At 43.8% G+C, this 270,155-nt stretch overlaps 1 protein-coding gene across 2 annotated transcripts; it reads right to left on the reverse strand.

Annotated features, from left to right (window-relative positions):
• Positions 1–5,476: 5,476 nt before the first annotated feature.
• SLCO3A1 (solute carrier organic anion transporter family member 3A1) lies at positions 5,477–159,074 on the reverse strand. 2 transcript variants are annotated; one of them, XM_057419317.1, is made up of 10 exons: positions 158,997–159,074; positions 120,268–120,733; positions 35,441–35,539; positions 32,215–32,478; positions 23,871–24,035; positions 22,521–22,719; positions 21,477–21,615; positions 17,209–17,384; positions 14,069–14,133; positions 5,477–9,637 (listed from the first exon to the last, which is right to left on the reverse strand). In XM_057419317.1, the coding sequence occupies exons 1-10, from the start codon at positions 159,057–159,059 to the stop codon at positions 9,258–9,260; spliced, it is 2,016 nt and encodes a 671-aa protein (XP_057275300.1). In that variant the 5' UTR covers positions 159,060–159,074; the 3' UTR covers positions 5,477–9,257. The 2 variants fall into 2 exon arrangements, with proteins under 2 accessions (XP_057275300.1, XP_057275382.1); XM_057419399.1 differs by lacking the exon at positions 158,997–159,074 and adding an exon at positions 145,811–146,122.
• Between the last annotated feature and the right edge of the window lie 111,081 nt (positions 159,075–270,155).

Below are 270,155 nucleotides of genomic sequence, written 5' to 3' on the forward strand. Positions count from 1 at the left end.
CGAGACATCCAGCGTTTTTCCTAACTGCTCATTCTCCCTCTGAGCAGATACTCATGTTAGTCTCTTACTGGTGTTCAAGTTTCCCCATTCTGCAACCATCAGGGTGTCCTCATTCCCCCTCTCCTTTTCTACAACCGTTAATTAAACCTCTTCTTGCACTTAGCAAAAATCTGCCTTTCGATCTCTGTCACAACCTCTTCTTCACCAGGACATCTCTTCTGAAGGCACTGCATATGCACAGGAACACATTCAGCCCCATGTCGTTTCCAGCAAGCTTCCAACCTCAACACAGAATCATAGCTGGTTTGGGTTGGAAGGGACCTTCAAAGCTTATCTAGTCCAACCCCCCTGCAATGAGCAGGGAAATCTTCAACTAGATCAGGTTGCTCCAAGCATTGAAATTCCAACCCAAACTCTTAACTCTGCTTTTACTGGAATTGAAGAAATTCTGTGAAGACAGAGTACCAGCCAAGCTGGGAGAATCAAAGAGATCATCCAGTGAGACAGGAGAAGAATGAAAATAGTGCTTTTAATATCATTTACAGTCAAACTTACAGTATGTATTTCACATCACATATTTCTAAACTGCTCATCTGGAAAATATAAGCTGCAAAAATACAGAACACAGTACTCAAAATATATCGAGCATGTGGCTTCTCTTTCTTTCCTTTTTTTTTTTCCTTTTTTTTTTATATCAATTGTACAGTGAAACTTTTCCTTTTCCAAACCAGGTTTTGGTTTATTTTGGAAGCACTGCCAAACATTTGCAAAATGACCAGCAGTCAAACCAGCACACTTCAAATACCTTTCCTAGGACCACTTTCCCTTGGGCACTGTAGGAAAAGATGAACCCACAGCCCAAGGCACAGGCAGAAGCATGTGGGCTCATCCAGGTCCCATACACACTGCTACAGACCATCCGTGGGGGTGTTCTATGCAAGAAGAACCTTCTGCACATACAACCACCCACAAATGCTGCCCTGCTCAGGCGGCTATGAAGAACAGCAATGGTACATGGGACAAATATCACTGGCTGGTCTGCTACAGAGGCAGGTAGATACTCTTCCAATATTGTGGGCCCTACACAGAGTTCTGTGGGGGAGTTTTGAGACATAGGAGTGACAAACTGCATGGGGTGGTCTTCTTCCTCCAACAAGACAATCAGTATGGAAGCACCCTCCACACACTGATGGAAGATTACAACCACAAACCTGCTTCAAACACTGGCCAGAGCAGTCCTGAGCTGCTGAAGCCTGGAGAAACTCTTACAACAACCCAGTTAAAGAGTTGCATCAGAATTTGGAGGGAACGTGGCATACCTGCCTCTCTGAAATGTGTTAGTTCTGTTTTTACAGATTATTAGGATAGAGGAGGGGAATGACTTGAGGAACAAAGTAAGTTCCCAATACTCTTATTAGCCAAAAAAACCCAGACCCTCAAAGTTTGCCAGAGCACAGAGGAGGCAGCTGACTGAGTTAAGAACAGAACCTCTTTCACAATCTGCTTTGAATTCTGAGCTCTCAAGCTTGCTCAGCTGTAGCTGCTGCTAAGGGATTTCAAGGGTGAGAATAACCAGGTTACACAGGCAAGGCATATACTGCTGATCCACCTCTGCACCATAAAACAAGCAAAGAAGAATCAGCCAAACCAGAACTTTGCTTTCCCTCCATCATGAAGGAAGCAAGGCCAAGGACTGGCTAGGCAGCACTGTTGCTTCTTCTCACAAACCACTTCAAGCCAAGAGCTGCCCCCACTCCCTCCACTCTGGCTGGTTTTCATATAGTTCTTGTGTCTCATGTACACAGGGCAAAAGGAATTTCACAACAGTCTTACTGCAAACATTTCCCTTCTAATGCCATTTATGCATTTCTAGCTCACACGACCCCAAATGTCCCCATGCCTGGAATGTGATATAAGTACATACAGCAGGGAAAAACAGTTTCTGCAGACTGCATTTAACTTGTATCAAAATCCTAATGAACACGTTTATTGTACTTTATTTACATGGTAGTCACGTATAATATAATACAATACAGCGTTCCATTGCAGTGGTAGGCACTATGGGTTTTAAAAGGTCACAGCTCTTCCCCAGCTCCCATTCCCATCCCTTCTCCCTACGGACATGGTACCAAAGTGAACCAAGAGCTCCCAGCGCTGCTGTTTTCCACTGAACCCTGCTCTGAGATGACTCCCTCCCAAAAGCAGATATCGGGAGCTGCTTTCATGTGCTAGCATGGAGACTCATGAACTTTGGTGGTCACAGACCACTGGCAACCCTTTGCATTTGTCAGGGACAGATATGTGTAGCCTCATTACCATGCTTTGCACTGAAAACAAGTTGAAGGCAATGGGGGGCTGTAGAGAAGCTACAGACCTCTGAGCACAGCTTATAGGCCACCTACAATCAACAGAGCACAGGTTTGGTCCCAGTGCGTGTAAGACCTTAGGAAAATAGCTGTGAGTCTTCAAGAGAGATCCTCATCCTCCCATCAGGCAGAAAGCATCGCGGGTGAAGAACTGGGGTCACTTCTTCCTTTCAAGTTCACACAGTTAAGAGTTGTGAGGCACCAAAAACATCGCACAGAGATGCAGTTTACACCGAGGGCCAAATGCACATCTGTGCGATGCTAGACTGCAAAAGGAGAGGGCTTTGAAGGGCTAAGATACGTGGCAGGGAAGACGCCTTCTGCTGTCCTATCAACTGGTAATTCAATGGGAAGAACTAAGATCTGTTAGGCCATATGCAACTCTGATTCCCGAGAGGTTTCTGCTTCCAATCTAAGAGCTGTGCAAACACTGCAAATAAAATTCGCACCACCTGCTTCACCTTAGTACCAATTTGGTTTTGTCTGGGTTCATCCCCTTCTCGTGTTTGCTCTCAGTAATTACTCAAATGAATGCATTAACTGGTGCGAACATTGGGAGAAGCAGTGAATTTCAAGCACCTATGAGAGGATATTTGTGGAAAGAGGATTGCGAGTTGGAAGCCAGCACTTTGGCTGTCCTGGAGCACTGTACGTCCAGTGGTGCTACGCCCACTGGCATTGAGCAAGGACCCTCTTATTCATTTCTTAATCACAGTTTTGAACTAAATATTTGTACAGATGAGAAAATTCCAGCCTAAGGAATGTGGGGAGCAGAAATATCCCCCATGATATCAATGTCCAGCCAGAACAAACCAAGGTGTGTGAATTATAAGGAAGCTTTTCCAAACTCTTCCAGACCACAGACGATGCGCAAGAATGACCTTGCAAATCCACTGGAGGCATTTCCTTGGTTTTCTCAGCCATTACAAGGAAGAAATAAGAAGGAAAATTCACTTATGAAGTCGCTGTAAATTATTTGCTGAGTTGGACTTGACAAGTTTCTTATTGCTTTCTGCCATCTGCAGACACCAACTTCATGCAGAACAAGCCCAGCACTACAAAGTGTCAGGGTATGGCTAATGTTTTCCTTCCCAGGGTGCGACAGTCGGCTCTGCTGCACTTAATCTGAATAAAGTGGGGGATATTTTACAAATTCCTAGTACCCTGAAGACCCCATCCCTGGAGTCATGCCATTCATCAAACAAATAGAGACTGAAGCAAGGTTCTGACAAGTGAAACGGCACATACACGGCACGCATCCTACAGTCCCATTCTTGCAGCCATCTAAATGGATTCAACTGTCCATGTGGCTTCTTCTGAATTCACCGTGTCCTTTTGGGACTGAGGGATGCTCATAGCCAAGCAGCTGTGGCAAGACAGAAGCTGACAGAAAAGCAGTCCATATTCATATTCTGTCAAAGAAAACACCAGTATTGCTTCTGAGTAGACAGAGCCTCCTTCTGCTCCACTGGATTCAGGGAGCCCACAATGGCCAAAGATTTTACTTGCCATCACTAGTTAATAAAGAAGTACCTAATGTCTAACAACTGCTGAAAGGCCATTTTTCAGCAAAGCAATTGTATTAAGACTCAGATTGGCTAGAAATGTCAATGGAACGATAGAAAGCATCATTTGCAGCCTAGAAGTAATAGACTCAGTGTCTAAAAGCAGAACAAACTATAATATTTTGAGCATATGTAATGCTAAGGGAGACCTGCTGGCACCCCTTCAGCAGCAAATTTAAATGCCAGTAACTCTGAACACCTTGTGTTGACTTGGTAGAGCTGAGCTGTGCTTTGCCACTGGGGGGAAGAACTGTATGTGGAGAAAGGAAGCTGATGGTCAGTGTGGAAGTAACGCTCACAAACCGTGGGTCTGAGGGACGTAGGGCAGGTAGGTCTATCCAGGAGGATGGAAGGGTGGCTAATCCCTTCAGGGTCTCAGCTACAATGTCCTGGTTTCCCCTTTCCTCCTTGGATAACCCCAACCACCAGATAACAGAAGCTGAGACTGTCTCATACCAAAGGCTCCCATCACACGATTGCCCATCTTAAACCACTCTCTGTGTTCACACCAGTTCTCTCTGGGCTGCGTGTCTCCTGGTATTGCTGCCAACAAAAAAGGTGAGTCACAGCAGCAGCATGGGAGCAGGTGAACACAGATGTAGGTAAAAAAAGCAAAAACTCCTAATGCAAATGGCAACAGGTTAGTGTTATTGCTTATATTTCGGGGTGCTCTGCCCTGCACAGAAAGCCTCTGCAGGCATTAATCAGATCTACGGAGAGAACACCAACAAACATGCTTCTGTCTGCAAAGACAGCTCATGTGAAATTAGGGAGATAGATGAGCATGGCAGAGTGGGAATAAGTCTGGAAACCCTTGTGAATGAAGGAACAAAGCTGCTACCTTGTCAGTCCAGTGAAGCATTTTCGTATGTCTTTAGTACTGACAATTCCTCATGTCACCTGCCAAGAATAAAACAAACATCACACCAGCATCGTCCATGTCTAAGAAAATACTGATCCCAACACATCCAGCTGTGAGAAACAGTCATGTGGCAGCAACAGCCGGGGCAGGCGTGGGGGCTAAAGCTTCATAGTGCTGGTAGCCTCCAGGTTGTCTTGGGTGTGCTGTGGAGTGAAACTGCTGGTTATGAGATGGAGTTGCTTTTCTGTCTCCCAGGACCTCATTTACTGGAAAAATATGTGCCTGACTGAGACACAAAGGTAAACCTGAAGTACATCACCTCCCACAGCAATGTGATGAACATAAAACTCTGATGGAGATAGGAGGGAATCCAAATTTCGTCAATTCCCTTAATTTTTATTTCCAAGGAAAAAAAACAAAAAGCCAACACATTTCAGCCATTTGGAAATACTCCAATCACTTTCCAAATGCCTGCTGACCATCAGCTCAATTCTGAAGCATAATTAGCTCAGCTAATTGAAGCTAATCCTTCACTCTATTTTTCCCTTTTCACCTTCCTAGCAACTTGAGGAACAACTGAGATTAACAGTAGCAGCACTGAGTAGTTCAGTGCCTCTTGCAGGGGTATGGCACTGTGAGGCCCTTATTAGATGAATTCTTAAGGAATGGAAGTTTTGTCTTAAGGAATGGAAGTTTTGTCTAGATAATTCAAGCAATGGCCTTTTTTGTCCCACTATACATCCAAGATGTGCTGGGCAAAGTCAGAAAAAGGTACGATTTCAGTGTATATAAAAAGAAGGTTCTGAAAATGCATCTCTTTGTTAACAAGGATGCAAAGAAACTGATTCTAATGTCATCTGCACCAGTTTTAGATTGGGGTCCCCTTTTGATTCCACTGGGGCTACGCCAAGGTGGTATTTGTGCGAGGCAAAGAAAACCCCAACCTGAAGTCATGCAAGGCAACTGGACAATCCCATAGAGACTGCTAAATGTCAAGTAGTTTATTTTGTCAACTATGCCATTCCCTAGCAGACAGCCATGCAGGGAACACAGAGCTTGGAAATGTCAAAATAACATTTCAGCACAGACTGAGCTCTCAACAAAACTGAATTTCAATGCCCCTGAATAGGGAGAAGAAAAAAATTCCCAACACTGGATGTGGACTCCATAGCTCAGATCATGCCCTTGTTTCTGTTCCCAGGAATGGGCATTTTTCTAACTCCATCCTTGACCTTAAGTTAAGGTTAAGGCAGTTGCGGGATGGAAGCGAAGTGCTGACAGGCAAAGGCCCATTCTGCAATTTGGGAAGCTGGAGGATGTCTGAGATTTATTCTATAACAAAATTGGGTCTGAGGATTTATTTTTGTTATTCTATAACAAAAACTGTGTTGCAGACAATGGCTTGTGGGCTTGAAATCAGGAAAAAGCAGGCAGCCTGCTGGGATGGATGGATGAAGGTTTTGGTCTGTCTCTTTTCTTTAAACTAAAGCTGTGTTCTTGAATCTGTACCAAAGCACTGACAGTAAAGCCCTTCGTAATGCAGGCATCTGATATGTCCTTAAAGAAAAAAACAAAGAGTGGGATGGAGAGAGAGCTCTTCAAGAGTTGCATTATCAAAAGAAATAAAACAAAAATCACGCAGGAATTTTAAGTTGCAGCGTAAAAATAGTATCAGTAACCCCATTCAACTGCATCTCCCATGTGTGCTAAGAGAAAAGATTAAATGAAAGAAATAAACATCAATAAAAATGAAAACATTATGTGCCCTGGAATCCTCTTTCTATAACTCCAGTCAAGGAGGACTTTTGACTATACTGACAAATCACAGCTCTTGAGCACTGGGAGTTTGTTTTGCATCATGTCATCGTGCTGTTCTCCTTCACCTTGGACTTTCAGAGGGGAAAAAAACCCTGAAACTGTGAAAGGGGTTATAGAATTTCAAGCAATCAGGCTTTTAGAAAGGCTCTGTTCTCTGACATTTGTGTTTGAGTCTGAATGTGTGTGTATAGTACAAAATTATGAGCTAACATTTGAAAAGACAGCAGTCTGAGTAATAAATTTCCAGAACAAAAAGAACTGTACATAACAATTTCAAAGGCTTATACTTGACAATTATATATATTTTATGAGACAGTTATGCACCCTGTGCCTTTTGTAAATTCATTGTTTTATGGATGAAGTATCTCTATTTTAGCAGACAGGATATACTAAACTAATCTAATGGCCTAAAAAGCATCATTTACCACCCAACATAACAATGGCACTGCATAGCTTAATAACTTGACTTAAACTCCTTCATTAATCAAGTGATTCTTAACATGGCTGAAGACCAAGACTCAAATATCTGCAGTTACAATATTTGTCAAGTATTTGGCACAGTGGAGTTTATTTGATGCACCCCTTTTTTTTGCTCTTGTTGTTGCTGAACATACAATGCTGTGCATAAACTACAAACATACACATAAAGTCAGTCAAGTGGAAGCAGTTTGATAGCCCACACCTGTGTTTCAATGCCTAGGTAAGAGCTAAGTCTGCTAAAAAGGTGTTGAACATGAGCAGGAAGTTATCAACCCTCTGTAATTGTGCCAACTCTGGGATGTCCACTGCCAGCAATGGACAAGAACCTAGGGAAGATCAGCCCCTCCACCAGATGCATGGAAGTGATGCCCAGCATTCGGTTCACCATGCCAAGCTACTGCTCCAAACATCTGTAGGTTCAAAACAGCTTTAAAATACAAACAAAAATGGAGCTTTTTGATGATGATGCTAACCCTTAAAACCCTTCTGACATTTAGTCCATTGGAAATGAGTCTGGTTCCTAGGGAAAACTCATCAAACGCAATGAATTTGTATTGCTTCCCAGCAGGAATGTTTTGGAAAAATAAAATACGCATGCAAAATAAGCCTGACCGCATGCTTCTTGAGATCAGATAAAAGCCTCCCCTTGATTTTTGCAGGCTTATGTGAGACTGCATTGCAAAAGCAAAGCCAAATCTCCTCCTGCATGGGTGCCTCTTAAGAATCTCAATGAGAATTTCAGAGGTGCGCAATGCTGGCCAGCCTCTGCTCCCATAACCCCGCCTTCCATAAGAACCCTATGTGAACAGCTAATGGCAAAATGTGGCTTCCAGGAGGGGAGATTATTCCACCTTCTTCACGTGGCTTCCACTGAAGTCAGTGGAATTTTTTAGGTGAAAAAATCAGTTGTGAGGGTTGCAGGATTAAGGTTGGGATTCCTTTCATCTTGTACACACACACACACACACACACACACACACTCACTTTAAAGAAAACATCCACCACACAATTTCTAGATTGCAAATGATATATATATATCTTTAAAAACTGGAGAGAATATAAACAGCCTCTCCACATATATATGTGTATTCACTGAGTCACATAGAACATGAAAAAAACCCTATATTACGTAAATCATCATATTATCTATAATTCTCCAACTGACAATTGTTTTTATAGAGACACAGTGTATTTGTTCTCGTTTTTAAAAACATATTATGTGTCTTCATTGGCTTGGTAGCATATTAGAATGAAGGCGTATGGATAAAAAACGCAGAGGGTTAAACAAATCCCTTGAGTCACATCATGTTTGGGTGAATTAAAACAGGATCCTTCCCCAAAGTAGCATAAATAAATCCTCCCTATGGAAAAGCGTCAGCGATTCAAGGGTTAACATAGATTGCAAAATAACTTTTTAAAACCCCATCTTATTAGAGGACTGCACAGCCGAGTATTTGGAATTCACCCCCTTTAAAAATGACAGCACGTTTGGCAAGTGTGAGCAAACGTCTTGAACTTTACTGGGTTTGAGAGATGTAAGCAGAGCTATTCACAGACAACCACAAAGCTGCAATCTGTGAATAAGCCTCGCCTGGAAGGACTCGGATACCTCTGACAGCACTGCTCGGCACCGGGAAGGATTCCAGCAGCTTTCAAGGTATTTATCGTGGACTCGTGGCTGGTGACAGAGTGTGACTCGTGGAATGGCTCCAGCACTGCTCCCTCTGCCATCACAGAGCTCAGACCAGCCAACCCTTCAGCCCACACTGTGGGGCTTCACATACCCCTGGACCACACTTGCAACCACAACACCTATTCTCGCATTGCCACCTTGCTTTCTCTATGCCTCGTGCCCAAGCCTGTCCATTCGCTGAGCTTTCCAATGAACCTCTTCAGGTGCTCTTCTTGGAAGCTTGTACTGTCATCAAAGGGGCTGGTATCCAGCCACAGCAGCTCCCTGCTTTGTCTATCACCCCGCAGGATGTCACAAGTGATCCCATTAAAAGATGCTGTTCACAAGAATCCTGGCTGGGTCTGACTTTGAGAAAAAGACAAAAGTTTCCTGTGTTGCCGTTGTTTTGCAGTTGTTTCTTCATTCGTGCTCTCCTCTTGTTTTTATTAAAAAGGACCCTTGTATTATTAATATAGTTCACCCCTCCACAGTCACTATAAAACAGACTCCATATTTTCACACCACTCATGGTCTTCAAGGTTATAGATAAATTTTGTCCTATGTGATTGTTTTTGGGGCACTGAGTCCCGCCCCAGATTGTCTAGGGTGAGAGTAGAGGCAAAGAACTCACTAGTGCTGAGCCCACCTTCATGGTTCTTGATGTATCTTTTATAGTTTTTCCTCAAGCACTGCCAGGTGGTGGTATATAAGATGAATGCAAAAGACTTCAGGGCTATAGCAATACTAACATACAGGTATCTATAGACCACGTTGTCGTACAGCGCGCAGGCTCCTTGCTCGCCACAGAACGTGCTCCAAAACAGACACGTGGAGTCAATTCCAGCCCCAAAGATGAGCGGAGGTGGGATAAAACCTGTCAAAATAAGAGAGACAAATCATGCTTTTATGATCCTTATGATAGAGAGAGGACGTGATTGCAGTGAATGGAAAGAGAGGATACTTTATCAAGGTTAATGGTCCCAGCTGCAGCCTGTAATTCTAATTTCTGAAGTTCTAAATCAAGTTAAACAAAGTCTGTGGATGAGTTTTTAGCTTGGGCTCAATGTCTAGGGAAGAGATTCCTGCTGATATCAACATGCAGGAAGGATTTTACTCAAGTTTAAGTGGCTTTTATTAAGCTTCTCATTTGCCTAATGAGACTGAGTGAAGGGGTAAATGAAAGAGGAGGAGGAGGACAGCCTTACAGCTTGCTCTCTGTTTAGAGGCTGGTAATTCTGCACTTCAGGGTTTTCACCTGAAGGATGTCACAGCACTCCGGTTCAGAGCCTGAAATCAGCTGGGGCACTGAGAGCTAGTTTTGGACCTTTCCCTAACACAGCAGAAGGTTTTCTTTGGGCCTAAGGAAAAGAAACAATGCCCTCTAATAGATGCCAAAGATTAAATCTGAAAAGAAAGGAAAATTTCAGTGCACCATCAAATGAAATATCACAGCAGGATTCTCCCACAGCCACCTCAGCTAACTACTGGTGAGTGTTTCTGAATCGTAGTTTGCAGCAGAGCAGCAATCTTAGAGCAGAATAATCACTCCAGTCTCATTTAACTAATAAAGGCAATGTTTTTCTTCTCTACTTTCCCCATCCCACAGGGACATTGTAGAGGCCTCTGTTTCTCATTACCATGACAGAGGTTAGGACAGCCACGTTCCCAGCCAGCACACATGCTCCAAGCGTGCAGCACTCGGAAGAAAATGTGGATGTTCTACATAATGTAAACCATTTCTCTTTCTTCTGCTATATTTACAGGGAAGGCTGGAAGCAGATAAACCCTGGGAAGAGCCCTGATTGATAAAATCACTTCTGTGGGTTAACACAGCAGCAAAAGAGAGCATCGTATCTACTGAAATCCAACAGCAGGTAGGCACAACATATCCTTGACAATATCACTGCATCTGTAGGTGCTGTGATGCCTGAGACTCTATAAATAAATGTGTAGACAGCCACAAGCACTCCAGTTTCTAGACAGAAAAGTGTTTAATCTTGGATCCAGTTTCATCATTAACCTGGATTTCCAGGCTTAGAAAAGATACCTTCCCTTCAGCTTTTCATGAACAATAGTGACATTCATGACATGTATCCTAAGACTACAAATAAATTGGCTGTCTTGACTGTTCCCTTCTGAACTGAGATCTCTTGATCTTATTTTGTTGGTGACAAACTCTGCAGATTTTGTTTGATCTGCCTTTATGTTAATAGATGCGGGAGTTAAGAAAGGCTATGTGGGCTTTTGGTACTCATTTTAACCAATCATTAACAGCACAAATGTAGTAAATAAAACCAGATGATACAAAAGCAAGATGATTTTATTTTTTTTTGTCAGAAACACCAGTTCCAGTCATCACATCCAAAATATGGATATGCTCTGGAGAAAAACATCAGTGTCAGTTCTCTGTTCATTACTTCAACGGCTGGAAATTCCTGACTGGGCTGGTTCTGCTTCTTGGTTAAAAGAAGGGGTTTTATTTGTTGAAACCTGTGGACAACCACATGCTCAACAAGGTATTTAGAAATCCAGCTGGGCTCCCGCTAGGAACAAGCAAAGAGCCTGTGCTACTGAATGCAGTTTGTGTACCCAGTGATGCACTCGTGCTGGATGCCACCTCAGGGATCACATCCAGATGTGGCAGTGACAGAGGAGGCAGCAGCCACACACTTTGTGGACTAAGAGAAAACGGCATTTTCATCATAATTTTGAGGTATGAGCTCCTATTTGTTAACATGCAGAGAGATGTTGATACAAAGCTTTGGAGATGTGAACTTCAGAGAGAGCTATCATCCCCATCTGCTGGCTTCAGCTGGCTTTCCAGGTTTGCAAGATAATTTGGCCTTGAAATTGCTCCTCATTAAGACCTGAGGAAGGACCTGTTTTCACTGAACTCTAAAGCTACTCCTGTGTGAATGCAGGCATGGATGTGGAAAATGTATGAAAAGCCTCCAGCAAACAGTGTTTTAGGCCATTTTTACCAAAAAGGACAAGAGACTCGCAGGAGTGACTTGGTGCCTGGACCCTCTGCGACAAGGGAGCTGAGGGGTTGCACTGCAGACTGGGAAGTCCTTCTGAGAGCAAAACACTGTAGTTTTGTCACGTTGGAAGAAGAGAGGCAAACAATATGGGCTTGTAGGAAAACCAAAAAGAAGTGCCCTGGTAAGCAGAGGCTGTGTTAGGATGAACGGTGAACACCATCCAGAAAGGATTCAAGTCTTACTAATCTAAAACTCTTTGTCATTTTGACAATTCTATTCCAAAACTTTGGCTCCAGTGGCATTCCCTGAGAAACTGCAGAAACACTTTTACATGAAGACACTATTATGTTGCCCTCTCACAGTAGAATTCCTGTGCAATAAGAAAATACATCCAGGAGGATACTGGGAGAATTCAGTCGTGTTTCATATTATTATAGTGAATATTAAAGAGATTCAATCATGTTTTACCCCTTACTGCAAAGTGTTGCAAAAATTTCTGCTGTATATATATATATATTTATATTTCAGTGCAGAAACTGTAGGGCTGTATAAAAAAGCTGCTTCTGTCTTACTGAAACCTATTAGCTGCAATTGCACCTCCGGGTCTCATACCTCCTATATTTAATACTCTCCTTTGGTTCAAGAAGCAGCTATTATCACTGTCTTCTTAAGTCAAAGCTTAAAGGTGAACTGAAAAGCTTTTAAAATAAATCAGTGAATCTATTCTTGAAGCTCAGGTTGTTAAGGGCGAGATTTGGATACCTTTGCTCATATTGAAAAGTACCTTTCTTTTCATTTTCTGTGGGTTTTATCTACATAGCTGCTATTCTTCAGGATGCATTGTCTTATTTCACAGGAGTTACTTAGTGACAGAGCAACATATAAAGATTTGAGTTTAAATTCGTACTATGGCTTCTTTATTGGAAGAAAACAAAATATCTATTCAACTTGTACATGCCTGAGCCTGGGTTTAGAGGAATTCAGGATGCTGCTATCTCAGGAGGGTTCTCTCTTTTGAAAGGAAAAAAGAGAGAAAATCTACCCCCTTAAGTACTTTCCCCCTTAGAAACAACAGCCTGCAGCCATCCTCCTCACGCACGTGCCTGCTGACACTCCACATTCAATCAGAGAGAACTGAAGACAGGCCAAAACCCAAGAGCAGCACCAGCAGCTAAAGAGAATGCTGTCTTTACAAGGCTTGAACCAGAGATGACCCAAGTCAACCCAGAAGCTTCCCTTCAAGTTATCTGAGCTCTGAATAAGATTACTTGATGGAACGTTATCTGTGACTGCAGCTACTTCACCAAAAGCAATGAAAATATAATTGGTTTTATCGTAAACTGGTCTGGGACCACCATTTCCCTTTCAGCTAATGGGAATAAGGTGTTACAAAAAGGAAGTAAATAAATGAGGTCACTTATTCACAATGTATGGTACTGCTAGAGTTTTGGTCCTATACTTTCTAGTGTCTTGCTGTAGCCTAAAAGATGGCACTTGACTCTCCAGCTCATTCCTTTGAGACTGGGGAGGGCCATACAGGGCAGGTACTGCCTGTGTCCTGCAGGAAAAAAGTAAATCCCATCCTTCAACATGCAAAAAACTCCATGCATGACATGAACACACAGAGATGGATCAGAGGATTCTGCTCTGAATCATTGAGATTAAGAAGCTAAACTATAGGAGCTTTAAAACAGGAGCCATCTCTTCAAAAGGGGAAAAAACTCCACCCAGAAGGAAGCAGCAGGCAAACATCGTTGTGTTCCTTTAAATTCATACATGAGAAGCACATACTGGTCCATGGGAACAGACATATGCATTTTAATGGGATATTAACCCACAGGAGGATACAAGGACTCAGCCTTTCTCATTTTACTGTTTTCCTTGCTGAGAGACCTGAAGGAAGGGGCAAACATTCCATGTGACAAAACACACCGTGTAACACCAGTCCTGTCCCTCAAAGGAGGATGAAAATACATATCCCTCTACTTCAGCAAATGCAATGCAGCAGTAATTTTGCAAGCTGCTGACATGTTAATAACAGCTATAGAAGAGTAACTGGTTGTGTGGGACCATGGCAGAAACGGTAATTTCTCATTCAACACTGCATTTGCTTCCATTAACACAATTCGAATGGCAGGAAAAGTGCCTTCAGGAGCCCTGATGCCATATCCTTCATAGGAAGGCCTCAGACCCCGTTGTGTCAGACAGCACTCATGTCAACCACAACATTGCATGGCATAGAAATCCACTTTACATGTAAAAAATACCACTTTCTGTGAGAAAGGAAAGGAAGGGAGAGAAGGACATGAAATGTTTGCACGTACCTAGCAAACGGAGAAGCAGGAAAAGCACCCCCAAAGCATAAGACTTGAGTTCGGGGCTCACAGTTCTGTAGGGAGAATGGAGGGAGAGAGTGAAATTGATTCTTTGTGTTCCGCTTTGATTAACGCACCTCATGGCCATTCTGAGCTGTCAGCCAGGATGCCACCACCACCCCTTCAAAGAGTCATTAAAGGGGTTTTTCTTCTCCCTTCGCCTGAACTGCCTACAGCCCCAAAAAGTAACAGCATCAGTGATAAGTTCAGGCATTTAGCTAAGTCATTAATAACAGCAGCTAATCTTGTTGTCAGCTGGGGAAAAATGAAACTCCCACCCCAGTAAATGACTATTTACAAGGTCCCCATCATGCGTTCAAGGCTCAGGATGTTGAGAACTGAAGGGAGAGGATGCTTTTTGCTCTGAAACTTTTCAGACCACTGGGGACAATAGAAGGAAGGGAGGACGATGGACCAAAAGGTTCCATCAGCTTGTTAAATCAAGCCTCCCAGTGAGGAAATGCTCAAGACTAGCTCTCATGGGTGTGAGTTTAGCATGCAAATGTTTTTTATGCTGGGAAGATAACAGTTGTGCTGCCTTTTGCTATGAACAGAACCCACTCTGTCACATTAGTGTTATCCTTCAAAGGTGCTTTAAAAAATAATTCATGGCTTTCTAATTTGCTTAGCTCAAGGATGTTACTGGCTAAAGTCATCCTCTTGGGGTAGGCTCAGCAAAGCCTTTGGAATTTCAGAAATCATTAATTTGGTCTTAAGTCTTATAATAGTATTTTATTTCCCACAGTACATAAAGGATGGGAAAGCAGGACAGCAATCCCCATATGAATAGATTCATCACATGGGGGATCTCTAAAGGCCTGAGCTGCCTCTTCCATTAGCTGGTTACAGAGGTCCTCAGGAAGCACGGCTAGTGGCATCCATAGTGGCAGTGGTGGTCTTCTGTATGAATACAGATAATACCAATAAACCAGCCAGAAACAGCACGTGGTTTTAAGAGAAGACCATTCTTATTACCTGCCCTCATCTCACACATTACACAAGCCACCTCGCACCATACCATGACTCCTGCATGAAGCCTCTGACCTCTGGGTGAAATTTCGGCACAGTTTTCAGGCAGAAGCCCAGGCTCAATAGAAAGCCTTGGAAAAATGTTCCAGTGGTTAATGGCTTGGGTCAAATAGGATTCTACAGTTGGGTGGGAAATGGATTTAAAAAAGAGTATTCAAGTTTATCTTATGGAAAGAAATAGATTATCATGTGAAATATTCACAGTGGATTTTTACTTGGTGGTGGTGTCCTTTCATCCACTCTTTGTATTTAAGACCAAAGTCAATCCCCATACCTTAAGCCAGAGCAGAAGTTGCCACTTGTCGACATGTCCTTTCCTCACTGACTACAGCACTGAATAAATGACTTGCTGAGACACCTAATTTGTAGACACTGAAAGTCATTTTTAAAGTAAACATAGGAACTGCTGATGCCACTTGTCACTGCCGCTGACACTGGGGACATGCTCATATGCCAAAGCTTTCTTTTACCAATCCAAGATGGCAGTTGCAAGAAATCATGAGGTCATATATGGTGAAGAGCTCTTCCCTGTGTATTTCAGTAGCTCTCAGAGATTCTGAGGGCAGTGGAGCAATTTGGATGTGTGAATTGTTTATCCCCTACAGCTGTGAGCTGAGCTTTGTTAATATTCCCTCTGCTTTTCTTATTCCCTTGTATTCTTCTTTCTGGCTGGTGACTGGCTTATCTCATTTGAAGCTGACATGAAAATGTCTCCATGCAGGATCCTACAGGTGCTGGCAGCTCCCTTGAACAAAGAACTCTTCAAACTTCAGATTACTTTTGCCACAATATTTATCATGAGAAATTTGATTTCCCTTCAGCTACTGGAGATGCAAAGAGAGAAACGAACTAGGAGGTGGAATATCTCATTTTGTATCCTGCAGGGAGACATGCCCTCACAGAGCTGTTCTGTCCAAGATCCACTCAAGAGTGTGTTTCTAATACAGACCTTATTGATTTAATTTTATTGGAATTTTCCAGGCAGCAGAATGGATCTGCTCTTTATGCCTCTGGTTATTATTCTAAGTAAGTGACAGTCTGGACAGACAAGTAATGCTGGATAACGTGGGAGTTAGATATATACATATATCATAAGGTGAAGTGTGCCATGTGTCTGGGAATAACACAAGGTCAATTATTAGAGTAAGCTACCCTTGCCTACCTATTCATATTGGATCAACTCAGAGATGTCCTTCAGACTTTCACAAGTTCCTTCTGTTCTTGGACTTGGGCCAGGGTGAGAGAAGTTAAACTCTGGCCAGGGAGGGTATTGACCAAAGCTAGATTTTGCCAGAGCCTTTCATTTTTCCAAGGTTTCTATGACCTCTAGACCATCTCTAAACGCATCTCATCAAGCCATTATGTGTTGATCACAAGGGGTACCCCTTCCCTGATGCAGTTGTAATGTCCTTACTACCTGCACTGAAAACTGCACATCCGTGTTTCCCTTCCCATGCTAATCCCAGCCTTGGTGAGAACAAGCCTGCCACCTTTCTGTGCAGCATCCCTGCAGGGATCTTCTGTTTGCAAGCCCAGTTTTTCAGCACTCCCATTTTACCAAAGTTGTACCAAGCAATTCCTGTATTCTCTCTAGCAGGTCTGTACTGCAGCCTGGTGGGGCCATGCTATGGACAAACCCAGGTGCCACCAAGTGAAACAATGGCTTAGAGAGAAAATGATTTAATTAACACTTGAAACAATGGGGTTGAAATTCAGGAGGACTGCTCAGGCTTTCCCCAACTCCCACCTGCAGGTAAAGGCAGGAAAGTAGGAGAAAGCCTATGCCCATAGCTCCTTTTGAAAATACAGGCAGCACTTTGAAGGTGTTTTCACCAGGGAATGCTTAGTTAAAGGAGGATTTCCTGATGGCTTGCGTGGAGGTTCAGCTCAAACTCCTGAATCTGGGGACAGTCAGTGCAGCCTGAAAGGCAGACTCCAGGAGCTGTGCGGGATCCTCAGCTCCTTGCAGCTCCCAGCAGCATCCCGTGGTCCCTCCAGCCCTGTTCCCACCCCGAGAGCAGCCCCATCAGGCTCATGGGTTCCTCCGGTTGCGGTCCTACCTGATGAGTATGATGACTGACGGTGTCTGCGCCATGGCCCCGATCATGCTGCACACACACATCACACAGAGGAATGTCAGGAAGGCCTCTTCGCAGCCAGGACTGGGGCATTTGCCAGGAACAACGGTGGCATTTTCAGCAGGGACCGAGGTGAGGCAGGAACAGCCACTGAGGTTCTGCAAAGGAGTACAGGGGTTCAGCATGAGGGAGAGCCACGGTCCCCAGCCCCTGCCCTGCTCTGTTGGCAACAGCAACTCTGAATCCTCTAATGGTCAGTTAAGTAACTCCTAAGTGCTTGTTTGACGGGGGTTTGGAGATAATTTCAGAAGCCCATCAGCTCTGATGCATGCTACCAGCAAAAGAAAGCTGTCCCTTGGCTTGTTTCTTTTCTTCTGCTCCTTTCAAGTCTCTACCATAAATGTCACTGCAACAAAATTATTACCACGTTATACCTCTTTGGAGGAGAATAAAGAAACGATCTGTGTCCCTGTGACAAGGAAGGTCCCCAAATGATGGTTCTAATTACTTTCTTATTTACCTCCATCCTCTTGGCTGTTGCAATTAAACTGGAGTACATTAAAAGCAGGTAAATCTGCAGCCTTGTTCTTGGCTGTGCATTTGGTGCCTGCTTCCAGCACCCTGAATCCTGGGAAGGAGCCACTCACGATGGGTGGCTGTGGCTCACCAAGAGCTGAACTATCACAGATTGATGGTACAGACACTGCTGGACTCAAGTGCTAATAAATGACATCTGGTTCAGAGGGATTTGTGTTGAGCTAAAAGCTGAAGTCAGGCAAGATAAACTTTATCAATCTGTGATCAGAAGGAGGGTGAAATGACTGCATTTTGCTTTCATCTCTCCAGTAAGTGCAGGATGTGAAAAGAAGCTTTGTTTGCCAGTCACAGATTTAGGGAATTCTCTTTTTTTGGTCTTATTTTCCACTTGCCCTCCTGAATTTCTGAGTGTGGGATGTCAGCACAATTAAGGCACACAATACTACCAAGAAATCCCTTAATGAATACAGAATGAAAGGATCATAAATGATTCATGGCTTGTCTTCATCAGCCCGCTGGGTTTGTAAGAGGAGTAACGCCATAAAATAAAATATGTTGAAAAACAGCTAAATCTCCTCCTCTTCCTCCCCACTACATTCAAGCAGAAACTCCTTTGCTTTTCTGCTGGGTCCCCTTAGGACCATACAAAAAGCACACTTTCTGGTTCACCGCCTCTAAAGATAAGCATCCGCGGGGATACCACTCCAGCCTTTCTGACACCAATCCCTTTCTACTGCATAGGAGTCAAATGATTTTCTTCTGAAGAAGTGCATAGAGGGCAAGAGAGACTGCAGTGCAGAACTGCAGGAGAGCTGGAGGAGATATGCAGGTGCCTTTCTGGCTGCCAAGCAATAGTTAACAAATTCCTCTGCTGTGAGTTAGAAGCTGCCACCTGAAGGCTCCGAGATGGTGACAATTAGCACCACTGCAGTGGTGTCTGCACACAGACAACAGGAATGTGTAGCTCCTGGCTTTTACTGCAGTGCTTTGCTAGCAAACAATCTGGACACAACCAGGTGGATTAAAAGCCATCTAAGTCCAGGAAAGTACACACCTGCACTGAAAGATCCTGGGACAAAGTTCCCATCCTGGCAAACATGCATAACTGGCTGCTTATTTCCTCTCATCAGTGAAGAGAAGGTACCTGTTTCTGGAAGTGGTGGGGCATATTCTTCTCCCATTGGTGTGATTTTTGAGGCAGGTCCTCACCTCCACTGCCTGAAAACTTATCCCTCAATCTGCTTTTTCAACCATTCTGCACCAAGGTGCTGGCCCAAAGCAGTGCGATCAGTTTATACCAACTACATCTGCTTGCTTAGCGTTGTGCCTCATCCTTACCTGGGAGATCTTTGATCTTTTATTACTGACACACTCTTACAACTCACAGACATCAAACAAGGAAACATCAAAGATGGAGTCTACCTTTGTCCTGTGGAGAGGCAACTTCTTGCTACGTGTGCCAAATTGCTATAGATTCTCTTGTCTGCAATCCCACTGCATTCAAATATGCGTTATCACAGCCTTCCACTGCCCAGCTGCTTGCACACCCGGATTTATTATGTGCATCTGAAGATGCAGAGTTTGCACCTTTAACAGCATCCTGAGTTTGGAGTAATTATCCATGCAAATCACCCATGGTTTTAATTACTTATTCTTTTAAACCCTGGCTCTGACAAGCTGGTACTTCAGAGCAAAGCTGTGAGATGCCAGCATAGTAATGCCAGGCTGGAATTCATGAGTCTCCAGCCAAAAAGGGTAAGGGAAGCAGTGGCATCAAACAAACTAGATGCACAGTCAAATGCTTCATAGACAAGGGTCACTCCCAGGAATGGCTTAAAAGATAAATTCCTGAGGGTGCCAGAACTCTGCCTATCAGAACTGATATGTCTAAGGCTTTCTGGACAGGTAGACCTCTGCAACCAGCTCAGGAAGAGAGAAGAAATGAGAAAGAAAAAGCTAACTGAGCTACACATTGCTTTTAGAAATTGTTCACAGAGGAAAAGTGGAGAGAGGTAGTCAGAAATGTCCAATGCAGTAAAGTTAAATAAAGCATTCAGAGAATTTTATGTCCCAGTAAAAAGCGACCCTTGGCTCATCACGAGCATAAAACATTCACAAGACCCTCTAGGCAGATCATTACCTGGATTATGAGTTTAAAACCTGGTTTGGCAATTTGGCTTTGCCTCAGGGCTGTTGCATGGCCAAACTGGTCCATAATTCCTGATAACACCTTTTCCAGAGGATGCTATTGCTTCACTAATTTGTGTTCAAAACCTTACTGCAAAAAAAACCCTACAAAACCAAGCAATCGAAAGAACCCCATGATGAGGGAAAGGCAAAATAAGGAAGAATAAGTAAGAGACGGTGAGGCAGAGTGAGGTTTTTGCTCAGAGGTTTGTTCTTGCAGAGCACGAGGGACAGGCAGCTGCAGACTGAAGGGGCAGAGCTGAATTTTCATTACTATTCTCCCTCCAGAGAAGCCAGAGCTTTGCCCTGAACTGCACAGCAAGGAGGTTGTTCCTGCCCTCCAGCCATGGACCACATCGGCTGTATTCTTGTTAAGGGCTTGGTGAACTGGTGTGACACTATTCCTGACTTCTTGTTAAAAGCATTGTGTTGTGGTCCCAGGTGTTGACTTGTCTCTTGTTGGGAGGAGGAGGAGGAAGAGGGCAGGAGGTAACACCTTTGCATGTGTCACACACTCATGGAGTCCCTTGTGGGGATGCTGAAAGCACTTGGAAACTGTGGTATTTTGAATTGCAGCCTACATCTCTGAGGATGGAGTGGGAATTGACATGAGTTTTAAGCAGGTTGAGCTCCAGGGCACCTGGGCTCTGAGGCTGCACTTTCTAGAGCAAGACTGCACCTCTGCTCATTGGCACTCGTGGGAGGTTTGTCTCTTTTGGGGAAGAAGGGAGGTTTGACGTTGCCTCAAAGGGGAAGGATGAAGCCATGGAGGTGAGTACTGATTTCCCTGCAGTCACAAATGCAGGTCAGCCTGAGACCAGGCTGACCTGACAGGGAGCAAGGATCGCAGAACACCACCAATTCCCACCCATGGGAGCAGCAGGCACTCATTTTCAGTGTAATCTGAAGACATTACTATTTTGGCAGCAAAATCTGGAAAAGCAGGCTTTTAAGATATTGCTAAAAATTCCCCTCAACTTTACACAGAGATGATTTGGTCTTTAAGAGTTTTCTAAACGAAATAAACTCCTAAATATGGAGAACTGAAAAATGCAGAATGTTTTTGGTTGGAATCTGCTCCCTGGACACCTGCTCTTGCTGCTGCCTCAGAGTAAAGCAGGGAAAGAGAGAAAAGCAAGAGGAGCGGAAGGAAAGCTTAAACAAGGATGAATAAAACCAGGATTTGGACACATGTTGGTCCCACAGCCTGGGCTCTTGCGGAGGATCTGGGTTCTACCAATGGACAACTGTATAGATTTCCTACCATGTTCCTTGCTTCTGCAGTGAGGCGAAAGACCAGAGGAGGAGGAGGTTGGGAAATGCCAATCTGCTCCATGAGAGTCAGCAGGCATTTATGCAACAGAGCAAACAATGACAGTGGCTCAGGCCCATCTGATACATGAGGCAAGTGTTTTTGGGTGCAAGCACTGCTGGCTGTAAATGAGTTGCTCTACCAGATGCACACTAACCTCACTCACTCGCACCCATAGAGCTGTTCCTGAAGGTCCTAAGGAAAGCCCACTCACCGTGCTGCTGCAGCCAGCAAAGCAGGCAGATAAGTATGTGACCCCGTCTGCCCCACACACTGGAGTGAAGGAATCAGTTTGGCATTCACAGTTGTTATTGCAGGGGGAATACGGGTCCAGAGATGAGGTTGGAGTTGAGCTGGAAGAGAAACATAAGGAGAAATTAAAGGGTAGTGTGATGATATCATCCAGCTTTTCCAATCGCTGCCACACAAAGCTGGCTTTGAAGAGGGGTAGCTAAGGCAAACAGCTTATGAAAGGCAGAGTGCAGGCTATCTGGTTCCCAGCTTTAAGAAACCCAGGCTAAAGCTTCTCCCTGGGGACAGAAACGCCATGGCCACTATCCTTCTGCAGCAGGAAATCGAATGTGAGGCTTGGGCTGCCTTGTTACCCCAACAAGGAGCCCCAAGGAAGCCCAAAGAGATGCTGTGGAGATTGCTCTCTATTTTTTTACAACAGTAAGGAGCTGAGAGCATGAAGCTGTCACCTTCTAAAACATCACTGCTGCATACTAAGGAGCACCAGAAAAGAAAACACAGAATAACTCTCTCCAAGTCCTGTGAATGCTACAGGGCACCCTGTGCCTCCTCATTTCTCCCATTAAATAAAGCCTGGAGCCACATGTACTCCCTCTTCACCATATCTGAATTTCCAGGCATCCAAAACCTGGTTCTGCAAATTCTCCTCAGGCACTTAAATAAATGTATGAAGCAGTGCACGTCCCTCACTGCCAGGAGAAACCAGATGGTGCAGTGCACCCAATGCTATGTAGCTGGCCATGGGCGCAGAATCAGGTCTGGCACCTTTTAATTCAGTTTGACTGATTTTAGTAAAGCTTCATTGTGAGCTGCAGGTACTCAGCTCTCACAGTGAGGAGTGGCATGAAAATATCCCAGACTAAGAGCCCTATGTGACATTACCTTCTATATGGCTCTGTATGGGTACTAAGGGCCAGCAGTGCCTGAAGGCTGCCTGTTGAGGACAGTAACAAACCATTTATATTGGCAAGGCTGTGTGAGACCCTGAAGTTCTCTGCGGACTCACTTGTTTCCATAGGGAACAGTAACCCCTGCCACAGGTCCTGTGTCGCACCCCAGGAAGAGGAAAGACACGTAGCAAGCTGTGGACACCAGGTTCACCAGCATGGCCATCCTGATGGCTCCCAGAGCGGACAGGCTGAGCTTCTTCACCAAGAGGCCACCCAGGAATATGCCCAGACAGGCACACGGGATTGCTGTCATCCCTGCAAGAGGAAAGAGGCTTTTTACTTTTCAGCAAAGAGATCTGTGCTTTACTGCAGAGAAACCTTGCAATGACCAACTGCTGGAATAGCACCAACCTGGGGTTGCCTAAAAAGAGAGTAACGGATGCAAATGGCTATGCTGCCTTGCACGGCGAAACTGAGATCTTCTTCCAGTTCTCATCCATATGAGTGAGATGCTGACATTGCTGAGATTGGCCCACCCTAACCTACGCAGCATCACTTCCAATGTTTCCTGCAACAGTTAGGAGACAAAGCCAAGGATTTTGCATGTTGTCCAGAGGCTTTGCATGAGCCCTGCTGGGTGTACTTCACAGCAGTCTGATCTTCAGAGACCAGGCAAAAGTCACAACTGAATATATGAATTCTCCCTTAAAGAATCTTCTTATACTGTGAAATGGAAAATCGCTGCCAGAAGTGACTCACTTTCCAGGCCCAGGAAGGCATTATCACACTGAGCTTGTCTGGGTTCACTTCTCTCCCTCTGCTGCCTGGCCTTACCTACCTGGGCTAAGCTTAGAAGTGCATCCAAACCCTGGCATTTCTGGAGTCCCATAAACACCATGTGGGAAATCTGGTCTCAATTTTGTTCAAATTAAATAAGTTGTGAGGACTGTGGATGTATTAAAGTCTCCCTTCTCACTGCTAGATCAGAAGCAGGATGTGCTCTGGCTCACGGTGACCCATCCTTGCTGAGCATCCAGCTCTACTCACATACTGACTGGCTAGGGCATCTTCCACCACACAGTGTGGTGGTTTTCCTTCTCACAGTGGGTCAGTGGTGAAGCTGCTTTCCTTTGCAAAGCCTTTAATTCTCAGAAAAGATGGAAGATAGAACATCTTTGAGAGCTCTGGCCTTCTGTCAAATCCTATTAAAATTCACCAGAGAGTTCTTGTGTCACTGGGGAAAACTGCAGGGGATTGTTTCTTTTGGAAAACCAAGCCAAAACCAGAAGCTATTGGAGCTCAGTGTGAATTGGGAATAATCAGCAGGAGAAGATGAATGAAGATCCTGCTTAGGTAAGTCACTTTTAGGGCAGCCTAAGCAGTGAGACTGGTTGTGGTTACCAGCCATACTGAACACTTAAATGCCTTTGAACAGAAGAGATGTGGTGGTTCCTGTTGGGACTCACCCAGGAGCTGGTTGGCAGATGAGGTGGTGAGGTTGAACTGCTGCTCCAGGTACTTTCCCAGGAAGGCGGCGAAGCCAGCCACCACCGCGATCTCCATGCAGGCTGCCAGGATGATGCAGGTGAAGACAGGATTGGAGAGCAAGTGCTTAGTTACTTTGGGGATCACTGGAAGAGAGGAAAAATCGAGAGGTGTTTTGGCACAGGCTGTGCTCGAGGTGCTGGAGGTACCTTGCTGCTCTCCTGCAGGACAAACTGATTTCAAATCAGAGATAATTTGCTGTTCTGCACAGACCAGCTGGTTGAAATGTGGCAACATCAGAACAGAGTGAAGCACCAGAACAGCGCTACCTAAAGATGATACCAGAAGGGTGCAAAATCACCTGTCATTATGTTTGCATCCTACAGATGATGCTGAAATTTTGAAGGATGACTGTTTTCCAATATTGCTTTTGTTCCGCTCATAGGGAAGTCAATCAAAGCCTCGTATTCTTTTGCCTTCTCCTTTCCCTACCTGCTCCCCATGAACAATGCTGAACCAGCCGATAGATTGTCATGAGTACTGTGCTCAGCACTGCACCAGCTTTCAGACACAAGCTAACACAGCTCACTCTTGGCCTTTCCTTCTCCTGCCATCCAGATTTGCTTCATTTTCATATTCCCAGACAATCCTGGCTTGTGTGCTGAAGGACACTTTCTTGCAGCACACTGGGGTGAAATCTGAAATTCTCCTGCTTAGCCTGGGGTCACCCATGGGTATAAAGGACCTCATGTCTGGGACATGCATGTTAGCCTGTCTGTTCCCATAACCCAGAGCTTCACCAGCCAAACAACATCTTCCATGCAGACCCTACCAGCCTTGGTGGCTGCAAGGGCAGAAGAGGACACACTGAGCTATTCACTGAGATGCACACGCACTTGCTTTAGTTTCATGACCCACTGGCTCCTCCCTCCCATTATCATTAGTGTCCGGAGTCCTCTTCTCCAAGCCTGTCTCTATTTCCGATAATCAAACATGAGTTACCTTACAAAAGGAAATCTGGCTAATGAATCAGATAGCACATTTTCTACTTCAGCGAACATTTTAATTATTGCTGAGATAACACAGCTTGAAGAGGAGAGCATCCCACTACAGAAGAGAGCCTTGCTTTGTCTCAATACCTGATGACTAATTTCGCCCTGAATTAAATGTGAAAATCATTAAGTTTCAAAATTACCTCGCTGAAGTGTAGTGAAGCCTCAATGGACCCCTATTTGCATTCTGAAATCCATCCCCCACATCCCCTGTGGTGTACCAAGGTCTGGTAGATGACAAATTTCTCTGGTTTTGGCTCCTGTTTTCCCTTAAGGCTTTTTTTGTGGTGCAAAACCCAATTACACTGGCTTCAGCAAATGAATGCACAGCTCTCTGTCAAGGCTTTGCTTGGGTCCCCTTGGTTCTTGGGGAGAAGGGGGGAAAAAGGGTTATAATTAGGTTTGATATAACCTTTTGGGAAGGGGCCACTCCACAGGTTCTGTTCTCTTTACATCACAAAGGTATTTTCCCGCTGTATAAAATCCTTGCTTCCTGAGGATTTGCTGAACATAATGAAGGTGCAGGAGGCACAGGACTTTTTAGTAGAGCAGGGGAAAAAAAGAAAAAGGAAAAGAAAAGAAAATACTGGGAGGGAGGAATGGAGGTGGGGGGATTCAGACGTGGATGATCTCAGAAGTCACCTGCTGCCTCCTTCAGTTCTTTGGTGGCCACCTCCAGAATTTCCAGGAGGGAAAATACAAAGGTGGACTTGGCAGCACTGAGTGTGAAAAGCCATATTTAAAGTATTAATGCCTGTTGTGCCTCCGGAGTACAGTTTGTGCAAGATTGATGGATTCCTCGAGATGTAGCTTTGTGCCAATTCAAATGCAAAGACACAAAGGTCTACCTCTAACTTTATCCACCAAACAATAACAAGGACAGCCTGTCTTTTGCAGGAGGGAGTTAAAGATCATGGACATTTATTTCTGAAGCTGGCAAGGCTGATACCCAACCATCATTCATCACCCAGGTTAAAATCCATCCTTTGCCCTTGGGGATGGACAGAGAACATTTTGGAGAGCTATTGCACCATCTCAGACAAGAGAGGAGGCCTCGTGACTGCCTTACCTGGCAGTGTTCGGCATGAGTCCCATCACTTTATCATTGCTTCTCCCCCCTGTGTATCTGGGAGTGAGTTTTCTGGGATAGATCCTGTCCTCCACTGCATGTCTGAGCACCATCTACTGCAACAGGGCTCTGTCCCAGCTAGAGGGCATAAAATAAAACCCAGTGCAAAGAGTGCAAAGGCAACATAGGCAATACTTGGCACCCTCCATCATCATCTCAGCCAGGGCCAGCTCAATCTCTTTAATTTTCTAAGTGGAACGGCAGGAGGCTCCCCATAGAAATTAATATCCTTTCATCTTGCTACTGCCACTCGTTAGGATGAATCATTTGACACCTGCTGTTGCCTTATCTGTCTCAGTTCTTGGGGTAAAATACCTCTGGGAACAAGAGTAAAAGTCATCAGTGAAGTTTAAAAATCTCTCAATAGACCAGAGTGATGTGCTTTCAGCTGCTTGGCATATGGTGCTGGGTATGAAGGGGGAATGGAAAACGTCTAATGGGGGACAGTAAAGCCCTGGAGAATGCACAGTCAAGCACGGTGCTCCACCCCTGAAAAAGTCATGATAAATGTTATCCTGCACCTTGCTGGCCCAAAGGTTAATGGAACACTGCAGCAGCACTTCGCAGATATAAACCTGAGGTCGAAGCCTGTTTGCTGAATGGGAAAAGGGAAAGGTCTTTTGGATTCAAAAGAGTCTCAGAAATCTGCTTGGAGAACCCATAAGCTGTAGCAGACATGCACAGAAAGACTCACTCTCCCACACTCAGAAGGACCAGCTCATTTAACATCCTTACCCACTGCACCCAATATGCCACAGAAATGATGGCAGAAAAGCAATTCACATTGTGATGGCAAGATATGCTGAGAAGAATGAGAAATCTCAGCCTCTTTTCACCGCTAAAGTACTTAAACCCAACTCTTCAGACCATTCATGTGCAGCACTGGTCACAGGATCATCCACAGGTTGGAGGGGACCCAAGAAGATGTCCGAAAGCTCTCCAACACCCCTCAACTTCCCACCTTTTAACACCCCAAGCATCAAGCATCCTCCCTGTTTCCTGCTGTGGGGCCAGCTATGGGTGACTGGCCACAGGCTTGACAAGCAAACACACTTATGTAAACCAAGTAGCTTTGATTTGTCACTAAACATCAGGGAGTACCGGGGATAATTGGCAACCTCATTACATGAGGTTTAACTACTCTCCAGAAACAACAAACTATAATCATCACGTTGGTGCTTGAAATGAATTGTTTGGAACATTACAATCACCAAGGCCCCTTTTTCCAGTTGCAGCACCCTACAGAGACATGTTTTCAATTTGCAGTAAAGATGAGGAATACAGAAAGCAAAGTAATAAATTACAGGGGGGTTTACAGCCCAGTCCACCTAGGACAGCATGGTGAGGGAAAGCCGAAATGTAGTATTGAGCCAAAATATTACTTTCTAATAGCAACGTAAGTAGCAAGTCTCAGATCTGAATAGAAAACAAAAAGCAAATATCTCCTCCTGGCTTGAGGAATAAGGGATGAAGAAAATAGTGCAAGCAGCAAGACAAAAATACCTCCTGAAAAGAGGCTGCTTCTATAAAAGAGAATGTGAAGTAAGGCTGAAGGTGAGTTGAATATGCCAAAGACCACATGGCCTTGACAAAATTAGTATCACAAAGGATGTGAAAGAAAAGGATGACATCTATGTCAAAGAGGCTTCTTGACAGATACAAGCCTGAAGCAACATGTCCTGGGTTCAGCGTAAACCACGATACAAGACTAACATTCTCAGGTATGGAAAGCAGGCCCTTCTAGTCTATTATCTTGCCACCAGCAACCACCTTTGTTCAACTTCAGAGGGGGCCATAAATCTCCCTCATCATGGAGGTCATGGCAAGGCACAGTATCTTTCTGGAGACAGACACACTCTGAATGACATCAGCTCAGCTTCTGCCCTGAAGTGTGCAGGTTGAAGACCTCTCTAAATTAATCAAAGCTTCTCATAACAGGGATGCTTGAAATGACCAAGAAGAACCTGCCAACAAAGCCTGCACCTTTGTGAAATCCAAGCCAAAAAAATCTGAGACTGTTAGGATCCGGTGTGGGGCCTTTTATGATCACCTACCATCCCCTTACCTATGATTTGGAGCTCTTAGCAAGCCTTTTAGACGCTGGTAGGGAGCCAAGACCCAAATCCAAAGAGGCATTAAGGTCTTGGTACCCTTCTAGATCTCAAAGACTCACCTCTCCGGCCATGAATGAAAGCACAGAAGGAGCCCTCTCCAAAAGGTTGTCACTATCACTCATTAGTCATGAGTTTGAAAGTATTCATGTTAGCCATTAACCCTGCTCAATCCTATGAACTTCCACCAAGGACTATGGGCTCTCCATGGCCCAGGACCCCCCTGCACAGCTGGGAGCTTTGTGCTACGTGTCTGCTCCCAGAGAGAACTTCTGGGGAGAGAAATCCATGATTCAGAGCAACTCCCTTGCTAGGTATTAAGCAGATTGGTACCCAGAGTAGGAAGGAACTGAACAGAAGACAGGACAGCTGTCAGCTGTACATCGCAACTCTTACGCTCTTGGAAATGAAGCTGGACAAAACCCAAAATGTTTCCAAATCTAGGGAATCTGCAGTTTTGAAATTCATTTAGTTCCACACTGAATTTTCTTTTAATTTCTTCTGAATGAGCTTCTCTCTCCGAACCTGAAGGATTCCATATCAATTTGAATCCTTTCAGGTTTTTAATCTCTCTTGCTAGACAGGCAGGCAGAATGTAATGAATTCCTGGTTTAAATCATTGCAAAACAAAATGCATTTAGAGCAGAGTGTTCCAGGGATGATAAAGATAAAGGCAAGGAAGCATTTTGAAACCAAATTTCAATGGAATTGACCACTCAATTCAGCAGAAGTGACATTTCTGTATGGGAGAAAAAGAAAGATTTGAACAAAATATTTCCAAGCACGTCCTGGAGCAGGTGGTGGATTAGAGGCAGCGTGTTAACAGTGAGTGAGAGGGCAAAGGCAGGACAGACACAAGCAGAGGGCACAGGTGCCATGACACAGCCAAGCATCGTCTCTTGCCCCAAACAGCAGCGAGGTCCCCAAGGCAGACCAGAGCTGTGCCCCCAGGACAGCAAGGCTGCTGCAGCCCATGCCTGATGTGCTTTCACAGAACATACAGAGATGCAGGGCTGGAACAACCCTGCCAGGCTGCCAGGTGAGAGCAAAGAGCAATGGCAGCATTTATCCATCCTCTCCCTGCTATTAATCCTTCACTTCCCTGTGCTCCCAAATTAACTGAAATACAAATCAGGTAAAGTGTTCATATGCCCATTCAGCAATGGTAAGCACTTCCCACGACAATCCCAAAGCTTTCCTGCCTGTGCAGAGCTGCTGTGGCAGTTACACGCTGCCTTTGCTGCCTTTAATTGCCTCCTCACCTTGTGCCACTCAAAGACATGGATTTCATTTCAAGTTTGAAGCTCCCCTTTGTGATGCCTCTTTTCCCACCATGAAAATACCCGTCAGGAGAAGATGCCCTGGCTTCCCAAAAGCTGGGCCCTCCCTCCTGTTTAGACCTTGAAAGAGATGTAAAAGACTTTGACTCTTTCAGGAGATTGCTTTTATACTATTTCTAGCTTTTCTGCATGCTAAGGCTAGAGAAAGCCAAGGAATCTCACCCAGCCCTTCATTTCATTGTCTCTCAGCAGATCCTGTAGTGTCTCGAGCATCCTCCCACATGCCAGCCATGCCATGTCGCTAGCTGACAGCATGTCTCCCACTAACACAACCCTGCTCCCTCTCCTGCCATGTCCACTAGCTTGCACCAGTCGCTGCAAGGCTTGAAAAAAACAAAAGAAAAAGCAATCAAACCTCTTCAACAGCCAAAAGGGAGACCCAGGTCAGCCTCTAGGGATGCACTGTTGACATAAAGTGTGTTTGAACTATCAGTCCAGAAAAACAACCTTCCCCCCCCACACTGTGCGTAGGAGGTGGACAATCCACACCTCCATGCAGACACGGCCTTACACCAGCCTAGGACCGAGCTGCAGAGACAACACTGCCTACAAAGGAGTCAGAGGTATGGCCACACAAACCCCAAAGAGCATTTCCACCTCCAACCTCATGTACAGGTACATTCTTCCACTGTTCAGCTTCACAAAACCTGCAAACGCCAAAGCCCATAATATGAATGAAGACATGACTATGCAGGCACATATATATATATATATATTTAACCTCTGTAAATAATTACCAGTTCTTTTTATCCTAGGGGAAAAGTGCAAACAGTTCATAGCTTTCCCCAAAGGAAACCTTGTGCAATCAACAAACAGAGTAAGGCTACAATGTCCCACCACAATAGGAAGCACATATATATAAACACATTGCAGCTGCTGGCAAAATAAACACAGACTCACAAGATGGTTTGGGTTGGAAAGGACCTTAAAGCTCATCCAGTTCCAACTCCCCTGCCATGGGCAGGGATACCTTCCACTAGACCAGGTTCCTCAATGGGTCAATGTATCATGTATACACGTGGCAAGACACAACCCATCACCTTAAACACGACTCATCAAGAACGAGTGAGCGCATCTGCCTTCCCTTGCAGCACATGTCTGAACATCTCCAGGCAGGCACTGCAGCAAACACAACTCTTGACCACATTCCAACTGTGACAACAGTGGCAAGGGACTTGAAAGGAGACGTCAGCTACCAACACCCTGTCATCTGTGACAGTCTCAAAGGCATAACTAAAAAGGTCATTCCCTGTGTTATTTGATGTGATATAAATTGCATTTCAAAGTCCATCTACAAAGAGACTTCTGGAATACTGACTGATCTGAAATGGGGTTACCTGCAATGAGAAGGCTAACATGGAAGACTGTGGTACTTTCTGATGTAATCAGTACTGTGAAGCAGTTTAATTTCTCTACTTGAGTGAACAACAGATGCTCTAGGAACCCCTCCACAGCCTTTCTGTGAGCAAGGAACTCAGCTTGCTCAGCACCATCCTCGGGCAGAACTGCCCTCCATGCAGCACAGACATGCTACAGTCTTTCATTTTTCTGTATGAATATCCACAAAAACTTCCAGTGCCCGTTCCAAACACATGGGGCCAGAAGCAGATGCTCTGATGAGTCCATGACAAAAGACACACAATTATCCAGAGGTACCATGGGAAAAACGCATTCCTTGAACTTGAGAAAAACCAGGATGAAAGGATGAAGAAATTAATTCTAAAGACAGTATTTCAAACAATGTATCCCTTGACCTTTCTTTTGAAACTTCCCATCAAGTCAAGATTTCACATCTTTGACCTTCCCTTAATGAACTAGCACATCAACTGTTCAAGGCACTTTTATATTTAAGAACACGTTCTTTTTCCCCCAAAGTCTCTTTTTCCTTCTACCTCATATGACTCCCAATTAAGGCAACTGCACAGGGAGTGATTTTTGTCCTCGTTTATCTAAATGAGATAGGCAGTAATGAAACTTCCCTCTGCCACAGTGACAGAGAGTGGGAAGCACCCACCAGTGCTACAGAACCACCCTCTCAGATGTAGGAATTTCCATTGCAGCCTACAGAAGGGATATCTGCCCTCATTCTCTCACAGAATGCTTATCCTTAGCTCATCTTAAGTAGAACCAGGTCCACTTCCATCTCTGCAGGAAACATCATGGGGGTTTCTACAAGCCATGCCACTTTGATGCTATTCTGGGCTGGTATCTACCTCTTCCCATTGCAGTTTGAGAGCTGTGGTGGTAGCCAGCACTCCTTGCTTTGTATGTGGGACTGGAATAAGCTGCAGCTCAGATGCTGGAAGCTTCCAATCTCTTTTAACTGTCCTTGTTGGCTCTCTCTCCATTTCAGGAGGCAGAGGGAAGCAGGAGAGTAGGCTGGAGAGAAGTTCACAAATTGCTCCAGCAACTGTGTTCCCCTTCATTTTTTTATCAACTCTACAGGACTACCGTGCCTTTCTGAAGCTTTGTAGTTTAAAAAACCCCAAATCTTTCAAGTGGAACAAAGTCTCTCTGAAATAAAGACAATGCCAGAGATAATTAGAAGCTACAGACTGAGATTTCAGGGTACTAAGCTTTAGGGGGGATTTTTGGGGGGGAGGGTAGAGGTAGATAACCCAAATCAAAGACCAATTATAAACCCATCCTGTTGCTGACTCTCATGGAAAACACAGCAAGAGCCAAGGTCTCACCTCGCAGCTGCTGGAAGCAGGTTGTGCTGCTCTCCCCATCCAGCGGGTGCCGCAGGACCCCATTGCTTGGCTTGGGTCTCTCGTATTCCCTCTCGGGAAGCATGGCCTGCTCGCTCTCCCCGGCGTGCTCCGGCCGTGGGGGCAAGGACTGCGGGAACCCGAACATGGGCAGGGATGAGAAGAAGAGTAAGGCACCACACAGCAGGAAGCCTCCCCACCATGCTCCGATCCACCGAGGGTCGTCTGGGGTTATGTCCAGCTTACCTGCAAGGGCAAACACACCCACACACACGTCAGGCTTGGCCTTGGGAAAGGCAATATGACAGTGTTAATGATGCTGTAGGCTGGAAGATGGTTGTTGGGGGCTTTGCTGGCTGGCAAGGGGGTCCCAGTCACAGGGTAGGTGCATCCCGTACCCATTCCCTGTGAGCTACCAGTGCATAATGACCTCCACATCCACAAGGTCCTTGGGACAAGCAACCTATCACCTTGCCTATCTAGGTGGTACAATCTTCTGCAACACCCTATAATCAAAGCTTCTCTCCAATGTCTGTCTCTGCCAGCTCTAGGAAGCTGCCATACATCATTAAGTGTCCCTGCTGGCACCAATGGTTTGGACATTGCTGTCACAGTGTGTCAACTGTGCACACACAGCCGACATACCTGCTGGCACAAAGACCCACATGCAGCAGCATAGACAAGGACACTGCATTCCGTCCCAGCTCACCCCTTTTTCCCCAGGAGGTCAATACTCTCCCTGCTTTGAATTCACACCAAAGGAGAGGTTGGCATTTGGGCTTTGTGGGCACCTGTGACTGTGTGGAGGGTGAAACAGTCCTAAATACTGGAAAAGAAACCCACCCACTGTACCAAACAAACTCAGAAAGATAGAGAAATCATCAGAAAATGAAGAGCAGCAAAATTAAAAGCCAGAGTATCCTGTAGGCCATCACTCAGTGGAGATAAGGAAAAAGAAGGCTCTGGATTCAGTCTGGGGGTATAAAAATAAACAGCAGGAGAAAGAAACTATGTTCCTAAGAGCTGCCTCGCTGCCACAGCTGCTCTGGCGAAGGGTGCCTAGGGCCGGAGCTGAATCCCATGGGAGACCCAGGTCCGCGTGGCTGGAATAACAAGCTCGTCCATTCATGATGCCTGTCTGGTTACCGCCACTCTGAAAAATCTGTCTCAAGTGAAGCAATCAAGTTGTCTCTCAGGCAGAGACGGGAGGAAACTCTTTTCTCCTTAGGGAAAATAACACACAGCTCTCAAATATATATAAAGTGTGAAAAATAGTGCTTTGGAGGGACTGGATTCTTCTGCTGTTCTTTCCTCCTGCCTGAAGTGCATTTTTTCACCTTCTTGGGAACACAGCCATGTGAAGAGCCACATAAACCAAAGCCACCTTCACATCCCCTTCCTTAAACAGGTCCTGTATGGAGGGCTATATAGCAATGTGCCCTGGCACCCCGCACCTGCGGCCTGAAATGGGGTTGGACCCTCTGGAGCTTGGTCTCCTCATGCCATCCCGACGTGCAAAGCAGAACCAGCTGCAATGTGGAAACTGTTCCCCATACAAAAATAGGCAGAGGCCAACTGTGCCCCAGCCTTTGAATGACAGCGATGGACCACAGCCAAATCCAGCTGGATTTGCAGCTGGAAAGCACTATATCCCTCCGTGTAAGATGCTGATACAGAGACTCTCCAGGCTTCTGAGAGAAAATGCTTCCCCCTCCTCCTCTGTGGCTCTGTATTTGTCTGAGGCTTTTTGAGCTGTAAATATGGAACAGTGCCTTACGTTAAGAATGGCCAGATCATATCAAGTTAACTTTTGAGCTAGGCCAGTGCATTGCCTCTGATGGTCGCCAGCTGCAGATGCCCAGAAAATCCATGAGAATAAAGTCAACATATACCTGATATTATTCTTGTGATCTGTGGCTCAGGGGCTTTCTGAGCTAGATCTGGTGTCATGTTCATTTTTTCCTCTATAAACTACTCCAACTGTTTTTGAACCCATTTGTAGACTTCTTATACCCTACGGTGAAGAGTTCCACAGCTACACCTGCTGGCAGAACAAATATCTTCTTCTGCACATTCCTATCTTGAAGTAAATATGAGCTCCTCTGCCCACAGGACCAAGTGAGCCTTTAGCATATCTTTGCTAAAGCCAAGGACTGAAAAGGGACCACGTGGGGTTTGACTGTGCCTAAAGTCTCAGCCATCAAGTAAGATACTTCTTTCCTGCTTGTTCCATATTATTTAGAATTCTTCAGCTTCCATGTGCATGAAGACCAAAATAAGGCACTAGCTCTCTTCCCGATGTGTGTAATTCTATTCCAAGTGCTGCAAGGTCCAACTCCATCAGAACACATCCTGCGAAGATGTATTTGTAACATCATAGAAGTGGAATGCACCCTCAAAGGGGTACAACACCCCTGTGGCAGGATAAGAGCCTGTGGGATCAAATGGAGCTGAGAAATGTAGAAAAAAGCGTCTGAACAACTGAGGGAAAAGAATAAAGCATGAGGATCGCAGTCTACAGCCAGAGGGCTCGGAGAGCAGCAGAGAACAGCCTGTCACACATTGCCCTCTGATGGCAAAGAGCTCGTAGTGCAGGTAGCAATGAAAGCAGAATTTGCAGGGTTTTTTCTTAATGGACAAAAAGACAATTTGAAAACAACTTGCTTGAACCCAAGTGCAGAGCCAAGGTGAGCAACAATGAGCACTGCTTTAGGGAACAGCAATAATGCTGGGGAACTGAACCTGTCCCCCCCTAACTGGGTCATTCGGAGAAGGTGCCAGGCACGGGTCTTACTGATGTGCCTCCATCAGAGGGCCTGGATGGACTTCCCACATCCTGGGGATGGAAGCTCTCCACACTTCATCCCGTGCTTTGGACAAAGCTCCCTTGGCAAGACTATGTGCATGGCTAGCCAGTGTGCCCTGCCACAGTGTTCTTGTAAGGTGTCCTCTAAGAGCTGGGATGAAACCAATCTTGCAGAAGAAAAGCCCATGGAAAGGAACAAATTTTGCCTACTATGAATCTCTTATCTATGGGATCAAGTTGAAATCCTTTGAATCCCAGTCATAAAACCCCTCTAGAAGTGTCACCCATACATGCAAGAGGCACTAAAGACAGAAAAATAGCTTCCTGCTTATAAGCATCAGCATTTTTGTCCTGTTGATACATTATCGTATCTGATTTTAAACCAAACTCAGTTCTCCTTACTTGTGTCAATGAAGACAGCATCCACATAGATTTTGGTACAGAAGGAGCCCAAGATAAATCCACAGGCTGGTCCAAATACCAGCATCGTAAACAGGATCCCTACAAGGAGAGAGAAAAGAGAAAATTAGTACTGGGCTCAGGTTATTCAGTGCAAGTTGTTCTGCTTGTCTCCTGCAAGATGCTATTGCCCTGCTGATGTCAAATATGTGTGTCAAATGCTTCAGGCAAAAGAGCACCCTAAGTACTTTTTTTGCTTTTCCATATCTCTTCAGGAAAAAGAGCAGATGGAGCTGTGATAATGCTGAAACTCTATTGAGCTGGGAAGACACTGTGCATATATACCATGTTTTGGCTGCTTGGAAAGCACAAGGTAAAGCAGCTCCCACGGGAAAGTCTTTACCTTTGCCACCTCCAGCTAAATTCCTGGTAGACAGGGTTATTTTCAGAATTCAGGGCCAGCCAATCTATGAAATGCTGCATTGTCACAGACTGACGGATAAAGTCCCTTTACAGAGGTAAAAGCACTCTTTCATAGCCATGAAGCCCTCCTCCCCACAGTACCCACGCGGCAAACACTCCCCAAGAGGCATGGCTCTTCCATCCTCTCACAACTGCTCACTCCTCCTGCAAAACCCATGTGAAATTGTCAGTGTAACACCAGGCAAACAGCTATTATGAGTAAATGACTTATTTGCTTCCATACAATATTTAGAAGCATTTATTCTCACTCCCATTTTGGCCCTGAAACAAGAATGCTACAGGCACACTGCCAGCTCTCAATTATCCAGGGCAGAAAGGCAGGAGGACACAAGGATAATCCAGAAAAAGCAGCAACAAAGATAACACAAAACATTTGTAAATTAGACAATAGGAACATAGTTGGTACCTTCACATTTGGGATGGAAAACCGACAAGAAGTCCCCAAGGACACTTGTAAATGGCTTTCTGAAGGGAGCAGGGGCAAGTCTGAGCAGCGTGGAGCAGAGCAAGCGCCTGTTTGTTTGCTCTGGAGCAGAGAACTGCTGAACCCGCTCAGGGGGCACAGCTCTTCAGGACCTTCACAGTGATGTAGCAGCCTGTGCTGGCATAACTCTTGGTGTCACTGCACTTCAGAAATGGCTTCTGAAGGAGCTTATTCACATCTGGATGCTTTGCTTGCTCTGCTTTGACAGCAGGGTACAGCCCACATCCAAATCTCCCCAGAGGATGCTGCCTGGCATCTCAGTGCATTCATAATGCACTCCATCACAGCCATCTCAGCCCTCAGGTTCCTTAACTGGAAACTTAATTTCCAAGTTCTATCTCTGTGCATTTCTCAGGAGTTGGATAAATGATCAGACATGTGAAATATTCCCAGGAGACCACGAGCCCTGTGCAAGGCAAACCTTTCCCTCTGGGGACAGTTTAGCCAAGTGGGATAAGGTGGTATGGTGATAAATAACTTCACCTTCATTTTTCAAATGCAGAGTGCAAACTAATTCCTCTAAGTTTGTGGCACCGTGACTTGGCTGGATTAATAACTAGCTACAAAGCAACGGTGTCTCCAGCCAGCCACTCATACAGAAACCCAGCACATTAAAGTCTTCACAGCCATCACCTACAGAAACAAGAGGGAGAAGCAAAGGTGGTGGAAGGAAAATAGTGTCAGGTTGTATCAGCTGCAGTAAGAGGTCGCTGCTGTCAGACAGTGCCCTGTGCCTGATAAACTCAAAGCTGCAGCAATGGCACTGCATCATAGCCCATGCTGCCAGCTTGAATTAGTCCCCAGGGTCTCTGCCATGAGGTCCAGGTCAGCAGTGAAGCAAGCCACCTCCCCTCCTGCAGTCACCTTATCCCAGGACACTGTGGTTTTGCTCCATGATCCAGCAGTAAGTTGGGGAATCTGTGCTCCTCAATCAACAGAGCTGCTTGAGAAGCCCATGCCTTGCTGCGGGAATACGTGAAGCCTCTCGGAGACACCAGTCCCATGTTGTGGGATGTGAAAAGAGGGAAGAGACAGGTTGAGGAACCAAGGAAAGGGATTTATCTCCCCAGCACCACCTCCCTCCTTCCCAGCCCCAAAGCTTACCCCGCTTGGGTCTATAACATTTCCAGCAGCATTTCATACAATACCCATATTGCATCTTTTTTGTCACTAGATGGCATCAGTGTTTGACATTCATTCCACAAGAGCCATGTGGAGCAGGCTGGGGGTGTGCAGCCCATCCCAGCTCCCCAGACACTATCAATCCTGGTACTTGGGTCCTACAGCCCCAGGAGGATCTCACTGATGGCAGGGTGCTGTCCTCACCCATGTATCTGCCATATGTGCAACCAGGTTGTGCCCTCTGGCTGTTTGCACGCAGGAAATCAGAGCAAAGTTTTTAGTCCGGAAGTTTAAACAGACAGCATCTAGCAGAGATGGCCATGGCTATTACCCTGATGAACAAGCTGACAATCAAAGACCACGGTAATCTTTAGTAACTGAACATTAATTATGAGTTTCTATGTAATTCTGGTCAAGCATGTAAGGACACAGTGGGCCTTGTATTGGCTGGAATAGTCCCTGGGGCAGTGGCAAACAGAGCCCATGCTTTGGATGTATCAATGTTGTGTGGAAGAGGGACAGAAGCTTGTCCTGTGATGATTTCTACGCCACAGGCAGGTTGCCAGATCATGTATATACAGGCTAAACCACAGAACTGAAGTGTGCTTCATGGAGCAAAGGATAAGGCAAAAAACACAGGGAAAGATCATCCTGCATTAAAAAGACTCCAGGGAATATTTTCCCCTTTTTCCAAAGCAGAAGAGGACAGGGACCTTTGGCTGGTGATGCAGCAGCAGCATGGAGATGCTGGCAGATGCAGTTAGCTCTAACAAAAAGCAAACACCAAGAAAGCTGTGGCCAGTGCAGGTACTTGCATCAGCGACAGATGAATGCTGCCCCTCCTCACTGTCTGCACCGCATGGCAAACCACCACTTCAGGAGCAAACCGTGTCCTCAGTTATCAAAACACCACATTTCATATACTGATGGCTGCAAGGTTTATCTGCCCTGCAGTGTTCTCGCTAGAGGGCAATGTGGGATAGAGCATCCACTGAACAGGGACACGGATATCTAAGATCTTAGAATGTAATAGGAAATCATTATCCACCTCCGGCTTAAGAAACCCTCAGGTAAATTGTGTTTTTACTTTTCCTATCGTTTGTCTTAAAATCAACAAAACAACTGGCTCATCACATACCCTTTTTATCATCTCTTTTTGAGGCTCCAACAAAATCCTACCATTAGATAATAGTATCTTACACTTTATCTCACAAATCAAACAGGTTTTGGAGAAACCCAAGACTGGATAGTTGAGCGCCTGTACACAACTAGACCATGCTCAAGGATCAACAGAGTACACTGAATTAGGCTATTAGGCAATCGGGATAGTGCCTGTGGTTAAACATTTATGTGGGATTGAGGGCTTCGGTTAGTATTAGCTTAAGACATCCTTTCTCTTTTGGGAAATTCTGCACCATTGTTAGTCACCCTGCTATCAGGAAAACACTTTCCACATCATCCATTTAAGTCATACAACCACAAAGCCGATGCTTAGTAGAAAAGGTTTAGCAAAACCCCTTTTCCTGGTCCTGGTGTTGCTGCTAAGGATAAGGATGTGCTAAACTTGATAGCTTTAACACCACTTGCTAGGTCTTTGCACATGTTTCCCTCTAACTTTTAGATCAGCCTAGATTTGATGGAGCCAGAGGGCACTAATACCAAGAGCAAGGAGATCAAAGGTCTAATCTCAGCTCCATCAGTCTCTTGCAAAACTTCCACTATTAGAATAGGATACTGCAGCCTCTTCCCTTTCATTCTCAGCTTAAAGTTTATTTATATGGCTCAGAGCAGCACATTAATAAACATCCTCCTCGGGGATATAGCCCTGGAGAGAAACACTTCTTGCTCTGCAGGGCTGCTGTGCCTCTTCCAGGGGGTCTATGCTTGGTCCTGCATCCAATGCTTCAAGGAGGAGCTGGGCATATCCCCATTGTCATTAGCCCTACACAGACCAGTAGTAACTAAGATGAATAAGGTTTCTCCTTTGTGCAACTGGCATTTTCTTATTTGTAATCTTAGAATTAACCCTTACCAAATTATGGCAATTCTTAGGCATGCTCAAGAGATGTGAATTAAAAACCAGAATGATCCTGCTTTGGGACAATCCAAACATTTTGTTCGATAACTCACAAATACTTCATTTCAGTTTGATCCCTTTTAAAGCACAGTTACATTTGATTTTGAACAGGTCTATTTACTTTCAGCTTTCCTGCTCTATTCCCTTCACCAGTCTCCCTGTCTCCCCAAAAGGCAGGGAAAAAACAGAAGCAAGCCAGGCTGGATGGAGAAATATTTTCCTGCCCATCTTCTCAAATGGAGCAATTTTCCAAATCCTACTTTGTCCTAACAGACATTTTTCAGGGACTGAGGAAAAGATTGGGACAGAGGGGAGTATTAGATCTGACATTTCGGGATGGGATTTTATCGCTAGTAAGGCCCAGGACTGATAATGCAGTTTTCCATTCTAGCAAAGCTGCAGCAAGTACCACTACATCTGTGGAGAAACCGTGGCAGAGATGCTCAGTCAGTCATGCGAAGTGCACAAGAACCAAGTTACAAAGAGAGGGATAAAGGATGTCAGTATTTCAGTAATAAAGAGATGTCCCTTGGTGATCCAAGCTGCTTTCCAGCAGCAACAGGATCCCAAAACACAAGCAAACTTGTGTTGCTCACAGCACGATACAGGCAAAGCATCAACTTGAACCCTGTTACGAATTAGCTGGGGACAATATCTGCCAGCAGAAACCCTCCTGGCTGGAAATAAGACATCGAGGGAGATGCAGGAGGGCTTGCCAGCCTCACTAAGGTGAGCAAGGAGGCATCTCAGGTACATTTCACTGAGGAGTAAGAGCAGGTTCAATGCACAGTCATGGGCTGAAAAGAAAAAGCACAGTCAGCTAGCCAGTTACTTTGCTTCAAAGTCTCATCCCACCAGGGGCTGAGACCACAAGATGTATTTTGGAGAGCTGCTAACAAGTGCCAGGTGAAGGTGAGCTGGGAAGGTGAGACAGGAGGAGGAAAAGCAGCATCTCCCACGGCAGGACAGCACACAGGGCTCTCACATCAGGAGCCATTCCTCTTAACGAAGCCACACACATTTCCCATCGCACCATTTCTGCTTACCAATCCCCTTCTGATACACTGTTTTCCCATGTCTGCTCTCTTCTGCCTACATGGTTCATATAAAGTTTCTTTGTATGAAACCCTGAAGCAAAATGGTCAGGGCTGAGTTTTGTTTTGCTTTATAGAGAAATTAATGCACTTTGTAAAGGGATTTAGTGAATAGAGGTAGGAATGTCAGAAGTATCCTATAATGTGGAGAAATGAGAAGATTAAAAAGTTATGTTAGGCTGTCATCTTGTCCTATCCCACATTCCTCCTAAGTCCCAGTATGAAGCATTACAGGACTTGACATTTTTATATATATATGTATATATATATAGAGAGACTATGCAATCTGTCTCTCAGCAGGATATTTCTGACTTAAACCTCACAATGTTTAGATACAAGTTAAGGACTGCTTCAGGAACACACCTGAACCAAGTTCTTTGGCTTCAAAGGAACTGGCCCAGGAACACAGGAGAAGGTGCTAAACCAAGAGTTTATCCCCAGAGATGTTGAAGCCTTCTGTCCTTGTCTGCCTTGATATTGATATGGTCCAAACATCAAATCTTCCAGCCAAGAGTCGGTGCCACTTCCACTTACCAGCACGGCATCCTTCATACCTTTGCTCTGTGTTTTGGGTGCCATGTGTCTAACGTTCAGCTTAAAGCCCAGGTTTTGGAGATAGGTGATTCGGTGAGCATCTTGGTTCAGTACCCACCTTGCACTGCAGATCCAACTCCCAGCTCTGCACAGCATCCTGCCAGGACTGAGCTGCTATTCCTATTTGTGGTAGCTGGCTTAAAGCCTACCTTGGGCACACCTTCCTGAGCTCCGGTCACCAGTGCAAGCAGACCCTGAGCCCAAGGGTTACCAACCTTCCTGACCTTACAAAGTGGCAGACTGAGATGTGATTGAGAAGCACTCACTTTGGAGAGCTAGGGGAGAGAAAAAGGGATGGGAGGCTACACGAAGAAATGTCAGTGTCTCGCCAGTGTTTCCAGATGCAGGATGGAACTGGGTATGAAGCTGAATTACAGCCCCCATGGCCCCTGCCTGCTTACTTCTTCCCAAAACCTCCCTGTCAAAACAGCCCTGCTGCCAGTCCCAAGAGCCAGCATCAGCAAGAGAAGTCATGCTCCAACCATTCCCAAAGTGAGGATTTATTTGATGCTGAGAGGAAGGAGTTTTGCTCGTGATGCACTTTGGAGGAGTTCAGATAGATACAAAGCCCCTGTGCTAAGCAACCCTCTGCCAATAAAGCCCTGGGAAGCACTATGAGAAGTGCCTTCAGGGACTTGCAATCACATTTAAAGTTTGCTTGAGTCATCCAGACACTTCTGCAAAACACTGCTTAGTATTTACTAGGGTCACCCTTCTAGGAAAGGCTGGGTTGCTGCAGCCTGCTCCGCCACGAACATGCAGTCGAATGAGATATGCTGGAGCACCAGTTAAATAACCACTACGACATTCCTTGAAACTGGCAAAGCAGCGACACTTCCAAACTCACCCACAAAGCCATGGCCCGGATGCTCAAAGCACCTTCACTGCTTTTAGCTGTGAGGCAGTTGAATATGGACCATCAGCAGTGAATTATACAGCATATCCCTACCATACGCAAACCCCTCCGCAGTGAATTATACAGCATATCCCTACCATACGCAAACCCCTCCTGTTTTATTTAGTCATGGAGATGTCACTGATATCTGCTGGGCATTTGGCCCCCTTGAGCCAGGCTGCTCGTATCTTGGCAATTCCATGAAATTAAGAGCGTAGGAAGTTATGCACTGAGCTCCTAAGAAGCTCATTTCCTTTTCAGGAAAGCATATCCCCCCTTGTACCGCCAAGGGACAGCTTTGGTGGGCAAAAAGCTGATCTGTTTGGGAGACATGGGAAACTCCTTTCGCTGCAAAGCTAGTGCTGCCATTGCATCCAGCAACTACATCCCCATGTAGGAATGGAAAGGGAAGTGAAACATGTTCTCTGTCAAGGACCACAGTTACCAGGTGGTTCAGTGACTGTCCCAAAACATATGCATGGGGTATGTGGAGGAGATCAGAGCACACATAAGCACTGCCATAGACCAGGGGGTGCTGCTGTGGGCATGGGAGAGCATCCTGCTTGGGAATGCCATCCCCAGCCCCCTGCCTGCTGCAGGAGTGAGCTCTTTCTAAAAGCACAAAGGGAACTGGCTTTGCAAAGCATGAGATAATCTCAAAACCCTGCTTGTCCCACATTTCCCACTGTGTGGAGGACGGGGCAGGCCAACGCGAAGGGATTACTGGAATACTGTAATTCGTGTGCTCCGCATCCTGCCCTTAAAGAGACACCGCCCCAGCTCAGCCTACAGGAATCAAAGATGCGCTGGTACAGACTGGAGATGCTGTAGCCTCCTGCACTAAAGGTACTGCCCTTCAAAGGCTTGAGTTAAAAGCGTCTGCCCTGACCTGACGGGCAGAGCCTGTCGCTTCAGTGGGTTTTCTCTGATTTCTGTCAGTTGACGTAGCCTCCAAAACGCACAGTAAGGGTAGGGGGAGGCTGTGTCTGAGCCAGATGGCTTCTTCCTGCAGCAAAACCCGCTGGAGTCATCCTTCACTGCCCATCCTCCCCGGCAGACTGCGTGGCCGTGAGCTGCCCCATTCCCACACTGGCGCAGGGATGCCTGCATTCCCACAGAGCCCAGCAACAGCTCTCAGCCCCCGGCCTCTGCTTCCCAGCTTTCCTGGAAACAGCTTCCCTCATTTACCATGGGAAGATGTTATTTTTCCTGCTGCTCGACTCCTTGTCTACACAACTAGCTGCCCATCACCACCTCCTGCTCCTTATGGCTCCTGCCTATTTGCAACTGTAGGAAACCTGAATAGGTGGTGTCGGACCAACAGCATGTTTTGATTTGTTGTGCTCCCTCGATGCAACCACTGAAGCGAAGGGAATGCTCAAACAATCCCGACAGATGTACCCAAGTGCCTGCAGCTGTCTATTAATGAGGAGCAACTTCAGGATAATTCACTTTAATGTTTAGTCTTTGTTCTGATGGAGATCAAAGTGGTTCCAGCCCTGTATTAGTATCAGATGAGGTAGGGAGGAGGGAAAAGAGTGGGGAGTTTCTCCCATCTATACAATAGCACACACAGTATTTATTAGTTTTGCCTCCAGGAGCTCAAAAACAGTAGACCCGCTTGGATGGGGACATCTACTTGGAGTTGATCAAGTGATGCCAGAGACTGGGAAGGATGTCCTGCACTCCTGAGTTAGTGATAAAACGAATTTCTTGCTTAGCCATGACTTTCCCCTGCGGACCACTCACTGCATCTCATCATTTTTCCACCTTTTAATAAAGGCCAGTCCCTCCCTGTGCAATGGTGCAAGATGAATGAATATGACACAGTGCTTTAGTAATGAGGGACACAAAACACATTAGACCAAACATCTGAATTTGGGTTCTGAGTTCTCCTCATTGATTCCACAGTAACAGCTCATTGCCTGCATTTGTGTGCAACACCACACCTGCAAAAAGACCTGACAGTGCTGTCCTGAGACATCCTATTTCTCACTGCTGGACCTGTAGCTGCTTTTGGCCCGTGAAACAGCTCCAGGAAGCAGCAAGCCTGCAAAACAGAAGTGTTAGATTGAATCTGACTTCTCCAGCTTTCATGAGACTACTTGTGATGGAGCCCCATAGAGGGCTTCAGCGCTTGCCTGCCCTGCCTTTAGCCAGTGAAATAAATTATTACCTAGTTTTCTGTTGTTTTCAGTCAGACAGCTTTGGCCATCTCTTGTCAGCCTCTTCCCCTCTTCTCCTGTCAAACCTTTCCATCAATTTACCAAATCCCCTTCTGCAGCCTGTAAAATCAGCTCCTGCTTCATGAAAATTCACTTTTTAAAATGCAAACTACTCACCACAGTATGAAAATGCTGCAGAATGACTTATTTACACCTGCGTTTAATAAGATTTAATGATTTTATCTAAGGCTGGTTGGGGGGGGGTTCATTTACTACAGATACAGCAAACTCCTAATGTGATTCTTCCAGGTCTGCAGAGAGAGGTGATGCCCTTCCTTTTGCCTGCTACTTCTTCACAGCACAGTTCTTTGTTCTGGCTTATATTTAGCATTCAGATGTTAATCCCTAAAGAGGTTGCTAGGATTTGAAGCTACCTTACATGGAGGTTTCTCCCCAGGCTCCCAGTGTCCCTTTAAATATTGATTTCCATCAGAATTCAGGATTTATCCATGGAAATGTCTGCTGACTTTGAGCTGAACTCTGATTCCTATAAGTGGGTATTTTGCCCGGTGAGCTATCCTGCATTTTCAATTATAACCAAGCCTTAAGTTTGTTTTATCAGCAAATCCCTGTGCCCAGCATGATCAAGGCTACATTTGAAAGGATCAATGTTATATCAACAACTGACAGTCCTAGGGGATCCTGATGCGCACACATAATGTTTGCAGAGCAGCATAAGAAGTGATTGGACTTTCGCATTAGGACCACGAGCACAGCATCCAGCTCCAAATTTTCCATAAGGACTAAGTGTACATCTGATGGCTCAAATCCCCACCCATTCACTGGCTTGTGCCCTCATTCTGATAAGTACAGAAATAAAGAAACCCAAGCAAAACCAAACCCAAACCAACCAACCCCAGCCCAGAGCCCTACTGGTATCAGCCTTTAGGTCCCTGCTTTGCCCAGCTGCTGAAACAGCATCAACAAGATTGCAGGGAAACAAATCACACAGTGGCAAAGGCTCCACAACCCTCAAAATTGCATTTGCAAGCAAAACAAAAATTCAAGTAGCCACAGTCTGTGAGCTCTGCAAGGAGGGGATGCTCCCACTACAAGTCTTGGGATTACTTTGGTCCCAGAGTAATGACACCGGGAGCTAACTATACCCCACTCGTGATTTTTCCTCCTCAGCATCCCAGTACCCTTCCAGGCAGTGGAGGGACTGCTTGCTCTATTTCTCTCCTTCCTGATGAGAAGCCAGAGGAGAAATTTGCTTATGCTAATCAATCCCTGGCACCAGTCATTCGAGACACTAATCCACTCGCAATCTCCATCAGTCTCTGCATATTTAACAAAAGCAGTGAACACTCATGGAGGATTATGAACGCAATGGCATTGTTGTAGCAGTGTTTTCCTACTTAAGCTGCAATCACTCTGATGCCCTGTCTCCTAATATTTACATACACTCTACATATAAACAACCTGCAGAATCGCATCAGACCATGCAAGCATCCTGGTCAGACACCGCTTACAAAAATGCATGCACCACCTGGTAATTTAATAGATCTCCCCACATTGTACAATGTGTCTCCATTGCCCCCTGCCAAATTGCAGATGGTAATGCTTTATTTATGTAAGGCAGCATCCTTGAAGGTATACATATTGCTTAATGCTCATTAAAGATACTTCTCTTGCTCCGAAGGATTTACAGGTAGCTTGGGCACACATTGCAAAAGATTAGAGACTCAGGCTATGTTAGGCAAACTCCTGAAAAAGAGCTTAATAGCTCAGTTTTTCACCACTTTCTGCAAACAGCAAACAAGCAAAGAAACAAAAGGAGTTTTTGTCTAGTCTGGTGTACCACTGAAATTTGTTGGTTATCATATCAGAGGAAGTCAACGCAGTGTATGAAGCAGCTGTAAGAACGTACTCAACCACATGGTGCAAAGCCAGGGCAGGCTATATGCACCCTGACACATGAGCCTACAAGACACTGGTTCCACACCTTCAGTGTAAGGTGAAAACATACCAGCCATAGCTGTCGCCTTGAACTAGCCATTTCCACCTTTCAAGCCTATTTTTCCATGCTAATTACCTTGGGAATCAGCCACCAAAGAGATTCTGGAAGAAGAGATATGCTCAAATGCCAAGTACACTCTTTAAAGGGTTTAAGTCGCATGCCTTCAAGCTGTGCTCATCTCCTCCCAGCCCCTAAACACAAACACCTGTTTTACCAAGTCTGTGGTGCTGCTTCAGCTAAAGGCAGCCAGTTTTCCCTGCATTATTTCCCAGGAATTGGGCCAACAGTAGGTTAGTATGGAAATGCACTTCCAGGGCACTTTTCCCTCTCCACAGGACTGAGATTCTCCCCTGAATATGCTGATTTCTCATTTAACATCAGGTGGTTTTAATCCTACACAGGAGTTTAGTGGAAGGTGTCCCTGCCTGTGGCAGGGGGCTGGAACTGGATGATCTTTAAGGTCTCTTCCAACCCAAAAAAATCCATGATGCATTAGACAACAGCACAAAATCCATCCTATCCCTATTCCCCTGCTCTGACAAGCTATCCACCCGACCTGTGAGAACAACCAGCAATATACAAGAGCCTCTTTTGAGCCTCCTGCCCATTTTTATCTCCATCACTTGATTCTCTACCAGCCAGCACCCCTCATCCTCCTTATATGTTAAAATACACTAGGGGAAAAAAAAACCTTAACTGATCATACGACTGAGAGCACAATGAGATATTCACACATCCAGGGCAAATCTCAGAGCCTGAAAAATGGGAATTTTTGCATCAGTTTGGAGGCTGGTGCGACACCACCTTCCTTTTCTGTTTATTTATTTCTGAGGCTCTGCACCGCGTTCAGCACAGACGTAACACATTCGTTTGGGGATAAAGCTGCCAGGACTGCCTCCCTCTCATTTTAACCTCAGACTTGGGGGTATCCCTTTCCCATCCCACATACCTTACATGAGAAAACAGCAAGCTCCGTTTCGAGCTGACATTTTATGTCAATACAGACAGCTTGCTGCTTTTCTAAGCAATGATGCAGTCGGGAAGAAACGTTTGGCTGTGCTTCCTCCCTGCTGGATCTTCTCCACACTGTTTGAAAGGCTCTTCCCTGCAAAAGTCCCACCCCTCCTTCCCACCTCACACCTGGCCGCAGCAGAAGACGGCTGCATTTCCAGTCCTTTTAATGCCTCTAACTTCGTGTTTGCCATTTCCTCCTTGTGCTGACAGCACCTGGGTGTCAAGGCCTTCCCTCTGAGCATCAGCCAGAGAAGGTATTTTCCACTCATTCAGCCTGGTATGGTGCTGGATACACCAACAGCCTGCAGCTCCTCAAATCCCCTCTCCTCCCAGCTGATGAAGCTACTATATGCACACATAGCTCTCCATCCCAAACACAGCATCTGCCACAGAATCAGTCTCTGGAACATAGGTGGAAAGTTTCTGCTGTTCAGGCATTTCTGTGCAAAGGAAAATCTCCCATTGCCTTGCAGCTCCTATCACCCTGCTCCAGGGCTCCCAGCTCAGCCAATGGCTCCCAGAAAATATTACCTGTTCTAATTTTATTTTTTTTATGTTTTGGGCTTTTTTTTTTTTAAATTTCAGAAAGTCTGGAGGAAAATCTCAGGACAATTAAACAGAAACATAATAAATGGTTTTGGCTCCTCTGCAAAGGAAAGCAGGAGGAAGAGAATGGCTGAAAAGCAACAGCTCCCCAAGAACTGTCTGAGCAATCCCTTGACCTCCCAAAAGTCAGCAAAACACTCACTGTGCAAGAGCAGTTTCCACATCTTTTGTGATGTCTCTTCAATCTCCCTTTGCCTAGCTGCTGCTCAGGTAGAAACTATGCTGCATGGTGGAGTGCACTGACCCACTAGTAGTGGGGAAGCCCATCCTAAATTCCTGAAGCAAGAAGAGGCCTGGGAATCACTGATGATGCCAGGCAAGTTGCTGGGAACCTCGTGCTGATAACAGTTATCTGTACCAAACATTTAGGAAAGTGCTGCACTTTCTTCTGTGGAATAGATTTAATCTGGTCTAATAACGGCTGAGCCTCAGGAAGAAAAGGAAATTAAAAACAAAACTTCTGTTGCTCCACTTCCTCCTATTGCAAACACCATTGGAGAAAAGTATTTGCTCTTGACAATAGCCATTCTTTGCACTGACCCAAATCTCACTGAAGTTTATGGGAACACTTGCACTGGCCTTGGATCAAATCCACCTTTTGCTTCTCACAGAACATGGCCAGACATTTAGGGTGCTAGCCTAGGAGCTGACAGACTTCTACTAGTGAGCAGCCACTGCTTGATGACAGGATCCTTGCACCTCTTTCCATCCATGTCCTCCCTTTGAGGTCTACTCACTCTAAAGGGATGCTGAGCCCTTGGCCATGTACAGATCACAGCTCCACCTGCTTTGCTGGGACAGTGGCAGGAGTGTGCTGAGGTCCCATCTGTGGGATCGCTGTGGGCAATGTGGGGTTGTGGCTCCAGACGTACTCTGCTCCATGGCAGCCTTAACTTCCCAACGGGCTCTGTGCAACCTTCTGGTCAAGAGAGATTTGGGAAGTCTTAATACATACTTTGTATGGGTGGCACAGCACTATGCTCCGACAAAACATCTCAGAGCAGGCCCACACAAACCCCTCTAAATGTCCTGCCCCACTCACCCCAAGGGGTGAAGTCTGAGAGATGCCAGATGCTAGTCTGTTCTGGGGGAGGGGAAGGCTGCCTGCATGCAGGATAATCCCCCAATCTACGATTACTTCCAATATAATTTCTAGCAATCAGTTGCGTTAGAAGCACAAACCCTGGAGGCTGGATCCAGAGGACTATGCTCCTGATAGAGTGATATTCACCATGTCATCCCTAGCGCGCAGCCTTCCCTCCACTTCCCAAATTTACAGGCCATGTGGAGGCTCCTCATGAAGTTGGAAGCCATGGGGAGCTGCCAGCCCCTCTAGTGCTGCTTTCATAAGAGTATTTTGCTTGGTGCTAAGGAGGACCCTGTCCCTGAAGAGTCTTTTTCTCCCCAGGGGAGAGAACAGCTGCTGCTATCATTATGGGCTTGTCTCCCTTAATTACGTATCCACAACCACAGAGGAAAGATGAAAACAAAGCCCTTTTCTAGCCCTCCAGGAGAGGGAAGGATGTAGGCTCTGTAAGAAGACAGCAATTCTACCCCACAGTAGACCTGGGACTGCCTTTTAGGTTGGGAAGTGAATTAGAAGCACCCAAATATCCTATTTACATTCAAACATATCAGAATGGCCCAGTTAAAGGTATTTAGCTGGAGGCAGCTCTCACTTGGGGGAATCAATCTTAGTGGGACAGGTAGGATGAACACAGGTGCAAGATACCCTGTTGTGACTGAAACAGGACCTCTAAAACTGTCCCTGTACTCATCCTCTTCCCCGGTGCTCAACCACCTTTCAGGAGCTGCTGTGGCTCTGCAAGGTCACTCTCCTGGGAGTAATGGCTTAGTGGCAAGTGCCCAATTCCCACTTTGTTCAGAGATGTCCTCCTCTGGATTTGCTACTTTTAGTCAGGGTTCATGTTTTCAAGAGGCTGGAGGTTCAGGTTGGTTTGGTTCTTGTTGGTTGGTTTAAAACAAATGAAATTAACCTTGTTTTTTAAATTAATACAAGCCTCTCCATTCCCAAACCTTTTCCTTCAAGCTGCTTTTCTTTGTAAATATTCCTTCATGCTGGTTAGACAAAAAGGGGATTGCACACAACCAAGTAACTGCGAATGACAGAGTAGTATTCCTAAAAGTCACCTCTGGTACTGTCACTCACTGGCTCCTGCCCATCTCCAACGTGGCTCTATTAAGGGATTCATGGGGACTCTCTCATTTCCCTGACTCTGCTTCCAGCCATCACCTCCTGGAAGAAGTTAACCCCTTAAGACCGCTCAGAAAATGAAACAAGATTCAGACAACCAAACTATTCTGGCTGGACCTCAGCTGGATTAAGAGGTTTATAGAGCTTGTTACCACCCATATGCTGCAAGTCCTGCCAGCCAAGCTGCCAGTGCTAACATTTCCAAGCCCAGTCCTGTTAAGTGATCCACATTAAGGTACTCATACTTTAAAAACAATACAGCTGAAAGAACTGCTACAGGGAGGAATCCTACAGAGCACATGACAGGAGGCTGGAAACTGTAATTTCCAAACCACCTGCTTCTTATATTGCCATTCCATACGGTGTATCTTTATTACAAAGTCCTGCTAAGTGAAATTGGTCAGAAAGCTTTTGACAGACCAGTGTGCCGCTGGAAACATGCAGCAGATGAAGTCAGGAGGCTTTATGAGCCTATGGCTGCTTATACTTAATTTTGGGAAGGGGGAAAAGAAGGACAAGATGTTGAAAATTCTCTTTCTCGGAATGTCAAACTGGAACACGTGATTATTTTGGGGTTTGGAAAAACTTTGTCACTTTCATGGGATGACTTTTCATAGTGCACGATATATTAGCCATATAAAAAACCCGAAGAGGTAATAAAAGCACTGATCTCTCAGACATTTTGTTCACAAAATATTCTCTTGTGGTAAATTTCACAATTTGCCACATTCTCCTCCATGCAGAGGAATGGAGACCCAATTCCATGAAAACTCGACACCACGCAGGAAGCAGAGCTGCCGTCTCCAGCCCCGGATCCTGCAGGATCTCGCTTGGCTGGCCCGCAGGAACTGCCACATGTTTCAGCTGGTGTGGCTTTGGATGATGATCTCCTTTTATTATTTTTGGCAGTGTTTATCATATTCTTTTGGACTGTAATTACATTTTCCAGGGCAGGCTTTCTGCCAGAGCTCACAACGATGACCAACAGGCCCTTTTTAACCACCTGCTATGATTCCAGCCTTGATTAGTTATTAACGTGCTGTTGAAACCCACTGCAAGTACCACCCTTTCTGGTTATGTTACCCATCTGGCTCTGGGGAGAGGCAGGCTTGAAAGGAGAACAGGGAAATACTGTAAGTAATGAAGGCAGACATTTGAAGTGTCTGAAAGCATAGAGATTTTGTACAATGGTACTTTGTGAATACTCAGACTGCACCAGCCTTGTCCCCACTGTTCCCACGTCAGCTGGGATTGAGCAGCTTTCTGCAGGTTCTGCACAAACCCGATGATAACAATAACAAAAGGGGAAATAAAAACTTCTTGTAAAAACCCTGGGTCTTTTTCACACAACAAGTATCAGGCTCCCACTTTCTTCATGTGCTCTGGCTGGCTTTGGGCTACAAGATAGGCTTGAAAGCATTGGGTTTACTGCAGGTATATGGGTGCCTTTTGACTGCCTCCTCCCTAGCAAACACTGGCTTCATAGTCTCATTGATATCTGACAGAGAATAGGGGTCTTAAACATACTAAAATCTTACGACTGTCATGAATATGTGGTCATGGATATCAGCAACAGCTCTGTGCGAGCTCCAAAGGTCAAGTAGCAACAGTCTGGCCTCAAATGTTGTCTGCATTTATAGGTATCATAGATGCTTATTATGTGGCATCACAGAGAGATCTCAAGGCACAGCAGAAGTTCATCTATGGGTTGGTAGGACGTAGCAAGCTTGCCTTGGCAGGAAAACAGGTCTTTCAGTCCAAAGAAAACCTCTCATTTCCTCCATCCTCTAATTTTCACTCTCTAATTTTTACCATCTCCTAGTTCCCAAAAAAAGAAATGATGTTTCCTGACACAGGGGTATCAGGCCTTGCACAAGGGAGACTCACACTCTCTTGCTGAAGGGGAGTAAGAGGTTCGTGTCACTGCACATCATACAATTCAGGTATTTTCTTCACTAAACCAGTTAAGACAGAGGATTGAGGCAATAAGAGGCTAAGGAACGTGACCAAGGACATTTCCAGGGTTTTAGGTAACCAGGAACCTAAGCCTACATCTCCTTTCTCCAGCACTGCTACCAAGAAATACCCAGATTCCACATTAGATACTTTACAGTCTACTCTGATGGATCCCTTCTCATAGTGTGTGCAGTCACCTACTGAACTCTATGTCCTTCTCCTTTTAATAATCATCAAGTCTTAATTTTATCTTCAGTCGTCAACCACAGAAACAAGTCAAGGGCTTGGCACACAGCACAGGCATAAAGGACACAGACACATGGCACCTTCACAGAGCAGCGGTCCTAAAGCCAATAATCACAATTATACTAAACATGAATTTCAGTTCTCCACAGATTTTATAGAAAACACAACTGACAACATTGCTGATGTCCTGAACAGGAGCTAAACCCCAGCAAAACATCCACTCATCCTGATTTAGGATTTCTTTGTACGCTTTGTCATGAATATGTATTGTCCAGGCTGTATCAAGCTCCCTGACACCTCTTGCATTCCTGCAAAGCCATCAGGATCTCTCCAGCAAAGCTTCTCACAGCATGCTCCCAGACTCTCTGCAGGCTGCTGGGGCTGGTTTGCAGCTTCCCCTTGGGCAAACCTCAATAAAGTTATCCACAAGATCTTGATAAAAGAATTAATGTGATGCTCTGCCATATGCCACCAAATCTGCATCCCGTGGGAGATGGGATGTATGAAAATTACAAACTTAGTTTTATGGTAAAGCATCACCGATGAAATGGCCACCTCGGGAGAACATCCTGCCTTCGCTTTCACTCTCTTCTTTTATCATCTCCCAGAAGGTTTTTATTATTAAAGCCAGCAATACGTTTAAAAGGAGCCAGAGTGGACACATAGAAAGCACTTGATATTTATTGTGGTCATTTTTGCTTTGCAAAGGATGCATGCCTGCCAGAAAGCACCATCCTCCACCACTGCCAGCATAACCTGAACCATGGGGAGGAGAAGGGAACTTGGTTCTTTACATCACCCTGTTTGTGCTCCCTTTCCCAGTGACGCTGCAACTGTGAACACATTGAAAGTTAATTCCTTTAATCATTTTTTTCCTTTACACAGTCAAATCCATTATTTGCTCAGGTTAGCACTCCATGCAGATAAACACCTACAGACAGCACAGTGGTTCATCGGTGCGTACCGCATAGCCAGGAGACGGAAAGAAACTTACAGGGGTTTAAGTTTCTCTCTGTAAGTTTGGCAAAGCAGTTCAGTAAAATGAAAAGATTTTCCCATCCCTGTGGAAATACTTCCTGCAGTCCAAAGTCAAGACAAATCATCAGACCACGCGATTATTTTTTGCTTTGCCAAAAGAAACATTTCCAAAATGCTTCACTGAAATTATTGAAACATTTTGCATTGATAGAGGGGAAAAAAAGCTACCTACAGTTTATTTCATCTCATTAGCACATTATAGTAAATGACTCTTTTGCCCCCATCAAATGGCATAATGTTGACAATCTCCTGTTGAATGTTAGGATAAATTTGACGCAATCTGCAAACACCTCCATTTGAATGAATCCACCTTATAGACAACTGCTAGAGTGAGAAGCATCCAGCAGACACAACCCAGCAATCACTCTGCAAGTTCTAGTGTGCAAACCTGATGTGTCTTATTTTCCCTAATGAAAGATGCAGGGATGACCAGCAGGGTTTCTGATCTGAAAGATCAGTGACCTTTGGGAACGTCCTCAAACAGAAAGCTTTAATCATTTTGTCACTGCCTTTTGGCAAGATGATGCACAAGACTGTGGCAGGGCATGTGTCTAAAGGAAATTACCTGGGCACTAAAATCACAGACTGTAATAAACTCCAGTGCATTAATTGAAGCCTTTAGGCAAATTATTATAGCTTACCACTTAGGAAAGAGAAAAGTTTTCCCTCCTGCTGAATGACCATCAACCACATAATACTAACAGGGGTTAGCAGTCATCTGGAACGATAACCAAAGTGTGTGTCACAAAGTACTGTTTGGTAATATGCAATTTTCAGAGTCCAAACAGATTAGAGTCCATCTAGGTCATTACTACAAGAAAGTGAACCGTTGCTCAGCAAAATCATGGCAAAGCTCTACTGGGTCACATCCATTTTATCACCTAAGTCAGTGTAGAACTGCTCTTCCTGGCTTTTACAAGGGGATAATTCTCAGATGTCCACATGTACAATTTTACTATGCAAAACTGAGCATTTATGCTCATTGTTAATACTGAACTAGTGAACAAGTGGAGAAAAGGAAGGTAGGAAAAAAAAGTGTACTTGATGCTGTATGTGAAAAATACTGTTCCTTTCAACAGCAAGTGCTGTAATACAAATAAAAGGTGCTGACTGATACAGTCTGAAAGTACAAAACCCTTCTGGGGACAGACAGATCTATGATACTGTTTATAAAGGGCCCTTCATTCATCCTGAGGTGACAGCACTATACACGCGCTGCTGCAGAAGGTGGGTTTAATCCTGCCTTTTGACCGCTCACTAGCACTGATCCTGCTTTCTGCACGTGGCTTGATAAGAAGCGTGCTGCAACAACCCCAGTTAGTGAAGGCAGGCAGTGAACAAAGCCCTGGCCCACCAGCCACTGCTCTATGCCCTTTCTCTCCACCATGGTCAGCAGAGGAAAGTGCTTGTGGTCCTGCCGCAGCAAGAAAAGGTAACATGGAGGAAAACATGTCACTTCTTGGTGCACAGAGGAGACAAGCCTTTATAGTGCTTTAGTATGGGCATTTGAAATAATTCTGGGCTTGCACATGAGTGTTGGAGATAGAGAAAGGTTTTAATGGGTTTGAAATGGGGAAAAGGAGTTTGAGGAGAGACATCCTGCATATGACAGACACAATACCTGTGGATCTTCTCTTCTGTCCCTGGAGACAGGCACTGAAAGCCCATCCCCTTGCATAAGGAAGCTTGCTCTCGTTCCACTATTCTCACAACTTTTGTCATGGTGAGTGAGATCTGAAAAACGCTTCAGACTGAGCAACTCCACTTCCAAAACTCCTGATGTTCCTGACCCAGCACTTCCACAGTAAATACCCAGTGTGGACCCTTTATTTCTATTGTTTTGTTTCATTGCCATGAGCAAAAATATCTAACACCAAACCCGTGCTGCAGAATTTGCCAAAGGAAGAAGACGCAGCGTTGCCGTTCCTAGGCCAGGCATTATGGTATTCCTCCCTCACGTGCCTCCAGAAGATCACATTTCAGTTTCTTCCCTTGCCAGGAGAGCCTGCACCACTGCTTGTCCGATCCCATATTTCACATGTGCTTATTCCTGTATTGAAACCACAGGTTCCCAAAGTTCCCCCAAACTCACACGCTGGCTCAAGATGTGAATTTTATAGCTCAGGAAGCAAACTGGAATAAAAGAAAAGTAGCAGCAGCATCCAGAAAAATCACCTTTGTTTCATCCTGAAAAATCTCCCCTTTTCACTAACGAGGGCTTCTCTCTCCATGCAGACTTTCTCAGACACATCTACATAAGAAGCTTGAGTGAGCTTAGCTCTCCAGAATGTGTCATGCCAGACCCAAATCACAGCGCTGTGATGTCACACACCAACAGCAGCTCAACTCCCAAGACTTGCCTTTTTTTTGCACCAAAATAACAGTTAAGCCTGAGCAGGAAGTTCTGCAATACTCATAACAACGGAATTAGAGGTAACACTTAATCCTCATTACTCACTTTGGTATTTAGGTAGCATACTGCCTGGCTCGTGAATAATCCAGAGGCAGAGGGAAAAAGAAGTTAATGTATCTGCTGTCATTTCAGGGAAGTGACTCTGTGCTGCCTATTGGCCCTGTGTAATCTCTGTGGGCAGAGGGAATGCAAATTCCCTTTACCTGTCATTGTAAGAAAAAGTAGAGCTGACACAAATAAAGAAGAGAGCAGAGAGTTCCACATTCTGCTTCCAGCTACCTGGAGACATATTTACAGCATACAAGTTTTACTGAAACTTCCCTGCCTATTTAAGGACAGTTTGGAGGGTAGCTCTCCATGTCAACATCACCATGTCCACCCACTAGCAATAAAAAAATGCTACTACTGTAAGACTTGAACCACAGACAACTATTCTCTTTCATGTGCAGCTGTGACTCCTTTTTGCTTCTCATTACTTCTTCTGTGAGCAGGAAGGGCAGGCCAGCTGCCTGAGCCATTGGTGTAAAGGCCTCTGACATCCTTCAAGTCAAGAGGAACCCGATGAGCAAAGACCTCTTTGGTCACCTGGCTCATTTTGAGTTAGGGAGGGATCAGATGAGCAACTCAAGTCTGCTGGGATCAAGGGTCAGCATCTCCTAAATACCAGCTAGAGGAATAAACACAGCTGACACAGTAAAGGCCAGACAAGGTCACATCTCTGTGGCCTCAGCTCAGTAGTAACACTCATTTCAGCGACTGCACATTCCACAGTCCCTGATTTCGAGGCATTTTGCAAAAAAAAAAAAAGAAGGCAAAATATTCCTTTCTTCCCTCTGAAGACAGAAGAAACTGAGCCCACTATACCTGCCTCACCTCCCACTGACGGCAAATGGCAGAGGAGACAACGCAAGCCAAGCTTTCTGGGCTCTCCCCAGCACACCACCACCAAACATTTCATATCACACGTGCTGTGCTGGGTACCACGTTACTGTCCTTTTTGTGCTGCATCTCCCTTTTGTTTCTCTTTAAAGGACAGGAAAACAGCTGCCAAGCTGAGGATCCATCTTCACCCATCACAGACTTCCTTACCCTCCAGCCGTGCTCTCTCCTTTCTCCTGCATGAAAGCTCCTGTTTCATCCCACTGTCATGACCAAGGCATTTCACTTCCACTCAGCACACTAAAGCCCTTCAAGAATGGAAGCTGCTGCATTCTGATAAAGCCAGCAAGCACCAGGATTTTGAGCAGAAGCTTTGAGTTTACTGTCTAAGGCATCAGGCAGCCAGGCTGTCAGCCTGCCAAGCAGTGATAAAGAGGGGGCATCCACTCTGGCCCATTAAAAAATGGACTGCCAACTACTAAAGCCCTTCAAAGCACTGCAGGGAAAACATTTTTCCTTCTTATTTTTACGAGTATAAAGAGTCATGTTCCTGTGCTGTCACTTGATACCCTGTAAATGAGGACAGGTTGGGTACTACCAGGCACTTCACAGGTTTTGCAAGTCATCTCAGCAATGGGTTGATGAGGGCACGAGTTTGGGATACTGCCACCACAGAGAGGGCTGTGATGCTATGACTACAGCCAGTTGCTCCAGCTGGCTTCCAGCCTGCCAGCACTTGTATCCCTGCACTTGCAGCCTGCAAAGGGTCACAAAACTGATCTCCAGAGCAAAACAAATGGTAAAAGTAAAACCTGACTCACAGCTCGTGAGGTTCTTGCATGCATCAGGCGAGTTTAAAAGCAGTTCAGCTACCTGACACATCACAGAGCAGCCTCTGTCGTAAAATGACATGTGGTGGAGGTCAGCGCTCAGGTATCTCCATCTGCTTGTGAAATGCCTTAGAGATGTGGGATAGCAGGCACATGACAGCTCTCTAGCTTGTGCAGAGAGTGCTGCAAGGCAGCAGAGAGGGAAGAAAAGGAGATTCACTCATCAACATGCAAGAGTGTCAAACTGCCAGGGCCCGTCCTTTCCACCGCTGGCTTCTGCCCTGTGGAGCCAGAGATGTGTAACCACAGAATAAAGCAGGACTTCCACCTCTGACATTAAAACGCAAAGAAATGAGCAAAAAGCCTACTGCTTACTCACAGTGCCTTTGTGCCATCCCTGTCGTGTGGGCAGCAGCAGCTGACTGCACATTGCTAACAGTAGTCACCACTGCCGTCTTCACAACTGCTATTTGCAACTGATTAATTAACGCTGCTTGGGTACAGTCTGTAATGTTAATTAAGCTAAGGGGGGATTTCAGAAAGCAATAGTGATGAGTGCTGCAAGGCACTAGAAGGGGCAGAACGTGCCTGTCTCTCCCCTCCAGAAACAGTGCAAACAAACAAACAAGTAAAGTATAGACCTGAACAAAACGGGGTCCTGGTACATTTTTAAACAGATTGCATTTGGTTAATTTCAAATAAATGCTATGCAATTGAATTTCCAGGGTTACAGGCAAGAATAATACAGCCCTGCTGTGTTGTCTTCATCTAATAAACTGATTACAGCCCAACACTTTAAAGCCCTGTGCACCATTATCTGTTATTCAGGTCCCTAAAAGATGTTAATTAACCCGAATGTTCTGAGGAGCTCCATTGTAACACATACAATAGGGAGCCACATGGCACAGCCAAAGCACGTGTTGCTTGCTCGTTTTGACTTAATTACATGGGCATGACGCCAAGGTGGTTCTGGAGGAGAAAACACAGTATTGCGGAGACAATGTCCAGATGCACACATCAGTTTACAGGTCATTATTTTACCAGGAAAAAGAAACTAAACAAATCCATCTTTTCCTGTTCTTACACAGCAAAAACGTACCTAACATAGTCAGAACTAGGTTATGTCAGGCAAATCTAATACTAAACAAGACAAGTTTGTGTTCAAAGAGCAGCACTCAAAAGAGCTGATCCTGCCATGCAGGAACGTCTGCAAAACAAGTGCTTTTTAGGTTGAAATGTGAACTATAAGTAAAGCAACTATGGAAGGAGGTGAATGGGGTTCCCTCAGCGCTGAGAAAGGAGAGGAAAGACTCAGAACAAGAAACCTCTTCGTCAGCTCCTGCATCTATAGCACATGCATGCCTATCACAGATGAAGATTCTGGAGAAGATGGTTTACCCTGACCTGCAGCAAGCACACACAAAACAAAATCTTTCAGATCTCAAAGTTAAACACACTTAGTGAGGACAAAAGTCTCTCTCAGACTATACAATCACGTCTTGCCATATTGCAAGGCATTGCAAGGGAGTATGTGATAACACTAAGAATTATGTTGCTATTTGAACATGATAAAATAACGTGTTCAACAAAAAACACCGAGCCACAGCCATATGTGCTGAAAATGATTATTCTTCTTAATATCTAATCCTGAGCTAGACGCTTTGCATGGAGAACCTGGGGTCAGATTTGGAAAGCTGACAAAGCTGTATGCACTAACCCAATGAAGTACAAAGGGATCTGATCAGTTGGTGATGTTCCATCTCCAACAGCGCAGGGCCCAGATTGAACAAGACATCAGGTAGACCATGCAACCCTCTCTAAAGCCCGAAGTACTTAAACTGTCTCTTTTAAACCCAGCCATCAAACACAGAGGTAAAGTCAGTGCAAACCGGGAAGGTTTCTGAACTGTTGGGGGCTGGTTTCCCAGCAAGGGGTCTCTCTTTTATGCTATGGGCAGCTCGTGCTGCACTGATAACACTGTGCTGAGCATCTGGGTACCGCATGGATTAAACCACATTACCTGTGAAACTGAGATGATGAATAGCAACATAAATAACTTACAGGTGTTAACGCTGACTTGGGACCAGTCAAATCATTACCAGAGATAAGCAAACATCACCTCTATAATAGATCAAATAGGATGAAAGCCATTACACTAACTCACCTCTCCCTTTTACAAACCTCTCCCTTTTCCTTTTATTTTAATACTTTCAAAAGAAAATAAAAGGAAACAAAACTAAATAAACCAAAAAGACCACCACACACATAAAAAACCCAGCCAAAAAAAAAAAAACAAAATACCAAAACCCCAACCCAAAACCCCAGACTTTTCCTGTAAGGCTCCAAGGCTCACGGGCAGGTGAGGTTGCAAGAGAAGCACTGCAATCCCTGCTAGGAACTGGCCCTTGTTTAAAGGAGTCATAAAAGGCAGCTTACAGCAAATAAGCTCAAACCACTCTGGTGCAGCCAAGCACCTGGCTCAGAGCTTGCTGATAAGGGCAGGACTTTGTGCTGGGGCAGGAACCGACTCTGTCCCCCAGGGCCTTCATATTCTGTTTCTCTGCCATAAATCTAAACCAGCTCCATAAATCTGCTAACACAAACTGCTGGTGGGAGTTATGCAAACACGACACATGCAACTGGAGGTTTGGAGAGAGCCTACCTTTTTGTTCATCTCCTAGCACTGCTGATGTTGTGTTGGGTTTTGTTTTAAAGCCATTTAAGAGCTGCTACATCTGCCAAGAGTGCATTTCAGCCAGCACAGCCTTTGGGAGCATATGACTTTGTGGGCTGTATTTTATGGCCACCTAAGACCTTTGTGATGGGGTTTCAGATGTCTCTGGTATAAGGATTTTGTACTTAAACCGCAGAAGGACAATTTGTTCCTTCTTCTCAGAAAGAAGGAACTTGAAGATGTGACAAAATTTGTATTAGAATTTAATGCTAAATATAAGAATCTGAAAGTGTTACTTAACTCAAGCTGTCCTTAAGCCCCTGTGTGTTGTAGAGAGCCAAGTATCAGGGACAAGTAATCCCATGTATATTTATCACAGATCTCGAACACATGGAAATTTGAAGAGGAAAAGTTAGTCTGAGGTTCCCTTTCATTTACCCTTGCTTTCCCTAATACAAATGTCAAACTCTCCCTGTGCTCCCTCTGAAGCTGCAGCATGCAGCCTTTCAGATGGACCCTTGGATTGAAGAGATCATGGCTTTGACCTCTCCTCTTTAAAAAAGAAAAAAGGGAAAAAAAAGCAAGAGCTTGGTAGCTGCTGAGCCATATTCTCAGCAATTTAGGAAGCACTCACTGGAGGTTTATTCCATTGGCAGAACTGCAAACGTGAAGCAGACCCCCTGTTGGTAAGGGAATGCTGCTAGCTGAGCACCAGCATCACCAGGATTTTATTCCATCTCATGTCGACCCTTCTGCAACACCCACCCAGCAATTTCTACCGCTGACAATGGCAGTGTTTTTATAATCAACCGATATCAATGCAGATGCTATTAATATGCCTGTGTATATCAGTGTAAGTAATGGAGCAGTGTTAATTGAATGGCTCAGTGCTCATTTCATCACACGTTAACACTGATGAAAGTTACATAATTCAGCTCCCAGGGAACATTTTCCTGTATACTATAAACTCCCTTAAGGAAATAAAATAGCCAAGACAAAGCAAACCATAAGATGAGAAGGCTGAAAGCTCCCAGCAGCTTCTCCCCTTTTGGAGGGCTGTTATTCAATCAGGTTTTATCTCCATTATTTATCATATGGAAGCAACTGCGCTGTTTCAGTTGCTCTAGCTTAAAATGTAATAAAATATAGTTGTGACACAACAATACCCGGGTTCTCCAGCCAAACCCTGCATTTCAGTGTCAGGATGTACAAAATATTAATCACCCGATGCAGCTGCCGCCACCTTTGTGAGCCGAGCATGCATTTCACTGCGCCCTGGCACATCTCTTCTCCTGAGGGCTTTTATTAACAAGAGCCTGTGAGTTACTGAACTGTGAGGTTTGCAAGCCAGAAATTTGACCCAATATCCAGGTTCATAATGCTCTTGGAAAACATTTAAATCAATGAGCAGAACCAGACCCTTCACAACAAAATCACACCCGCCACACCATTATACAACAAATCTTTTGTAAGAAGAGGTGGCTGATAAAGCTTAGCTCCTGGCATCATTATTTGCAATGTTTTGTAACCAAGGAGGCCAGGTTCCTGCTTATGGATTAGGTCAACAGACAAAGGCAGAAAACATTTGGGTTCACAGAGCTCTTTTTAGGCTTCACCTTTGGGTCATGAGACTCATTAAGGAGAATATTAGCACAATTCAACTGTGCAGTAATAACACATGCGTTGCTTGGAGGGGAATGCTGAAGGGAAATCTCTGATGATGCTGACCATGCACCAGAGCTGCTAAGACCGAGTCAAGGCTCTTGCGTTGGCCTGGCACAGCAGTAAGAACCCAGCACAACTGTGGCTCCAGCTCCTTGGAATGCCCTAGTTTTCAGACCAAGCTCATCTCTGTCCATTCCAGACTTTAAGAGAAAGGAATACAGACACACAAAGGAGGATAATAAGAACATATCTTTCGGCTGCAGTGTCAGTCCTGATGAGAATTAGGTCATTAAAGAATAGCTATTTCAGCCATTATATCAAATTACAAAAAGGAATCAGTCTCTAAAAATAAAGCTTCAAGTGCCTGGACTATATTAAAGGCAGATAATTAACAATCAAATAGAAGAGGCCATTTTCCCCATCACATTGAGTCCTGATCTCCCGCTGATACGTATCACTCCAGTGCATCGCTAACACGGTGGTCCCGTGCAAAGGACAGCAGCCACAGCTCCTGACTGATGATACCAACATACAGTAACCTCTTTCTTGAAGCTTTTGAAAATAAAGCACTTTGATATTCTTTGCTGCCGAGGGAAACTTGTCTGCACTGAGTTCACAGCTGCAACTGACCCATGAACTGGCCAAATATCTGTTCTCTCTCTCCAGCTCAGATGCATCCCTGCTATTTAGACACAAAAGTGATGCATCTAATTTACAGATACTCCACCCTCCAAGGACTGAGAAACATGCTCAGAGACAGTTCAGCCCACCTGAGACACAAACCATCCTCTGGCAATGCCCACCTCTTTCCACAGGCTTCACAGCCCGCCTTCTATCTCTGACAGAAGTGCCAGACATTGAGACTGTCCCTCCAGATGAGGATGTCTCAAGGTAACCTTCATCCCAACTTTAGCAGGGACCGCCAACCCAAACTTCCTAGTGGGAGTCAGGAGCAAAACACCTTTGGAACAAGAAGGTGGGAAACAGACTGCACAGCCAGCGATGGGCAGAGCCTCAAAGCTTGTTTGATGTATGTAAACATAGCAAAGATCAGACGTATCTTTGAAGCACTTGGAATTGCAAAGCTGGAGTGGAGTCTCACAAAAATAATCTTTTTCATGGTACATCTTGTTCTTCCTATTTCTGAATGTGATGGGAACACTGCAAGAACAGCCTCTGTCATTGCAGTGTAGCATATCGTATTCCCAGGCCGTGCAGCAACAGAAAGCAGAAGTGAATGGAGAAAAAAAAGCGTACCACTTTGGTATTATCACCCTCAAAAAGACTCTATGCTTAAAGAAAAAAAGGTCAAAAGGTCCTAATATGCCATCTGAAAGATTTTCACACCCATGTTATCATCAGAGCATTTCTCTTGAGGACAGTTTCACAGGGAGGACCTAAAAGCTAAATGAGATCTGAGAAATCCATCCACGTTGGGGTGATTACCCTCCCTCTCACCCTCTTCTCCAGAACAGCGTGGATACAATTTATCTCTGCAAACTCAAGAGAGAGGGCTGGAGACATCCAGCCCATCTATGATGAACGAGCAGCACCAACCACATCAGGAAGAGCAAAACAGAGTCCAGTGATCAGAGGATCACTGATGGGGCAGTTGTTGCACATGTGAAGTTAAAAGCTGTGTCTACTGCCTTCTTCCCCATTCCTCCCCCCAAAATCCCCTTTCCTACACCATTACCTCTTGCTCATTAAAAAAAGAGTACAGATATTAAAAAAAGACAAAGTTCATAGCACCTTTGGGAGATTCATGTAAAGCCAAAGAGATCACTGCGAACATACACCAGACAGCCTGCACAAACACCGAGAACCTCATGTTTCCACATCACCCCAGTGCACCTGTTCGAGCTATGGCACTTTTAAATGAACATCTAGGCCTGGACTGAAAGATTTCCTATGACAGTGATGTGTTCAGTAAATTGTTTCAATGGTTAATTAGCCTCAGTATAGAAAAATGCACCACTTACTTCCTATTTCAACATGCCCAGCTTCAGCTTTCAACCACTAGACCTCGTTTGGCCATCTCCTGCTCAGCCAAAACACCTACTGCAATTGGATATTTGTCATTTGTTGCGTGCTTGTATACCACAGTAAAAGGCAATGTAGAATATGAGATTTAAAAAGGCAGGAGATGGGACAACACAGACAAGTGCACAGCTCTCAAGCGGGAATACCAACATTTGCCAGCTCTCCCTGCCCTCATCCTGAGCCCTGGTCAGGCACAAAGTGCCAGAACAGCAATACCAGCAATCAGCTTCAATACAAACAATGCTCCAGCTCAACACAAGTTCCTTTATGGGGCATAACAGCACTTCATGAAATCTATTAAGTAACTTTGGGAACCTTTGTGCTGCTGCTTTCAAGCTCCCCGTCTGGAGGGAGTGGGGACCTCCACCTGTGAGGCTGGGAGATGTGAATGCTCCGAAGCATGGCTTATATGTTTGCTTATGCTCCTGGTCGCATAGCTAAGTGAAGCATCCGTTTTCCATGTAGGCATTACTTTCCCTCACGTAGTGACAGAGTGAGGCAGAGCAAGCCAGCTTACAGCATCAGTTCAGAAGAGGTTTCTACTGTCCTCTGCCCATTGCTTACTGGTGACAAGTTGCTTCAGCTCTGTGTGCCTCAGTTTCACTGTTAAACCAAGGTGAAGATTTGGTGATGAACTACCTTAAGATAGAGGTATTACCACCAGTCAAGTGAGGAAAAGGAAGTGTACTTGAACCCAATGTTCATGACAAAAACTACAAAGAAGAATGATAAAAGTTCCCTTGAATGCCACCATCCTGGTCCCCTCTTCATCGATCCCTTTCCCAGCCACACTCTGCTGTTCATTACCCAGGGCCAAACTGTCATTACCTGGACATTTAAGAGGATTTGGATGAAAACCCCAGGCAAGGAGCAGACTTGATGGGGATCAGACACTTGCAGTCCAACAAGCTGCTCAAGATGACCAAGCCCTGGGTTAAGAGTGTGAACATACTGAGATACACTTCCAGGAAAGATGGCAAGGATGAATCAGATAAGACTTAAAATGAGAAGAACCATCTGCAGAAAACCCTTAAGCAGAGGTGCCCAGGCAGGTAATGCAATTTGTGACCGCAGCTTTTTCAGGCCATTGTTCAGGTTCTGTTTGAACCATCCTCTCCTCCCCTTAGAGGATCATTATCTTACACCCTCCCCTCTCACTTTTAGCCAAACTCCTTTCATTCTTCTCCATGTCCTCACACACAACTCCTACATGCACTGTTCACCTGCCTGTGTACCACACCCCTCCCTGCTCTCTGTTTATCATGTCTATTCACATCCCAGCTCTACAGAGATGCTAATTACGTGACACCTGCAAAGACTTTGTTAGCCAAACTTTCAAAAGCCTACAAGTGGGATTAAATAGCATCTAGTAGATAGCGAGTTGCAGGGGAATCAGCAAGGTTTTCACACAGGGCCATTCAGGGCAATTACTATCACACACTCATTACAGATGCAACCTTTTCTGACCCAATTCTCAATAGGCAACATCTGTCTGCCTGAAAAAATGTGCATCCTTGTGCTACAACATTTGTATATACGAAGAGCTATTATGTACAAAAGCCCCCCTTTTCTTCACAAATCTTTATACAGATTCAATGGGTTTTGCCACTCTTTCACACTGCCTTCTTTCCCTTGCCAACAGCCAAGGAACTTGGATCACTTGTTGTGATAATAACACTTGTGGCTGTGGGATATCCTATCCCATGCTTCCCTTATAGTCTAAGGGATGCTCTTTCCTGGTTCTAAGAAGCAGAAGTGTCAGGGGTGTTGCTGGGGCTGAAAGCTCTTGAGGGTGGAGAATAAGCAGGGGAGGGCTGTGTTGCATCTGATCCTTTCTATTACTCTCCAAACATCTCACAGCTTCAGGCAAACCTGCCTGTCTGTTTAACTATCTGCTAATCCAAATTTGCTCACTGCTCACAGGTTAGCCACCTCCTCTGAAAGTGCTACTAAGGGATGCTGAAAGAAAGATGAAACTAATATAACCCATTTTGTCACTGGTTAACCCAGTGCAGTTACCACAGAGTTCATGTTCCATAATAGGCAACAAGCTCTTAACAAAGTGATGCTGTGCAGAAGGCTCCTGTAGACACGGCTGGGAGCACGGCTGAGAGCTCAGAAGCACTCCTGGTTAAAAATAGGACAGTACATTGAAGAGGTAGAATTTGTAACTTCTAAAAATAGCCTTCCCTAAAAGGATGCTTTTTACCTTGCTCGCATGTCACACGTGCATCAGGCCTCTTGGCTAGTACCAGCAGCTCTATAGTGATTTTTGCCTAAGTTATTATTTCACTAACATCTAATCCTAGCTCACAAATTAAGAAAAAATTAGTATTTACCATAATGACTCATTCCAAGAACTACATTCACAAATGCTCCCTTCCCCCTACCAGGAGACACATTCCAGGACCACATGAGCAAGAAAACACAGTGGCAGGCTCCAAATATCACGGGCTCCGCTTATTTAACAATTTTGGCAAGCCTCTGTTTCCTAATTCAGTGTTTCAGATTCGCAACAACAGAAGTGAGAGATTACGGAGCAGGTTCACGTAGAGGCTGAGATAAATGTAGGTCGACCAAACTGAGTTTCCTCCGAAGTGTAGGAGACCAGTGTTGTCACACCTTAATGGTCTTCAGCTGTTACACCACCAAAATACACAGCTAGCATTTACAATACACACGTATAGTGTTTAAAACCATGTACAAAGCTGGCTCATCTGACAGGAGGTCTACAGGGCAGTCACTAATGCAGACTGAGCACTTACAGAAAGCAGAGGGAACTTGGTGACTGTTTACACGGGTCTGTCCTGCTGCATTAGTACCTCAACCAAATCATACTGGGATGAGGAGGATTAAATTAAATGATTCTCCAAATTCCTGATGCCTTCTATTGCTCTGCTGTCGTGGTTTAAGTCCAGCCAGCAACCCAGAACCATGCAGCAGCTCGCTCACTTCCTTCCCTTTCTCCCCCCTCTCCGGAAGGGATGGGGAGGAGAATCGAAAGAATATAACTCCCACAGATTGAGATAAGAACAGTCCAGTAACTAAGGTATAACACAAACCACTACTGCTACCACCAATAAAAATAATGGTAAGGGAAATAACAAGGGAAGAGAATACAACACCTCACAACCCGCCGACTGATACCCAGCCTGACCGAACAGTGATCTAGCCCTTCCGGGTAACTGCCCACAGTTCTACATCCTAGGCATGACGTGCTGTGGTATGGAATACCTCTTTGGCTAGTTTGGGTCAGGGGTCCTGTCTCTGCTTCCTCCCGGCTTGCCCTCCTCCTTGGCAGAGCATGAGGCTCACGAAGTCTTTGGTCAGTGTAAACATTACTGAGCAACAACTAAAAACATCGGTGTTATCAGCACTGTTCTCAGGCTGAGAGTCAAAACCACAGCACTGCACCCGCTACTAAGAAAGAGAAAAATGACTGCTATTGCTGAACCCAAGACACCTGCTTACAAAACTCATTGTTAATGCCTAGCATCAAAGTTGTTACTCCACAGAGACCAGTAAAGTCCAAACTGCACTGCTGGGCAGGGAGAAGGGGGATGCAATGTGATCCAGTGGACACAGCGTGGGCCTAGCAATGGAGCTGCGGTTCACAGCCCTGCCACTGGCCTACAGTGCATCTCTGTGCAAGGAAATCTGCCTTGTAGGGCTCTAATTTCCAGATCTCTAAAGTCAGACTTCTCTGTTAAGACCTTTCAGATTCATGCATGTTCAAGAGCTAGACTGGTCTCTGCTAAAATGATGGCAACAAAACCTCAGGACCAAAAAAGGGACAACTTATGCAAAATGCAGAAGTTAATGGAATTTCTCCAGTTTCACATTTGTCCATAATAACCAACAACCCACAACACTGGCAGGTTGCCACAGGACTCTGACAGCAGCCGCTAAAAATTAAGAGTTTGGTTTTTCCCTTGATTTGGGCATAATGAGGGAAAAGCACTGAATGTATCCATCTATTTTTAAGCCGCTGCAGTAAGCAGCACTGTCTGACAGGAGCGCTGGGCATTACAGATTTGCGAAAGGAAAAGATGCTTTAGTTTTGGACTGCCCAAAAGATATTGCCTTTCTTTTGGTGGGCTCCACAGCCCTGACTGGAAGAGTGATGCAATTCCATAAAACACGAGTCAATGTAACCAGAATTAGGTATCTTTCAGAACACGGCCTAAAGGCTCTTTTCACAGGCGTTTTGACTTAGCCTTTGGCACAATAGGGAGGAAAAAGAAATATAAGCATTTCTTCTGCTTCTACATCCTGGCTGGCTATATTTATAATGCCACACAAATTGTTGACAGGTTGGTGCAAATGTCATAGCAGCAACACCTGAAAAAGCCTCAATTTTTCTCAACAGACTCCTTCAAGCTATACACGATGATAAACTCTGTACAGAATGATACAGTCGCTGGGTAACCAGGACTTGAGGTTTGTACTCTGGGTAGACAAGAGATACATTTGCAATATTTCTATCTCCTACATGGGCTCTAGGAGGCAGCTTAGAAAAAGTTCACTTGGTACAACTGGCCAACTTTAACATTTTACAGGGCAGAACTGCCTGTAAGCGATGTGAGACACATCCAGTCCCAAAAAACTGCGGGTAAATGGACTGTCCTCACATTGCAGAATTGCACTTCCCAGCATTTAATGGCTGGACAGAACCTCGTATCAGCTAATCTTAGTTTGCTTTGTGAAGTCAATAACTTTATCTACGCTTTCATCCAATTACCCCATTTACCAAGGCCACAACCATTTGTGCTTAAACAGGATCTCTCAGAAAGGCGCTCAGTCTTGATTTAAAGACTTCAAGAGATGAAGAAGTTTGTCCACACATTAATCGTACAGCACTGGAAGGAAAAGTGCTGGCACAGCTGACATATGATGGGCAGCTTTCCTGCTATATAATGTCCTGGCTGACTGGTTACCAGATCAGTTTCTAGCATTTGATGCTACAACTTTGTCCAAGAGCTGGAAGGTTGTTTATTCAGCAACAACAAACGATGAAGGCTTGAGGAAGACATCGGCAAACAAGGCTGCTCACAGCATTATGCTGGAAAAAGGCAGAGCGATCATCTTGACACAACTGTGGGTGGAGAAATTTAGCAGTTCCTCTATCCTATATAACTGAAATCATCAGAGGGAATTTGAGGTAGCTGGAGGAAAGAATTGCTTGTTCCTGGGATACGGGTGTAACTGAGGCCCTCTGTATTTTGAGGTGAAAAAACCAGAGCAGGCAAGCATGTTGTATGTGTAGGCAGAAACACCTATTGCATCTCATCAGATCCACCACCAAAACAGAAGTGACCATGAGGCATTGACCTCTGGTGGAGTGTAGAAAGCAGCAAGAAGGTTTCTGTATTTTGTTATTTTCTTTACTTATAGCAACAGGCCAGTGTTTGGGCAAGTAGCTCTGGCACTGTGTAAATCTGTGGCAAAGGCACTGAAAGCGGTGAACTGATTAAAGGATACAGTGACAAGCGTTTGCTGCCTGCCTCTCTGAATAACAGAGCCATAATCACAAAGAAAACTCTTCTAAAGTTTGTTTCTTCTTTAATTCGCATCCTGTTTTATTACTCCTCTTCTGTAACTTGTGCTTTGAAAGCACATTTCCCTGCCAGCAGCAAAGCAGAGCCCAGGAGGTGAGAAATCTCCCTCCCACCATTGCAAGGGTTACTTGCTTGCTGCCTACATGTCTTCTAACAGTGGGCTGACCCTATCTACCTGTGGGAAGTAGGGAGCTCCCTCTCAGAGCTCACCCATCTCCCACCTGCAAGGGCTCTGCAGAGACCTCCATTCGCTGTGTTGCACTCCAGCACTTGGAAATGAATTGTGCTTCAACAGAACAAAAAACTATAGAGGTTTACTGTCGAATCACACTCACCCCACTGCACCAAATGCATGCTCCTGAGCTTTCCTTAGCCCACTTTCTAAGAGTATAACTGGTCTAGATGCAAACTTTGCAGCTGGCTGCAATTGCAGAGCTTCAACAGGTTCTCTGAGCTCAACTATTTGAACACAACGGAGCATCATATTCTTCGGACACAGTCCCTGCATTTAATTGGAAAGAACTATAGTACATTTAATAGTCAAGACATTTGCTGAACAAGGGCTGCTACGTACAGATCTAGGAGAAAGTTTTGCATTTATCTAACATCCTTTACATGGTGTAATGGAAGCACATTACAAAGGCCAATGTCTCTCTAAGCCACTCTGTTTTCACTTTTGCTCTTTCCAAGGGACCATGCTGCAGCCCTGAGCATTTAGGGTGGTCCCACTCTACACCCACACGCTTGTAGGGCTCTGTGACTATGGTCTCCTAGGATGTGGTTTAAAAAGCATTAATTTCTTTGTGAAGGGATTAAAAATACAACAGCATCTCATGCTGCCAAATTCCAGAGGAAAAATTGCAGCTGACAGGCATCATTTTTCAATGTCTCTACTACTTCAAGCCCCTTTTTGAACCTAGAATTCATTTTTTGAGGAAATCTATTAGTAAGCAACAAGAAGACTATAACAAAAAGATACTCTGGTCGTACATTCAGACCACTGATTGCAGTGCCAGTTCTGCCCTGGAGAAGTTATCACTCTGAGCTTCACACTTCTTCCAGTGTGACACATAGGTCAGGCAGAGCTGTACCCACACCTCCAAGTTCAGTGGATGACCCTAGAACTCAACAAAACTGACAGCTCCAAAACTATGCAAAGCTTTTGCATGGAAAAGGAAGATTTATCACATTCATGGCATCTTAGCAATGGCTTCAGAGCAACTCATTCTATATCTAACCCTAAATACAAAAAGAAAGCCAGAAAAATTAAAGGGATGGCAAAGCAAAACTACTTCGTTTAATTTTCTCATGACTAATGCAATAGCAGCAGCATGAAATCTTGCCTCCTGCCCTGTGGTTTCTCAGTCATCAGAATTCTAGTGGTGTCTTTCCACCCCTCTCCGACTCTCATAGGTAGATACATGACAATTCAGTAAACTAAACTGAAATGAAGGCTCAACAGAGCACAAAAATTGAGGCTAGTTGCAGCCTTTGAACCAGACCATTATGATATCTTGGATCAGTGAGTAGGAAAACAAGCTGGGATAGAGAAATGTCAAAGTGTAAAACTGTCAGAAAAAAAAATACCTCAGAAATGATATACTTTGATTCCTCCCTGAAGATGACTCTGTGATACCATACAAGAATCATTTTACACACCAGAGACCCATAAAGTCCTTGCAGACAGAATGGCAGTGACTGGTATCTCACTCTGGAACACATACAGTGAGCTTCATCACTCTTGATCTTCTGTTTCAAGAGCTGACTTGGACTGTGAAACTTTAATGGTAACACAAATAACTTTCAATATAGCTGAGCTGATGGGTTTGTAGTGCTGAGGAGACATGTTTATTTTGATTATTTTATCTCCCCAGAGACAAAACCAAGAATTTAGGAAAAGATGCAAACTTCACATCACATCACATCTTCTAAACGGGTGAGCTGAAAGTTCCAGTGTTTCCTTGCGTACGAAACACAGAAGTTCAATTAATTTACTGAGCATTCCAATAGCCTGACAGTCAACCTTGCAACACTATATTGCTTTACTTGTTGGGTTTTATTTGGGGGTTTTGTTTGTTTGGGGTTTGGTTTGGGTGGTTTTGTTCATTTTCTGTTTGTTTGGTTTTGGTGGTTTGTTTGGGATAGTTTAGCAAACTGTAACATTGAATCTATAATGGCATCCCTAGAAATAGCCTTATGAAAAGGTAGCAAAGACACTTGCTAAATCCACTTAAGACGCATATGCACTCACTCATGTATTAAAATGAATTATGAAACACCTGAAGCGATGCACGAGCCATGCTGTAATTCTTAGCTCAGTTGCACCCTGAAATAACTTGGCTGAAGCTTTTGCAATTATACAGCACTGGGATTCAACAATTAACTTCAGCCATTGTGTTAAGTATCTGGTGTAACCTCACTGTAAATGAACAACAAATTTGTAACTGGAGCAAGAATGTACCCCTCAACAAACTTTTCTCAGCATATATAATATGGGGGGAAGAGACAAGCTGAAGGCTATAAGTGCCTCAGAAAACCTCAAAAGATGGAAGATTTAATACTTCACCTAAGGTCCAGATCATCCATAATCACAAGTGATTATTGTCATCCTATGGCTATTAATGGGTGTAAAAATGCATAGGAAGGTCTCCTACCACAGCCCAATGTACCACTCCCACGCTGGCTTTAACTGGGGTCTGAAAGCTCAGTATCAATGCCAAAAAAAACTTAAGAGATGCAAAGTTTGAGTTTGCATGGGGATGGTCACGCAAGGACCATGTGCAGCAACATCAGGGAGCTCTCCCCACCACCCCAGCTGTCTAAATGGAGAAGGATGCTCTTCAGGACAGACAATCCGGAACTCATGAGCATTAAACTAAGTACTTCAAAATGATAGTTTTAAATTAACATCCATTTCCTTCTGTACATTAACTATTGAATTGAGTAATTCCCTTCCTCAGCTCCCATGGGAAAGCTCGAACAAGTACACTTTGTCAATCGCAATCTATCAGTCTGCAGCCCAAGGCTTCCCAAGGGACACCTTAGCACATGAGCCACTTAAGGCTGGATGGGCCATCAGCACACATACTGTTGGAAATCATCTTGCATTCAACCCTGAGAGGACAAGGCACTAATAAATATTTCCAGACTCATTACTCCAGTTCCACTCAATGTACTTTTGTTAAAAAGATTAAAGATCGGAGAAAAAAATGGAGTTAAAAATAGCTACGTGCAGAAGATGCTCATCTTGATCTACCCAGGTCAAGGATCCTGGAATGTAAATACAGTGCAATAGGCAGCTATACGATAACAGACTTGATAGTTTTCAAGTGGGTCTTTCTCTTTCCAGGAGAACTGCCTTTATAGAAGCTGCAGTGCCTTAGAAATACAGTGCCCTCAATTAGCAGAAGTACTCTCTCAGTGAATCTGTTGAATTGAATCTAAGACCTGGAAGTCTGCTCTCTTCTCATGCTTATTCCCCAATCAGTAGTTATTCAGAAGGAGAGAATAGCAAAGACAACTGTCAAGAGTTTTCATCAGCTGAAATGTCTGATATGCCTTGAAGATGATCCCTGTGATCACACAGCCTGTCACCCCCCTTACCCAGGTCATTGTGTCAACCCAAATTGTCCTTCCCATGAAAAGCAATGCTAGGTATATACCTGGCAATGTATTTTAGGGTACTTAAAACAACTCAGACCAGGAAAACCAAGCACCAAGTAGTCAACCAGAGATGAGTCAGCTGCTTCTTGCAGATAGTTCCTGGGAAAGCATTTGGCTTATTCTAAAATTTACTGTATTACTGTATTTCCAAAGACCTTGAGCAAATGGAAGAAAATACCTTCCCCTGCCCCCCAATTAATTTTTAAGCGTGGAACTCACTGCCACGTGATGAGAGCCAAAAGTTTAGATGGATTCAGAAAGCAACTGGCCAAAATAAGAGATGCCTTATAGTGTCAAGTATGGGTGTAGACATAGTATAGTAGTGTGTAGACAAGCACAGTATGTGTGTGCAGACAGGAGAGAGCAGGGTTTCAATTAACCTTCCATGAGATGGGACAATAGCAATACAATGAGGAGTTAACATCACACCAAATCACTGGCATTCAAAATCCCAGTCCTGGTCAGTATATGAATTTGCACACGTAGATACTCAACTGATATGATCCAAGTGTTTTCTCTGTTTTATATTAGCTCAACATTTGGTCCCTGAATTTTCCATCATGGAAAGGTCCTTGTACAGCCACAGAAATATAACAGCACAGGCAAGAAGAGCTCCTCAGCACCTCCTTTTGGTGCTGAAGCTTGTATCGGGTCGCAAACAAGAAGCAGTAGCAGAAGAACACGGATCCCAGTCCAAGGATTCCCGATCCAGTAATTTAGGCATATTAGCATGAAACTTCGAAGTGAATTCTGACTGCAGCCGCTGTGGTTAGAAGCTCTTTTCTTTGTTATTCGCCTCTAATCAAATGTTTTACTTTGCAGAGACAAATTACATTCCTAGCTTTTATTTACTCGCAGACTGCTGTTACCCAGCAATCAGCTCCAGCACCCTTCCATCAGGTTTAAAATGCTGATGGCCAAATAACATGAAGGGTGATTCATCTTTCAGATACATCAAGCTCCTTGTAATTGCCTGACTGCTTTCCACACACCAAGGAATGCTGGCTTAGGGGTCTGACATTCAGAAGAAATAGGATTCCTCCAAGTGACATTTACAATACATTCACAGATGTCCCACACTTGTATAGGTAGGCTTTTCTTGATTGCATTGCACAGGGGAAGGTATGGAAGCCATTCCTCAATAGGCAGCATCTCTATAAAACAGTGAACAGGTTTCAGGAACAGTTAGATCCAGCCAACTCCCCTGCTACCACCAGCTCAAGATGGTGGATCAGCTTCTTTTTGCTCTCAGCCACGGTCAAACTGTTGTCTGACACCATGATCGACAGCACACTGGATTGAAAACACACAGCTTCAAACTGGCTAAAATTTTCCTCAAATCTTATTTTATGAAGAAGCAGCTTTTCTATAAAAAGGTGAAAAATAATTCCAGTATTCTTTTTCTCCAATAAAAACCTGATCAAGAGATAAAAGAATTATCAGGGAATTTGAGAGGGAAAGGGTGACTGTCAAAAATCTCAGTCCAACCCCTCCCTACTGCCATGGTGGGAGCACAACACAATTCACTGGGAGGTCTCAGCCCAGCAGGACTGGCTACTCACCTCTACTATTACACTTCCCCAAACCCAAAGTCCCTCTTTCTGTCCCAAGTGCTTCTTCCACAATAGGAGGACAAAGCTGATACACGAAGATATGGATAGATGCCTGTTCCAGCTGTTCAATGGACAAAGAAATCAGAGCGGTTAATCAGTTAATCAGCTGGCACAAATTTAACTTTTCTTTGGAGATATGGATGATAAAAGACAGCCTTGATCTCCATCCCAAAACTCAAACAACCATAAGGTTGAGATATGACTTCCAAAGGATGCACGTCAGAGGTGCAATGGATCAGCATGTCCTCTTAAACTTCTGCAAGTGGAAAAACAAAACACAGTCCAGCACTGATTCCTTTTCTTTATTAGAAGTCAGTGCAGACCACATGTGATCCAACTTTCTGGACTCAAAGACAGCCACCTGGCACCAACGCACTGCACCCAATTAGCGTGATGGATTGATTTCTCCAAGAGGCCAAATTAATGCAAAGCATTAGTGTTATCCAGCTTGTATCAGCATCTCACCATTCGCAGAGCAGGCGACACCAGCCTGGCAACACTATAAAGATACAGAGAAAATGTGCATCCCTGATGCTGGCTGCCTGGTCAAGCCAGGATTTGAGGAAACCTCGGGTGACTGCATGAGACCTCTGCTTAGGCAGGAAACTTCACTTAGCCCCTGTTGTCTACAACTTTGCAACCTGCTAATAAGTCTTTTCGTTAACCAGTTGCTCTTTGCCCAGTAAATACCCTGCTTTACATCACACTTCAATAGCTTGCCAAAAAGAATTTCTTTTCCTTCTCCCATTTATGCAGGGGCAATACCTTTCCCTTCCTCTCAGCATTATAATAGGCAACCTCAGGGTCCCATGTTTTGTTCACATAAAGACTGCTTTCTGCTGTCAAGAGAACTGGCTAAATTCATCTGCCAGCAGCAGTAACAGGGATCACACTTAAAGGGTCCCTTTGTAGGTCACAAAGTCTTTTCAAACTAGAAGTACATCAACAGCACTTCAGGAGCTCTCACCAGAAGGGAAAATAACCCTGGACACCCAATTGCTGCAACAGACTCAGCAGCTCTGGCTTCAAAAATGAGGCAGAATCTCCCTTTTCTGTAAACCCAAGAGCAGATTTCTTTTTCCCTTTGTAAAGCCAAAAGTGGGAGCAAACCACATGAAAAGGGGGTAATGCAGTAAATGAGGCTCTCATCCCTGCTCAAGTTTGTGGGCATCGCTGCAGTATACTTCACTCTATGAGAATAACAGACTCTTCACATGGTATTTTGGCTGCTGCAGCCTCAGCTGGAGTAAAAACCTGCACCAAGAGCCATAGAAACAAAGAATAATGGAAAGAATAATGAAAATAAATCATTATTTTTAAAAGCTGAAAACAAAAAATCAATTTCAAGATGGTGTATGTGTTTATTTTCATTTTAAACTCTGACAACTGTACCCGAGAGCCCCAGGCTCCCCAGGGTACCCACTCTGGTGTGACTTGGTAGCTAGCAGAGCATCAGAACAAACAGATAGTGCAGGAAGCAGCTTTGGAGGCAATCACTCAGTACCTTATTCCAAGAATCAATTCAAGGAAAACAACAGGGGCATCAAAAGCCTAATTTATCGATAAATTGGTAAATTCCCCCCCCCCCCCCCCCCCCCCCCCCCCCCCATGTTATCTTTATAGGACAAGAAAAGGGAAGAAAAATAGAAATAAATAAAACAGTATTTCACAACTGGAATACTTTGTTCAGACAAATATCTTTGTCTAGCAAAGCCAAGCAAGACCAGCCAAGCAGTGATCACCAAGCCAAGCAGACCAACTGCTTACATGCACTGAGAAGATATGGCAGGGGAAGGGAAGAAGCATCACTAATAGCTGGAAAGGGGGAAAATGTTGATGGTTTTATAACCCAGAAAAACATGAGAAAAGAAGCATTTACAAATTTATGCTTGGGTAAAGGTCATCAGGGATTATAACCCCCATGTTTCCTCCTCTCTCCTGAGTACCCTGCTAAAAAGGCATTTACAAATGTAAGATGACTCCTTGCAGTTCTTTTTGATGGGTTTGCTCAAGGGCATGTTGGAGCAGCACCTCACAGACATCTGTTGCTTTGGCTCCCTTTTCAAGCTTGCCAAGAGACATTAACTGGATTGCTTTGCAAATACAGATGGGAGGGTACAACCTGCAAGTATAACCTTCACAGCATCCCTTTTATAAGTAAAAATAAAAAAAACAGCCTGTGCACAAGATCCAGTCCCCACCTTTTTACAATATCATGTTATGGTAACACCTGGCCACTTCTGCTAATGCTCTGCTCTTTGGCAAAACAGAAAACGGTGGTTTATTTGCAGGGATCACCAATTTATTTGCAGGGATCACAAATTAGAAGGCTCTCATCTCCTGGAAACAGTGCACACCAAGAACAGTCATCATGGAAAAATCACCCAACGACTGTTTGCAGAGCACTGAAAAAAACACAAGTTTATCCTTCTCCACAGCATCACATGCAGGAACATCTATCAGATGCCAACTACTCAGCCCTCAGCTTGACACCACCAATACCATAGCTCTGGCTTCTCTAGCAAGACACCTGCATTTAGGGAAATCCTTCACATTTAGGGGTCCCACCGGCACTGCCCAGTGCAGATGCTGCCTTCCAGAAACAGTGTGAAGACACTGTGGTGACTTCCACTCTCAGATGTGAAGACCCAATTAAAACTGGCTTTTGGAGGCAGCACCTAAATGACACTCTCAAAGTGGTTTGGGGTCTGTCCATGAGATTGGGACTGTGTTGCTCAGCAGCCCGTGCCAGGAACAGAATGAAGCAACCGCAATGAGTGGTGAAGTGAGGTGAGACGGAGAGACAGAAAGGCTGCAGACAAGCCTGCAGAGAGCGTGAGCAGGGACTGATGAAGTGCCAGATGGTTACGAAGCAAAGTTTCGCCTTCCTTTGTGGCTAACAGCACTGACCTTTGAGCAGCTCCACTATCAGTGGAGAACCTGTTTCTGTTCAGGGTCTTGTGGATTAATATTTGCTCTCTGGTCCTCCTGCACTGGTGCAATGTAATGGTGCACAAGTCCCAGTTGCTGCAGTGGCCACAAGTGAGAGAAGGGAAGGAAGGCTCTCAGCCATTTATAGATTAAGTGTTTATCTTGCAGTTTAGACACAAACACACCATTTGGAAACATGCCCCACTGATTCTAGTGCTCTATAGCCTCTGTCAATTGCCTTAGTGAGAAGGCGGGTGCCTGGTTCCTATGGATGGGAAAGGTTTTTGCTTGCATATATCTGTGCAGACATGCATGGGATGATCCAGGCTGCCTAAAATAACTGCCTAAGCACTGGCAGTTAAAGGCAGATGTCTCTGATGAACTTGATATTGAATTTTTTGGAGGTCATGGGAAAACCCCTGTTTGAGCCTTTAGCAACTGTGACCCTGGGCCATGTGTATTATTAAAGAATACTACTGATTCAAAAAGTAAGTTTGGCATTTAAAGGGACTTCCAGGGAGTCAGTGGGGAATACACCATTTTTTCTCATGCACACAGTAAACATCATTCCCACCTTCCAATTCTCTAGCACAAATATTCCCAAAACTTCACCCCCTTTCCCCAGAAAGGCAAAGAGCAGCACATTAAAACAGGTTCCTGTACACAAAAATCCCAGGCAAAACTTCCACATTCATGCACTAACACCCCCACTTGCAATCTATAAAATTACAGCTATAAGATTACAGCACCAGAAATGATATAAATAGATGGTGATGGGCACAGATGACGAGAAAGATGAACGTCAGGGATTAATCATCTGTCAGGTGTTGTATTAGCAGATGGTGGCCAACAGCAGCGAAGAAGCCCGCAGCCACCCTGGACGGCTTTTCCCCATTTGTGTCTCGAGCTCCAAATCTGCTGTAGTAGTTTCCACTTCCTGAACAGATCTCCAGCATTGGCATAGTGGTATTTCCAGTCCACACCATCCATTGATGAAGATGCTGCCTGACCTCAGCTACACTGAAGCCACATGCTACTAGACCCCATCGCCTCTGTGTACAGCAGGGATGTGTCCTGACCCTCATGCAGAGCTTTAAAGTCCAGTGCTGTGCAGTGACCTACATCAACCCCATAGACAGGCTGCTTAGAGCTAAATGAGAGGCCTAAAAACTTGAAGATTTGGAGGATTACAAGGGAGATGAAGCTGAGTCAGGTCCTAATCCTAAGTATTTGCCTGACTTTGTGTGCTGAAATGAGTTCTCTGTGACACCACGTACTGCAAGTTTTGTGGTCTGTATTTGTTCAGTTGCAGTGCTGGCCATCTCAGCGCCTTTCCTTCTCATAAATTTCACCACCAGAGCCTGGAAAACTATGCATTATGAGTGGCACAACCCGATTTGGCCCTTTGGATTTAGTACTATCTTGAAATAGAGATCTGTACACACAAATCCTCCCTTTCCCTATTGCTTTGACAATAGCGCTTCATCATGCCAAAAGTCAAAGTAACGAAAAACCCCAACTGCTGAGTAAGGTCAAAGCAAATAAAAAGAAGTTGCTTTTCCACAGCATCTTCTTGACTGAGTACATGTAGAAATACCTTAAAGAGGAAAATCAAAGCCTAGAGCTGCACCCCAGAGGTGCTAGTAAAATATCAATTGCTCAAAACACGCAGAACTGGGTGTATTTATTGGCCGTCAGAGCTGTTCCAGTAATACAATGGGTCTATAAAGACGATGAAGCTCATCTGTAAAAATTACTTGTACCATGTTGGGAATCCTCATTAGATTAGCAGAGCAGCCACACAGCTTGGTCAGCATAGGTAAGGTGTGGTGACCAGGTACCAGCCTGTACTTGCTGCTGATCCCCTGTTGTCACAGCCTGTCCCCAGCCAGGACAAAGCCCGGTGAGGTGGCTCTGATGGCATTTCACAGCTACACCACATGGCATAAGCAGTCCTGCCTGACACCATGCAGTGATCAAACAGTCCTCGGCCTAATAAAATGTCTCTAAATATCTCAATTAGACACTCTGTCCCTCTGTTTAGTCACACAAATATCACAGGGCAGGAAAATGCAAGTCGGCAGCATAAAGAAGGAGGAAGCTCAAGGGAAGAAGGGAGAGTACTCTCAGGCGTAAGCCGCCCAACTAAGGACAAGGAATTCAGAAGCCTGCATTTTGGCTTAAGCATCCCATTTCCATGAGAAAAGGAATATTCATGCTCTGAAGGTTCAGTTACTGACAGGACCGCATCAGTGTTGGAAAAGCACTTAGATTCCCTGAAAAGTCAGGAAATCTTAACTATGGTTTAAAGACTAATCCACCACCATCACACTGTAAGACCCTGACGAAACTTGTACAGGGCTTTAAGGCTTTCAAGGGAAATTTTAGACAGAGCACCAGCATTTCATGGATCAGACAATCCAATTTAAGGGTTTGCCTATGCTGGGAAGTTTGATGCTTTTACTTGCCTGCGGTGGTTAAAATGGTGTCCTGCTCACCCAGCCACATGCCTCAATATGGGTGCAGTTGTGCATGTAACAGTAATTGCATTTGTATAGCTTATTTGCTTCTATAAGCAAAATAAAGTACCAAATACAACAGTGTTTCCCTTAGCCCTGCACATGAATACAGAAAATAAAATCACATCTCTGAAAACATGGTTATTTATCAGTCTGTTTTCCAGTGTCAGCAAATATCTGAACACTTATGGAGACAGGAGGCGAGCAAAGAACTCCAGAGAAGATGACATAGCTCACTTCCCAGTTTGCATGGATTTACTGGTGCCTTAGCAGTGATGTTTCACAGTATATTTTCCCCCAGGAAAGGAGGAAATGGGCTGACATCCCACTATGCATTCACCCTGTGTTGTATCACCTCCAAATTAGTTCTACATGGAAATAAACGCTCTCCTAAAGCAAATAAAACTTTTCCTCATAGCACACTAAGTTTTTCTTCTAACTCAAGACTCTACCATTTTAAATGTAAACTCGCTCCCCTTACACCCATTTCTTAACATTAATGGTGTGATACACAGGCACAAAACAGGATTCCTGATAACCTCTCCTCTTCAAGCAGCTTTGAACCTTGGTCAGAAAGTGGTATTAGCAGACCCCAAGGTAACAATTACTTTGAGCCATTTCCACATCAGAACACTTAGTTTCTTATGGTGCAAACCGGAAGGGTCATTTTCAAGTCCCTTCTATTCCAGCTACTGTTTGGAAAGAGTTTTGAATTCCCCTGTATTTTCCCCCATGATGCCTTCAAAGTGAGCAATACCATCTTTTCCAGTCTGACACAATGTTCTCCTCAGAAATTTCAAATGAAAAGAATACTTGGAAAGGAAATAAACACTCCAAAAGGCAATCCTTGATTTAGTGTTTGGAACTTGCTTTTTTCCTTGCTTGTTAGTCTCTCCAAACAGATCCATGATATTTCTTTGCCTGGTGTGGCTTTATGGATTCATGCAAACCACTCTCCCCCCTTGCCTTTCCCCAGTGAAACCCAGCCAGCAGACAACACATAACCTCCAAAGTATCATCTTGCTTTGCTTTTCTCTTTGTTGTTCAAGCTGCCCTGTACATTTCTGGAGGGATCCAGAACACCCTCTTTATTAGATAATGGAATTAGCCACTTGGATCTGGAGCACTATCATAATCTGCAGCTTAACATCGCTTAGGAAACACGCAGTTCATATACAGTGTGGTGTAGGGACTCAGATCATGGCTCAGTGTCAGGCTGAGCTCAAGTACTGCAAAAAGCATCTGAATCTCCTGAGTGCCCAAGTCTCACTTGTCCCACTTGCACGCAGTTTCTGCCCTCCCCGTGTTCACCCCCGGGTCCTTTCCTCCTCCAGCTGCAAGCTGCAATACCTCCAAGTCACAAAGGGCCAGACGGTTGGTTTCTGAAACCTCTTCTGAGCACACATCTCCCCGAAATAGCAGGGAACACTGGTCCTCTAGCAGGGCCTTTCCAACACTCCCCTTCATCATCAGTCCTGGAGCTCTTCTCCAGGGTTGACTCACAATGCCCTCAAAGCTGGGCTGGGGTAGCAGGAGAGCACCCTGGGCTGCATAGCAGAGCCTAGCACAGCACAAAGAGCTAATTCAAAGTTTGTACAACTACTGCTTCATTCAAATTAGTTTCAATTCCCTCTGTGGTTTCTCCTTCCAACCCGTCTGCTCTTGCGTAAACGAGATTCTCCTTATCTAGGAACCCATTTCTACATGTGGTTTCATTAGGCTGGTGGATGAGGTTTTCTTATCCTCCACAACCTGCAGAGTGGTGGAACAGAACTGGCACATGAATAACGGATGCTCGGGGTGTGGGGGGGTGGGGAATAGAAAACCAAGGCTCACTTATCCTTGGGTTTTGGTATTATTGAAGTAGGTTTTCATTAGCTGATAAACACCCTGACAGTGCAATTACTCCAAGAGAAATCATCATGCAGAACAAATCAGTACATCCACAAGGCTGTCTCCATTCTCCAGCCTCCAAGGGGACCACTTCCCCCATGGATCAATACATAGGGGAAGACAACGCTAATTCTTCCTACTAATACTTTGCCTTTCATCTGAGATTTTCAAAGCACTCAACATTGAGCATTTTGTTTTGTTAATGTTTAGAGGACCCAGGAGAGTGGAGGGCCTCACTGCCTTAGAAAATTGATATACTCAAAAGCAGCAGCATCCCTACCACTGAAGACTGTGGTCTAAACCAGACCGGACAAATAAGGAAACCAAGGCAAAGGAACTTGTATATAGTTACCCCCTGAGATGATTACGAAGACAATTCTCTTTCCCTGTGTCTCAATCTTACTCACTGGGACATCCAAACTCCCCACATCAAAAGCATGATATCCCCATGCAACAGACAGAAGAGGCCAAAGGAACTTTGATTTGCAGGAAGCAGAAATCAAAAACAGACACTTATTTCTCTTGCCCCTAAAAAAGGCTCCCAGATACCCTCCTGATAAGCTTAGGCTCAAACACCTGCACAGAGAAAGATCCACTACAAACTCCAGGAAGCACAGTGTGTGGAAAAAAAGTATATGTGAACAATAGTCACTTCTCTTTTCAATTTCAATATTTTCTTGCAAAGCAGAATGTATTGTATATTACTTGGATCTATAAATAATTTATGTACTGAAAGAAAGAAGAGAAGGTTTTACAAATTTAAGTACCATAATGCCTACATACACCTATTTATGTATAGAAATATATGCATGCACAACACTCCACTGTTCTGGCACTCGGTTTTCTTCAGAGAGCTCATTTCTTCCCCCTTTCCTCTCTCCTCCTTTGCAGGATCACAATAATGAAGTTAGGCCTGGCAACATTAGAGCAGCACTTATTTAATCCACCCTTTCAAATTCAACTGATATCTGCCCAGATAATATCAAGAGAGCAGCTGAGGCCCCTTTGTCAGCAGCCTTGAAGGGGTCATAAGCAAGAAGATAATGAGAAATCTTATTACCAGCTTGGAGACGAGAGAAAGAGAGAAAATAGGGATTTGGATAGACATATAAGCTAAAATCAACCTTAGGCAAACACATGTGAACAGGGCTTTCAAATGCAATACATCAGGAGAGCCCTGTAATAGGGTTTTAAACATGTACAACACACCTAACCAATTAAAAAGGCTTTTTATCAGATGTTGGGCAGCTCTGTGTCTGTCAGGACACAGAAGTAAATGCTTATCCTCAGCTGAAGAAACTAACTTGCCTTTCTGTTTGAAGTCCAGGGCATGAATTTTCTTCTGTTCTCTCCCCTTCTACAGCATCAGTGAACAAAAACGGCATTCTTGGTTTACAGAGGATGCCTTTATAGATCTCTTCAGAAACACAGAAACTCTCCATATATATCTGGAGATGCCATCTGAATCTCAAAATGCATCCCCAAAGATGATTTCAGTAACAAGATACTTTTGAAATAAGCTGTCTTGAAGAGTAACAGCACTACATACTTGCCTGCAAAGTAACAGAATTCACCTTATTTCTTGGAATTCCTTGAGAACCAGAGGCAGGGCATATTTTTACAAATTATTTACATATTATTTCTCACAGAATATTGGTTTTTGACACATTTTGACCAATTGGCATTTTTATACTTGAAGCCGGATATCACTTCAAAAACTATACAGGATTTGTAGCCCTGTGAAGAAGACAGCCATATAAAGAAACCAGAAACAATAGCCTGATCAGAATGACACACACTAACCCTTATGGTAACTCTTATGTCTGAACTGGTGATTCCTTTACCTCTGCCCTCTTTCCTTAAAGTAGAACTGGCTCTCAATCACCCATCTCCTTGCAGAGCTCCAATACACCACTGTTTAAAAGCTAGCACAAGATGGGAGAGCAACTTTTGCTAGTGATGATGGGTCCTTGTGCCTTCACTATACTTTCAAAGCCAAGGCTAAGCAATGCTTTGAGGAAAACATTTTCACTGATCTGTGTCTGAAAAGCAAAAGGGAGAAGAGGACATCCTGTTATTAACAGACAGCTCTCAGTAGCACATCTTCCCAAAGGGAAGCCTGTATCATCTCCCAGTCTGGGGGCTTGGAAACCTGAGACACCATGGAGACATTTTGCCAAGGGGCACTCACAGTGACTCTGCTCCTTCTGATTTATTAATAAACTCTATGCACACTGACTCAGCTGGAAAATATGATGGCCTCTAAAGCCTGATGATAGCTGGTTTATGGCCCAGAAAGGTAACACCAGTTGAGCATATTTCTAAGCATGTTTCTAAAACCAAAGTTATATTTAAGTGCTCATACGTTACGGCTGATCTCTGCCCAGAAGATAAAGTCTATTGTGCTTTGCAGAGTGTCCCACTGGAGATAAAAACTTACCTTAAACAGTTGCATTTCAGTTTTTTTGCTTGTTTCGGTTTGGTTTTTAACCTCAAAAACAGAGTAAGGAGCATTTTATATTGGCCCAAATACTTTGCTTCACATGACCCATTTCTGTGTACACACATGACTGACAGGTCACCAAACTGTGACTTGCAGTGAGCCTAGAACCACGCAGTAACACCCTACCCTTGTGCCTGACCACTGAGAGTCTGAAGCCACTTTGTCACCACAGATTTTGGTGCATAACGACCAATGGTTATACTAACTGCAGATTAAATATACAGCCAGCACACAGGACGTGGACCCATCTGACCTGCTGGCCTGACCAGCTCGGATTTGAGGATTCTTCATAAACATGGGAAATACTCACTTGAAGAATCTCAACCTAGCCAATATCAGTTATCCGTCTCCAACACAGGATGTAACACCAACAAAACATAAAGGTGGGCAAATAGCCTCCTTTATTGCTCTGACAAAGATTAACTACAAGCAGTAACTCTCACAATAAGAGCTCACCCCTTCACCTTAACCTAGCAGGACCTAGGGGAAGGTGTGGACTGCTGAAGATGATGCTGGATCTGCCCTGCATCAGGTTTAGCATTTAAACAAGTGAATCAAGTTTGCAACTATGGACTGAGACTGCAGGTCTATTAGGCAATGCTAATAGGATCCTTGTAGGGACTGCTCTGCAATTCCACGGCGTTTGAGCTCCTGTGCCAGACCTAACCTGTATGGTCACATCTCTGCCTAGGATACACTTGGGAGCTGTGCTTTGTTCACCTCTGTGCCTAATCAAAATTAAAAGCTTCTTAAGGCCCCAGCCTGCCAAGACAAAGGAAAGGTCAGTTAAACAGCAAGACTACCTGCAGGCCCAGGGGAACGAGACTTTCTTTCACTTATAACTGAAAGTCTACAGCTGTAAACAGCTCTGTGTGATAGCAAAGAGCTCCTTCACCTCTCTGTGTTTTGCCCATCACTGGTGAGTTATCCCTCCCACCCTCACAGCTCTCTGCCATAGCCACTGTGTCAACAAGGCACTTCTCCAGCCTTGGGGATCTGTTTCTCCTCTTCAGTTAAGAAGCGCCAACTTTAAGAGCTGACAGCTTACGGTAATGGTGGATGCCTCGTATCTTCACACATCCATCCACAGACCATGCCTTGCCAGCCCCCAGTAAGCACTTCAAAAGGTGTTTTCCAGGACCAGGGGGAGGGAAAGGGCTGTGTGGCTCTTCTCCAGTAATCACATTCACTTCCTGCAAGTGGATGCTTCTGAACGGTATTTGAGAAGTTACCGCATTCGCTGACACGTTTGCACACTCTTCTGATGACATCTAAAGATGCAAACAGATGCAGCCTGGCTTTCATGGGCACCATTTCACTCTATGGGCATCAGATGTGAAAGGGCAGGCGATATTTGAGCACAGCTCAGTGTACTGCCCTAGATGCTTCAAGCCTTCCTTATCCTGCTGGAGGCTTCGATACCTGCCTGACTTTGCACATCCTGGTTTTGGTTTCCACAGAAATTCATCAAGATGCCCATGTGCCCATCCTAACGGGAGCCTTCCTGACCATCTCTGAATTAAATCTAATCACCAGCCCATTCTCTAAACCTGATTAGTGTCCGTGAGTGGCAGGAAACAGGGAACAGTCTAAAAACTTGTGATGGGGACCAGGCTTGATAGAACTTGATAACAATTATCTCTGGAAATAAGTGCACTGATGGTGTCTGCAAACAAACAGGGTGAAACAGTCTGTCCAGAGCTCTCGGCCTCTGTTCTGCCTCTGGGCTAGCCTGTATAAAGCTCTCTATGTACCCTGAGACTACAGTTAAGAGCTTTTTATCCAAAAATCTTTAGATGGATGATAAAACCAATTCAGGAGATAAAGAAGAAAAGACAAGGCATAGGGAAAAGAAACAAACACATCAGAGGAGCAGCCCAGACAAAGCATCCAGAGCAACACTGGATTGCAAACCCATGCCAATACCACTGTAGCATCCAGGGAAGCCAAATGAATGTCTGATACCAAAAAATACCCTAAGCAGTTGTTTTGTCCTTAACAGTGGGGATAACATTTGGAAATTGCTGCCACATAATGGGAAGTCATCACACCTCCATCTTCACAGAAGGCATTCAGCCCTTTGCATGTTACTTGTCTCGCCTCCAGAGCTGTCTGGAGGCGTCCAGATGAGAATGCAGTTGGAAAAAGCAAGAAACACATCATCAGCTTTGCTGTTCTGGAGCGTGGTTGTTTGCAGAGCTGAAATATTTTTGGCTATACACACAAAATCCAATGTAGATCTTCCTCAGTTTTTTTTAATCAGAGAACTTACTTTTATATTCTGACTGACCCTGTATTTTCAGGGAGGCTCATGTCAGTTTGGGGTATAAAATACTGATTATCAGCTGCTTCTTTCACAAGTACAAACACCTATCCTGCTTCCCCAGTCTATTTTATCACTAAATCCCTGGGAAAAGCAAGCTTGCTTTGCACAAGGCTTGTTACGACAGGAAACACAGTAGTGCGTAAGTCTTGTCATGTCAACCAGAACTACTGCCAGAGTTAAACTTGCAATCTCTCCACATGCTTGAGTATAGGAGTGATGCCTGGAAATGAAGCAAGGAGTGGCTGGTTTTGCTGTGCAACAGCTGGGAAAGAAAGCTACAAGCTTCTTTTCAAGCCCAGCCCTCACTCAACTGAAAAGATTAAAGCAAAATCAAGACTAAGCCATTCTCAAGCAGACAGAGCATGCAAGCAAGCAGACTGCATGCAAAAACCAGACAGCTGAAGAAGCAATGACTTTAGTTTCCTCCTAGAAAGCAGACTGGGGAGTCAGACACAGCTTGGCCCTGTAAAACTTTGGAGAATGTCATTTCCCATTTGACCAGCATCCTTTCCCACACGCTTTCCATAGCAGACATAAAAAGCAGCTTTCAGATCACTGTAACGCTATGGGGAGGCAGCACAACAGAAAAGATCCCATCCAGATGGCAGACTCCCACACCTGGTATCGAGGTAGAGTTGTAAAAAGCCATGGAGGGGAAAAACCATTTATACAACACACTGTCTGGGGAGAGCTACAGCGTCTTAACAGTGACACAGCTTCACTGAGTAGCTAATGAAACCCAGGCAGGATGCTGGAATTCTGCTCCAAACTCATTCTCTGTGCCAGCGCTATGAAGACAGAATTAAAACCAATAGGCATGACTGTTACACCTCTTTAGCATAAGGCATGCCCACTGCAGTTGGTGGGCTGTGCCACTAACTCATTTGGCACTAGGACTTCTGGGCAGATGAAAATAAGAAAGGCACCTCATGTACCTCAAAGAGAACTTCATGGACCTTCCCCCCCCCTTTTACAGCTCTTTCAAACCACAGCAAGCAACGCATCTTTGGTTTCAAGAAAGTGCCACGTGTCACAGCACTTGAATGTTCATTTTGCCTTGACTGCAAGTAGAAAACACACGGATAAACTGAATACTCATGATTACCATGACCATTAAAGCAGTTGACATTATCCCAAATGAGAGCATTTCACCACCACAAATAAAACCTTCACTAGAAAACAGGAAATGTCCAGACACAGCCCATGATGAGCAACTGGTAGCTCTCTGTGGTCTAACAGATATTTCCATTCTAGCAACCATTGCTTTTACCTCTTTGAAATACATCACTCAAAACCCACAACGCTCTGTAAAGTTTTATAAATGGGGAAAGCATAATTGAAATAATTCATCCAGAGTCTTGGAGTAGTGTCTCAACTGGACTGCAATCCAAACAATTCTTCTCCAACCCTCCTCCGCAAACATGAGCTCATACTTGGTTGCTGAGGATTCAATAACAACTAATTTTTGCACCACAAAAACCTAGCTGTCTCTGCTGACAGAGTTCCCATTCTGCAAACGATATTATTGTTATAGGAACACAAAGAAAAATATCCAATGACAAATTAAACAGATTCTACCAAGTGCCTCAGCTCTGTACAAAGAGCAGATGTTAAAACCTTCAAGTGGTGTCAAAATATCTCTCTCGAAAGTGGCAGGTTTTGAATGGTTTGGTAATTAAAACCTCTGAAGATCTTTGGCTTTAGTTCAGCTCACTTCACATTCACAGAAAGGCTTATTTCTTCCCTCCATAGTGCCAGATATTGATGCACGACAGAGAGGTTTAAAAAGCCATCCAGCCAGCAACTTCTCTAAGAGAACGGCAAGAGCCAACAATGCTGAAATCCCAGCATCTGCAGATACTGTCACATATCATCAGACTGCCTGGGTCATAAAGAGACAAAAACTTGCAAAATCACATAAAACCACAACCAGCACTTGCACCTTGCGGATGAGGGAAGGGTTTCTTCCCAGAGACGTTGCCAAGTGGGGAATGAGCTAACCAGTACCTCTCGGATGAAATTCCAAGCATCTATCTCTGCTGTAGCCACTATGCCCTTTAGCAGGTCAGTCTCTTATGGAGTACCAAACCCTCTCATGGCACAAGCTCAAAGATCACTATCCCCTTGATCTCTTTTTAGGCCTTAGTACTACCACATCATCCTCTTCACTGAATTAGAAAGAAGCCCCAAACATTCATGCAAAATTGTAGGCAGCTCAACCCCCTTTATCTTGAGGTGCATCACTGCAACACAATCACCCAGAAACATCTGTAATATCAATTTTCAGTATGAGTATCACGCACTTTCTCGCCATGCATAAGTGCCATGTGTGTACAGCACAGCCATTGCCTCCCTGAAGCTATTCCAATTCAGCTGCATGGTGAGGTTATGATTATGTGCAAGGCAATAGCTTGGGCCTGGATGTTTTCAGCCAGTCTTGAGTAGGTGGGAAAACAAGCTGCTCCATGGGAACTTCAGGGTTCAAAATGTGAATTTAGCAGGCACACAAAATCATCCAGAGGCAAAAGAAACCACAATGCTCCAACTCACTTGGCAGCAGAGAAAAAAGATGACCCTCTGTCCCAGCAGCTGGAGAGCAAGTATGTCACCGTAATATTAAACACAACCCCAAGGGGAGGAGCAAATGAAAAGCAGAAGAAGCTCAAGCAGGACATGGAAGCAACCAAAACCCAGCCACCTCAGGAGCCAGGTACTGCCCAGAGGGAGCTCTGTTTTGAACATACTGAATAGGAGGCTCCAAAGCTGTCATTCTTTGGCTGAACTCCATCACTATTTTAAGAGGAGATCTGGGTATATTCCTTCCAGGATATACTGAGCATACTGAAACATGCAAACTCCCCCATAAAAACGTTACAGATCAAGGAGAAAACCGAGTCCTCTTTTTACACCAAAAATATTTCACACAAAAGCCATGTTAGTAATTACATTTTTTCCCTAAAGTGGCGCACACCAAGAGTTAGTCATATACCTCCCATTGACTCTAATGAGAGCCTTATGGTTAGAACAGCAAACAGCTCTTTCCAGAACATGGTGGGTGGAAGTAATTTCTATTTTAATAGGCCAAGAGTAGCGAGAAAGACAGAAAACCAGGAAAAAAAATACCCCCCTTGCATGCTTGCAAGTGGAAGAGATATGGCACAAGTGTCCTCTGCCTCATTTCAGGGACTTGAAACGCAACTTCACATTAGTTCATAAAAGTTTGTAACAAGGCAAGAAACTAATCTTCAGAAGAGATGGTGTTTGCTTGACTTGCTCTTTCCTATAGGTTGAACAACTTCCACAAGGAAAGGATAACACCAAGATAAAGGCACGGAAGCTGATAAATACAACTTTGATTTGAGAAAGATCATGCAGAAAAAGATACATGCTGTCAGTGGTTCAAGGCTGGCATACCCAGATCACCAGAACTAAAGAGATGGGAGAAGTCTTCTCAAAAAAGCCACGGTTTTTCAAGCAGATTTGAATTCCGAAATAGAAACTCACCCCCTCGAGCCTATACTTAGAAATAAAATCCCTAAAAAAGGTACTGTCTGAGATTTCATTTAGGAAAACTGAAAACAGTTTTGCAATGGAGGAGTTTCAAAACACTTCTGAAGCACCTTAAAATGCCTAAATCTCAGCTGTTTTCAAGCCGACGAGCTGGGCACCAGATATGAGAACTAGGTTCTAAAGTGTATTTTAAAGCAGAGGAGTGCACACCTTTGAGCAGGGATGCAGGAAGCCCTGCAAATCCCATCTCCGGAGCAGTACACACGATGCAAGCTTGGAAACCCAGCCTGATGTAAAGCATGCAGGCAGATCAACTTCTGGCTTCTTTTATTTGACAGTTCTGTTATTCCACAGGGCCTATTAACTCTAACCTTAATATTTGCATAAGGTTCCTAAACTCTGTACAAACATCAATTAATTTTCTCAACATAATTTGTAAGGTAAGCAAATGAATGTTATCATTTCCATTCCATAGGTGAGAAAGCTAAAATACATAGAAGAAGTTCAAGCCAGTATTTTTCAGGTGAACAGAATAAACCCATATTTCTGCTTGAGCGAAAAGCCAGGTTGGAGACATCCACAGACACAAACATGCTGTTGTGTGCACACAAATCTAGCTAAATTGGAGGCACGGGTGTTTCACCAGGCTCAGACACCTTGCTCAAGGACATGAAGCAAGAAAGCTGCTAAGGCACAGGAATTCTGCCTCAAATTCTGTGCAGTGCTCAAACTCCCATTGACCTCAACTCAGATTTTTAACCAGCAGAACACAGAGGTGGAGGTCTGAGTACAAGTAAGTTCCTGCAGCTTTCACAGAAGAAGCAGAAAGGCTCAGCTTTTCACTCCAAGAGAAAAACTGCAACGGGAAACCTGTGTTTTCCCAGACATCAAGGATTACACATTAGAGAGAACCTTATAAATGCATCCCAACAGGAAAATACTCAGCTGGATGCGTTAACTGTGTAGATAAAGACAATGAATCTCAGTCCCTTATCCAAGGGAAAATGAGCTTTGTTAGCTTCATTGCTCACAGAAACTCGAAGGATTTTTAATGCTTCGTCAGTGACTACCTAAGTAAGGCACCACCAGATTGAGAGGAGCATCCCAAAAGTGTAACAGAGATCCCTTCCTCCAAAGTATTATATGACTTGCAAGTCTGGTTAGATATTCGGGTGTCTGCAGGAGCAAGGTGTGTATAACTTCATGCAGAGGGTTTCTGCTCAATACCAAAACTTCTCACCATACCTGATACTTATCTCCACGTGAGAGAGCTAAATTCTGCTTGATCTGATGGCAATAGGTAAGAAGCTGCTTGATGACTACAGCAAGAGATAGGTCGCAGGATCTTTCTTGCAGGAGATACTGAACAAGCACCACTCCAATGCTCCCTGTAAACAGCTCAATCCTTAAATCCAAAAGGTCAAATCCATTGATAGACCAGTTATAGCTGGGATGGGAGGTTTGATTCTCATCCAGCAGTGCTCTTCATGACAGAGCACAGCGGTTGCTTCTTCCTCAGTGCCAGGGAGCTCATTCAGCTTTTGCTGTACACAGCAGAGCTGGTCACTTGATTTCATTTGAAATGAATTTGGTTTGAATGCATTTGTCAAGGGCACTTGAGTATTGGGCTGGACATTTTATCATCTTGCTCTTATAAATCCAAATAAACATCACATCTGCTAGAAAAATGGATTAGTTCTTAAAAAGCACAAACATGAGCAAACAAGAATATTTCTTTATTTTTTAAGACCTTTAAAAGGGGCCATGTCCAGAAGTCATTAATATCTGGAAGGATAAAACCCCAAAATGAACAGCGCATCAGGAGCAACACAGGCTAATTTATATGAGCCAAAAACCTTTTGTACAGAGTATACTGAACTGTGAAACAGGTTTGATCCTGGGCCAAGCTGTGTTTCCTAAGCTGGTGTGTGATTATCCAGCATGACTTTGCATTATAGCTCACAAGGGCGCTGGTAGGGAGCTGCAGGTAGCTGATCTATGGTAGGAAGCTGCAGAGAAATCACAGGTGAAAAGCCAAAAGCTGAGCATTTTTAACACAGGAAAAAAAAACAAAACACACTTGCTTTTCAATTACAGAAAGTGTTGAGTTAGGCCAAAGCTTTTAATTGTGGGGACAGGGAAGAGTAAATTAATTCTTATTTGATCTATATTAAGAATACAGTCCTTATATGCTTTCCTGCTGAAGCATAAACGGATTAGATACATTAAATTGATGACAATGACACTTCAGAGTTAAGATGCAAAATAACAAACATGGAATTGCTGTCAGAAACACATGGAAGGAAGAGCTAGATTTTCATAAATCTCAGCTGTTGCTCAGGCAACAGCCACTTTTAAACAGCTAACATGCAGAGAGCAGTCTCACAAACCTAGCCCGTACTATCTCTGTGACTCAGTTTACTTGCTGCAGGGATGAGAACCGCAGAGTAAGAGAAAGCAGCATGTGCTTCATGGTCCCTGCATGAAGAAAGCCTCCCTGGGGTTACTGTAAAAGCTGATGCAGTCCGGGGAGAAAGCTTTGCTGTTCACTGTGTAAGCAAGAAAGTCTTGGATTTGTTCTGTTACCCTTGCTGGGTATGTGCCTGATGCGGCAGGGCTGCAGGGAGGAAGACCTGCTCTGCGGTTGTACTGTATCCTTATGCAGTTGTAAAAGAACAACCCTGCCAAATTCAAGTATTAACAGACCTGAAGCAAAATTTCTCCTTATCCCCATAGCTACAGAAGCCCAAGACCTAGCAAGCAGCTAAAAGGCAGAGGGAGAGCCTGCATTCCCTGATTCCTTGCCTCCCCCTGTATTGCAGTGCAGCATTTCTGTCCTTCAAACACATTAGCTTGGCTATTTAATTTTAACTCCCTCTGTTTCTTGCTGCCCATGGAGAAGCTACTTGTTCCCTGCCAACCTGTTCCTGCTCACTTGATCCTATTGTTTCAGCTAGTTCTGTCTGTGTGGGAGGGAGTGCTTAGCAAACGAGTGCAAAATGTGTTATTAACAGACTTTTCCTTACATTTTCCAGCAAGGTAGTACATGCACGACAGCACGTTTCAACTTTTCTTGCTGAGCAGCTTGGATATAGCCTCAGAGTAGTCTGGGATGGAGAGCTGGTAGCAAAGTTATTTCCATTTGCTCTGCTCTCAAAGCAAAGAGCTGAATTTCTTCACTTTCATACCCCCAAAAAAAGATAATTCTTGCAAGATCCCTTAAAGTCCATTGAAATACAAGTAGCCTGCTTTGCATACTGTAACAACAAAACCATCTCGTTTTATTTCTTTCCTCTGATCAAAGAACACTGGAGGTTTTCAGATTTGGACACCACTAAACCCTGCATTTTCCACTAGTCAGCAAAAGGTGAATGAATAACTGAATGGGGCAACAGGGCATAAATGATTTTTAGATGTCAAATCCCACTGCTCTGGACCAAACACAGAAACTGTGTGACCTTATGCAAGGGCTGTGCTTTCAAAAACTGGAATAGAAGCTCTAAATAACATCTGAGGAAGAAGCAAATAGAATCACAGACAAACAAATAAAAGGAATAAGTGACAGTCTTACCACAGGTGAGACCATAGTAGGTATGCAAGCCAGCCTCAGGGCTGAGGAGTGTGGGCAGAAAGGGATCCAAATGTGAAGCCAAAATACCCACCAAATGTTGCTTTGATTTACCTATGCAATAGCACTCCAGTCACCTGGAGTGACCCTATGGAAGGAGCTCAGCAGCAGCAACGGATACGGGGAGATGCTGCAGCCAGATTGTCAGAGAAATACAGGGTATTTTACCAAGTTAAACAAAGAACAAGGCAGTTCCCTCAACGCATAACAGTAAAGCAGCAGCCTCCCTACTGACCCTGCAGAGATGAAAAGGCAGAAAGACAGGAGGGTTTAGCTGAAATTAAATAGACAGTGGATTAGTATGGGATTTTAATCCTTGACCTGGCTTTCTCTATTGCAGACAGCTTACACCCAAACACACTGACAAAACAAAAACCAGCAGACAAGTGATACAGTTTCATCTTGGCACAATCAGAGGAAGGAAGTTATCTGTGCTTTTCTGTACACAAGGTAAAATCCACTTCCTGCAGTCATAGGAAAGCTTCTCCTTCCTGTTCTTCCAAAAGCACTTAGCAGTATTCAACACAGCAATACCGAGTCCTGTACAATTCCAATGCTTCCAATTCCTCAGGAATAAATAAGAAACTAAACTATTTATTTATTCATTTTAAAATTCACATACAAGATTTACATTAGAAAACAAATGGAAAAATTAAGAGCTGCAGACAGTGCCATGAAACAGCATCTTCTTGTCAGCCAGTTCAGGAAACCACACATGAATCAGAAATGAACCCTAGGAAGTTTGCTGTCATCCTTTCATTGACAGCATGAGGGCTTCCCTTCCCCAGCCACTCTACACAGACCGAAGCTGCATCAATAACCACTTCATCCTACACTCTGGGATCAGACACTGGAGGCAGGAGTCGGCTTTCAGTTAAACACAGTCCGGAGCCTGTTCTGCATTTAGTCTATCAGTACAGCCTGCAGCCCACCCAGCACTGGCAGGCTCTATGAGGAAAGTTTGCCTGAAATAGTTGTGTATCTTCTTAGCTACAAACCAGTTCTGCTTCAAGTGCCACAGAGGCAGCAGTTGCCTAAAAGCTTCAGAATAGGTAAAAATCCTAAGGTCGGTGATAACTTCAGTCTTTTTCAGCTGTGGCACATAATAAAACCTCTGGCACCACTCCTTTCCCCACCCCAACTCCCTGCTGGCTCTGCATTGCAGCAGGATAAAGTTGGAGCATCCCTGGTGCTGCTGCATCCTGCCATAGCCACTTCAGCACCCATTTGGGATCCCAGTGACCAGGAGGACTTCAAGGTCCCCGTCTCATCAGTCACAACACACAACATGTCAATGCAATCAGAACAAGAGGTGGCACTAACCCTGTAGGGTGGCTCAGGGAGGCAAAGCTCTCCTCCCCAGGCCCCAGCTACCAGCTCTGCCCGAGTGCTGTAGGAATAGGAGATGGTGACATTTACATCAATGCAAAGGCTGATGCAGGTGTGAGGAACAGCACAGCATGACACCCCCTCCATCCCTGTGGCAAAAGACACACCAGTATTACTTGCTGTGCTGTGAATGGAGTAGTCCCTTTTCTTCATATATTTAAGAAATAACCCCAGAAAAACCCTTGCAGCAACTACCTTGGAACAGCCCAAGCAAGCAAGATTTTGACATAGTTTCTTTTGAAGATTCTCCCATTCTCCCTTGTTTTTTTAAACCTTGAAATACTGACTTTTGACTCTTAAGAGTGGCCAATCCCACACAAATCCCCAGCCATGGACCTTCCTTATCCCTGACCATCCTGCTCCATCCATTTGAAACTCCACCCCTGTTATCAAAGTATTCAGACAGAACAGTGTTAAACCAAGGTGCTACCTGGATTTGAGGAGAGCATGTTCTCTGAGCAAACACCACCTGCCTTTCCTCAGAATCTGAACATAAGGATGACTTTGCTACTCTGTCCCAAATCCCTATTCAGTATTTCAGTTTAGGGGACAAATTGCTCTGGCATATAAGGCAGACGAAGGAAAAATGCTCCTCTGAGCAGCTGCAGTTGCTTGCTTTAAAGCACAGTAATCCTGTGTAGCTCCTCAGGATGGATCGCTGGAAACGCTGGGATTCTGTGATGTTAACAACCCATCCCAAGATGACACATAATCCTTTGGCTCTAAAACAAACCGAACCACACAGGGGATATTCGCATTCAGGTCCCGTCATTCCTCTGGAAACACAGTCCAGGAAATGTTTTACCCACTTCTGCACTGCAGCCACCTCTATGGTGAAGTGAAGCAGCAGATTAACATCCCATAGAAGCATCATAGTATGACTTTGAGGACAAATAACTGCTACAGTTTTCAATGGGGGAGGTAGGAGAGAGTGAGAACTGCACAAGCATTCATCTCTAGGGCTGTCCCTGAAGCAATAGTTTAAGATTAGCTCACACAAAATTCTGCAGCAGCTGAGCTTTCTGAGGTCAGAAGAGGATATTTCAGTCCTTAAGCAGTTTTGCTTATGCGAGTCAGATCCTTTGTGGCAATCTATGTACACACATGTGTTTTTACCTGCATCCCCATTCCCATCTATTGATTAACAGCAGCAAGCTCTGTTCTTTCTCCAGTTCTTTAATGCCAACACTGTGGCTGCAATTCAGCTCTGCAGAAAGGAAGAAGCTCTAACAAAGCAGTGGGAATCAATACATGACAACTATAATTCTCTGCTCAATAATTACACAGGATTTACAGTGCTGAGTAGGCTTCCTCCATTGATTTTTGCCAAAAATATTTACTGCAGCAGGAACACAGGTGTAAGGATAAGCTGTGAGGCTCGGTCTTTTCAGTGCATTGATTTCAAAATAACAACCAATCTCGTACTTTACAATGCTTTAATACCTTTGGAGATGACACCTCCACACTGATGAGCACCTGTTCTTACAGTGTTATTTTCCCCTATTTCCCTTCCTTTGTTCAAAAAGCCAAAGGATTCCCATCCCAGTCCAACTGCTCACAAATCCTGCTCTCAGCTATTTGGCTGCAGACTTTCAGAACAAATCACATTCCTATTTAGCAACTCTTAAGTATTTATCACAGTCTCAGTAAGAAATGAGTCATCTCATAGAAGATGAGTCCAACAAGAAAGGAGAAGCATCCCTGGAATCAATTCAACCAGCTCTACCCCATGACACCATTGATCCTGACGATTGCAGGACTATCAAGATCAATGGACGAGTATAAGGCTTTAATATCTCAGTGCTGAATTATTATAAAGCTAGACAATGCTCAGGCTGTAAATTACACCAGTTCTATCCTGATACCAAAAACCCTCTCAGCATGTTCTGCAAAACCATGAAGGAAATTGGGAAGAAAACACCATGATGTCACTGTCTAACTCTGGAGCAAACCTGTATCTTATATTAAACGTGATGTCTGGCCACCCAGTATTACAAACAATAGAAAAGGACTGTGAAAAAGAGGCAAGACGAGACAAGGAAATTAGAAACATGGAATGGAAATATGGAAAGAGAGAGTCACTGGATTGGGAATCTAAGATAAAGACAAGAGATGACTGGATTACACGGAAGAGGCAAACAAAAAACCCCTCAAAACTGCTCCTCTCTCAGGGCTTGTGGGTATCCAGGCAGAAGATGTAAAAGCAATTTGAAAAGAACAATTCGATTTGAGGAACTCGGGGCTGCACGATGCTGCTTTAAATCAGCTTAAAGTCAGGTTAGATAAATTTGGGAAGTATAAGCTCACTAAACACAGCACTGGTCCAGATGCAGCCTCCAAACCAAACCGCTAAACCCTCAGAAGCCGGTTGCAAATACCCAGGAGAGGATCGCCCTCACCTTGTGTTGCTTCTTCCATACTTCAACATTTGTTTTCAGTTACTGTGTGAGACTGGGTGCAGGCTAAGAGTGACCCTGGCCACAGCTGTTCCCAAGTTTAATGGGGCATAGAAATCCCTGAACTATTGCCAGTACAAATGGCATGAATGTGTATGTGAAAGGAAGGGCAATTCAGCAGCACCATAGGAGGATGGGTGCAAAGTTCGCCTAATTTCAAGGAGAAAAAAAATCACAATCTTATTGCTTCTCTGATGTTGATGCTGTCCAGAGAGAAAATACAAGATGGGCCATGAATCCAAGATTGCTCTTCCACAAAACATTGGTGTACAGCAGCTCCTATGGATTCTTAGCAAAAGGAACTGTCTTTTCTCTTTAAAGTGGGAAAGGAGAATGAAGCCTTCAACCCAAGAGCAGAGCTCTGGATCCAAACTAATAAATCACAGTGGTATATATAGATCAAAAGTAGTGACATGGCTTTCTGCATTTTCCTCTCAACTGTAATCTTTTGAATTTCACTTTCTATTTTTCTGTATAATGTAAAGAAACTGTGTTTCAACTCCAGGAAAAAATAAAGGTCAATACTGCATAAGAAGTCTCACTTCTCTTGGTTTTCCCTCCTGAGAATGCTGATGCTACTAGTGCACCATGAAATTAATAAGACTCATTATCTAAGTAACATAATGGTTTTCTCTCCCCTCCTTAAACTTCTCCAAGAGCAGGCATTTTTAGGAGCAGGATCAGGGTAACCCATCGTGAATGGCACAGGGGCCACAGCTGGATGTGCAGCACTCACATCTTGGAAGCATCTTCCTGGTGCTTTGCACAGCGATGCAATGATAAATGGCAGATGAGCATCTGATGTGCTAGAGGAGAACTTGCTGTTGCCCGCTGGTAATTACAAGCAAGCAGAAAGGCAGAAGCAAGGCTTCCAGGAGACCACCATTTGAAAGGTTTGTTGAACATCTCTGGGATGGCAGTGGGCCCCTTCAAAACCTCCTGCAAACCCATCTTAATTCTTCCCTATGCTGGGAACACACCAAAGCCTCATAAGTTGCTAAAGGAGCAGTGAAAGAATATTAAGAGGAAGAAAACCAGCACCCAGGCTACTGAGTAATAAATATTTATTGCCTTTCCTTTTTGCACATTGTGGAAACAGATGCAAAAAGAAGTTCAGTGACCTGTGTGAAGCGAGCCAAAGTCAGCTTGGCTGCTGCTGGAAAGGAGCAGAGTCAAAGGAACAGCTCCTGTTTACCTTCTTAGTGGTGCAAAATATGTCTGCCCATCCAGGACAGACCTGGGACACTGTGATCTTCCCCAGACCTCCAACATCCCTGCTCCGTTCTGTGTGTATGAGGCCCACATGCTCAGCAGCCCTCCATGCTGGGAACAGCAGATCCCTAGTGCCAGGCAAGACAACACACTGACAAGTGTCCCTCTGAAGCAGCGAGATGTATACTCCTTACTCATCAAGTATAGCAGCTCTTGCTACTTTGTCAGGAAGCCAAAATTTTAATAGCTTCTGTTGTCCAAAGCCCAAACATCAGCACCTTCTCATGTGATGAGAACCTGGGTTGTACCTTCACTCCGCTCTTCTCAAGGAGGCCTGTTGTATTCTCTCAGACCTCTTTCAAATACCCACACACTAATGAAACTCTTTGTTCTCCTGTCGCGCTGCCAGAAGCATGCAAATACTACAAAAAGGCACACAGAAGCAACACAACTGCATTTGGGTTGTTGGCTTTTACGGTTTTTACCAGATTAAAAGCCAAGCACCGCCATCCAAAATACAGCTACAAAAAGAAAAGCAACTGCATATAGAAAAAGAGGCTTAGCACCAACTGGTGCCATGGAGTGTAGAATCTTAGAATCATAGAAGGACTTTAAGATCATCCAACCCAGGGCAGGGACACCTCACACTAAACCATATCACCCAAGGCCTCGTCCAACCTGGTCTTGAACACTGCCAGGGATGGAGCATTCACAGCTTCCCTGGGCAGCCCATTCCAGTGCCTCACCACCCTTACAGTAAAGAATTTCCTCCTTATATCCAATCTAAACTTCCCCTGTTCAAGTTTGAACCCGTTACCCCTTGTCCTATCACTACAGTCCCTAATGAAGAGTCCCTCCCCAGCATCCCTATAGGCCCCCTTCAAATACTGGAAGGCTGCTATGAGGTCTCCACGCAGCCTTCTCTTCTCCAGGCTGAACAGCCTCAACTTTCTCCACCTGTCTTCATATGGGAAGTGCTCCAGTCCCCTGATCATCCTCGTGGCCTCCTCTGGACTTGTTCCAACAGTTCCATGTCCTTTTTATGCTGAGGACACCAGAACTGCACACAATGCTCCAGGTGAGGTCTCACAAGAGCAGAGTAAAGGGGCAGGATCACCTCCTTTGACCTGCTGGTCACGCTCCTTTTGATGCAGCCCAGGATAACCAAGGAGGACACTGACCCAAAATCAAACTTGTCTCCTAGTCAGAAACCTGGCTTCAAAAGGGATGGGTGGCAGGTTCAATTCCCATCCTTTCTCAGTTTGGTTGCTCAGTTGCTCAGGCTTTTGGTTGCTCTATGTAGTCACTCTAAAACTACCAGTTCAACCTAGTATCTCAAGTGACAGGTTCCTGCTGGCTCACACCTCCCTGTATGATACTGATCCTTCTGCTATTTTAGCTGATGATGCATCAGGCAGGAAATGAATCTGGCAAACTCTTCCTGAGCAGCTCAGGTTTTGAGCACCCATTCATCAACAGGGCGGCAGAGCTCACAGAAACCCCTGCAAAACAGATGGGATGAGAGGAAGGGACCTTTTCATGAGTGGGACTCTGGAATAGCTTTGTTAAAGGTGAGCTCTGGACTGTTAAGTGGGGGGGGAAGGGTGAAGAAAGAGACCACTGAACTTTGCTCCCAGGAAGCGTGAAAAGGTGGGGAGACAAGCCGGGCTACATATAAATTGCTCAAGATGCTTTTCTTTCCATAAATGAATGGCTGAAGCACATCAAACATTGCCAGAGGCCATCAGAGAGGCATGTAATGTGAATCAGTTCAAGGAAAGAGAGAGAGAAACCTGGGGCAGAGGTTAGCAATGCAGAAACCAAGCAGGTCTCCAGGTTGGAGAGGAGGAAAGGCTGAACACACTGGGAAGGGACCACACTTGCTTACAAAGGTCTCCAGGAGCCATCAGAAACAGCAGGCGAGATGGGTCATGGCAGTTTCATATACTCATCTGAGGTCTCTGCAAACAGCAACACCTGCCAGAGGTAGAAGCTGCTGCTCTGTTTCCACACACACTCTGGCCACTGTTTCCTAATGCAATTTGCTTTTTCTTTCATCCACATCTGCAACATCTCCAGTTGATTTAGAAAGCCACTTTCTTTCTGTGGAAACATGAAAGCTCTCCATTATTCAGCACTTATTCCACATGGATGAAGGTCATCAGCCTCCTTAAAGAGCTTTCCCGCAGTGTGTAACATTAATAGCTGCACCGAGATGAAATTAATTTCATTTTCTGAGGTCTTACTTTTGACACTGAACAAAGTGGGTGGGATGGGAGGGAACAGCAGCAGCAATTCCTTGCATGACTCCGGGGAAATTACACCTCAGGCACCGGGACCAAACCCCAGAGATCATTTGTGCCCTCTCCTCCAGGGCATGGGTGAGCTGGTCCATACTGCTTAGCACCAAATCCCAAACTCCTGCTCTACCACGGGATATTGAATACTGAGAAATCACAGCCAAAGCCCTTCCATCAGTGACATTCACAACAGGTGAGCATGTTCTCAGAAGACTTCCAAGAAGTCTTAAAAGCACTTAGGATCTTAATGAGGTGAATTACTAGGTAAAAAGGTACTTAATCATTAGAAAAAAACCTGCAAAATTCAAACTATTCCCTTAAAGGAGTCAAAAATGGGGGAAATGAGAGTAAATTGCAGCTCCATCTTCTCTCAGTCACCATTTCTATTCTATTCCCAGTGTCAATGTTTGGGTCCCAACAGCTTCAACTCTGCTGGAGATATGCAGGGGTGAAAATAAAAAGAGGCTGACCATCACAGACCCCCCCCCAAGTTCTCACTGCAGTGGTTACAGCACTCGGAAGCTGGTGTGAGCCCTCAAGCAGAAAGTTTAATAATCCTCTGAAGAAGGGACTGATGCTCATTATGACAGATCCAGACCACATAGCTGGTCCCAGCATCAGCCCCATCAGGGCAGCAGGCAAAGTTACCACCTGGGCTGAGGCTGCACCTGCACTTTACCTGAGGCTTGGCCCTAATAGGTAGAAACAGATCCAGACCTTTAGACAGGAGCACCTGTCCAGGAAGGAAATGATAAAGCTTCCGAAGGGCTCTGAGGCTGAATGCAAACCCACTTGGGGTGGAAAAGGAGAGAGTTTGGCAGCAGAGAGTTTTAAAGGAAAGCAGACTGAGCCAACAGAGTGTAAAAATGAAGAGGAAGGGTAGGGAACAGAGCTGTGCTGTGACCTGCCTGTTTACTATGGGTAAAAAAAAAGGGTAGCAAGCGAACACCAGTGCCCTGCTTTCTGCTGACCTGACCTACCCTAGTTTAGGTCGCCAGTGTCAGTGATACGAACAGCCCAAAGGAGATTTGCCATCAGCGTGTAGAAATCACATGCCATTTAGAGGCCCTGGAATTAAGTTGACTTTGCAATTCAACTACAAGCACAGAAGGAAAATAAATAAAAAGCCAGTAGGTTAAAGGCCAGGATCTTCCTCAGTGCTGAAAAAACAGCTTGCTTTTAGCTGTGCAGCACAGCTCAAAGAGTTAAGCTTAAGCTGTGATATTAAGGTTCATACGGCTGAGAAGATACTAGCATTTGGGCAGACGTCAGCAATTCTTTCAAGCGAGTTACAGATATCAAGGGCTGGAAAGTCAGAAGCCTTTCTGCTGTGTAAAACGTGACATGACAAGATATTTATTCGGCTGCAAATGATGCTCCACATGAAACCTTAAATACTGGCCTTCTTGCAGATGAAAACCAGACACCCCATCCTATACGCACAGAGTTCCTGGTCCAGGTATACTGATGCTCCTGGCTTTTCTTCTTCACCCCTCACCCTGTGCTCCCTCACAGGGCATTTGGGACTTGCATAGCATCCAAAAGCCCTAACACCATGTGGCTTCAGGGAGAAAAATTATAGGAAAATGCCTTTATATTGGCCATAATAAGGCTTTCAAGCACAGACTGGGTGATAAGTGCATTCTGCTAGACCTGAATACAAATCAGAGACAACATACAACTATGTATTGCCTGTTAAATGATCAGCTCATGTTTTCAGTGAGTCCTTTCACCCTGTGCACTCCCTGGAAAGGGCTTCTTGCTTCTCTGAAGGACACATGGAGGAAGCAGGACGGGAGAAGGGCAGCCCAGGACATGATGCCCACTACAGAGCTCCCAGTCGGAATGCTGCCAGTTCCCACGGCCAGTGAGACCATTGCCTGCAGCAGCTTTGCTTTAAAGATGTGGGCAAGCTGTGACCCTTGGAGCCAGAGCTGCCCAACTGAGGTTCCTTTTAACCTCACTAAAAATAACAGGCTTTTTAGCTGCCAGCCAAATATTAAATGTCACGTTCGTGCTAATTTTCAAGCTTGGGCACAAGCATTTGTTTTTCAGAGAATGCTCCAGAAAGCCACTGCCTTCTGCACAGATGGGTGCAGCCAAGATCTAGAAAACAATCCACCAGAACTGATGAAAGTTGATTTTGCTCCTTATGAATTTATGATGACTGTGATTTTGTTGAGTATAAAAGGTTACAGTTAAAACATAGAAAAAAGAGAGTGGAAGATGGTTTTCATTTAAAAAATGGAATACCGACAGTGCTTCTGCTAAACAAAAGGCCTGTGAAATGCATCCCGCTCTTCAGAAATTAATATTCAAGTGAAGCGTTTGACTTGTTACATTTGTTTTTTGCAAGGGTTCTTTCACTGTTGGTTTGTTTGGGTTGTATTTTGTTTGTTTTTTTCTTTCTTTCTCCAATAAACTCTCTCCAATTTGCTGCTAGAAAACCCTGAAACAGTGGAAAGAAAAGGGAGCCAGTGTATCGTATCCTGTTGAGGGTTACATCACATCCAGCTGCATAAGAAATGCAGAGAAACATAAGGGAGGAACTCAGCCAATGGGATTTGGGGCCCTTGGGATGTCACAGGTCCAGGAAACACCTTTTCTCTCCTTGCCACAATTCCAGATGCCAAGAGGGCAGCAGGCAAAGGCACAGCCCCTGCCCCATGTGCTCAGGCTGGGTGCGCAAGGACACTATCATTAATAGCTCCACTGCACATTAAGCTCTACATCACCCTTGAAATGGGACAGGACCATAAGGCACTGATGAACCTTCAGTTTATTAATAACTTTTTTTTTTTTCCTCGAGAGAGAGATGACATTGAAAATAAAAAATTCCCATTTTCATTTCCCTTGAAGTAACCTAGGAAACGATAATTCTGGTTTAACCTTGGGCATTCTTAACTTTTTTAACTATTACACTTCCTTCTTTTTAAATAGTCTACAACTCTCCGTGAAGGGAGCAGTAAACTAGTTGTCTGTAAATGGAGATTTACTTGGCCACCAGTTGTATGCAAGTGAGATGAGACCTTCATCAGCATTTTCAGAGCATCCTGGGTGTATGCGCAGCGCTGCACAAATGAAGAGCTGAGCCAGACAAATAACAGGTCGTCCATCCAAAAGGGCTTACATTAATTACGTTAATCCAGTAGAGACAGAGGAGTGTGATTAAACAGTCTCTACTGCCTGGGATTTGGCTTTTATCCAGCGGTAATCCTGCACAATCTGTGTTTGAAGTGTGTGTGTAAAGGGGATACACTAACCACCCCCCTTCACCATCAAAGCCAGAGACTTGAGTAGAAGACAGCATCCTTAGATGCAGGAGCTGTTCCTGGAGAGCAGCATCTCCAAAGATAAGCCCTAAATCCCTCAGCTCAGCTACTGCAGAGCAGCTGGTTTCTCCATCAACTACTGTGAAGCCAAGGACACAAGGGACTTGAAGTTAGGTAGTAACTGTAATCAAACCTCAAAAGCCTCATTAAGGAAGAGCAGAAGTAGACACAAGAAGCACAAACTTGGTGCTAAACCAAAACACTAAGCTGTTTCCTATGCATCTGATAGAGGACAAAGTCTCTTTCAAGAGGGAAGGCAGACACAACCACACTGTGTCTGCCTTCATGTTGACACTTGAGGTTAGATTTGAACTCCTTCTCCAGCAGGGAGGTGGCACAGCCTGCTGCTGCACACAGGGGCTATTGAATGATGACAGGTTAACTGTTACCTTCAAATCTCCCTTTTCATCAACCATAACACAACAGTTATGAACACAACTGGCTGAAAAAGGATACTGATTTGCATGCTAGGGCATCAACAGTCATTACCCATGGTCTCTACCAAATCACATGTTTCTGACCAGCAAAGGTCAAGCAAAGGACCAGCAAAGCAGAAGACCCTTCAGGCAATTGAAGCCACTCTGTGCTACATAGGCAGGTTGCAACCAGGAAGCCTTTAACCTGGGTTGGAGGAAATAAACCACAACGGTCAAAACTGGACTTTTTGCTCCTTTTCCACTCATTCCCACAGGGGGCCAGAGGTTACAAAGACCAGAAGGTGCAAAAGGGAGCTCTGCCTGCCCACTGAGCAACTTTCACCAGCCCATTCAATCCTCAAAATCACCCTCGGCAAGCAGACAGCAGTTCTATGCTACCTAGCAGAGCTCCAGAGAGAAGCTGGCAGGAAAAACAATGAATCATCTGCTGAACTTTAACTTGTGACAGCACTAGTGTGGACACCACTGTGCAGCAGCTGGATCCAGCATTGAGAGATGTGAGGAGCAGGACTAGATGTGCAGCTTCTGGGATATGAAATAAGAAAGGTCCACTCCTAAACATCAAATCCCATTTCTGCACTCAAAGCTTATGCTGAAGCAAGACCTTAAATCTAAACGGAGATGGGGGAGAAACCCAGTAGAAAATGTGAAGAAATGCTTCTTGGCAGGAATCAAAGATTCAATGCTTGGGAAGTACCTGGATAACACACAGCGCAAATCACTGCTGCAGAAGTCTGATTTTGCAATGCGTTCTTTCATATTGTGGTAGAAAACCCCACTCATAAAAGCAGTGAAGAGGTAGAAGTATAGCCATCCTACTACCAATGTTGTGGTGGATAAGCACACTACAAACTGTTAAAAACCCCAAACTTGTGGGTTTGCTGTACCTGTCATTCCCCAAACCTCAACTCAGGTTGAGGAGCTGCTGACAGCTAATTTGCTCAAGGCTTGCATTTTGTTTGAAAAGCTCAACATCCCCAGCATGGAAAGCAGCAATGCTTGCCTTGGGTCAGCAAAAGGGGCCAAATGCAGCTTTTCTTTTTCTCCCTAACCCCAGATAGGGGATATGGCTCATGATTAGAGGTGCAAGGACTCCTGGCCACACGGCTGGGAATTGGTTTTGCTCTGTAGCTGTATAACATCATCCAATTCACAGTTGGAGGCTTTCCAGTTAATGAAACAGCCATGTGGGGCACTGAAAAACAAAACCAAAAGCATTTCCTTCCTTTGCCACCTCCAATCTCAAAAAATCCCTCCAAAAAATACCAGCCAAAACCTAAAACAAATAATAGTACTCTTGAAATTCCAGCATTTTACTCTATGCTTACCAGCCTTACCAGCATTTTACTCTATGCAAGTGTTATCAGCACCTTTGATCACTGTGCTATGGGCAGAAGACAGATAATGATGGGCTGGAGGCAGTAATTATCATCTTCAGTAAACACTAGGATCTCTTTGGGAACAAGGCTCCTGGCACACTCACTTCCCCTCCTGACACCACCCACACCCGCCATCAAAACACATGGTTTATCCACAACACAAGCTTGCTTTCCAAGAACATGGAGACCACGTGCGTCCCACAGCCCAGGAGAAGACAAGCAGAATTGCCCAACAATTGTGATCCAGAAAGGCAATATTTAACCCCAGGTTCCATCCAGTCACCTAATTCCCATGGTTATCAATTAAAGCATCTGAACTTCTGTAGACTTCATGGAGATGGCCCTTACCATGTTTCTCCTATACCTGCTTAGCTCCCATCTTAACTCCAGTTGCTTCCATACTTGCCCCCCCAGTCTTAGCATACTGCTGCTCACCTCTGTACCTCAGCCTTCCCTTATTCTTGCCTTTGCTGAATGCAGCCTTCGCTCATGCAGATTTCCCAAATCCTTACCCCTTCTTAAGTCACCTCCAACAGCTCCCTCGTGCACTGTAGATTCAATTTCAAATTGCTTTCCTGGGCTGCAGTAAGCAGCAAGGACTTTCTCAAGCATATCCTTATCCAGTGCTACACCTCCTTGCCGCTTCCTCCCTCCACTCCTCTGGCTCTGCTCTAGAATTTACTGCCCCTCTAGGGCTAATAAAGCCCAAACTTGCTGATTTTAAGGCATGGAGTCAGTCTCATCTGTTTACTCAGACTCGGAATGCCACAGGACAGAGACACTAATTTACTCAGAAAGCTTTAGCTCGATCTGCTCTAGTCACCACTTTACTACGGCTTTGGGGGGGTGCAGAATGTGAGAGGAACTCAAGGAGCGACACATGGGAGCATTTTATACAGTAACGCTGGAGAGCAGCACAGCTTCATTCCCACTTCTGCTGCTCAGCTGAAATTTTCACTTCAACAGGTCTTTCATGCATCACCAAAACCCATTTAAGACCACATTTTTCACCTAATGGAAGGGCCTGCCATAATCTTTGCCAGCTGCTCCAACCACTGCCTTATGCCCCCCATCCCAGGGCACCTTCTCATCAGTCCAAGGAATGACCAGAGCATTCCTACCAGTGGTGGGATTTGGCAAGACCAGGGTCATGGCACAAATGTTGCCTCTGGCAGCAGCAAGATTTTTGACAGGCAGATGCCACTTCTTAAGATATCTTATAAGATATCTTATTATTCTTAAGGTATCTTACACAAAAAGGACATGGAACTGTTGGAACAAGTCCAGAGAAGGGCCACTGGGATGATCAGGGGACTGGGGCACCTCCCATATGAAGACAGGCTGAGGAAGTTGGGGCTGTTCAGCCTGGAGAAGAGAAGGCTGCGTGGAGACCTCATAGCAGCCTTCCAGTATTTGAAGGGGGCCTATAGGGATGCTGGGGATGGACTCTTCATTAGGGACTGTAGTGATAGGACAAGGGGTAACGGGTTAAATCTTAAACAGGGGAAGTTTAGATTGGATATAAGGAGGAAATTCTTTCCTGTTAGGGTGGGGAGGCACTGGAATGGGTTGCCCAGGGAGGTTGTGAATGCTCCATCCCTGGCAGTGTTCAAGACCAGGCTGGACGAGGCCTTGGGTGACACGGTTTAGTGTGAGGTGTCCCTGCCCATGGCAGGGGGGTTGGAACCTGATGATCTTAAAGTCCTTTCCAACCCTAACTATTCTATGATTCTGTGATTCTACAATCTTATGAATAATATAAGATATTCATAAGTTATCTTCATTCCAGATGAGTTTTATGTCTGCTTCACCACCTTCATCACCTTAAAGCCAAAATCCTAAGCATCCAGGCAAGAAAGTAACAGGCTTAGGAAGAAAAATGCACAACTTAACTAGGAGATGAGAAAAGCCACACAGAACTTCAGAATTCACTGACATTTCTGGCCATAAGTATAGGCAAACTTCAAAAGTAACTGGACAATCCCAGGGCACATGTCCCCTGTGCTGGTGGCTTCAGGAAGATGATTATGGAGCAGCGTGGAGTCTGACTGTCCTCAACCTGCTTCTTGCACTTCACTGTCCACTGCACAAAGAGTGTTGGTCTCAGTTTAATCATCCAACTTGTGGAGACAAACATAGTTGGCAGAGGTGGAGCAGGCTAGTGCTAACAGACAAGAAGCCAGGGCCATTAACCCCTCTGGCACTGAAAAGGAAGGAATGTCTGCACCCATGGAAGATACATTGCTTTGCAGGAATGCAATGGAATGGTTTAGGTCTCAGAGAAATTGCAGGGCTGGAGTCAGAATTCCTGGGGCCTATTCTCACCCTTCTGCTGAATTGTTTTATAACCCTGGAGACATTGCTGGAGTAAGTGTGTTTGTTTAACCCATGCTTAACTTGAGTTTTGCTACTACTTATAAATCAAGTACCTACAGGATGCTAAGCACCTAATGAGGTGTGGTATGCAACTACAGGAGAGATAGGGTTTCCCTTTGATATGTAATTCTCACCAACACAGGAAGGGAAACAAGGTTTAGAGCGACAAGAAGTGTATTTTACCAGATCAGAGGACAGCTGGGAAATAAAAAGTAAATCCTTAAGTATGAGTAGCCATGAGCCGGAACAAGGTCCACCAGGCATGAACATATGTGTTTTCCAGCTGTCTCAACTGATCAAAGAGAAGGTGTTATCTCTCCCTACAAACCTCTCACCCTCTGGCACCTGTGGGAAACTCCTCATAGCTTACACAGAACCACTGCAAATAGTTAATTTCCTGTGATGCTGCTGCTTGCACAGGCTATAACACAGAGTGCTTGTCTACCACCGGTACCTGAACAGCATGCTTGTACAGGGGACATGCTTGTACAGGGGACATAAATAATGATACACATTGACATAAAGCAAAATGTGAGCTTTTATGTAAAATAGAGAGAATATTGAACACGCATACACATACGCACACACCCCCCTCCTAGACAGCAAAACCAGCAAGTGTCCAAAATGAACAGAAAACTAAAGGACAACACAGAGCTGAGGACAGCCAAGCACTAATCAATGCTCAAGACACCTTAGCAGCATGGCCTTGTATGCCACTACCTCTTTCAGTCCCCCCAGTGCACAGTTTATGACTCTGCAGGGGAAAAGCTTTCTCTAACAAGTATTATTCTTTTGATGATCAGCCTGATTGAATTAGGACATCCTTATGTTGTTAGCTGATGGCTAACAACATACAGGTGGTCTTTCATCACAAGGGTAATTGGTCTCAGCAGCAATGACTAACACAACAAAGCTGTCCCAGTTGTCTATTTTTTTCCCTTTAGTATTACTTCTTTCCAACTTTAATAAGCAGAATCACAGTCTCGTACAAACACAGCAGGGATGGTTTGGCCAACACTGAGGATAGGAGGTACAGAAAACCACAGGGAAAACACGAGGCAAGGGCTGGGGGACAACAAACAAAGAATTGGTGCACAGTGCATCTTGCTCTGCTACCTGTTTGAACTCCTGAATTTCCACACTACGGCTTTGATCTGCTGCCTTTAGCCAGATCCTTCACCTTGTAATGAAGTCTTGTTTAGCTGCAATGAAGTGCTCTGAGGTATTAAGTCAAAAGAACAACGTGACACGTTGTTCACATCCATGCAAGAAACTATTTAAATCCTCACATTTTAATTGGTTAATAAAGGACCAAATTTGGATAGCCTCCTCCAGACAAAATCCCTATTATTGCAATCAAAAGAGGGCTTAGTAAGAGCAAGCCTCCTCCTAAGGAGGAACCAAATACCTCATTAGCAGCACAGTTAATGAAACTGCTGTAGCTTGGCAAAAAGAAAGCTGAAAAAAAGACTCTCCCAAGTGCTTTCAAAACAGGAAAGTTTGAAGGAGCAATTTAAGGACCAAGCCCCCAGCTTAGAGAAGGCAAAGTCAGAAGGATTTGTCCAAAGCCATGGGGAAAGCTCCTGGCTGAGTGACTCTGGACCAACCAAGCACAGGCTTCCTGCAGCCTTAAGCTAGCAGTGTGGGCATTTCCAGCCTTCCTTTCTCCATACCAGCCTGCATGTTCTGCAATGCTCTGGAGTCATGCAATGCTCCCCAACCATTCTTTGGATGTGTGTGGCTGTCAGAACCGCATTGCCTGCACCTGGATGGGACCCACCCTCAGTGCAAAAAGCTCATCCCTTCTCAGAGACCACAGCCCTGCACATGGCGTCCATACTGCCCACATGAAAGAAACAGGTCAAAAAGCCTCAAGTTCACCCCCAGGACGAACCAAACCCTACACATGAAACAGGAACATCATTTTTGCGCTGTGCCTTTTTCAGGCAGAGCTTCTGACATGCAGCTCATGGCCAGTTGCATTCTAAAGCTCACGTAAGGTCCTGTACTCCTTGTGGCAGCAGAGCTAGTTTGGAAGATGCAGCCGACTGACAGTAGTAAAGTGACAGGTTAATGGGGAAACACCTCGCCATGAGCACAGCAGAAGCCCTGCCAGCAGAGCAAACAGGGCTCCAAAATCAGTAGGTAGATCTTCAATAGGTTAAATGCCAGCACCAGGCCCCTTGTGACATGTCTGTCAGATGAGAAGTTTCAGGTTGTCGCTGAGCCCCTGCATACACTGCCTTGCCCCTGAGCCCACACTCCACACAAGGAAGGGCTCTCACACCACTTCTAATGGCTTATAAGGTGACCAAGAAGCAACTTCAGGTTTGTTTTGCAAGGTACCCATCATGTGCAGCCACACTTTTTCCTCCAGGCTGGTCCATGGGTGTAATCAGACACTTGTAGGTATGGAGACTGCACTGATGTCTCCACAGCAGCTCTGCCTCAGGCCTCAAACAGGTACTCCTGGACCATCTCACACCTTTATTCATGTCGAAGCTGTTCCCCTGGTGTTAACATCATTAATCTTTAATGACTCAGGTCAATACACTGAATCTGTCACATTGGTCGGGCACCTATTGGACATCTCATGACAGTTACACACATAGCCTGGAGGAAAGCCTCATCCAGAGCTTGCTCTGCCATCCTTCCTTGATGTCCCTCACAGCCTTTGGATAAAGCTCTTCCTGCCCAGTTCCCCACACCCACAAAGAAGCGCTGCTCTTATGGGTGCTATGCTGAGGAGTGACCTGAACAGAGCCACCAACGCATGGCAAAGCCATCATGATAAAAACACAACGTCAACTTTGGCAGCTGAGCACTGCCTGGCCCAGTGTGTCAACAGAACCATATGTTTGTGCCATGGCACTACCTGGGACTTGGCAAAGACAAACACTTTTAGGGGGTTACTCAGATAGCACCTATCTGGTACCCAAAGGGTGCAAGCATTGGTAGGCCTAGCACCCAGCTCAAAGCTGCAGCAAACAACCTCTCCAAAGGGCAAAAAGAGTTGGTTGAGCACCTCACCAGAAACAGAAAAGGCAGTTGTAAAAGAGTGAGCTTTTGTGAGAGAGTTTTGTGCTCTCCTATACACTCATATACACAGATGGGGAGGGGTGTGGCAGCCTTCCCTGCAGCTCACAACGTGGCAGACATCACCAAGAGCTGCAGCAACAGGGGTCTGAATCCTATTGACAGGATGTGCGTGTCAGGATACACAATAAAGCAGTAACCATTTGCAGCTTTAAGGCAGTGATTATCTTTCAGCACTATTTCAGGTCAATGCCCTTTGTTGCAAAGTTACAGTAGGAACAGCAAAATTCATGAAAGCTGTCTCTTGCTCCCTTGGTTGAGGAGGAGTGGGATAATCATTTCTGACAAGTCCTGAATTGTCCTCCATACCAAAGGAGAAGAGGACAACACAAGCATCAGTATCGGGCAACACTTCTACCACTGCTTTGAGGCCAGTGCCATGATTTGTGCTGGCGAAAGGGCATATCCTTTGCCTTGTTCCTCCATGGGAAGGCATGTGCCAAACACACCTCCGAGTGTCCTCAATGCCAGCCTATAAACTGGACCAAAACATCTGGAGGTTCCTTATGTGCAATGAGTTGGGAAGTCTCAGTTAAATCCCCAGAAGGCCAAAACCTGATAGCACACACCAGCTCGCTCCGACTTGCACCATCTAGGAGGTACAATAAAACCTTCAGCTCTTGACATGGGCAAATCAACACCTCCCAGTCTAATTAATCCATTTTATGAACCTTAGGACTAATGTGTCCTGTTTTCTGCATAGTTGCCATTTAAACGAGCAGGGCTCTGCTTCGAAGAGAGTGCCCCAGGAACAATGTACCTCACCAGGCTCTCCCAGCTGACAACTGTTTTAAATACAGAAATACTACAGAAAGAAACCAAAATGCTCGCAAAAAGCAGTGATTTTTACAAGACAACCGAGTCAACAAATCCCAATTAAGCCAAAAAAATCAGCTGCAGAGTACACAGAGAACACAGAGTAACATGGAAACAGCTCCCACCCTCAATATGCTCTCACACAAAGCCATTTGTGTTGGACCCAAGCTTTATTTACTCAGCTCATAACAAAAAAAGCTTTTAGCAGAAGGTTAAGGTAACTGGAGCAATTGTTGTAAAATAGTGGAGCCCATAGCAGTTACAACTTTGTGCATATATACATTTAATTGAACAAATATATCCATTCAGCTGCTGCCTTTCACAACTCAGCCTTCCTGCCTGCAGTGGGGAAGGATATTCCCATTAACTGATTGTTACTGCTCTAATACACCCTAGACACTTGTTTAGGTTTCCATTTAATTTTCCAGGGTATTACCACTACCACCGTAGAAGGGGACATGTGTAACCAAGCCAACCCCAGTGACACAGAGAAAATGAGAACACAGATCTATTCCCAAAGGGGAATAATTATAAAGGGCTGCAGGTTACCAATGGATCAGTGGCTTAGGCCAACATAGTTATTACCAGTATATCCACATGAAGCCACGCGATTTAATCTGATCACAGCTAGTCCACAGGGAAGTCAACCCCATGAATGTGATGCAAAGACACCTTTCAGTAATGAACAGGCATCACAGCACTCACGCTGGCAACAGCACTCCTTTTAGTTCAGCGTTAATACTGTGTCTTTCCTAATCCCTTGGAGACTGTGGCAGAAAGGAAAGGCTCTCTAAATCGCCCATAGGAGGATGCATCTACCGAACAAAATGATCACAAAATTCCGTCAAGTCTTTACGCTAAAAATGTTATGTACCTATAAAACTGCAAATACCAGCAAGGAGAAAAGCAATTCTCTGGAACAAGTGCTCACGCCTCACAAGTGCCTGTGCCCACACAGAGGTGGACAAACTCCCCAAGCAGCTCGGGGGTACTGAGCAGGCACACAGAGGAAATACAACAGATAGGAAGTCAGCTAAAGTCCACTAGAAAGGACCTAGTAGAAGCAGGCTTGAAAAGGAAAAGGGTTAAGGAAAGCACAAGGTTGGCAGAGCCTTAGGTGGGTGAGCTCAGCATGTTCCAGCAAGAAGAGCTAATGTGAACGAAGTACCTATGTTGTTTGCAGCCCACAAATGAGCACACAAGTGGGAAAGGCCGCAAGGAGTGAAATGGATAAGCAGCAGAGCTACAGACCTCTCAAGTGGGTCCTTAAAGACCTCCTAATCAATACACATCAACGAGGGCCTCAAGAGGGCAGTGATATGACCTGTATACTATAAACATGTATTTATTCCACTTGTTATCATTAAGCAATGTAGGTTCAAACATACACTTCAAGCAATTGGAGCAATTTGGAAAGGGCAAGAAGGAGCAAAATGCATTCAGGCTTTTCAGCAATTAGAGACATAACCAGCAAGCAGCTACTGGAAACGGAAGTGAATTTCTTGATAGGGTGGATATTAAAAAAGAAAATCCCAGAATGAAGAAAAATATCTCATAGAATTGGGAAGGGCAGAAACAATGCTCACCTCAACCCATTTCTGTGGATACCCAACCTCCTCACTAACTTTACACTGAACCTATCATGTTGTAGATACCAAACTATGTAAAGAAGAGAATATATTTCCAGCCTGAGAGCCACACATCTGCAGATTTGCATTATGAGCTCCAAACTATTCACATTTCTCGGAATTGTGCGGTGTGTGTCCCAGGAAACAGGATTCTGAAAGCTTCAAATATAAAAAGTACAGTAAGTTACATTTAAGAATATTGGTTCGATGATGGGGTTTTCAACTGTCTGATTTCTGTGGCTTGTTCTTTCATGGCATTAAACACACTTTTTGCTTTTGTTTAGAAAATCAGAAACCCCATTTCCCTTTAAAGGATGTAATTTTAGTATTTATTACGTATACCAGGGTTCATCAGTATCAGATACAAAGAAGATGAATGGTTTCAAAACTCACAGCAACTGCTTAGCTTACCAACATGAGCTTCCTAATAGAAATCCAAGTACTACTTCTTTGTATTACCACATACAAAACATTGACTCAAACTCTGATGACTTCAGCATCTTATGCTGATAACTTGCTATTAAGTCACTGCCATAGATACCAACGCTCAGATTTAATTCATGTCAGTCAAGAAAATGTTGCTGCTTCTCCAAAGCACAATGGCTGCTGTCATTTTGACTGACGTAAGCTACCATAAGTGATTTTTCAAATGGACAAATTTATCCCTAGAGACAGCAAGATTCCAACTAGGGCATGTTTGTCTTCCTCTGCAGCAAATCTTGAGCTGGTGCTTGAAGCCAGCAAGAGAGCACCACAAGTGACAGTGAGCATTTCTCTGACTACCGTAGCCAAACAGAAAGTGTTTCCACACATTCCATGCAATATGGCCCCACACTGATGCACAGGTCAAAGTCAGGAGTGACAATACAGTGTCCCATCCCCATTACTGAGTTAGTCCCATCTGGGCAGATGGGGAAAGAACTCACCACCCTGTTGAGTTCTCTTATGCTAACAGCTGGAATAGCCATATCATAAAACAAAATACACACAGAAAAGGCCAGGCGGAAGCCCAGGAGATGAGATAGAAGCAGCTAAACAGGCACATCCAGCAGTGCTGAGTTTTGTATTTCACTGTTCTTCCATCCTGCCATGAAGCAGGCCAAGAACAGCTCTATGCCCCTGAGCACACTATGCTCAGGAACACCTTTGCACCATCAATAACTTGGGAGCGCTCATCACTTACTCCTTGACTCGACTTGCTCGTTCTAGGATTTCTTTAAAGTCATCCTTCACATTACAGCAGTTTCTGAGGAGTCTGAAGTTGCGGGTCATGAACACGCGGTGCATGTGCCCATAACACTGAGACAACTTCAGCAAACTGAAGAGAGAGTCTCTGATGTGTTAAGGATCAACACAGCGTTCTTCTGAATGAGCCACACAATCTGGCAGGGCTCCCTCCACCATCAATATCAATTACCTCCATCAACAGGAGACAGAATAATAGCAACTTCCCCTACATAATGCAGCCCTTAATTGTCCCAGATCAAGTTCTGGCTCCCAGAAGCTATTCGTTCTGCTCTATAGGCAACCATGCCTAAACAAGATGCAAAAACTTTTAGCAGTTAATGTTAAATGCTGCAGGAAGCCCCGAAGGCACGTATGGAGACTGTTAATAACATCACTGCACTTGCTCTAACTGAACACGGAAACCACTGGTGAGAGCAATGTGGGTTCTCCAGAAAACACTTGCTCTTGCTCATTTGAGAGGCAGCAAATCCATACCAGCACTGCCAGATCAGGTTCCTCCCCCCCCCCCCCCATCAACTTCGCGATGCCTCTGATTCTCCTCCTAATGACAAAGTCTTCATTGATTTCAGCAGAACTCAGCAAGACCTAGCAAAAATGAACTAAAGAGGGAAATGTCAAGTGAGTCATTAGCAGGTAGAGAAAGGGACTGTGTAGTAAGTAGTCTTCAACGTGCTTTTCCTCCTTTAAAGGATGGCACAAATTGAGGGAATCCTTTGGCATTAGTGAAGCTATAGCAATAGAGCCCTGCATGGTCTGCAAGAAAGAGGAATTCATCTACTCAAAGGAGTTACTTATGCCAAATGCCAATAAATACATAGATAAAATTAACCTGCTTGTTTGGAAACCTGTAGATGGGAGTTCAGATCTTAAATACATGTGCTGACCAAAACAGAGAAGCAAACAAACCAGCACCAAAACAGAAGTTTTCCCAACTTCAAATACCTAAGAAAATTGCTTTAATCTGTTGGCTGTTATTGCCAACGTTACAACCTTTCTGTTGAGCAGAAACTTGGATGCCAAAATGGGAGAAGAACCTATTTCCCATCATTAGCATGAGCAGGCATGGTCCTGCTATCTAACTCCGTTAGAGCACTTATGTGTTTTCCTTTGAACACCCTTTGGTGCGTACTTCCATGCATGCACCTCTTTGATTTGATTTGCCCTCGGTTACCACAACACAGCCTTTTTTCCTAGGGCTGGTTACTACAGCAACAGATTCTGAGTTTGGTAGCAACACATTGCAGGCATCAAAAAAATCTGCAATTAGTTCAAGAAACATGAAGCTACATGTTAGCAGCCCATGCCACAGAGATATCTTCCTGTAATATCTCATCCTGTCTTTCTAATTATGAAACTCCACGAATCCCCACCTTCTTGGTAGAGCACAAGCCTGAGCAACCTCTGCCTTCAAGGGATGCACAACAGAGGAGCACTACCCACCATCTCCTGTGTGCCAGTCATGGCAGAGAAACCACAACAACCCAGAGTTGATGGATTTCATGGCCAGAAATATATTGTATTCCACAGATGCTATTACTTGCACTAGCAATTAAAATCAAAGTTTCTCTTTAAATTCCATATGGTATCACATCTGCACTCTTCTGCACATATGTACCAGTACTAATACTGAAAGAAGGTTTGGGGAGGTGTATTTGGGGTTGTTTTTTTTTGTTGGTTCTGTTTTGTTTTAAACTAGAGGAGTTTTCCTATATTATAATTTCTCTGCATAAGTTACTCCACTTAATTCTTGTAAAACTTGGAAGCAAGGAAAAAAGTCTCAGTGCAGAGAGTTATTTGTATCTAATTCTCTACCTTGAGACACAAGAGGGTTTTTATTGCAGCAGGTGAACAATTACTAGTACTTGGCTGTCAGGTAAGGGACTGCTTTTTGCCCTCCAGCTACAATACGGCCCAAATGCACCACGTAACATACTCAACGTTAGCAATATACTACAGACATCATCGACTGGTCAGTCTGATCATATCCTGGCCACAGCCCCCCATGACAGAAAGTTCAGCCAGACAATTACCACTGTTACTAATTAGTTCCTATCCTGAGAGAATAACCTGTGCCAGATTTGATCCCAATTTAAACTGGGGGAACTTCACCAGAAACATGTTATCCGGTTACAGTGTAGCCCCTACCGAGTGAGCATGCTATTATGAGAAAGCAAACTGATATAAATATAGCTCGGTGACAGTATACACTCTGCAGTTATTTCCTCTGCAAAACAGAGAAGAATGAAGTGGGTAAGCTGCTCAGCCAGCTTTCTGCTAAGGCCACGGAAAATTGCATTCATGACATCAACCAAAATAATCACTTAAAGACAAATCTGAACAAGTAATTCTCAAACAATATTTTAAACTGAGGAATCTCACCTCCCTCTCAAGTACTCATAAACCTGAGGAAATATGTCATTTCCACCACCTTCTTTTCCATTTAGATTCATTCACAGGATAGATTTTTTTCCCCCTCTAGTTTTTTTGCCTGTTACCTTTTATTTTTTACTAGGCAAATTGACTGCTGTTTGATGTAGGAATTAATCAGCCCACATCTGTAAACCTACTTGTGCAGGTAGGCTGGGACAAGGCAGATATTGAACTTCATTGTTGGTAGAGATGGTTGGTTGAGTACGGCTACACATGCACTGTTCTGCAACCCAGAATTCATATGTAGAAATTATGATTTTCATAGCTAAAGCCAGTAAAGCAAACACCCCATAATTGCTTGGTGGTTTTTTTTAACTCTGCATGTAAAAGGAACATGGGTAGAAGCATATGTCTGAAGGAGAAATAATGAAGCATATAGTAATCAGAAATCATTTTCTGGCAGCACTTTCCCAGCTACAGTTGAACTGCCAACTTTAAAGAAGTTATTTTAGCATACAAGATGAATGTATCTCAGGAGCAAAAAGAATCACTCTTCCTAATCCTCCTCTCATGCATCCTCGTCAATCCTCTTCTCAGACATGAAGCATTGCTTAAAAACTGCCCAGGAACAGACTGAAAGAAGTTGCTGCTTCTCTATTTATAACAGATAATCTTAGAATCACTCTTAATTCCAGCTCATCATTTATGGTGTTGGCAAAGTTACTCCAGTGAATTTAGTCTCATCATTCACCTTTGGGTTGTACAGTATCTTGTATTTTATTTATCATCCTGCTTCATTCAGTGGAACCTTCACAAGCGCTTACAGAACCAAGTGAAGGTGAATAATGATCCAGGGAGAAAGCTAAACACTGAAATACTACGATTTTATGGTCAGTTACAGGAAACATGGACACACTTTGAATATGCAGAAGAATCTCTTTAAGCAAAGTAATAATAGATCCAGGAATGCCACAGGTTGTTATATAGTTGTCTTTCCAACAGGCCTCTATGCTACCCCAAGACATCAAACATCATTCAGAAAGTCAGAGGGACTGTCCGTTTTTGCTGTCTATAGTCATCCCCAACTGTGTTCAGTTAGGCTTGGGAACCTGATAAAAATATCTTTGGAATAAAGAAAAACCGGCAATAGGATCATCCGTTCAGTTGAAAGCCACATCAAGACAGGGATGATGGGACAAGTTCTGGTTACTAGAAACATAGTTGGGTTACTAACAAGCACAGAAGGATCACATTAATGGCAGCACACGCTTTACTGATCTACTGCATGGGAGCCACCTATATGGAGACAAGTCCTCCAGAAAGAAGGATGAACCAAACTGGTAAGCTTTTTTTGAAGGACAACTTCACCACAACATCCTCTTCAAACCTGCTGGAGAGGGTACTACTGCTGAAACCTAAAAGCACTTCACTCAGTAACAGGGATGTTTCATTGAGTAACTGAAGCTAAATTTCATCTCTTAACCATCTGGAAGGACTTTGCAACGTGATCACCAGAATCATGAGTTCTACTTCAGGCTCACTGTATCTCAAAATAGACCTCACCAGCTTCCACATCCCATTCCATTACAGGGATCACATTATGTGGGGTTCTGCCACAGGCTGGGTCACAGCACCTACTCCATCACAGGCACTTCCTTGCTAAAATGTGATGGTCATAGTGACAAGACATGTCTCTTCTCAGTATCCTTATACTGCAGTGATTACTCAGAGACAAATGCTTTGAACAGGAGGGAACTAGGTTACGTTGGGGGGAAAGAATCATCCTCACATATGCCACTTGGAAATTCTTCAGCTAAAACTCAACCATAAGCCACCAACAATAGAATTTAAAGCAATCTGGGCAAGCACAATAGGAGTGAGCATCTTTCTAATAATCCAGTAATAATCATCATGGCTGTCAATTTTTACCATTGCTACAATACAAGCAAGTATCACTGTGTTTCTCTGCTGCTTACAACAGCTTCATGTAGAGACTCATGCCAAGTTACCTTCACAAACTTAGAACATGGAGAAGAGGCCTCAAGGTATCCCTTGCACTGGTATCAAACAGAAAACAAGAGCAAGATGCCAGCCCATAAAGAAAGCCTTCAGTAAGAAGTCCAGAGAGACTTACCTATGTACAGGGAGGAATCTTTCCGCCTCACATGGTCATCAATGTAGGAAACTCCCAGGGGCTGGACAGGGGTAGCACCAATGCCCAGGAGGACCTGTGCTCCAATAAGCAGCAAGTACATCATGTTGGTAGCAGTCCTATTCCTGCAGATAAGGTCCGGGTCTGGTCCCTCATCACTGGTGGACCCGTTGGCAGCACACACATCCCTCCCTTCAGCCCCCCAGCGTATTTCTCCCGATTCATATTCATACTGGTGGGTCAGAAATTCAGGCAACGCGGAGAGGAGGGCACCCAAGGCCATGACAATCCCTCCACATCCTATCAAGCGTGGCCGATGTCCTCGGGCTCCGAAGTAGCTCACGAAGAGGATGAGGGCCAAGTTGCCGATCTCGAAGCTGCTGGCAATGACGCCCACATCAGCACTCTGAAGGTTGAATCGCCGCTCCAAGGTGGTTAAAACACTCACCTACAACAGAGAAATCCAGAGAAAATTACTGAAAGGGAACACAACCTGCTTTCTGTCCTTCCCATATGTCCTGCTAAATCATAAGTTTCCTTGACTTTTCCTTGCAGCCAAAAGCATACACATCAAGGACAACCAAATCACACTACAGCAGTAGCTGACCTCCAAGCATGATCTGACTATTCAAATACAGCCACATCAGAAGGTCCTAATACCAAGTGACATTTCATGGCCTACCACCTGTCTGAGCACATGTTCACTTCCAAATTCCTGCACACATCAATGTATATTTGGGATGCCTGCAGACACCCACGAACCCACGACTGGTCAGCCTCTCTTTGCACTTCCTTTCTATTCAAACACACAGCCTTCACGTTGCAAATTCTGTCCCACAAAACCAACACATGGCACAAACCACACCGAGCCTCGCATCATGCTGGGCACCCAACTTTTCTCTTGTTCCCTTAGAATGAACTGCAGTTAGCAAGCAACAGAAAACCTTGCAGGTACCTGGCTCACACACACACACACACACACACACACAAGGTCTTTAAGTCAGAGACAGTAATGCAGAAATAGGCAATTTGGCCAGCACAGGAGGCTTCTATTGAAGTATATAAATAAAATGCTGATCAAAGGGTTTAAACTGTTTGGGGATTAGTTAATGACTGGCATCATCACATGGTATTTTTGAGAAGAGAGGCCAATTAAGGTTTACATAGAAGATTTAAATTCACCACGAAGAAGGGAAGATTTAACAAAAAACAGTTATTTAACACTGAAAGGAGCACATGAATAGTCTTCAAATATTTACTATTGCTGCAAAAAGGAATGACCTTTCTTTGCATTTTAAAGGGAGAAGACAAGAAGTGGCAGGTTTAAACTGCAGCAGAGATGATTCAGGTTGAATACAAGGTGGGGAGAAGTCAGACTTTTACTGGTAAGGATTGTGAAGCACTGGAACATGCTGCCCTGAGAGGTTGCAGAGGTCTTTGAAAGAGCATAGACCAGCATCTGTCAGGAAAGACATAGGTATGACTGATCTTGCTCTAGGGCAGGAAAATGAACCAAGTCATCTCCTGAGAGCTCTTCCAGTCTTGGTTACACAGCACAATGAAACACAACGTGGATTCCCTGCAACAGTCATAGCACTGATTAGAGTATGAAGATGAAACATTACGTACCTCACTTGCTGCCATCCCTGCTCAAGGGAGAAAACTCAGCATGTCCTTATGTCTATAGCAGTGTCCCCCTTATACAGGGGAAGGAACAAAAGGGGAAGAAACCCCCCCCCAAAAGAAATCTTGAACATGCCACAGAAATGCCAAAAACTTTTACCTTGGATAAAACACTCTTGTTTTTCACACTGCGAAAGATGAAGATATTTAAGGTTATCCTAAAACAGGCAGGTTTCTCTATCAAAAAAAAAAAGAAGTGATAAAGACCTCAGAGCAGAAGGTAGCCCCTGGGTAGAACAAAAATAGCCTCCCTCTGGAGGCACTGAAAATCTTTGCTGATAAACCTCACGAAGCAGGAGCCAGTCTGACCGACTTTAAAGTATTCTGACAGCAGCTCTTTTCTGGGGGCAGTTAGCCCCTGTTAGGGTACACCAGGGCACTGCTGGACAAAGACAGCCCCATCGGCAACACAATGGAAAACTGGAAACAACCCACTTCTGCTGCTTTGCATAAGCAAAAACTCCCACGTGTGACCCTGAGAAGTGTCCAAGTCAGACCTCCAAAACTGGACTGTTTTAATGATTTCTGAAAATTCAGCCTTTATCTTATACAGTGAGTTCTTATTTTATACTACCACCGCAATCCTCCCGCACTAAAGAGCCAAGAAATGAGCAAGGCAAGGAAAAAAAACACCAAACCTAAAAAATCAAACCCTATGACTGAAGGCAATTCAATAGCAGTAACTTTTTCCCCACACCAAAGCCAAGTGAAGATGAGGTCAGAGGAAATGGAGATCACCACTTCATCTGAACGTGGGCCACAGGTACCCGTTGGGATGAAACAGCTCTGTGATTCACCAGGGGAAACAATGTCCTCTTGTGCAAGGGCAGAGCACAGCCTGTCCCCACTACAGAGACCTTGGCTGCAGTGCTGGGTGAGCGGTGCTTGAGCATACATCTAACAATGACATTGCTGTTCCCAACCCTATGAAACCCTCCCTATGGGAGCCAGGGCAATGGAGCTGAGCAGATGGGACAGAAACTGCTAGAAACCCCTATGTTGGTATTTTTGAAGCGAGGCAAACCCAGGTGGAGGAATAGGGACAACATTCTATTGCCCCAGACAGCCTTGCCAGGCACTCATGCAACAAAGCCACATTTATCACCCACTACACACGACTGGTTTTATTGCAGGAGGTGATCTATTGAGGCTGGTGTAGTCACACTGGTAGGACTCCAGACTTCAACGCCACACAGCAAACACCAACAAACTAATCCATGCAAAACCCCTGCCATGGGAGCCCCACTTCATGCTGCCACCGCCAGCATGTCCCTAAAGGAACTCAGCTGTAGCTGAGGTCCCACAAACATAGGTTTTAGCAGAATTTTGGGGAATCTCTCCAAGAAGAGTAAAACACTCTAAGCATGCAAAATCATGTCTGTGGTACTCATTTCCGAACTGTACCTAGATAGGAAACTCATAATTACTCATTACAGCTGTGTAAACTGAGACACTGAGAGCCAAATATTAACGAGAGAGGTACAGTCAACAAAATTAATTTGTGATGGAGTAATTTAGGCTGGAAGAGTGAAAGCCAACAGAAGTGATTTCCCAAGGCCAAGGCCAACTGGTATTAACTAGCTTTGGAAGTCTCTCCCACATTTCAAACTGGCTGTTAAATTCTAAGCCTTACCATATATATATGTATATGTACACACACACACACACACACACGTGGCAAGAAGCAGGATGGTGTTTAGAAACACTTGGGCATCACACCTTACAAGCATCAGATTTTGACAGCTGCATTTCAGATATAAAGAACTGCATCATTTCTAAGTGCAGTTCACAGTGACAGAGACAGTAAGTTGGTGGCAAACCTGGGAACTAAAACCAGAAGTGCAATTCTCATTCTGCTCTTATTTCTGTGGAACTTCAGTTGTTCTCTTCCTTTTTACAAAAGCTAAATCACTCACAATAGGGAAACAGAGTCTCAGCATCCCCTAACAGTTTCCTGCTTTGGTGAAGAGACTGAAACAAAAGGAAGACAACACTGCAAATCAAACTCCAACCCTCCAGATGAAAGCTGGCAGGAGTTCTTCTTATTCCTCTGGCCAGACCACACTGCGTTTCCCTGCATGCTCCTTCTGACTGTAGCACTGCCACGCAGTGATACCAGCTCTGCCTTTATTAAGCAGGGTATGTGGATCAGGGGTGAAAGGTGAAGAAACAAAACCATCACATCAGCTTTGAGCATCCAGAGGAAAACAGTATCCAAGTACGAAGTGCAGAGACCAGAATCGGCAGAGTAGCCTCCAAAATACTGACACTCATGGGGAAAAAACAAAACAACATGAAATATCCCAAAATAGGTTTGGGAAATAAACTGCAACATGCAGATTTTTAGCCAGCGAGCACCAGGAACACAACTGCGTTACGTCCACAGTGGCTGCAGCCAAGACAGCACAGCCCAAATTCTTCCTTTGACATTGGCTGTAACCTTAAATACACAGGCCGACTACAACATCTGCATTAGCACAGCAGAGATGCTACCTGCATTGATTCCAAGCAACCCTCTGCCCATGGACAGAATCATTCTCCCACCCTCCTCTATACCCTAGCTTTATGGGGCTTTCTGCATAGAAGGTGTAACCTGACAACATACTTGCAGTTTGCAGGTAGGATGCTCCTGATGCCCTCGTAGCTGTTAGATAAAAGAGCACTGTGCTGTCTGTATTTCCTTTCACAAGCCTGCTCCCCAGCAGATAAGCCATCACTCCTCCCAGACACTAACTCTATTTATCAAGAGTTATGTAAACTGTTGCAAAAGACATGACAGGCCTCTGTAAAATACTGACATCATGTGAAAAGGCTGCAAAGATTATAGAGTCCCTGTGTGCCGAGACCAGGTTGATTGTTCAGGAGTGCCGCCCATGTGGATGTTGGTTTAAAAGCAGGGACACAGGGAATGGAGTGGTGCAGCCGCACAGTGGCTTGAGATGGACAACCTCCTGCTAAAACACAGCAGGAAACACCAGGAGGCCACCTTATTAGCTATGAAGCTGCTATTTCCTGGCTCGTGTCAATTTACACAGCTGTTTTGCCAGGGCTGGAAAGAATAGATTAAGAGGATATTCAGTTAAAAAAAGCTTCAAACCTAAATGAAACCAGTTATCAGGAAGCTATTACAACATCCAGTAAAATGCACGCAGACAAGATACATGAGACGCATGACCCCAAAAGTTAGTGGTGTGAAACCACCCACTGCAGCAGACAAGTTCAGAGAAGGCATGAGAGGACAGAGGCAGAGACAGCGGTGTAATTGTGGCAATGCCAGTGCCAACAATGCTGGGAACAGCACTGAAACTACTGAAGCTTCATATGGGTATGTGCCTATGCTAAGGGCAGCTGTACCTTGCCTGCGACTCTTACGTCCTTGTGTTTGTCCTGCAGATCAGTCCTTAGCAGGTCACTGAGGCTCTGCCCAGCAAAGTACTTTAGCTCCATCACTGTACACAGTCTCGTTGCCTTTTACATGTCTCAAAGCCTCCACCACCCACCTTGATAGGAACTGGTTTTCTGTCTCTAACCGCATCCCGTCTCCAGTGGGACTCCCATTTGACCCACTCCAGACACCTCCCACCCAGTTTTAAAGAGCAGCTCTACTAAGATTAGCTAGGGCATTAGAGAGATAACTGGACTGTGTGGCTGATGTTACTGTACAAGTTCATGGTCCCCTAGACTAAATCTACAGCAGATCAGTCACTTGGACCACCATAAACTACATCAAGTTGGGCACCTGCACATCTTGCTCATGCAGAAAGCAGGCTTTCTGTGAACACACTGCCTAACATACAATATCAAGGAGTAATGAAAACCTAAACCATGCTTGCACTATCTCCTCTTCTTACAGAGCCACAGAAGTCTGCACACATGTGTTTATCTCAGTTGATTTTGAAGACTAACCTGAAAAGGATCTGGGCTAAAGGGGCCTCTCAAGTCTACCCTAAAACACTCTTCAATGATTGAAAAAGGAAAATGATCTCACATAATGCACACAGTGACAAATGACCCACATAACCAAAAAAAAGAAATCCAAGGTAGCTTTTGCCATGCCATTCTGAACTTATTTCAATAACACACGCTCACATTCATCATTCCTGCCTGTCCCAAATCTACTGATCTTGACATTTCTGAGCCAAGGTACATTTGTTCTCTCTATAGGCTGTTTATGTTATACTAATGCTCAGCAAAAGTGCAATCCACAAACCTGCTTCACACTATTGTCCCACTTTATCACTAAGAAATGAACTGAAGGCTGGGGGCACCATTATGGAGTCAGACACTCAGTGCATTGAAAATGAGTATCATATTGCTCGTATCTCCAATGATCAAGTCATATTCACCCACAGAGTCCACAGATAAGTTCATTGTATTAATAATACAGGGTTATATATAGAAAACACATTGACATTATGCCTGAAGGGCCTTTTTAAAAGGCTTCTTTTTAATGTAAAAAACATTTTCTCAGTTATGTGGTAAGAGATTGGACTTGAAGAGACATGCCTGCAGTGCTACAGGGTGTAAAATAATTGCCTGGCAACTATGTTCCCAAAGGAAAACAAACGCAAACCATCTCCCACAGTCTCCATTACAGAGCCGGGAAACACAAGATTCCTCAAAGAGCCAAAGTGATCGTCCCATAAACAAAGCTGCTGCTTCCAAAGGCCTCCTGCACCCGCTTCTTCAGGTGTCACCTTGTCCTCTCCTCCAGCAGCCACAGAGGATGGGAAAAAGCCCATCCCGTAGTTGGAGGCAAGCTCTCCTCCCTGTAGAGCTGGTACCATTTGGCTCAGTCCCCCTTGCCACCCACCCTCCCAGCTGACCGCACCAGCTACCAGGCTCCAGCTTCAAGCCCAAGGGCACAACGCTGATCCTCCGCTCTGATGTTTTTTTGCTCCGCAATTCCAGTGTTAAGACAATCGCTTGCGGTGGAGCCCAATTTCTTAAAATGCAGACAATTCCCTTGGCATTCAGCCCACTCCTTCCCCATCAAAAGACTGGAAGGGGAGGAGAACAAACTTAATACCCTTTGGCCAGCCCCAGGCATCAGCATTCCTTGTTGCTCCCCACCCTACTGAAATAGCGAGAGCATCAGGACCTCCCTTCTCAGGCGGCCGATCATTTGTTTCAACACCATACTTGGTACAATAAAGTCAGTGGAAACTTGAAAGATGTTCTCACCGCAGATGCTGACACCCGTGCTGGCTTTGGGCACGCGAACATAAGGGAAAGCAAAAAAGGGTGGCGATACGAATGCACCCAAGCTGGCACTGCTCAAGGTCTGGAAATCATCTCTGCATAGAAATTTGCATTCACATGACAGGGATAATAGATGCCGCAGCTGAACCACTGCTGAGAAGTAGGGTGTTATTAGCTTGGCTGTTGCTGCATGAGCCTATGCTGTTTCTAGGCCAGAGCTCAAAAATCTGCAAGTTACTGTACTGGTGCCATGAGGAGTTTGCAGCTCAGATCTATGCCTTGCTAGTGTGAAAAATTCATTCTATATTCTAATGACCAGCTCTGAGATTACTGACATGCTTCAAATGAGGCACACACTCAAGGTCAGGATTTTTAAGGGCCTGAGTAGAAAGGGTAATATACCGTGCAGCAAGAGAAACAGCGCTCCATGCTCCTGGTTGAGGCAAAACACATACCTCTGGCAACTTCTCGTCTCTGGCACCATGCAGAAGACTTTTCTGCTATCTCTTGTAAACCACTGTGCGCCTCCTCCCCACATGTCAGCAGTTACAGCATCCTGTGCCACTTGTCCATGGCCAATGCAGAGCACAAAGCAAGTGTGCCTGGACATCCCTTTGCTGGGTAGCCACAAACGCTCCCAGTGATGCTATGTGCTGTTGCACATCACCAGCAGAGCAGAGAGCAGTCAGCACCCACAGGAGATATCCTGTTTGGTCAGGAGTTGATGCACCAGTGCAAAGCCTGTTTCAACATAGCTTCAAAGAGAAAGAAGTTACATGCCTCTCGATGTTAAACGATTGTATTTTCCACCTACCCCGTGAAACCGCGATCCACACTGATCAAATACGCAACATGAAAACCTAACCTCTAATCTCAGCACTCATTGCAAACAACAATATGACTGGCCTGCGTTATCTTTCCCATTTGCTTCCTAAGGATCCTGCACGGGACAGAAGGGACTGACCCCCTTTCCCTGCTTCCCCTGAGGAAGTAAAAGAGCACAGCCCCATTTACAGAGGCGTGAACAAAAAGATCAGGGGTGTGTTACTTGCAACTACCCCCTCACATCCATCACAGAAAGTTAGTGTGAGTCACTGACAGCTCAAAATAGAGCAGGTACAGAGCACCAGGCCCCCCAGACTTCTGAGCAGAACCTGGATGCTTTTTCTGTTGCTCTGAAACGGATATGCACCACAGCTGAGATCTGCACTTTGTTAACCAGCCTATGATGATCTTATCACAACTGCAGACTGAGTGTCCCCACAAGCTTTCTGCCTCCAACTCTGCTGATCAAGATTCACCTCACTGCGTGAAGGCAGGTGATATTTCAAGTCTCTGACAAGGTATCTACATAAATACATCCAGTGCCAGAGCCCATTTGTAGCCTACGCTGCTCTTTAGCAGCGCAACAAAACAAGTGGTTATTTGAATCCTTATTTAGATTTAAATATTGTATCATTTGCACTGGCAGAAAAGTAATGCATCATAAGCACGCAGAGAAGCACAAACCTCAACAGTGGAACTGCATTTCTGGCGTGCCCTAAAAACTGTAGCACAGAACAGCGCTGCTGGCACATTTCAAACCTGGAGGATGAAGAATCCCATGTGGAATAAGTGCGCGGCAGCAGGGGCGGCCACTCAGCTCTGTCAAAGTAAACAGCTAAGGGAAAGCAGCCAGAACATCTTTGACACGTTCAGAGATGGATCTCTTTTTTTCTCCTGTGGCTGGCAAGTAGGTGCACAAAGCCAGCTGAAGAGGAACTTAAACTGTATATAACTCAAATGTAGGCTCCTGCAGCAGCAAAGGCACTCTTGGCCATATACAGGACAAGCAACAAGATTCATACATGAAATGCAGGGAACTCTGCAAACAAGTCTTGCATGACTCTGCAAACAGGGCACCACGGCCCTGGATTCACTTCCAGTGCAGAAGAGGAGATAAAACTCATGTCTCTTGAAGATACTTAACAGGAAAAAGCTCCGTCCTATTTACTATCAAAACACTGGAGAGAACAGTCCCCATTCCTGGAAGCGTTCAAGACCAGGTTGGATGGGGCTTGAAGCAACCTCATCGAGTGGAAGTTGTCCCTATCCGTGGCAGGGGGTTGGAACTGGATGAGTTTTAAGGTCCCTTGTATGATTCTGTGATTCTCTGACAGATCCTAAGCTGTCACACTGCAACACCCTCATTTCTCCACCTTCCCACATCAATGCAACTTTGCTTGTTCAGCTAATCAAATACTTCCTAACACAACACTTACTTGCCTGCAAAGAAGGTTTTCCACTATAAACAGGGCTTACCACAGCAGAAGCCATAATGCAAGCCTGACAAGAGAGCCTGTCATGCAAAGGACTTCACATTATCTTAATTTATGATCAAGAGCTAAATTCAGGGCTAAGGGTTGCATCTGAGTTATGCCACAGCGGAGATCAAGAGCAGCCGGCGGAGCTGGTTGCAGAAGCATTCCCAGCTGTCAGGCATGAGCCAGGGCAGAAGTGACACAGGCAGGACACTCCGAAACAGCACTAATAAAAGCTTTGATGGAAGCTGAATTCCGTTTTCACGGTTGGAGGACAACGGTGATTATATAAAGGCTCTATACTGAGAGAGGAGGTTTTCTGACAAGTCCTACTACTTTTCTTCTCATCTGCTCTGCCTCTGCTGATATCTCTCCTGCTCCGCTCCCTACCCAGCAGCAAGGACGCCTGCCTACAGCAAATGGAAACTCAGCTTAGGGAGAAGTTAGAGGCATTTCTCACCAACCAGTACATGAAATGCTTTAATTTAGTAAGTCCTGGGAGGAAGGAAGCCATTTAAAAGGGAACCAACAAAATGGGCACATTGTACTACCAACCATAGCACTATGTAACAATGCATAAAAGAAACACCAAACTGCTATAAGCATCTGCAAGTAGAATTAGGGTCCCTCCAGCACCCAACTAGCAACACCTTGAGCTTGTCCCAGAGCCATAGGAGCTGCTTGCTTATCCCCATCTCACACCCTGCAGCCCACACAAGAGCTGTCCATGTCATCCTGCTTATTTGCTAAGTAACACCCTCCTACAAAGCTGCTCACAAGAGACTCATTTCTCCTTGCACGTTGCCTCTGTGCAGAACCAAGGGGACAAATGGGTGCTGTGTGCTGGCTGCTGCCAAACTTCCCATTGGAGAATGGGGCATGTTGGGAGGTGAGCGCAGTGGGTTTGTGGTGTAAACAGACAAGTCGGGGCTTGAAGGTGACTGTAAATCTATTCCCATCTGAGAACCTGGTTATTAAATCTCCCATGTGAAGAACGGGGGGTGGAAGTTGTAAAGAGCAGACTTGTGACATTTTGATGCTTAAGTGTGGCAGTCCCGAGTACAACACAATCCATGCAACTTTCTATCCTGCACCATCAGATCACCTCATTTTGCCACTTCTCAAAGGTAGCAAGCCCCTTTCCTCCTGAAGAGAGGGTGATTTACAAGTGTCTTTTAAAATAACACACACAAAATAACATCTAGGGAATAAAAAACCTCTTACAGCTCAAAATTAAATGGGAGATATAACTCAAACTTGCAGACTTGTCATAACTTCACTTGTCTCAACGTGTCCCCTGTAATAAAATGGAGATACAGGCAAAAAGATGTCTCACCAGATGATGGGAGCTCTGCTTCTTGGGATTCACAATAAAATGAGCTATCAGAAAGCCAATGAACAAATGCATCTGCTGAGGCTGTACACACAGATGGCTGAATTTCACCCCTGTGTCTGCAGGATTAACAATAACCCATGTCAGAGACAGGCACCAAAAGCAGCTGACAGGGTCCCCTCACTGCAGAATCACCATAACCTGCAATCATTCAATGAGCGCATGCAAGGAAATAAATGTCATCCCTTCTTCTGCTTATCTACTAGAGTCTGACGTGAGCAAAAGCACAATACAAGAGAGGTTCCCATGGAGGACCACTGCTCCTACAGCACGGATACACCAAATTCTGGGAGGAATCCAGAATTCAGTCATTGCAGAATGGGAATGGTTTTGCATTCAAAATTCAACACTCAACACTGAGACATTCATTAACCAATCAGTTAGTGCAGCGAGCATGAGTGCTATCCCCTTGTACTTTCCCAACCTCTACTTTCTCTTGACCCTGATTTTGCAGGTGCATGACAAACCAGACGGGATAAGAGCTGCACACATGGCTGCAGTATTCCCACCACCATCAGGAATCAAAGCTATGCTGAGCTTCACTGGGAGACAGAATCATAGAATAGTTAGGGTTGGAAAGGACCTTAATATCATCAAGTTCCAACCCCCCTGCCACGGGCAGGGACACCTCACACTAAGCCATGACACCCAAGGCTTTGTCCAGCCTGGCCTTGAACACTGACAGGGATGGAGCATTCACAACTTCCCTAGGCAACCCATTCCAGTGCCTCAGCACCCTCACAGTAAAGAACGTCTTCCTTATACCCAATCTAAACTTCCCCTGTTTAAGTTTGAACCTGTTACCCCTTGTCCTATCACTACAGTCCCTAATGAAGAGTCCCTCCCCAGTATCCTTATAGGCCCCCTTCAGATACTGTAAGGTTGCTATGAGGTCTCCACACAGCCTTCTCTTCTCCATGCTGAACAACCCCATCTTTCTCAGCCTATCTTCAAATACGTAGCAAGCACAGGAAAATGAAAGCTATATGCACGAAACCAAGATAGGCAAAGCCCTTCATGTCTCAGCAAAGTGACCCATGCAGCCCCTGAGCATGGGTTTCTCAAACCGGGAGATGACACTAGTGGACCTGTGATGAAGAACAGGGATAAATCCTCTCAGTTTGCATGGGGAAAGCTGGCAAACTGGCACCTGCATCAGTCTGTCTGCAGATTACATAAGCTCAGAGGGTTTGACTGGTGGAAGGATTGTCCTTCACTAAGTTTCACTCTGTGCTATGCTAGACCTTTTGACTTTTTTAACCCAAGTTCTCCTCACAGCTCCATGCCCATTTTCTTCCCATCGCACACATCCTTCACAGTCATTTCAAATCCTGTGTTTTCATCTCCTTCCACAGTTCTTCACTCATCCTTTGCAGACAGCTCCTACATGAAGTTCATTCTCTTTATATTCATCTTCTCCCTGCTCCTGTCTCCCCAAGGTACTAATTACAATACAGTTTATTACCAAGGAACATAACATTTAGACTCTAAATTTGGCCTGCTTTAAATGAGGCTAGGCACCTCTGAAGCAGTCCACTGCAGTCTGTAACAGGGAAGGAGGTTTTTCAAAACCACTTCAGTGGCTTTGGAAGAACAACAGTGCTGTTTCCAATGAGACACTTGGAGTAAGTTACTTTTGACAGCAAGTATCTCTCAGAAAGCATCTTTGAAAAGTAACACCCTCAGGCTCTTTTAAAACCCAGCACTACTAAAGAGCAAGTAAAGCAGCCCCAAGTAGTCTTTTCCTGTGAAGGCTCAGAAAGCAAAGGGCTAGATGTTTTAACCCTGTGGTTTCAGGATGCTGTGAAAGAAGCAAGGGGACCATTGAGCTAGTACTCTGTATCATAGCCCAGGGTGAAGGGAGAAGCTTCCTGCATCAGCCACAGGTAGGATAACACAGAATTACCAGCCCATCAATTCATTTAGTTCAACATATTATGGTAGCTGATAGAAACCTGGTTCAGGGTCCAAGCCAGGGTGTCTCTTTCATTCATGTTACCATCATTGTAGCAGCTGAATGCCTATTACCCCAGCTCACAAGGTGCTCATGAATCCGGGCAGTACCATAGCTAGCACATTTGTTGATGGAGAAGAAAAGCTCAAAGGCGGCCTGGGAAAGTCAACAACAAAGCCAGGAAATGAGCCCAAACATCCCTGGTTTGCATCATCACCAGACAATATAAATAGTAGCTGCCCCCCTCAGCAACAAGCATTACCCTATGGGCAAATGTCCTCTCCCAAGTCTGCCACATACCATATTGTCCAAATGTGAAAAAAACCACATTCCTCTGGGTGGAACATTGGCAGTCTTGACTGATGAAGGGAGTCAGTTTGGGCATGACAAAACAGGGGAGATTTAGGTTAGATATAAGGAAGAAATTCTTTACTTCGAGGGTGGTGAGACATTGGCACAGGTTGCCCAGAGAAGCTGTGGCTGCCCCATCTCTGGCAGTGTTCAAGGCCAGGTTGGACAGGCCTTGGAGCAACCTGCTCTAGTGGTTGCAACCTGGTCTCTGCATGTGTCAGGGGTTTGGAACTGGATGATTTTAAGGTCCCTTCCAACCCAAACCATTCTATGATCCTATGACAGCTCTGGACATCAGATACAGCTGCGAGGTAAGAGCCTTCCTTGAAACCATTACTCATGTGTGGCAGGAATGCTCCTCTTGCCTGCCAAGATGCCAGCACCACCATGCAGCCAGCAGTGGCTCAGAGGAAACAAGTTGCTGTTGCTCTGTTGTTTAATCTCACGTGTGTGAGCAGCGGAGGCAAAGGAGCGGGCAGGGAAATACACAGTGACACGGGCTCCTGGAAACACTCCATGAACTTAATTTTTTGTGACGCTGTCTGGTTACCAAGAGTTCTGAGCATAATCAGGATGCTGAGAATCAAATTGAAAGTGTCTGAATCTATACACTACACACCATAGGGGGCAAATAAAGGAGAAAGAAAAGGTCATTTTAGTTACGATTGCATTTCCAGTGCAGCAGAGTTTTGTGCATCTCTTAAAGACCCCATACCTAGAAGCCTCAGTGAGATGCCTAACAGAAATCCAGCATGTTTTGGTCAAATTTGATGTTGGAGTAACCAAATTTAACACTGGAGTAACCAGACACCCTCCAATCATGCTAAAAGGCACTGTTGGTGAAACCAGAATTCACCACTTGAATTGCCACAGGCAATTTGCAGAACATTTTTGTTAGTTCTGGCCAGCCACCCCAACCCAAACAGCGATGCCATCTCAGAGCAAGGCATTTTGAAGATAGGGACACAGAAATATTGAGCTGGGACATTACAGGAGAGCTTGGAAAAAGCTTCCAGACACGAGACCACACAACCTTACATTGATTCCCAGACTCGCTATAGCTTCCACAGGAAAGAAATCCAACTCAATACAGTCATATAATGACGATTTGCTGCAGTCGCACTTGAAGGACTTTCTCCATGCGTAAAAGGAGCTCTCCAAGAAGTTAAATTCTGCCTTTCTACACCTCCATCTGTGGGAGGGAGTCTCTCCCACTCTCCCTTGACTCTAAATCCCAGCTATGTAGAGTCCCTAACTGGTTTCAAGACCTGACCCTGAAGAAATGAAAACCTTGTGTCCTGCATGAAGACAAGCCAGTTTCTCCTGCCAGAAACCCTCTGGTCTTAGCAGTGCAGTGAAAGCAGAGAGAACTTCCAAATTCACCTCCGAGTTGCTACCCTGCTAACCAATTGCTCACTGGATACCTGCCCACAGAATACCAAAGATGCAGCTTATCAATGCAGGAACATCTTGAAAACTCAAGAGAGCGACAAGGGACCCTGGGCACTGTTCAGAGCTATACTTCAAGAGTTCGCCATTTGAAACCAGCACAGAACTGATTCGAGAGGCTGCATCCAGTATTTCCCGAGAGTCATTATGTACAACTACAGTAATTCATTAGGGATCTATTTAAATAAAAAGGCAAAATAAAAATCCTGGCAAAAAGCTTGTCCAGCACTGAATTAAGCTGAATGATTCAAATGGATAAATGTCATCTCAGCTACTAGAGGCTACACGATAAAGCCTCAAATAAGGCTCAGCGAGAAGAAATTTGAAACTTATGCCTTTGTGGTAAGAGCCAGCACTGAGATTAAGAGCAATACACAGAAAACACTGGACTTCTGTACAGGGCCAGCTTTTGAGAAAGCTTGCACAGTTGTACTAAATGACACAGCAAACCCACAAAGCTGTGCCTCTAGCACATGGTTTGCTCGTGTGGCTTAACTTCAGATGACTCCCAAGCTGGTTTTGGAATCCATTCACTCACAAAGAGATCTCTCAATGCATAAGTAGCCTCAGTTGAGCAAATAAACTCTTGGAAGCAAACAGTTTATCTAGCTCTGTGGAATATCTGAAATCTCCCCTTTTCAGCCTTTGCTCTCAAGTTCTTTAAAGTTGGTATGTTTGAATCCCAAAGCCTATGGGACAGCTTTTCAGAAACCCCAAGCCAGATCCTTTGATATACAATTTTTTTTAATTGTATTAAATATCACAGATTATATCACAAGAAGAAAGAGAAACCAAAACCCAGCCTAGACTACCATCATAGCACTGTGACCCAAGGGCTCAAGACAGCCATGTGGATTTTGGTACCACCAAATAGAGACATACAAACTTGGGAGCTGAAGCACCCCTCTCTGGACCTATGCTACAGAGCAGGAGATGCAGCAGGTTCCTGCAGGCACACAGCTGAGCTCAGTGGGCATTCATTGCACTGAGCACCTCAGATGACACCGACTATAGGATCACCCAAACCAGCTGATGTTACAAAACTAACATCACCACCCTTCACAAACAAGCACCCCTAGACAAGGCATCCCTTCAGCTACAGCTCCTGCCCCTCAGCCAGCAGCTGTGCTGACTTCAGACATAAGGACCTGCATTATAACTAGCCACAGGCAGCAGGAAACAAAGTGTACATCTCATGCAGAGCCTGAAAGGCCCATTGTAATTAACCGCTCTCGGCCCTGTACGGTGAACAAGACAAAACCAAAACCCACAGTTTTCTTTTGCTCGTAAGCCCTAAAAATGCTGCCCACTATTTGCCATAAAGAGCCTATCCGCCCAACGCTTTCTCTGCCCATCACAGAAGCCTCAGCACTTGCCATTGGCTACAGGGAAGGTTAATTCCCATAATAATCACATTTTACAGACAATGCCTGCAGGACACAAAGATTATCACCATGGTTTAGCTGCAAAGAGATATGTTTCTCCTTGGGCTGAACCTGCTTGCTGCCCAGTGGCACACCATAAACAGTGACTGCCCACCAAGTGCAGGCAGGATCCAAGCACCAGGAAAACCATCTACCCCATTCCAGCTAACACTTCTGCAAAGAGCATGTCAGTGCTCAAGCGTGATTAACAGCTTACTTCAGTTCATGGGCGAAGGTGGGCGCTCTCCCAGCAGAGCTCAGCAAACACCTGATGGAGCCTGGGAAGAAGTGGGATGGGGGGAAGGTGGCGTTTTCATTTTTGCCTTTGTTTTAAACATGCAAACCTATTTTAATTGGCAATAAAAATTAATTTCCCCTAGGTCAAGGCCCCTGACAGTAATTGCTACTCTTTATCTCAACCCACGAGCTTTTTCACCTCATTTTCTGCCCCCATCCTGTTGAGGAGGAGAGTTAGAGCAGCTAGTGGGTGTCTGGCTGCAGTCCAAGGTTAACCCACCACAATACCTCACCAGGCAAGGTGGGTTCTCTTTAAAAGACAAAAGTTAAAGCTTGAAGAACAACTTGCAGAAAATAGCTTTACTAAACCATGACAATTACAGCTCTTCCTGCATCTCAGTAACAATGAGAAGCAAGCCACAGGACTGAAAAACTGGAAATCTAAGCTCTAGTTTTTGCTCTTCAGAAACAAAGACCTAGTTACATATTGTTATTTTTCTGTTGTTTCCCAGTTACAGGGAAAGAAAGAATCAGCCCTTACTAAGTTGGTGTCTCAATACATCATGCAACACTGAAACCCTGTCAGGATGAGAAGCAAGCATGTTTCCAGCAGATGAAAGTCGTTAGCATGGCACAACAAGCAGCAGGACATCACTGGGGGCATTTCTCCTTCATGCTTTTCAAAATCATTTTCTTTTAGTCACTATTTTGAGCTTCTCTTTGGGAAACTTCAAATGCTGTTCCTCTTCTCCCTTGACACTTCTCAGTATTGACGTGGATGTCTACATACAGGTCTGCTACTATTCAGAGGTGCAGAGGACTTGTCCTGCTACTGTACCAAGCCAGGTACTCACTGGCCCTCCTGCAGCGTTTCAGAGATTCCCTTCAAGCCAAAGTCTGTGGTTTGGCCAATACCCCAGCACTATAACACTCCCAAGTAACTCCAGTCTACTGCTAATGATGTGCCAAACTATGTTTGCACAAAGCTGAGGAGAGAAGTGGAAAGAGGTAGCAGCTATTTCACATCCTTATTTTCAGGAATAAAGAACAAGAACCCGAAAATAACCTTTTAGCAGCTCTTCCTGTTGAAGAGAGCAAATAGCATCCATTGTTTAACACCATAGGTTGCAATTCCATGAAGTTATGGTGTTTTTTCACTCTCTGTTACTGATTTGGACAATTAAAGGGCTGAGACAAATCTGAAACCATAGAAAACTTAAGAAGTGTGTCCTGATGTGGCAAAGATACCCGTCCCTGCCACCTTCTGACCATCTTGTGTTTGAATGTAGGTGCTCCCTGGCAGCTGAGAGCATGTAAAGATCTATCTAGTATAGGTTCAATGCAGACTCCAGTAAAAGTACTTACATTTCACCTTACATCAATTCACATAATAATTCATCTTTTGAGAACAGGAGAGCCCCACTGCTTGGCACCTCGACTGCAAAGCAATTCCGCTTTGGTTTATGTGATTTTTCAGGCATCAAAATGCTACATATCACTTTAAAACACACATACACAACATGTACTTTAAAGCTGCTTCTTATATATTGGCCCAAACCAAATGTTGATTTCAATTCAGCCCAAACCCTACATTTTCTAGGAAGGAGAATGGGGAATACACCACTATACATTGTTAACGATTAGAAGCGAAATACTTCTGAAAGGGTTCTGTATTCCACATCCACCCCCTTCCCAAACAGCCAACCTTGCTTTCAGTTTCTTTGTGGTAGTTCCTAGTTGCTTTTTTATTAAGGAAAAAAACAACCTAAAGAAAACGTTGGATTCAGATGCAGACATCAAAGCACCAAAAAACACTTGAAAGCAAATCTGCCATAGTTGCTTCAGAAATCATAGTGCTGGGTGAGTCACAAAGACCTGAATACAACTGAATTACTCAGGTTCCTTCAAAAACTTCACTGTCATTTTAGGGATCACCATAAAACTGAATTTTAAGTCTTTTTTCCACCTTCTGTAAACTAAGGCATTATGAATTATACAGGTGAACAGCATGGAAAGTGTTTTAAAAGGCCATTTAAACATTAAAAATAAGACAATTCCAGCAATCCTTGCCCGGGAACCAGATCATTATGTAGCATGGAAAGCCAGCTTCTGTGCTCCCACACTTGCGTTCACAGGCACTTACCTAAAAGTCACTGGGCCTGCAAACATGCAGAAATCATCCGTGCGATAGCTGCAGACACCAAGATGATAGAGATGATAAAAAAGACATAGGAAAATCAGCTGGCTGCTTGGTGAGGAGAAAGGATGCTATGAAGGGAGAGGAAAAACGAAAACCAAACTAAAGCAAATTGCTTTTCTTCTTCTTGAACTGTAGAAAACAAATAATAATTAAGATAAATATTTAAGCAAACCTGAAATAAAGATTTTGCGTCTATGCTGCAAGCAGTCATCTAAGATTATTGATCATGTTAAGGCACTGTGCAATACGAGCATCAGTAAAACATCCTCAACTTCAATGAAAGAGCAGGAGGAGGAGGGGGCTTCCGCCCTTGCTTCAGTAAGGATTATTTAGGCATCAAAATGCAGAAGCACATCACATTCAGAATAAGGCTGGAAAAGAAAGTTGCTAATTGGAGAGCTGAAGAAACCTGATTTGAGTTCTGAGGTCTTCCCTAGGTTGGCTGAGTGAGGAGGGACAGATCCTGTCATCTCTATGTGATTACAACTGCATCCCCACTTAAAATTGGAGAAAAGGAACAGTTCCTTTCCTCCACGCTTTGATCCATCCACCGAAACTGAAACATCCTGGATGCAGGGACCATCTCTCTAAACATTACAGCATGCTTCCCATAACAGGGCAGAGCCCTCCCACCACCAACGGGAAGAAGTGCCAGACACTCCTGGAAGTCCCTGAACAGCTTGCTATTGCTATTGATTGTATTGATAGTGTATAAAGCGTGGCACTGTGAAATCTCTACTGAGTGGAGCAGGCTATTTGCATTGCAGTATGTATCTACAAAGAGACAAAGAGTCCAGTGGTTGCTCCAAGGTGACCTGGAGACAGGGCTCTTGGGGTTCTAGTCCTGGTTTTGCTGCAGTTATAATGAAACCTTGTAAATCAAAATCAGTGGCCCATTTTTCTATGCAATAGAAAAAAAATTACATCTTCTGAACTTCACTGGAGCACTTAAAGGAGTCACTACACAAATGTTATCACGTGTTTATTTAAACTTCCTTGGATGATGCTTAAAATACTCACTTTGCAGCTTCATCTGGTGTTGATCAGAAGACAAAACTACACTAATGCATCCAAGCTGCAACCTTACCCACTATATAGTATGGCATTGTTTAATCTTGCTACCGTGAAGGAATAACTAGAGATGAAGGAGAGTACAAGTAAGGATTATTATACACAGAGGAAAAATTCTTCTTGATAAATTGCAGAATAACTCTTTTGAAGCAATAAATTTACAGTGCTGTAGCAGAACAGAAGCTGGCTTTTGGTCCTCTACAATATCCTAAAGTATGGGAAAAGAAAGCATACGCAATCTGAGACACCGCTTTCTGGGAAACAGGGAGTATCTGCTCTCCCTTGCAGAGAAGGGGAGGGATCACAGTTTAACTGAGCCCTCTCTGGGACAGGGTCTACATTAAGCTTTAAAGAATCACACTGCATAAAGTGTCACAAGAACAACATGGACCTTCAGAGCAACGTATTCTCTGATCTAACTCAAGATCCCCTTAAACCTCAGCTGCACTAATACTGCAGGCCATTAAAACTCTGAGAGCTAGTTGTCACAAAGGCACACAGTAAATGCTAAAGGGATTTTGGAAGCAAAGGCTGGCCAAAAAGAAATGAGACATTGGTTTTATGATGGATCATAACATTTATAACAGGCTGCTCTTTCTTTCAGGACTTACAAATATCACTTGGCCATTACAAAGGAAAGGAAGGACTGCCAAACTTTCTGCTAGAAGATAATAAAGATATTAAACACTAACATCAATTAGTCCACACTCGTACACATCATTTTGCCTTTAAATGCATTTAACACTGAAGGCATCAGATCGTAAGTTTGGACTTACTCTGCAAATGCCACATAGCACATAATGTCAGAGATAAACTTGCACTTATCTCTACACCATTTCATCTATTTGTAGTAGATAAAAGGCAACTTTGCACCAAAGTATAAATGCCAGTTACTTACAAGCCTTTGCGGTACTCAAAACTCCAACCTACACCCGGGTCAGGATTTGTTTCTACTAATGGATATCAAGTTTTTATGTCAATGCCACACTCTAACCCAAGCCCCACAGGAGTCTGGAGGCATCAGAACATGGACCTGGATCTGGTTTCTCCTCCACACTGCAGTCAGAGACCAGAAAAGCATCAAAAGACTTCTTAGAGAAGAAATATGAATGTAGTCAAAAGAGCTAGTTTAGAATAACTTTCAGCACAACTCAGCTGCAAAGCAGACAATATTCTCTAATGCGAAAGGCATACCAGAAAAAACTTTCCAGAAATAACATTGCCAGCAAAGATATATTAAGGGAAAAGTAACAGTAAGCAATACCCAGCCAATGCTTGGCAATCTTCATCCCTACTAAAACATTTATTTTCACTCTGTTTTTTCATCCCCTTAAATACCCAAGTGACAGATAAATTATGAGCATTACAGCTAATTTATTACTCAGCATCGCTGAAGAAGGAAGGGAAAAAAAATGAGTATTTTAAAGCTGATCCTTATTCTAGGAAAATAAATACCTTAATAAAAACAATACTACATTCAATGGGAAAAACTGCTCTTGCAGTTAAGTCACTGGACTGAAGCATCTGAAACTGGAATTCCTTGCTCTGCCAGTCTCTACTCTGCCCATACCCAAACCATTTGGGCTCTGCTGCTGTTAACCATGCAACAGCTTTATCAATAGCTTCAGGAACAGAATCAAGTTCTTCATCTTTGCCTCAGTTTCCCCACCTACAAACTTCTCCCATCCAGTCTACTCAGATTGCAAATACTCAGGGCAAATGCTATCACGCAGCTCCAAGCACAACAGAAAGCTTTGAGGCGTTGCAGTATGCCTATATTAACATTGTCTTTAATGACATCCTCCAGGTGAACCTCTCCAGTGACCTCAAGGAGGGTTTGACCAGGTCTCTACAACTGCTTTCTGCGACAAGAGAACAGTGTCGTATGTGCCACATTGAACACAGGTTAGGAAGAACTCATGCACTAAAGCAACTTAAAACTCCAGGAGCCAGATTCTGCTCTTAATCCCCCAGTTCCCTGGTGCCTACCTCACAGGACCCCTATTTCTGTTTGTTCCAGCAGGAGCCCTTTGATGATTAACTTCTGCATTTATCTTTGATACTAACTTTTTCCCTGAATATGGAATTTCATTAATATCCCAAACCCAGTAGCAATAAAACTGAATAGAAGGAGCTTGTCTCAGAGATCACACGCTCACACATAGTCTCACCTGGACTCACACAGTACTATGTTTACTGCAGATAGGTTGAGGGCTTTTGCAAGCTGCATTCTAAACACTGCTGCACAGGCAAAGCTCTAGCCGGGAAGTTAAGTGTGGCTCAAGAGTTTTCATTCAGCAAAACAAGAAACAATTTGGCATTCATTTCCCACGCAAACACCAATGCACCCTCCCTGGGAGGGACCAATTATTTTCCTTTCCATCTCCTGCTCAGGCCAGTCATCCTCTATCACTTGATAAAACACATGAATAGCTGCATTCAAAGCTGCAGCAAACAGAGACATCTCAGTAAAGCTCTGTAAAAACAGCTATCCAGAGCACCCCAGATAACTGCTTCACAACGCGCTTCCCATATGCATGCCCTTTATCTAAAGAAGCCATGACTTTGGCAGATGTTGGATGCTTGCAACTAGGTCAGGTTGAACCGGAGCGAGTCGAGGCTAAAAGGCTCGGGAGAGAGAATTAAATTGCACTCCTGCTCCAAAAACTGTGGCTGTCAAACCGAGAGCTCCTCTCCTTCTGCTGAAACAATGATTTCACCACTGGCTAAGCAAAGGCTTTGACTGGCAGTGTGATGAAATGCCTCGGTGATAAACCATCAGGAGCTCTTGGAACATTACGACCGGTTAAAATACTCCCAAATATAATGCACGTAGGAATTCAGGGGTGGAGGTGGGGGGACAGGGAGGGAAGTGTTGCCAAGGTATGTGAATCAGCCTTATCGAAACCCTCATCGCTGCACGGCCGGCATGACTGATCACACTGCTGCATTTGCCTGAAAGGCACAAGGCTCCAGCTGGAACCTCCGTTTTCCAGCCTCTCCCTCCTGGTGCCAACTGCACCAGTAACGCTTGGCTCTTTAACCCACGGAGCCTACGCTGCAGGAGAGCAACTGGGGGTGGAAATCATCTGGGCTTTAAAAAGTTGCTGCGAAAGCCCTGAGTAACTTCTGCAGCAGGAATGCCTGCAGACTACAAGCAGCATTCTCCCCTCTGCCACTGCAGTTGCTGGGAAATTCAAGTTTCCAAAAGCATGCCGGAGTAATTAGATGGAGCCAAATAAACGCATACACAAAACCTTACAAGAATATGCAAATAATAGGGTGTATTCAGCAGCCCCAGAAATTAAGGCAGCAGCGCGGGCTTGCATTTGCATAAACTATGCAGGATATGGCACCGAGTCATTTTGGAACACAGGCACTTTGCAAACAGCAAGCGCAGTAATTGACAAATATTTTGGAATGTGACATTGATCAAATACTCCCTAAAACTTCACATTCAGAACCTCAGAGACACCGGCCTAATTAGCCATAGACATCTACTGCTGGCATCCTGGGGTATTTTTGCTGCTGAGTTCTGTGGGAAAAGAATAGGACTTTATAGATTTTTATCAGCATTTATTATTTATAAAGGCCTGTTGGCAAGCACCGTGTTTTATGAACAAATAAAAGTGAATGATCGTTGCTTCAAAACCACATAATGAATGAATGTATGCTTTGTACATACATTCAAGTGGGTGCTGCTAGTTTATTGTATGGTGAACACGGGAAAAAAAAAAGGAGTTTTTACATCTCTAAAAAGGAATAACAATATCCCCTTCGAGGTGTACTGACATGAAAGCCGAGCCCAATCAAAAATGAGCTCTGCAATCGCTCCTAAGAAGCCAAGCCCCTGCCTTGTTTCCTTAACAAGCTGAGTTTTTGCCCTCATGGTCTCCCTGTGCAGAACAAGGCAGACAAAAACAGAGGAAACCAACTTGCTGCCGTATAAGGTAAAAAAAGGTTTCTCTTCCTGAGCTCCAAGTAACGAGGGAAAGTCACACATGTGGCCACGCAAAGCAGAAGTACGAATACAGCACTTGCTCACTGCCGACAGGCTAAAATTAGTACTTTATTCAACTGCCCAGCACTACGCGCTGTGCCTGTCCTCCGCAACATCTCCCTATTTGTCTCTCTTCCCACTTGCTCTCGGCTTTGTCTCACGGGCTAATTTGTCCATCGGGGAGCAGCCAGGCACACCACGCGAACACAACAGCCCCTGCTCGTCCCAGGAGCCTGAGTAAATGAATATCCACTTGCAGCTACACCTGGGCAACTCTGCAGTGCCTCCACTGATTTCACCCCAAGACAGCACCTGAGAGCAGCACTTGTCCCCACGGGACACTCCAGAACCAATTAGGGTCCTCTGTGCTTCCCACTGCGCACCTTTCCTCCTCCTGCCCTGGCTCCCCAGTGACACCTGTAAGCACAGCGCTCGTCCATACCCGTTCTAAGCACAGATTTACCCTCCAAAGATAATTCCACATTTGCATCTGTTCATTGTATGAAGGGCTGCATGGTATTTGCAATGACAGCAAATAAATTATGCAGGGAACAGAGGAACATTTGCCCGGTGCAGCTGGGCCAGTGCTCATGCATGCCGGGGATTGGTTTGAGCTTCGTTCCCACTGACCAGTTGTCTGTTACTGGTTGTGGATCCATGGGGCCATGATGACATACTGGTCAGGACATAGCCCTGAAGAAGGATAGAGGGTAGAGACAGCAGCACCTCAATCAGGGTAACCTCTTGGAGGAGGCAGGTACAACTCCAGGATTCCCAAAGCAGCTGTGTTTTCCAGCTGCTGGAACTGGGGTGCATGAGAAACTCCAAAGGAGTGAGAAGGAGTGAACCAGCTACTCCAGCACAAAACACAGCACAAGAGTTGGGAAAAGCAGGAAAAGAAACGCTAAACTGGTGAGGAGAGAACAACGGAAAGGAGTTGGGAGGAAAATCCCATACTAGGGACTACCAGTGCTGATCCTACGCTCAGACACAGTAGCGCAGTGTGCCAACATACAGTCCTCCAGCACATCCATACATTTCCAGCATACTGGTGCCCACTGGTGACATCACCTCCGTGGGCTCTTCCTTGGCCATTACTGTGATGAAGGATTATCCCACACTCATTCATGCTGACAGTTCATTTTGCCAGTAGCTCATCGGAAACAATACATTTACTTACTAAGGTGTTACATAGAAGCAGCATGTCCCTGTCTGGCTCATACGAATCGATGCCCACCTTTCCTCACATAGGGTACAGAACTGCTGAATATATCTCAACAGATGTGATGCAGTTTGCTTTGGAATTACAAACATGTTCCAAACTAAACTTGCTTGCTTTATTATATGGAGATGACTGCTAATTTCCATTTCATATTAAGGGGGAATATTAACCACGGTTAGATTAGCCACATACCTTGAAAAATTATAGATCGCGTTCAGTACAAATTTGCATAAGTAGTTTGAGCATGTGAGAGAGGAGCAGTGCTAAATACTGAATACGAGTACCAAATGCGGAGATCTTACAGTATAATATGTTACGTGTATGGCCTCAAAAAGCCTCGGAGATTATGAATACATTTCTTTTCCATGGAAACTATAATTCTCAAATCCAGCAAGCTATTTTGAGAAATTTAAATCAACTATACACTTACATCTGCTGAGAGAAGAACATTTTCACAAGCTGCCTCTCCTAGTGCACACTCAAAGGCACAAGCGTTGCCGTCTGGAGATCTTTCCAACTCTTCTACTACAGTTCTGCCCCTGACACCAGATCTCACTCTGCAGATTCAGCGCAAAGTCTTATTTTGGCTGTTCTGTACCTAACACCAAGACTTACAGGGCTGCTGTGCATAACACCTCTGCATCGCTTGAGGAGGACAGGGAAAAGTAGTAACGCGGGATGCACGAAGTGAATACCCCGCTGGATTTCCTGGGGTTTTATTCAGTACAAACCAGAAACGCTGGCATCCGACCCGAGTTACCGACCAGCTCCGAAGCCAAAGGCGGTGACAAGCCACTCCTCAAGCAACCGCCGGCACCGCGGCTTGGGGACCGGGGGACCGACCAGCTGCAAACGGGGGAGGGAGGGGGCCCGGGGCTGACCCCCCAGCACTGCTGAGTCATTTAAGCCCTGAAACTGTTGTAAATCCCGCCCGGGGGGTGCTGCCCGCCGCGCTGCCCCGGCTGCGAGGGAACTTCCCCTCCGCTAGTGCCGGCGGACCCCGCGGCGCGGCCCCCCCCCACGGCCGGTACCCACTCACCAGGTAGGCTCCCACCGTGCCCTGGGCTAGCATCAGGGCGCACTCGGACACCAGGAAGAGCTGGATGCTGGAGAAGCAGGAGACCTTCCTCCGCCGCCTCCGCTGCTTCGCCGTGCCGGCCCCCGGGAGCTCACCGCCACCGCCGCCCGCCGAGCCCTGCTTCCCCGGCATCCTCCCGGGCACCACCGCCGCCACCGCGGGATGGCGGCCCCGGGGCTGCTCCGCGCCTTCCTCCTCCTCCTCCTCCTGCTGCTGCTGCTGCCCGGGGTGCCAATCACAGCGGCAGCCCGCGGCGGCTGCCTTTCCGCCCGCGGGCTGCTGCCATGGCCAGCTCGCCACCTCCTCCCACTCCACCTCCTCCCACTCCGCCTCCTCCTCTCGTCTCCTCCCCTCGCCCCGCTGCGCTCCGTCTCTCCACCGGCCCCGCGCAGGCCGGATCCGCGCCCCCGCTGCCGAGGGGCGGAGGAAAGAGCGGGGCTGGCGCCGGCGGAGGCTCCGCTGCGGCGGGCGGGGCGGCCGCGGTTCTGCCGCCGCATCCCTCCCGCAGCCGCTCGGAGGGACCCGCACGGGGCTGGAAGTTCTGAACGCAGGTAGAGGGCCCGCATCGCCCCCCCGGGTGTCCCCCAGCCCGAGCGTCACAGAATCAGCCAGGCTGGAAAAGACCTTTAAGATCATCAGGTCCAGCCTTTACTTGAACACTGCCAAATCCACCGCTAAACCATGTCACTAAGGGTCTTATTTACAGGGGTTTTTAACACTTCCATGGGCGGTGATTCCACCACTGCCCCTCACAACCTCTTCTGATACCTACCCACCGTTGCAGCAAAGAAATTGTTCCTAATATCCAATCTACTCCTCTCCTAGCACAGCTTGAGGCTGTTTCCTCTTGTCCTATCACTTGCTGCTTAAGAGAAGAGACCAGCCACCTCCTGACTCCATCCTCCTTTCAAGTAGTTGTAGAGAGGGATAAGGTCCTTCTCCAGACTAAACACCCAATTCCCTCAGCTGCTCCTCATCAGACTTGTTCTCCAGACCCATCACCAGCTCTGCTGCCCTTCTCTGGTCCCACTCTAGCAACTCAGTATCTCTTGAAGTCACCCTCCCACAAACGCTCCTCTGAAAGGGTGAGAGGCAGCTGTGTAGGAATCACACGTTCAAAGGGAATTAACAGTAGTAGTACCCTGGGTAACCACTGCCACACAGGCGACCTTTTGCTCTCAGGCCCTTGCTTCGTGTCCTCAGCCACGTGTCTTTCTGATGGTGCCTGCTGTTGTCACCCCACCTCGAGTTCTAATTTCAAGAGATATCTTCTGTTAAAAAGCACTAAACATCACTTCTACTATTACAGATCACGTTCCTTACGGGCCTAACAGCAAAACCTGATCCGCTTTGCTCTTCAAGAGCACTTTTCCAGCTCATTTCACTATCTGCACTGGGGGCTGCTGTCTTACTTCCTTGTGTTATTAAACATCTAGTGAAGTGGAAGTTTAAGCACTTGATCCATTTGGTATGGGGACACCAGTGGCCTTCAAGAACAGTTTTCTGTGGAAACGCAGGTTACATTCCTCAAAAATACCTCAATATTTGGATCCTGAATTTAATTTTCCAAGGCGGTTTTGAAACTCCTGAGCACCTTGCAAGGTACCTTTGAAGTGAAATCTCAGCACACTCAAGGCATGAGCCAGTCATCACCACTAACATCAGCAAGTCAAGAGAACTGACATTTTAAATGACCTCCTTTTTTTCTTTCTCCCAGCACTCTCTTTGAGTTTCTTCTCCCCAGATACTGTCATTATTTGGGGGCTTTTTATTTTGGCCTTTTTTATATGAGTACCTTTTATAAATAAGCTGGAAATTAATCTCAAGCAGAGTCTCCACGCAGGTTGATGGGTCTTTACCAAGGTCTGCCCCAGCAGAACTGCAGACCATTGAGGGAAAGAAACATCAGAGACCTGGCACACTCAGCTGTTGCCCTTTGTTCATCAGCTGCCAACAGCTACCTCCCATGCTGAACTTTGGCTTTTCTAGCAGGTCTGGGCCATATCAACAGATATCAATAGTCCCATCTACCCCAGGGCCACAGTCTCCAACACTAATGGCCCAAGGCAGCATCATGAGACACTTAGGCGAACAGTCTGGTGTTTGTAGCTGAATGGTCTTGTTTTTAATGAGATATGTATCGGTATCCCAGACATTGTGTGCCTCTCAAGAAGCACTCTGAGGCCTCAAATGCCAAAGTTTTTGCATGAGGTCGTGAAAAACTGGCTCATCCCTACAGGGTTCTGCCAGTTCCTGAGGTGTTTGTTTCCCATCCAGGAAAAACTGGTTCTTCCACCTAAAGAAACCCTAAAAAAGCTCATTTTCTTGAAATCTCTTTTGGACTATGAAAGTGCTCATCTCCTTCCTAACATGTTTATTTAGGGACCTCTGCTATACAAGTTCTGAAGGTAGAAAGCTAGAAAGGTCTCTACCCCTAGATGAATAAATTCACAGGCTAATTCAATTAGCGTGGCTAGACAGATGCTTTGCTCCAGGTGGATGCTGTAGCACGTTATAAACAGGATGAATAATCTAAGAGAATTTTCACTAGGAGAAAAGAGTGTGTCTCTCAAAATACCTGAGTATGTAGAATTATGGCAGGAGTAGTCTTAAAATTCCCTTAAATATATGTATATTTTATATATAAATATATAGGCAGCTTTTGCCTGCTCTAGATTAGGTACTAAAGGCAGCAAAGCTCTGAAAACTCATGCAAATCACCAAGTATGTATCTGAAGACCCAATAGCACATGCTATTCCAGTTAGCAGTATTCCAGTTGATGCTTGAATATATATATAATATATTTGAATACCATCATGCATCTTGATCATGTTTTAGACATCCTGTTGGAAGAGTTTGTCAAGGCTGAGGAAGCAGATATAATGCTTGTCTGTCACAAGGAAAACAGCTGCTAGAAAAATTTGACTCTAATACTAATTATCTGAAACATCTGGCTGGTTGGTTTATTGCAGCAGAATACAATTATCAGTCACGTGTCTGTCCAGAACGCCTGGGTATTTTCCACTACTTTATGTTACATACTTGACCTTAACTGCCTTTAGTAAAATTTCTCCTGGATTGCTCTGCTGAAAGAAAGAAGGAGGGTTGTGCATCTCCACTCAAGTATGTCGGTAGACCTGAGTTTGCTTTCTGCCACCTCTCAGCATACTGCATCCCTGAGAGATCTCAGTAGAGTGCTTCAGGGATGGGCAAGTGACCTGTTCAGACTTAGTTACTGTTATACCCAAACAGTTTTTCTGGTCTAAATTGACCCAGCTTTAACTACTAATGTGTGGGATACTGATGTTCATGGATTATCATTAGTCCAGAATGAAAAGAGACTTTGCAGTTAGAACAGTCCCTTTTCCTCAGGGCTCCGTAGTTCTGCCAATGCAATTCTCAGTTAATTCCACCCCTTCTAAGCATTGCTTTTTCCCCCACAGAAACTTGTGTTAAATTTCTTGCAGATGCCTTCTCAGAGTTTTATAAGCACTTGAGCATTCATAGCTGGGAGGCAATGTGCTGCCATCGATAAGGTTGGACACAATAATCTTTAACAAGTCAGCTCCTCTGAGACAGTTTCCTCAATATCTTGTCTGCTGGACATCTCCTTGCTTAGTACCTGTGGGCTTGTGTCAACATTAACCTTTGGGCCACCTCAGCAGCTGGAGTTTTATCCATCTGTCTCCATCCCAAAACATTTTTCTGCTTGAATTCATTTTTTAATTCTGTTCGTGGCTAATCTGGTTGAGAATCAGCTATATAGTCAGGTGTTTTGATACAGGAATAACTTTCTTCATCCACATCTAGAATCAGTGCCTATGGTAGATAGGGCTCATGGCTAGCACAGAACTAAGGGAGAGCTATGAAGGATGAGGACCTTAGTGAAGCACTTGACTGATCTCTTATGTATCAAGGGGCAAAAGTATAAACTTCAAAAGAAGATCTAAGCTTAACCATCATCAGTGTTGGCTACAGGAGGAGGGACAGCAGAGGGTGATTTTCCTTAAGCAGAGCTGGTGGAAACCTTTTCCGTGAAATGTGCTAAAGCAAGCAGCTGATCTATGTCATTAGGCATCTCTGTAATTGCCATTGGAATCAGATTCCCAAACCCTCCGGACGTATTTTACAGTCTAGGGAGCTAATGCCTGCCTCATCCAGCACAACTTCACTGGAGCAGTGGTACCTGCTCTTACTAAGGATGCAGCAGAGAAAAACAAGGACATGTGCTAAGAGAAGATGATGTTCTCACAGGAGACATATTGGTCCTGTGGTGTATATTAAAAACAACAAAAGCAGTGCTGCAAATGTAACTATTATCTTCTCACTGCTCTGGATATTTTCTACAGGGTGATTGTGTAGTTCACTGCTCTCCTCTACACTGCTGTAGGTTAGGAGCAGCTATTAGAGTTTGACACTCACCCAAATGTCTGTGTCCTCACCCTTCCCCATGGCTATGGTTTTATGGCAGGTGGTTATGAATGAAGTGTTAGGGTTTCTCTCCTGCCCTGTGGCCCTGGGTGCCAGCCTAGCTACAAATCACACTTAATTTGGTATAATTGCAAGAATGACTGAGGAACATCATCTCAGGAGCCAGCTTGGGGGCATGCTTGCTTCAGTGTGCTGGGTTGACACTTGTTCTGCCCCTTGGTCTGGCAGAGTAGCTGCTTTCATGTGGCTGTATGGATGTCCTGGTGTTACATTAGGTGCTGGAAAATAATATTCCTGAGCTTTGCATTCTGCTGTGTTCATGAAGTTAAAAATCAGGCACAGCTTTCTGTGATACCACTATCAGACTACACCCGTTTGGGTTTCTTTCCAGGACAATGCAGCCATGTTGAGGCCAGCTTTCATTTGCTTTAAGCCACTTGGATGAAAGAAAAGCTCATGTGCTGCCAAAATAGATTTGCACGTAGCATAAATCTTGTCCCCTCGGCACCAACACACCCCTGGCTGTTGCATTAGTCTGAGGGAAGGCTTATGTATTAAGAAAATGAGGAATAACTTCAGATATGTTCAAAGAGCAAGGAAGAAAACATAAATAAGTAAGAAATCCCAGGACTGTAGCCAAGAGGGTTTTCCTCAGGATGGCTTTGAAATTCTGTTTGGTGACTCTCTTGTGCAAAACCCTATGGATCAGTTGGTACAGGAGGGAGGCGACAGGAAAGGGGTTTAACCACCTACCGGTGTAGAATGAGGGCGTAAGAGTGTACATGAACCAGGGTATGCAGAAGTAAGGAGGGCTGAGACTGGAACAGCTTGTGGATGTATCAGCAGCTGTCATTTCCAAGATACCATGATGTTAACAATTTTAATGCAATTTCTTTCTATAAACACTCCTGATTTTACTGCCTTGCTATTTTGAGTCCTGCTGGAGACTTGGACTCATTAAAAAGGCATTTCCTTCAGACAAGCTGATTAGATAGCTGTTCCTTCCCCCAGATGATGAAAGGCTGGAGAACACCTCACTGAAGCTAAAAATTGCAGAAAATTAAGACACATTAGTGTAACAAGAGGTGCAAGTTCACCTTGAAATCTAACACTATGAAAACAGCTGAAAAAGAGAGGAGAGTCTCAAATGTCCTCAATCTACATTTCATAAACCTGGTTCCTAACTTCTAATTATGGTTCTCTCAAATAAACGAGACTCCTATCTGAAGGCAGCTGGGTAATCTCTAATGCCATTGAGTCCACAAGACATGAAGGCACGAGACACTCTTACAGGAGAACTAAGCACCCAGCAGGATCATGGTCTAAATGGAATTCAGGATGACTTTTGAATTAAAGCAATGTGATTTAGCAAACACAGTATAATTGTGGAGTACCTGCAAATATTGACATCAGCCTCACACCTCATCCAGTAGGAAAGTTAATTTGCAGAATGAGAAAATGAAAAGCAAATTGCTGGACAATAGACTATCACTTTCCTGACTGTTAATCAGCGTCTCATAAAGTGATGTTTGTCCAAACTGTAAGTCAATATACAGTGAACATATTTAATTTCTTTATTGTAAGGATGAGACCTTGAAGGTCTAAATCTAGACTATAATTCTATTTAGTCAATAAAAAATAGAAAAGGGAATGTTATCTGTTTGTATTTTACAAACCAATGTGCATTTCTGAAACAATTAAGGTAGCCGTGGTAGGAACAACTTATTACAAATGTTCTGCTTTCCTGTCACTGTCACACTCTGGAAAGTATTCTTGGCCAGACTCATCTGTGGCTGATGATGCAGCAGAAGGCAATGTTCTCTGTAGTCAATAAGAATCTGTCTTCCAGGTGGTGGGGTAGTACAAGGATTGATGGTGACATCTTTTGTGTAGGAAGTCACACCAAGCTCTCACAGTTGCTATTGCTAGTGACACATGGACCAACTCTGAGCATTAGTTGTGGTGAGTCAAGCCCAAAGTTCATTTCTGGGATTTAATTTTGACCCCTTACTTTTGTTCTTTTTTTGTGTTAGCTGCACACAGTTTAGTTCCTTCTATGTGCTTCAACCTCGTAACCTCCTTTAAGAGCAAAATGCAGCAGAGCTTTTATATGGCAGTTTGTGAAGTACTTTTGATCAAGGGGGTTATAAGCACTGTGTAAGCAAGTGGAATTCCAGCCAGACACTGCATAGTTTTGCCCTGATGCTTCTTGCTAGATAATAACTTGACAGACCCAATGCCTGTAAATCAAACTGTCTCCTTAATAAAGAAACAGTTTACAGAGGTACCCAATGGCATCTTGAAATCTGTCCATGAGTGCACAGACATCCCAGGCAGGGAGCCTTCTATTTGCTGTCCAGGCTATATTCTCTGTGGATCTTGCACTTCTGCGTGAGCACTTTCACTCTACCATTCATGCTTGCTTTATTCAATGCAGTCATATTTTTTTTCTCTGGACATTGTGTGCAGCATGTATCTGTCTCATGATACTAGTTCCTGAGTTTATTGAAATTACAGGTGTACCTCTTTGCAGAATAGATTCTATTAACTTCTCCAAGCTGGTAAAAACCTGGCTTTAGGCTTTGCTGGATTAGTTGGATCTTCCCAGTGGAAGTGATTTTCTTGTGTGATTTTGTGGTGAATTTGCAGTACTAAAGTCTCTATAATACGCACTGCAGTTGCAGAAGAAAGACCTGCCATATGCCACTGTGGAGGATGTTACTTCTGCCAAGCTAAGGTAAGGGTTGAACAGTTTGAAGTTAAATACTGATCAGGTGACAATTACAATAGTGGCCTATGCTGTCAGTAAGAGAATCAAGACAATCTGCAAAGACAAAGTGGGACCAGTACAGACAGAAGGGGAACTGCATTGACGGTAGTGTGATGTGGTGCAATAGCTTCTCAAAACACAAACAGCTCCCACAAAACAGCCTGTTTGTATTGCCTCTTTTTTTTTTTAGCCAGAACTGAATTCTCTTGCCCCTTCAACTGGCGCATGATGCAGTTCAATTCAATAGCTTCTGCTTCACAGCAGCTAACAGTACTGTTGGGTGTTACCTTATATACTTATGTAATTTCAGTTGAGCAACCTTGGTGTAAAAGAACACCCTTTTGTCACCAATGCCTTCAGGTACCATAAGGTTAGTCATGATCTTTTGGACTGGACACATATCCGTGAGTTGAATAGATATCTTTGGGGTTCATATTAATAAGCCACAATGTGCCTTTGAGAAACAACAGCAATCTGAGTATACAGTATTTTGGCAAAAATACATGGTTTTCTTCTGTTTTGTACTCTGGACTGTAAAAGCCTGTAGTAACTTTCAGCATTCTTGGCAGCCTTTGATCCTCAAAAGGTCTGCACAGAGGCTATAGGAAGCAACTAGAAACTCCAAGAAAGGAGTTGGATTTAAATAATTTTCTTCTGGAGAACACTGATTAGCCCTTACTGTGTTTTATTGGTTCAGCTTTTAGAATTAACAGGATCCCTAAATTGCTCTAGGTCTGTGAAACCACGTGAAACTACCCTGTCTATAACAGCCTTTTGTAACAAATAATGCCCAAGTATACTAATTGATACTTAAGCAATGATCATCTGGTATAAACACTTAAATCAAGTGTGAGGGGAACCTTTACTAAAGTCACTACAACAGACTGGCTGAAGACCTTGCTGCAGATTTCCCATAGATCTGTAGGCAAGCTGCAGCCAAAAAGCATCTGTGTCTTGATGCATCTTTTGCATGATTAAGGTCTTAGAGGCAGGAACTTCCCCTTACAAAGGATCCTTACAGTGTTTGGTATGAAGGAGTCTAGTATCTCTGAAGTAATGATAAAAATGCAGGATGGAGGAATGCAGGGGAGAGCGGAATCGTTGACCTCACTGGAACTTAAGTAAGTCAGTGGAAGATAGAGAATGCACTTGCTCTCTGACTGACCTCCAGTATGAGAACAGGGCAACGCAATGGAAGGTCAGCGAATATAAACAAGACATTTGATAGCACCTCATAAGGCAGCAAAGTGTTGCTTTACTTCACCTTGGAACGAGCAAGGTCATCAGGGTAAATAATGCCCAGTTCACTTACTGTAAAGCTAACAGAGCCCACATTTTTAGTTGCTGTAACAGAGCAACTCTCCTATGAACCCCTCACAGAAAAGGCAGGATGTGGGAGAGGAAGGTGTTATTAAAGGAGCTTTGTGAGCTTGTTATCTTGAGGCTTCTCAAACACAGCCTCATCTGATGCTAATTCTAGAGCGTTTAATGAGCATGGAGGAAATGGAGCAAAATGCAGAGCAGCAACGAGGAGAGGAAAAGCCTGACAGGTTCTTAACGTTCTATCCCTGCTCCACTTTTCATTGCTATTTTAAAAAGAAAATAATTGGGTTACAGGAAATATCCTGAAAGCTCTTCATGAATGTTTGCTGTTTAGGTGGACCTGCAGGTGAGCCCTCAGTAGTTATTTTTCATTGAGAAAGAGCCACAGTTTCTATCTCCTACATTTCTGTAGTATGAAAAGTTGTCCACAATCCAGCAATGACACTCTGCTAATGTTGAGGGTGAAGCAGTGGAGGTTTGGATGTTAATTGTTATCTCACAGCAGAAAATGGGATGGAGAGTTCAAATGGTTTAAAAGATAACTAATTTCTCACTGTGCATTTAAATATATCTCTCCTGTAGATTAAGAAACCAGTCCCAGCTTCTTATATGTATGGTAGAACATCAAGAGATGGGATTCAATCCCCCACTAAAATCTAATTTCCACCATGAGGAAACCATATGCACTTAGATAAGAAAGTTATAGACAGCACCTAACCCAAAGAAAGAAGTGACCCTGAGACATTGTTTTCAGAGGTAATACCTGGAGTTTAGTGGGATTTGGTGCTATAAAGGCACCATAACCAATATTGCCACCACAAGGATGGGGACTATGTCCGATTGCCTACTCTAGCTCTCATATGATCCTGCAATGTAATTTCTTCTACTGATGTGACTGGGGGCTCTGTGAATAACGATAACAACCTGTAAATATCATCCAGTATCAACCTTAGCTTCCTTTCTAACTTTCAAAGTCTGTTTTCTGAAAACTTCCTAACTATCAATTACCAAGGATATGCTTGGCTGCATAATTAGGATGAAGGACAGTTGTTCAGAAGGCGACTGTTATTTTTGTATATATATTGTAAGATAAAACTTCCTTGTAAATCAATCATAAATGTCCTGTCAGTGATTTATGACCAGTATAAAGAAACTGAGAGATGGGTTTGAATGCAGATTTTGTTGCAAATCACTTCCTTGAATTTTGTCCTAAATACAAGCATTTACTATTATTAATAGTCTGCGCACATCACACTGAAGCAAAATGGAGCACAACTCCTTAAGACAACCAGTGTACTTATTCAAAACTTTCTTGCATAACTTCCTCCATGTGGACATATATTATTAATCTTTTGACAAGGAGAAGGATCTTGATTCGTCCCTCTCTTAGCACTAAATGGAAATGCAATTCTGGAACAGAGCATTGACATTGTACATATGCAAAGGAGGTGAGAATCAAGGTCTTTAAAAAAACTTGGCTTTGATAATATTCAGCTTTGTGGACTTACACAGATTGCAGCAGCACTGAACTGATCCACTGTAGACCAAAGTTCTAGAGATAACACCCTCCTGAATACAAAGTCTGAGTCTCTGTTCTCTTCTTAGTGAATATTCATTTACCACCTGGACAACATGATACAGTAATGATAATTCAGGAGGCTGATTTTCACTGCAGTCATTCAGCTGTATCAGCATGCCTTTTCTTGATCAAGTTGAATGCACTAATGCTGTTGTTTGCTCGTTACCAGATCTGATCAAAGTATTTCTAACATATTTTCCTACTGTTGTTTTTTTTTTTTACATGGGAGATGCTTTCCCCATAATAAATACTCATATTTCTGTGAAACTCAGCTTTTTATGTAACCTTTTACTAAAAGCACTGCGTTTTGCTTCCTTGACTTTCTGTCAGAATTCTTCTTTCAGTAAGTAAAAACTCTGATGAAGATTTTAATACCTTTTATCTTTTTTTATCTCTCTGTTTATCTGGGAAGCTCAGTACAAATGTAAAAATATGTCCATTTTAAGGTTCAAAATGGAAACTGAGACATCACCATTTTTGTCAAATTGCTTTCTCTATCTTGTCTAATTAGCCAGCTGTAAGAGCAGAATGTCTCTTACAGCTCCTTGTGTGTTCTGAATTAGTGTAATACTGCCGACATTACCACGTTTTTCATGTCCTACTGAGCTTTTGTGGTTTTAGGTTTCCTAATAGAAGCGTTAGAGGGCCGCACTTATAAGCTTGTCCTGATTTATGAGTGCATTTTATTGGAGGGGAGATTAAATTGTGGTGGGTTGGATCTCTTTGGGTTTCCTCGATAACCTCTGATTAGTTTTAATACAGGTAGCCCTCACAGTATATCAAAAGTCTCAGCTGGTGTGCAGCAAAGTAAGGCTTGACTGGTAGGCGAGCTTTCCTCATATGGTAACTCATTAAACTGAGGAGATTATTTATGATGTTTGCAGTCACCCCAGCTGATGGTGTCATTTGAGGAATCTCAAATGCTCCGAATAGAGTAAGAAATATTTGATAGTTCACAAGTGACTCATTAAGATCTGAACAAGTTCAAAATATGCTTTCCTGAGGAAAACTCACTGGGGGATGAATGTGAAAATCGCTGGGCAAGACTTAGATACTGCCCAATGTTTGCAGAGCATCTGAACCCAGTCTGAAAGAGGAAATTTTCAGCAGCAGTTTGGTCAGTCCGTCACCATTCTGTTATTTAGCATCTGCAATATATTACATTATACTTCTTTCTAGCATGCTTTGGTGTCCGTGCTAATAAAGTATCAGTGCTCAGATATACTTGAATTCATTCACTATCCTGCCATTCTTAACAACTCACAACTGTACTATTTACGCTTCAAAAGAAGAAACAACCCCAAAATCCTTCTGTGTCCCCCACTGAGCTGGCCTGCCTCCTCTGAGCACCTATATAGCCATGCCAAGGGGATCCTGGCCATTCTCTTTGTGGTATGTGATGTCTAGTCCATCACTCAGCTGGCAAGCAATACGAGATGAGGTCTTTACTCATGTTTTCTGTTAAGTGGCTAGTGCGCAGGGGAGGCAGAGGGGGATATTAAATAATAATGACAATAATGATACATCTGATAGAGTTCAGTTCCGCTTTAGCACTAAATGGAAAGCTGAAAGCCTCCCTATGGATCTTCTCCATCTTGAGCACCAATGATTGTAACAGATGCATCAGTTTTTAAATTAATGGCTTGCATGATAAATAATACTGATACATGTGTTTAGGAAATCTGTGCCCAACTGGCATGTTTTGGTTAGCTGCCAATGATGACACTGTCACATCCGTAATGTAACTCATTAAATGTATAGATGCGATCTACTCTTTTAATTGGAGCAAGACAACATAGATCTGTTAATATGGCACATGTCCTTTACCTCCAACTTCATAAGAATATTATGAAATAAAATCAGTGAACAAAGGACTTTTAAACGACCTGCAAACAGCAAAGGATTAATAAAAAACAAAACAGGAATGAGGAAACACCGAAGATGGAAACCACTGATCCATTTAAACACAGATGAAACGATTTGTCAGTGTACTGGAAAGAAATATTAAACAGATACAAGCTATTAATTTCAACCTGAGGGTCAGCCTGGGAGTGCGAGTAGCATGTAAGGTTCAGGTTAAACGTTCACAGTGGGGAGGATCCCACCATAAATCACAGCTTCTTATTCTTCTGGGGGATGTTGATAGAGCTCATGTAATAACTAGAAAATGCTTTGAACAGATGAAAACGTTTATAGAAAGGAAGGACAGATTGGAAGGTGGAAAGAGTTAAAAAATTACAAGGAAAGCTAGCAATGGCAAAATTAGAATGAAGAAATATTGATCTCTCTCATTTATTTCTCTACAGGGGGAGGGCATTGAGAGGTGAGATTGGTCTCGATGAAAAATACTGTCTGTGCTATTAGAGCTTCTCATGGGAGCAGAGACCATCCTGCTCATAAGGCAGCATCTTATATTGCAAACTCCCTGTGGGCTGGAGTCTCCTGGTCATTTTTTATGTCTGTATGCTGCTAGAGTATTCGAGCATCTTCCATGCTGAGCTTAACAAATATGAAGCTTTTACAAGACTTGAGGTTGTCACTGGCTCATCCCTCATTTTGCGGTACAAATTCTCTCCTCAGTGCTTTTGGAGGGGAATGAGGATGCTGGGAAAAGCTGTATGAGCAGTTAATGTGAGGAATTTCAGCCTTGATGCCTCTATTCTGGGCACTCCTTCACCTGAAGCAGCATTTGCCTCCTCTCAGCTGCCTATCCAGCCAACGCTTTGTCCTTGTCCTTAAGAACAATAAATTTAAACTGTACAACAAATCACTACCTTTGTCTGCAGGGGACAGTAAATGCCACTCGACTCATACCTTACTGCTCCTTCAACTATCCCATGGCTTAGTACTAGAAATAATGATGTGAATAACTCTATGTCAGCCTTTTCTGTCATGATTAAGACTGTGCCAGTCATAAAGGTCACCATATGATAGACTACAGACCACAGGTCTCCACAAGCCAGTGTGACTAACACATTAAACATTGGATTGCGGCTTGGTTAAGTGACTAGTGTAGTGTGAGAAATGAAATCAATTCACTCACCCTGGTGAGAAATGAGTATTCATTGTTGGCTGTGTTCGGATGGCTGAGAGTCTGGAGTGCCATATCTTCATGTCCATAACCTAGATGTTGCCTTAAAAAAATAACCCTCAAACTCAGTAGCAGCGGCAATGCTGAACACTTATTCCTGCAAGTCTTTGAGTTCATCAACATACTTGATTTACGAAGCAGCAGTCTCCTCCTTGGAGGTCTTGAGCCATCCTGCCCCTGCCATGAGGAGCCTGCTCTGCCCGGGCACCGATTCCAGCATCAGTATAACAACAGTACTGGAGGAGATTTGTGGTGCTCTGCCTGGAATAAATACCACCAACAAAACTGTTGTAGCTGTTTCAAGGGGATTGTGTTTCTATCCTTCATGAGAGAAATATTCAGGTACAGCTAGATGCATTTTTATTGACTTGCACATCGTATGGAACAAAGGCATTTATCCCCCCCTCCCCACCCTTTCTCCTTTCCCAATCTTCCCCATTTTGAACACGTACCTTGCACCAAAACAGACAAATCTATCGCAGGCAATTTCAATAATCTCAGTTACTGTGATACCATGTTACATCTTGTTGAATCAGAATTAAACATAGATGTTTATAGAGAGCAGGTTAATGTCTGTTGCAGCATCTATTTCTCAGTTGTATCCTTCTCTATTTGGTCTTCAAAGGCAGTTCGATTTTTTCTTCTGCATTTTATTTCAGTTTCAAAGGTGCCTCAGTTGAGCAAACAAATAGGATTTCAGATTGATCTTATCTGTTTACAGCAGGTTGATCGTGAGTTCGGAAGCATCACTGTTTAAAAAAGCATTGAAGTTGTAGTCATGAATAGTGGAGTGGTCTTGAAAGCAAAGAGAAGTGCTGAAGCATTTAGCATCTGTGCTCCTTGAGTATTGATTTACCAGGTCAGTCTTAAAGGCAGCTTCTTCCTTAGAAGAATAGTATGTACAATACTGTATACAATATATACAATACTGTAAGTCCAGACATGACCTTAAAGCTTGGCCCTGCCTGAAAATAATTAATAATAAGAAAGAAAATTGTATTTGTGTAACCTTTCTATAGAAAAAGCCTCTAATTGGCACAGGTACTGGGGCAAAGAAGCACTCAGAAGCAGCATTGATAACAATTCACACTGGGACGTTGCTCGCTAAAGGGCAATCACTTCCTTTATTAATTGCTTTAAAAATAAGATTTGCAGAATCTTATTATTATAGGACTCTAATGATTCCTGTTGTATCTCTGGCAGTGTTTCCACTGACTTCAGAGGGGGAAAGTTATGCCCTCTCTTCTAGCACAAAAATCAAAGCCACGGCTTGGATGGCTTCAGTCCTGCCTGGTTTTGGTTGTACAGCTGTTGAAAAGGCGAGTGTGGCAAAGAGGTGCCGAAGCCACAGTTCTTGTTATTGGCTGCTGTGCTGAAAACACGTTCATTGCACACACCTCAAAAAGCGCAAGGGAGAAAATTTAGTCTGAGTATGTTTTATTTCTTTGTGCAAGTTTTCTTCCTCTGTTACAAGAAACTTTTCAGTTGTTTAACAAAAAAGTCACCGAATGTAATTGTTAAAACAAGCAGTGGGAAATGCAGCAGCCTGACAAGAAACTACATGTCTTATTTATCTCCACTGAAGTCGCTCCTTCAGGAGGCACACACTGGTGACATGTATTGCATTGGAGCGTGTGCCTCTGATGTTTGTCAGAGGTACTTCCCTGCGGCTCTGCAGCAATTTCCTCACCTCTGTAAGTCCTAAAGGTAAATGCAAACCCAGAGCTGGACTAACCTATGAGTCTTAGCAGAGACTTATTCCCCCTGCCTCCCTTGCTATTAATGCTGAGGCAGAAATGAAGCAGGTCTGGAAGAACTGGAGATCTGTGGGTGGCCTCCTGACTGTAGGAAAAGTAAATCAAAGCTGAAGGAATAGTTATCCCTGGGGAAGAGAGCTGGTGCTTATAAGCTTTCTTTGCAGATGCTTGCAAAACTGCCCCAGTGGAATGTATAGTGCAAGGTCTTCAAACAGCGAGCTTTGGCTGGAATAGAGATCAGAACAGATAAGACAAGAAGAAAATAATGTTTTGGGTACATTTATTTCATGGAAGTGGCAGTATAAAATTGGATCCTGCTTAACCAGATTGGAATTCTTCTGTGCAATGATTTAACAGCATGCTGATGTGCTGATAGCATTTGCCGTCAGCTTAGTGAATGCTGGTACACCATGCTCCAGTCCTACAAAAATTCCTTCGTTTTCGCAGATAGCTATCTGAGGGCATCGAGGCTCATCCGAGATGGATGGCTTCTTCTTTTGAAGACCCTAGCTACTATTTTGATCAGCACAGTGTAAAAAACCTGAAGGGAATTTAAATCATATTTAAATTATTTCTTCGATTTTGCTCTCATTATGTATATTGGGAGGAGAGGGAGTGAGCAAATACTGAACAATATTGCAATTATACCTTCAGAGGGTTTGGCTTATGTAGGGCAACTGGGCCAACAGATGGTGAATGCAATTTGATGTACCGAAGTATGAAATAACTGATCTGGACAGAAGGATTAAACTGGGGTGTGTGTATAAATTGAACATGGATCATGAAAAGTATATTGGGCTATTATGGGAAATCACTGAAGCCTGAGCACAGATGCTGCAAAAGACAGCAAATCAAACTGCACTGGCACAGCAATAGAAACAAAGACAAAAGGTGAGAGTTTTATTGTTTTAGTCTTTTGTGAGTGATGCAGGCTGGAAGGAGAGAGCTGCCTTGGGGGAGGGCACTGAAGGATCTGGTCAGGAGCAGAAAGTTCACAGGGGCTGGGCTGATTTGTGTGGTAAAATACAAGGCGATGTGATTTTAGAGAACCACCTTGAAGGAAAGGCTCCATCAGGGCACTGCATCTCTTACACTAGCGCTTGACAAGACAGAGCATCATATTAGTGTTGGCAGAAAGGCCTGGCTGAGACAAAAAGGCCAGGCTGCCTCTTCCAAAGCATAATGCAAGCACAGAATAAGTAAAATGAGGACACGCATTTGAGAGCACTTAATGGGAAGCACCAAATTTTTAGCTGATAATAGCCACTTAATCAAACAGCCCTTATATAAAGTCCTTCTAATCCGAGCTCATCAGCAGAAGCTGTGCATCACTGGGGTGTTCCCAGGACAGAAGTACAGTTCAGCTGACAAAGATGACTAAAAGATATCAGGAAATTTGGACAGTGCTTCTAGCTGTGCTGCTCACTTTCTATGGGAACGTGTGCACCAGACATTGGTGCATCAGTGGGGATCACCAAGGAAGTGCTGGTTCCTAAGGTGGGCTGGGGCACAGCAAACATCGATGTGACTGCACTGCTTTGGGAGTCACACCTCTGCCTCTGTGCTCTGCACAGAGCATGCATTCTCTGCAGCAGGACAGCCTGCTCTGGATGTGCCTGAGATGACCACCTCAACCCAGTTGACCCAGCTGTACTCAAAAAAGTTTTAACCTGTTTAAGGTGGGTTTTATGAAGAAGCTGACTGGGATGTCAAAACTGTCCCTCCCTCCTTTAGGAAAGAGCGCCTCAGCGTATGCATTACCTATGCCTGGGACTGCAGAATAGAGGCTATGTGGAGCTTTTGCTGTGATCCAGAAAGGTATCCTGTCTTACCACTGGGGAGGTTCAATATGGAAGGACCCCTGAAGGATTCCTCGGAAGAAGGGGAAGACTGTGGGATATCTGAGTTGCTGAAGTAGCTCACTGCAATTCTGTGTATGTTCAAATAATGATAAATTGAATATGCTACACCAGAAACCCATGGCCAACCCTTCTGCCTAAACCCAGAAACACTCTTGTGCTCACCGTTAAGGTCTTCTAACAGAAGTGTGGTGCCATAGAGTACCTGCTGATCTGAACTTCCATGGCACTGACATCCTACCTGCTAGTATATAATTGTATATGGCTGCCTGGACCAGCAAGACATCACATTTCCCTTATTTCCTAGCTGGCTAAGTTACTTTTGGCTGGATGTTTGGTGGGTGGAGGATTGCTTCAGTTCATTTCCTACCCGTAACCGAGCGAATAAACTCATTTACTCTTAGGGCTCCGATTAGCAGAACCCATATTGAGGCACGAGAAAGTTCTTGTTTGCTTTTTCACCCACTCACAGCCACAGAGTCCAAAATCAAATTAAACCTTCACCCTCAAAATGTGTCCTTTTCTGAGATGCATTTAATTCCTGCAAAGGCCCTAGGAGTGCTGAGGAGTCAGAACGGTGCCGCCTGAAGGGCTGAGGCACAGTAAAAACCTGACTTTAGATTTCATGGCAGAAATAGAAAATAAGAGTGTTGGAGAAAATCAGTTTAAAGCAAGTAAAAATGGATATTTCTAAAAAATAGTTTTCTTTAGCTTTGGCTTATTTACCGTTATAAACTTTTCTCCCTTTTCAAAAAATACACTTCTAGCTCTATTTTTCAGTAAAAATTCCTGTCTCAGCATGAAGAGACAAATCTTTTCAGCTCAAAAACATACCCCTGAACCTGGCATACTTGCAGTGAGGCATTTTGTTCTAAAAAAATGTGAGCATGAAAGTTAGGGCATAAAAATTGCTCCCTTCACTTTTTCCAGCCTTCACTGTGAGCCAGTCAGCTCAATTGCATTGTCTCAGTGCATCTGAACTGCTATTTTTCAGAGACATTCTCTTGCTGAAATTACTTCAGCTGGATCGTTCCCTGGAGCCCCCAAATCCTTCAGTTCTAGTCCCATTTTGTCTTCTTTTTTACCCCCTTCTTTCAAATCTGGAGGCTGACAGACTAAATGGAGAAATTTGCTAACTTGTTTGACTATTTCTTGTTCTTTCTCTTTTCTTCTCTCCCTCCCTCACAGGTGATCTCCACTCTCCTACATCCCCAAAACCTGCTGCATCTGGAAAGAAGCCATCAATCTAGAAGGCAGGTCAATAATATATGAGGCAGGAGTATGAATAAAGTTATAGTAATTAAGGTGGAATCCTGAAGCAACAGCAACACTTTAGGGATAGGTTTGTTAGCTTTAAAAGAAACTGCAAGAGTATGCTCAGACCTGAGTAGATATTCCCTGGGTAAAGGATGTGTAAAACATTGTAAGTGTTAAGCTCAAAAGGAAAAGCTTCAGTAGGGGCTGCTTAGCTCTTAGGAAGGACCAAGAAGGATTTAATTTAGATTTAATGTAGTGAGAATTTTCTGGTTAAGAGATTTTACCTGCAATCTCTGAACCTTTGCTTTTAGAACAGGATTCACTAACATGCCAACTATCCAAACCTGTCTGCAGGTGGTACGTATAGACCATGACAAGTACAAGCCATGCAATGATGTACAGGACAGAAACCCTATTGTTATCACTAAACTAAAGCTAAGCGCCTACACCAACAGAGAAAACCTGTAGCATGGGTACCAAAGCAGGTCCTGAAAGGAATTTAAAAGGCATATATCTCCTTACGGAGATACTAATGTGGATCCAGTGACAGCAAAGCCATGTTAATGTGCTGTAGCACGTCAGCAAACAAGAGTGGGTTATGGTTTCCTGAGCTGGCCTCACTGCATGGGTACAGCTTAAGCTTCTCTGCTCCTTTAGGCACCCTTCCATGCCAGAATTGGCAGTGTCACTGTTCTCACTGTAAGTCACATTCCATTACAGCAATGCTGTGCAACCCAGTCCTGGAGGAAAGCTCCAGTGCTCTAGGGATAAGTAACAATGCATATTTATCCCCCAAACCTGTTAGCCTCGTAGCTGTGATAAATGCATTCAAATCTGGAGGGGAAGATGACAGCAATTCTGCTCTCCCAAATGCCTAACCATGCTGCCCTTAAGCCTTCTCTTCAATTCACCATACCTTCAGCGCTGCCTGCTGTCTCATGTGTAATCCAAATAGACCTTCCCTACTCCCTGAGCAGTACAGGCATGCTGTTTGTGTATCTCCAACCTGTTCTGATCACCATTCAGAACAAGCAGCATTTCTGAAGCGTTCAGCATCTTCGCAGCATTACACAAGCGTTAACTTGCATCAGCTCTCCAGCCAGTCAGTGCTCCTTGACATAAATTTGGTTCTTGTAGTTTTAGTATGAAAGGTTGAGAGGAAAAAGTGTTGGCACAATCCTCTCACAGGCAGAAAGCCAAATCAACTGTGGAAAATCCAAGCGGGTATAATGAGAGGTAAAGATCACCTTTGCTCATACTGTCAGTGCAAGAACTCCAGTTAATATTTAAAGACACGAGCCGCTGTTCCTCATGCAATGTTTCCTATTCTGCACAGATAGTATCTTGCAAAACGTAACCATTAAAAATATATAATTAAAACAAAACAAAACCACTTTTTGCCTGTATGCAGTATCAATAAAATAAAGTCTGCACAATCCCACATCCTGACCATACTCCCTGATGTCAACCCAGATGAAGCATCTCTGTCTTCCAGAAGAAACAGAATGTTGTCAGATCTGTCACCTTCAGGAAACGTAACAGCCTTTTTTTCTTTCATTTGCCCATCTCTGAAGCACCTCTCGCTTCAATGATTCCCATTTTGATGATTAACCAGCCCATTTTCAAACACCTAGAAAATGGCTTTTCCAAATGGGGAAGGGTCTGGATATTAACTCCAGCAGCATCATGTTCAAATACAGACCCATTACTGCTGTTCGTTAATCATTTTGGAGACAGTGTCTTCAAACATAATTGTGCAAGGACTCTCCTCTGAATTTACAGAATTGTTTATAGCTTCTTCTGTACTACCAGTGAAAAGCAGTATCAATGTTCATTGATACATTAAACGCTCAGGCTTCATTCTGAACTCTTCTGCTGAAGCATAGCAAGATATATCGAAAGCACTGCTGTGTGCTGCCTGCTGTACCTCCTCAAACTCATCTTCCCTGCCAGGCTGGATGAACGGGGTGCAATCATTTGCATTTTTAAATGAAGTCAAAACACAATGAAGAGAAGCTTGGCTTTCTACAGTGATGTGCTCAGTGGTGGGATTCTGTTGTATTTTGAGAGGTTTAAACTCTGGCACAACCTATTGGTGTCTCTTTTCTGAGCACATTGCCTAATGGTCTAATAAAGATTAAACCCTTTCCTTCAGCTGAAATTTGGCTCAGCTGAAAGCCGGCAGAATTTGACCCACAGGTTTCACAGTTTGGGGGCAGGTTAGAGGCAGACATACAAATACACAGAATGATCTCAGGAACTTTCAGCAGCTCAGCAAGAAACAAACAGTAAAAATACAGCAAACAAAAAAATGCTAAATTCAGAGAAATCAGGATGAATATACCCATACACTACACGCATAGGGGTCATCTCAGGAAAACCTACATAACTGGATGGATGTTCCTGCCCTTCTCCTTTCACCCCTTATTGTTTTGCAGCCACAACCAGAAATGAGCCTCCCCCCTTCCCCAGGGTGAATTCAATCTCCCACCATGTCAGCAGCTGGCACCTCCTCAGCACTCTCAGAGAGATTTTGGGCACTGCCAAGACTATTCGCATTGCCAGAGGAAGGATTATTATCCGCTGAATCAATGAAACCTGTGTCAAACTCAACTGTCCTTCCAATACTCTGAGCACTTTATTGCTGCATGTGTCTGAGGGAATGGGAACTGTTTGGTATTAAATACTGAGGCACAACCTATGCGCTATTGCTGCAGGTGTTGTACGCTCTAGTTTGGAGTTACCTACATGGGAACCTGAAATAGACACAGTAGGTATTTGTAGTTGTTGATGCGTAAGTTTTGAGCTAATAAAGTGAGGGGAAATACTCCCTTTCTGGAAATGAAAGGACAGTCACAAAGCTTAAAAACTCTACAGTGGCACTGTCTGGGCTCGAGTTATAAACCAGCTACAGCGTTAAAGCTGCATGCGGAAGTTTTTCAGGTGACCTCAGCAGAGGGAAGTTTGCATAAGTTCCCCTTCCATTAATGCTTTATCCAAACACATACTCACACATGCTACATGAATCCTGGCAGTTGGCCTCCTGAGTGGAGAGGGCTGAACACATGGCAGGCACTGTGTGTGAAGTATACTTTGCCCCAAGCTGCTTGAAATCCCAAAGATTTCCAAGAGAACTGCAAATGTTAGGTTGGCCACTTCCACCCTACGCAGTAATCCAAGTTCTCCCTCTAAATTCTGCCAGTATTTTGAAACAGGGCTGGAGCAACCCATATCTATAAATACTCCTCTTCCACACCAATATTTGAGATTCCAGCTGATCAAATTATCTCTGTTAATGCACTGTTTTATTTATTAGGTATTAATGTTTTTCAGTACCGATGTCTTTTCTTGCCCTTCTTGTCATTGCCAGGTGACTCTTACTAGAACACAGTTGGACTACACGGATTTACGGAAGAAACGTGTGTTTTTCCCAAACCAAGAGTCCTGTAGCTCACAGCCTGCAGTGTTTCCAGGATGTGAAATAACACAGTCAGCAGGAGAACATGTCAGTCACTAGCACAAGCCAAAAATAGCATATGTAAGGCCAGACTCAAAGGGCTAAAATGGTGCACTTAGAGCAGATGTTTAAAGGCTTGTGCACAAGCTATAGGCTTATTAGCCAGCCTGGATCAACTGCAAAAGGCCTCTGGGAAGTATTAAAACTCTTGGCTAGGACACTCACTCCTCTGTTGGCGGCACTGGAGATGATTCATACTTAATAGCAAAAATAAAAGCATTAACCTGGGCTGAAGACTTGCTTAGAGTTCTCCTGGACATGGCGTTATTCTTGTTTGGGGCCAAGTGCTCGTGAAGTGCAATAGGAATTTGATCTCAGGAAGAACTAAACAGGGATATTTATGGCTCAAGAAAGTGTTGTCTTAAGGAAGATCTGGTAGAAGCAACTGCTTGATAAATGGAGAAATTCAGGAAGGGTAATAGATGGGAGGTTTTACAGCTGTAAAAGACAGTATATTAAAAAGTATCTGAAGAAAGAAGACCAGGAGATTCCTGGTTGAGACGGCCTTGGTGGCAGGACTCAGCACACTGGCAATCCCAGCCTCATTTTGCCTCTATTCCCATATCTACAGAAACACCAGACCCTGACACATTTTACTTCAGTGAGAACAGGCTGTATTGATAACTTTGTCTTTTTTTCCCATTCCTCCAACACAGTATAACGATAACATTCCCTGACGAGCAAACCATTTCCTATCTACCTTTACTATTTCTGTAGCTTTTCTTTTGTATCTTTTCTAGCTACAAAACTGTCTTTTGCTTGTTACCGTGGCAAGAAGGTGCCTTTATGTGCCATTCACAGTGAGAAACCAGAAGCCCTAATACTCCACTTTAAAATTTTTACAACCTAAGGTGTGAAAACATTAGCTAATCATGAAGGAGAAAGCCAGCTTTCACCCTGAGGTATGGATGCATGGAGCCAAGTTCCTCAGTCACTGAGCTTTGGCCAAGCAGCATCACTTTTTATTTGGTTTTTACTTCTTTCTTTTCTCGCCATCACAAGAAAAAAATACCATTGAAGCTTTTGCTATGTGCCAGATTCTGCAAGTAAGAGGCCAGGAGTAATTACTTCGTTAGTTTCCATGCCCTCCTTCCCACACCTATGAAGGACGGCACGTTATAAATAAGGTTAGTTGGGCTCAGCACTGAATGCACAATTTAGCTGGGTAAAGAACAGAGAAGAAAAAGATCAGGATAGTGGAGGAAAAAGATTGGGGATGGTGGAGGAAAACAAAATAATAGGGGGTTTTTATTTTCTCTCTTTCTTTTAACAGAAATGAGTCACATTTATTTTCTCTGGCCTTAACTGAAGCGAGGCAAGAATTTGGATGCCTGCTGAGGGAAAGTCCATAGTGGTGGTGCTTGCTCTTGGTCCTGTGAAGAATAAGGAATATTTTCTGATACAAACCAACCACTGTAGTATTAAAAACTCCACCTAAATACATGAAATTGTTTTCTGACCTGTCTGGCATGGCTATGTGAGAGCTCTTCCGAGGATAGATAAGAGAAGGTAGGGTATTATGGAGCTATTTTCTTGCACAAGAGGGCAGAGACTGAGAAATCATCACTGGTACAGCTGAAAAGATCAAGTTAAGTACTGGAACGAAAGCCCACTGAGGAATTAATTTGCAGACCTTCCAGAGAGTAAGAAAATGAAATCTAGCTAAATGAGTTATTCATATCTTCCCCCTAACAGTAGTAAGCATGATATACTGAATTGCAATACAATGATGTGCTCGCATACCATCAGTGTGTTAGCTGTCTCATTCATACTAAAGCAAGGTTGTGGGTAACAAGGAGCTTTCATTAAAGGCTGATCTCAAAAGGAAGTGGGTTTAGTCAGCACTTACCTTTTTCAGGCACTCCTAGTAAGACATGAAGCTTGCTTGAACTGGGAGGGATACCCTGGGAAGCCTGGTGGTACGGACAAGCCAAGACGTCTGCCTGCTGGTGGTGTAGAGTATAAGGATGCTGTCTGTGCATTTTGTTCTTCCAACACGTTGGCTCTAAGTTCCTGTCAACACCTGAGCTACATTGTTCTGATTGGATTTAGCACCTGGAAAAGATTCCTTTCAAGAATGAGGAACCAGCAGTACTGTGTGGTGCAGCTGGTGTCATCCTAGGAGTGAGAAAAGAGGCTGGCAGAAAACAAGGGTTTGACCTATATAGAAAGATCCATCTGTCCAGGGAAATATTCCTATACTTCCTAGGGTCAGCTTCCTCACCCACTTCACCTGCTGGTGCTCTGACAGCTCTGCGGAAATGCTCTGTGCTTTTGTCAAAAGGATCTTCTTTTCCCCTTCTAGAACCCCTTTCTCCCAAGATTGTTGCCCGAAGTGTGGTGCTAGGGGAGGCTTAGCCATCCAGACCTACCATCCTCATGTTGTTTTCAGCAGCATTCCCAGAGTTCCCTTAAGGCTGTCCTGCTCATTGCATTGCCTTGCTGGCTGGGTTTTTTTCTTGCCTTCCTTTTTTCCTTCAGCTGCCTGCAGTTCACATGAATTGCTGTATTAATGAATGGGCCTTTCCCTGCACCAATCAGAGAAACATATGGAAAATGGAGAAATAAATGACAAAGCAACCCCACATCTTTCATACCGTCATTGGCCTTCATATCTTGCAAGAGAGGAATTTCCTCCAGCTGGTTTCATCATGGTTGAATGATCTTCAGTATTAGATGCAGGGCAAAAGTTAGAGATCATGCCACCAGAATCCTTTGTACCTAACATTACAAATGGCTCACCTGCAAATGGAACCAAATGTCAGAAGATTATGTCAAATAAATGAAGATGTCACCACAGCTACTCATGTGGAGCTCAATGTCCCAGGCCCTCTCTCTTATTATTTCAAAAGCACTCCCATTTCAAAAGAAGGTAGATCTTTTTCCTCCTCAACAGTAGGGAAACTGATGCTGTAGAGCTGAAAACACGATTATGGTACACGCTGTGTGAGAAGCAGCCACTTGCTGCCTTGGAAACCTTGAAAAGACCATGTCTGTGTTTCTAGTTTCTCTTTCACCCTCTAATTATGTAAGCCCCACTTATTTAGGTTTGGATTCAGCCTGCTTTTCTTCCTAGTATCCATTACACCATTAGGCTGTTGCAATGTCAGAATGACCTCGTGGGAGGGTAAAAAAAATTGGGGTCAATGGAGGAAGCAGGATGTTTTTCCTGGATCAGTGTTGCTATAAGTGGGGTACAATGGAAGAAATTCACCCTGTCAATGGTGGTGCCAGTGTTACAGCAACAGCCACCCCTCCCGTTCAGCCATCAGCGTGGCTGAACTGGTAATTTAGATGTAATTGGGCACCACTGATTCTATTTAATGGGGCTCCTGATAAATAGCTCTCCTGCCTAATTGGTACAGTTACTAGAGAAGGGACTGGCCCAAAGCACGAAGCAATACAGGCACCTAACTCCCACTGAAATCAATTACACTGAAATCAATGAGAGTTAAACAGCTGAATAGCTTTAAAAATCTGGCCCCCTGATGCACCCCAGAGCTATAATTTATCAGAACACCAAATAAATGGCATGCCTGGTTGGTTTCAATGGGTGTGATTGGTTTATTAGAGTTATTACTGGAAAGCCCCCAGCTTTTAATACATGTCCCCTGTCATTTTTCCAGAAACTGAGTCTGCTGATGCACAAGTGAAAAGCAAATGTATTTGAGTTCAGCTCTGCTTCAGATGGAGATCAGGTGGTGTCCAGCCTATCTTTTGATGTGGCTGTGATGAGAAGGGGATACAGGGTTAGACATACCTCTGCTCTCATCCCATGCAGCCATTTGTGCAAGTTCTTAGCAGGGCAATTGATTTGAGGCAAAAAATCTGAGGTCTTTGACCCATCAAAACTATCCTGAACGTCGCTGGGCACAAAATCAGCAGTGACCTTGAGGATGGAGACTTTTCTGTATACTGCAGTGATGTGAAACCAGCTGTGCACTGAAACAGGAGACTAGCATGAGCGCTTTATGCTTTCAAAGAAAAAAGATAATTCGATTAGGGTGTACTGGTGCTTGCTGTCATGACCTTATTGCTAAGCAGAGTATCTTATCTTTCTGTGTCGTAGAGTGCTTCTCTCCTTTGCATGTTACTGCATTCCTCAGTAGCACCAGATATTAAACTATGTCTCAGTCCCTACATCCCTCAGAAACTGAGTCACACCAGGACTGCTACAGGAAGGGCATTTGCTTCTACACGGGTCAGTATTTAAAAGTGCCCTGCAGTGAACATTATGCTAATAAATGACTGATTATGTCCCACTGTAGTAACACATTACCATTGTGTTTGGGATTTTAATCACAGCACATTTCAGTCAATTTCTGCCTACTCTTCCATTTCCTCATGCCCGTTGGTCCTTTGGCTTAAGGGTCTTCTCAGAGTTGTTAGTTAAGAAGACATAAGAAACCCTATTTCTTGATGTGGGGGTTGGGGTGACAGTATGCCAAATGGCCTTGGAGGAGGACTAGCTGTCGTGGTTTAACCCCAGTGGCAACTAAGGACCACACAGCTGCTTGCTCATTCCCACCACCCTCCCAGAGGAATGGGGAGGAAAATCAGGCGAAAAAAGGTAAAACACAAAAAACCCCAACAGTGATGCACAATACAGTTGCTCAGCACCTGCTGACTGATGCCAGCTTGTCCCTGAGCAGTGATTGGCACCATCCAGCCAACTTCCCCAGTTTATATACAGAGCATGACGTTCTATGATATAGAATATCCCATTGGCTAGTCTGTCTGGATCAGCTGTCTTGGCTGTGCTCCCTCTTAGCTTCTTGTGCTCCTTTTCACTGGCAGAAGATGAGATACTGAGAAGTCCTTGACTCAGGATAAGCACTACTGAGCAACAACTAAAACATCAATGTGTTATGAACATTATTCTCAGACTAAAGCCCAAACACAGCACTGCACCAACTACTAGGAAGATAATTAACTTTATCCCAACAGGCCAAACTCATCTTTGCTGCAGTGGCAGAGCCTTCAGTTGTTCCTGAGAATCCCAGCACCTCCAGATTACAGCAGGCTTGTTTGTAGGCTCTGATGGATGAACTGTATTTCTTCATTTATAAGGCTGTTTTCATGATGCCTCATAACCTGTCAAACCAGATGTCAAGTGTCAGTCTTATAGAGCGTGACAAATAATTTCCATTCTGAGACAGCTTCATGTTGCTGATGTGCCACCAAAGACATCAGATTCTGGCATCCATACTTGATGACAATATGTAAACTCTTCAGTGATCTACATATTGGCTCGGGGACTGACTTTGTTCTTTGCTGCTCAGAATAGCAGTATTTCCTCACCCCTCCAGTGAATGACACGCTTCTCACATTTTTGTGGCGCAGCTTGGTCAAAAGGCTTGAAGGTGTGAAAGAAAAGTAGCAACAAAAAGTTGCATCACTCGTTCCAAACATAACTCGTGTTGGCACTGTTTATATTGTCCTTGTTGTACATGCCAGTGAGCACTTGAGTTTGTCGCGCCGTGTGGCACAATCTGCTCACAGCTGTGCTGCCAAGGATAAACCAGTCTTTTTCTCCTCTCATGATACCCAAGCGTCTTCACGCAGCCAGCCAGTTTGCTCCAGCTTGAGACAGACAGCAGGCGCTGAGGAGACAGTGTGATTAATGCTGAAGACCTGCTCAAACGTGAGATGAAGCTCTAGCTGCAATGGAGCTGTCTTTACAGTCCTTAAAAATCCTGATTGGATGGAAGGCAGCTAAAGATGCAAGTAGTCTCTAGTTGGATTTTTTGAACAAGAACACTTCATTCCACATGAGGAGAGCACAGGGCTTTGAAAAAAAAAAGCCACAAGGTACCTTTATATACTTCACTCTCTTTGGAAACAGGACCTTGAGTCCCTGCTTAAAACCCCCTGATGAAATGCTCAGTTTTGTGCAATGGATATGTAGCTGCCAGCAAGAACTGAGCTCATGATTCAGATGGGTTTGTTTTCTCAAAGGTGCCTGGAAGGGACACATCTTAACCAACAGTGGTGTATGTTTGGACTCATACTTTTCTTTCTTCTCCACCATAAGTTTCTTTATGCTTCCTTGAGGCAGCAGGCATGCCCTTCAGTATAATCTGATCTGCTATTCCACAAGCAAACGTAAGTCACATCGTTCCAATGATGGCAACTGAGAGGTATCCATCAATATCTTGCCTATTAATGATATAACACATCCACGAAGTTCCTTCAGGTCCTCCCCACCTTTACCCACAACAGACCCCAGGTGTTGCCTTCTCTCTTCTCTGTTTCTTTGCTCCTAAACTGATGCATTTCCAGCACTGGGAAATGATTTTGTGAATTTTTGTATTTCTTAGAATGACCTTGCTGGCATTTTGACCACAGCATGTGAAAAACCTGAAATGCTTGCAACCTAGTAAGAATGAATTTAATAAATATGTAAATCAATCCATGTTTATTTATAGCCTGGCAGAACTCAAAGACCTAGATTTCAGCCAAAACCTCTGTGTTATCTATTATTTCAAGTGGCTTAACACTTCAGAATCAAAAACACCAGGAGATGAACATGTACAAAAGGACTTTTTTTTATGAAAAAACCCAAAACAACTGAATTACCCATCATTTCCTCCTGTGCTCCAGTTAAAAAAAGAAAAAAGCCTTTTCTCCTTTATTTTTTCCTTGCATGCTTATAAGGCATTAAGCAACACACCGTTGATTATACAAAGGTTGCTCAATATAGGAAGATCTATCTCCATTTCCCCCCATAGCGGCACACAGAAGCTCCATTCAGGTGGGCACAGTGACCCTTTTTGATGGTGCTGCTCTAAGGGCCACTTTGTATTTATTTATATATGTATTATAAAGAATGCCTGGACCAGAGGATTACACTGAGGAGTGAAATCAAATCAGCTTAAAAAGGGGGAAAATAAGAAGCCCCAAAATGAATCCAACACGGAGCTTTCAAATCCTGTTTGTATACTTTTCACTTGTGGGTGGTATTTCCTTTATTCCCCATCAATCATGCCAGCTATTGATATTTCTTCTGTCAGACACTAACAGTATCTGACTGACTGACATTATCTGTCTATTGACTGCCTTGCTTTTCAACCTTTTTGGATTTGCAGCCCCCCTAAGCATTTTTCAGCTGAGGAATTTAAGCTAACTGACAAGGAGCATTAGTCAGAGTTACTCTTCATGGACCCCTCAGAAGTAAACTGGAAACCTCAGAAGCCTTAGGTGGATAACCCTGAGTCTATAGGATAGATATTTACATAACACCATTGATGTTTTAGGTGTCATCAGTCTCTAGCTCGACGAAATAATCAATAAGAAACTTGGCACAAAATGCAGAATGAGATTGTTTTGGGCATGAAGAAGCCAAATCTATACCTAGATCCATCTTCTGTCTTACTGGGCTGAGACAGGCTTTCCAAGGGGAGCATTCTCTCGTTCAGGAGGAGAGATGTGATCCAAGCATCATTTACACCCTGTGTAGGTGGATAAAGAGGAATTAGGACAGTCTCTCCAACCTCTCACAATCATGAGAGACTTCATCTTAGTTAGATCCCATTTCTGTACTGAACGGTTACCTCTTGAGCTTGATTTACACTTTATTTTGCACCTAAAGTAGTATGGGAGATATATGGTCTTGGGTTCCTCACTGCCAGTGAATTGCACTTCCCTGAATCATGCTAATTTGATGTGTGTTTCCATGTAGCCACCATTTAACATGCAAGCTGTGATTTGGATAATTCCTAGGGGCTTACTCTTCAGTGGTACCTTTGCTGCATGGAAATCATCAGGAACACAGCATATCGCTGTTTTGTCTTCCCATCATTTCTTAAATACATGTAAGAAAACTATGCAGTCATAGGTAGAGACTCAGCATTTCGACAATGTTCAGATGTCAGTCAGATTTGCTACCTCTGCTAGACTGAAGGGCTTTTTTCCCCAGGCAAAACCTCAAAGCTGAAGTTTTGAGGAAGATTGCATCTACCAATTTGATGTAAGCTCTTCACAGTCAAGAAGTTTAAGGGCATATGGATGTATGAAGTTCTGTTGGTTTAATTTACAGCGTGACCTAGTTTTATCAAGCTAATTATGGCTTCTGTGATGGTTTGAATTTCCTTTACTTCATTTAAGATTAAACTGCAAGTAACTGATTTAGGCTGGAATGCAATAAAACAATTTAAAAGTAGAAAAAACATCTTGAGGTGGTAGAAAAGACCATTCCAACTTACAGCTGGCTTAGTTACACTAGATGAATCAGTATGTAACTAATCCTGGGAATTCTAAGTCATTCCTCTTTGGATATTGCACACCAGTGACAAAGGAGGAACGTTGGCCTCCATTCATGTTCCCAGTGCTCTTATGAGATGTTAATGAAGTATTTCATTCTTTAGTGGGACAACTGGGATAGCAGTTGTCTGTATTTTATTTCAAGTGTTACTCATTTTCCAGGGATCAATACCTAGTTCCTAGAAAAGATGAAAAATTCCAGTAATGTAAAGCAGAGAATTACTACATACCTCAAGGACTGGTATGCAGGTAATGAAATCTGCTCTGCGGTGTGAGCCAATTCGCAATTCTCCACAACATCGATCTTCCTTTTCAAGATGCAGGGCAGAAAGAAAAATCATGTCATGTAACATAAACTATCAAGACACAAGAGGGGCCCAGTAGCTTATCACATAAGTGTTTCGGACTCCATCAGTCATTTCACAACACAGCTTCAGTGGTGCTCTAGCAAGTCAGATAAAAGAGCCAGCACACAGGGCAATCAGCGAGGCCACTAATATCTCAGAAACTGATGCCAGGTTTTGTTGTCACCAACTCTGCTTGACCTTGTCCAGAAAAGACTTTGTGTTTAATACAAGCAGCAAGTGTACCAGACAAAAGATTTTTTGGCAAGACTTTGGGCCGTTCAGTATCCAGTTGCCATTACTTGAGGGCTTGGCATGAACAAAAGCTGCAGGATTTAAGCATTTTACAATGCGCTTGTTGCATTTTATTTCAAATGCTTACGTATTTCCTGCACTGTAGTAGCCCGTTTTAATTGTCTGGATATCTTCTAGTACAAGAGTCTCCCATGGGAATTTTTTACTCGTCTCAGGAGTGACAGTGAGATGCTATTAGAACAGAAGCCAGAAAGCACTGTGGGAAAAAGCCACGATTTCCATGTGTCACTGCTGAGTCCTGTCCCCAAACCAGGTTCATCCCTATCCTCTGGCTCTGTGAACTTTCCAGTGTCATACAGCAAATGTGCTTTTCCTTTCCTACCTCAAACCATCTGGAAGAGCTGTTCTCAGCTGCTATGTGAAACACAGGAATGCAGGCTGGAAATTCTCAAACGGACTACTTTCCACCATTAGAAATTTGCCAATTCAGTGAAAAAGCACCCCAGTCTGCTGGAATTCCTGTGTAAATCCAGCAGGTATCTAAAGAAACTTCCTTACCAGCCACATTTAAACCCTGCCTGGTTTTCTGCTGGGCTAGCACCTCAGAAAGCCTTCTGGCAGCCCTAGCAAGGCTTTGCTTGGCAGCAGCTCTATTTTAGAATTGTTTTTATTAAAAATTATGGCACATACCCCAGAATGAGAATTTCAGCTTCTAAACTATGGTACTGCACCAATGTAGTGGCTGTGCTTCTGTAACTCCCTTAATGTGAACCTGGTACATGTCGCTGGTAAAGTTCTTCCCCAGTTGCTTGGAGATTTCAAGACCAGATATATGATTTTCCTACATCATCTCTTGTAATACTAATTGCTTAATTATAGCTGACAATATGCTGTATGCTGATCCACATACAGCAAGACAGAAGAGCTTGTAAGGTGTGAAATTAAACTGTATGTTGTATCGAGAGGGGATGGAAATACAGCAAAGACATATGGTCTGCGCCTTTAAGATGGAATTAGAAATAACCTGGGAATTGTGATCTGGAAGGAAGTCTGGATGACAAAGAAAATAGTGTTGTCCTTTATAGTATTTTAAAAGGTGGCTGGGAAACACTCAGTGCTTTGCTCCTGCCAAACTGAGCTTGTGGTGACAGCCCGTCATTCAGAGAGAGGTCAGAGAGAGCCTGATATCTTAGTTTGGACCAAAGCAGGTTTTGAACAGAAGGGTGGATCTGACTTGTGATCATGAGGGTGCATTGGTTTTGGTGGAGTCCATGGTGTGTAAAAGCCAAAAGGGAGAAAATCTAAGGCAAGTTCAGTAAAATCCCACCCCAACCTTCTCTAGAAAAGGCAGGAATCCCACCCCAGTCAATGCTCTGCATCATTTTCCTCATCTATTGCTTCCAGCAAGATAAGATCTGCTTCTCCACAGGGGCTATATGCAATATAGCAGCTCTTGCAGGCCCAGAGATGGTTTCTCATTATTTCCTGTGAAAATCAGATGATTTGTGCCCCATTGTAATGGAAATAGCAGAGTGCTCATGGTGCTCCAGTAGCCGTCCAAGCCCAAGAGCAGAGCTGGCAACCTCCCACTGACATTGTCCAAAAAACCCTTGCTGTATTTTCACTGCTAAATGAGGCTATGGACAGAAGCACTGAAGCCATTCTTGCTGTCAGTTCCAGGGATGGGTCTTTCAGAGAGATGCAATTAATCTCTAGTGATTACTGCTTTTCTCCTAACCAATAACTGCCAAGCAATTAAATTTGGAGAAGGAAGAGCAGTATGGGTGGCTGTGAGGAAGGGAACTGTCAACCCCAGTGCTTGGCAATGATAAACTTGCTACATCACCTGTGAATTTCAGTTACCAAAGCACTGTATTCTGATACATGATAATTATGCTTCCATCTCTTTTTTTGTCCCTTTCATTTGTTGCTGCCATTGAATTTCAGGCATTATGTGTCATAGTTGAGAAAGACTTGAGAAATCCATTAAAAGCTTTCACAAAAAGAGCAATTTTTCAGACAAATGTACAAAGAAGAAACTGGTTCGCTCCAATGATTAATACCAGTAACTATTCATCAAGCCAGGTGCCAGGCTTTGCAGTAGGATTGCAGTATTAAGGGGTGTGATGAGTAAGGTCTTCTAGCCCTGAACCTAGGAACTAAATACATCAGGAAATGCATGGGCAGCAGCCAGCAGAAATACAACATTAGTTTTAGTTACTGTTCTGCTAAAGCATCTATTTTCACTGGCAGGCTGGAATTGCCAAACCTTCATAAATCTTTCCATGGAGGCAGCACCATAAGCACCACAGGTTTAGATTTAATCCTCTGGGTTGTTGTAATCTTTCATCCTCATGGCGATTCAGATAACCTCACATCCAGCCTGTATCTGGATTATGTCAGTGGGAATTTTGGACAAAACCACCTGAGAGGTTTAGTCAACGAGATGTGTAACCAAGCTGTGATAACTTCTAGCTATAGATTAAGTACTAGTGGTGAATATTTAATCTGCTGGTTGATATATGGTACAGAGATCAGGACTTTATTGCAGTCACTCTTGAGCAGAACTGGCTCAACAGCTCAGACTGTGGTTTGCACTGGAGGCTGGAAAGCAGCACTGGTTCAATGCTTTGTGTGTCATCAAGCAGCTCAGTAACCCCCCTGGTACTCAAATAGAAATCTCCTTCCTTGAAATGTCACTTCTTGTCTCTACTAGACTTAATTTGTACCACACATACTGATGCCCCAGTTTTCCAGCACAGAGAGTATCCGTTAGGTCAGAGCTCTATGTATTTCACCGTAGGAGCCGGGAATAGACGTTCTGACTGTGGCTTGCACGAGCGATCTGTTTGATGAAATGTTTTCAGTACATAAGCTGTTGGGTTTTTCCCCTTTCAGCCTCCTTCCCAGAAAAAGGAGCCGTAAAGGAATGAAACACCTCTGGCATCCTGCCAGCCTCTACTCCTGAGCCTCCTGCTCTGATTCCACATAAGCCAAACTCTCCTTGAAGTTGTTGCACTTTGGTAATTCCATTGAAATGAATAAGATTTTTTCAGTAGGATCAAGAAGAAAACTTGTAATACAGTTTAAGATATGCTTACTTCATCCTCCTCTTTTTTTTTTTTCCACTGGCAAAAGATGTATTTAGAGCATTCTTCTTCCTTCTAGCTCTCTTGTGGGTGTACCTCTTGTGAAATTTTCCATTGTTGGAAGTGTCTGCAAAAAAAGACAAAAAGAGACAATCAGAATGACAGATTTGAGCTTGTGAAAAGCGTAGAGAGAACATGGGAATTTAATGTTGCCTTTGGACACATGCAATTCTTAAGGTCCTTAATCTTTAGGATGTCAGCCTAAAACCGAACAGCATTTCTACCAGAGAACCAAAAGGAACATAAACTGTTCCTTAGTGATGGAGACCTGAGGTACAGAGAAATTAAATGACACGCCCCTAGAATCACACACGGAGACACAGAAAGTTTTAGCACCAAGCCACAGATTAGTACATTGGCCACTGGCAAGTCTTTTTTTGTGGTTAGTCCGCTGCTAATAGGAGTAAGTTAAAATACCGTTTTCCATCCAGAAGTCTGTAGAAAGCCAACACTAATCTTGAGCTCAACTGCTGCATTTGATCTCTAACTGCAAAGAAAGGTCTTGACATCAGGTTGATCCAAAGCATCTCACCAGCAGAAGATACCTTGCACAGAGACTGTATCTACGTTACAGCCCAGCAGGAGCCCACACCCCCCAGTAGTTTCTGTTTAGTTGATTATAATGAAAGCAGCAGGAAATTCAGCTGGCTATCATCATCTGAATTCTTACATGGGACCCTGCATGGATTTGCTGAAGGCTGTAACGTGGCAATCACACTGTCATCAGAGCCTAAGATAACTAAGCATGGTAGAAGGAAAAAGAAAGCAATTACTTATGAAACAAACCAGCAAGGACAGGGAAGCGGTGCACCCCTGTTATGTTCCCATATTCATTAGATAATTTCTCTTTTTTATTGTTAATTTTATTTCAGGGTTTTATGGCTTTCTAAGTGCACAATATTGAACATGTAATGGTTCATTTAATTTAGAATAAAATCATTAATTCACTGACATCTAACCAAGTCTCAGAACTATCATCCTGCAGCAAAGTCAATCTTTCCTTGCTGTCTGGTATTCAAGAGCTACAAACCACAAGTAATCTCAGCCTCATTGATTGTTATTCTTAATGGAAAAAGAAAGGACCTGAGGAGATACTGCTTTCAGGAAAACCAAACTCCATCTCTTCTCTTAAAATGTTGTGCCTGTGTCTTTCTATTACTTCTCAAAATTAATCTGCCTATTAAAAGCAGGATTTGTGCGGGTTTTTTTAAGGATCTAAGGGCATTTCTCCATAGTCTGACCTCAACTTGGTACCGTGTTTAACAGATGAACCTCAATACGTTTACACCTCATTTTTTATAGAAGTTTATTCTCTCTTCCCAGATGGAAATACAGTGGGGCAGATCTTTTGCAGCTGAGCCATATCAAGCTTAACCTGAGACGTCTCTCACTAAGAAACTTTACCTCTGCCTGTCTCCTTTTTTTCCTACCTGGTACTGACTTATTCTTTGTTCTTCTATGAACACAACTCTTCATGCTCCTCATTCTTCATCCGTGAAATTGTCTTATAAAAAGCAGCATTAAGAGGATATTAAGATTGTATAGTCAAGTGCTGCATGTGTAAGATAAGCCCCGAGTTCAGTTTGCCTAACTAATCTTCATTCAGTCTCTTCATATAGATGAACCTTGAATAAGTAAAACCCACATTTTTTTCCCCTATAAGATCTGATCTGGAGGATATCTTATTAGGAAAAGCATTCAGCAGCTTCACCGTGAACATCACCTCTAGTTCTGCCTCTAATGAGAGTATCATTGTTCTCCTGATAAAACGCTGTGGTACCTTTGTGAAGTGTCAGATATGAGCTGTCATTACTGCAAAGACAGACAGTGCATGTATTAGTGCATATATCACTGCATCTCCAGGGAGAGCTCCTTTTCAGGCCAAGACAGAGACTAAGCCAACAGAGCAGCACTAATGGGGAGATGACAAATGTTTGCTCTTGGGCATCCGAAGATGCTTGTGATCCTGGATCCCAGCCGTCTTCCAGGAAGACCAATTTATTTAGGCTGACTCAGATATTTAAATGCATGAGTAAAATTCTTCTCACTCTGCCTCTGTTCTTTCCTCATGCAACTGCAGATCTCTGAACTTTTCTTGCGCTGTGTTATTCAAGCATTATATATTTTCTTTGCTTAGGAAGCATGAAGTTAAGTCAACTGAACATTAGGTCTCTTCAAAAGACCACAAAGGGGATCTGTCCTTCCAAATACCAGTAGCTATTCCCTAATAATGGTGGAAAATACTCAGCCATGTACTGGAGACACTGCATAAGCACATCAAAGAGTCAAAGTGTTTGATCTGAAGAGGACAGCAAGCAAGTCTATGCCCAATACTTTGGGCAGCTTAGCTCTTGCTTTGAGGAACACAGACTGAACACCTGCCTCTAACATCAGGGAAGCAGTTCCTTAAGATAAAATCTTGCTGCTCCTCTGTTTCGCAGCCTTCTTTCAACCCCAGGAACAAATGCTGCCTTAGTTTTAAATACAGTGAATCAACAGGGAAATAGGCTCAGTCCCAGCAAGTAGATGTGAACATTGCTGGGATGGCATCCTCAGGACTGTGTCCAATCTATGTAGGGTCCCAGCCCAGAGCTGGAAGAAGAGAAGTACTCTGCCTTCAACCTCTCATCCAGAGTGGCAATGACCACACCAGTGTGCCTGTGGGGTTTGGGTGCCCCTGTCTGTCAAGAACTACTCAAACCCTCATTTTCTGATGCTATTCCTCCTTTTCTAGATGCCCTCACCATCTCAGCAATACCTCCTGATTTGGGGACACATAACAAAGAAAGAGGAAAGAGCTGCAGGAAAACCAGGACAGGATTCTGATCCCAGTGACCTCAGCAAGCTGACCACCCTAAACCTTTACCTTCAGCCCTTTGCCATCGAATATTGACCTCTGACCCTTGATTTATGACCTTTGACGAGTAAACATTGTCCTTTCATCTCTCCATTATACACCAAAAGGATTTACTGATGGAGAGCCACTAGCAAAAGCCATAACAAAAACAGAGTGGATGTCTGCTCCTCACCTTAGAAACAGATGCCATGTAAGAATATAAAGCATTGTTCATGGGAAAGGGAATTCCTTTTACTTTGCAGCGCCTCTGGGTATAAGGAATATTGGTCCTTCTTTCCTGGCATGGCCAGCAGGAGAGGAAAGCCTGTGGGTTGCCCTAGGGGAATACTCACTTGCAGGTGACCTAAGCATGTACCCTTGTTCCATTCAGATGGAGCTGATGGAGCATTTAAGAGGTAATTAGGAAGGAGAAGAAAAGAGCATAACCTTTTCAGTAAGTGATTTGCCTATGACAGTGCTGGTCAGTCCAGCATATCCCTCTCACACAATTAATCAAGACCAAGCATTAGATTCGCTATCGTCCTATTTAATAGCATTATGGCAATCCAAGATATAAGCCAGTGCTTTAATGTCCCTGCCTTGTTTAATACCATTATTGCATTACAGATTTAAGGTAGCACTTAGGTGGTAAATTTTCAAAGCAATGTCTGGGATTTAATGTCAACAAAGTTCCATCACTAAATCTGCTCTGCTTTAAAAATGTTCCTCTTAACCTCTTGCCTGCTGCTTAACACATGAGCTAAATGCTTTTAAGGTACTCCTCATGTCAGTTTAGCCCCTGATGAGTCATAGGCTCCATAAGGCAGATTTCACCTTGATGGAGACTTTCCCATTGTGCAGATCTTGGATGATAACTGATAAACAGAGATGCTATGCTCACCCCTTAAAGCTTCATTTTCATTTGAACTAAATGGTTTTTATCTTGACCAGAAGAGAACAGGGATTGCGGCAGGCAGAAGGAAATGGGCGTGAGGGAAGTACCAAATACCTCCTCTCCCCTTTCCCATCCAGGAGTTGCACAGAACTGCTGCTGTTGTTGCTTCTTTATGCCAGTTTGAAGTCTTTCTAATTCAGGTATTGAGATCCCACTGACAGCCATGGGACAAGATGTTTTCTCCTTGCTGCTTCTCAATTAAAACAGAAATGAGATTTTCTTTTCTGTGCCCTGTGGGTCTGGTTTTCTCTATTTTTAAGTCTAGGCAGGATTTAGCTATTATTCCTATAAAATTGGGGGTCATTGCACCACTAGCATTTCTTTAGTTGAAACATTACTTAAACCTCTCCTCAGGTGACAAGTTTGTATCACAGCACCTAACTAGGAGCAAGACTCGATTACCTAAAGAATATCTCTCCTTGAACAGAAATCTAATCATTCAGCACCCTCATTGGTTGCTGGAGCCCATTTTCCAATAATCCGCCTTCCTGTGCTGAAATATCAAGTCCATTCAATGGGAAAAAGAAACTGTGTAGGAAATGAAAGTTAGTCCATTGTGGCACCCATCACTTTCAGCTCAGCTGCATCACTCCCCGTTGCTGGGAAAATGAGTTTGGAAGCAAAATTCTGTTATTGCACCCTGGTATTTCCCCAACAGCTCTCCGAAATGTCTGCAAGTACAGAGCTGTGACATGGACGGCAGGGACAAACTTAGACGCCCAGGTAAGGCTGGGTGAGGGGAGAAACTATGTCATTTCATGGTTTCTCTCCCTGGAGCACTATATGCACACTGAGCCTCCCAGCAAGTAGATTTTGACACAGCTGGAAATACTTGTATCTGAAAGTCAAAAATTATACCTTATTCTCTGTCAATCAGGAGACAAAGACAGTATCACATTGTCTACATATTTGGTAAGAAGTAACTCCTGCTAATCTCCTTTCAAATAAAACACAAATAGTTTTCTCACGTGTAAGACAAAGAACATGAATCCTGCACCAGAATTACTCAATTACCTTCCATGACCAGTCATGAAAGGAAAAAGAAAAGTAGCAATGAATAGAGAAAGAGGTGATTGGAAGCTGATAAACTATTTGTGTGGTTTTATTCCTTTGGGCAAAGCCCTTATTCCACCTAAATCAATGAAAATAGAATAGGATGAGTTATGATTTATTGCTACAGTCAGATCTCATTGTGGTGCATTAAAGAGATCATGATGATTACAGGTTTTCTCTCAAAATGCCACAAACACAGTGACGTATTTAGAGAGCATCAGATGTCAAACACCAAACTGTTTCCAAGGGAACTTATAAAACATCACACCACAAATCAAAATAGTGCCTTTCCCAGTTTCTATCTTGCTGCCTTTTGGCAAGCACCAATTTCTCAAAACACTCTAATCCAGTCTTCCTTGATGTACAGCCACTGCAGACATTTCAGAGGACAGCAACGTTACACTAGCCTGATTTTGGCAGAGTATGTTGCATCTGGAGCATAAATCAATTTGGTCTTCCTTGTTTCCTTCCCTGATAATCAGTGATGACTCAGAATTACTCAAAGAGTAGATATTGCTAGTTCATTTTGTTATCTTCGGTGTTGCCTTTGTCTGTGTTTGCACTAATCATGCTGCAGGGTAGCTGGATTTAATGACAGTGTCATCAGAAAGTGATAGTGTCTTCTTTGAATTCCTTGTGACAATATAACCCAGCTGATGTATTGTTCATGATATTATTCTGCTTATATCTTTAACATAGATGATACAAGGATGAAAGCAACACTGTCAAACCTTTCTGACTACAGCTAAAATTCCTACTTGCTATCAGAAGAGATTATGTTAAACCAGAGGTACCTTAAAGACATACTGCAATGACAAAAAACATTACCAACACAAAGATGCAATTGCCTTTCATGGGAGCTTAGCTTCCAGGTATGGCTGATTGTTTTAGGGCAGAAACACTGACAGGCTGGGCCCATTTTATCAGATATTGGATATTTCCTTCTACTTTTATTTATTGTACTGGAAAATGTTCTCAAAATGCTGGTGTAGGGGTTTTGTATATTAAGCATTTTTCTTTGCTAGAAGGGATGCGTCAGGATGTTGAACTCCTGGAAAGTATTGTAAGAACTAGGAGGTGACTTTCTCAGGGAGAAGGAAGGTTGTGCTTGAAGAACCTGAGAACTGCTGTCAGCAGTTTTTACTCATCAGCAGGAAGCAAATGCATCTGCAGGATGCTCATGGTGAGTAGGCAGAGAGGACACTTTCGGGTGAGCCTCCTTTAGGTTGGGAAGCTCATACCCTCACTGCTGCCAGTTATCTGCAGCACCTGAGTGGAGCCAGACTGGTCCTTCAGACCTTCTTCCAGAGCAATTCAGCTCTGACCAGTACAAGCTGTCCACGGATGCTCTGCTACCTTTAGAGAAGAGGTCTGAACACAACAGCAGCAGAAACAGAAAATGATCAGGAGCTGAGGAGCAGCAGAAGTACTGGATGTGGATGGAGACTGCAATGTAAGATCAGCTGTGGTCCGTGAATGCTTTGGTGCAGCTGGGACAGGCTTTCCAGCACTGGTAGAAATGTGCTTCCTGTTAGATGAGAACTGATGATGCTTGAAAAGATCCTGTGAGGCAATATAAGTGCACAAACTTGTATAAGGGTTCAACCTGAAATAAATTAATGAACAATTTTATTCCCTTCAGTGGCTATTTTATTTGAAGAGCTCAGTTCCTTTCTTTTATTCCTGTAAACTGTTTACAGCATCTTTTCAAGCATCTTCATTATCTGAAGTTCACCCAGTAATACCCAAGGAAGATCTCTGGTCTGTACACGGCTGGTGTGGAGCATGACACAAAGATCTTGCAGAGCAATGGGTTTCTAATGGATGGGCAGTAGATATTGGGAGCTTCTCTCAGCTGCTCTCTTTCAGAGTTAGCTGCCAGATGAGAGAAGGAGACTTCTCCCTCCCAGTGCAGGTGCTTCTGTGTCAGAATAAGGACTCATTGTAGGAAGAAGTTTGAGTGGTGAAGCTGCCATAACCCCCAGCCAAGGGACACCTCCGAGACAGCTGTTTGTTACCCTGACTGTATTTCCAGGCATTTCTTCAGCACTCTCAATAGCGCCAAGCTCTGACAAAAGAAGAATGGCAAAAATCACAATTGTTTCAATGTCTTCCCGGTAGGAAGGAACCGAATTTCTAATAATGAGCTCCTCTATTTCCCTCGGGAACGGCTGCACTCGCGCCCTCTCCTCTGTCTCTTGGGTTAAAGAGAAGGAAAATCAGGACCCTCCAGCAAGTCCTTGTGGTTTTGGGGGAGTTATCAGCCCTGGTTATTAACTTCATCTGACTGAACATCCTCGCTTCAGAATGAAGCTTGACACTGAGCGTATGGTGGAAGAACCATGTCTTGGTGGCAGGTGGGGGACAGGTACCTGTCCATCCATGGGCAGTGGTGGCATTTGTGGTTCAATGCTTCTCCCAGCCCCTAATTCAACATGATGTAATGACACCTTCATCTCTTTGTGTCAGAGGCTTTAAGGAAGCAGCAGCTCTCCCCAAAACATACAGAGGAGGAGACAGAAAGCAACAGATTATCACTAGCAACAATTAGAGACAAAACCACAAGCTTTTCTGAAAGCTGATGATAAAATTCAGTGTCTGCAAGAAGAGAAAGGTGAGAATAAGAAACGTTGCCTTTTTCTCCAAGCCCTGGGAAAGAAAGGGGTCAGGCACTGCAGGGACAAAGGCACATTTCAGTCTGCAGCAGCTCCAGCTACTTTGAAAGTCCTAGCAGATCACCAAGTGGCATTTGGAGAGGACTGCTGCAAGCAGGTAAGTATCTTTGAAGGGAAAGGAAGGGAAAGGAGCCAGACAAATTTCACTGCTTCCCCATCCTTTCATTTGCATGAGGGCACCTGTTTCATACTTGTCTTTTCATCTATTTATTTTTTTTGCACATGTACAAATCAATGCAATTATGGCCAGGCCTAGCCAAGGGGATATTTTTGGGAACGTCAGTCTTGCTGAAATCACAGCAGTTTGCTACTTAGAGTATAATGGCAGAGACTCAGTTGTTGTCTGAGTCTTTAGCCAAACTGTCTCCCTTTTCCACAGGGGATTCAGCATTCCTGCAGTAACTTGGGAGTCTCTGATGGTGTCCCACTCACATCTTAGTGAGCTCCAGGAGCAGTTACGAAGGTACAGGGACTGGAGCTCTCCTTTGGATACAGCAGTAGGAAATCTATGCTGCGTCTGCTCTATAGCACCATTGCTAAGAAGCATCTCAAGCTTTCCTTCTGTATTCTAGTCTGTATCTTTTCCCCTGCTAATCCAAGCTCCTTTCTTCCTCTGACCTCTAATCTAAAGACATGAGAAACTTTCCTTCCAATTGCATACTACTCTGCTGCCTCTTTCTTTTCTCCCTCCTTTCTTCCCACCATGTTCATCACCCCCTGCCCTTTCCCTGCCCTCCATCTTCATCAACACTCCCCATCTCAAACTCTCTTGGTTGTCTCTAGATAAATATCATATATTGAACTACAGCTGCAGGCCAGAGCCCAGGACACCTGGGCCCAATTCCTGCCAATGGTCACGAGCTTTTGTGACTCAGCTGTTCCTGACCCTCCTTCCCCATCCATAAGCTAAAGCTGGAAAAGTATAAGCGGGAGCCATGTGTCCCTTCAATTTAGGGCACCATGTAATAACCGCAGAGTATAATTGCCATTAACCTCCTTGTGAGGGGAGGTTGGACTGACCAGATTTGCTTGTGGAGGCCACTTGGCTGTCACACATGCCATTCTCATGTGAGATTTTACTACATTTATTCCCCCCCTCCCCTTTTCCCTCCCAGGCTGTGGTGTGCTTGGCACAGGAGCTGCAATCCATGCAGTATTATTAGGCAATAAACAGTGCCAGTGAATGACTAAAACCCAGGCAGAGCTGCTGATATTGATTTTTTTAAGCTCTGTAAAGAGCTGCATAGTTTTTTTTAATCGGCATTACTAGGTCATCTATGGGGAATCTTCAAAATACCACTCCGCAAGAATACAAATAGTGAAGCTTTTGATATGCAGAGGCTTTTTTGAGGCCTCATGTCCTGGGCTGCCCCTGCCAGCAGCTCTGGTAGGCACAAGGCATTGGCTCTGAGGGTACAATTTCTGTCATTTCCACCCTATAATGAGAACAAAAGTGCCACCATGCTGGGAAGAGCAGAGAGCAAAGTCCGCAGAGGGGGTGCAGGAACAGACTGTGCAGACACTGATGGATGCTGGTAATATTTTCTGCCCTTCTCCCTGGAGTTTCACGTGCTGAACAGCTTCTGTCAGAGTCCTTCCTCCTCCGCCTGCTTTTTAGTTGCAGAACTCTCCTCTTTTCTGCCTGTCCTCAAGTTAAACCATCCCTGTTGGCATGAAGTTTATAAGGTGTATATACAGAGAGAAAGTGGGTGTCTATCTCCACTTCTCATCAGTCCTTCAGGACTGAGAATGTCCACTTGACCTTCCTTAAGGAGGAAATCCACCACAGCTACCCTGGTGGACATTGCGCAGGAGATGAAACACAACCTCTTCAGCAGCTCATGCATTACACCAGGTGGCCTCGTACAATTTAAGTTCACAATCTTACACAAGGTGATAACCTCCACCAAAACCTGATAACAAACAGGCTGTTTGAGTGGGCTCTTTAACCGCTGTTATTTCCATAGCAATTGTCTAAATGGGTGCCTCTTACCAGACACTTGTTTAAAAGCCAATACAATAAAAGAACAACTTCGCATTCAGGTGCTCTCTGCTCAGATTAATTTATGGGTATTTGTGTGCACAGAGATAAAGAAACATTGCAGAAAAATGCCTAAGGTGTCTATGGGAATTGGATCGCCAGCCCTTATTGAAAGGCAGCAAAATTGGTGCCTAAGAGTGGTTTGTGTCTTTGAAATACTCTCCCATTCGATTTCAGAAGGCAAAACAAAAATGAATGGCTCCTCTTGCATAGAAATTTCTCAGTGAAAACAGAAGAAATAGAGCTTTCAACACACCTTTGTGACTTAAGAACATTCAACTTAAAGACTTGGAAACCAAATCCTATTTTAACAGTCATCTAGATGGCCCAGCTTGAAAAAGTGCTTCTGCACATGTAAACCTCTCATCCTGCACGGCTTTTGGAATTGAAAATGTAATGCACTGGAAAGCAACGAACCTCTGGGTGTTGGATGTAATCTCCTGGATCCTGTCCTTTGCTCTGATAAATGGTGAAAAATAAAAATAAGCTCCTTTGCAGAATAAGATATCTGAAAAGCAGGCCTAAAACCCATGCTGCAAGCAATGCCAGTGGGAATTTGAGTTATACACGTGTGCAGAGAGGATCAGGAGCACTGGAGCAGCAAGCAGGATCAGTTAAAGCCCCTTCCGCTGCACAACAGCTCAGCTTAGAGAAGATGAGAGACCTGAGTGACACTGTGCCCAAAACCACTTTTAGTTCACAAGGGTCACTTAAAAAGAAGCCTTTTGGGGAGTTAATTTAATTAATCTTGAAACAATCAAAAGAGAAAAATCACTGCCAGCTATGTTGCTTTTAAATAAGAAATACTAAATAATTCTGTAGATTTCAATGGGCCAAGATTTAGCATCCTTTATAGACCCATCTGCCTACAGGCCTGTATCTTATCTGATCATTTCCATGGCAACAGCTCTGGGATTAGAAAAGGATGAATGTTTAGGAATATTTGCTGGAATTTCATGGAAGATGATGAATTGAGGATTACTTCACTACCTACGTGTTACCATGGAAATGCACATTTACAAATTGCATAGGATTTTAAACACCACCATTATTAGTATAAATTTGGCCTGCTTTTCTCAAAAGCTCCAGGAAGAAAAGGTATCTCTCCTGTTTTGCACCTCTCTACCCCACTGAACATACACATAGTGAAATACTAGTATGATGCTGACTGGCAAAAGGGAAAACAACTGCCAGGTCTTGGACCAAATTCTTTCTTACTAAAGATCTCCTAAAAGAAACTCAGGTAGTGAAAAGAAATTAAAAAATGAGCATATATCACACAGAGAAGCCACTGATCAAACAAAAAAACACCCTTCTCTATATATTTAATGAAATTTGATAAATGGATGAAAGGCTTTCGGAAATACCATGTCTGACTCAATGACTTGGAAGACTGCTTTCAGTCTTGCAAACCTAAGATCACTTTTAAGACTGCTTTCATTTATTTAGTGGAATTCTTAGTTTAAGTGGGAAACAATCCTTCACCACCTACTTTTTGTAAACTATTCATGAAATATCCCATACTGAAGTAACCTGCTGTGCCCAGCCTCCAGGGGTGAAGCAGGACTTCATACACTTAGCAAGCAAAGCCTTGGAAAATCGACAGTTCCTATCTTTGAAGCCCAGAGTAAAAGAAGATTGAGAAATAATCCCTACCCATAGAAAAGCTATGACAATGCAGAGGGTCAGATAAATAACCACTGGAAATTATTTTATCACAGACACCTATTATTCAGGAGGGCCCAAAGAGCACAGTACAAAGAACTGAAAATACCAGAACATAAAGCAGAATAATGTAACAACTCAAATAAGGACATTGCAGCTGAACTGTGAATTACGGCCAGTGACATGATTTACAATAGCTTTTTTTCTTAATGTTCTCCCTTCCTATCTCTTTCTTGCAGACTTTTTATTTTCTTAAGCCACTTGTTTTCTTTCACTTTATTTTTCATATATATGTGATTATATATAATTTTATTACATATTATATATATCAAATTATACAGAATCATAGAATATTTAGGGTTGGAAAGGACTTTAAGATCATCGAGTTCCAACGCTCCTGCCATGGGCAGGGACACCTCACACTAAACCATGTCACCCAAGGCTCTGTCCAACCTGGTCTTGAACACTGCCAGGGATGGAGCATTCACAACCTCCCTGGGCAACCCATTCCAGTGCCTCACCACCCTCACAGGAAAGAATTTCCTCCTTATATCCAATCTAAACTTCCCCTGTTTAAGTTTTAACCCGTTACCCCTTGTCCTGTCACTACAGTCCCTAATGAAGAGTCCCTCCCCAGCATCCCTATAGGCCCCCTTCAGATACTGGAAGGCTGCTCTGAGGTCTCCACGCAGCCTTCTCTTCTCCAGGCTGAACAGCCCCAACTTTCTCAGCCTGTCTTCATACAGGAGGTGCTCCAGTCCCCTGATCATCCTCGTGGCCCTTCTCTGGACTTGTTCCAACAGTTCCATGTCCTTTTTATGTTGAGGACACCAGAACTGCACACAATGCTCCAAGTGAGGTCTTACGAGACAATTATATAATATATATATTTTATAAGTTATACATATATCAATATCTGAGATATATACATCAGAAAAATGACTTCTGGGCTGTGCCTCTCTGGGAGAAACAGGAGCCAGATCCCCCTTCCTGCCTGGAAGCCCTGCTCACTAATCCCCCAGGTCAGCCTCCTGAGGACTTTCTCACAGGCAATTAGGAAGTACCTGGAGCAGCTGGAGCTGCGAGGAGGCCACTTGGTCACTTCTTCCCAATGGTGAGAAAGTCAGAAATGAATCGGCTCTTTAGAAAACCTCCACCCTTCCTCTGAGATAAGCCCCACAGCTGGACATAAAGCCGGAGACAATGAAGGAAAGCAGCCTGGGTGGGGTGGGATTTCCAGCTTCCCTCCAGCTCTGACCTTTGGCAACAGCATTTCCAAAGGCTGGGAGACCCTGTCTGGCTTTGGTGCCCCACTTTCCTATGCTCGGAGACACCCCTGGTGCACTGGAGTGTGTTATCCTAGAGCCCAGCCAGCCACCAGCGCACGGAGCATCCAAGTGCCGTGACCTGTTTCAGTGCAACTGCTCACACTTGCTCAGAGGAAGTTGCACAACATTTGAAGCGTCCATGGGGAGAAAAATCACTGCAGCAGCCCGTGGAAATGGGTGGCTGCCATCACCCCGCACCCATTGCCTGAGGGAAATGGAAGTGAGCCTTAAGACAAGTTACTTGCACACTTCTGATGTGCCAGCCCTATTTTTGGCTGCTAGAAGCCAGAGTGCCACAGGAAAACCAAGAAATGTTCGTTAAAGCTCAAGCAATGAGATCCTTCCAGTGCTCTTAATTTGTTGTCAGTTTTTAGTTGAAGTTTAAATATTGCACAGCAATAAAAAAGCTATTTTGGAGGATGGTTGGGGGGGCAGCCAACAGCTTCAATAGCCTTTTCTTACAGTCCTGCACAGACAAAACACTTGTAGCTTTCCACACATGAGGAAACAAATGGATTTCAATGACTGAAAACATTGGCTTTGAAATCAGTGAACCAAAACGGGAGGCAGCCAGCCTTAGGGATGAGGGTACTTCTCCTAGGAGCAAGGGTTTGGGACCAACCTGAACCCAGGCCTGACATCTACCCAAGGCTTCTTTCCTAGAATCATAGAATAGAACAGAATCATAGAATAGTTGGGTTGGAAAGGACCTTAAGATCACCTAGTTCCAACTCCCTGCCACGGGCAGGGACACCTCACACTAAACCATCTCACCCAAGGCTTCGTCCAACCTGCCTTGAACACCACCAGGGATGGAGCATTCACAACCTCCCTGGGCAACCCATTCCAGTGCCTCACCTTCCTCCTCTGTGTTTCATTGTGCTGCAGTGTAGCACAGGACAGCCACTGTTCTGCATCTGCCTTCTGCAGTGAGGTGGGACCTGCTTTGCAGGATCATCTCTTCCTGCAAGACCAGCACAACAGGAGCTGGCCTCGGTGTCATGCACATCATGAGACTGTCAAGCCTCCTTTAGTTACATGCAGGAAAACAAGCAAACTTCTTTTAAAACCTTTTTCTGTGAGTTGTTTTACACAGAAGAGAGCTGGGAAGAAAACACCTATTTGCACGTGAAGAGAAGGCAATCAAATACCTCCAAGATGTTTAACCTTGGGAAATGAAAGAAATCCCTCGTTGTTGTCACCTTCCCTAAACCCTTATCAGAGCAATTACGTGTGATTTAGTAGTTTGCTGTGTTGCAATGCAATTTTCTACATTGTCTGACATGACAAATGGAATTGCAGGCCTGGCCCCGGCACGACTTCCTTGAATCTGCTGCATGGGACAGGTAAGAAATATTACAACTGGGTAAAAATAAGCATCGGGTGATACATGGGGATGAGCTGGCTCCTGTGGGTTTCTCTGCATGTCCTCAGCAGTCAGCAAGTTATGGAGGGGGAGAGAAATTACCCACAGTCAAGCAAACAAAGGTGGCTCTACCACCCCTGAACAGATGGGACCAGGGTGCTGCCTGGGTACAACAGCTCTCATCTATCCTGTATTTCCAAGTGGTTTCAGGCAGCGATGACTCCACTCCCATTGCAGGCAAGGTGAGATGTGGGAGGTGGGTGCTGATCCCAGTATGGGAGGAAGATGCTTTCCCTCCAGCAAACACTGCTCGGGGGAGTAGTTTGTGATATGCACAGAAAGGGGTTTATGTGGGCCTGAATTTCAGAAACCAGGAACTGGGTTTTTTCCAGTTCTTTTTTTATTTCTAGTTCTTTATTATGAGCTTTCTTTCTCAGCCATGAGGGTTCAAAATATCCTTTCCTTCTCTGAATTTAAGGGTATGGCATTTTTCATGTATCATATAACCCCATGAGCTGGATCTCACTGAGCATTTCAATTCTCAGGATGAAAATGACGCAGATTTCCACTCTGCTAACCTAATCCCAGAGAAGGTCCAATGCGGAGCAGACAGGGGTTGGTTTTGGAAGATAAAGAAGCATTTGGCACGAAAGAACAACAAGCTTGACATTTACAACTACAAGTTTTCTTCAAACACAGACCTCATACATCCCACTGCAGGTTTCCTGTACTAGTAACACTCCCACAGATTTTGGATTACTACAGCAAAACAACCACACCACCACAGGCATGACTATAGCACATTGTATCTTGAGGTCCTTTACATCCATGCAGAGCATATTTTGCATTTAGACAGTGACATTTTGTCACTACATGAACATATGTGGTTATACAAGATAGGGAATATACAAGCTGACACAGTCCAGAAACTGCAGGGAACATGCCCTGTTCACTGATAAACTATGAAGTCAGCTTATAGCTGACTAAGATTATAACTAGGTGGAAAGTCACTGTTCAGCTCCTGGGGAGAGGAACAACAGCGAGAGAGGATGTGGGGTTCAACACCTTCCAGTGAAGCCAAAACACACCACAGTTGGCTTTGCAGTGCTAGAGGCAAACTGAAGAAATGAAACACTGTGATAAGGGCTCCCACTGAAATGAATGGCAACGCTCCTGGTGAAGTTAGCTATGCTGGATTTAAAAAAAAAAAAAAAAAACAAACCAACCCTAAAGTTTTACTTTTTCTTTCTCTTTTCTTTCTGTAAACTTCAAAAATAGCTATAGGAAGTAGAAGAAACATGACTCAAAGGCACACTTTTCCTCTTACAACCCAGCTTCCTTCCTTGAACAGCTGGGAGAAATTTCAGCTCTGTATCTCTATGAGCAGGGGCTTTGATTTGAAGTTCTCCTATTGTGGGAAAACCCCACCAAAAAAGCCCATGGCCTCTACAGCAGACATCCTGGGTCAGGCAGGTCACTCATTGAGTACAGGCTCTTGTTGGTTTAGGATTCTATTTTATCCAAGAAAGCAGGATGTGAGATTTACCCTGGCCTTTTAAACAAGAGCCAGGGACTCTGCAAGACAATGTTCTAGCACAGGAGCAAAGTTTAGCCATATTAGCAGGTATCTTCCACTGACATGATTCATGTCACTCACACAACCTGTATTATATGGCCTGCCAGACAACCTGGCCTCATCTTTGCTGAGTGTTGGCTGCCCAGTGGCAGCTCAACCAGGCTCCATGTGATGTGCAAGGCAGGAGCTGCAGGATGCTGATGTTCACAGCTAGAGAGTAACATCCTCCCCAGCATGTATAAACAGCTTCAGAGAAATCCACTGTAGGAAAAACCAAGAAGAGGATTTTGGAACAGAATCTGGAGATTTCAAAGTTGCGTCAGTTCTTTGAGGGTTCTTAATGGACCTCTTTTGGGGTATGGATTTTTTTTTTAGCAGAAAAGCTTATTAAAGCCATTTTTGAATCATTACTACAATGTTTTCCATAACTAAAGATGGCATTTTTGTGCTGAAAGCCTAGACTTTGACAGATTCTGGGAGAAATGTTGAAAGCCCTCAAACAGGGTCTCAATAGAGCTCAGATGCAGACACAGGCAGCATTTCAGCAGGCATACAGGGTTTCAACAGCGATTACAAGGGTTTGCCATTCTTCCTCCAGACAACTCTATTACTTGTGGTGCCAATTCACCCTCCTAGTCAGGCCAGAAAGCAAGTCACAGGGGAGCTGGAGCTGCTCTGGAGAGCAGGCAGCTGGGGTAGTGGCAGACGCAGATCTGCTCTGGGAATCCCAGCACAGGGAATCACATCTGAGACTGAGCACATGTTAATTTCCACAGGCAGGTTAAATTCTCCACAAGCTAAAAAAACGAGGAATATAATGTTTCAGGGGCTCTAATCCATCTGGAATTGAGGCCAAAAAGTATCACACCAGTTAAAAAGTGTTGTTTCCCATTTTGCAAGGCAATATTGGTCCTTTTCTCATTTCATCTCCATTCTTGAGGGCTTCTCAACCCTACCAAATGGCAACAGGCACTGCTTCTTTAGTTATGCTATGCTTACAAAAGCTACATGGTGCCAACTGAACTTAACCTTGAAAGCCAAGAAAACCTTCCTGACAGGGTGCAAAAATCAGGAAAGAAATCACATTATTGAAACCATAGATCTCACTCCAGCTTGTGTCCCCTCCCCCTACTTAAGATCATAGCCAAGCATAATGATGCTTAAAGTAATATCATACTGCTCAAGTTTGAAAAGCCTCTTGATGCCATTACCAGCCCACAATGGTCATGGCAAGCTCTGGGGGAAGCTGGATCCTTAATAAGATATACCCAAATGATACAATAAAAGGCTTAGGGAAAGATGCCAAAGGCAACCTTGAGTCTTGCTTCTCCAGAGCTGAGGAGTCTCAAAGAGGATCTGCAGTGATGTTGTTCCCCAGAACAACTCTGAATTCTTTACCTAATGCTGATAATTAGAGTGGGATACCCTATAAATCACAGGCTGTAACAGGGCAAGGCCACTTTGGATTAATAGCGTGCTGCTAATGGCAGCAGTTTGTCACTTGTTGAGGAGCAACACAAGTGAGCTCAGGGTAGCAAAGCGTCACTGAGATGTCCTCCTCTTAGAGAGACATCTGTCTGTCAGCAGAGCTGGGTGCACCCAACACTCCTGCCCTGCAGTTATCCACTTCCACCAGCATCAAGGTGTGGGCGCTTGATGGATGCACAGAGATAGCTGCATCGCTTGCAGCTTGTGGATACTCAGTGTCCCAGAGGCACATACACTTGGTGTCACTTTGAAGACTGAACAGATGCTGTGCAGTGCCAAATCTCCAGAGGCTCCCAAATCTCCAGAACTCCCACTTTCCTTCGAGATAACATCTCTGCCTCTTTGTTTCCCCTCAGTTGAAGCAGAGTTGGAAATTAAAGAGTCAGATCTAGTCCTGTAGTGGTTTTCCTTCAAGTCCTCTACCACATGCCTTCTCTGCATATCCAAAACTGGATATCAGCTTCAAGAACACAAACTTAAACAGGGTCTTTAGTCCTTGGTCTCTTCTGCCCTGGTGAGTTTGGGTGCTGTGAGAAATCAGTTCGCATACAGACTAAAGGAACAAAAAGCCTTCAGAAAGACCAGGGCTGCAATCAACTCTGAAATGTATCTGTAGTATCAAGGATGTAGTTTACGGCAGAAATCAGGGCAACGAGGAGAGATCACAACAATGCATGTCAGTCCTTCCCTAGCTCTCTATCAGGAGAAGAGGCTTATTTCTGCCTTGAAACTGGGGCTTCTGGATTTGATCCCTGTGGTGGATCATTTCTGCTTGCTGTGGAGCAGAATAAACCAGCCAGAATCAGCAGCACAGGGGCTCCAAGAACAACTCTGAGTTTGGAAGAATTAAAGCTTTGGTCCAAAGACCAAATTATGGCATTATGGCATTGCTGAGGTACTGAACAGGCAAACCAAGGAAGAGCAGGAAGTGAGATTTGTCCTCTCCACATTGATATTCTAATCAGCATTTTTCCTTCCTAGGAATACATTGCAAAGTTCTCACAGCTGAGGTGCCCACCTTCAACCCTGTTATTTAGAACTGATTTGGCTTCATCTTTATAAGACTTGATGAACCATGCCTGGGGCTTTGGAACATAAGTATTTAAATAAACATTCCTTTTTTAGTTGAGAGCAATTTTTGGCCAGCTGGAACACAGGCACTCCTGTTTTGTTGTTGCACTGGTGTTACACTGAAGAAATATGGACAGTTAACTGAGCGTTCCACAGAGAGGCAAATCTAATGCTGATTATAGTGTTTTATCTGTGCCATAGTTCGCTTGCATGATAACACTGCATCTCTTGGTTATGTTGTAGAGAGGGCTCAAAACTCTTATTCTTCCTTCTGGGTGGATAGAGAAACTGAGTCATGAAAAGTAATCATTATTTAGCTCTGTATTCAGTAAGGCATTTAATGAGATGCTTAAGCTATTCTCTGTTTCATAAAGCATTTAAGCATGTCCTATATGGGATAAGCCATCAAATTGTCAGCTGAAGAATGTATTTTCCAAAGCACTGAGCACTTCAGAGCTCCAGTTGAAATAAAATGTGGCCTTTAAGATAAATTTGATCATTTCATTTCCAGCCTTGTATTTCCATTTTAGTGAAGTGAACGAGTGAAAGCATGGCAAGCTCAGTGGGGTTTTCCTAGTCCAAAGTTTGGGGACAAGGGGGAACACCATCCAAGTTGGGGTCAAAAAAAAGCAACCCTGAAATGAAGCTGTAGAAAGTATCCATGAGAACACAAAGGGATTTTCCTGATCCAAATAGCAGTGTGAGCTTGTAGATAAAGCGGAAAGTAAAAGGAAAGGCAAAAATCCCTTTTACCAGGCCTTAGACCTGGGAAGTTTAGCCCAGCTTTACCTCCTCCTGGTGCTAGCAAGTTGCATCTTTCAGCAACCTCATATTGCCCTAATGAACACACAACAGGGTGATGGACCTTTGTAGAATAATAATACTTTATCCAATATGATACCTCTCCAACAAAGTACAGCCTAGTCCCTCTTCAAAATGCCAGGAGGGTAAAATACCCCCTAAATTACATTTGTGACTATCAAATAAGACAGTGTTTGCACACTTGGGAATAAAAGTGAAGTCAATTAATTTTTCATATACTTGAAAAGGATATTCCACAGCCACCTGATTGCTTTATCTTCATTATTTTTAGTTGTAGAATTATGTAAATAGCAATTTAGAGAGCCCAGAGGAATCTGAAGATTCAGTTTAATGATATGTAATTGTTTAATTGGGCTGTAAACCGGCCCCTGCAGGGAGCTGAGCACAGGTACAAGTGTATACTTCACATCCCTACCAAAAATTGCTAATTGTCAGCTTTTGTGCAAGCAACATCTAACCTCTCCCAGCAGCACAGCAGCTCAGCACTGCCGAGTATTGAGCTGCATTAAGTTTCAGGTAGGGAATGCCTATAGCTTCAGCTGGACATATGGGTCCTGCTACCTGTGAATACCTAACGGTAGTGTACTCACCATGAGCAAACCTTGAGGACACCACGTGTGTGTGTAGGGAAATGCCATTAGTGATGAGAAAGGAAGAGTTTTAGCTCAATTATTTCACAAGCCCCATTGCATAAAAGAAGCACATGGTAGTTTAAGAAAGCAAGAGCATGTCAAATCTGCCAGTTTCTGATGGAGATACATCCAGTATTTGGACTTCTCAGAGAACATGTCAATTCAAAGCACTTGTGGATAGGTTATTTCTTAGATGGTGACCAAGAGCTCTATTAAAAAAGGAATGTCAGTTTCCTACAGAAGAAGCAAGTACCTCTAACCAAAATCAAAAGAGGGGCAGGGTTTGCTGAGAGTCCAGCTACACTCCCTAAAGCATCTTCTCTCCTTCCCAGCAAGGATGAATGGGCCAAGGAGATAAGTCTCTACAGAAAGGCAGCAGGTGTCTGGAGGAAAACAGGCCAGAGAACCCGAAATTATTTCTGCAGCAAGACTAACTGGCTTGACAAATGAAACATTATGGAAAGTGCCAACTGCTCCATTCTCCACCCTCCTCTCCTCTGGTCATTTCATTTGCCCTTTTTCCTCTCAACAAAATAAAATTAAATGCATATTTTACTGTAAGCTTCTTTACAGCGCAGGCTGCAAGAGGCTGGAGGACTTCCCTAGGGAGTGTGAGCTAACCAGTGATTGCTTCATCCTTTAATTCCAAAGGCCAGGGACTTTCATTTTCAATTTCCTTTTATCCAGGGTTCTTCATTATGCTCAGGTTGCTCCTTTACACCCTTTACTGAGTGACAAGTGTGTGCTGGAAGGTGACAGACAAACACCATGTATGTGGCCAGTATCAAACCCAAACATCTTGGTTTGCAAAGCAGGTTTTGAAAGATCTTGATGAGTTCCTGGATTGTCTGATAAGGTTTGTCTCCTTACGGAGCCATACAGCTGGGATCTCACTGTCAAGTGTGATTAAAAATATCAGGAGTTCCAAAAGACCAGATGGGGGTTATCAATACCTTGTAACCAGTTTTTATTAAGCAGAAAACAGAGCTAGTGGTTATCTGACTGTTAGGTTTTATGGGATTTATGACCCCCCTCGCTACTTCCACCACTTGGACATAATAGGGCAGGGCAAAGGAAGTATATCATAGGGACGCAGGATTCAGTCCTTGGCTGCCTTTCCACACAAGATTTTTCTTTTCTAACCATCCATCATTTCAAAGTATACATTACCCCCAAGTATATATTACATTAGCTCCTGTTACAGTCTGGCTAATACTCCTCAGACCTTTACAAGAGGCAATTTCAGTAGGGACCAACTTCCTTCCTTACCATAGGAAGTAACTTATAACTTACATAAAAGGAAAACAACCATAACATTAGTACCACACATAACATTTAGTACACCTTACTTTTCCTTACATTCAATAATGGCCAGGCAGGCCATGCCTGATGATATGGTGTTTCACTCAAAGACAACCAGAAAACTTCGCTCTAAACTGTGACAGACTGCTGGCTCTGAGCTGAAGTGCTGACAGAAGACTATTATCTACTGCAGTGCCATAAGATGTCACACATAGACACCATCACCTTCCTATGTCAGTGCGATCAACAACAAGTTTCCCTATCAAGTGGGTTAACCAGCAGCTAACCTCATATTTAGAGGTCCCCCCCCCCACCTCCTCAATATCTCGGAGACCTTTGTCATTTATAGCATTCAAGAGAATGATTTCTCAGGGGTATCTTGAAGTGTCACAACAGCATTAAAAACCCTTGGCTACCAGACAATACCCTAGTGAGACACTTATGAAGCATGACTCTTGGGGAAGAACCACTTAAGAACCAGCACCAGAGAGAGTATTGATTTGAGTGGACCAGGTAGTCCAATCGTGCAATTATACATTATACACAAACATATGTACATATATATAAGCATACAGAAGTTTAATTTTACAGTGATTATTGCATTTCTATGCTTGCATTAGCCAGAAGTCAGCCTCAGGTACTATTTCTAGAAACCCCCCAAAACATGCAGAGGGGAATTCTTGGTCATCTCCCTTCATAATTAAAGCTGTAAAATATAGTGTTGCCTGGTCATCATGTAATTATTTGTTAAAAAATGAACCTGAAATCACGTTTCCATGGATGGAAGACACATTACACCTGTTATGTTACATTTAAATGATAACTGAATGAGAAGAACTAGTTAATGTGATATACTGAAAACATCTGCAGCCCAAAACTTACAATCTTTTGTCTTCATTCAGAGATGCTTGGCCTTCCCTATTCATCACTTGTTTTCTTAATTCCTTTTATTTCCTACTTTGAACATACTTCAACTTAATGTGTATTTTACTGACATGATGGTTTAGAGAAGTCCAGAAGATTGCTCAAGATTTTCATGTCTTCGAATATTTCGGCCAGAGTGTTGAAAAGCTGAAGAAAACCCTGAGCTTTTCTCCACCCATCACTAACACACACTTCAGCCTATGCTCAGTTATAGCTAAAGAGACATTAACAAACAAGGGCAAAAGAAAGACACAGTTAAATGAGTATGTAGAAATGAGTGCTGCCTTCCAGCTCTGCTCTCCCCCATCTCCCATGGATTTCGGGTATAGCTGAAGAACCAAACATAGCCTGAGCCCACCTGGTTCAGCCTGGATTAATGCCATATTCAAGCCAGGAATATTTTCCTACCAGATTCCTTTCAAGGAAGTGAAAACTCTGTACAAACAGGGAGACCAAAAGTGAAGCTGTTCAGTGGCCAAGCTCCAAGAGCTTAAAGCAAATGCCATTAGAAGCATCACACCAAGGAGCCAAGTGGAATAGGAACAAAAGGCTGAGATCTTCCCTCCATTACTTCACTAGATCAGAAATAAGTCAGGTGCTCGTCAAAATGATGCTCCACATTAACACAGCACAGGATCTACTCTACTTTGCAGTAAACTCAGAAGGCCCCCAGCTCTGTGGCATCCTCAGAGCCCCCACTGCCTGTGCTGAGCTCAGCCTCCTTGGGCCAAGGTTACTTGGGCCTCCCAGGGAAAGCATTTAAATGAAGTTATACTGGTTTCACTGAGGAAGGAGGAAAGGGGCAGACTCTTTGTGCAGCCGTATCCTGCTTCACCTGTGAAAACCTGTCATCTTTTGACACCGCTTCCTAAACCATTTATGACCCAATAGAAGGCAAGACACACCAAGGTGGGAAAGCACTGTCCTAATAGTATTAGCATTAAGTACAACAGGGACTACAACCACCAAGATCCTCACTCGTCACAAATCAGCAGAGTGTAACTGCTAATTCCTCAAGGTTCTGTGGCTGCACATGTGCTCTGATTTCATATAATATAGGCCAATGCAGCTGCATTTCAGGGAGCGATAAACTGAGAAGTAATGAGGGTTATTCCATTTCTCCATCTCAGATCAAACCCTTGATCATTCTAGCTTAGGACAAAACTGGCTCACTGATGCAGCCTCCTGATATTTTTGGTCAAACACCCATAATGCACCATCTTGCAGTATTTACACAGAAGCAGGCCTGCATAGCCAGGCAGTTCCCCGAAGCATGAGATTTGATTAACCTTGTTAGCTTGCCTCGCAGAGCTGCAAATGTTGTTAGACATCACGAAATTATCCAGCCCTGTTTAAAACCCAACTGGAGTATTTGGCCTGCTGACCTTCCTCAGCAACAAATCCCACAAGTAAAATTAACCACAGCTTTCCACAGTCCGGAGCAGTTCAGTCCCTGATCCCAGCCAGCAGCAGCTCTTTGAGCTTCGTCTACAGGAGCTCAGAGTTTCTCCTGCCACCTGACCTTCCCCTATTGAGTCCACAGCCATGTCTCCATTTCAGTCCTCAAAAACTGAGTCAGTCCATCTTTAAAAGTGATGACATCAAGCAGCATCACTGTATACACGTTTAAAAGTGTTTGACTAGCTCCAAGTGTTTAAAAGCTGGAGATTGAACACTTTAAAGTACTGTTCTCTGAAATTTCTCTCAAACTTACGCAGCATTGTTGTGGCTGACGGTGCTCAGCAACTGTAAGAGATTTTATCTGCACTGACATCCAGGGAAGTACATTACTATGTAATAGATAAGTCAGCATACATATGACTACTTGTATTACCAGAGTACCCAGTCCATTATTTGTATTCATTACCGACAGACTTCAGTTCTCCTAGTCTAGGTGAAGACCCAAGTAAGCTAAGCAGTAGACCTAGCCTGATGGTTGAAGAGTCTCTAACCTAAAGAAGAATACTTTAAGTAGGATAAAAGCATAGTAATGTGGCTGTATGCTTGCAAGAGCTACCGCTGTGCTCAGCTGGACAGCTCCAAGTTACATGAAGGAAGTTTCTCCCCCATTTCTCAATGGCTTTCCTTACTCCACAAGCCTCCCACTGATTTTCACCAGATGCTTCTTTGGACCCCTTTGGAGCTGCCTGTTGCTTTCCCTGACTCCCAACAACAATAAGCATTCAAAGCCCTCCTGTTAGAGGCACACACCAAATCAATTACAACAACATCATCCTTCTTAATCAAGGTTAATTTCAGTGGGTAACATTTTTCTCTGTTGGAATATTGTCAGATGTTTTTAGATCTCCGATTTTATATAAATTTAGCCTCTGAATTCTCAAGGAGAGAGTTGCTAAGGTAACCAGAGCCAGCCATATTGCTATATGTTCTCCCCATGGAGCTTCATTAGGGCCAATCAGTCATTTCCAGGGTAATAGAATATGTCGCATCCAGAGATAAGGAAGCATCTTTTTATAGCGCCAGGATATTTTTATTAAACATGTTAACCCCTTGCCCCCTCAAGAATCAGGCCCTGACCCTTTCCTTAGAACTATAATACCCAAGAAATTAGATTTAGGCAGACTAATTGCTTGCAGTTGAACACCTAAGGCCAGATCAAAGGAAGTCAGCATGCCTGGAGTATGTTGCCTTGTGATAGCCAAGCCAAGGGTGGTTGTGGATTGTTTTCTGTTGGCAGGGAGCCACACCAACCTTATATCCCAGTAGACAGGCACAAAAGCTGCTTCTGAAATAGATCTGACCTGCATGACCCAAGGGATTTGGCATATATTTTTCTGTTCCAGTCTAGACATATGGACTACCTGTTATGTTTGATCTCATATCTGAGCATCTTTGTCTTTCAGATCTAAGAGCTAGTTCACACCTGTTCACGGTATTTATTAGCAGCTACTTTGGAAGACTATTTGGAGCAGACTGCTGTTATCAGACCAATTCCTAGAGATGAGACTTTGATCTCTTTCCCAGAACCTAGAAAACTCCCAGGTTTCATCTAGCTGAAAATAGCACAGCTGAAAAACACACCTTTTTGGCCAAAACCCCTGCTTGTTGCCCTAATAGTCACTATACCACTCATTGACTATTAAAGCTAATTTCAGAACACAATTCATATGCATACTGGGGTCAAAAATTCATTTTCTCCAAGACTTTCCACCCAGTCCTAAGAACACCCTATTGTACCTTCTGCTAGCAGCTTCAGAAGAGAATGTTTGAGCAAGCCACACTTGCTGATCTATCTTCTTAGCCCAGGCCTCCAGCATAGAGCCACTCCATGGTTATTTTAACACTATCGATTAGTAACAATGCATTTATCCCTGTGCCCCCCTTCTAATCCATAGTATTAGGAATAGCTGAGCTGGACCTGACTTAACAACACATTTGCTGCAAAAGTGGTGGGAAAACTTGTTAACAGCTTTGTGCCTTTCAGGGTTCCTCCAATAGGAATCCTTCGGGGTCCTTTCTGCAAGCCAAAAGCTGCAGTCATAAGACACAGGAGCCTAAAGGAAAAGTTTCCCCTCCTTCCTCCTCAGATATTCTCTTTGGAGTTTCCTCTGCGGTGCAGATACAGTTACACCTCATTGCTCCAGCTCTCCTGAACATCACGTCTACCTTATTAAATAATGGATATAACACTGCAGCCAGGAAGGGCAGCATCTGTCAGCCGATACCATATTTATTGTTTTCCCTTGAAAGAGTCCATTATTGTAATCCTGTAGCAGGCTCACTTACAGACAAGCAAAAGTTTTACTTACAAGAGGCAGGACCTTTTGCACTGGAGAAGTACAGACAGCTGGGCACTGGCATGTTTTGCTTTCTCATGATTTTTCTTGCTGTTACAGCTTCATTGATGGGACAAAAAAAAGCCAATTATGTAAAATTTTTATTAAAATTAATGCAATAATGGCAATACTGGCTTTAAAAAAATGCCTAAACCCCAGCATTTGCAGCAGAGAGGTATTTAATGATCATCTGAGTAATAACTCTACTTCTTCCAGCATGAATTCACAGTTCATGCAAGCACAAGGAGATGAGTGAACTTCAGCGCGATCACCACATTTACACTGGGTTTGATTTGTTTCTTTAAAATAGAAATGTAGGGTGTGAACATATATTTAATATGAGAACAGCAACAGTGATGGACACTTGGACAAAAAAGCAAAATGGAAAAGGTGTTTCATTTCAGCAGTTTTGGGGCACATAACACTCACTTTGCCAGGATTTCTTTCTTCTTATGTCATAGTCTCACTTGCCTTCTAAAAATGCAATCTGCTACAGATTCTACGATACATTAAGCCTACAAGAATGGACCTGAAGCTTCATTCCAAGGGCCTCAAGAGTCCACTCACCCATACATAATTGTCACTGCAAAGGAGGAGTTTTGCACCCATATGTAGGAGGAAAGCTGCCTGCTCACCCCTCTGCTCTGACCTCCCTGCTTTGCTTGCGCAGCGCTACCATGAGGTCTGGTCCTACAGCCAGCATAAAGGGAGCATTAAGAATAAGCCCTCTTCACATGGTTGCTGCAGTACAAATCCAAACTGTTCTGCTACTGCCTTTCTGACTGACCTTCCTGCTCCTCCTTTCCTTGCACATGGCTGCAGTTCCTTCCTGCAGGCCAGGGGATCCAGCCATGACACTTGGTTAAAGCAAACATCCTTCCTCCCTAAAGAAAAGCCAACCCACTAGTAGCTTTCCCTTACTGTGATGCTGGGACAATGCAGCATCCCCCCAAATTACATCGCTCAGCCATTCCACTCCAAAACACAAGATAAGACTGGTAAGATGGGGATGCAAGCTCAGTAACATCCCTCTCTCTGTTTCCCAGAGGAGAAGGCCATCAGCCAATGAAGATGGAGGCATCTTCCTCAATACCATTACCCATACTAATGAGTGTTTAGCATTCAAAGCTTGACTGGCATTGTAGCTCAATTAACACAAAGCTCAACTCAAATAGAAAGCTGAAGAGAAGATGCTCAGAGTCCAAGCTCTATGGGAATACCTCTCTATTAGTAATCATTAAGCACTGAAGGGAGAAATTAAAAACAGAACCCATTCTGCTTTAGCAGTCTTAGCCAGATTCATTGGTACAATGGCTACCCAGCTTCTTTTCATCAGTACTCCACTAATCTCCACACAGGCATGGAAATCCCAGGGAGGAGGATGCTATTTGGGGAGCAGTTTCTCAAAACCCACACTGTGAGACTGTCCTCTTCAAAAGCGTGTGAAGGCTTCTCCACTTTGCAAATTGAAACACCTTTCCAGCAAAGGAAAAAACAAAGCAGTAAAAAGGTAAATTAACCCCCTGCAGAAAGTCTGTGTTCCTGGGCCTGAACATCTGCTTTAGGTGCTTCATGAAACAGTTAAGTGCTACTACGAGCTCTCAGAAGCATTGTGGGTTCTGACTCTAGCGCTCCACGGAGGATCTGAGATCACAGCTCGCGTTTGAACTGCTACCCTTTGGTGCAGAAAGGCAGCTGTCTCTGCACATCTTGCTTCATAAGCACCAGGGAAAAGGTAAATCTCTTTTTACTTAGGGCTCAGTGCACAGAGGCCACCTGATTCATGCTTCTCCCCAGGACTATTGCCTCCCACCTGAGGCATCCTTAGACAGAGCTCTCATATTAACTGTCTGTTGTAGTAGCCTTTTTGAAACAAGAGGTTTCAGGTACCAATATCCCCCTTCCCTGAAAACACACCCCACCTTCATTTAACTACAGGCTGCCTGCTTTTTCCATCAGCTATAATGGAAATTTATGGAATAGCTGTTCCTCATAAGGAATCTAGGATAAATATAAACTAAAAAGTATGAGTTCAACACAAAATGCAACACACCCCCTGTTTCGGCTTCATGATTCCTTTACAAAAAACCTTACGACAATAGGATGTTCTCTGCAGCTCCATGCTGTGGAACAAGTAACAGAGCCCATGGTAATGATGTGATTGACAACAGTTACCTTGGTGAGAGCACCCATCAACAGGGTTTCTTTCAGTTGTTGGTTCAATGCAAAAACGAATCCTCTCTAATTGCAGTTATGCCTGTACCAGCTATGAGAAGCGTGAAAAAACTCACATGAAAATAATCTCTCATAGGTCTGAAAACTAAGGTTACAAAGCTAGTAACCAAATAAAGGTGGGGAGAAAACAGAAGTGTTTGGGGGAGTTTACTTCTCCCCTTGTTTCTCTCCATTGTATTAAACTAGGCTATTACATTTCCCTCCCTCCCAGATGTAGAAGTAGTAAAACATCCCACTTCCTGCAGCTCAAATGGAGCTTCTTAGGCACTGTTGCTCAGCTGGAGATTATGAACAATTCACCAATTGTTTAGGATTTTGGGCATCCTTCATTCCTGCTGGAGTTAAAACCACGCTGATAAGCACCCAGAAAGTTTGAAAGCTTATGCAGAACTTGTCCCTATAAACTATCTAAAACCCCTTTGAGCTGCAAATCACAGCAGGAAAATAACAGCTAAATCAGTTTTTTCTTGTATTCCAGCACTTGAGCTTCTGGCTGGAATTAACACACATAAACATTGCTTTTTAACCTCAAAATATGAGACCAGAGTCAGCACCACCTTAGGCCACCCTCTTGTGGCCAGGGATAGTTTTGCAACCACCCTGTCCTGCTTTTCCCTTTCCATCGCACTGTCAGCTTCCACTCATGACAGCATGGGGAGGTTCTGAATCCATGCTATTCTAGCGCCTTTGTGGGCTCCCCCACTGCAGAATGAGGCTCCCGAGGAGATGCATCAATGCTATCAAAGAACTGTATATGAATAAATCCCATACTTGGGATATCATATTCCTAGGGTGAAGGCAAGTGTTAACAGCTGGGAGCATGGTGCAGGTCTGTGCTTCCCTTCAAGCTACACCTTAGCCCAGTCTCACCACCCTGCTCCCATTAACTCCATAGAAGCCACCTTGCTCCTTGCCTTGGCTGGTGCTTACTGAGGAGCAACCTTCTCAGCACACCTCTCACGGCAACAGGCAGGGGAATGACAGAATTACTTGTGCAAGGGCTCTTCAGCATTGCGGGGCGTTCAGCTGCTGAGCCGGGGCGAGTCAGTTCACTGAGCTGATCTAACAGGATGGGAAAGAAAGATGAAAAACGTCTTCCAGGAGATCAGTTTCTTGACCTAATTTGCCTTGAGAGGGTGAAAGGGAAGCAGGAGAGGGTGAAGCTGAGAGCTGGTAGGGAAGGATGATGGCTGCACTTTTCAGTGGCAGGATCCTAGTTAGATGCAACATCAAATCACACCCTAAATCTCTCCCTACATCTGGATAGCATAACCAATGCATACTCACAGTACCACCGCATCATAAATATGTGCCTTTAACCAAAGGTATGATAAATTGGCATTTAGGATAAATTTCATTTATTCTTTCCAAACCTGTTTATGGACTTCTACAGAGCAGTATCAACACCTCTGTCCTCTCCACAGGACACTTATTAATACCAATAAAAGGGAGTAAACAAGGCAGCAGGAGAAACAATCAGGGTATTTTACTGCATCTAATCCTCCTTTTGCATCATTCATGCTTATACGGGCCAGAGACCGATTTGCTCGGTCTGCCAAGCATGACTGATAGATACACTGCAAACACAGAGCAGACCCTTGCTCACAGCCGGGTTTCTCAGTGGCTCACTAGAGTGCTTTTGTTTTATCTTTCTGCAACTTAGCAGCAAACCAAAACATTGCAAACTTAGCTGTGCGGGCAATTGTTAAAGGAAGAACAACAACAAAATGTGCAGCAAGACAGATCTAGGAAAAGGATGGAGACAGGGCTAAGGCATGAACAGCTATAGTGGATTTAAGCATCAATCCTATCACAACAGGACCAGCTAAAATATCCTCTCCCATGTTTCTTATGGGCCCCTTTTAAGAACTGAAGGGCTGCAATAAGGTCTCCTCAGTCTTCTCTTCTCCAGGCTGAACAACCCCAACTCTCTCAGCCTTTTCCCATAGAAGAGGTACTAGTTGCAGGTGTCCAAAATGAGGGCTGGGTTAAACCAGGCTATCGGTCCAAACCCTAAAATATCACCCAGGATGGCCTCCTGTGACCAGACACAGAGGTTGGGTTGGAAAGGGTAAGCCTGTGTTGCACCCTTCTTCCCCTGGACTTTACGATTCAGCATGGATAGTGGGGTCACTTTCCTGACATGTAACACATCCAATTATTCAGCACTGTTATGTGCCAATCCCATATGTAGGGGCTACTGGGAAACAGAGCTATTGGGAAAGCAAACAGCCAGCACAATAGCTACTGACCAGTCCCAAGAGGGTGATGTCTTCCTGTCTCTGTCCTCAGGGAAGCATGTGTGACCTCTTAAGAGAAAAAAAGATATTGATGCTTAAGATACACAGCATATAAATAACCTTGGCAAAGGTTTTTGTTTTTCCCACAAATTAAGTACTTTCCATTACACTGATTTATCCCTTTTGCTCAGACTCACATTCTCATTTTTCTTAATTACTCCTGACAAGTTATAAGAGCTATGAGCTTCCTCTCACGGAAGAAAACAGGTGAAGTTCAGCAGGCCTGCAGGCTTTGGTGCTAGGAAAAGCAGGGAAAACCAGAAGCAAGTGGAAAAGGGAATTTCTGCATACCTTGTAGCCCCAGGCATTCACTATGGACATGAGATCTGATCCCAGCTCTTTAGAGCATCATGGTACATGGAGAAATAGGAAAAACCTGGCCCTGACACCAGGTCAGAGAATGGATATTCCGATTTTCAAGGAGTAAATTGCACACAGCAGCACAGGGTAAGGCCAAGAACATCACTGCATTAGTCCTAGGCTTGTTAACACTTGCAGGCAGCACACTCAAATCAATAGTCCCTTCCAGGGTCTTAAGTTTCACAGCAGGTCATTATTGGATCTGTTCAGACAACTTCTATGGTTTATTACTAGTGACAACAGAAGTTGAGGGAAACATGTTTTTCACTCTAGCTGTGACCAATGGGTTACAGAGGAGAAATATCCAGAGTAAGTGAGTAATTTCATTAGAGCACACATTAAACACTGATTTAGTTCTCGGCAGGAGGAAGGGTGCTTTCCAAGGGAAATATCAAAACACAACAAAATAGGCTTAAGAAATAAAATAGCTTGAAAATAAGGATAAAGCTCCTAAGCTGGCACTGTTAGAACACTGGCATCACTCCCATCCATATCCCACTTCCCCCATCCCTTTTGAGGTGTGGGCAGGAAAAATAAGTTATGCAAGCCCCTATTTGCAGCTTCAGAAGAGGGCAGGGGCTTTTACCCACCCTATTTTCCATGCTACTGCTGCATCCCCTTACATTAAACTGGAGTCAGAGCTGTGCTTTTCTTTCCCCCTTTTGACACCCAAGGGTCTTCCAGTTCAAAGTTCAAGTCACCCATATGTAAGCATCCCCCACAGCCTACCTTGCACACTGCATCCAAGTCCCTAGGGCTGAGCATGAGATGCTAAACCAATTTCATCCCTTAACACCATGAAGTTTTTACTGCTGTTTCAGTTGAAGAATGTTTGTAGTCAGACACAGCTGGGAAGGGCGCAGCAGCCATCTGCCTCTGCTGGAGCAGTTGTAGCTTACACCAGCCAGAAAACAAAAAAACCACTTCTCATTTCAGCTGCTGCTAATACTCTGCTCATAGACTGTGGCACTCGGGAGCACAGGCACATCACAGTGAGATGCACTGCTGTAGGGCAGGGTCCTCCAGCAGCAACAGCATATAAAGATTAGACTCTTAACAGGCACTACCCCAACCTAAGAACAGCCCTTTCACTCTTTTACCTCTTTACTCAGTACAGATACAAGGCACAGATCCAGAAAGGCAATAAGTAGTTCCCCAACTGATATCAAGAAGAGAAAAAGGTACTGACTTAGCACCACTTGTTAGATAAAGCTCTGTAAAATAAGTGGGAACAACTCACCAGAGCTGAACCACAGCAGCCCTCCCAACTCCTGGCTTCAGCACTTTCCTCCTCTGCTAATGCTTCATGGATCACAGCTCTCAAGTGATTACAGGTGGCCTTACTGGCCTTTAAAAGCACTGTGGTGTGAACTGGTTTCCTCCCTCCTTAATTGAAGAAGGCTGGGGACAACACCTGAGAGCAGTTTGTAATTGCTTCTCAGAGCAGATGATTTCATTGGTCTTCATCAAGCTGATTAGCCATGTGTATTCTCCAGAGAGGTTGAGTGGCATCCCTCAGGATGGGAGAGAAAAGAGGTTGTTTTCTTTTATGTAATCCCTAAAAGCTGGTGAAAATTCAATTTATGGGTATGTTTTTTTCAACTGAAAATGCTGGGTTTTGGCATTAGTGTGGGCTGGAGACAGCTGAAATCTCTGTTTGTCCAATATCTGTCCAGAGCACATGGGCATTTCAGACATGTTCATGTCACAACAAATCCAGTGCACTCACTAAAGTGCACAAGCCTGATCTTCCACGTGTTCAGGAAATCTTGGACCCCATGGAGAAATCTTGATCCAGTAGCACCTGAATCAAGGGATTTCTGTGTTTTGCCTTACGCTTCTCTTAGAAATGGTCACATGAAATGTGAATATTATGCTCCGAGTTTGATCAAACTGCTCACATTGGTGAATATTTCTTGCCTATAAAATGATTCCTAAGTAAAATAAAGATTTACTAAGTAAAAAACTTACTAAATAACATTATTTACTTAAGATTTACTAATACTTACAACTCATGATCTCTGCCTTTTACAAACTGCTTACAGTCACAAAACCACACATCCCATTAGCCACTAAAGCAGAATCTTTCTTTGTATTGGTTCTCATCTCCTCATGTGGGTGCATTGAGACTGTTGTTAGGGAGTGGCACAATGCAGCCTATGGATGAGGACACAGGTGTCCCAGTGTTCATCGTAACAGGTGGGGACCATTTACAGAGAAGACTGAAGACCTATACATAAAAACTGTATCAAATTAAGGAATGGTGTTTAATAACCATACTAGAGGCTTTTGCTCAAAGGAACTCTGCAATGTTGCACACAGCTGAATGCCATGGACAATGAAAAGATAACATGTTAAATCTTCTTAAGTTTTATTGTCTCTGAAAAAGGACTTCTTGGCCAAATCTCTCTGTGTGTGTCCATAAATGTTCATTCTTTACCCAGCTCTAAAGACAGCTACTAAAGGCAGCTACATTTTTAGTGGAAGACACTCCACAACCTTGTTTGGATAAGAAAGAAGATTGTGTCCAGACAGATGGGCAAATACTTCACTGTGGGAAAACCACCAGCTGACTTTTTCTGCCTTTACACAGCTTCAGGAAAAGACTTATCCTCTGTGATATACACACCTTTCTATGCACCCAACAGATTTGGATGCTGAGGACATAGATTGACTCAGAAAGCTCCCAAAACACTTCCTTTCCCTTTCCCTTTCCCTTCCCCTTTCCCTTCCCTCTTCCCTTTCCTTCCCCTTCCTCCCCACCCCCCCATCTTATTCCCATATTCCCTGATTTTATCCTAGTCATGACTCAAAATGTCGTCTTCACCCATCCAAGTATTCCATTTACTTTAACAAGACATGGATTGCACTTAATTGTTTCTCTGAACTGAAGCTGTAAACTGTTTAAATGATTCATCCATTAATATTCAAGGTAGATGCTGCTTTCGCAAGCTGCACTGTGTGGAAAAAACAAGAGATGCACATTATTTTAATGAATCAATAATTACTGCTCATGAAGCACTATGAAGATACGGTACCACTATTTATTAGATCGTTATTATAGGTTGTTTCACTTAATTTGGTGACAAGGACTAGAATTTACATGATAAAGGAAGGTGCTTTTCCACAGGCTGCTCTGAGTTTGTTTCTGCTGCCCTATGCAGATAACGATGCACTAGAGCATCATTAGAAGGGGCAGGATGCCAACCACCAGTAGTGTTATGCAGACCTGCTCTTTTTTTTTGCCAGCCCTGAGAGTTTACAGCCTGCAAATAACTTTGTTCAGGCTCAGGAGTTTCCGAAGAAAAGCCCCTCTCAAACAACAAACCTTATTGCTTGCTCAGGCACAACGCAGGGTATCTGGACACAAAAGAGCTGGCTCAGCACAGCCCACCTCACTCACTCTTGCCCATGCTCACCCCAAACACTTGGACGTGGGCTCCTCTGTGTCTTGAACAAGGAACAGTTTACCATGCGAAAAAGGAAGGCCAGGAGTAATTCTTGGGAACATGAGGACTGAATGACCAAGGCCCCATTTAAGTGACAGGAATTTGCCTTTCGGTTCAGCGTGGCCAGGATTTTGCTCGCAAGAAAAGAAAGTTTCTAAGATTTCGTTCCATTTGGATAAGTACCAACAGTTTGTTTGATTATCCCAGAGCCTTCTATCTACAGTAAATACAAAAAGAAAAGGCCTTTGAGCAGGCAGATTGAGAGGGTGTTAAATAAATTGTTACCCTTTTGCTTAATCTGAGGGCAAGTAGCCAATTTTCATTAATGGAGGCTTTACAGGGCTGCCTACATAAGATCAAGACATAAATTGTGCTTGAGAATTCAATGATGGAAATTGAACATGCTGCTTATGACTTACCCTGGACATGCCAGTGGATCGATGCAAAATGGTCATGCATTATTTTAACTGAAGAACTAAATAATGATGAGGTTGCAGAAGATGACTGAAGAGACATACCTGCATAAATAGCTACAGGCAAGGAGTCGTTTTCTTTTCTCAGAACTTGCCAAAATCTGATTCTGAGAAGTCTGTGCTGCAGTGAAATTTCATCTCCTGATTTTTCACCTCCAAAAGTTTCCAGTTTTCACCCAGAATGGAATTCTGTGCAATGCAGACAATGCAATTCTTCTCTGCTTTGGTGCCACAGAGGACGAGCAGCAGCCATGAGACTGAACCAATATTTGCAACAAATACATGGAACTTTATCTTCAAGCTTTCTGAGTTCAGCTGCCTGTTAAATTTGGCAGAAATAATCCTCCACCATCTATTCACTGTTTTTAGCAGTAAACCTGAACAAACAGCCCTGGCAAGTAGGCAGATTGTCCAGCCCCAGCTACCTGGGCAAATCTGGTTCTGGATATGCACAGTGCCACTTTAAAAAGGAAAGAAATGAGATTTGGGAAGCTGAAATACATCTACTTAATAGGATTAAGGTCAGGTGCTCTGAGCAACAAATATTTCAATGCTGCTAATTTATTGTCCTTAAAAAATATCTAATGGCTGATTGCTCATGAACATCTAAAAGAGTTTCCTATATGGCAATACATTCTCCTCCTGACAGAGCACCAATCCAGCCATTCTGTCAGCTCCTGTACCAGTTTAGTTACTATCACAGTTACTGCTACAGCAGTAAAATTTATTGAACAAGCATTTTTTACTCTACGAGGTGGAAATGAAGGTCTGTGTCCATCCTAAAAAACATGCTGTAACTATCCTGAGAGGTGAAGAGCTTTGGACGTTTATGGAGCTCCAGACTGTATTTTCCCCATTGGGTGATAGGAATGACAACCACAAAGAAAAAAATCATAGAACAAGCAGGAAGGGGGAAAATTCGGGTGTTTTTTCTGGTTCTCCTTAATCACTGTTTGTTATTGTGGCCATACAAAACACTTGCTTCTCCTGACTAGTGTAAAAGTAGCTGTGAGCTCTGCGGGTTTCTCCCTCTCTGCTTTCGCTCACGCTGTCCTTGATAGGTGCTGCACAAGCCCTGCAAGGCAGCTGGATAAATCCACTTGTATGAAATGATATGGCTGCAGAGCAGAGCCTTTCTGATGAAGGTCTGCTCTGCTCCAAAGCCAGGTACTTGCTTTATATCCTAACACATACTGCCATAGCTGCCAGCTCTGCCGCTGACGTGCTGCTGTTACAGACATAGAAAGGAGAAGTGGTGGCGTTCGGCAGCTGTTGTCTCATTAGTTTTCCATTAACTATCAAGAATAACACGTGATGCATTCCTATACCTCTCTAGCCGTCAAAGGTATTAAAATGCCCAACGCCATCTGACTGGGAATGTGCAAGGCAGCGGTGGGAATACAGGTCACATTAAGCATTGAGGAAGCCAAGGGACCAGCTGGTATCCTAAGAGGGTGTCATTTGTAAGGCATAAACGGGTCTAAGCGAGCACAAGGGAGGCTATGACCCTGAGCACTGAATCATGTACTTCTCTTTAAGCAGTTAGTAATTTAGTTACAAATAAATTCATTGGCAACAATATTTTTGACCAACTCTTTTCCGTGTCTAATGTTCCCTAGATAAAAAATAGAAGCGATAATATTGGCTTGCCAGTTGTTGAGGCTTACAGGCTAAACATTTGCAGAGTGCTTTGTGATAGGAACCTAGGAAACAGGCCCAGAGGGGACTCCAAGGGTACCAAATCTCATAGGCACATCCTCTGCTTAATATCTTTGATGAATTTAGCAAGCTCCATCCTGAAACCTGTTAAATTTCTCACCCCCAGTATTCTGGCTGGCAAACTATTCCCAAATGTTACCTTTCTGAGGATTAAAAGCAGGGCTGAAGGTATGGGCAAACGATGAGAAGAAGAATAAAAGCCAATTAAAAAAAGATTATCTATTGTGTTACGAGCCAAAAAGAGCAAGTGTACTCTGAACAGTCCATTTGCTTCCCGCCTGGCTCTGGGCACAGTCCCCTCATTCTCCACCATCATCATGCCACTGTTCTCCCTCCCTTGCTATTTCCAGGCATTAATCCCTCATTACTCCTTTCTGCTGTCTCCAGGCACCATTCCCTCCCCATTCTTCCATTCTTCTTTCTACCAATTTTTAGGTCCTCTCTTTCTCCACCACCTGATTTTGAATATAAGACAACGAGTCTCCCCATACAGCACTAGAACATGGACATTCACCCTGTTGCACAGAGCTCCTGGCACCCTGTTAGCACCCATCCCCATCTCAGGCTGGTGCTAGGAAAGCCTCTGGCTGCAGAGAAGACCCTCTACATTTGGTGAGAGCATTTTTTCCTTTCATGACAGCTGATGAAATGTCCTGTATGAAGAAAATGGAGAGCCTGATGAAGGACTGTGTAGAGGGTGGTTGTACTATCAGCCCCGCGCTCCCGAAAGCTGGCAATAACCTCCAGGGCAGGATAGTGACTAAGCCAGCATGGGGAACCACTAAAGCATGAAGTCAAAACCACAGTAATAAACCATCATTTTTCTTCTCTTTTCAGTCATGGATGACAAATTGCTTTGGTCAAACATTTTAAAATTGAGGCCACTTTCTGTGCAGCAGTCATGATCTACCTGACATTCACATCCCATGGTGGGGAGAGGACCTGGGTTTGGATACCATCCATCAATGACAATTCACAACACTGTGTGAAAAAGGGCAATGTGGGGAGGAAGGAGAGGGAGGGAATGGGAGGTGCTGAGGGCTGGTAAACAGCATACAGAGATTTCTTTTTCATTTGCCAGTTCCTAAACAGCCCCATCTTGCCATGGCCCAAACACACTTCCTGTTGAATGTAATGACTTTGGTGGCTGTTCTGAACTTAGGAGACAGGTGACCAAAAACATCAACAGCAAAGAGCAGTCTTTGAAAACAAAGCAGACATTGCTAACAGCAGCTATCCATCTTAGTCTCCATTTTCCCCTGGAAGCACACCCCAGTAATCAGCACGACCCCAAATCTGCTTCCACCTCTCTGTGACCATCATCAGAGGGAGCGAAATCCGGCTGATGCATTGTGTACTGCTTTGCACACAGCACCTTTACCTCCACCTGATGAGCTCCAAACTGGCAGCCAAGAGCAGTGACCCCACAAATTATTTCTGAGTCAAACAGCAGTGCTGGCAATGCTGATGAATGTTGCAGGATAACTAACTTCCTCCTCATCTGCGATTCCTCTGTACCTCGTAGTCTGCTCATGTGCAAATGGCTTAACACTGGGCTTAAACTGCACTTCTTCTGCAGACTAACTCTGCCTGCTATTTGTCCGTGTTATGGCATGTATCCATGTGAAAGAAAAAGCGTGTGGAGGGTAATGGAGCAGAAGGACTGAAGGTCATCATTATTTTTTAAGCTGCTCTGGGGATTCTGAAGAAATCACTTCCAAGTGTCAATTATGTAGTGCTCTGATGCGGCTGCCTTGCGGAAAGGAGTTTGGCTCCACCACACCTTCCCCTCCTTCAGATTGCTTTCACCTCAGTTTTAATGATCTAAAAGACCCTTCAAGCTTGGGAAAGATAAAACCAACAGCGTGTTTGATATGGAAAGGTGGCTCAGGGTGGCCTCGAGTGCTGTCCTTTCTGGATGAAAAATGTCTAATGTAAAGTTTTTCAGCTTGTGAATCTCTCCCAAAAATGAATTTGATTTTCTGTGGTCTCTATTTGCTTCTGATTTCAGTAAAAAACAGCTCACACAATCAGGCCAGGACAAGGAGATGGATCCAGCCTGATTTTAGGCACAGGTACTTCACTGTCACCCAACAGAGGTGTAATGGGTGATCTCATTCCAGCAGCCCAGGTCGACTGCTCCATAAATAGGAGATGATGAATACTGAACCTGTCACCCCTACCGACATAACCATATCAGTCCTTAACACCTTGCTAACTAAAGCGGTGGTGTGCAAAGGCACAGAGATCTTCAAGAGATGAAAAGGCATTTTGTCCCCACCAGAAAGCAGCTGATAATGAAACAGGAAAGCACAGACCATGCCATGCTGAATATCAACATTCAGGTTTTAACTTCTCCATCCCCTTGGAATCCTTAGTTAATTGTCCAAAGGCAGATAAAATAGTATGCCTTCTTTTATTGTCTGTGAGCTGTTGGCAGCAAGGAGCACCTGAATCTTGCAAACTCTGGTGTTCTCTCTGATTTGAGGAGTTTGGCTGCTGAAGTTTCTTGTAACTGCATTTAATTCTGGCCCACAAGAGGCAAGAGCAAGATAAAAGAAGTCACTTTGCTGTTTCAGGTGATGGGGAACCAGTCAAACAGTCTGTGATCCTACCCAGACCTCTGCAGGGGGGATGCTGCCTGCACAGGGCTTGGTGCTGTCCTGCTTATTCGGTGGGATGATTTCTATTAACTTGAATTGTGTATGATCTCAAATCAGTTGGGAATAACCTGTAAGAATCTCTTTCACTAAAGGCCTTTCAATAAAGACCTTTCCCATGTTTTTTATAAATCAAAATACCCTGGAATCATAAAGCAAAACCCTCATCTTGGAGAAAATTGATAGAAATATAATTTGTTTCTTCACTGCCAAAAAGAGTGAAACTCTCTGGCTGTTATGATATTTCATGTTTTTCTTAGCACTGAAACTCCTGCAGATGCACGATTAGATAGAAATCTCAGCTACTGGTAAGAGGAAGGAGTATGTTTTTAGCCAGCAGGATTGCACAGAAAAGCTTGAATTCAGTGTTAGGGCTTAAGAAGAAGGTGCATTAAAATGAACTAAAATACAATGCTTTTTTTTTGAATCGTACTCATACTTTGGAGATTGTAAATTCTGGCAATGGTTCATTAGCAAAAACTTGGGAGATTCTCAGTTGGAATATCTTTTGTGCCAGGATCACAGAGGGCTAGGATTTAATATACATAGGTCATGAGGTTTTGGAGGGGGTTGAGCAAATGAGCACCCTCCATAATCAGCACTATTGCATTTGGTTAACTTTGTTCCCTGTTTATAGAGGAATCACACAAAGGTGCTGAGAGCTGGATCATTAGACCTCGGGTCTCCTGCACTGTAATGTGCCTCCCCACACCAGAGGGTTGTCAACCTGTGGTCATTAAAGATCCAAACTCTTATTTCTGTTTTCTTATGCTGGGTCACAGGTTCTGTATGAATAAGTAAGAACCTGTAAATCCAAGAGACTCTTTTGGGAGGCTGAGTAACTACCAAAGCTTTGGATCAATCCCAAATTTAACCAAACTAATAAAGAATGGGTGACAGAATTCTACTCACTGCTATATAATATCAGTTTAAGTATTAACTCAATCAAATGAATAAGGAAACAAAATCCTTGACAGTTCATTCCAGAGCTACTCTTACAAAACATGAGTCTTGTCATTTATTTGCCTTGTCCTTGATAAATACACACAAAAGAAAGGAAGATTTTACAGCAGAAAATATCAATAATGTCTTAAGGGAGTCAGGCAAAATTGGTTTGTCTATTTACAAATCAATACATAAAATCCTCCATAAAGCTGGTACTTATTTGACTGATGCCTGAGCATTACTGCAGGTGTAAAGAGTTGTTTTTTGCGAGGTGTAATGGCACAGAACAGCAAAGCTGGTATTGGCTTTCTGTATTTCTATATGCATGCTTGTGCCAGTGCAAGCCATGTGATTTCATCAAGGTCAAGGGCTGTGGAGGGCACGCCATGCTGGGAATTCCACGTGGATATGCATCATCTGTGATTCAGGGACCTCCTGAGACTTTCCTCGCCTGTCTGAACGCTCCTGACATTTAGTTGCCCTGTTCTATCAGACAACTTGATTGCAATATTTCCATCAATAATTCCCAGAGAAGTCCTACTGTGTGCCTGCTATGGGAAAGGGAGTCCTTCCTGCCCCTTTGTACTGCTCTGATTACTGCACTGAATGAAACAGGAGAGCTCAGGCCCTTCTGGCATCAGCATTCCCTGGAATATTGGCAGGGTTTTATAGGATGTTGTTTTCTCCACTGCTGGGCAGATCCAGCATGTATTCCCTGAAAATAAGTGGAAAAGGCTGTGCAGGCTCCACTGGGATGAGTGAGGTGATATCAGGACATTTCCACCAAAATGCAGGGAATATATTATCTGTAAACTCTACTTCCACCTCCTTCAGGGAAGGTCAAGATCTGTCCCAGGGAAAAGGGATGCTTTTATATCCATGCAAAACCTTACCAGGGAAAAGTTGCCCAGAAGCTCAAGTGCATTCCTTGAATAATAACCAGGAATCTGAAACGTTGCCCAGGAAAGGAGCAAGGGAAGATGCAGAGGGAGAAGTGGTACCTTACATTAAATTAACCAAGCAGACCTGTGGCAGTGCAACAGAAGAACAGATAAAAGACTCTCTGACCCCTTCTGCAGGGCTGAGACCAAGATGCCAAACTAGATAAACACAGTCACTAAACACAGCCAGGACCACAAGCATCATTTTGAAAGCTACAATTACAGAAATATTGCCCTTAATTTGAGACCATCATTTGCAGGATGTAAGATCAACCCTAAGAAATCAGTGACAGAAAAACTGATTGGATAGAAATTCCATAAAATGGGGGTCAGCACCTTTCCTATTTTCTCCATCAGGATTTAAAAAGACATAAACTCTGGGATATAAAGGCCAGCAGCAAGGAAGATTATATTTCCTTCCCTCAGTCAGCAGTAAACAACACACATCTTTCAGAAAATGAGACATGTCCCAAGGAATTTGAGATGGATCATTGCCTTTTATGAAACATTAGAAGTGTCTGGAAGTTAACAGTGGAAATTAGAATGCAGAGGATAGACAGACCACAGAAAAACATCATTATGTGCAAGGTATTGGCTTTCCTTTCACAGAGGAGATAACAGCATCATTCTGTAGGTAAACAGTTGGCAATCCAAATAGGAGACCTTGGATTATTTTTATTGAACAAGAAGAAATTTGCTGTAATATGCTGTATCCCTCCATTCCTGCCTGGAAGAAAGTTTCTCCCTAAACAAGCGGATGAAAATATTCTGAGAGAGGTCACAAAAGAGCTTCGAGCAACGAGCAGAAACCAAATAGGCAGCGTAAACATGACGAAATTTTCTCTGCTTGTTCCCCCCATCCAGGGAGGGATGAGCTGGGAAGAGCATGGTTTATTTGCAAAAAGAAACAGATTCCTATCATGAAGAGAACGGGGACAAAACTGCTTTGAGTCTCTTTGTTGCCTTTTGTGCAATGAATTTCTTAACACAAAGATATAAAACTTCAAACTCGTGCATTCTAGAATGCTATCACATTACTATTTCCAGCAGCAGCAGCGTCTTCAGATGCCTTTGTTCTCCATATCTCCACCTCTTTTTGTGCTTTTTATTTACAGTCCTCTACTTGTTGGTTAACACATCACAGAATTACATGAATGGGGAAGACCGGATCTCTGATAAAGGACTTGCTATGAGCAGAGGTGATGCTGGTGCTTTGTCCTACAAGGTACTCCCTAGACAATTTGTGCCACAACATTGCCAGCCTTTCCAAGGCTTAGACGTTGCTGTTGTAAGGTGCCTGGGTTGGTGGCTATGTGAAGCACGGTTTGAAGGTGAATGCAGTTTAGGAGGCGCATCACCACTCTGCCCTGGTGGCCCAGTGGAGGGGGTGGTAGATGGCAGTGTGAGACCAGCAACCGTGGTACAACTTCTCACCTTGGTTTTGCTGCTGAATTGGAGGTGTGAATAACCATGCCCTGAACCCAGAAGCAAGAATTTGGTGGTTTCAGGTCACCTACTTTCTGAGACCACCCACCCCTGTTCTCACAGTGAAGAAGCTGTGGTGTCTAAGTTGGACACATCTTGAGCGCAGTCTAACTATTGCGGAAGATGGCCTGAAGGTGGCCCTCAGTTTTGCTGTGTTGCCATTCCTGGGTAAGCAGCAGGGTTGCTACTGCTTCTTCTGCCAGGGGCTATGGGCTTCTAGGGCAGCAGCAGCCCCATCTCCCAGCTCCTCTTGTAGGACCCAACCTCAGCTGGCTCCCAGCATGCTATCGCGTCCCAGTCTCTCACTGTCCCCTTTGTGCCAATCTATCCAGGAGGTTTATCGGCTGGTTTGCAGTAACCTGGCATTTGCACCAACAGTGAAACATACAAACAACAAGTATTTGGAGAAAAGAAAAATATTTTTCTCAAGGTTGAAGTGCTTGAAATGCTGAGGACCAATAAGAACTATTTTAATCTATAGTTAGTCTGTGTGACATGTACTGAAAAGAGATCAAATGCACCAACCACAGAACTTGGGGGTATGGCTTTGTTTTCCATTTCAAATCACAATATAATCAGCTTTAAGGGAGGAAGAATCACTAAAAACAGTTTTCTGGGGACACAGTGCATTGCATATTGCTCATCTGTGGTTTAGAGGTTTGCTCCCTTTTCCTTCCCCCATTCCTTACTAAGTCGTGTCTTCCCTGCTGGTAGATAGCGATAAACTAACACCTCAGGGATGGAGGGAATGGTTGAAAAACCATGAAAACCTTTGAAAGCCTTGACTTACCACCAGCCAACCCCTTTCCACTGCAGCTGAGTATCTACTTGTGTTTGAATATTGGGTGGAATCTGGTTGAACTCAAACGAAACTGTGGCTCGGAGAGGAGTAACGCTACGGCAATCTATAGTAACAATCTGAAGCTGTGCCATTTGCAGCAATGGCACTGAATTACTCACTGCGTGTTGCTGCCACATTGTTAATGACACCACTCAAGCACACAGAGCCTGTTAATGACAGGGAAGAGCCTGCAGGGAGCTGAGCACCCGCGGTTTCCAGAGGCCATCAACTCACATCCTCTGCACCAGATGTAGAAGTTTCCACTCAGCCTCCAACACACGGGGATTGCCACCCCTTCACATGGCCCCGATGAAAAGCTCATGGGACCCCCGTCTAACCCATTGCAGTGTGCAATGACCGGGATCACAAAATGACTGGTACTTTTGCAAGCAGCATACCCAGGGAGAGGTGGAAAGCGAGGATGTCCTCTCTGATGCCTTCCTAAATGACTTTGCCTCTAAACCTCTAATCCCTTTGCAACTAAACAGTTTCATTCTCCTAAACTTTGAGAGCTTTTTTTTCCCTGCTCTCTCACTATTGCACAGCTTCCAAAACCAAAGAAAGATCAGTTATAGGCTTCCTTGCAAACAAACAAAAAAAAACCAAAAGAAAGAAAAACTCACCTGGTTTAATGAAAGATGCCGAGATTAAACCTGGAGCTAAAGCTGACCCAGAGGTCATCTCTGAACTCCTGCAAAGGCTGAAGATGTTCATCATTCATTTCTAAGTAGGGGAGATGCTACAGAGGTCACATAACCAGAGGAAAGCACAACTGGTAAGGAGAAAAATGCTAACAAAATCCTTCCACAAAGCAAAGAGGAGCCAAAAGAGAAGGCTAATCACATCTTTTGAGCAGCTGGCTTCACTCCAAGGGAAAAGATGATAGGTGTTGCCACCTCCTCCAGCACTGCTGGAGGGGTACTGGCAGGGAGAAGAAAGCAGAAAGCCTGAAAGCTCACCTTGATCTTGAGTAATTGCGTTTCCATTAAGCATGCATCTTGCCATCCCATGGCTCACAGGTGCTCCCATCTCTGCTTGCTGCCTGAGCGCCTGAATCCTCCCCCACAAAGTGAGTTGTTATGGAGGCCCCTCCAAAAGTCTCTTGCTAAGCTGAATGTAAGGAGCCTTTTATTCCCCATTTCTTCTTCCCACCTCCCTTCAGTTTTCAGCCCCACTAGTTAAACTGGTGAGCAGCAGCTGGGGTGGGGGCTTGTTTCCTTTAAGTTTTAATTAACAGCACTGTCAATAGTGAGTCTATGATATATGATTCTAAATAGCTGTAGTGAGTTTTCCACTTCAGCTTTACCTGAATGCAGGAGAGTATGAAATCACTGCAGCAAAAGCCTAAAGGGAGATCTCACATGGCAGACATTGTGCTATACCTGGAGAAGGAGTCCATGGATCTCTTCTGGATTGACTCCTTCCCAGGCTTCCCTGCATCATCTTCTGAGTTATCAGACTCTGCCCCTCACCTGCCACAGGATCTGAGATGAGACAGGTCCTGGTCTAAGCTGGCCTGGCTATTTGAGCATTGCTTTCCAACAGCTGAGATCTAATATCATATCCAAAGAATGACATTTTTGCCCGCAGTGACCATTTAAAGCCAAGTTATTTAAAGGCTTCATTAATTTAAAGAGTCCATCAATGGACCAGATTCTGAGAAACAGCATTCATTCTGGACTTGTAACACTGCTTGTGATGCCATGTGGGGTGTTTATTCAAACTTAGCCCTTGAAAAGGGGTCACTGAGCCCCTGTCCCAGGGTATTTCTATTTGCTTTCAATTGCAAATGAATGTTGTATAGGGACTTAATCTCCAGTTTGCCTTGTAGAAATTGATTTATCACTTAATAACACCCTTGCTGTGATGGGGCAAGAGGAGACAGAAGGTGAGCAATAGCTCTATTGTGCTGCCAGTATAAATTAGAGCTAAAGATGTTACTCTTTAACCACAAGCTTTGGGGTTTCTGGGTTTTTTACAAGTGCAATTTTCAGCTGACAAAAGGCTTTTTTTCACAACAGATTCTTTCCTGTTTAGGGTTTCATCCCACACAGTTTTCGCAGCCTTGCTGCCCTCTGAATCTCCTGCAGGCAGCAGCATGCAGGGGATGGGATCAAACTACAGGAAAGACAGCGTCTGCTTTCTGCTCTGTCAATTGCAGTGTACAGCTATTGGTGACAATTACAGGGAAAAGGCTCATTGGTTTATGCTCCACTTTGTGAAGAAAAAACCCTGAGGCTTCAATAAAACCCAGGGAAAGGAAAAAAAAACCAAACCTAAGAATTCTGTTCTACTTCATCTGTTATTAGAGAGGAGAGAGCTGACTTCAGGTGTCTGTGAGACACATGAAGCTCTAAGGCAGGGTTAAGTCTGAGGAAGGAGCTTTACATCTAAAGTACAGTCTGTCTTATTTTCACTAGGATCCCACCCCAAGCCAGGTAGCTGAAATCTGGTTTATGAACAGTGGGCTACATAAAAAGGAGGCCAAGTCTAGCTCAGGGATTTTCCATGGCTCACCCTGGTCTCTTTTTATGTTGCAGCTTGTTGTTAACTTCAGTTTTGTCTTTTACATTCAGCCTCCGAGAGGCTCACATGAACTATACACACAATATCCCCCAATTTCACCCAGCCCAGGGTAATTCCTTTGGCATAAACAGGAAAAGAGACCCCAAACTCTATGAAGTAATATAAGCCAGGGCTTAGGTGGTTAACTTACTGTGGCATAAAGACTTACAGAGAGGAGAAAGATATATTTATAGGTTAACATTTTTTTATACACACATGCATATATATACTCATTAACTTGCTAAAATGTATATTGGGAGCATTTAATACATTCTTCAACAGCTGAGAAATTTCTGTTCAGCTCACGAATTCGTCACCGCAGTGAGTGATAATGAGCCTTGTGCTGTAGGATGCAGCTGCTGGTGAAGGAGAGACTAGAAATCCATGCTCTTCCTGATATAAAGGTTAGGCCGAGAATGGGAAAAGTAAGTTAACCCTTGTCATTTTTGCTAATGATGCCTATAATGAACCACGCTAAAATTAGAAAGGTAAAAGCATTTTAAGCAGAGGCCAAAATGCGGAGCTGAAGTACTTTTTTACTTTTCATCAAAGAAGAACTAGTACAAATGAAAGCTTTTCCAACATTTTGTTAGACCTTTCATATAGTCTCTTTGGTCTGGGAGAACAGAGCAACAAAATCTTGGGGAAATATTCCAATCTCTTCTAGAAAGGTATCATAGATTTTACATCTTCATTTACCGTTATTTCACAGTACTTTCGGGATACATTATTCCACTGGTTGGCTAATTCATTTGTAGTAACGTCATTTCCTTATTCTTAGCACGATTCAGGTCACAGTGATCTTCCAAATATTTTCTCAAAATCACTGATTTTCAGTGACTTTACTGATACCTTATCCATATCCTCTGTGTCAAAGTGTCTCAGAAATAGCTTACCAGAACCCTCACACTCAGTGCACATTCTAATCAACAAATTAACATTTAACAAGCATTCATTTCTGATGAATAAATTTGCTTTTTTGTGTGCCAGAAGTAACTGTTGTTTTGTACAGAGGGAGGCAGAAATAGTCTCTAGAGAGTCAGCCTCTCAGCAGCACCTTTTCTTTTCTAGACCAAAATCCTTCATGTGGCCACACATCTCTCTCCCTTCTCATTTTTCAAAGGAAATGTGTATCTATTCCTTTAGAGACGGCTTTTCTGGTCCCTATGATCTCCCACCACTGCTTCCATTTGTTCTTGAAAGGAAAACACTATTTCTTAATTATACACATATATATATATCTATAGATATCTGATACAGATTTGTATGTCAGTGAACAATCTGGTACTCTGAACAAAGAAACACTGACCATATTCAATTTTCCTTTTGCCCTGCAGGTTAAAGAGATAATTTCTGAAGTTCCCATTGACTTAAAAACACTTTACAGAATAATGCAGCATTTCCCTCCTTCCACTAATAGGACAGACATCCCAAATCCACCAAGTCAAAGGAGAAACTCTAATCTATGAGCTGCTGAAGAATGCTGAATGTATTCAGTCAAAAATACGACTAAGCCATTTTCTAAGGGATAGTAATTGTCTTGGGTTTGAACCACGACAGTAGTGATCGCTTGTATATTCTCAGATGCTTTCATCCCTGCAAAGAACGTGGTTTTGTCTCCCTTTTCTTAAAAGAAAGAAGCCTAGGTTACTTTGATGAGATACTGATTGATTGAGATATTAATTTCATTTAGTACATCTTTATCAATGAGATAATTTTACTAAGGAATGCATGGCTGGGTCATGCATGTGTCTGTATACACATGAATGTGTGCCTGGGCTAGAATTTCATTCTCCAACCATTGAAGTGCATCAGCCTTTTAATGGCACTCCACAACTTTGCAGAACAGTTTTAGCTCAGGAACCGGAGGCCACTTTACCCCACTGAAATTCACAATGTGCTTCTAACCCTCCACATTTTGCAAGAGTACGCAAAACCCCTCCAAACTGGCAACAAGGTTTTTTTCCTCCTTATTTCAGTACAGGAGGCCTCCCTTCTTCCTAAATTAACACATATTTAGGGACAGGATTGTGAGTGCTCACTGAAGAAACCTGACTGGGCAGGACTGCCAAACAGAAGCCCTGACAGGCGTAGGTGGGCAGCAAGGCGAGCGTCACCGCATCCGCACTTCATGTTGGTAGCCAGCCCACACGCCGGTGGCATCTGTTCATCCCTTCATCTGAGCTTGTCTCTCCCCGCAGCCCCCAGGAGAATGATGCCTTAATGCAGAACCAGGAAAATCAATACAAAGTGTTCCCCCTTCGGGTTTATTTATTTATTTGCCTTTATCTTGCTTAAGGGAAGGGAAAAAAAGTCCTCTTTTGCTTGTTCATCCCTTATGAGGGATTTTAAGGTGATCTCTCATCAGCTTTCCTTACCACCACAAGAAAAAATACCTCTCTCTTGCATTCTTACTTCAGGCAACCGAAGCATGAAATGGGAAATCTCATCCGCAGTGGAGAGCAAACGTGTCACCTTATTTATTAATGTCACCTTATTTATTAATTTATTAATTTCATGATCAACTGGTGACTTTGATTCATAGGACAAACCCAGGCGGAGAGGTTTTGAATAAAAGGAACAATAAGGACTAGATCTGGAGTAGGTTGCTGAGTATCTCCTTCTAATTACTTACGCAGACATGCAATAACAAATGTAGTTTAAAATCAAAAAGGAAATAAAACCACTGCAAAATGAGAAGTCCTTATGTCCTTTTCCCTCCTGTGGGAAGTTTGAAGGGCTCTCCCTTTTTCTCTGCAAGTGCCTTGGTCACATCACATTACAGCCCACCCCTCTACCTGCAGATTGTGGAGTGCTGTAGCTTGAATTTTCTGATTTAGCTAAGCTTGTCTGCCAGCATGGTGGGTTGAGACTCTGGGGTCCTGTCTTCAAGGTATCACTGAAGTTAAATGACCAGAATTTAAAACACTTGCGAAGTGCTCACATAGTGCTTTGAGCTCTCAGGCACTGTGGAAGTCCCTACTATGTTTTTTGCAAATGGGTTTGTGTGCATTTGAGTGCTTAGTATCATGCAAGAAAAGGTCACCAAAACCAGAGCAGAGGACTGACTATAGCAACTGACTGCTGTGCCAAAACCAAATGTCTCCTACATTACGTTTAGTAACTTCCACAAAAACATCCTTAGTCTTACTGGGATTTGAAACCCCATTTTTTTTACACAGTATTTACACATCATGGCTAAAAAAACTGCCGTCTACCACTGATGCAACAAATCATGCACTTAAGTAATCTCCCCGTTTTCCTGGAAAACACTAGAGTAAGAATTTTCAGCATTTAATTCTAATCTTTGTAGTTTGACACCATCATCAGAGCGTCTCATACGTGATGGCCCCAGGAAAGATCTTGGTGGCCTATCTGGCAGTGACAAAACACGCTGAGGTCTTGGCAAAACCACAGCCTCATGAGAAAGAAAAGAGAATTAGGAGGTACAAGTTTGCCTAGAATAGGAAGGACTGCTGAAACGCAGAATTGAGATCCCTATATCCATGAAGACATCTCCAGTGAAACCTCTGAGCAGTAGCTGGAGGTGCCTGGTAACATATCGATTGGAGAGCTGACCTCACATTATTTTGCTTTAATTGGGAAATAGAATGTGTAAGCACTATCTTTCAAATATCTACATTTTCCTCTTTTTAGAGCGAACATAAGGTATCTTGCACATGGAACCACCTTCAGATAAATGACTCTCAACTTGTAAAAATAGTCATATGTGCGGGAGCCTAGTGAAGGGGCTCCCTATGCAACCCTGTAGCCTGAAGTCTTGGGTATAAAATCAGGAGAATAGTAAAATTAGAAAGGCTGTATCAGTCATAGACGTTGGCTCAAGTGGGTGCCATGTCCCAATATGATATTCCTGCTTCAAGGACACTGAAAAATTAGAGATAGAAAAGATGTGAAGATTGAACAATCTGATAATGGTTTATAAACAAAAAACATCTAATCCATTTAGTGTATTTCTGATGAGCCTAAAGAGCAACACATCATCATCTCCAATAGCTGCAGGTGGAAGAAAAACTCGGAAGTGAGTGTTCTGTTGCTAGAGGAGAATAAAATCCAGTAGCTAAGAGATGAAGTTGGTTCTGTCTGTCCTGTGACTAAGAGAAGGTTGTTACACAGTGTGGCCACCTGCAAAATTTCTCCAGGGTTGTTAGTAGGTTATCCAGTGATGGATATATTTTAATTAAGAGTGGACATGTTTTCCAAAGCTCTGATCTTCATCCAGATGTTAATTCAGAGACATTTTCTGCTCTGTTTTACACAGAGGAGTTGGCTTAGATGATCTCGGCAGTCCCTCCTGGCATTATAATCCATAAGCCTCGTCAATAATTCATGCCATCACTCCAGACTTCACCATGGAATCATAGACGCAAAGGATGTGATGAAGAGGAACAAATCTAGCCCCGATGTTGTTTGTTCAAAGCTCCCCTTTAAAGTGTAAATGCATATAATTGTTGATTCACCCAGCCCCCCCTCCTTGACCCTCCATTTAATCACTTAGGGGGTGGAGCACAGGCTGACATTACAGATGTGCACATATACAAATCACCCTGGTTTATGCCTATAAGGCAATCGTAGGTATAAAACAATTACGCTTTAAAGTATGCTTCTTTCCTTAAAGAGAGGCCTCTGGCATTTAAAAATGCATGTTTAAAATCCAAAAGCCATTGTTTTGGGGGGTTTGTGATGTTCAAATGGATGTGGGGCCAGGGGGGAACTGAGCTGCTAGGCGGCTTTTCAGTAGGCATCAAAAAGAGCATGAATGAGTCCGGATTTGACAGCTTGTAGATAAACTGTAGATGGGAGACATAATTTATATGTATTTTAAAAATTCAGCAACAACAGCAAATAATTCAAGGGACTCTAGCCAGCTGGTCTTCCTTCTAAAACTGGATATGGAAAGCAGGGAGTCTTTGCACAGCAATGATGGCATGCAGAAGCCTTCTATATAAATTTACACATTTATCAAGCCTTTGTGGAATAATAAGCTACAATCTAGCCAGCCTGGGGCAGGCTGCTGTAATTGTTATGATTTGTTTTCCAGATACAGTACAAATTCCTTGGTAATCTTTCCTGAATTTTAATAAGGGGAAGGGAAGACTTAATTAAAGAATCCTTGGTGCTGCTCTACAGCGACTGTCATCTGCGAGTGCTTCAGTTCTGGGTCTTATCTCCATCGTGCAGCCCACAGTTTCACCTTTGCAGATGGTGGTGGTAGCTTAGACTCAAGGAGTGAAAGAACTGAGCAGTGTGGGTTTTGGGGAGGGTGCACCTCTCTGCCATCTGCAGTGGCTGTCGCAGAGAGGGAAGGACCAGAGCCCTTTTATCTGCCTTGCTGCATTACAGGCTGCTTAATAGCATTTATTCCAAGCTAAATTAGGGAATACGCAGTTAACATACAAAAGAAGCACAAACCTTTTTTTTTTTTTAAGGGGTATGTACAACATAATTGACTTCTATCAAGAGTAGTCTCTGGTGTTCATTAAGCTAAATAGGCTTTTTTTCTACAGCAATGATATAGGGAAACTTATCTTCCCAGAGACTCATTGGGCACATCGCAGAAGCTGGCAGAAAAGAGGGGAGCTTCTCAGCTGCAGCTCTGTACAGGCAAAGTTGATGACTTAGGTGGAAATAAACCCTGCCCTCCCATGGCTTTGGGAATAGGCGACTTTTATGAGAGGAGTTTGTAATTAAGACAGTCTGCCCTGGCTTACAAGGCCCTGATAATCCAAACAAGATGATGGATTTCTTCCCTAACATGCCCTGGAAACTGGCTTGAGTTTCTGAGCCGGATGTGTCTGACAACCGGCAACAAGAATTCTAGAAACTAACTCTTTGGCTTGATGCAGCAAAAGCAAATTCCAGGGGCATCTTATCAAACCCTTGCTCCCTCCTTTTCCCATATTAGAAGTTCTCTGAGCTCACGACAGGGTTTTGGGCATCTCGGTGCACTGATGTGAAAGTGTCTTAATTTGAGGTAAGCAAGCAGCAGGCAATGAGACAAGGGTGAGACTGCGTGTTGTACATCACATACATTCTGCTTCTGTTGCAGTAGGGGAATTAGTTAAGCAGCCCTGATAATGTCATTGGTAATTTACAGACATCCTTATAGCCAGGTGTTTGGGATGGGGTTCTGTCTTGAGATACAGATAGAGGCTGGGATCCAATTCTGATTTACACCAGGAATCCCAATCAGGGCAAAACCTGCCTGTCCACAATCACCCATGGGATCAGGTCTTTGGTCCTGAAAATAACCTTTAGCAAATTTCCCTTTAAGAGATAACAGTTTTACAGGTCTGTCTCGCTCTGTCAGCTGAGTCCACATTGTCATCTGCTGGTTAAAGACAAAAGCTTCACTTTTCTGCCTGCCTTTACAGCCAGGATACTTCAGCTTTCCCATGTATTCAAATCAGTCTTTTGAAGTACAGATAAGGTAAAGTCAATAGCTGCAAATAACTGCAGGGCAGGGCCAGTGGTGCAGATTGTGCTGCCTTTCCAATGAGATACAGGATGGATTTTAAACAGTCTTTTTAAGGAAAAGAGCTAAACAAAGCTTAGCTTAGAAGGCTCTGTAATCACTCAGCAGCCTGGTGAGGAAAAGTGTCTGTCAGTCATAGGTCCAAATCATAAGACAGGTGAGGCTTTCTAAATAAAAATAAATAGCCAAAACTCCACCTAGTTAGGGACAGAAAACTGTGAAATGGCTTGCTTTGAACATCAACCTTAACATATTTTACTATAGGTGTTACTGGTTTTCCTTGGAATAATTTTACTGGGAGAAATGCAAATACATATATATTTTTATGCACCTTTTGCCATAAGAAACTAAAAGTTTGGCCAACATCTCATCTTCCCTATTCTGTTTAAGGATGCCTAGCACAGTTTTTGAAAGCTTTGTTACTCTTCTCTCTTTACTCTTTGTTCGATGGGCTGAAGAGCTGTTACTGCCCCCACAACTGTGGTCTATAAAGGAATCCTCAGCACTTAAACTGCACTCATACTGTGAGTTCTTTCCTTCCATGTTCATCCCCCCTAGGAGTAGCCAGGACACTACTTATTACTCAGTTAACTTGGTGATGAGAGAGACAAAAATATGATCTCTAGATAACATCTGTCCAGCTTAAACTTGTCCTTAATATGTACGTGTTGGAGAAGTGCCTTGGGATTCTCTGCCTTCTGTTACACCTTAATATCACAACACAGGGCTCCCCAAGCGAGTGAAGCAAAGCGACAGCAGACCTGATAGCCAAGGTTTTATTCTTTCCATTCTGAAAAGAAACTGCACATGAGCTGTGATGCCATTGCCTTGTCTGATGGGTGGATGAAAGCCTGAACTGTGGACATAGGAGATAATTTGTTAACAGAAAACATAATTTCCTTTGGCTTTTTTCCCCTGAGTTTTTTATCTGTTTGTATCCAAACCTTATCAAGCAAACAACTTTATTCTACACTTAGAAACATTCAGTTTGAATTTTATCTTTATTGCACTTTTGTGTCCTTCCAGCTCTGTTAAGGTAGATCAAAATAACATAAGAGCATATGCTCCTGTCAGAATGAATGTGAAGACCTTCTTAAAGCCCCCAAAAGCTTTTTCAGATGTAGACCTACATTTAAGTAAGCAATTATTGCATAACTCCTCCAATGAGAACACAATTTGTTTGCAATTTAAATTGCAATTTCAGCTCTTTTGAAGTTTCCTGTCTGCTCATTTCCAAGCTAAGGATTGTGCAAATTTGATCTCAAGCAGTACTTGTTAAATCATCAAAAGGCACTGGGGAGCCTTCCATTTGTCAGGAAGAATCTCCAGTTCCTCGCTCATCCCTGTGGGGTTCAGGGACCAGGAAAATTCAGCCACACACATCTGTGAATGAAAACCACTGAACTAAAACCTCTCTCTTAAAAAACCCTTAACCCACAGTATCTCATCTAAAAGGACACAGCCTTCATAGAGAAACAGGAGGAGAACACTTCATTAATCCTATGACACTATGAAATGTCAGGCAAAAGGGTGTCCTTGGGGAGGGAGAGGGTTTGGAAGTGAAGGGTTGGTTGTTCTCATTCCCGAGTTAGAGACAAAACTGTTTCTGAGGAGGGCTGGTATCTGTGATTCAGCTGTCATGTTGTCAACCGCTCCTGGAGACCCTGCATGCTGACAGGGCAGGGAGATATGAGCCACCAGAGCTGGGGGCAAAATGTGTCTTTCTATTGGAAAACCACAGGCAGTACGATAGCTTGTCATGCAGTAAATCGTCTTCACTGTGCAATGCATCACTTGCTCCTAACCCAACAGAAGGCACTAAAGCCCAAGTACACAAAGCCCCATAAATACACAGAGAAAAATCAGAGGGTTAATGCAGGGCTTGTGTTGGTTTTTAGAGGAGGGTATATAATTCATCACTTGAGGGCAATCAGGAGAGGGATATTTAAATTACTCAGCACAGAGCATATAAATACTAATGAACAGAATAAAATGCAAATGACCTGGAAGGAATCAATAGTCATGAATGAAATCAGCCCTCAGATCCTAATTGAAATGAAAATGAGATGCATATTCAATATGTGCTTAATAGAATATACATAATATGAACATCCTGAGCTAATGAACAAGACCTTTCCATCAAGCAGATACATACAGGCAGGGACCCCTTCTAGGAAGTGAATGCTAATAGATGTGCCCACCCTCACCAAACATCCATGCTGTGTATATATACATAAACATATAGTATAATGGAAACAAAGAACTTTTAACCTGTGCTAGGTCTCAACCACAAGCATTCATGAAAAGACCAGCTGTTGTTTCTGAACATCCTTGAAGCTGTGATAGGCATTTTGCATATTCCAATATTAATTGGAAGATTTTGTTTGTATCAGAAATAACATATGCCAAAGCTTTAGTCTGCTTTGTATTTTAGGCCATTTTGCAGCAACTTATTGGATGCTCACATGCTAATTGCTCTGGCTGGTTTCGTGGTAGCTTTTCGTTGGACCTCATTGACCTACACAGTCAGTGTTGCCCTTTGAATCCAGTTACAAAGAGTTGAATTATTTCCTGACACAGGCGTGAGTTGGGGATCTCATGTTATCTCAGCACAAAGCAGATGTGCATTTTTGTGGAGATGACTTGCCCTGACATGTTAAACATTGGCACATGGTGCTGAAGTAAGGAAAGAGCTGCCTTTTGAAAACAGATTTCTGGTGCTTTTGTCTTGAAAGAACAAGCAGCAAAGACAGGAACATCGGTGTCATGTGCAGGAATGTCTTTGTTAGGGCTGTGAACATTAGTCATTAACACAGTACTGCTGAGACAGGAGAACACGATGCAAGACGCCACATCAGTTGGGTAGGTGTGAGCCATTATGGCTTACTCAGGAGCACCAGCCTGAGGTCTCACTCGTCTTGTATTGGAGAACACAAGTCCAAGATGCCCAGCTTGCTGCTGAAATGCTGATTAGTCTTTGCCATGCTGGTTTCCTCACCCAGCAAGGCAGGATTAGACATAGCCTGCTCCTGGGCTAACCCCCCAAAGTCCCAGAGTCCTAATTACAATTCTGCCACAGCTTAACTTACAGGTATCTCTCTCAACTTCTCTGCCTCCATTTCCTTACCTTCACCACACATGTGTCCTAGGGGCTGATTGTTTAACATTGCTATGGGGTTCTGAAAATGTTCTGTGCTGAAACCTATCTTAAAGTACCTAACAGTTAAACAGATTGAGCTTATTTTATTGCTTTGCAAAGCAAATGTCATCTGTATTGAATTTCTTGCCTCATCTGCCAACAGAATGCTCCTCTCCAATTTTTTTACCACTTCTGTGGAGGCAGAGCTGCTGGGGAGGGAGCTGAACACAATAATTTAAGGGCTAAAATTCTCTTTTTTGCTTTGGTATTCAACAGTAACGTTACTGCCTCATCCTGTTGAGCCAGGAGCAATGCGGTCTTTATCCCAGACCCATAACTGGAAGGAGACACATTCCTCTGAATCTGCACCCACTCCAAGACTGAATGGATGCACTCACAGAAAGGGGAAAAAGAAAATGTTTAATTATTTCTTATGTGCATTACAAGTGTAACAGCAAGCGGAATTAAAAATCACTCCTCTCTTAGCACAGCACAACAGCTCTTCTGACAGAGTGGAAAGCTTTGTTAGGGGCCACTCAGAATTAAGCTGCTATAGTAATCTCAGTGGGTTGTCCTCACAGCAAAAATGGGGCAAAATTATCAGCAGTATAAACTACATTGGTTTTAACTGCTATCACAAGGATCAGTGTAGTCAGAAACCTACCAAGTCAGGGCGCAGCCTGTGCTGTTGCCCCTTGCTGACAGTTTAGCGCAGGAACATGACTGCAGTGAGCACTATGCAATGGTGCTGGCTGTGCTGCCAGGGTGAGATTGCTCTTGCCCATTACACTATGGCCCCCTGCCTGGTCTCAACTGAGGCACCTCCATTCTCAGAATTGAATGCAGTATTTTTCTGAGGACCTTTGACCATCTGAGTAATTCTTCCTGTTACATTCCTTTCTCCTTCAGCAGATGCTTTGCCGTAGCTATTCCTGTGTCATTTTGCTCCTTATTTACTGTCTCCAGGCAGTGGGAAGCAAAAAAAAATGAAGACCATTGACATGATGGATCTGTCCTTGTCACACTACTTGCCCAGAACTGGTATGTTTGGTTCCAGTCCTTTTTCCCACAAACCCTACAGCCTCTGCATCTTCAGAAGGGTGGCTTTGAGTCATATGCAATAAGCTTGTAAGAACTTGAATCTGTTCTAGACTACTGCTGCCAGGTACAGCAGATGCTATCTATTAGATTTTGCTTTCACAGAAATTCGTGATTCAAAAAATACTCAGGATTGAGGACCCCTATTTTGTCCACTCTCTCTCCCTTGCAGTGTAAGTTTTGGCAATGGAAACATACAGCAAATGACTGCAGAACCAGTCGTCTCCAATATCTTGGTTGGCCAGAGCAGTATTGGGTAAACCTTGAGCCTCCAGTCCTGGGGAGCCTTCAAAGCATCAGGAAGTGATTTTCCAGATGAGGGGAAGAAAGAAATAAGAAAAAAAGATGCTTTAAGCTGTGCACACAAATTCCCACAGATGCAAGCAAACAAAACTGAGAAGAATTAATCCAATTAAAGAGCATTCAAAGTTCAGCCTTATTTTAGGCTTTTGTAAGTGAAAACTCATGCAGTTAAACTTCACCCCAGAGTCCCTGGGATTTGTTTCTTTGTATTTACTTTTTCAATATTAGACAATCCCTCTGTTAAAAAGCTCAGGGCACTATGGAATAAGAGCAGAGAAAAAGTCCTCTTCTCCCTTGGGAGTAGTACTCCAGGGCGGGCACTTGTCCCTGTGCAGCTGAAGAGAGCAGCAAAGTGGCTTTCAGCCCAGCCCTTAGTGCTGGGATGAAGCAGAGGAGAATCACATGGACTGGTCTGGAGCATGTGTTACTGCTGCTGTCCCTGGCAGGGGCAAGCATGACCACAGGCTCAGTACTGGCAGCTTGTAGCATCACACCTTGCAAGGAAGCTACGTTCCTGACATCCCTGTCTGAGGGGGACACATGGTGATGAAGTTAAGACCAAGCCTAAAAACCTGAACCCACACCTTACCTACCAAATGGCCACTGCTGCCAATGCTAGAAGGTACCAAAAGTGAGCTAAGGAATTTGAAAATGTCTTTTAATAAAGTGACTATTTAAATGAACTTTCCCTCCTTTTTGGCATATAAATTATTAATATGTGATATACATTAATCAGATACATCTATTTCTAAATCTACTTGCCCTATTTAGAATAAGAGCAGGAATCATAAGACTCACACAGCAATGGAAGAGGGATGCTGGGAGTATCAGGAAAAACTCTTACAGTAAACACTGATCTGCAGCAAGTAAAACATTCAGAATCATTGTGACCCCCTTCCTCACCAAATAGTCCTTATCCTCTACTACTAGACTTAGTATAAGGATTATCAACTTCCCTTTTCCCTACACCAATGTCACCCTCATCATTCACAAGACTTTGTTGCATTGGCAGTATCAAGATCAGTTTAGCACTTATGTTGGTTTCAGATCTTGTTTCTTAGCAGAAAAAGTTTTATTTTAAAAACTAAAATTACCAGATAGGAAGCTAATTTAATAAGTTGATAATATCTGCTCATTTTAATTAGAAGACTGCACATACAGCTGTCTACTTGAAATACAACTTGACACAACTGAAATATTCCAAACTTGCCAGATCTGATTGTTTTTCCAGCTTGAGAGCACTTAATTTGCTTTAAAGAATGCATCGGAGAAGCTAATATTGCATTTCCAAGGGCATTCTTTGAGGAAGACTGACTTAGGTACCCAGGGACACGGAAAACATCAAAGATAAAAACAACTGAATAAATAAACAGTGAAGACCATCAAATGAAAGGAGCAAATAAAATCTGCAAAGAAACAGCCCAGTTTTGCCATCTAAACCTTTGTTACTTTTCTATAAGCCATGGGCAGAACGCTGCCGTGTTTCACAAGGCAGAGCTTATTTTAATATCCTGACCTCTTTACACACATATTCCACGGTTGGGAAAACTGGGCTTTATCTCAATATTGTCAAAGCATTTCCATCATAAAACCAGCATACAGAAATCATACTGGAACTGAATACAGGGAGAGAGTAAAACACAAAGGTACATGAACACCTGATGAAAGTCAAGATGTACCTGTGAGAGAGAGTATTGTGTAAACCCCCCCCAGCCATAAGAGAATGTTCTGTTTTTACATGTATCTACTTCCTAACTCTGTTCCCACTGGAGGAAATAATACATTAGTTTTTAAATTCCATTTCCATCCATGCAGCAATCTCAGAAACTTATTAACAGACAGGAAATGTTGGCTGCTAGTAATGTGGTTAAAAAGCACATTACTTTATAATCATTTTACCTGGGTTCAGATTAACATTGTAAGTTCCAAAAGGATTGATTTCTCACTCTTTTCTTTGTCAGGAATTGAGTACTTAGGAGCAATTGAGAGGGGAGATAATCCTTGCTGTATTTTACATAGGAAAAAGGTTGAGGTAGAACAGGTCAGGGTGAAGTGTTGAATAAAGTTGCATCCTTTTTTTTTTATGTATGTTGGAGGGAGAGAAAGGACCCTACCGCCAGATGTGTTTGTTACAGGAAATACACTGATTTTATCAAAGGACATGGGAAGAAGGGGAATTTTCATTGTTGCTAAATAAAAACACCCCTTTTTTTTCCCCCACAGCCTAATGGATGTCATGTAGTCAATGAGAAACAAGTTACTATTCTTCAGCTGGTACTGAACTACTATTCAGCAGAACTACATCGGTTCTTTCTTGGCTTGGTTTCATTGCAAAGCCATGAAGATTCTGCTCTCTCTCTGTGCTACAGCTGCTGTAACTGATAGAAGTTTCAAATATAGTGCAAAGCATTATAGTTGGATGTAATAATATACTTGCAATACTCTTAAATGTAAAAATTAGAGTCAGTTCCTTCTGTGAGAGCTAAAAGCAAACCTTGGGGTTAATTTCACACATACTCTTATGTGTGTGTCTAGTTTGATTGTAACATGCAAGAAAGTGCCACCTACAACTGTCATCATTACAGCGCTATCACCCAGGGAAAAAGCTTGCAGACAGAACTGGTCTTGGGAATAGTTGCAAATCCAAGATGAAAAACTCTTGAGTGACCTTTTAAAATCAACTGAAACACATTGGCAAACCTTTACAATTAGACTGCAAGATAAATATTCACCCACTCATGGTTAAATTTCAAATGAACATGATTTAACTAATCAATTGTTGTTTATTTAGCATGCTCCAGCTACTCAAGTAAATCTAAATTAATGGCATGAGTAATTGGATTCATTTAAGATCTTGTATTTCCTTTCCTCATGCTCTGTTGCTCACTGCTGCTTAAATGGGGGCAGTCAAACCATTCTCTCCTGTGGACCACACAGATAACACACCAGTCACCAGAATTTGGGTCCCAGCTGCCCATTTTAGATTATTTCTCCACAAGCTCAACATCTCCTATAGGGCCTAGATCACAATTAAAGGTGCCAGACAACTCTGAGCTCCAGGACAATTCAAATCCATGCTTTCTATCAAATGTGTACAGAAGAGAACTTAACCAGGCTTATTCCCACTAGTGGGAGAGGGAAGGGGTTAGTTTGAAGTGAAGAACAAGACTCTGGAGGCCTTGGGATGTGGTATAGATGTCTTCTGGCACACAGATGAGCCTTTGGGCTGTAGCTCAATAAAAGTAGGATATGATGTCTCCTCCTGCCTCTGCTGCTCCGTCCTCTTTCTAAGCCAAAAGCACACAGACTCCAAGCATTTAGCTTTACTCTAGTCCACAGGGAAGGGGGACTCATTTTCTTGCTCTTTTGTCTGCTGCTGGTCTAACTGACTGCTGTAACACAGGCTTGGGCCAGCCAAGGGTGGCAATTCCAATCCAAGACAGGCGAGATGGATATTAGAAATAGGAAAGTCTTGAATATTACCATCATTAGTATTATTTAAAACTTTAAGTATCACGAGAAAATCAGGAGTAAAGATATGCATAGCAATTACCTGAACCTTAATCAAGCAGATGTATAAGCTGCCCAGCTCTTCCCTGCTGCTCCTCTCCTCCTGAAGCCCACCAGCAAGTTTCAGCTGAGTCTAGAGTCATCTGCCACCCCTAGGAAAGTCATCTGGTACATGGCCAAGCCTAGCATGGTTCACAAACTGCATCCAGCCTCTGCTGCAGGAGAGGAAACAGCCACCCAGAGACACTGACTCTAAATAGGCAGCAGCATCTCTTCCAGAGCAAAAGTGAACTTCTCCCTCCCTTGACTTTTCACTGCCTAATGTGGATGGACAGCAGCTGCTGGCAGTCAGGCTAATTTCTGCTCTCCTGGAGGTGGGAACAGAGAGGAGGGAAGCTCCTCCATAGCAGACAGCACTATCTGGGCATCATTTCACCCAGGCTTGGGGTTTCTGGTGAGCCTGTATTCAGTTATTCAATTAATAATTAAGAATGACTCACTCTTCTTTCATCCTGTCCTAAAAGAAGGCTGGTGCTGCCTGTTGCAGCAGAATACTTCTATTTCTATTTATTTAGAATATTGTTCTACCAGAATATTTCTGAGAAAGAACGATCACCCCCTGGATCTTCTCAGTACTTCTGTAGTCCCTGTGTTTTGGTTTAAATTGCTCAACAGCAATCTATAATTTCCTGAGCTTGGACCCTTTAGCCCAGCTGGATATGTGAGGTTGTAAAGTGCATGAGAATGGACAGGCAAAGAGCAGAAAAAGGCAAGGGGTTTTGGTTCAGGAGCAAGCTGGAACGTCATAGTGGCACACTTTCTAACTGGCAGCACGGTCCCTGACTCTGTTTTAGATTATTGTTCTTTTCATGAGCACTAATAGGCTATAAATAAACCCACAACATTTTACTGCCAGGGAAAGCTAATGCCTGTTGAATTTACTGGTGCTCAGGACTTTCTTTTCAGAGCAGATGAAATCATTGAAGTGTAGAATTTTGTATAGTAGCTTAAATCACAGCTTTGATTGAACCAGCTTCCGGCACTGCCTTGGTTGTTGGATGAATGATCCTAGAGCAGATGTGCAAGAGGCCAAAGGAATTAGGTGCTCACACTGACTTACTTTAGCTATTGGGCTGCCTAGGTTTACCTTACAAATGCAAACTTTGGGTAAGTACACCCTGTTTTCAACAGAAAACCTGCTGAACAGCCTTCTTAACTGGTGGAACTGTTTTTTTCCTTGCAACTTTACTGGAAATCTTCCTTTGGTTTGTGGTCCTTGCAACAGCAGAAGGTGCTAGTGTTGAGATCACCTGAAGAGCAATTAAAGGCAGCAGCTGCTGAGAGCCTGTTTCTTTATTGCCCTCCACTGAAAAGGTTCATGGAAAACTATTTGCTTTCCCTGAACTGCTAAAGAAAATGTTAGATGAGCTATGGCTCCGTGCAGAGGCTTGTGCCTGTCCTGACCTCTCGCATCCATTTGATATCTTCAAATCTATTGACAAATTATTTCCTATCTGCTTTTCACAGTTGCTAGATTCATGGGATGAGAGAGTCTTCGTTTCTTTGTGCGCCAGAACCGCAGTCAACTAGATTAGAAAATATGACTTTTTGATAGATTTTTTTCCCCTTTTAGCTGCCCTACAGAATGCTATACTGAGGTGACTGGAAGAAAATGAATTCCACACCAGAGATATGATTTTTCTATTAACCTCCTCACCGCAAACTTCTTCAGAGGCGTTTATTATTTTTTTCCTATGGATTCCTACAGAATTTTTCCATAAGAGCTGAAGGAGTCTACAGAAACCAGCCATTCTCATAAGAATTTCCTCACACTCGTATAACTGTTCTTTATTTTTAAAATTAGATTCCTTTTACATATGCAATCACATTAGAGCGAGGTCTTGCAAAGCTCAATGGATTACATTACAGAGCCCTTTGTTAGCAGGCTTTGGTTAAACTCCAGCCCTGTGCATTACTGGTATAAGCTGCTAGATAAAGCTTCCAGGAGTTGGTATCACACATGGTTCTCTATGGAAAGCTGGTGTTTTACAATAACTGGACTGGTAAATAAAACGGTGATCAGGGACTGGGTGCTTATCGGCCCATATGGAGCAAGTGCAGTGCTTGTCAGCCAAATTTGCCAGCAAATGAGTCCGCCTGTAAAACACTGTCACTGGTACCAGCAGGGATGTGGAGACAGGCACTATTAATCAGGCTTTCTGAAACATGAAAAAAAAGCATTTCATATGCAGCAAGGCTGAAGACAGCCTTGCAGAGGAGTTCATCACTGTTCCAAAGGGACACTTCCCACATTTTGATTGCGTGAAAGCTTGGAACAACAATATGCAGAGCGCTGACATCAGAGTCGTATTTGCAATCAAACACAGGCTAATGCAGCTCTGCTCCTTGGGTTTTTTTCTGTTGCTATTCTTTTCTTCCCTGATATTTTTTGTCTTTCACTCCTCGTGGTTTATTGTGCCCCTTCAGGTATTAATTCCATCCCTGCTAAATATGATTTCTTACTGACTGAGATGCAATAGCAGTCAGGTCAGGATTTAGACTTCCAGTTTAATAAAATCAGTGCGAATGCAGGAAAATGCAGGAGGGGAATTTCAAGGATTCCCGAGTTCATGGGCATGACTACATAGGATGGAAATAATAGCTTTGATTTATTTTTATATGAACAGTGTTCTCATGATCTTCACACAGTTGTCCTATAGTGCTTCTTTATAATGATTTATTGTCTGAGATTTGGGATTTTTATCCTGAAATCTGGAAAACTACTTAATTTCAAGATAGTTTATGGCTACACCTAAATCTAATTATTCAAGGTGGCTTTTAGAAAGGGGCCAGTATAGCAATGCGTGCCTCAAATTCTGGCTATGAACATGAGCATGCCAACTTATTTCTGTTCAGAAGGTACCCAACAAATTCACTAATTTTACTGCAACAGTTTAGATATCAATGATGGCATAGGTGCTTTTTGGTGTTAACTATTAGATGAGAAAATCAGGGATTCAGAACTATGTCTAATTGTTAAGGTTGCTGTGGAGTAACAGCTATTTCTTGCCATTTGGACTAGACCAAGGTAGATACATTTGACTTCATGCTGCTTTCCTTCTCCCTGGTGCGTTATTACTGACGATCTGTTGCACTCACTCTTCAGGGGTAAAGGATTCACCAAAGAAAACGGGTTTCACTCCTGTCCACATGTCATTGTGTTGTAATACTGTTATTTTTCTCCAAATTTTATCCATCCTTTGTCTAGTACATGTTGGGCTTTGGGGAGAAACACAGGAAAAAAAAAGGATGCTCCAGAGACTTTTCACTCTTCCTTACTTATAACAAAGAGCAGAACTGGAGGCAGGGGTTGTAAGGACATGTGTAAAAGGGATAATGATTTGGCAGATAGATGTCTCATTAGGTTTTCCTATTGCTATGCTTTTTACAGCTTTATTTAAGTATATGCTACACCCAACCCCATGGCAGCCCTTATACACATATGTAGACATATGCAGACGCTGTTACCAAGGCGTCAGCAGCACACAGACATTCTGTTGCTATAATGACAGCAAGTATTATATGCATTTTATATGTAGGTATAGATGCACACATACATATTTGTTTGTGTGTACACATCTGTTCTAACTTCAAGCCTAAATTCAGCAAGGCAATAGAATGCACCCTTAAGTTGCAAGAAGACCATGGAGTTAAGCTGAATGTGGTGAAAGTTAAGCACATGCTTAAAGTTGCTTTTTGATGGGAACCTTATTATCCTAGTAAATCTGGGAGCTCAGGCACAGCCAGCAAGCCAGGAGCAGTCAGATGATGAAAGGCAAAGTAGTGCAAATCACTGCCCCTCCATTGTAGTTTCCAACCCAGTGCCGGCGCTGCATGCAAATAGGACCAAGTCGAGCCGAGTAGTTTTGCTGTGCCCTTCAAGGGGTCTCACAAGTCAGTGAGGTTTTCCTTGGCCATCTCTGACTGAATTTTGTCCACAATCCAAAGAGCTTGTTGAATTCTGCTTTCATCCAAATGAATTTGAATATTGCCTTTCATCATCCCTAACCCCCAAAGCTTTCTTACAAATAATTAAGCCAGTTTGCTGGTGGCAGCCATCACATTTGCCTACACAAGGCCAAGTCTCTCCAAGGTTTTCCCATGAAAGGCTGGTCTAACGTTACAGCAAGAACCTCATCCTCTCTGGAGGATGTATACTCTCTCTGACCCCACACACATGTAATGAGGACTGTAAAGCACAGAGTGCAGCAATTACCCACGCAAGTGTCAGAAGCCCTGTCACAGATTTATATACTCTCTCTGCTTTTAATTTTGTCCTTGTTCTGCATCCTGTAAAGGTCCCTGTCATGCTGCCAGGCTTTCAGTGCCTGTATTTATTTTATTTACAGTCGAGAAATGCAAAGATGCATAAATCCATAAATAGCTAATGGAAGAAGTACTGCTTCTGTGACATAAATCTGAGCCTTTCGTGGCTCTTGCATCAAATGAATGGTCCAATGGGCCAGGCCGCTCCATCCAAGTCTCCCAGGACCTTGTGACATTAAATAAAACTCAGCATTCAGGGTTAGGAGGGGAGGGGGGAGCGAATGAGTTATGAAAATACAAATTAAACTATGCTACTATTGATTTACAACAGCCTGGGCCACATTAGACAGCTGACGTGTCTGTTCTGAGCCCCTACCTTGTTACTTTTACATTTATGTAAACTTATTTCAGTTAAAAAGAGCAAGAAAAGAAAAATCAATGAAACAGAGGATGGAGATTTAATTTAGCTGGGGGGAAATCAGATCAAGGGAGGAAAATGATGGAGATAAAAGTAACCCCTGTCCCAGTGCAGAGAGAGGGGAGCTGGCTGGCTGACGTTCATTAGAATTAATTAAGAGTGTTCTGCTCCTCTGGGGCCCAGTGGGCTGAGGAGGGTGGGATTTGCTGCTGGTTTAAGAATGAATTAGAAACACAGACCAAAGGAAAAGGGAGCCAGGGATTCTCTCTTTTCTTTTGAAGACAATGGGTTGGAACATCTAGATCCAGACAGACAGAAGCAAGATGGTTTAACCACAGCCCTTTCTAACCAGAGCTGTGGTAGAAAAGAGCAGTGACTGATAAGCTACTGTAGTTTATAGCTAAGAGAGCAGAAGATGTCACCAAATGTAATGGGGAAGACAAAGTCTTGATTAACAGAACTCTTGGAGGCCTGGATGGATCTGCAGCCAAGCAAATGAACATGGTTTCTAGAGATCATACCTGAGAAAATGAGGTTTCTGTGATCCACACCATGTATGCGACTGTCTCTTTGCCTATGGCTCCCTAAATATTATAATGTCCACTGGCTGATTTGTACCAGACGTGAATACTCTGAGACATATTAAGTTCCCAGAAGGAAATAGGCCAGCAAGCAGAAAGCATCTGTTTTTATTTTCAGACTGATACTAGGGTTGAACCAGAATTCCTTATTAGACACTAGAGAATCAGTGTAAGACAGAGCTATTATTAGCACATCAGTGATGGGAAAATCATAGAATCATTTAGATTGGAAAGGACCTTTAAGATCAGTGAGTCCAACTATTAACTCAGTGCTTCCAAGTCTACCACTAAACCATGTTCCTAAGCACTACATCTGCATGTCTTTTAAATACCTCCAGAGACAGTGACTCCACCACTTCCCTGGGCAGCCTGTTCCAATGCCTGGCAAACCTGCTAGTGAAGAAATGTTCCCTTGTATCTGGTTGAAACCTTCCCTGGTGCAGCTTGAGGCCATTTCCAATTGTTCCACCACTTGTTACTTGGGAGAAGAGACTGACACCCACCTCGCTACAACCTCCTTTGAGGTAGTTGTAGGGAGTAATAAGGTCCCACCTGAGCCTCCTTTTCTCCAGGCTAAACCACCCCAGGTTCCTCAGCTGTTCCCCATCACATTTGTGTTCCAGGCCCTTCATCACCTTCATTGCCCTTCTCTGGACCCCCTCCAGCACCTCAATGTCTGTCTTCTACTAAGTAGCTCGGAACGGAACACAGGATTCCAGGTGCAGCCTCATCATTGCTGAGTACAAGGGGACAATCATTGCACTAGTCCTGCTGTCCACGCTATTTCTGATACAAGCCAAGATGCTGTTGGATGCCTCAATTGCCTGGGCACACTGCTGGCTCATGTTCAGCTGCAACTCAGACTATTAAACCCAGGATAATCCAAACAGCAGACACAAAATGGCAGGAAAGAGGTTCCATAAATTCATGTGTGTTTTTCCCCCTTCACCTACCACCAAGAAGCACTGCCAGGAAGCCTGTTTGTGCCAGCCCTGAAAATACTGTGCCTGCACTCACCGTTTGCTGGAGGAAGAGAGAAAGCCAGTCCAAGAGTGCAAGCTAACCAACAAACCTGCTTCCAAGAACGCAGCAGGCAGCTGAGTACAGAAGGACACAAACTTTGTTTGTTTGTTCTGGATTGAAAAGGAAGGTTCATTTTAAGCTTCATCAGGTTATTTTGAGGGATGGAACAAATCAGCCTTTACCAAACACAGGGAAAAAGTGACTTTTCAAAACCTGGAGGAGATCAGGGCTTAAACAAACAAAGAGCCATTGAAATTAAACCATGCAAATGTACTTGACAGGCTCCTTGTTTGGGAAACGGTGCCCAAGAACAAATAGTTCTTTTGTTGTTGGAATATTACAGGATATTGGCAGCCTAAAGAAATGAAAATAACCCCTGAGCAGAGACATTCTGCATAACCTGAGGTGCTGTGATCCTGCCCTGAGGTCAGGATAGACAAGCACTATCAAGATGGTGATAATTGATTTACAAAGTCCTTTGCTCAAAGGATACCTTGATAGGTACATCTGTAAAGATGATCCCAGCCAGGCATGGCATCAGTCACTGTAGACTCTTCCCATGTGACATCCATTCATTACATTAAAGCAGAGTGTGGGCCACAGAAATCTTCATTTACTGCCTCCCCCATCAGTTTAAGAGAGGGGGTCAAATGTGAAGAAGATACATGCCCTGTTCAATCCAGCATTCAAGAACAAAGCAAAAAGCCGGTGAAGCAAGGGGATGGAAACAAAGTGGAAGATCATGTTGATGCTCTGCCTAGATCTGCCCCTCAGAATCTGCTGCAACTTCAAGAAATACCTTAGCTGGACTCTGACTTGAGAGGTAGGAAAAGGAAGCAGAAGGAGGAAGAAACCTCCTGGATTGCACTTTGACAACCTGAAAATTCACCAGGCATTTTGACTATCAAGCTATCTCAAAATACAGAAGCAGATGAAGGTAAAGCAAGATCTGAACTTGATGGGTCAATCTCTCTGCAGCTATTCTATCACACTGTATTCAATCTTTCGTTCAGAGAGGTGCCACAGAGCTGAAAACCAAAGCTCAGCTACAGAAATAGAGTGTCAGGAAGGCAAGAAAGCAGGAAGGCACAGAGGAAAAAGAAAATTATTTCTTCACTATTTTCCCCTTTGATTTCTCTAGCTAATGCAGTGTTTTCCAACCAGCCACCCATGCATAGCTTCCCCTCCTGTGCTTAGGAAAGTAACCCACTGGGAGCCAGGTTTTGGAACCCCAGCAGCCAAGTATGAACTATGTTGCTGAGCCATTTCTTTCATGACTAATCCTGTCAGCTGTTCTCTTAACAAACAAGGAAACTCAGTCTGGGCCACTATTTGCACATATAAGTAACCTTGAGGATAACAGTCAGTGCATGGTGAGCCGATGCCACTGAGATGTTCACCTACCAGGAGTAGATGCTTAGATGTCAGTAGTGCTGAAGAGGGAATAGATAGAAGATAAACAGCTCTCCCAACCCATGTGCTGTGCAGAAAGCCCAGCCAAACTGGAGAGCTCTGTAGAGCACCTTTAACTTCAGGGCTGTCACCTTGGAACTGCTGTGGTTCCCCAGGAGCCAAAGCCATGGGGCTGTGTGGCTCTTGGAGCCAACTCAGGTCTCAGTGTGAGGAGTTCTGCTGTGTCTTCTGACGACATAAAACTCTGGTCATAGGCTTTTCTGCACCCAAAAACATTCAGACAAGGGGAATCCTGAACTCTGCCTTTTGCCACAGCTTTGGTAGTACCTCAGTACCCAGCTTGGAAAAGTTCTTGAGGGCATGGTAGAGATCATCAGTAATAGTTCCAACAGCATTTATGCCTTGTACTTTAAAACATCTTGCTTGAAGCATTCTGCAAAGAACCGATATTACAATAATAAGCAACAATTTAGAAATTATCAAAGTGGAAAACCAACCTAGATAAAAACTAAAGAGCCAAAGGGCATCATTAGAGGGAGGGGGAGGCTTCCTCTAGAATGCTGCCATGATGCAGCTGTCGTGGTTTAAACCCAGTCAGGTAACTTGTTCACTCACTCCCAGTGAGTGGTGCCGAGCTGACAACAATCAAGGTCCGTGTCCGTCTCCCCCCCCCCTGCACCGGGGCTCTCCCCTTCCCCGCTCCCGGAGGAACGGGGAGGAGGATCGAGAGAGTGCAACTCCTACGGGTTGAGACAAGAACAGTCCAGCAACAAATCACCACCGCTACTATCAGCTAAAACAATGATAAGGGAAAATAACAAGGGAAGAGAATACGATACCACCGGCCAAGAAGACGAGTTCCACCCGGAAGCTCCTGTCCTTCCGAGTAACTCCCAGTTACCCCCCACCCCGGGCATGACGTGCTGTGGTATGGAATACCTCCCCGGCTAGCCCGGGTCAGGCGCCCCGTCTCTGCCTCCTCACAGCTTCCCCTCCTCCCTGGCAGAGCATGAGCCTCACAGAGTCCTTGGTCAGGGTAAACATCACTTAGCAACAACCGAAAACATCGGCTTCACCAACGCTGCTCTCAAACTAGAAGTCAAAACACAGCACTGCACCAGTTAACACAAAGGAAAAAACATGACTGCTACTGCTGAACCCAGGACAGCAGCGAATGTCTGTTCATAGCTAACTTTCACCTGATCCCTCTTCCCTTTGAGGAAAAGGTGCATTAGAATTTAACGTTGCAGTATCGGTGTTAGAACTCAAAAAGCAAACACAGCCATGAGCTTCTGGCTGTTTTGCGATCCTGTTTGCTCTAGTCCACTCCTTTTAATCTTAAACATGTTTAACAGGTTGTAAGGGAAAGCACAGCTATCTTGACTACACCAGGGGTCAAAAATGATTTCAGGTTTTGCCTGAATGACAGATAAGGATTTTCATGGACTTGAGGCAATAGTTACATTACTATCAGCCACATAAGGTTATGGCCACATAACCCAATAGCAGTGATGCAAGGAGAGAAACAGGATAGCTTTAAATTATTACAGAAACAATTTACCATGCTTCTTATGTTACCGTGACTGTACAGATCCTTACAGCAATCTAAGTTTTTCATTAAAACCTATTTCTCAAGAGAACATTCATTTTTTCTGGAGGGAAAAATGTTAAGGACGTATCTATGTTTCCCTTCAAAGTTCAGGCTTGTTCCTAAAAATATAATTGCAGTCCTGAAAGAGAATATTTTAATTTTCAGCTGGAAACTATTGACCATTGACTGTCAGAATTTTAGCTTAATAGAAAATAGGAAAAAGCAATGAAAATGTCTTTGTAAGAAAATCAACATCTCGGTATTAAAAAAGAAAATAAATCTTTCTGACAAAAAGAAGACAAAAATGTTGGAGTTTTTTCCTCTTTGATGAAGTCTTTTCCTGTGCATTATCTTTACCAGGTCACTGGTACAAACTATATTCCTTTTCTTCCCTCCCTTGACAGCTCCAGAGCATCCCTTCCCAATGTTGCTGCTTCCCTAGAAAAGCTCATTCCAGTAAGTTTAACTCCTGCACAAAGGAGCTGGAGCTGCTTGCTGCACCACAAGCCTGGCAAAGCAAAGCCCCAGGGGCTGGAGCGATGCTCTGTCCTGCTGTCAGCTGGGCAATCCTCCCACCAATGCTGAACTTCTTTTACATCAATTTCTGTGTGAAAGGTGTTCTATGTTACACCAATCACAGAGCTCAAGGACAAAAGATTAATGTTCTTACCTAACTTCTTATGTCAGACACCATCAATCTTCATCAAATTAGGTTGAACTGAGGGTACAAGCTGCTGTTCAGCTAATGCAAAACTTCTGATAGAGCATCCAGTCTTGTTTTCAAGAGCATGGAGAATAAGACACCTGTGACACTAAATTATTCTGCTGCTTAATTACTCTTCCTGTTTAAATGGAAGATCTTGTGTTCAGAATGATTTTTTTTTCTGGCATTTTGACATTTGACATTTATTCCGTTTTACTATTTTCTCCAGAAAAATGATATATAATATACACATATATATTACACATGTTTGGTTTGCAGCAGCTGGCACTGAAGCAGGATGCCAGTCAAACCTAGATGTCCTTAGCTTAGGCTGCTAAGTGGTGGCTTTGGCCCGATTTATTTGAGTCAGCAGGAGCTCTTCAGTTTTAAGACCTTATTTGCATCCACTGAATTGTATCTGGTAGGGGATTATGCTGATTGTTTAGTAAATGCTGCAGAGGCAAAGCCTCTTTTGGTGGTAACCAGGACTGATAATTTGTGAGCCAGCACAGGTGAGTTCGGGGAGGGCTCTTTCCTCCCCTCATCCCAATGCCTGAGCACATTTCTCTCTGTAACAGCTTGATGTGGGAGACAGGCTGGCAGGCAGAGCCAAACCCGTCATGTGGTGCTGGAGAAGGCTGACCAAAGTACCACAGGTTCCCCAATGCCACATTGTCAAAAGCAATGTTCCCATTTACTCACTCGCACTCGGTGTCTTTCAAGCCTCATTGAACTCCAACGGGAGTAAAAAAGTCTTTGAGATGAACGTTATCTTTGAATGTTATCTTTGTCTCCAGGACAGAGACGTTTAGAGGATGTCATTGCCATCACTCTGACTTGGGGTAAAACTGAAGCAACTGCTGTTAATCCCATGATAAAAACAGGACAGAGGAACATTGTTAAAAGCAGATGTTAGTCAACGCTTCCAGAACTCACCTCTGAAATAAAGCCACTGGGCTGCCCCTAAATCTTGTGCTGATCATGCATCTCGCTGTGAGCCTCTTGGTGTTAGGGGCTGTCCAGAGCAGCGAGCTATGCCGCAGCCACCAGGACCCCAGCCGAGGGAGGCAGCTGTAGAGGCATCATTACTTTCCACCTCCCACTGCTCACACAAGCTACTGCTCCCAGCTCCAGCAAGCTTTCTAGTTTAGTTTATGTGTGACATAATTTCCCCATGAAGGAGGGCTGATTGTAAATCCAGATGGAAGCGGATTTGCATGAAATGCACTTTAATTAATTAGCTAAACGTTTGCAAAGTGCTTTGAAGATGTAAAGCACCATACAAGTGTTAAATGGTAATAATAATAACAACACAATAATTAATTTCCTCAGGAAGCACGTGTACAGCACATGCCCAGAATATTCCTACCCAAGAACATAAAAAAAGAAACCCCAATCCAATCCCAATTTACCTCTGACATTTACTGAGGGCCAAGTGCTGCAATAAAATAAATCCATTCATTTATTCATCCATGGAGACTTGAGTTTGGATCTAGTTGGAAATGAGAAAAAATGGCCACAGTCCCCATTAGTCAGTATGGCAGAAGGATGATTTAGAGCAGTTAAGTGAGACAGGGCTGTTTAATGATGAGGCATCCAGTAAGGGGAACAAGTACCACTGCCTTTCAGTTTTCTTTTCCCACAAACCCAGTATAGCTTGCCAATACAATGGCCCAAAATCTGGGTGTTGTTTGAGTCTTAACTGTAGAGGAGACAAGCAACAACCTGGACTGCAACATATGCTTTTACACACTGCTCCTGGCTGGAGTCTTGGAAACACTGCTCCATTCCCTTGGAGGAAGAAGCCTTTGTTTAGGTGCTTTCATTCCCTTAGATTTGATTTTGGCAAACATTTACACAGATTTCTGCATGCAAGAAGTTAATAAGAATAAAAAGCCATCACAAACACTAATCCAAATATGCATTTGCCAGAGGATTTGCTCTGAAAGCATTTCAAGGCTGCCCTGAAAGCTCTGCAGGTTTTCAGTGCAAACGCTCACCTCAAGAGCCAACCTTCCTTGCACTGTATCATCAGGATTGCAATTGCTAAAGGAAACTGGGCTGCATTGTCCTCACTTCAAAAGGAGGAGTTGACAGTGGTGTTCTTCCTTCAGCTTCCTGACAAGTTTTCACTTGAACTCTCTCAGACTTGTTAACTCACCCTTGACATCCCACAAAGTACATCTGTTCCTGCAGGTCACTGCAGAGACTCAAGGGTATTATAGAGAAGATCTATAGATGGACTGATTTTGCCCTGCACTCTTCATGCTTTATACAAGTGCACAGATGAATGGCGAAAGTTTGTGTCATTTATCAGTAGCTTATACCCAGAGCATTAAGGATTTTAAAGCTGAGGAGATAATGTGACAAATGAAAAACATGATGTGAATTAGTGGAAAACTGACTTTTCCCTCAATGTTAATTCACTCCTATGGCAATAGTGCACTTTCAGAGTGCAATGAAATTCATTAAGAGGTTTTGATGGATATGGAGAGACAGGAAAGCACCATTTATCACTTGGAAAAGCTTCACAAGGCACAAAAAAGGCCCCTTTATGGTGACATAACTGCAGGAGGTGTCATCAACCAGGGAGCCTGTGCGATGGTTTTTCCTCACCAAACATGGGACATGCAGATTGCAAGTGAGGCATTACATTTCTCTCCAGAGCCTGGGTCCAGGAGTTTACTTTTAATCTATTTCACAAATACAAATAGGAGAAGGAAAACGGAACTTGTGCTTTCTGCAGGACTCTGCCACCTAATTCAATCACAAAGAAGTGAGATTCACCTGTCTCAAATTCAGTAGACTTTTATAACATATAGTAGTATGAATAGTATAGTATAACAAGAGGCACTACAATGAGACACTTGAACAAAAACAAACCTGGGCTTTATCTCCATGTCCCTAAGCAAATGGGGTCACAACAAATGGCTCTAAATGTGTCTTTAACCTTGTCACCAAAGCAGAAGAAATATTCATTCTCCACCAGAAATAATAAGAAGTATTCACAAGCATTTCTGAGGCCAGCAGTTTTCTCTAAAGTAAATCCTTAGCTCTTTGCCAAAACCTGGAAGAATATCTGACAATCATCAGTATGAATTTTCTTGAAGAGGGTGCCTGGAATAAGAAGAGAGACCTGAAGGTTTTGAGCATGCACAAATTGGATAACTTTACCCTGCTTCCAAATTCATCCCGCTTTTGGAGAGAAGCAACTGGGAATTTGAAGTCTCTCCACAACCCCAACAGCATTGGCTGAATAAAAAGAACAGGATTGACCTGTGGAATTTAACCATTATTGTACTGAAAAATTCCCACGTAAGGACTAAAGGGTTTGGCCCTTGGAAATCCGACTTGTATTTGCAGAGCTGTTTTCTGACCTTTTCTGCAAGCCAATGTAGTCACAAAGGCCTGATGAATGTCTGATGTGAAGAGGAAAGAAAAGGCTTCAGGCTGTTTCCCTCAGAGACTGATGAACACTCATTTCCAGTTAATTTAATAGGATATATGCTGAAAAAAGGACTCCTATATACAGTACATTGAACACAATGTACTGCCTAAGTGGCCAGTCTGTTCTACTGAGTCTCTGTCTCAGCAGACACCAAATATTATGTTTGTCAGAACATACCTCTTCAGGGGCTCAGCTGAACGCACCACACTTCACACATCAGATGCCCACAACACGCTACTAGTTCTGCATGGATATAGAAACCCAGAGGCTGGACCCAAATCCCCAGTGGGGCAAAGCAGCAATGTTGGACTGATCTTGGTGGTCCCTGATGGTCTGAGTGCTGTTTCAGATCAGTTGACTGTTGAACAATTAAAGCACTAGCGTGAAGGAGTTCATTTAAAGTAGTAACATCAGCATCAGACTTCAAGCTGACAAGTGAAGTTTAATAATACATTTCCTAACATGTGAGCATTTTCCTTCTGAGCCACCACTGATGACTGGTTTTCGGCATAGGAACCAAGCCACACACCTCAAAGGAGCAGCAGTGAGCGCAGAGGACTCAGCTGGACCAGCTCTGCCCATGTGCCTCTCAGCAATGACTCTTGCACGTTTCACAGGAGAAGGGAACACACAAAAGGTGTGTGCTCATTGATAGTTCCTAGCCCAAACCCCTCTATACAACAAGCAAAACTCAGTTAAATTTGAAAACACTCAAAAAGCTTTTTCTCTGGCTCCTACTTGCAAAATAATGCACCCCTATACATAATGACTCTGGGAGGGGCGCAATGAAAGGGAATAGGAGACAAAGTTGAAGCTAAGCAGGTTGTCTAGCACTTAATTTTGCACATGTCAAGTAAGAATAAGGAAACTGTATTTGGAGCAGCCAGCAGCCCATGCTTGAGTTCAGGTAGCTACATTAATGTAGGCCACTGCTTTAGGGTTTTCACTGGAACATTATTATGATCTAACCCTTCCTGCTGTTAATTTGCTGTGCTTTGCAGGATGGGGAGGAAGGCAGAATGAAGGCAGGAGGTGCTTAGAAGGGAATTGGGCACTTAATTGCATTTTACCGCAGTAAGTAATTACAAGTCTGAGTATTTCATATACTGTGCTTTTGATAGTTACCATCAACAAACACTTTGTAACTGCACCATTTCTTAAGCAGTAGATAAAGAATCAAAAGATTATGGGAGTCATCAAATTCCAGTAATCTGTGTCCCTGCTTCTTTAGCCGAATCCCTGTGTATAGCTGGGGTGAATGTCTCACCTTGACCCACTGAACATCCCTAGGGCCACAAAGGAGACTACTGTCTGCTCTTTTAGGAGCTAAATAAAGGCCAGAAAAGCATTGTTAATCTTTGTCAATGTAGCTGGGATGGTCAAGGCTGTAAAATGACTCAGTGCTTAACTGCACTTCTAAAACCTTTTACAGGGGCCAGAGTATTGCCAGAATGACTGCGTTTACCTCTACAGAGAATCCGAAAGGAGACATGCTCCTAAAGGTGCAGTTTACCAGGAGAAGCTACAGCAGCTATGTCTGTGTTATCAAAGTGCCCCATGCTCTATCAAACGCTTGTGAGATGTTGCCAGGCTGGTCTCTGAAGGCTGGAACAGCTCCAAGGAAACCATAGACTACATCTGTTGTAGCAGATCATAATTGCACAAGGATGAACTAAAAGATCGCCATGATTACCCTCTGCAGATCAGGACTGCAGAGGCTGCTCTGCAGATGTCCCTGCCTGTCATGTTCACTGTTGTCACTTCATTGTTTGCTTATCCGCCATTCTGTTTTCTCTTGATTTAGCCTTCAGTCCTAAACAGTTATATACCACCTTTATTCTGTCTTCAGATAGTAGCAGAATGAGGGTCTTTACAGGTTGATGGTTTTAAGTAGACACCCTACAGGCTATCTGCTGTGCCTTACACACACTGTCCACTTTAACCAACAGATACAGACCTTGGGCCTTCAACTGGAAGAATGGAGGCGTCAGCAAGAAAACAATCTAACTCAGGAGCTTCAGTTCTTCCTGCCTCTAAATCCCATTGCTAGTCTCAGTGGTAATAAATTAATATTTAAAACCCTTTAGTTTTTCATCATCCATTAGACTAAACATCCGCTACTAATTTATTTCCCCCCTGCAGTATCCTCGTCTTCACAAGTCTGAATGAATTGATTTCCTTGAATTGGGTTTGGTATCATGAGAAGACTAAATATTCCCAATAGATGAGAGCATGAACCGAGCGGTGTTTGTGTGTGTGTGTGTAACAAATTCCCATCCAGAGAAAGGGCAAATGACAGTTCAATGCAGCCCCCAGCTCCACAATCCTGGGGTGACAGGAAACCCACAAAACTGCAGATATGGGCAACATGGGAACAGACTGCTCAGAAAAGTTATGGATGCCACATCATTTGAAGGGTACCAAGGCCAGCCTGGATAGGGCTTTGAGCAGCATGGTCTAGTGAAACCCCCATGGCAACCCCTTCCAACCCAAACCGTGTTATGATACTATGGGGCCTCTTAGGTAGATAGAGAAGTATCACTGTTCTCATTTTATAGGCAAAACAGAAATCCAGGATAGAAGTCAAATTGTTTGAGAGATCAAACAACAGAAAACTACATTATCCTTAAGAAAACACAGGAATTCCGACTGTCACTCTTGTGCTCTCCCTTCTCAACCATGTTATCATCTGAATGCATAAGAAAACAAAATGTACAATAAAATCAGCTTCAATCATAAGTCAGCGAAGCTGAGGTGGCAGGTCCCTCATTTTTGCCTCTCCAAGATGAATCCAAGCCCAGAAGGGCAAGGGAAGTTTAATTTTTTTCCAATAAAATGCCATTATTGCGTCTGACAGTGACAGGTTTTGCATACGCAGACACACACGTGCGTGCACATGCATACAAAGTTGCTCCATAATAACAAGTTTTCTGGCTTGGTCTCAAAGCTGACATAAATCAGAAGACCAGGAGCTTCTCCTCTGCTAGTTTATGGACTATGAATAATTATCCTGATGATCCTTCTATTAGACCATCATTCATAACCATAAGATAGATCTGCTCCTCACAAAGAAAGGACATATCCATACAAGGGGGCCTGTCAGACAGAGTGTGTCACTCTGAACATGCCCATGACCTAACCAACACCTATTCGTCTTCCTTTAATTTAATCTAGTTTTTTATCTTTTGATTCCTTTCCCTTTTCACCTGCTCACTGAATGGAAATCACACTGATAGGAAGGCAGAGATACCAGCTGCTCTGTAACTTTCTCCATTTATCTCTCTTGGGTCCTGAATCAGACAGGTGCTTTTGTGCATGCTTAACAATAAGCACCTGCTTGAATCCATCCTTATTCAGTGTAGCATTTAAAACTCATTGTTAGCCCCACTGATACCAAGCAGAGTTGGTAATATCACTCAGTTAATATCATGCTTAAAATTCAGCCCAGATGAATAGTGCTTTGTCAAATCTTGATATGACATAGGATAGTAATGCTGTTCTAAATGACCTCCAAAAAGTTGCTTATTACAGTTGTTCATAGCAGTTAGGGGCAAGTACCTTAAGGTGCAGTTAGGGAAATGTACATGACTTCAGATCTTTGCCACTCACAAGCAAAATCTGAGTAAAGCTGAGAGAAGAAGGTTCAATTTGCTTTCAGAATAATCACAAAAGCACAAAAATGCTGGTTTTAAGAATTTCAGGACAGAAATTGCTCATTCCTGCCATAAAATGAAATGTAAGGAAGTCATCTGGGGTTTATCTGCCCAAAAGCTAAACTTACATTCAACAAAATCTGAGGGTAACCTGGGGATGCTCTTTTGTAGCTGCTTACGGACAATTTCCAGCACTTGAAAATCATCATCTAATAAGATAACTTGGGTGGAAACCATCTGTTACCTCATTTAGTCTCTTGACATGTCATGACCAACTGAGGTAACTCATCACTAGCACACCAACAACAGCAGAAATAACCTCTAAAGAATATGTAGTATGCTGGCTATGACAGGTCCAAAGTACGGGGACTGAGGAGTCCAAACCTGTACCTGCGGTCTACATATGCTCAAGAACATAAAAACAAAACCTGCCTGTTTCTGGTCTGAATTTGCCTGTGGTATTTGTAAGAACCATCTGTTCTCCAAAAGTTCATTGACCAGTGCACAAATGGGGTGGTAATGCCTAATGAGAGGCGCCTAATGGGCAGATGAAGAGAGCAAGTTGAACAGCTTGGTCTTTAACTATTAAAAACTGGCTTTGGTTGGGCTGCCTGGCTGAACTGCCAATGGCTCGGCTATTAGAGGTCTCAGGATGTTTATTAATACATAGGCTTAGGGTTCTTCATCAATTTTCAACACTCCTGGGCTCTTTCTAACCCACTATAATCTCTGCCTGATCTTTGGATCTTCCTGGAGCTTTGTGCCAGGCTAAGCTAACAAACCCGGAATGGGAGGTGTACAAGAGCCATAGAAAATCGATAAGTTTGGTGATGGGAAACACTTAAACCAATATTGTCTTTTGTCTTAGATGCAGCCACTAATACCCATATCACTGAAAAGACCAGAAAGTCTGTTCAAAGCAAAAGGAGACTCTCAAGTCAGATGTTATGTGGAGGCAGCACTTGCTGAGCCATCTACAGGCAGCATCCCTCAGTGTCCCACTTATTTCTGTTCTTGAAGAAGTCTTGTGCCTTGAAAGAGCTCCCACAGAGCACAATTCATCCGCCTAGCAGTACACTCACCATGGGCTTGCCAGAGATGGCTTTAATTTGCACCGCTTCCCCATTCAAATTATCTGCTGAAATATTTATGTTTGGCTCTTTCCATGTGTGAAATCTCATCAGCCAGGGCCCTGTGAGACACCTTTGCTACGAGGCACCAGTGAAGCTCCAAACAAGCAGTGAGGCAGGAGGAACAACCTCCATAGGAGATAAATCATGACACACAGATTGCAAGGAATAAGACATCACCATGCTCACCCAGAGCTTGCCAAAGAGCTCATTTGTTTGAGTTCTCTGTTGCCTCTTTACATGTACACTATTGCTCACGCACATAAAGCCAATGAACGACCACATGGAGATAAATACACTCATACTAAAGCTCCATCAAACTATACCCTTCTGCCAGCTGGAAAAGGAGGAATGTTTCTTGTTTTCCCTATTTCTTACACACAGCAAACACTGGGATACTAAATAAGAACCTTTATGGAAAAGGTGAAGCAATATAAAGAGAGCAAAAATACCTGAAACAAACTCAGCTGCTTTGCCTAGGAGGAGCTGCTATTTTACTTCAATGCCTGCTGAAGCTGTGGATTCCTCCCTTGGTCTCAGCAGTGATTTTCGTTCCTTAATTAATCAATTACACATGTAACTGTTGTCCATTAGCAAGGCAGATGACTGTCTTCAGACTCTGATTACTGGTTTTGGAAGAGCCCAAAAGTATTTCAGTAGGATGAATAAATTTCCTCGATGAGGTTTTAATGAGACCATTTAGCATTTTTCTTTCAAAAACCAAGAACTGAAATGGGCATAATAAACCAACTCCACCTACATCACGCACTTGGGAAAAACAACAGGCCCTAGTTTAAGCCCCTTTCTGTGCTTAATTGTACTTGGAAGAGTACATAATGGAGGACTAATGGTACCTATGCATTTAGTCCACTTAGCAGTGCAGAGGAGATGATTTCCTACATGCAGCATAGCACTTCGCTTGGCTTTTTTATCAGATAATGATCAGGACACATACATTAGTAATAGACTGCCAGAAGTAGCATGTCCTGGGTTATAAACCCCAGCTGGTCATGATCATAGTTATTAGTAATAATAGTAATCTGCGTTTCTAAATTACATCTGACCGCAAGAGCTACCAGCATCTGTTTATATAATATACATATTGCAGTAAGTCTAATTACATCAGTGCATAAATACAGGGGCATTTTTCAGTGTGGGGGCATGTTTTCAAAGAAAAAAAGCTCCATTCTTAGAGCAACTCAGTATACTGTGCTGCACTCAAAAACACAGCCAGGATTTCAGTACTTACTTCTCTGATACCTTCCCATGTCATACAGTGTGCCTGTCCCTTTCATTAAACCTTTATTGACAGGAAGAGCTCAGGACTTGGATTTTTAAGTCTCATCCTGGAGCCTGAAAGCCTCCATTCTCCCGCAAATGCTTGCCTCTGGGTCATTGCTACTGTTCTACGTTGATTTGCATTTACATATTTTGTTTGGAGTCTGCACTGTATTTGCTTTCTCCTATCCGTTTGGTTTCCTGACACTGAGGATGAAAACAGCAATCAACATGGAACATCAGCAAGCGCTCACAGCTGTCCCCATGTCCCCATCCCTGGAACCTTCCCTCAGCCTTTCTTAAGGTTTTACTGATTATTTTTTCAAACTGAGAGGCTTAAAGCCAGGAAATGCCTGAAAAATTAGCTCTGAAGTGCTAGGAATATACATTTCATATAATGCTGAAGAGAAGGTGATCCCCACTCTATACTGCCAAAGCCTCTCCAAAATCCAAATAAATTAAACTTCTCTATTGAATCAGTGTTGCCAAGTGGATGGGTACAAGCATTTTGTTCTCTGAGCACTGGATAACAAGTATATTGGCCATATTCTGGGTCTTATTTTGGTAACTGGTTTATCAAAGAAGGAGGCACCAGGGCCTTCAAATCCTTGCTGCAGCAGTGTCCTATACCCTTGCGGACATTCCCAGAGCTCCTGGTGTTGCCTCAAGCTGTGGAGTCAACTGGGCTTTCACTCCTCTTTCCTCTATGGGTACCCAGACAACACTGAGGAGTGAGATGTCAGGAATATATGGATAAAATGGCCCAAAAGCTGGGATAAAGGCAGCTCAGTAAGAAGCTATTTGCATTGTAAAGAAGCCATATAAGTATGCAGCCTATTAATAACTGCCTCCGTTTGAGACAAATGTCACCTGGTTGATTTGAGCTGCTTTGGAGGCAGAACAGATAGCAATTATCTATCACCCCAGAAGAGGTTCTCAACAAACGATTCACATTTGAAGGGAGTGGGGTGATGTTTGCTTTTGTTTTGTTTTCCTGACAAATAATCGAAACACAAAAGTCCTGGTTCTCAAAGTCCTCAGGTTTTGGGTTACCTCTGCAGGCCATTTGCATCTCCACAACCCATCAGCCCCATTGAAAGCAAAACTTTAAAAGGATCAGAAAGCAATGGAGAAGATTAAGTCTTCAGGCATTTACATAGCTTCAGAGCTATGATGGCTAAGGAAAAGCTTGCTGCAGCACCTGGAAAAGCAGCAGTCTGCAGATAGGTACTAGCTTTTGGGTTGACATTAGCTCTGGAGTGGGAGAACGGCCCATATTATAGCTGATTCCTTAGAAAGGACCTGCTAAGGCATCCGTTCTACTCTCTCCAGACACGAGCATAGATAGCACCAGTGTTGTAAAAGAGGAATACCAGTATCAGTGTAGTCAAAACAGATCTTCTAATGTGATCAACTGAATTAACTCCAGCTGCTTTGAGCAACCCAGTCTAGTGGAAGGTGTCCCTGCCCATGGCAGGGGGGTTGGAACTGGATGAACTATAAGGTCCCTTCCAGCCCAAACCAGTTTGGGATTCTATGTTTCTGAAGTGGTGTTAACAAGGTTTCTGCTGCAAACTGCAGACACAGAGGTGAGCTCAAGAAACTTAGACCCCCAGTCTCATTCTGCAGCAAGTTGGGAGCTTGAGGTCAATGCTTTTGGTTCATTACAGGACTGGGTTTCCTGCTAGCAGAAGTTATCACACAAGATCAGTATCAGATCCATAACAATCCTAATCCAGGCAGGCACTGACCACAGGCTTAGGCCACATTAATGGTTTTATATCCTATTATAAAGGTACCAGTTCCTCACTGTCATCCAGTCCTCACCATCTCTCAGGCAGTTTAAGAGACAGTAATGGCAGTTATCAACACCTTCACATTTTCTGTTTTGTTACCTCCAGTACAAATATCAATTACACAGTCTGACAAGGAGAAAATGAAATTGCAAAGTGTTAGGCTGCAGGTATTTAGTTCAATTATTGGGGCTGTCTTTAAAGCACTGTAATGACACCAATCCAGCCAGATAACAGCGATGGGGCATTATGTGCATTCCTACACTTTGAATTTAAATTAAAATCTGCTGTGACTTAAGATGTTATTTCCTTTGAAGGTCTATACTTTCCTTGGACAAAATAATTATTCTCAGATAATAATGTGAGTTGTTATGTTAGTGTATTTGCAACAGGGTGCCTTTGTTTCCTATTGTCAAATACTCAGGTACATTATTTACTGTATGATGATCTTAATCTGGAATGAATCTTTGACTTGAAAGGACACTTCTTTAAAACTCATCATCACCTTGCCCTTCTTTTGCTTATGCCTCAGTCTGGAAGGTACATTTTTCTTTGCTATTTGCAGAAGTAATTACCAAATGCCTGTAAGTCCATCAGCCAGGTTACCTTGATAATAGTAATAACACCAATGACAATAAATAAAGCTCAACTATGTCCAAAGGAAAACAAAGGAGTCACTTGTGAGCTGTTATTGCGAAGATAAGTAGTAAGAAAGATGCAAGAACATAATGTAGGTACTGACAGCATCATCACCCATGTGTCATTTTGAAACCACATTAATCAGGCCACCATCCAAGGACTTTACCCGTAAATGTAAAGTCTGGCAACAGGTTCTTGTTACAGAGTGAAAGGGAACACAAGAACTAATAGCTTAAGGCTACAATCACAGAGCAGCTCAGAACAGGAAACTGTAATGCTTTCTCCCTGAATCAGATCTAGGGCAGACACCAAACTAAACTGGGATCCCTATGGAGCAAGAGAAAGATCCAGGCTTTACTCCATGTTGGCTTTAATGCTTTGTGCGGTTATACAAGAATGACTGGTGTGCCTTTCGCTTGGCCCTTGAGTGGAAATCTCTGTTGTACAAACTTCTCACCTGTGCCGATTCCTTGTCATGTATCAGGAAATCCTGGCTGAGAGATGCCTGGTGATTAGCTCAGCCCTAATTCCTTCCCTGCCACTCTCACACCAGAGGAATGCATTCTCAATTATGTTGCTGATAAGAGAATTCCCAGGACTACAGTGACTGAATATATTGGATTTACATAATCTTGCCTAAATATCAACATTGCGTTTGCATCATGTCACCAGATTCCAGCCTTATCAAATGAAGGTGGATACTTGGGGAAGCCATACCTGAAGATGAAGACATAAACCAGAGGAAAACAAAAGGAGACAGAAAGTCATTTTGCTGTGCTGTGAATCACCACAGACATCTAACTTGCAAAGTCTTTCTTCTGAAGAGGAAGAACTGTCAGCTTTCCAGTGAATAGCTACCCTGTGTAAGATCACATGCCCACTTCATCAGAGGCAACTATCTCATGCATACAGGCTTTCTGTCTATATTACTTGTGGTTCTTATCTGAGGTTGTTCTGTTTCTTTGCAAGGGCTCAGCATTCTTTGCTGGCAAATGCAACCAGAAAGACAACCCTGGAGAATAGAATGTTCTATATTTCTGATAAAATCCAGACAATATCATGTTAAAATCCCTACTTAAGCCTGCTCCAAAGTCTTAAGCCAGTCCTGAAAAAGGAATGATAGCAAACTGGAGGTTGCCAAGTTTCCCCTCAGCAGAGCCAATCTCAAAGCTGCTCCTCTTGTCAATGAATTTCTTCAAAACACCATCCCTAAGTGAATAAGACTTCCAACAACTGGCCACACATTCTCCCCTATGAGCACAGGGTTTGAGGTGGGGAAGTCAACTTGTCTGTGACACCATTTACTCCTGCAACAGTGGATATAAGATTTGGTCTCGTCTCTCTCAGGTGGTATGAGAGGTTTATCTTCTCACTGGTGTTGACTGAGCATCCTGAGACAAGAACCACCAGGCTGTTCAGGCTACCTGTGCACTGCCAAGGAACAGACTGGGATGTCAATTTCCAGATAAGAATTTCTCCCAGAGCTGAAGTGGAGTGGCCATGAAAAGCTGCATTTTAACATTTCCTTGCATCATTCTCCCGTTTGGATTTCTTCTTCTTTGTAAAATCCTACCTCTAAAGCCTATCTAGGGCAGTATTTCATCCCCAGTGGACATCAGAAAGGTGCAGTAGTCATGGTTGTGATTTAAGGATACACTTCAGCCTTGAACTTCTTTGTTGTGAGTGTGACATTGACCCAGAGCAACTTCTTTTTTTCTCTTTAACCAGCATTTCTCCCACTTAAGTTTTATAAAGAACCTTGACCTAAGGAGAAAAGCGAACTGGTTACCTGGAGCTAAATTTGCACCACTTCAAAGAAAAAGCTGTTTTGACTGACCTGGAGGAGGGACATGCTGCAACACCAGAGATAAAAGCCAGCAAAGCAACAGAGCTTCAGGACATTCAATGGTAACTGGTATCCCAAAACCTCTGAAAATCTGCCAGAGAAGGTCGCTTGGGCCCCTGATGCAGAGGTCAGCACTCAGAGCAAGAGTCACTACTCACATCTGGCCCAGAGACCAACACAAACCTGACAAATCCTGTCCTTATCCAGGTGGGATGTGAAAGAGGACAAAGTGATTAGCAGGATCCTACAGCTGGACCAAGCCAGGACTGCAGACTCTTTGTGGCTTCTTTGGATAGGGTTAAACAAGGCTGTAAAGAAGTTGTTCTGAAATATTTATAGGCCTATGTGCTCAGTTCATGGCTGGTTCCTGAGGAGCAGTTTGTTATTTAGGGGTCTGAGGGAAGGAACAGGCTGCTGGGAAGTTTTCAGAGCTCTTATCCTGAATAAGAAAGAATGAAGTGCTGAATTTGTCATTCAAAGATGTATTCGAGAGGCTGAGCACAACCTTTGCATCCCAAGCTGGAGCAGAAGATTTCAAGATGAAGAAAGGGCTCCCTCTGGAGAAATATGACCAACTTTTGATATCCCACAGCTGGTGTGGAGCCGGCTCCCGCTGCTGTCCTGCCTGTGGCATTCCACCATGGAGACAGGCTGCAATCCCTGGAGTAAGTCTCTTTACTTTGCCAGGGTTGCAAAGAGAGGAATGAAGGCACTTGAGATCCACCTTTGGTCTCCACACAATTAGATCTGTTTGCATTTACCGGATGGCTCCTTTGTTTATTTTCTATGGTGAAGCAAAAGCTTTCCATGGAATCCTAAACTCTTAGTTCTCAGAGAGAAGCTGTCAGCATAAACCCCACGGTGGCCAGCAGCTGCATCCAGCTGTGATGTGAGCAAGCTCATAAGGCTGGGGTAAAGCCCCAGCTTATCTACATCTCAGGTCTCAAGCTGAGCTCTGTGCTCTCTCCACACTGCAAGAAGGAAAACTGCAATGTTTGTTGGTGTTACTGGGTTAATACTCAGCAGGTTCAGTACTCTGCTCTGAATCACCTGCCACCCAGTTAGGGAAGGCATTGAGGATCAGGTTGTTTTGAGGTGATAAGCAATAGCACTTAAGAATATATGTGTTGTCCCTTGTCTTATATTTCTAACACAGGGATGTGGGAAGGGTTAATAAAACCACCCTAGGAAGAAACTTCTCATTTTAAGAGCTCAGATTTTGACTGCAGAAGGTTCTGCCTGTGCTTGAGGCTTGAACCTAGGAAGAAATGCTGGTGATATCTTGCCATAATTAGCTGGGCTGGAGATCTTGTCTATGAAACCCATTCACTGCAGCACCTCAACAGGCTGCCTCAGGGGTCACTGCTTGTGCTGAGGGGTTCCTATGGGTAAGGCACTGGCCAGCCCAGAGCTTTTCTCCTCTAACTGGAGTCTCACCATATTTTTACAAGGAATTTACATCTCCCTTGGAAAACACATAAGAGCAGCAGGCTAAGAAAGCTTGAAAAGAATTGCACAAGTCTACTGAACTCTCGCATTTTCACCCCATAATTACATTTGCTTTGTTCAGGTTTGCACATCTCCCATTTCAAAAGCTTTAGTACTAACCAGGGCTCGCTCTTCTCTAAACTTTCTAATCACTGCCCTATTCCATGAGGTTCCTGGGGGTCAGATCCCTGTGACTGTACCTGATAGCACTGCTGCCGTATCCCGTCTGCGCATGAAGGGGTCCCGGCAGCGAGTCCTGCTCCTGAGCGCAGCCTCCAGCAGTCAATGCTATAACCAGGAACCCGCAGTTTATGCTGTGTGTAACTGCTGCCATCTCCTGGCCTTATTAGGACTAATTTCGGGCCCGAAACAGCTGGGGCAGGATCAGTAGTCAGGTGTAATAATTTAGTTCTGATTACAAGAAGCTGGTCTGAGAAACACAGCCTCTACCCCATAGCAGTCACAAAGTCACATCAATGGTTGCGAATTGGCAGGGAACTCAGTGTCCAGCAATTTCTGCCACAAGCTGGAAAAACAGGGCTCCACTTCCCAGCAATAAGTGTCTGGACAAGTTGCTGTTCTTCCCTTGACTTTTCAAGAAGCATGAGCTCAAATTGCTAAGTTTGAGCTCTACTTTAAGAGTCTCAAAACCAGGGTTTAAGGTGTAGGAGCTACTTACCATAATCTAACTGAAATCCTACTCCCAATATCAAGTTACTTAAGAATTTGGAAGCATCACTCAGACCTATTGCTGGATTTAGTGTCTGTATGGAATGCTGTCATTTCCAGCCTTCTTCCTCCACCCTATAACCTTCTGTGACAGCTTGGGTGAACCTGTATGTCCAGGGAATCTGGGTCATTTATCAGTAACTATGGGAATCTGCGCTGGAAACTCCACATAGTGAGAAATATGAGATGGTCAAGGTACAATCATCAATATGGAAAAATAGGAACACAGCTTTCAAAGGGTTTTCTTATCATCCAGTCCATCCTATGCTATCTCAGGCAGCCGTATCACATAATCCTACTCTTAAATTCCCTGTGCCCTACTTTAAAATTAGTCGGGCTTTTTTATGCACAGTTTTTATCAGCAAGCTTGTCTGAACATTCAAATAAGGGATTTTCCTGAGATTTCAGCCTTACGCAGAATGTCAACTAGCCTGGGCTAAGGACCACTTGAAAGCACCTCCTAGGCTTTTAGTGCAAATCTCTGATCTTAGTTAAAAGCCCACTTCATAGAAAACAGCTTTTTGACAGTGTTTGCTAATACACCGACTCCTACATGAAGGCAGAACACACGGAAGAGGCTTACAGACCATCGACTCTATAGTTCTGTACTCAACAGTCAGGCATGAGCATTGCAGAAATCAGAGCTGGCAGCTCCCATCTGAGACCTGTCTTTGCCACTTCCCACCTGAGACCAATCCTTACCAGCTCCCCCAGACTGCTGCTGGCTTCGGTTCACTCAGCAGGACCCCAGCTCAAATGGGACTTGGTTGAACCTCAGATGCAGAAAAACACCTCATGTAGCCTCTTGATGATGGAGGTACCTTCATGGTTCCTTTATTGTATTTCCAGTATCTCCTGGCTCTTTACCTCTCACTTGAATACTAACTTTAGCATTGTTACATGAAGAGAGGACTAAATGCTGATTGACCTGACAACCTTTCAGCACCTGAATGTCTTAAAAACTAGCCACAGCTGACTTGGAATCAAACCCCTACTGACCTTTGGTTGCTCTGGGGGAAGAGACATCGCTGCATGAGGTTGAAATACATGCACAGTCCCCAACATCTGCCAAGCAGCCTCCATTGCTTATGCCATGAGCAATTCTTCCAGGCTGTTAACATTATACAGGTCTCTGTCATCCTGCTCTGAAGGCATGGGGTGGATGATTACGTTTATACAAACAGCTGCAAATAAATAGCACACATCCTTAGAAATACATCCATAAGAGTACACATCGTAGTCAAATGATGTGCCAAGCTAGGAGAAGCAGCACTTTTTTTAGGACATAATCTGGTTTTGCATGGCACTTCAAAATATTTCATGCTTCCTCCACCAAAAACCTTTTCAGGATAAAGGTTTTCCCATGTAGTGTGTTAGGAAGTACACAGCGTGAAAGAACTGTGACAGAAGTGAGACTTAATCAAGGTGGGATTAGCTGAGAGAGCAAGGATGTACAAGTAGCCAACATCAGAAGTCCCCATGTTGTCAGGCTGGGGAAGTCACTCGCAGCAGCCCTTGTAAAAGGAACCGAAGTGTGCATTAAACACAAACACTACAAGAGTCATTCGTTTATTTCCAGCTTTTTAATGTGACAGAGAGAACAAAACCAAAGTCCATTGGAACAGCTGCAATTTCCAGTGACAACCAGACACAGATCAAATAAAAAAAAACTCATAGAAGAAGAAAGGTTTCAATTGATGAAAAGGAACCAAGGGACCGGAATTGTCTATTTCACACACAGTCGACAAAACATCTAAATGAAACATTTCATTAAATGCACAACACTGGGTGTTATTTACAGTGGAACTTGCAGTGTGTGTACATTTATAGAGCACTAACACCACACAGAGCAAAGAAATTTCTTTCAGTTTGTTTCCTTCACAGTTCCCAGGTTTGACTCTTCTTAAAAGCGGCGTTTGCTAATACGAGGATAAGAAACCAAGGGAGAAACTTGATGGGAATACAACAGATGGGGCTCAAATCTACATAAACCTAAAAATATACTCTCAGGTTTCATATGTCCTTTGGAGAGTCAAAGGGCATTATCAGGGAACATAAATGGACCTAGGGCCTCCTTATAACAGTATCAGAGTATACTCTGTTGTTGGAGGTCTCAAAGCAGGATGCGGAGAAGACCTGCACATCTGCAGAAAGCTCAGCTCCATGCAGCCTCACTCTGTGCCCCTGTGTGAACCCAGCCTTGGGGCTGGACCACTTCCAGGCTCAGGGAATATCCCTTAGCGCACCTCTCCGGTATCACCGAAGGACATCAGGCTGCCTGACCACTCCCCAGTATGCTGAACATCTGGATCTGGATACAGGTTTTCCAAGAGTGACCCTTTTCTTAGCCCAAAAGATCCATATAGCACTGGGTATAAGTCACAGAACATTCCAAGGGGATAAGGATCATATGGGCAAGGAGGGGATCACCCCACCCAGCACAAGCTGCAGCCACCACCAGTAGGACATAGCAGAGCCAAAGGCAGGGGAAAGGAGCTGTCCTGCACAACTGAACTAAAGGAATAGGTATAGAACAACCAGTTAAATCAACAGGAAAGATAAGGAGGCAGAACTCTTATTGTAATACCACTGGTGTCTTACAGTAGTATCAACAGTGCTTTGTGTTCCTCTAAATGCCTGTTTCTGCATGCTCAGAAACTCAGTAATGAATTCCTCCTGTGATCCTGTTACACTGCTGTACCCCTAAAGACATTAAATCACAGCAGGCCAGTTTGGGTTCCCTAGACCCACCTTTCCCACGCCACAAAGTTCCTGGCTGCATGGCTGTACTGGTGTGCCATGCATGCATGAAGAGGTCCAGCTTCCTCTGGAAGAGGTCTTTGGGATTTAAGGCAAGTCCCCTGTCTTGGTTCTCTGTGTCCCTGTTGCAGCAAAGTTCATGAATCCAAGGAAGTAGTGCTCTGCAGAGATCATCAGTGGACCTGTGGTCAGCAGTTCTCTCTGTGGATGGTCCAGTGCATCCAAGACAAGAAGACTGTTCACTGTGGCAAAGACAGGCAGGAGGAACCAATGGAGGAGGCATGCTGGTCCCGTGCACTGAAGGTATAATGCTGATTTTGCAGTAGAAATAAAGCTGAGCCATCAGAGGAGGAGCCTGAGCGATATCTCCCCCTGCATGATGCTCCAGGGCTCAATGGCTCAGGCTCAGCCTGGCAGGTATTTCATGGCTTGAAACTGAGAGGCAAACCAGAGCACAGTCTGAGGGGACTTCACCCATCGATCATTTTGCTTTGGAGAGCAGCAGTGTGAAGCCTACACTGATTTACACCGTGACAAGGACAATAAACAAACACATGAGGAGTATTGACTAAGCCTTGTTCACGCTGAAGTTGGATGGGAGATGTTAATCCAGGTATCAAAAAGGTTGATGCCTGAGCTGGAGCTGTTGCCCTGGATTTCTCTGTTACAGAAGGAGAAAAGCAGAGCTATCCAGGGCAAGCCATCTTCTCAGCAATGTGCCTGAGCATGGTCACATATATTGCCTATGTGTTTCAGCTGAGAATAGTGGGAACACAGGGAGACGAGTTCAGATCCCGACATCTAACTATAGATGTCTAAGGCTAGGTGATATTGTTTCTCTTTAGCTTTCCCTTTCTTCCTTCTCTGTTCATCGTTGTCCTTTCCTAGGCCATTGTGTATGTCTGCCCTTTCCTATTAGGTCACAAACTCTCTCGTCAGGGACAGGCACCTTGTCACAACACACCTGCATTGTCCTCTAGCCCTCAAGTGACTGACCCATGGATTTTAGGGGTGCAAAGGGTTTCTGCAGCCATATGGGTAGCTTGTGTGACATTGACAACAAGGTCCTATTGCTCTTCACCCTGTCCCAGCTAATCTCTCGAAGGGGAGGTTTAGCAGCCTGTGAGAAAGGCGTTCTGTAAAGAAGAAAGGTTTCTAAGACTGGATATTTCCTACCATTACGGTGATGTTCAAGGGCAGGTAGGACGGAGCCTTGGGTGACATGGTTTAGTGTGAGGAGTCCCTGCCCATGGCAGGGGGGTTGGAACTAGATGATCTTAAGGTCCTTTCCAACCCTAATTATTCTATGATTCTATGATTACTTTGCCATTTCTGTCTTCTCAAGACCGCAATTTCTTCCTTCTCTGAAAATTAACAGAGAAGTTTTGCAAAATAAATGACGTCATTACTGTCACTGTACAATGTCAGTGGAGAACACAAAGGGTCAGGTTTGCTGTCAGAGCACTGGGTGATATGTACATAAGAGTGCTTCATAAAATAAATAGAGAAAGGTTTTGGCTCCACAGAGCAGTGCAACAGAACAGCCCAGAAAACGAAACATTGGAATGTGGTAATTGGCATGCACAGCCCAGCAAAATGGATGAAACTTAAAGACCATGGTGATCTTTTGTGTTGAAATATGTATCTAGCTGCTTCTCACCATGCAAAGGGACCAGACATTCTTAGAGAAACAAAACCACCAAAACCATGTTCTGGGCTGTGATTCTCAACAGAAGCTGTAAACTGCTGCCAAAGGACATAATTACATTCACTCCTACCTTAGAGAAGGAACCTTGCTGTGTTGAAGACAAATCAAAAGAGGCCCTAAGATACCCATAAAAT

This window comes from Pezoporus wallicus, unplaced genomic scaffold (assembly GCF_028554395.1).
Source record: "Pezoporus wallicus isolate ANWC-B61680 ecotype Strahan unplaced genomic scaffold, APGP_CSIRO_Pwel_v1 contig_3952, whole genome shotgun sequence".
Lineage (NCBI taxonomy): Eukaryota > Metazoa > Chordata > Aves > Psittaciformes > Psittacidae > Pezoporus > Pezoporus wallicus.

Excerpts from the sequence above, each read along its gene's own strand:
- SLCO3A1 (XM_057419399.1), bottom strand. The coding sequence starts at position 145,981 with ATGCCGGGGAAGCAGGGCTCGGCGGGCGGCGGTGGCGGTGAGCTCCCG. Across the intron at positions 35,540-120,267 it reads AGATTCCTCCCTGTACATAG|GGATCCTGTTTACGATGCTG; the intron begins GTAAGTCTCTCT and ends CTCTCCTTGTAG. Across the intron at positions 24,036-32,214 it reads CTGCTTCCAGCAGCTGCGAG|TGATCCCCAAAGTAACTAAG; the intron begins GTGAGACCTTGG and ends CCTCTCTTCCAG.